Genomic DNA, 288,358 nt, shown 5'->3' on the forward strand with positions numbered 1-288,358 from the left:
AATTGTTGAAAGCAAGGCAAACTGGGTGCAGGCCTGAGCACACTGCCTGGCTTCAAAATGGCCGCTTGACACCCACCACATGGCCAGGCCCTGCCTGTACCAGGCCTCAAAATGACCCCCACCCACATGGCCCGGCCCCAACAACACCCCAAAAGGTCCGAAAACACTCGAAAATCACCACAATCCCATGCCATCCATGCCCTCAATGATGTTTAAATTCAAGACACCCCATTGAAAGACTAGGCCCATGCACCACTGAGTACCCCTGGGCATAATGGTTGAAAGCAAGGCAAACTGGGTGCAGGCCTGAGCACTCTGCCTGGCTTCAAAATGGCCCCTTGACCTCCACCACATGGCCAGGTCCTGCCTATACCAGGCCTCAAAATGGCCCCTACCCACATGGCCAGGCCCCAAAACCAAACCAAAATGTCCAAAAACACTCAAAAATCACCATAATCCCCTGCCATCCTTGCCCTCAATGATGTTTAATTTCAAGACATCCCACAGAAAGACTAGACCCATGCACCATTGAGTACCCCTGGGCATAATGGTTGAAAGCAAGGCAAACTGGGTGCAGGCCTGAGCACACTGTCTGGCTTCAAAATGGCCCCTTGACCCCCACCACATGGCCAGGCCCTGCCTGTACCAGGCCTCAAAATGGCCCCCACCCACATGGCCAGGCCCCAACAACACCCCAAAAGGTCGGAAAACATTCGAAAATCACCACAATCCCATGCCATCCATGCCCTCAATGATGTTTAAATTCAAGACACCCCACAGAAAGACTAGGCCCATGCACCACTGAGTACCCCTGGGCATAATGGTTGAAAGCAAGGCAAACTGGGTGCAGGCCTGAGCACTCTGCCTGGCTTCAAAATGGCCCCTTGACCTCCACCACATGGCCAGGTCCTGCCTATACCAGGCCTCAAAATGGCCCCTACCCACATGGCCAGGCCCCAAAACCAAACCAAAATGTCCAAAAACACTCAGAAATCACCATAATCCCCTGCCATCCTTGCCCTCAATGATGTTTAAATTCAAGACATCCCACAGAAAGACTAGACCCATGCACCATTGAGTACCCCTGGGCATAATGGTTGAAAGCAAGGCAAACTGGGTGCAGGCCTGAGCACACTGTCTGGCTTCAAAATGGCCCCTTGACCCCCACCACATGGCCAGGCCCTGCCTGTACCAGGCCTCAAAATGGCCCACACCCACATGGCCAGGCCCCATCAACACCCCAAAAAGTCGGAAAACACTGAAAAATCACCACTATCCCCTGCCATCCATGCCCTCAATGATGATTCAATTCAAGACACCCCACAGAAAGACTAGGCCCATGCGCCACTGAGTACCCTTGGGCATAATGTTTGAAAGCAAGGCAAACTGGGTGCAGGCCTGAGCACACGGCCTGGCTTCAAAATGGCCCCTTGAACCCCACCACATGGCCAGGCCCTGCCTGTACCAGGCCTCAAAATGGCCCCCACCCACATGGCCAGGCCCCAACACCAACCCAAAAAGTCGAAAAACACTCAAAAATCACCACAATCCCATGCCCATCCTTGCCCTCAATGATGTTTAAATTCAAGACACCCCACAGAAAGACTAGGCCCATGCACCACTGAGTACCCCTGGGCATAATTGTTGAAAGCAAGGCAAACTGGATGCAGGCCTGAGCACACTGCCTGGCTTCAAAATGGCCCCTTGACCTCCACCACATGCCCAGGTCCTGCCTGTACAAGGCCTCAAAATGGCCCCCACCCACATGGCCAGGCCCCAAAACCAAACCAAAAAGTCCAAAAACACTCAAAAATCACCATAATCCCCTGCCATCCTTTCCCTCAATGATGTTTAAATTCAAGACACCCACATAAAGACTAGGCCCATGCACCACTGAGTACCCCTGGGCATAATGGTTGAAAGCAAGGCAAACTCGGTGCAGGCCTGAGCACACTGCCTGGCTTCAAAATGGCCCCTTGACCCCCACCACATGGCCAGGCCCTGCCTGTACCAGGCCTCAAAATTGCCCCCACCCACATGGCCAGGCCCCAACAACACCCCAAAAGGTCAGAAAACACTCACAAATCACCACAATCCCATGCCATCCATGCCCTCAATGATGTTTAAATTCAAGACACCCAACAGAAAGACTAGGCCCATGCACCACTGAGTACCCCTGGGCATATTGGTTGAAAGCAAGGCAAACTGCGTGAAGGCCTGAGCACACTGCCTGGCTTCAAAATGGCCCCTTGACCTCCACCACATGGCCAGGTCCTGCCTGTACCAGGCCTCAAAATGGCCCCCACCCACATGGCCAGGCCCCAACAACACCCCAAAAGGTCAGAAAACACTCACAAATCACCACAATCCCATGCCATCCATGCCCTCAATGATGTTTAAATTCAAGACACCCCACAGAAAGACTAGGCCCTTGCGCCACTGAGTACCCTTGGGCATAATGGTTGAAAGCAAGGCAAACTGGGTGCAGGCCTGAGCACACGGCCTGGCTTCAAAATGGCCCCTTGAACCCCACCACATGGCCAGGCCCTGCCTGTACCAGGCCTCAAAATGGCCCCCACCCACATGGCCAGGCCCCAACACCAACCCAAAAAGTCGAAAAACACTCAAAAATCACCACAATCCCATGCCCATCCGTGCCCTCAATGATGTTTAAATTCAAGACACCCCACAGAAAGACTAGGCCCATGCACCACTGAGTACCCCTGGGCATAATTGTTGAAAGCAAGGCAAACTGGGTGCAGGCCTGAGCACACTGCCTGGCTTCAAAATGGCCGCTTGACACCCACCACATGGCCAGGCCCTGCCTGTACCAGGCCTCAAAATGACCCCCACCCACATGGCCCGGCCCCAACAACACCCCAAAAGGTCCGAAAACACTCGAAAATCACCACAATCCCATGCCATCCATGCCCTCAATGATGTTTAAATTCAAGACACCCCATTGAAAGACTAGGCCCATGCACCACTGAGTACCCCTGGGCATAATGGTTGAAAGCAAGGCAAACTGGGTGCAGGCCTGAGCACTCTGCCTGGCTTCAAAATGGCCCCTTGACCTCCACCACATGGCCAGGTCCTGCCTATACCAGGCCTCAAAATGGCCCCTACCCACATGGCCAGGCCCCAAAACCAAACCAAAATGTCCAAAAACACTCAAAAATCACCATAATCCCCTGCCATCCTTGCCCTCAATGATGTTTAATTTCAAGACATCCCACAGAAAGACTAGACCCATGCACCATTGAGTACCCCTGGGCATAATGGTTGAAAGCAAGGCAAACTGGGTGCAGGCCTGAGCACACTGTCTGGCTTCAAAATGGCCCCTTGACCCCCACCACATGGCCAGGCCCTGCCTGTACCAGGCCTCAAAATGGCCCACACCCACATGGCCAGGCCCCATCAACACCCCAAAAAGTCGGAAAACACTGAAAAATCACCACTATCCCCTGCCATCCATGCCCTCAATGATGATTCAATTCAAGACACCCCACAGAAAGACTAGGCCCATGCACCACTGAGTACCCCTGGGCATAATTGTTGAAAGCAAGGCAAACTGGGTGCAGGCCTGAGCACACTGCCTGGCTTCAAAATGGCCCCTTGACCTCCACCACATGCCCAGGTCCTGCCTGTACCAGGCCTCAAAATGTCCCCCACCCACATGGCCAGGCCCCAAAACCAAACCAAAAAGTCCAAAAACACTCAAAAATCACCATAATCCCCTGCCATCCTTTCCCTCAATGATGTTTAAATTCAAGACACCCACATAAAGACTAGGCCCATGCACCACTGAGTACCCCTGGGCATAATGGTTGAAAGCAAGGCAAACTCGGTGCAGGCCTGAGCACACTGCCTGGCTTCAAAATGGCCCCTTGACCCCCACCACATGGCCAGGCCCTGCCTGTACCAGGCCTCAAAATGGCCCCCACCCACATGGCCAGGCCCCAACAACACCCCAACAGGTCAGAAAACACTCACAAATCACCACAATCCCATGCCATCCATGCCCTCAATGATGTTTAAATTCAAGACACCCCACAGAAAGACTAGGCCCATGCACCACTGAGTACCCCTGGGCATATTGGTTGAAAGCAAGGCAAACTGCGTGCAGGCCTGAGCACACTGCCTGGCTTCAAAATGGCCCCTTGACCTCCACCACATGCCCAGGTCCTGCCTGTACCAGGCCTCAAAATGGCCCCCACCCACATGGCCAGGCCCCAAAACCAAACCAAAAAGTCCAAAAACGCTCAAAAATCACCATAATCCCCTGCCATCCTTTCCCTCAATGATGTTTAAATTCAAGACACCCACATAAAGACTAGGCCCATGCACCACTGAGTACCCCTGGGCATAATGGTTGAAAGCAAGGCAAACTCGGTGCAGGCCTGAGCACACTGCCTGGCTTCAAAATGGCCCCTTGACCCCCACCACATGGCCAGGCCCTGCCTGTACCAGGCCTCAAAATGGCCCCCACCCACATGGCCAGGCCCCAACAACACCCCAAAAGGTCGGAAAACACTCACAAATCACCACAATCCCATGCCATCCATGCCCTCAATGATGTTTAAATTCAAGACACCCCACAGAAAGACTAGGCCCATGCACCACTGAGTACCCCTGGGCATATTGGTTGAAAGCAAGGCAAACTGCGTGCAGGCCTGAGCACACTGCCTGTCTTCAAAATGGCCCCTTGACCTCCACCACATGGCCAGGTCCTGCCTGTACCAGGCCTCAAAATGGCCCCCACCCACATGGCCAGGCCCCAAAACCAAACCAAAAAGTCCAAAAACACTCAGAAATCACCAACATCCCCTGGCAATCCTTGCCCTCAATAATGTTTAAATTCAAGACACCCCACAGAAAGACTAGGCTCATGCACCACTGAGTACCCCTGGGCATAATGGTTGAAAGCAAGGCAAACTGGGTGCAGGCCTGAGCACACTGCCTGGCTTCAAAATGGCCCCTTGACCCCCACCACATGGCCAGGCCCTGCCTGTACCAGGCCTCAAAATGGCCCCCACCCACATGGCCAGGCCCCAACAACACCCCAAAAGGTCGAAAAACACTCAAAAATCACCACAATCCCATTCCATCCATGGCCTCAATGATGTTTAAATTCAAGTTGTATAGATTTCCGGGGTTGTATAGATTTCCGGGGGCAAGATGGCCGCTGCAACGTTGTGCTGAGAGGTCGCATTTTCTTTCTCTCCCATAATGAATTGATGTATCGAGAGAAACGCTGTGCTACTCATGAAAACTACTTCTAATGGAGATCGGACGTTGTTGGCTTAAAGGAATATCTCTTAAGAAGCAAACATTACGAATCGGACAGGCTTGGGTCCGAGTAAAGGAAGTAATATTGAAACTCTTAACCGGGCATCACATGGCTCCTAAAATACCCGTACGTGTTGCTAACCAAGAGAAGGTGAGTGAGAGGGGTAAAAAGTTACCTGACACCCCAGCAACAATGAAGACAGGGACGGCTATTAGCTCGAAGGCGGATACTCCAGCAGGAAAGAATACCGGCGCGATCAAAAAAGTATTTCCCCCTCCTCCGTCGGAGAAAGTAAAGAAAGGAGAATTGCGGAAGCAGAGCTTGATCTCCAAACCCAACAATACAGGGGAGACCCGCTGCGTGAACAAAGGCAATCCAGCGGAAGGGGACGAACACAAGTCTCGAGAAACGGGAATGCGGCACCCTACTATGACGGAGATTCTGACAGCAAAACTCCCCGAAGCAGCAGCAGCAGAGATGCCGGATTCCCTCCGCATAACAGACGCTGTCACCCTGGCTGCAGGAAACGTCCTCGAGGACGTAGCTGACGGCGAAGATTCTGTGAGGGCGGTTGCTAGGCAACGGACTGAGCCAGCGCCGAAAGTAAGCCAGAACATTGCAGTAGCGCAGGCTGGCGGAGTACACGCTGGAGAGGAGCAGCCACAGACGCTGGACAGAAATGAAGGTAAAGGGGAGAGCGGAGGGGAGCTGGATAGTGGCGTGGGGAACACGGGAGGTACAACGGGAGGCACTACAGCCGATATGCTCGGAGCCCTAATGCTAGTGGAAGAAGAGATAAATGCCTCAAAGAAAATGACTGGCTCATGGGGTAGCCGAGAGAGCTTAGTAAATCAGAACCTCTTAGGAGAATTAAATAGTAGCAAACATCCCCAGGGGGGTGGAGACTGTACTTCTCTAGAAGGGGAAGGCGAATTCTACTCAGTGAACGAAGATTCGGAGTCAGCATCATCGTCAGAATCTAACACAGAGGAAGATGATCAGGAGGGCACCGAATCAGGTATTAGCACGTCGGAGAAAGAGTCCACAATGAAGAAAAGACATGCCAAATTAGAGAAACGGCTTCTATGGGACTACTCAGCAACCTCAAAAGTATACCAGGAGGAGGATGCACATGAAAGCATGGCGGAGGGAGCATCAGCTGGCAATATCCCCTCCCAACGGGACCCTTTTCATACCCTGTTCGTGACTCTTAAACAGATGCAAAGCGAAGCAAGGGCAGAGAGCGCAGAGCGAGACAGGCCTCAAAGAAAATTCAGAACAGCCTAAGGAAGGTCAATAAACTATATGATGAACTGGTGGACCGGGTAACAGTGGTTGAGGAGCGCACAGGCAAGCTGGAAGATGATGTTGGGAGATGGCAGTCATTCAAGACAGAGCAGGAAAAAATGGCAGAGGATATGCGTTGGAAGATGGAGGACTTTGAAAATAGACAGAGGAGGAACAATGTCCGTTTGCTGGGTGTGGCGGAAGGGTCAGAAGGGCAGGATGTCAGGCAATTCGTGATAAATCTTTTGAAGGGTGCATTTTCCAGAATCCCAGTGGCAGTGGGAGACAGAAATACAGAGAGCGCATAGGTTCCCATTCACAGTACGAAAAGCTGGGGGTACAGGAGGAGGAGCAGGGAGGGATGGCCAGAAAAACCACCCTAGGGCAATATTAGTGTATATTGGGAACTTCCTGCTCAGAGAGGAGATTGTGAGTAAGGCAAGGCCAGAGAGTAGGAGGACTTTTGAAGACAACACCTTTTTTGCCAGGCCTGACTTCTGTCACTTCACTGTAGAGAGGAGGTGGAAGTTAAGGCAGATGATTGCTCCCTTTCAAGCTCTTGGTATGGAAGCGTATTTACTCTACCCAGCCAGACTCAAAGTAATTGTGAGAGGGAAAACCTGGATGTTCACCTCTGAGATCAAAGCTGAGCTCTTTTTAGAAGAAATGAGGAAGCAGAAGGGGGCTTAAGAGGTATGGATATGTACAAATGAATCTGGATAAGAGAGAGGGGGATCTATGGGGAGCACAGCAAAGTAATTGAAATTAGTGGGGGAGGGAAGCGACTTGCACAACCTAAGGCGGGCACACATAGGTCAGTTGACCTATTTGCCTGTAAAGGGGAGGGGGGGCAGAGCAGGGGTGGAGAGGGAGGGAGGGGGAGGTTGTGGGGGGGAGGGGGTTGGAACGGCAACATTTTTTTTATGATTTGGCACATTGTTATGTATTTAAGAACTAGTGAAAGTCTACAGTCTGGTTTCATGACGACAAATAATGTTTATCTTGCGTGGTATTTAGTAATGTTAGCACAATGGCATGTAGGATAGCATCAATCAATGTATGTGGTCTAAATAAGCCGAATAAGAGGATGAGAGTTGCAGCGTACTTAAAAACTTTACGATTAGATTTGATATGTCTACAAGAAACCCATATAGAGTTAAGTAGGACATATCTTTTGGAGCAACTAGGGTTTAAGTTGTTGGCAAGCTCTAAACAAGAAACTAGGACCAGAGGTGTAGCAATTCTGGGTAGACAAAGGGATGTGGTAGTAGGGAAGAAGAAGGAAGATAAATGGGGAAGATGGGCTATCTTAGAAATATGTTTTAGGGGGCAGAAATTAACACTAGTTACAATCTATGGATCCACAGAAGATGACCCAGATGTATTCCAGTTCCTTGATGCAGAGTTAGCCCAGTGGTCTGAACCCATAGTATGCTGTGGAGATTTTAATATTCACGATCTAGAGAGCTCATTTACACGAACAGATGCGACCTACAGAGGTAGGAAAAGGAAAGTATTTAGGGCTCTAACAGATATGGTCTCACATAATGCCCTGGTTGACCCTTGGGTAAAACTACATCCCCACCTTGATGGAAGCACCTTCTTTTTTGCCCCACATAAAGTAATGGTTAGGCTTGACTACTTTTTAATAACTAATTGTTTATTATCTGAGACACAAGTGGAGAAGCTACCCAGGGTGATTTCAGACCATAGTCCGGTGATTCTTACCATTAAAAGTAACCAAACACCAAGAACACCTACACAGTGGACTTTCGAGAGAGGCCTCTTAAAGGATCCTGTATATAGGGAGCATATGACGGATTGGATCAAATGGTTTTGGGATATCAATAGGGGGACAGCAGCCTCAGGAGTGGTCTGGGACACATTCAAGGCGGGAATAAGGGGAGAAACAATTAGCTTCGTCTTGGGTAGACAAAAGAGAGAAAGGGAAAAGAGAGAGGAGGTAGGACAGAGATTATTAAGAGAGGAAGGAAATTTAAGTAGGGCTATAAGACACAATCTACCCTTAGAGGATTGCCTGCTTAGAATTATAGCTCTAAAAGCTGAGGCAGTGAAAGGACTCGCTAGGCAGGCGGCAGATAATTTTTTGACTAAAAAGGAAAAGACATACGAACTTAGTGAGAAGGTGGGGCGCGTGCTGGCAATTAGAACTAGGCAGAGAGCAGCTGAAGCGGGAGTAAAAGAATTAAGGGATGCGCAGGGGAATATGGTTATGGAGACTAATTTAATAAGAGAAGCTTTTAGAAAATTCTATGCAGATTTATATACTCCAGAAGATCCACCGAACCTAGTGGAGATTGATAAATATCTGAGTGATATCTCCCCACCAATGATGTCCGAAGAAGATAGGGAGATACTAGATGGACCGCTACAGCTAGACGAATTTGAGGAAGCTCTTGGTAGTTTACCGGCAGGTAAAGCGGCAGGGCCAGACCAAATTCCGCTTGAATGTTACCAAATATTTAAAAATGTGCTTCTGGCAGATATGTTCCTGATAATGCAACAAGCACAGATAGGGGAACCCAGTCCGGAGTCATGGGGAGGGGCTGATATAATAGTAATTTTGAAAAAAGGGAAGCCACCAGAAATACTAGGGTCATATAGGCCAATCACATTAATGAATTCGGATATTAAAATTTACTCTAAAATCTTAGCAAAAAGGCTGGCTGGGATCATCGAGCAGCTGGTAACCCCCATCCAGCATGGATTAATTCCTGGAAAAGGGACTACGCAACATGTAAGGACTGTGGTTACGATGTTTGACTCTGCTGATATCTTAGGGGACCCTGTTGCAGCACTCTTCCTAGATGCCGAGAAGGCATTCGACAGGGTCGCCTGGGATTATCTTTGGCAGGTTATGAGGTGGTGCGGGATGGGGGAACCTTTTATAAAAGCTATACGGGTACTTTACAACGCCCCAGCAGCAAGAATAAGAGTGAATGGAGGGCTTTATGATAAAGTAAAAATTGCTAGGGGGACTAGACAGGGATGTCCCTTCTCTCCCCTGCTGTTTGCGCTATATTTGGAACCACTACTGCGAAGGCTTGAAGCTAATCAAGAGATACCACCAATTAGGATAAATAACTGTACGGTGAAGACCTTACGCAGATGACGTAGCAATTTTAACTCCTAACCCCACCTTAGCTATAAAAGAGGTGGAGATAGAGGCTCAGAGGTTCGGAAAGATATCAGGGTATAGTTTAAATAGATTAAAAACGCAGATTATTAAAAATAGATATACTGCATGTATTGATGACAGGGTGGTTAACTCAGCAGTATATTTAGGGGTGTTATTAACGGCGAGCCTGGATAAGATAGTAGAACTGAATTTGGCCCCTCTAATTGATAAAGTCAAAAAAGATTTAGAGAGGATGAACAATTTGCACCTTTCTCTTATGGGATGTACGAATGTAATCAAAATGTTAATTTTGCCTAAATTTTTATATTTCTTTCGCTCTATCCCTTTAGTTTTTGAGGTTAGATGGTTTAATTTGTTAGAGAGGGTACTTAATAGATTCATATGGGCACATGGGAAAACCAGACGGGCCTACAGATACATGACCCTTCCAAGAGAGAGAGGGGGATGGGGGCCCCTGATTTTAGGTTGTATCAAATGGCTGCAGCATTGCAGTATATGCAGGGGCTAATCGGGGGTGGAGGAAGCGATATCGGGGTTACGACTATGTCCACAGAAGTCTATTCTATCACATTGGGGGCAGAGGCAGAAAATAATTTCTTAAATAGAGTTGAGTTTGGATACCATAAAAGGACTAGATTTAAGACTGTAGTGGCAGCATGTAGGATATGGAATGCATTCCTAAAAAAAATGGGTCTGGGAAGATATAATAGATATGTTAGGCTTTACAAGAACAAATCTTTCCCGGCAGAAGTATTTGCAGATTCGACAATGCTGGGTTGGACTCAAAAAGGGATAGAACAGATTGGGGATTTAATGGATGGGGAGGGGATAGTCCAGTTTGTAGATCTTATTCTCAAGTATGGGATTGAGAGGAAGGACTTCTTCAAATACCTACAGGTAAGGAGCTTCCTCTGTCGTAAGCAAGGTGGTAGTGCGGGGTTTAACAGTAACGAAGTATTGGAGAAAATAAAAATAGGAGTGGACTGCACAATTAGATCTTTTTATGCATGTCTAGCAAAAAGTAAGATGGATGACTTAGAGAAAGTTAGCAACAAATGGGTTAAAAAATTGGGTGGGGAGTCTGGAAATTTTCAAGAATCCTTGGACTTGGGATGTAATATTCTGTGCTCGGGTCCCCGGCAATCGCAGCATTACAAGACTTTATTTTCGTTGTATCATACTCCCGCCAGAATAGCTAAATGGGGAGGCTCCACCGGCACTACCTGTCCACGCTGTAATGCAGGGGATGCAGATATTATCCATATGTTTGCTACCTGCCCTCAGCTCTATACCTTGATTAAAAATGTAGAAGATTTTCTTGGTAACACTCTTGGCATACGAATTAAATTGACACCTATGATGATATTGTTTGGGAGAGATAATCAGGATGGATTTGACCAGAAGGAATTTATGTTTATAGCTACTGCAGTTTTGAGATTGACAATAGCAAGAATATGGTTAGACAAGATACCCCCAGGAATGCAAGTATGGTTGGCAAATCTACTAGCTAGTTATAATCTTGAGAAAGCTATATATGCACGTAAGGGGAAAAGGTGGAGGAGTCTTGGGCTGAAAATTTGGGAACCAATAGCCAAATGGAAAGAAAGGATGGCACTATAAGATAACGTAACAGAATAGGAAATTTAGAATCTTAAAATAAGTTTTATGATATCTTTACATTGTTTATATTGTTTAAAAATTCAAACCAAAGAAATGTAAAATTTTGGATGGGGAAAAAAAAAATTTGGAAAGGAAACGTTAAATTGTATAATGCAAATTGTAAAATGTACAAATGTATGATGTGTAATACAATGTGCATATTAAGAAAAAGTTGAGGGGGGAATAAAATATATTTAAAAAAAAAATAATTCAAGACACCCCACAGAAAGACTAGGCCCATGCACCACTGAGTACCCCTGGGCATAATGGTTGAAAGCAAGGCAAACTGGGTGCAGGCCTGAGCACACTGCCTGGCTTCAAAATGGCCCCTTGACCCCCACTACATGGCCAGGCCCAGCCTGTACAAGGCCTCAAAATGGCCACCACCCACATGGCCAGGCCCCAACAACACCCCAAAAAGTCGAAAAACACTCAAAAATCACCACAATCCCATGCCATCCATGCCCTCAATGATGTTTAAATTCAAGACACCCCACAGAAAGACTAGGCCCATGCACCACTGAGTACCCCTGGGCATAATGGTTGAAAGCAAGGCAATCTGGGTGCAGGCCTGAGCACACTGCCTGGCTTCAAAATGCCCCCTTGACCCCCACCACAAGGCCAGGCCCTGCCTGTACCAGGCCTCAAAATGGCCAGGCCCCAACACCAACCCAAAAAGTCGAAAAACACTCAAAATTCACCACAATCCCATGCCATCCATGCCCTCAATGATGTTTACATTCAAGACACCCCACAGAAAGACTAGGCCCATGCACCACTGAGTGCCTGCATAGACTCTTTTCAGCACGTAGAGAAATCCTCGCCTTACCTGCTTGGGAGCCCTTGTTGAGCCGCCGGCACTGCTGCCTTCACTGCTGCTCCATCGCTCCTTGCCACTTCCCCCCACCGCAGCCTCTCTCTACCTGTGCTGCCGCAGTGAGGGGGAGTGTGACACTACATCCACCAGAGGCCTCCGCGACCGGAAGTCCGTTGAGGCGGAGCGTGCCAGGAGGCGCTTAAAAACGGCATTCACCAGCTGAGGAGCGGGTGCCTGCATTGACTCTTTTCAGCACGTAGAGAAATCCTCGCCTTACCTGCCTGGGAGCCCTTGTTGAGCCGCCGGCACTGCTGCCTTCACCGCTGCTCCATCGCTGCTTGCCACCTCCCCCCGCCGCAGCCTCTCTCTACCTGTGCTGCCGCAGTGTGGGGGAGTGTGACACTACATCCACCAGAGGCCTCCGTGACCGGAAGTCGCGTTTAGGCGGAGCGCGCCAGGAGGCGCTTAAAAACGCCATTCACCTCCCGCATCGCTGGAGCGCGCGGGGCCGCTCCGGGCTAAGCCCGGGCAAAGGGCGGACCCTCTGTGGCCCTCAGGGGACCGAAGAGGACGGGACGGGCCACCCCCTTGACATCCTCTGCCGCATACAAAAGGTGAACTCTGTTTATTTTGCAGTATAGCTGATAATCCAGGCGTAACCTTGTACATACTACACACTATTCCAAGTAAAAGGATGTCTAAAACTAGGAAAACCCCTGTGGCCACGAGAACTACGACAAGAACTAAAAATGTCTCCAACACGCCACTACCATCCTTAACTGCTATTGATCTTATGATCCAGAAAACGATCGGCGTAGTGGCGGATGCAATACAAGATACAGAGAGACGCCTTTCATTAACTCCTGATTTGTGCTTTCCCGATCTTTCTTTGCATACCACCGATTACATTAGCATCGTGGACAACACAATGAATTCCCAAGAGTCCATACTAATGCTATCGTTTACGGGGCTCCCAAGCTCTCAAACTAGAGATAACACACCATTAGATCTGCTTACACCTTCTATAGGTAACAGCAGGGATAGTAGTTCTATGCTGACCTGCAATCACGGCGATAATACACGTTTTCCGCCCACAGCCTCTCCAGTCCCAGGGCATGTACCCGTGGGGGGCTTACCTCCTATAACACAACCTGCCCCTGGAAAAATTCATGTTATATCAAATGTAAATCGGCGCTGTGGGAAAAAATGTAAAACAAAATCTTTAACGAGGAAAATGTATCGCCCAATAGCCAAACAGAAACACTCCACCAAGGATATCTGGTCAAACTTTAGACTGGCTAACCTTGCCACAAAAACAGTAATCCCGGGCCTACCACCATCTAGCCAAGGTCTAGGACCACTTCTAAGTGAAAAGCGGGCAGTGCATACAAATATGGTAATACACCAGACAAACACGCGTTGCTTGGACCCCAAGCTTCACTTTCACACAGCACTCTCTGGTTCTTCATTCAATGTAAAATGAATTTCGTCACATATTATTCATGGGATTGTCTTTTATTGTTTCTCTTTTGATTTATCATCTTTAGGTAATTATTTCATCATTACCCTCGTTTTTTCATGTAGTCATTTCATATTTAAATGTACATTTGCCCAATGCATTTCAAGCAATAAATGCCCTTCCTCAGGGGACTTCGTTCTGAAAGAATAACAATATGTCGGTACATTCTCACAACCATATTTTCAAAAGCATACACAATTAATATAAACAATTTATGTCTGTCTTTGATTTATCAACCTTATACCCCTGTGATAAAAACCGTGATTTTTGTCTGTTGGTACATGTTTTACTTTTTACAGAATTAAGATGCATGCATACGTGAACTACCCTTCACTAGGATTTGTCACTGACCTTCTCTCTAATGTTCTTGAGACGTGTGCATCTGAAAAGTAAATGAACCAAATGTTCAAGATAACCCACACTGTCAGAAGTTTACACTAACGCGTTTAAAAATCCGCGTTCACAAACTATGCGTCTACATCTCCTATTTGCTTCTTACCGGGTGTTTTCGCTGTTCCGCGTTTACCGCGATTCCTTCTCCCTTCCGGGTTCGTGTGTGTTTCGGCTAATATCGTTCACTGTGTTTAAATCAGGTGAAAAATATAAGTGATGATAAAAATCACCGGTTAAACTAAAAGTAACAGGAACATGTGACAGCAGCAATCTAACATACATGCTAAGATGCCCATGTGGATTGTCCTATGTTGGCAAAACCCAGAGAAAGATAAAAATCAGGCTCACGGAGCACAAGAGTAATATCAGACTGAAGAACCCCAAGTCCACAGTGGCAGTGCATTTTAATGAAGCAAGGCACAATCCTTCGCAACTCAAATTCTGTATATTGGAGATGATAAAACCACAAGCGGGTACAGACACAAATAATGTACTGTTAAGAAGAGAAACATTTTGGATGAATTTTCTATGTACATTACATCCGAAAGGACTAAATGAACGGATGGAACTGAGTTGCTTCATATAGACTGTTAAAGATGAACATAAGATGTAAATATAGGTTGATGTGACTGGAAGACATGGAGTAGATATATGCACTTTCATTAAGAATATTTGTATTATGCTGTCATTAATTATCATTAGTGTTCACAATTCGATTTTTATCATCACTTATATTTTTCACCTGATTTAAACACAGTGAACGATATTAGCCACATTGCACAGTTTGACATTAAAACCGAGGTTTTACATACACGTCAGCCAAGATAGTATTAGACATAAACAAACCACGTCCGTTTTCTAGCTTGCTCACCCACTGAGGCACATGTCACGTGATTACGCGACCATAGAGTATTAAGGATAGAGCGACGCACGCCGAAACACACACGAACCCGGAAGGGAGAAGGAATCGCGGTAAACGCGGAACAGCGAAAACACCCGGTAAGAAGCAAATAGGAGATGTAGACGCATAGTTTGTGAACGCGGATTTTTAAACGCGTTAGTGTAAACTTCTGACAGTGTGGGTTATCTTGAACATTTGGTTCATTTACTTTTCAGATGCACACGTCTCAAGAACATTAGAGAGAAGGTCAGTGACAAATCCTAGTGAAGGGTAGTTCACGTATGCATGCATCTTAATTCTGTAAAAAGTAAAACATGTACCAACAGACAAAAATCACGGTTTTTATCACAGGGGTATAAGGTTGATAAATCAAAGACAGACATAAATTGTTTATATTAATTGTGTATGCTTTTGAAAATATGGTTGTGAGAATGTACCGACATATTGTTATTCTTTCAGAACGAAGTCCCCTGAGGAAGGGCATTTATTGCTTGAAATGCATTGGGCAAATGTACATTTAAATATGAAATGACTACATGAAAAAACGAGGGTAATGATGAAATAATTACCTAAAGATGATAAATCAAAAGAGAAACAATAAAAGACAATCCCATGAATAATATGTGACGAAATTCATTTTACATTGAATGAAGAACCAGAGAGTGCTGTGTGAAAGTGAAGCTTGGGGTCCAAGCAACGCGTGTTTGAATCTATTAATACCTCCCATGCTCAGAGGGAGTATCACATTCAGCACCAACCACATTATTGAAACTGAATGAACTTAACAAATATCAGAATCAACAAAGGAGTGCAGAACCACACCCACAGAGGTTGTTTCAATACACCAGACAAGCCAGACAGACCAGTTACCGACAACGAATAAATCCCTCCTGAGTGAAATAGAAACCTTAGGTAGGTCTCTTTTGTTGCCTATCAGCGAGAGAGTTATCAACCCTATAGAAGGCATTAGGGAAATTTGAGAGGGCCCAAAACTATGCTTCGACCAGCTTGTTAAAAATACTGAAAGCATCAAACTTGACTACCACTTTCATACTGGCAAGTAACTCCCTTAATTCAATTAGCACCAAAAATGCGAGGGCCAAGAAAGTTACACAAAATGCTGCTACCAAACAGCCTCAGCTCCATTGTCAGGGTGATACAGCCCCTACTAAACTAGTAACAAATCCACACGTAGATGACAATACACCATTGATAGTTGCTACAATCCCGAGCAGTGTCCCAATCTTGCCTGTAACTGAAAATGATGAAAGCGAATGGGCCGCTGAGGGCTCCCCTGCCGAGCTAGTTAAAGCTGACACAGAGCCCCTGCGCCATGCCAAAACTCCAAACCTGATCACAACTACAAATACAGCAGGGGAAAAACTGTTAAAATCTGCGGCATCCAAAAGACCCCGTCATATAAACCTCCCTCCTGAATCCAACCCATACACCATTGTTATGATTGGTGTACCCAAACTAGTCGGGGAGAGGTCAGAGACCCAAGAGGAATTAAAAAATAAGGTGAGCCACTGGCTATCCACACACAGACCGATTCCCCATGATATAAACGGTCAAATTTCCCACGTGAGGAGGGTAGACTGGGTGGGCACTAGATTTAAATCGACTGAGGGCGACTGTATTGTGGTTAACTTTAGGGATAGTCGCATGGCTAGTTTTATTAGCAGCTGGAGTGGTGGCCCGACAAATAGCCTGATCCGCATGATGGATCTAAGCTATTTCTACCCATTTAATGTTTCTGGCCCAAATAAAGTACAACCCCAGTCGATCCACGGACGGGGGGATGTTTGAGCCATCAGTCCACTATCAACCAAGGGTAACTCCATGGCACCATGGCCAGGTCATCACAACGGATCTTACACACCAAAGGCAGGAACCACTATGGGAGAGTAGGCCTAAAAACTATCTCTTAACATTTCACGAGAGAAGGGAGTTTTTACCCCATATACATCAACGAGATTACTCACACCCATTTCATTTAAACATGCAATACGGGGTTACCATCTCAAATACATTTGATGCCTTTTAGGCTCAAGATTACTTGGATGAGATTGACTGACTAACAGCACTCTCGCCCCTACCTGCTCATTCTGACTCCTCGCAATGTGTAGCACCACCTAATATATTAAAAATTGTTAATCCAGCGAGTGCACCAGTTTCCACATTAGAGTCAGACATAACCTGTATAGCAGAGCCTCTAATACACTGTCCTGAGAGCCCGCTCCTACAAAACAGGTTTATTTCATCACATCCTATCACTAAAGTTTACAGCCCTGCCCTCACTGAGGTCAATCACTCGCTTCCTATCAGTGCAGCACATGCAGTTGTAGTGACAGGCCAAGGCAATCAAGTTCAATCTTCCCCCTCAAACTTGGCCCAGGAAATAGGATCAGGCTATGAGGCACCTAGCATTATAAAATGTCTATCTTGGAACATAGCTGGACTGGCTGTCAAGGTAAAGGATCCAACCTGGGTGGCATATATAAGGAACTATACCGTACTGTGTTTTCAAGAAACGTGGGTGGAAGAAAAAAATGTTCACATTGAGGGCTACCTGAGCTTTTTTTCACCAGCAGCCCCGTCGAACAGTGGTAGATCAAAGGGGGGCCTGGTAACATATATTAGCCTTGCACTTATCTGCCAGGTCACCAATAGACAACCTGAAAATAGAAACATTCAAGTTTTGGAGCTTAGGAGGGGTAAAAGGGCACTTACCCTGGTCAACTTCTACAATGCAGTAACTCCACAAGGGGAGTGCAATATCCTTCAGTTACACACCTTTCTGAAAGTAAAGCGGCGAGTTTGCCCCGAAATATATTAATTGCTGGTGACTTTAATGCACATCCCTGTGGCAATCCAGAAGTGACATCCATGGGCTCCCTAGGTTGTAATAATAGGTCAGGTTTCCATTTTGATCATTCCACGCTTGTCAATAACCTAATTGATGATATGAACCTAACTGTTGCTGTGTCCATGACGGCCGTTTCTTACATCTTTGATGTTCCCACTTATAAAGGCTCTGGTCGTGGTTCCTACATAGATCACATTTTACTTTCCATTGACCTTGCAAATCTAGCCTCTGACTTTACAATTCAAACAAGTATTCACAGCGACCACAATCCTATTTCCATTGTAGTGGGAGCAGGTATTTTTGAGCAGCGGAAGACGCGCAAAGGCTGTGGGTCTCTAAAGTCGATAAATGGAAATCGCCGATTGAAATGGTCAATGGTGAACAGTGACATTGTGTATAGCTCAATTAACACCAGTTGCGGCCACAAACTTGGACTTTGCGTTTCTCCAACCACATCGCCTGAAATGACCCTAATTGCTTTTTCTGCTGTGGTACAAAGAGTTGGTCAAATGTTAACTGTACCAGTGAAGGGTCAGTCTGATTGCCATCCAAGATGGTTCGACCAAGCTTGCTCCAAGGCCGGACGAAATCTTAAAAAGGCTTTAAAGTCTAAACCAAGGGACTCTGCCTGCATTAAAACTTTGCGAGCTAAATATAAGGCAACTCTGGCAGCTCGGAAAAGAGAAGTAAAAGCACGCACCTGGGAGTCTCTGCTCGATCCTACAACCTTGGGTAACAGCTCAAAGTTTTGGAACATTATTAACAAACCACTGTTTGATGATCCTAGTGACTCAGTGCTTGGCACTAATATACCCGAGGAAGAGTGGGTCTTCCATTTTAGTTTAATTTTTAAAAGTGATGAGCCACAAGTGGAATATGACGTTACAACTCCTGAGGAAGTTTCTTTGTGCTTTACAATTGGGGAGGTAGAGAAGGGCATTCGGGGTTTAACCTGTAATAAGGCTCCTGGCCCCGACGGCCTTCCCCCTGACCTATTTAAATCCAACATCCATCTATGGGCTCCGGTTCTTACTGCAGTAGTTAATGCAGGAGTATTAACTGGGTGCCCAAAGTCTTGGGGGTCTTCAACCATAGTACCTGTATTTAAGAAGGGTGACCGTAACAGTGCAGTATGCTATAGGCCTATTTCCCTGATTAACTCAGTTCCTATGGTAGTGGGGGGTATAATTTTAAATAGGCTGGTAGCATGGGCAAATGATAATAATGTAATGTCGCCAACTCAATACGGGTTCAGACCAGGTCACTCAACGGTCTCCCAGTGCCTGAATTTGTATTTAATTAATGGCAAATATACTATGGCCAGAAAAGGTACTGTCCACATGGCCTTTATGGACCTATCGTCCGCCTTTGATTGCGTTGAGAGAGGCAGGTTTTGGGACGTCCTGTCAAAAATGGGGGTCGAGCAAAACCTGATTAGTTTTCTGGCCGACCTTCATTCGGATACTAGACCAAATGTCCGTTACACCCAAGACATGAAAGTAACTAGGGATATTAGGATAAATCGGGGGGTTAGGCAGGGGTGCATTTTAGCCCCGTTTCTTTTTAATCTTTATATTAATGAATTAGAGGAGCATCTTTTAAAAACAGGCACAGACTACCCATATATAGGAAGGAAGGGCGTGCCCGTCCTGCTATACGCGGACAATGCCGTCCTAATTTCTAGAACCACAATTGGCCTCCAAACCTTGTTAGACTCCTTTTTTGTATTTATGAACTCCCGAGGCCTGAGTATCAATAACTCGAAATCATTTGTTATGAAGACAGGATTAGGCTCTAGAAACATTTACTCCTTTTCAGTAAATGGTGAAAAAATACCGACAACAAAGACCTTTTCGTACCTTGGTGTTCTTTTTGACCACCAACTAACGTGGGCACCTGCGGTATGAAAGAAGAAGGGTGAGGTAGTGCGGGTAAACGCAGCAATATTAGATTTCGCAAGAAAAATGGGAAATAGCCCGGTGGCTGCTCTGTTGAAACTATACCAAGCTAAAAGCACTGCCGTTGCGTGCTACAGGAGTGAAATATGGGGTTTTGTTCCCCTAGGCGATCTTGAGGTTACCGAAAATAACTTCCTAAAACAAGTATTAAGGGTGCCAAGGGGAACGGCTAATTTCTCCGTTCATGAAGAATTCGGTATGCCCTATTTAAGCGACAGAATAGCTGCTAATCCCTTGCAGTGCTGGCTAAATTGCTGGCTGAATGCAGACATACCCCTCACCCAAAACATCCTACATGAAGCACTATCATGGGAAGGGAGGTATAAGATCCCTTGGATAAAATATGTTAGAAAATGTCTTCTTGAAATGGGACGGCTGGATCTCTTCCTAGCCCCGGAGTCAATAACTAAACTAGATGTAACCTATGTGAAGAACACCATTATGTCATCTAGGTACTTAGCTAGGGAGGAGACAGAGCTTAAGAAAGACAGTGTGAGGAAGCATGTTTTGACAAAAACCTGTCTACAAATGGAACCCTATTTATCTTGGCCCATGTCTGGTTATGAACGCTTCTTGTTGTCAAGGTTTCGTTTTGATTTGTTTCACTTACTGCTAGCTGTACCAAGTGAGGCCCACAGAGGTCAAGTGCTGCCAGCTTGCGGCTGCGACAGTAAATCTCCGCAAGACCTGGCACACTTTTTATTCATTTGCTCTTATTATACAGTACCTCGTAAATTGTTTTTAAAACCTCTTCTTAAACAGCTGAATTTTGCACAAATCAGGCCAGCGCTTTATTACCTTCAAATGGTAAACTGTGACTGTACCATGTTTGTATGCAGCTTTTAAAATTAGCACTTAAGTTTAGAAAAAGTATGGAAGGTTAATTAATTATGCTACTGCAAGTTATATCATATTATCTAATCGTATATTTTTAACTACATATTCCGCTTGTGTCCTTCCCTTTTTGGTAAAGTCTTCTATTACAATTTTATCTGTGTCAAATGTATATGTTTTGAAATGCACTTTTATGATTGTTAAATGCAAACAATCGAATAAAGATATTTGACTTGACTTGAGTACCCCTGAGCATAATGGTTGCAAGTAAGGCAAACTGGGTGCAGGCCTGAGCACACTGCCTGGCTTCAAAATGGCCCCTTGACCCCCACCACATGGCCAGGCCCTGCCTGTACCAGGCCTCAAAATGGCCCCCACCCACATGGCCAGGCCCCAACAACACCCCAAAAAGTCAAAAGACACACACAAATCCCCACAATCCAATGCCAGCCATGCCCTCAATGATGTTTAAATTCAAGACACCCCATAGAAAGACTAGGTCCATGCACCACTCACTGCACCTGGGCCTACTGGCTAGTGAGGCTTTACAGGCACCCCCCAAAAAAAATCAATATATAACAGTGAGCTAAAATTCCATGACATAAATGAGAATTAAGTGAACACCTTGGCGCGGCCGCAATTCTTTGCATGTGCGGCGTTTTTTGAAGTGGGCGGGTTTTTGATGGCCCCCAGCCGTCATCAGCACACGCCCACCGTAGTGCATGACGGCTGGGGGCCGCCATCTGCATCGAAAGGGTTAAAAAAAAATCACAGAAACAGTTGTATCATGCACCCATGACTAACCCTGGGCCTACTGAATACTGTGGCTACCCACCACAATATATATTTTGTTAAAGCTGTGAAAAAAGTTTTAGAAATGTAGTTGCCTCAACTGCAATGCCCCAAACAAACAACACCAACTTACTTGTAAAATCTCAAGTCCAAAAGTGATCTAAACTCCAAAGTCCAAAAAGTCCTCAAATACAAATATCCAGCAGCAGTCACAAAAAGTAATCCTTCCAACTCCACAGCCAAATGAAAAGTGACCAGGACATGGACAAAGCACTGGGAGGAGCCTGCTGGAAAGGAACAGGAAATTGGAGACTCTTGGGCACTACCTTCCTCCCACCCTACCCCAAAAAATGGACTCCTGCACCAAAAAGTGCAGCCAAATTTCAATCTGAGGAGTTATTCTGATCAAAATCATCATTTTTCAAGGTTTATGCTTCCTGCGGTAGATTTCTGTGCAGATTTGCAATTTTTGCAATTTCGGGAACGCGAGCTGTTCAAATCTCCCGCCGGAAGTCAGCTGCGCGCCGCATCTACGTGTTCGGCATTGTTTACTCCCGCAATGTGTGAGCGCGGGCCTTTATGACGTACTCACATTGTCAAACTCTCACTGTGCAAGATGGCAAGCCGCGATAACGTAATTGCGTTCGAAAAACTCTCGCGCAATCACGCAGCAAGATCGAAAATGGCGCAGCACACGCAAAACCAGGAGAAAAACAACTCGGTGGACTCAGAATCAAGGTAAGTCAACGAAGCGCGCGCGATATTGTATTTTTCAAGCGCAACCAAGCAAAATAATTCGTAGCTAGCGAATTTGCGGATTTTTAGGCAAATTCACGCAATTCGCGAAATCGTCAAAAATCCGCAAATTCACCCACAAAACGGATTTTATGCCCACGCTTAGAAATAGGCCCCCTTAAAATTGAAGAATGGGGAATAGTATATGTTATGCATTAGGGCCCACATGCATCAAGCATTTTTGTAGTCGCAAATGGTGCGATTACTTGAAATCGGCCGTTTGCGAATGCAAAAGTGCTTTTTGGGATGCATGAAGCAATTTTAGAATTCGTAACATTGTTGCGAGTTCTAAAATTGCGGGTGCTTTTAAGAACTCGCAGATGTGCGATTTCTTAAAAGCAATGCATCATTACTTTCACAAGTGCAAAGTCGCAATTAGGGTGCCAAATTTACCGAGTGGTTGAACCACTCGGTAAATTTGGAAAAAGTGTTTAAAATGCTGCAAATGTTTTTTTTTCTACATTCACATTCATGTTTCACACACACATGTCCTTAGGACATGTGTGTGTGAAACATGATGCGAAAAATACATTTCAGGGGTGCATGGGGGGGTCCTTTGGACCCCCCCCCTGCACCCATGAAATTTTCAAAGTGCCACTCGCAATTTGCTGATGCCTTCCCATTGACTCCTATGGGCCTTTTGGCCCATAGGAATCAATAGGAATTGCGAAAATGCACTTAAGAATTCGGTATTCATTTGGGATTCGGTAAAAATTGCGATTTTTACCGAATCCCAAATGAATACCGAAAACAATGATGCATAGCATTTTGCACTTCTTAATTTGCGATTCCTTATTTTTCGCAAATTAGGAAGTGCAAAATGTAACAATGATGCATGTGGGCCATTGAGTATAAGTTATGTCTGCTATTTGAATAATATGCATGGTAAATACTAGTGTAACCGGAGGAATGATTGGGCAATGCAGAGGGGAAAAAGGGGAAAGGGTAGTGGGCATGGGTTTTTGACGCATTCCTAGGTCTACCACTTCTGGTAAAACTAGGAAGGATTCCCAATCCATGGATATTGCATGGTAAGCCCAAAGCAACGCCCCTGGAAACACCTCCATGTTGCAGAATAATGCAAAGCAGTGATTTGCGCTGTGTTTCATTACTCAAGATTTCTGAAGCCACTAAAGGCCACGTAAAGTGGGCTTGTGTGGCTTCAGAAATCTAATTTTTAATTTGCATCGCTCTTGCACGACGGTTTGTGGTGCAAGAGTGATGCAAAGGGGATCCTAAATATGCCTTTTAGTGCTTCATTTAGATGAACAATCAAAAAGTGCCCTAGTTGACTTAACAAACTACAGTCTTCCTACAGATAGTGAGTTTAGTATTGAAAACAAACATGATATACAGATAGGAGAAAACATTAGTCTTACTAATAATTTTCTCTTGCTTTTTTATGATTTATATTTCTCAGAATTTTTACTACATACCACGATAAACGTTTTGGACAAGTTAGCAGCGAATACAAGTTTGTCCATAAAATCAACAAAAGAATCCAGAACCTTTTGTAAGTCATATCTGGTTCTTGCTTTCAGAACAGAGTTGTTATTGTATAGCAACTCAAGGACCAAAAGTGAGCCTGCTAAGGGTATATCCTTCGCATGTTTGGTCAGGAAGGGATATAGTCTATTGACATAGAAAATGAAATGAAAAGGTCCCAAAATACAACCTTGCTAATTTGCCTGCTTAAATCAAAAGAGGTTGTGCACTTATTCCCTGAAATTGACCTCACCTACGCCTGTACCTGCCACCGCCCATTGCCATTGCAGAGGAGCCTGAGGACTGCATAGCCCAGAGAGCCGCGGGGGCCGCTAAGAGACCGCCCCTCCACTCCTCCCTGTACCGAGGCCGGTATTTAAACACCTTGCGTCTCCATTGCTCTTTGCCATTGCTGAGGAGCCTGAGGACTGCATAGCCCAGAGAGCCGCAAGGACCGCTAAGAAACCGCCCTGCCCCTCCTCTCTGTACCGGAAGCACTTAAGCAAGTACCTGATTCCGCAGCGGGGACGCACGCGGTCGCGCGCAGGTCGAAGCCTGGTCTAAGGTGGGGCCGTTTGAGCCCATTCGAGAACGGCTCGAGGACAGGACGGGACACTCCTCTAAGATCTATACTGGAAGGTTAGTGTACGCCTAACCCACATTGTCATCTTGTATTGGATTATAATAGCTTAAATTGGTCCCCTTAAAGGCATCGTCTGTATTGCATTATGGCAGCTACTATGGGTAGGAAGGGAAGAAAATCTGCCGTAGATGGCTCCATAGTGGGAACCCTTGATCAATTTCTAATTAGAGCCTCCGCTGTTCTAGCCAAAGAAATTGTACAGACTGAAAAAAGAATCTCATTGGATATTGCTTTTCAGAAACGTTCATCAATGGGTACCTTGACCGGTGCTCAATCCCCGCTACAATCTCATTCTTTAGACCTTACAGAGCCTGGCTGTAACAATGAAGGGCAGGGGGAAAGTGTATTGCTTCTGGGAGAAAGCCAGCCCTGTCCCCCTGTAAGTGATGAAGTAGAAGAGAGATTAAGTGATGGACTGTATTCCCTTCCCTCTACGCCACGGGCATCTTTGGCATCACGAGTTAAGACCCGCTCAGCTTGTAATTTTGAACAAGGGCGGACACAACCAATAACAAGTCAAACACTTAAAAGGAAACACGGGGGTGCAAACGCTAAAGGGAAGAATGCCAAAAATCTGAAAATTAAGACAGCTGACAAGGATGCTGGACTATCGGTGCTCCATAGCCCGGTCTTCGACTCACAAATTGGTGAAGCGATAACACTGCCCTCGACTCGCGGTGATAAGTGACCGGCGGAGCTGGGGTCTGACTTTAGGATTCAGCTTGAATCTATCTTTAAAAAAGCGTGCCTTCCCATTTACGATAGGTTGGACATTATTGAAAATAGATTAGTATGTCTCAAACTGTCTTTTGCATCGGCACAGGCACGGTCTTTACCCCGGGCTTAAGGTCCCACTGGTTCTCAACCAAATTTGCCAAATGATGAGAATTTGACTGGCCATTCCAAGGGTCAATTGAACATGAGTAGCCCTGCTGAACATCGAGAACCCCCTGGTTACAGTACAGAATCCTAACCCCCCTCTCCCATCCCTGGGAAATCAAGATGTAGCTAGCCAACCTGCAATAGGTGGAGGGGCTGTGACAGGGGGAGCTAATAGGGTGTTATCACATACCTCCCAATTAAACATGGGTAAACCCAGTGTGCACATAGAAAAAAGACCTCCCCCTTGAATCCATCCCCTATGTGGTGGTGCTTGCGGGTGTCCCCACTTTAGGCGAGGGAAAAATGGAGTATAGGGACCTAAAGAATAAGTGTATTCACTAGCTTAATTTAAATCGTCCCTTACCAATGAATGTATCGGCGGAAATTCTCTTTGCAAGACGTGTAGATTGGGTGGGTGCACAGAAACACTCAATAGAGGGAGACCGCATAACTGTTAATTTTAGGGACAGAAGGGCAGCGGAACACATTCTTTATTGGTATGGGGCAAGCACAGTGAAGTCAATACGTCCCTTATCTGTTATCTATTTTTATCAAGCACTGTAGAAGCCCATTGGAAATATGTTGCCCACAAGAGAAATAGAGCATAGGGGCAATGAAGGGGGTATAAGGCTGTTTAACAGATTTGAAGGGTTGTCTGGGCTGGAGGATTGCGATTGACAATCCTCCCTCTCAAGGATTGGGATAGGCCATATGGAGCACAGCCAGAAAGGATCATGTAGGGAATTAGACCGCACTGCAGCCAGTGTTAATGGCCATGTTGATAGAGCAATCCCTCGCCTCAGTGGAACTGATCTAGAAATTGTGAATGTCAGCCAGGGCCATATGTGTGTAGTAATTCCATCACATATGCACACAGGGGATTTAACAATCACGATTCCGCACACAGGACCTGACCATGTAAGCAGTCAATGCGTTTTTCTGGATGGTCCGACCCTTGGTGGTGGAACGTCACGCTCGGTTGGGAGCATTTCAATGATATCTTGGAATCTCGCGGGTATGGGTTCTAAGCTAGCGTCACCCAAGTGGCCTGATTTTATTGAAACCTTTGACATCTGTCTCTTTCAGGAGACATGGTCAATTGACCCTGTTTTTCCGCTTGGGCTATCTTAATTTTTATGTTCCAGCGGTTAAGAAAGATAGGGGGCGCCCAGCAAGTGGGCTAGTTATATGGGTCAGACAAGACCTGAACTATAATATGGTGCAAGTCCCAGCCAGTAGCAATGACATCCTAGTAGTGAGACTTAGTGCTCCTTCAGGTATTAGGCTAGACATTTTTAACGTCTATGCACAAGGCAATACGGGGGGGGGAATCTGAGGTCTTAACCGCCCTAGAAGGGTTACTGACGTTCATGCCTTCTAGTACCCTGCCGCTTATTGCAGGAGATTTTAATACTACTTTCGAGCCTTTAGGGCATGATGACCAGTGCCTTACAGAGGAAGAAGATTCTAGGTGGAATATTCCCCACCTGGAATTGTCACCTATAAAAAAAATGGACGGAGGTGGCAATCCAACTGAAAGGCTTGTGTTTGGGTAACCATTTGAGGGTGGCTAATGGACGTACATCATCAGATAGGTTGGGAAATAATACCTACGATAATGGCCACAGGACAAGTCGTATAGACTATTTGCTTGTTCATCTAAGACTGTGGCGTTATCTTAGGGATATGGTGGTAACTGGTAGGATAGAAAGTGACCACAACCCACTTACATCTGTTTTTAATCTGCCACTAGTTAAAGGTGCATCAGTACAACAGGAGGATACAGTACTAGATCTTGTTTTAGCAAACGATATGCGCCACTTAAAGTGGAGTAAAATAGTTGACACCCCAGAAACCATAGCTTAAATCAAAAAGGACGTAACCAAGGCATTAGTTGAATTGGAGTCTAGAGATGCTGGAGCGGATTCTCGCTCCTTTGTGTCTGATGTCCATACAAACCTCTTTGATCGCTTAAAAGCCTATTTTTGTAAGCCTAGTGCGGGGAAAAAAATAAGAGTAAAAAAAAACAAGATTGCTGGTATAACGAGGCATGCCGAAAAGCTCGGCTTAGTCTCGGTAAAGCCCTAAGAGTAGGGGACATATCTAAAGTAAGGGCAGCTCGGGGTTGGTACAGGAAGACCCAGGTTGAGTCTAAAAAGTCCTGGGATGACGATAAGTGGCAGGAACGTAAAGATACCTGTGTGCCTAAGAATCCCACACTGTTCTGGGACATACTTAAATGGGATAGGGGAGGTTGGCCCGATCGCCCTCAGAACAATGTGGCCCAGCATGCTTGGGTTTATTACTTTAAACCGCAGTATGCAATAAGTAGTGATGAAGAGTGCTATAGCTTATTTGAGTATACCTACTATAATGAGGTGTTTTTTACCCCGGAAGATGTAGATAAGGCACTAGACGCAGTTTCGGGGGGGGAGAGCCCCGGGCATGGATTTTATTCCGGCCGATCTCTTTGTAAATGATAAAGAATCCTGGCGATTATACATTGCCCTTATTGCGAATGCTATTGCACAGGGAGCTGATGTTCCCCCCTCATGGAAGGGGCAGAAATTATCCCAGTGTTCAAAAAGGGAGATAAGTCTGAAGCAGGGAATTACAGGCCAATTAGCCTAATAGACTCAGTACAAAAAATAATGGGCAGATTGGTTTTGTGTAAGGTGCAGGCCTGGATTGATGAAAAAGACATTTTGAGCCCAATGCAGGCTGGCTTTCGCCGCCTAACCAGTGCGGTTGATCAAGTTTTTCGTTTTATCAATCTGTACTGGAGGACAGTGTTACTGGGAAAGGGGGCTCTGTATGCTGTCTTCGTCGATTTGAGGTCAGCTTTTGATCTAGTACCACGTACGAAACTATGGCAGGTCTTGGGTGAGATGGGGATGGCCCCGGAGCTGTTGTCTCTTATCGTCCGGCTTCATGAGGATAATTTTGCCCGGGTACGATGGGGGGAGCGGGGAGAGGTTATGGATGCCTTCCCAGTTGGCAGGGGTGTGAAACAGGGATGCGTCATGGCGCCAACCTTGTTCTCACTGTTTGTCAATGGGGCGGCTGACTATCTCTCCATGGCCCCCACGGATGCCCCGGTGTTGGCAGGCACTAGAATCCCTATCCTCGTGTTTGCGAATGATACTTTGATTATTTCAAAGACACCGAGCGGTCTCCAGAAGGCCCTCCATCGATTCGAAGAATTCTGCCACCTGCGTGGCCTGGAGATAAACACTGCAAAAGACTAAGTTCATGTCTTTTAATGTAGTTATGGAGAACAAGGGTACCCCATTAGTAAAACCTGGGGTTGAAGTAATGATAAGGAAAACAATGGTTTTTGGTGGCCTCAAAAGGACCTCGTGAGGTGGAGTATAACTATAGTACTAGAATTAATCCTGGGAGAAAGTTTTGTAAGGTAGCATACATATAGAATACTTTATTTATGTTTTTATAATTTTATGTTTTTCAGGTGCTCACACATGTGACAAGGTGCTTATAGTGACTGAGTGAAATTTTTTTTAAAAACTATATACAAGGTGTCACAAACAAGGGTATTCCCCAAAAAATATATACAGTAAGGTAGGGGAGTTTCCTCAAATGGGTCAACGGCGTTTCGATCTAAACAATTCTAGATCATCATCAGGACGTGAGCTTTCTTTGCAAGGATGGTTGAATTATTTTCCATCAGGTATTGGAGATCAAAGTTCTTTGGCTGTTGTAACTAAATCCAACTGCTCTGCGTGCGAAGCAGCGAGGCAGAGATAGCGGAGCCGCGTACCACGGAGATGAATTCCCGCCGGGATGTTTGGACAGCCATTATCATCGGATCCAATCCGGCTCATATTTATTATTTAACTCCTGCAACCAATAACGGAATATTATCGGAAATGTTGAAAACTTTATAATTAGACCAAACCTCACCCTGAATTAATTTCTCTAGCTTTGACAAGAACACACAGAGCAGTTGGACTTAGTTACAACAGCCAAAGAACTTTGATCTCAATTCAACCATCCTTGCAAAGAAAGCTCACGTCCTGATAATGATCTAGAATTGTTTAGATCGAAACACCGTCGACCCATTTGAGGAAACTCCCCTACCTTACTGTATATAATTCTTTGGGGAATACCCTTGTTTGTGACACCTTGTAAATAGTTTTTTTTTTTTAATTTCACTCAGTCACTATAAGCACCTTGTCACATGTGTGAGCACCTGAAAAACATAATTGTAAAAACATAAATAAAGTATTCTATATGTATGCTACCTTACAAAACTTTCTCCCAGGATTAATTCTAGTACTATAGTTATACTCCACCTCACGAGGACCTTTTGAGGCCACCCAAAACCATTGTTTTCCTTATCATGTCTTTTAATGAGTACAAAACATATAGAGGCAGCGTGTACATGAACAACTCTCCCCTAGAACAGGTCGAATCTTTTACTTATTTGGGCGTCACCTTACAGAAGGATATGCTTTTGAAAAACCAACTTGATAGGGCAGTTTTGGCGCATAGGCAGCAAGCTTGTAGGCTTCTAGCAAAATTTAAAACTTCTATAACTAAACCAATCAGCACAGTGCTATATATCTCTAGGATGAAGGTGCTGAGCTCTGCCCTATATGGAGCAGAGTTGTGGGGACTTGAAAATTTAAATTGTCTGACTGTGTTGGAAAATGCTTTTTTACGAAAAGTGACTAGTCTCCCCCAAAGTACCCCCCTAGGCCCTCTATTTTTGGACCTTGGAAAAAATACCTTGGTTTATCTAGCAAATCTCCGCCCATTAATATACTGGCATAGGCTTTGGTGTACTGAGGAACTATCACACTACGCTAAGGTTCTTATGGATGTAATAAAAACCGATTCATTCCACAAAATTAAATGGTTGATGGACATTTGATCCCTGTTAGTGAAGTTGGGAATGTCAGAACTTTGGAAAGACCCCTTAAATGTAATGTTTCCATCTAAGAAAATTTTGAAAGAAAGGTATTGGGAACTGGTATATATGTCAATGACCCAACAAGGTCTTTCAACCCACCTGGCCGGTTGTTTTCTTGATTATAAGTCCTGCCCGCAATCTGAGAAATATTGGGATCTCATCAAAAAATCATATGACCGCAAACTGTATTTCCAATTCAGGGTGGGTGCTCTCCCAAGACGTGAATTTACCTCAAAATAGGGGGGGCTATTGATGATAGATGCGGCAAGTGTTCGGACCATCGTGAAACAGTGGGTCACATTATGTTTGTTTGCCCACTATATGCCGCACCGAGGAGCATGTGGATAAAACCTATCTGTAAGTTGATGGGCACCAGAAGGCATGCTACAGCGCTGAGGATTTTGAGTTCTGACCCTTCCCCTCCTGTAGCCATTGCTGTGGCTAGGTTTTTGTCCCGGGCATGGTCAATACGCTGTAAGACAATGTCCCAAGTAGCAATAGATTGACGGTTTATGGACCCTTTAGCAAGCAATATGATGTCTCTGGGTTATTGTAGCCTCGCTAATTTGAATAATGTGTTACGTCTCCGTTGTTAACCTTTGATATTGGCTCCTGATTTGGAGTCGTATTTTAATTGTATAATGAATTGTTGATTGTTTTTACATATTTTATTGGGGTAGAGTGATCATTTTAAAAAAATTTATTCGATAGTTATAATTGGATTTAATTGTATCTTAAATATTTATTACTTGGTTTTATATGTAAAAGTGTGTTTTCTATTGTACTTTTATGACTTAACTGTCGAATAAAGTTGTGAATCATAATCCCATTTGATATCTCAATAAAATTATGATTCATCTACACCCAGAGAAGACACACTAACCATCATTTTGATCTGTTATCTATGTTAAAGGCAGAACACTGGTCCAAAAAAGCCAGATTGATTAATTCATTCGTAGCAGGTATATACTTGTTGACAAGTAAATACAAATTAAGACTTTGATCAATAGTCCCAAGGTTGGGGCAAAAACCAAACAATAGCTCCGATATTACATTATTTCCATGTACCATTGTGACAACTTAAACATCAATATTTGTGCTGCAAATTTGATATTAGAATTAATCAATGAATTTGGTCAATAACAAGCAGGATCCCATTTATTGCATTTTTGTGAACTGACATTATGATAGACTGAGACCAGGTTTGGAGAAGCTTGGAGGATGAAGAAACATAAATTGTTTTAGTAATAATTAGCAGCCGTAATTTAATATTATGTTAATATGGTTCAAGATGAAAACCCATCCGGCCCTGGCATCTTCTCCCTTGGACTAATGGCAGCATCATCTACCACATCTTCATAGACAAACAAGAAAGGGTAAATAAACAGGGGACGTTAAGGAGTCGGCTGTCAGTTCAGAAAACTCTTTGTATACCAAATAAATGTAACTGAAGTGAGAGCACTATTATTAAGGAAGAACAGAGGCTATATGTGTGAGCTTGTTTCTACCTACTAGAAACAAAGAGTCAATAATTCCAAAAGTCAACATGATCATTCACAAGACAGTCTGGTTCAAGTTTTTCCCATGCATTCATTCTAAGATTTCCTTTCCTTGACTTAATGGCCAGTTCACAAGGCTACCTCCAGGCTCTGATTTCTGCATTTATTACAAGGAACCTTTTTTAAGACAAAATGCAACTTTTGAAGTGCCCGAGTACCAGTAGCATCAAAGCATTTTGTACAGTTTTGTACAATTGTAGGAGGTACATTGTGCTTAGAAGTTAGTAGATGTTTAACAAAAGATGTGACCTGACCAAAACAAGATATTTTTGAGGTAAAATTCTCTTCAACATTCAGACAACAAATGTTTGACTTACAACTTGATAGTATGACTTGTAACACCGAATTAAGATTCACTAGTTCCTATTTGATTCTGGGACCTTGGCTGGTTATTCTCGTTAGCAGAAGGAAATATTGTTACCTTTACAATTTGATCAGGCGACAGAAATGTAAAGAGGGTTGTGACTACTCAAATCGTTAACGGAGATAGTAGAGTTGTTAAAAATAATAGTCAGCCCAGCAAACAGAAAATTATAATCAATGGTACAGCTTCTCCCTGTAAAAGTAGGGTGTTATCTCAAAATCACGAGGAGTAAATTCATAACAGTTTAGTAACTTAAAACAGGTACATATTATTGAAAGCCACACACTGCAGATCAAGTGAAAAATGAGGAGGGCTATCATCTGATAGATCGTGTACAGGCATACATTAAAATGACGGGCTTCGCGACCCAAGTACATATTGAAAACCACCATGATCAATATAAAATGACCTCTAAAAGTCATGTAGAAAGGAATATATTGAAAGGAATGGTCAGATGTTTTATTAAAAATATAATTATTGAAATTCACAACTAATAAGAACATTTTTGTTTCTAGTAGGAATCGATATAGCCAAAAAATCCTAAGAATTGGTATCAATTTCACAGAAACCGGTGGCTTTTGGAGAATAAGTTGCAGGGACAGAACACGAAGTATAAGCTTCCAATGCAGAGCTAGAGCCTAAACTAGATTGCTGTACGAATATGACTCCAAACTATTAATAAATTAGTGCCAGCCAGGATGTCTCTTAAAGTGTCTACCTTTTTCTCCTTTACATTATAGACTTGTATTGATTTAACTTGTGGAAACAGCTCTCAGTGAGAGAGTGTTCTGTCTCTTAAATGACCTCCAAAAGAATCAGGGATATGCTTCCGTTAAGACATGTATCCATAAAGACAACTGGCTACATTAGGCAGACTGGGCTTCAGAAAGTGAACCCATGGCTCAAGGCCATACTGGGAACCCAAAGCAGCCCTGGCAATTTTGTCCGACCTGCTTCTGGGTGGGTGGCGGGCTGTGCAAGTATGAAGCACTGCTGCTTTTATTACTAGGGGCTGATATTGCAGCACCACGGCAAAACCGGCCCACAGTCACAAAACCGTCCCCCATCCTGTCAAAACCAGCTCCCACTGTTCCAGCCTCCCGAGAAAATGCCAATGCCTTCTACGGCCAGTCTGGCCCTAATCTAGCCTGAACTTGAAGCAGCTTGGTGAATATCGTTGTCAAATGACAGAATGCTTTCGAGGTTGAAGGTCATGAAAGCATTTCTGTGATCTTTTGAAGAGGGCTAAGATCGAGCACACTATAGGGTTAAGTGTTTTGGCTTCATACTAAGGACCTGTTTCTGTCTCCTTCAATTATTACTTAATCTGAGTGAACTTCACTGTTCCTCTAATAAAATAATTATCCAGATATTCTTGAGAGAACTTCATACTGTGTGTGTTTGTGCATAGTTAACAAGTGGACTCATGCCATGAGGGACACATTTGAGGACATTTGTCTTTTTACCTACAAAGGACCTTTGCATTCTGCAGCAACCTGTTCTGCTTTCCCATTAGAGGTATGTATTGTGCTGTTGGCTAATAAACACTGGGGTGTGTTTCTTGTGCCTGACATGAAATAAAGCCGCTTGGCAGCTATGAAACGTGAAAGTTAAAATCTACTGATTGGGGTTAGAACCCGGACTTCAGCGTTTTTGCCAAGAAAATGATTACAGCTCGAAAGCATTCCCCATATATAGAGTTTCTTTTAGAAGGGAACAGGTAATACAACAGAAAAACAAAATGCAAAAAAAAATAATATATATAGCGCCTCAATATGATGTGGTTCGGACCGCAACCACCAGCCTGTCAGATGCGGTCCGAATCCACATCTACTGCTGTGGTCCGACCGATGCATTAGGATGCGTGCGGTCAGAGTCAGCAGTCGGAGGAACCGACCGATGCCTTCCGAAAGGCTCCTGGACCCCGTTGGTTGGTCGGAAGCTCCTCATAATCCCTTAAGGATGGTGTTTCCGCCGTCGGCATTATGATTAGGGCTCCCGGTTTAATGGTATCTCTTTTTTTAACATTTCCGCCTGTATTTATCCATATTTATTTCTGAGCCATTTTATCTGTATTTATCCATATTTATTTAGTGCATTGCAGATAAATGAATTTGTAAAACAGTACATTTCCATATTTATTTAACTGATAGACGCACAATCATACTTTAATGTCTGTCGTGTTTTAGCTATTTAAGCTGCCAAATACTACATAACAATACATTCACTGGTAAATATTAGCAATATACCACAAATGTAAGTTGACTAATGCCGTTATTTAGAGACATTTTATCCTGTTTTTTAACTTCCCATGCTGTCCCCCTGCTCAACTGTTGGGCTATAATTCATGAAAGACAGCACAGAGAGTCACTTAAAAGGAGCCCAGTTTTCTGTATTTATCCACTTTTAAAAATAAAGGAAGACAGAAAACACATTGCTTTCTTAAACACATTGCTTTCTTTCTGTATTTATCTGTAAAAATCTATAAAAACAAAAAACCAGTAGCCTTAATTATAATGTTGGTTTCCAACTGCCTTTCCATGTCAGCCTTTCTGACATGGACAGGCTGTTGGAAAGCGACACTGTGGGCCACTAGCAGGCCCCCCTTCCCTCTGCTTAGGGGCCTGGGGTGCACCTAAGGTGCCCCCCTGAAAATCCTACCACCAGGTGCACAGATTTTCACAAACTCCCATTTCTCAATGGGAGCTTGTGCTGCGGGTGGTTGCTGCCCGCCGCACAAGCTTCCATAGAAAAAATGGGAGTTGCGACTGCACCATGTGCAGTCACATCGTAATCAGGTTTTCGGGACCGCCGACCTATGGTTGGGCGGTTCCCTCACTGAAACTGTATCAGTCTGAGGCAACTCTGACTGACATCATAATCAGGGCCTTTGTTGTTACATCAGAACTGGTGTGACTCCTAAGACAGAAACGAGAATTGATAGAAAGGTAAGGTCTCCCTTTTGTGTTACCTCCAAGGAAATTGAGTTCCTGTGAGTAATGTGTCTAAGTAAATTTATCAGGGTATGCAGTTCCCAAGGTGGAAAGGCAGAGAAGAGGCTAGGAAGGTCTGTTACCTGACCCTATTGTGGAGACAGGGTGTCTCCCATTTTGGGGAGTGGGGCCCTCACACACCCAGCTGGGTGTCATGCTTCATCATAGGGTTTCCCCTCATCAGGCCGGCGCTGCAAGGCCTGACGGACACCCGATGAGGGGCTCTTTTTTGGACACCTTTTTATCCCAAGCCATTAGGCGCAGTGCAGGTAGAGGGTAATTATGCTAATGTGTTGCCAGCTGCTTCCCCCGGTCGATTGCGCTTCAGAGAACCAGCTGCCAGTGTGTATAACACATATTTAATTGTCTTAGCATTTTTGCTTGACTGCTTTGCTGTTGGTTACCTTGATTACTTTGTTAGTTTGGGGGAAAGCAGCAGGGCCGGACTGGGAACCACAACTGGCCCTGGCAAAGTGCTCAGCCGCCCCCCCCCTCCCCCTACCCCCTCCCCACTCGGGGAGGGGGGGGCGGCCGAGCACTTTGTTGGGGCCGGTTTTCGGCCGATTTTGTTACAGCTGCAAAAACGGCCCTGTAACAAAAACGGCTCCCAGGGGCCCAAAACCGGCCCCCACCCATGCGGGGCACCGGGGGATTGCCCGAAGCCCGCTATGGCCAGTCTGGGCCTGGAAAGCAGTGCTTTAATAGCATATGATTCATGTGCCGTCCGGAATGGATGAAGACTTGATATACACCGAGGTAAGCTGTGTCAGCCAGGATTTCACTGAGTGACGTTGTCGGAGCCGCCCCTCATTAGGCCTGATATCAGAGAAAAGGAACCTATACATTTTCAGACGTGCGAAGCCCAATTGGGCTATATTTGGGTGTTTTTTGGGCTACACACGTCCAACACTTCCCTAACAGCTACCGGAGCTCAGAAAGCCCTGATTTTTTGGTCGGAGAGTAGTTTTCTCACCTACGCCTGACCGGCTGCAATAAAAGTCAGCCCTGTGAGTGAGTGCACGCTCCAGGAAATCAAATTGCATAGTTCCTTGATGTCCTGTTGCTGGGACTGCAATAATTAGAGACTACTGCACTGCTGAGGAGCTATGTTCATTCCTAAGAATATTTTGAGCGCATGTGGGTTGGCTCCCCCTTGACTTCTCCACTAAATAGACTTTATATATATTTTTTCGTCCCTAATTAATACTTTTGAATACAAAATGGATGATTGGGTCAGATTTGAGGATGAAAGGGATGGACCCTACTATGAATAACTGCAGGACTCTGTATTGGAGGATAATATTGTTGAAGCTCTGGACACCAACAGGGTCATTGAGAATACTGTACAGCAGGCATTAGCAGAAGCTATAATAAAGACAAGGCCAAACCAGCAGCATGGCCTCATGCATATGCCCTAGCTAATTTACCCCAAGGTCCCATGAATGAGCATGGTTATTGTATTCCAGCTTCCACAGATGTAGGAAAGGCGAAGCACAACTGAAAAGTGCACATCAACACTGACACCACAGACACTGACTCTACTGAATCAGACACGATTCACATAAAAAGAAGAAAGCAAAGAAAACCATCATTCTAGTGCTCAACACGGTGTCCCATAATCCATCCACTCCATTACATTTAATCCTGCAGACATTATACACCCACACTTCTCAGACTGGGCTCCAGCACCACCAGAGGTAGCGGGTTATCTGCATGAGAACCTCAGGAAAGGATTTGATAAAAAAGATACGTAACCGACTGCTGTCGGAATGCCCGAGACCAGACTTTCAGATAAAGTGGCAGAAACACCAGGCATTGATGCCAGCATGTTTCCCTTCCTAAAAAAGTTTACACATGATCCCAAAAAAGGTATCAACCGTGCCTGGCGGGGCTGCCACGACAAGCTATTAGATGTGGCAGACCCACTAGCCAAGATCCTAGAAATGGCCCTAGTGACCAAAGAATCAAACATTCCAGTGGACCCAGATATACTAGCTGGCTGGACGCAACGAGCAGTATGCCTTCTGGTGAATATGAATTGCACCATTTCCAAAGAACGTTGCAAGTCTCTACTCAGGAGAATGGACTCTAATTTAACAGAACTGGCTTCAGCTGAACCAGTTTCCTTAGCTGAGGGTAATCTTTTCAGAGATAAATTCGTCAAAGACGTCTCGAAATATGTAGGTACATTTACGTCTTTTGACAAAGCTCAACCCAGCATCAAGAGGGTTTTTCAGGCAGGCCTTTTTAACAGGCGACACTCGCCAGGCCGTACCTATTACCAAGGTCCCCCCAGAGGAGATTACGGATGCGGCTGAGGATATTGGGGCTCTACCCGAGGCGGCACCTTCTATCCAACAAGGCAAACATTCAACAAACGCCGCTTCAATAAAGTGGAAATAGAGTGGGATTCTACTACCAGAATTCCACAGGTAATACTTATTGACATGTAAGAATTACCCTTGGAGGTCGTACCCAATTCTTCCTGCACAACTGGGGGTCCCGGTCAGAGGATGCATGGATATTGTAGATGATACAAGGGTTTCATTTGGAGTTTTACCAGACTCCTCAGCAGTATTTTTATCCAAGGGAACTCAATTTTCCCCAAAAGAATGTGTTTTTATAGACTCAGAAATAGAAGAATTGCTGCAGAAACACACGGTTGCCTACTGCCACGATGGGCCTTGTGGATTTTGCAGCAACATCTTCTTAGTTCAGAAGAATGGTGGTGGACATAGATTGGTATTAAATTTAAGAGACTTCAATCACTTCATGGTGTACAAGCACTTCAAGGTGGGGGGTATCCATGTTCTAGCAGATCTTCTCAAGAAAGGGGATTGGATGGTCCGTTTAGACCGAAAGGATGCATACCTGATAATCCCTATTTCACGTCCACATCAGCGTTTCCAGCAGTTTCAATAGAGCAACCAGTGGTTGGAATATTTGGCCCTTTCTTTTGGGCTTTCCTCAGCTCCATTGTGTTTCACCAAAGTGATGAAGCTAGTGATAGCTCATCTGCAAGAGCAAGGCATTCATATGATAATGTACCTAGATGACATACTTATCTTGGCCCAGACACAAGCATTAGCCAACCTGCACTTACAAATAACAGTGTCACTCTTGCAGAAACTGGGATTTGTCATCAACGAAACCAAGTCAGTCCTTTGCCCATCTCAGGCGATGGACTTCCTATATTTCATCATAGATTCTCAGACAGCTCAGCTTCCCAGATCAAAATTACGAGATCTCAAAAAAGAACTGACATCACTGTTAGCCAAACAGAGGGTATACCTCAGGACAACTGCCAGAATAGTGGGGTCACTGGTGTCTTCATTACAAGCTATCTTTCCAGGCCCACTGCACGATTCGTATCTTCAGAGATTAAAAAGCCAAAACCTTCAGAAGGGTTTATCGTACACTGATCTGGTCCCGTTGACAAAGGAAGTCAGGGAGGAAATTCAATGCTGATTGGGCCACTTAAAAGCGTGGAACAGCAAAACTATCTTCCGCTCCCAACCAGAAGTCATAATAGAGTCAGATGCCAGCCGATGGGGCTGGGGAGCACATTGCGGAGATGTCACCACCAGAGGAAGGTGGTCACTCCAGAACTATATCTTCACATCAACTGTCTAGAGTTGTTGGCAGAGTTTTTTGCAATACGGACACTTTACCTCAAAGAAGTCTGTTGTTGTATCCTCCTCAGGATGGACAATATCTCGGCAGTGAGGTATGTCAACAAGTTGGGAGGTACGAGATCATACCTTCTGCTGGAGATAGCCAAGGACTTTTGACACTATTGCCTGAATCATTGGATATCCTTGGCAACGGAGTACATCCCGGTCCAATCCAATACAGTTGTGGATTGGAATTCCAGATATCTGAAAGATTAGAGCGACTGGCAACTCCATACTTGCCTGTTCCAAAGGCTACAGACAGTGTGTGGTCCTTGCAAAACAGATCTATTTGCCTCCAGATTGAATCAACAACTGCAAGCCTTCTTCCGTTGGAGGCCAGACCCGTTACCGAGAGCAACGGAAGCATTCTCCCAAGAATAGTAAATGAATGTGAATTATGCAAGTATGTTGGTGCTTGGAACGGCACGTGGATCTCGTGGGTGTGGAGTTATCCCATGTTGTGAATTGTCCATCAGACAAAGCGTCAGTGTGTTTGTCCTATCGGTCAGTTAATAATTTCAGATCAGCAGTTTCAGAAGGACATAACCAGGTGGATGGAAAACCGGTAGGTATGCACCCAGTGGTGTGTAAGTTAATCCCGGGCGGGTAACTACGGTCCGCCCATGGAGTTTGCGTAGTTTTGCCTACTCCGTGTTCTGCTGTGAACGCGGAGTTCAGGCAAAACTAGGACTCTGTGGCGGAGCATAGTTAGCCGGCTCCTCCACCCTCTCAAAGTTATTAAAAATAATGAAAAAGGCATGACAATTATTAAAAAGGCACTTACCTGCTGTGTCTTCCTCGGCTGCCTCCTACTTGCAATGGCTGCTCTCTCCTGCCTCCTCCCACTGAATAACCCCTGCGTGCACGTCTTGTGAATGTGCGTGCACACGCGCAAGACGTACAATGTAGGGGTTAGTGTAAGTTGCTTAAAGGAATCAGAGTGTTCAATTCTCCAAAACCAAAGTATTCATATTTATGGGATGTCTCTTTGGTCTCAGGCCCTCTTTGACAGATGGCCGGATAATGCATTTTTATCCAGAAAACAATTGTCTTTTAATCTGGCGATGCTTTTGTGTTTATCTGCCTGCAGACGTTCTTCGGATGTGGGAGTTCTGAATCTTACAGGTGAAGTATTCACTCCAGAAGGTATGTCCTTTACCATTACGGGCTGGTCAAAAACTTTTTCTTGACGTAGTATAGCTTATAATGCTTTTCCCAACAATGTTAAGTTATGTGTAGTTCAATGCTTAAAAGCTTATGAAGAATATACAAGGCCAGAGGGTTTGACACAATTATTAATTGCATTGCAAAAACCATTTAAACCAGTATCGTTAACCAGCCATATGGTTAAAAGCAGTCATGAAGGAAGCAGGTATTGATACCCAGGTTTTTTGGGCTCATTCTGTATGTGGAGCCATGGCATTTAAAACTTTAGTGCTAGGTTTAACCGTTCAAGACATTATGAAATCTACTGATTGATTATCAGAATCTACATTTAAGCAATTTAATATAAACCGGTGGGTGATATAACTACTGTGGAATTTGATAAGAGTTAAGTGAGCAATAATCGGAGCCTCCGTTCCTGTAATAGAATAACATATTTGCTAGCATTTGCATCAAGAATTTTCAATTCTTTTAAGGACACGGAGGCGAGGATTTTCCCACCTAGTTGTATTTCAATTGTACTTGCAATAAAATTACTCACCCGTATGTAGTATGCATTTCGTTCACAGAGATAACGGGTTTCTTTTTTGTTCCATTCCAGGTTCAGAAAAGAAAGCAGAGTGATTTTTTCTTCTGGTTGAAGATATTGGACATCGTCCCAGCTCTTGGTTAAGAAGTTCCTACATGTAGGGTAATGGACGACATTGTTTTTTTGGTTGATGATTTGACGCACTTGGATTAAAAGACTATCGAGCAAAGAAAGAGACTCTTGGGAAGGAGATGGTGGCTCTCATAGGGTCTGATGAGACATTACTGGTTGTGAAGCATCATGGAAAATATAGTTTATTTTAATGTTGAAACGTTTTCATTGGCTGCTGTGAATTTAGCAGTAAAGAAAGAGAAGCAATAATCCTCACCTCCGTCTCCTGTAATAGAGTTAAACATTCTTGGCACGAATGCTAGCACATTTTTTATTCATCCTCACAGAGATAGTTCCAAGATGGACTCCTATTAACATTCAGTGAAACATCACACACTCCATTCTAACCCTAACACCTACATGAAGAGTAAATATGCACTCTTCATCTTTATCTGTTGTGGGTGCATTGAAGGATCCAGCTGCAGGCACTTGGGATGAGCTGACCTTTTACTTAGAGAGGGTAGTACGACTCTCTACTGTGCAGGTGATATGCAAAAAAGTGTATTCCTTCTACTAAAATCATGTGGTGAAACAACAGCATGTTCCCTCATCCCACAAGAGGACAGTAGACAGTTTTAAAGGAGGTTGTACTTTGTGTACCGCCCCTGACATCAGAGGCATGATCAGTATTCTCAATGAACAAACCAATACATGGGAAGCCTTAAGTGAACGTGTGTGGTTGCCATTTTAATGTCCTCCCAGCTTAGGTACCTGCCAATGACTATGCCACACACAGAGTTTAGGATTAGATGTCTTTATTCATTTACATGTAACCACAAACTCAGCATTCTAAACATCTGTTCACTTCACTCTGCTCTAAAACGTATGTCACAGTTTTAAGGAGTCCTTCAGGAGCCAAAAGGGTTCAACCATTGCCATCTCACACATCACTACATTCATGTTCACTGAGGTAAAAAAATAAATATATATATATATATATATATACATATAAATTGTGCAAGCAGACTAGCACAGAGCAGGGGTGAATGTTCTCCAAATCCATACAGGAAACATTTCCGGCACATTTTGTAACAATGACTCTGAGTTGCCAGCAGCAGGGCTGATATGGCTCCACTGACTGAGAATGTGCACATGTGTACTCTCTTGTTTGCTGTGTTGCAGTGAACACATGCAATATCTAGAAAAATCACCAATTACATTTGTCTATTTCCCCAAAAGCAACCTGTATCATATTATAACTAATTCTTAGAGTAGCCCTATTTTATCCTTATCTTAGGTTAATCAACATACACATTAAACATGGATATGAAAGCTTTATGCCGCTACGCTAGATAAATGCATGTCGATGGATGCTTTGTAGGAAGGTACCTACCCAGCCCGGATGAAGCCAACTGACCCAATTAGGTACTGTGAACTGCTAAGTCATGTTGGCAACAAGCAGTGGGTGTATGGAAAAGGAAATTCAAAACAACATCTCATATTTCTCTTCTTAACCATAACCCCAGGTACCTAAAAATATAAGAGATAACCTTTGGGTTAATCCTGAGGTATTTTGATTTCATTTGAAGGGCCATATGCATCAACACATTTCCCCATAGACACAAAATGGGCAAAACCCTTTGATACATCTGGCCCTTGGATCCCTACTACTATCCAGTTAATACGTATATTGAACTCCCTCAAAAGGCTGCATTCAACCCAGTGGTGCTTATCTACTGGGTTAGGAGAGGGAAACAAATGATAAAGTATGCCACAAAAATTGTGCGTGAGAGTTCCTTTCCACTTTTGGTGTTGGACCGGCAGCCATCTTGCTGCCCCATATTTCCATGGACATGAAAAGCCACCCTATGTAAATATGGCCTGTTTAAATGCTGTACTTTGCGTTAAACTGGTGTTCCGTGGATTTTGCTGTGGGTGTAACCACGAACACCCATGGAATCTGACACATTCCCAGATTTATGAGAAATCGTAAACCTGGCAATGCATCAAAATGCTACGACTCCCCAGGGGATGGATTGGGAGGTGCAACGAGGAGAAATGTTTTCATTTCTCCTTGAGGAAATTACCTCTCATCATTGTTTTTGTACAGGAAGGTATTCCTTCCTGCACAAAACAATCTCTCCACATCGCAGGCACCCACTCACCATGGTGCAAGGGTGCCTGTGTCAGCGCATGGCAGCCAATTGTTGCGCCAGCACAGGAGGGAGCACCGGGATCTGTCATATCGGTGTAGATATGACACATCCCTTTCTTTGTAAGTGACTCAGTGCGATGCACCAAAATGGATTGCGGCACAGCACTGGATCACTTTATTGTAAATAAGTCCCTATATTTACTAATGATAAAGAATGCCAGGAAAATGTGGGTGAGGTTCCCTTTACAATCTTTTGATATTGATGATACACTAGGGACCCAATAAAAGTGTTTGACCTACTGTCATTCTTTTTGTAAAATATAGCACAACTAAGGTAATTTGTCACTGCTGTCCTGGGGTCTCCATATTATTATTGCTTCAAATAGAAAACCAAGCACACCCCTTTGGCAATTGACTCTCATAGTAGCAAAGGCAAAGCAGCCAAAAGCTCCATCAGAGGTAACATTGATTGAAGCCTCAGAACTCAGAAATGCATATAACAATTGATACATTTTTGTTCAGTCAGTGACTATTTTTTTCAAAAAAAGAAAAAACAATTTAATGCAGACTAATCTACATACATAACATAGAATCACAACATTACACACAATTTACAGTTGACAAACTTGTATACTAAACTGATCATATTGGAAATAATGCTTTAAAATCCATCACAGGGTGTGCAGCTAAGCAAATATAACTTAGGCCTACGAGTTTTGTCAGGGAAGCAAACAATCAATAATGAAGGGCCACTGTCTTTGGCACCAATATTTTAGAAATAACTATGTTTGCCTTTTATTATCTAAAACCAAATCGCTCAGCTTCCTCACGCTATTCAAAATTTCATTAACTAATGAATACTTAAGGAATACACCTTTTGCACCAAACAAACTACATTTCACAATGGAAATTATTTTCCTCATAATTTTCGAAAAGGCTATCAGCCAGATGCATCATTGAAAATTGCGATCGCAAAGGGCCAGATTCTGAGAATCTGGCCCTTTGCGAGCGCAATTTTTGCTTTTGGGATTCATCATCCTAAATGCAAAAATTGCTAATAGCAAAATCGCAAAATTGCGAGGATTTGCATTTAAGGAATCTCTATTTGAGATTCCTTAAATGCAATTCATTAACCATTTTTAATTTGCGAATTCGCAATTTTTGGCCGCCATTTACCGCCAAGTCTGACTTCGTGGTAAATAGCGAAAACTTTGGAAGCTTGTTTCCGGTCCAGGGAAGACATGGCTTGGAAGTTCGGGCTGGACTGTTCCCATGAGGCACAGGGTCAGACTGATTAGCATATAGCCATGTCTCAACTGGGGTGGCAGAGTGGGCTAAAGAACGGTGATGGATTAAACCCAGATCTTTTGACTGGGTGTGAGTGTTTGATTGATTCAGATGCTCCGTCCATCACCACCCCCTTTTGTACCGCTTTTGGCCGCCATAAGTGTGGCAGGGTATGCTCAGACGTGAGTCCCTTGCTCACTTTGCCACTGGATTCAAGCAAGCCGGGCTGAAGACGGCTAGAATGCCAGAAACCGGTCCTTGGAAGCCTGTTTCCGGTCCAGGGAAGACATGGCTTGGCAGTTCGGGCTGGACTGTTCCCATGAGGCACAGGATCAGACTGATTTGCATATAGCCATGTCTCAACTGGGGTGGCAGAGTGGGCTAAAGAACGGTGATGGATTAAACTCAGATCTTTTGACTGGGTGTGAGTGTTTGATTGATTCAGATGCTCCGTCCTTCACCACCCCCTTTTGTACCACTTTCGGCCGCCATAAGTGTGGCAGGGTATGCTCAGACGTGAGTCCCTTGCTCACTTTGCCTCTGGATTCAAGCAAGCCTGGCTGAAGACGACTGGAATGCCTGAAACCGGTCCTCGGAAGCTTGTTTCCGGTGCAGGGAAGACATGGCTTGGCAGTTCGGGCTGGACTGTTCTCATGAGGCACAGGGTCAGACTGATTTGCATGTAGCCATGTCTCAACTGGGGTGGCAGAGTGGGCTAAAGAACAGTGATGGATTAAACTCAGATCTTTTGACTGGGTGTGAGTGTTTGATTGATTCAGATGCTCCGTCCATCACCACCCCCTTTTGTACCGCTTTTGGGCAACAACATAGACTAAGCCCTCCATTAGTGTGCTTTCTAAGATATCTCTGACCTAGATGCATGGATAGAAAGGGTTTGAAGCCTTTTGCTCCTAGTTTGAGATCTAAACCCCACTTCATTAGTTGCCCTTCCAGCACTGCTGAGTTCCCTTTTTTAGATAACATTCTCCTGAAGGGCATACTGGTTGCAACTTTTCACACCAGTGTGTTTAGTTTCTTCCCTCAAAGCAGATTCATCTGCTCCAGGAGATTTCGTTTTCAAGTTCCTTGGGCACCTTCTTAGTCACTTAAAAGCTAAGCTGAAGACACAACACACCACACTCTCTTCTGGGGGATAAAGTCTATCCTCGTTTTTTAAATCTGGCACTTCCTCCTTTTCTTTGGGCAGTCTATAGCATTTCTAGCAGCCATCATGCCCAGCTTGTTCTCACATAGAAATAGCCATAGCTCTTAGCCCTGATGCTCAATTAATTGATATTTACTCTACAGGGTCAGCTATCTCACTGGGCCATAAGAAAACTAGTGTACTGACCTATGTTTTGACTGCATATGTATCTGAATTTGTCAGACTGCAATATGTTTTCCACTGGTTCACCTCTTGGACTGGTTTCAAGCAGTTATTGAAATTGTATGTTCTCCTCCAGACTGGTCAAGCCACAGTCTTTGCCCTCTTATGTTAACATGAAGGAGAGGTTGGGCTAAAATGTCCTTATCAGGGGTAAATCCAAAACGAAAGTACAAAAGAAGGAGCTGTTCACCCATTTCACTACCTGTTAGCCTGTGGAAAGTCACCCTTCTAGGGAATTTTGGAGCAAAAAGGACAGGTAAATGTCCCTAACCTTCATAAAGTCACTCTGTCTCCTATCTCCCACACATGAATACCTGGTTCACCTCAAAGGACCTCCAGAATTTTCCTACAATCTACATTCATGTCAGGCATCATCCATCCATCATATGCACCATACATAGACATTAGTGCCTGGTTTACTTCAAAGGACCTCAAGAACTTTCCTAGAACCGACATCCCTGTCTGTTTCATTCGCTTTATCCTCCATCTCATGCAGCATAAACAGACAGAGGATTCAACATTGATTCCTGCCCCAACAGAGAAAAGCATTTCCGATACACCCCATGCTCACCAAGGTTCACTCTTATTAGTTTCTCTTTGAGAATCAACACACTTTTTTTCTGTGCACAATTTCTTTGACTGTGTGTGCCTTTCAGTGTATTAATGAGCCCCCATGTGAGTCATTGTGTTGCACATGCTATCAAGCTTGATGGTAGTTGGAACATTATAAGGCCACACAAAAAGCAACCACAACTATACAAATGTAAAGTAACAATATTAGCAATATCTATTTGCAATTAGGCAAAAGCTTATACAGAACTACTAAAAGGGCGTCCAGATGTGCGGTGAGCTTCAAACCTCTTTATTTATCCTCCGTCCACCAGCAATTGCCGACCTCCCCTTAAGCCAGCTCCATCCAACATTCTGCCCCTACACATCCCCCTTCCTACTGAACAAAATTAAAACATGCAAAAGAAAGAAGAATATATATATACAAAATGAAATTAAAACAATACATCAATTGATATAAATGGAAAAGGCCTAAAGGTGAACACGTGACTGAACAAGTACAGTGCTAGAAAACAATGGATCAATACTTTTAATAATCAATTAATTTTGCCAGACGCGACCTCCCTCTGTCAGATACTCACTCAGTGGCACTCCCTTTGGTCTGAGTGGCATCAATGTGTACTCCCATCTTCCACCCAACATACTCAGCTTTTGAATTGGGTACTAAAGAATAAAATACGTGTTCCAAGTCTTCCCATTTTCTAGTACCACTACATGATCCTTTACCTCCACAACCTGGAATGGTGCAGAAAAATGTGCCCAACCCTTGCAAACAAATCCGGGTCCCTCAATCCTCACCCTGTGCCTACCTGGACAGCCAATAACCTATGGTGTTCACTAGTGGAACCATACTTCTCCTGTACAGCAGACCTCACATCTGCCACGCTTACTATTTTTGCTGCATCAATGGTTTTCTTATCCATCCACTCTTTATTCAATTTGGAACCCACAATTTTCCCATTCAATAAAGTAAAGGGAGACATTCCTGTGCTTATGTGGGGAGTAGTTCTCATAGCCCACATTTCATTCATTGCCTATTTCCAATGCAAGCCATTGATGAGAGAAAGCTGTAATTGTTCTTTATTGCTACAATTTACTCTCTCCACAAGACCATTGCTACGAGGATGATAGAGAGAAGTTATAATATGCTTTATACCTGAATTATCAAGAACATTTTTCAGCTCTCTAGATGTGAACTGGGTCCCATTGTCAGTTACCAACTCCTCAAGGAAACTTTCCTTAAAAAATATTTCCTTGAAAAATATAATGATAGCATCAGAGTTCATGTTGTTGACAAATTTCACCTACGGCCATTTCGACATATAGTCTATCATGACCAATGCTTACTTAGGAGTACTACCCATAACACCAAAGCGACCAGCGACGTCAAAATCCACTTTAGTCCATGGTGTGTTTTTAACTGAAATGGGATTGGCAGGAGATGGACAAGTTTAGTGATTTGTCATCGAGGTCACACGTACAACAATTTCTGACAAACCTTTCAATAGCCTCGTCAAGACCAGGCCACCAACATTTTTTTCCCTTATCCTTCTTTACATTGCCCAACTTCCAAAATGCCGTTTGTGCGCCAGATTCAGTATTCTTTCCCGTAGGCACCCTGGAACAACCAACAGCCCACCCCTGCACAGAATGCTCCTGAAAAATGGACAACTGTCTCTGGGGTATTCCTGATCATGGGCCAACCATTGACCACAAACTTTATCACTTCTTGTAATGTTTTGACATTTAACACTGCTTTCAACCATTCCTGCTCCGACAAAGCCCCCTCCATGGTATCACTAATCAAATTCACCACACACCCCATTTCACGATCCCCCACATTCTCTTGATCAGCGGCGGTTTCCTCATTGAGGTGTGGGGCGTTGCCACTCTGTTTGTTTTGTTGCCCCTTGGTGGCTGGAACCCATATTAAAAGTTTAAGACACAGTGCCACTGCACTGTTGCTTTTATTTCTTCACTTCTCAGTCCAGGCAGAGTTTGCCTTGCTTAGTTTGTACATGAGAGTGAGGATGGGCACAGAGGCGTAGCTAGGGGATGGAGCTTGAATCAAATGACAACACACTTTAGGTCGGCCTGGGGTGAAGTCAGCATGTGGGTTTGGACAGATGCCTTGCTCTGACCAGCCCAACATGCGCACTTGCCACTGCAGCAATGCTCAGAGCCTAGTGGATCACATCCACAGCCGCCAAGTCTTCAAAGGAGCGCTGGCTGCCCAAGACCCAGCCAATCAATGCATATGTTGCTCTCTTGCTATTTACAGCTAGGGAGCAGCGTCTAGATTGGCTCAGGAAGAGTGGGGCTAGAGTGCCAAGCTTGTGAGTTCCCATGCACGCTCTTAAAGTCACGAGTGGTCTATGATAATGAGTCAGCCGTGGGAATGTGCTGTGATGGATGGTGAGTCACTTGTGCAAGGTGTATCAGTGCAGCTCAATAATGTGTATCATGGGGGGGTCATGAATAAGAGTGCAGTTATAGTATGTTGCACTAACAAACTGCTTTATCAGGCCATCACTGTCAGGTGCTTCCATCTAGTTCAAGAAGGGCAGGACAGCGCAATATCGAGGTGACCTAATACCATCAATAGCTGTAGGATTGATCCCGCCTCACCCCCTCCTCACATATTCTGCCATTACCACCAAGAGGTGTGGCACGAGCACAAGAATCATTAAGCACTGTTCCCACATATAACCGGGTGGACAAAAACAGAAATCCCCATAGACGCCTTGCCAGGGATCAGTGTGCAGAGATAGGCTGCGGCAGTGACACACAAACTCTATATGGGGATTAATAATTGGTGCAGATCTTAGGGTGGGCCCCACTCACATCGAGGATTCTGTACAGGGCATCAGCATTGCCCTCCTGACACTCACCGGGCTCATTGTTGATTGTAGCGCCTCCTGTGATGGTTACATGAGTTGTGAAATAATTTTACAACTCATGTAACCATCGTGGGAGACACTACTGAAAATAAACCCATAACACCTGAAACAGCGCTCAAAACAGATGCTGACACCTCAGAAAACCGAAATCAACAACCCTGCTTGTATTTCATGAGGCAGCGTACAGAGAAATAGGGTTTCTCTTAACAGAAAGCCTGCCTCAGGCACTATGGTGAAGGAGAGCACCATTGTGGGACCCTATAGTGTCTACACAAAGACCCTACTAAAAATAATATCGTGAGCATGAGAGATGCAAGAGCCGTATATATTATTTAACCCTTAGGCCACAGCGGTAATTTCGCTGTGTTGCTGGGGGGAGGGGTGGCCGCGCGGCACCGCCATGCTCGTGACGGAATCACTCCGTCACGAGCCACGGACTCGCTGTGCTTGTGACGGAGTGGTTCCGCGTTCATTAGAACGGCCGCGCAGGCACGGAATTCCTGCAGCGTAGGTCGGGCGGCCGTGCTGTGACGGAACCACTCCGTCACCAGCACAGTGCGTCCGTGGCTCGTGACGGAGTGGTTCCGTCATGAGCACGGAAGGAGTGAAAAGACTATTCCCAGAAGCCTGTCCCTCCTATTGCAATCACTGCACTTTTGAGAATAGCCCACGTTTGTGCATGGCAGACCTGTATCATATCACTAAGAACCTCACTATCCTCAGCCGCAGCTGCCGCTCTTTAACTAAGCACAATGCTGAGGGGTTTCATCTCCTCCAGGACCAATTCCCTGAGGTCTTATTCCTTACAGAAACTTGGCATTCTGATGACTCGGTGGCAATTCCGGCCCTGGCCCTTCCAGTTGGGAATCGCTATTATATATAAAGCCGCCTATACCTTCAGCCTTGTCCCCATAGACATTGCCAACAGCGAAAGCGCTCTCTTTAAAATCACCTTGACAGCAAATTTTCGACTCACTGGGCTTCTGATCTACCCCCCTCCTGGCCCATTGGCTACTTTCAGAGAAGTACCTGTCAATGCCATCACCTCACTGGCCCTTCAGGCAGCCAACTTCAACATCGTGAGGGATTTGAATCTCCACTTAGAGTTGAAGGAGACTACGGATATTAGTGTCTTCATGGGTGACATGGCAGCATGCCAATTAGTCCAACTGGTCCCAGGATCCACACACATAGCTGGACATCTTCTGGACCCTATCTTTTCCAGTCTTCAGTCCTTGAAGGTGCTACCACTCTTCCCTATGCCTTGGACAGACCCTTCCTTATCCTGATGCGGCTGTCGCTAGTGGGCCCTAAATTACAGCCTTACCACATTCCCGAACTCAAGCGCCCCTTGCATAAACCAGACGAGACTGCCTTTCTTGCCACCTTAAGCACCCAACATCCAGAGAGGTCCCAAGCTCTGGACACATACATCCCGCTTAAACTCCCCTATAATAAATGCGCATGGGCTAACGTTTGGTTTAATGAATTTTTGATACTTGCCAGGAAAAATTGCATGGTCTTAGAGCGTGCCTCAAGGCGATCCTGTGACCCTCTGGCTAAGACAGAGTACAGAGATGCGATTAAGGCTTACCATAAATTGGTCCACAAGACTAGGGCATTATACTATACTAACCAGATAACCTCAAGCAATAACCTGACTAAAACTATCCTCTCTCTTGTAAAGGACCTGGTGAAGCCCTCCGCTGCCACTGACAGCACCATATATTCTAATCTGAAATGTGAAGCACTGGCTAAATTCTTCCTGGAGAAGTGCCAAGGCATCTACAATAGCTTCCACCCGAGGAACATCCCTCGGGGCACAGGTCAGAACGTGCCGGCAAGATCCGACTCCCAATCTTTTACAGTGCTCCCTCCAATCTCCCATCGAGCCTTGAAAGCACTGTTTATCAAATTGAAATCAGGTTCCCCAGCTAACCCCATGAAACCAGACGCCTTCCGGAAATATCAGCAATGTCTCCTGCCTGAGTGCTTGGAGTAAATGAATCTGGCCCTTTCCTCAGTGGTGGTCCCTAAGCCTTGGAAGTACGCCAAGGTCGTTCCCCTAATAAAAGAAAATCACTAGATATCTCCATGTCAGAAACTTCAGTCCTATCTAGCTGCTTCCTTTTCTGTTCAAAATCTCGGAATCGTATGTCAATTTTCTACTAACTTCTTACCTGGAAGCCAACCCTATACTTGACATCTCTCAAAGCAGATTCTGGCCTCGGCATAGCACTGAGTCCACTTTGCTGGCAGTCACGGAACAACTACGGACCTCCTTGGATGACGGCAGAACCACAGCATTAATCTTGCTGGATCTGAGTGCACCCTTTGACACTGTCTCCCATGAGATCCTGCTCCTGCATCTGGAGGAGATCGTGTCAAGGGCGCAGCTCTCTCATGGTTCTCTTCTTTCCTGAAGGATCAGACCTTCCAAATGTCAGCCCCTCCCTTTCACTCTCGCACGCTTCCACTGTGCTGTGGGGTGCCCCAGGGTTCAGCATTAAGCCCTACTTTATTCAATGTATATGTGAGGCCGCTGGCTCTGCTGGCCAAACTGGGGGCATCTCCCTGGTGTCATACGCTGATGACACCCAGCTGGTGTTTGCCTTCTCCGAACAACCTAATGCCAGGATTTGGTGAACTTTTTTCACAGGATCTGGGAGCTTTCTCAGAGTGGATGGCTGCTAACTACTTGCAGCTCAATTCGTCCAAATCTGATATTCTTCTGGAAGGCAGAGATCACCATCCTTGCGGCAATGTATGGTGGCAGCCTGCTCTCGGAGCTCCCCCCATACCCAAACCAGTGGTGAAAAACCTCAGCATAATGATGGACAGCGATCTCACTTTCGAACTTTCGAGACCAATGCCAAATCAGTGGTGGGGAAATGTTTTGGACTGTTGCAGGCTTCAAACCTATACTTGGTCTCTTTGACTCCAAGACTCATCAACTGATCATCCAATCTTCTGTCCTTGCTAGACTATATTACTGCAATGTGATCCTCTTGGGAGCTACCAAATCAGACCCTCCAGCTTATCGCGATTTCGCGATTTGCAAAAAAATCGCGAAATCGGCCGATTCACGCAAATGCCGCGATATTTACATAAATGCCCGCGAAATCCGCCGTTTCCGTGAGCCGCCAATCAATGGAAAGGAGGAGGGTCCCGCAGCAGGCTGTGGTCTTTGCCGAGCAGCACTATCACTCTCAGCAGCTGAGAGCCCCATCTTCACCGCGCCAGCCCCTGCTGAATCGTCCATCCTCCCGCTATTCCTCCTCATACTCACAGGGCCCGCAGATATCCGGGGGTTTATCTATACTGGGCATCGCACCCTCCTCGCTCCTCCTCCGGTGTTTCCCGCAGGTCTTCAACCCCCACAGGTCGCGGTGGCCGCTGCCATCCACCCCGAGTACAGGCAGCCCTGCGGGTACCGGCCGGCCAACGCAGAGACGTAACAGGACGTAGGGCAGACCCGTGGTAACAGATTACTCTAGGGTCAAAGACAACTCCAGGGACACAGGGCAGTTTCCGGGTCGCAGAGCAGCTACAGGGACATAGCGAGATCCTTAGGAAAAAAGAGAAAATCCGGGATCACAGGCCAGCTTTTGGGTCATAGGGCAGCTACAGAGTCACGGCGTAGTTCAGGGTCATCATTACTGCAGCCAACTGCAGTAAAGAAACATTGCAGCTGGCAGGCTATAACTTAGACACTTACAGCTGCCGTCACCTAGCCCATGCTAGCTTTTTAATATCTTTTGGCAGCAGAAGGAGTCACAGAAAAGGAGGAAAGTTGGCACTTCCCAGCACACTTTGTGCAATATTACGGCAGGCAGTGCCCAGCTGATACCTTCGTTAGTGGGATGTGCGTTTCCGAATGTATATTTCAGCAGACAGACCTTGGTTTTGTGCTCTTTTATTTTTTGGTCGCCACACTGTAGACTGCTAGCCAGAGAATACTTTACTGAGGGCAGGTGGAGTTCGCGGCGAAGTGTACCTGACAGACAAGAACCGTGCGCCAAATGAATGACAAACACCATGGTCTGATAAAAAGTCAAAGTCAAACACGAATGTGTTCATTCGTCAAAATTACCTCATTCACAACCAGGAGCAACATTAAATTGGTATAAACTTTCTTTTTGTTTATCAGAGATGCATAACAGTACAACCGGCGCAGCACGTAGCACGTCAAATCAGACACATGTACACGTGGTAACAGATTACTAGGGTCAAAGACAATTCCAGGGACACAACTCCAGGGACACAGGGCAGTTTCCGGGTCGCAGAGCAGCTACAGGGACATAGCGAGATCCTTAGGAAAAAAGAGAAAATCCGGGATCACAGGCTTTAGCCAGAGTTGGAAATGGAAAATAATTACTTCGGGAGTGGAACCCATAAATTGGAGGTCAGGGGTTGGCACGAGAGGGACGTGGAGCCACCAGAGGGGGAATCTTGAAAACAGTCAACTTATACATGTATTTATTTTAAAGCTGCCACGATGAGATTTGCAACAAGGCCACATGTAACAGTAAATATTTTTTGGTATACTTATTTAGTCACAAAGGGCTTAGACTGCATTTTAAAATAAAAATACCTGCTGCAGAAATCTCGGTGTTGCCAACAATTATCAGGGAAAAATATTAAAGGTAAGATAACGCTAGTGGTTAATGCACTTGCGGGTGAGATCAGTGTTCTGTCTACTCACAGTTTTGACTCAAAGTAGCGAAGAGGGTCAGGGGCGTAACTATACCTGAAATTCAAGGGGCAGGGGCTAAGACTCACAGCGAGGGATGACTCAAGCGCTGGTGGCAGCTGTTACAACAGCCATTTTTGGTGTATTCCCCATATCCTCCTTCTCCATGAATTCCCACACTACCACTCTCCAACAGTGCACATCATCTCTCCACAGCCTCTCTCTGACATACATTTCATACAGTCCACGCACACTGAGTGATTTTTATTTATTTTATTTTATTTCATGCATTTTTATTTAGTGCAGACTTTACCCAAAGGTGTCAGAGCGCTTTACAATAGAACAAAGTACGTTACATAAGGAGAGTGTTACAAAATTTACATGTTACAAAACAAATGAGCAGTCACGCAAAAACACACAAAGCAAAAACACACTAGGATGACGATTGCCAGGGCATAGATCATAAATTTACCATAAAGAAAGGACTTCCATGAGGGACTTGAAGAAGGATGTATTAGTTCTGGAAGTGTCTTTGGAAGAGAAGAGGTTTGAGGTCAGTTTTGAAGGTCCGGGTAGAGGTGGTGGTATGGAGTAATGGAGGTAGCGAGTTCCAGATTCTCACCGCATTGCCAGAGAAGTATCTTCTCCAGCCCCCAGCCCAGGAACATGGAAGCGGGAGCGGTACCCCGCCGGCAAGCAGGAGACAGCCAGCGAACAGCGAACAGGTACGTCCTTCACGCCGTACTTAATAAAAGTATTTTTCCCTTTTGTGGGGGCCCGCCGCACACGGGGCACGCGGCAGGCCCGGGGGGGGGCAAAAATCCATGTTTTTTAACTTTGTTTTACCGGGCATTATTGTTTTTTACATTATAACCAGCAGCACAATACTGGTCTAGATTTGGAGTGCTCAGAAGAACTGAACGTACATGGCCAAGATTAACATGCCTTTTAACCAAAACAAATGGGCTGAATTCTAAATAAAGAAAATGTACTTTGCTCCATGTTGGCAAATAACTCAAACAGTGAGATATCTGTGTTTGTTGTCGATAAAAACCCAAAATAAAATGCCGCTAAATGCCGCTAAATTTTCAATTTTGTGCCGCTAAATTTTCATTTTTGTGCCGCTAAATTTGCCAATCCATGCCGCTATATCCTGGGGGGTCTGCCAAATCCATTGTTGAAAGGCTGCAGCGTGTTCAGAATGCTGCTGCTCGCACTATCTTTGCCCTCCACAAACACTGTCATATCTCCAGTCACCTCTGTTGACTACACTGACTCCCTCTCGAACAGAGAGTGTGCTTCAAAACACTGCATCACCCACAGAATCTTGGGAGGCATCACCCCCAGAATCTTGAGTGATTCATGCTCCTATTATGCTCCCACATGCACGCTTCGCTCAGCAGATTTGCTCCTGGCCAGAGTTCCTCGGATACACAGGGCCAGAGCAGGCGGGCGTTCTTTTATGCTGTTGGCTACCGCCCTCTGGAACTCCCTTCCTATCAACATCCGCAGCACATCTTACCTTTAGCAGGCTGGTGAAGACATTGCTATTCACCCAATGGTAATCTCTCCTCTGTTCTGTCGACTAACTCGGTGTTCGTCTCAGCGCTGCGACGCCCCGTTGCAGGGGCAGCCATGCGCTCTACAAACACCTTAAAAAATAAACAAAATAACAAAACATGTTAGTGGGACCCTTTTAGCCATACAGTGCAACACAGCTAAAAGCACAGTTATTTCTGAACTGAGTGCTGCACTACAGACACGTTGCATGAAACTCTATACTGAGACAGTCACTGTACTGGAGCACCTGGAGTGTAGAGACATACAGGGCTCATTTATGCACTCGCTTTACTGTAGACCTCCAGGAAGTGTGGGCAGAAGAGGTCATTAATTGCTTCATAAAACTCTGTTTTGAGGACGTCCGACCCAGGTGCTTTCCCATTGGATAAACTCATATTGGCATGGCGTCATAGATCTCATCAGCAGTCAAGGGTTTCTTTAAGGCTGTCGGTAGTCATGTTCAAGCCAGGCACAGCTAATGTTGTCTAGGTAGTCTGCATTTATTCATTGTTAAATTGTATTTCAGAAGTGCAGAGGCGTAGGTAGTATTCTTTGATTCCAGATACACTAATGGCTGTAGTTAATCTAAGTTCCTCTTTCTAAATGAAATGTTGTGAACATTGTAAATTTAAAAGGACACCAATTAGGAAAATAGAGTTAGGTTTCGATGTCACATTTAAATTTGTTTGTTTTTAAGTATATGTCTTCGTATTGGAGTGCCGTGTTTCATGAAATCAAAACCCTGAGAAAATTGTACAAGATCAAGCCGCTGCCATAGTTCTGACAATTCAGGGCTGCACAGCTGGATACAGGAATGATTGTTTCCAGGAACAAGTAAGGTGATTGTTGCATTGCTTGGATGTGCGTGCTGCTTAGGGGCTTAACGTGTCATAACATTCCTCTGGCCTCTACATCGAGGCTCAGACTGCCATAACCGCCCCAAAAAGTCTCCAATGGATCGTCCTATTAGTACTACTATGCATTAGCATAATGCTCCCACCGCCTGTTAGCAATATAAATGGCAAATATCATGTCTCGTCCCAGCTCCCTCAATGCATGTCAGCACACATATGTCACTAAGGTTGTGTTCATGGATTAAAAAAACATGGCTTTTGGGTGTCCAGAAATTGTCAGTTGCAGACCTCTGCTTGCCATGAGGTCTCTTTTCTCTTGTACATTATACTTTGAACCGGGTTGCCTCCAGGCATGTATCTTAGGGCACCTTTGAGAGCTCTGGGACTGATACTGAAGGCAGTGTGAATTTCTCATAGTGCCTGTTAGTGGGTCAAAAAGGTGTTCAGAATATTTGGTCATCCAACCCTAGGCCTCTATGCTGAATAAACAGAGCAATGTTCACTTATTGTAGTGCTTAAAGGTGAGTTGGTGAGTGGTGTATTTCGGGGTTGAGAAGAGAAGGAGATGAAAGGGAGTGCATCCAGGACTTAGTCAAAGGAGGCTGCTGAAAATAAGATTTGCATATGGACGAGACATAGAGAAAAGAGGGTGCATGTGCCTAATGTAGAATGAGCATAACAGGCATAATTGAGAAACTCTGAAAACCACTACCCGTTCCACAGGCCTCAAAGTCTGTTATGAAGTTCTCTGGTTACAGTGCTACCTACGTTGGATCTGGTGGTTTAGTGGATTAATGAGTCCAGTGTAGGGGCCTGTGTTCGACTTCAGGGTCACAGATTGAAATCCCAACATTTACACTCAGCCTTTCATCTTTCTGAGGTTGGTAAAATGAGTATAATTGAATTGGGTAACAATAAACCTCTGTTATTCAGCACCAAGATACCCTTCTGGGCGAGCATTTGCTTAAAAAATATATGTTATATGGAATCTCTTTATTGATGTCACAAATATCATTTCACAATTGCTTTATTGACTGTCTTGCTTTCTCCGTTTGCTCACTCTTCTCCAAATTTTCCTTGAGGGAGAATCTCACCCTCCTCACCCTACTGAGCCCCTTGTCTGACCGTTAGGTATGCTCGCTTCACTCACTTGCCAAAGGGCACTCATCCAGAACTTTTACGTCTCACCACTTTCAAATATCTCCAGCGACCACTGCTCTTGATCCTCCTTGATGCCTTCCAATGGCAATCTCCAAAGACAATCAAAAACATAGGGGCATATTATCAAGAAGGGCGTTAAAATTATCGCCGTTTTAGCGGCAGGAAACTGCCGCTAAAGCGGCAATAATGGGCTTGATAACATGCCCTTGAGAATTCCCATAGAAGCCCGTGTTCACACCAGAATATGGGTTTCTATGGGAATTCACAAGGGCATATTATCAAGCCCATTATTGCCGCTTTAACTGCAGTTTCCTGCCGCTAAAGCAGCGATAATTTTAACGCAGTTTCTTGATTATATGCCCCATAGTTTTTTACACTAGGCACATACTCCAATCTCTAAAGATATTCTTGCAATCTTTTTTGTCACTTGGTGCTACGTGGAGTTGCTCTCCCACCCACCCTTGGTGGTGAACAGGTGCAACAAGGGTTTGTGATCAGTTCTTAGGACAAACTCTTTTTCCCCACACAAAGTTTTTGAAATAATGTACACCCCACCAAATGGCCAATGATTCTTTCTCTATTGTGGAGTAATACGACTCTGCCCCTCGTAATGTCCTGGATGCAAATGCAACGGTCTCCTCCTACTCATCGACCCCTTTTTGAATAAGTACTGCACCAAGCCCCACAATACTAGCATCAGTGGTTATGATGCATAAATCATTATTGTCAAACATTTTGAGGGGACCAGCACCTACGATTTCCTTTTTGATTGATTCAAAGCCATTATCACAATCATTGTCCCACACATATTTCATATTTTTCTTCAGGAGGCTGTGTAAACCACTAGTCTTATCAAATTCTCTTTTAACAAAGTTAGAGCAGCACTCCACCAGCCCGAGAAATGAATGAAGCTGGTCTTTGTTCTTGGGTTTAAGTACACATTGAATGGCATCAAGAATTTTTACTTTAGGTTAAATTCCCTTCCCAGATACATGATGACCCAAATAATGAACACCTTCCTGTGAAAATTTACATTTCTCTTTTTTTGACTCAACCACAGGCTTTGATAATATTGAGCACCGCCCTCACCCTGCTGTCATGTTCTGCAACTGATTCCCCAAAAATAAGGATTTTATTTTGAAAGAACATGAAACCTTTGATGTTGCTCAAGAGATAATTTCTTAACTGCTGGAAAACAGTGGATGCTTACGCTAACCTGAATAACATTCAGATATACTGAATGCCCCCTCAGGAGTGATAAATGATGCTGAGTTTCTAGAATTCCTACTGAACTTAATGTTGTGATAATCTGAAGATACGTCTAGAAAAGTAAAGTATTTGGCATTACCCAAAGCTGGCAACATTTCGTTTATATTGGGTAAAGGTTGGCGAGCTACCTAAATATTAGAATTTTGATCCCTAAGATCCACACAAAGCCTCATAGACTTATCTTCTTTACGCCCAAGAATAATGGGTACCAACCATACTGAACCAACAATGGGTTCTATTATGCCAGCAGAACATAATTTATCCAGTTTGATCTTTAATTCTTCACGTAAACCTAATGGTAGCTTGTGCACCTTATGAGCTACAGACTTCGTGGTATGCTTTAAAACTATGCATTATTGGAAACCCTAAAGTTTCCCCAACTGTTCACTAAACACCTCGGGGTAATCTTTGACCCATTCCTCAGCTCCTAATTGGTTGACCTGTCTGGGATTGGAAAGATCAATTAAGGAATGGATACAAAACATACTATCACCATTTTGTTTAGATAGCGCTATGTAAGGATGATTGGGGTCTAAAATAATTCTTACTTCACCTTGTTCCTCCCAACCTAATAAATTGGCACCATCCTTGACGATGTAAATCAGCATCAAATTTCCCCACCACTTCCACTGTTTTGCCCCCATATGTGAAAATCCTAATGCATGATATGGACAACAGTGTTTCCAATTTCATCAAAATCCTTTTCGTTCAGCAAAGTGAAAGGTGAACCAGAATCCGCTAAGAGTTTTAGATCTCCCTTGTTCACAGAAATTATGCAAGATGGAGGCTTCCTTTTCCATGAACCCTCCATAGATGATATCTCCACAATTACACTCTCTTCTTGGCCTGTCTAGGATAAGATTAGAACAGTGTTGCCATTACCGCCAGAGTCACAGAAATCCTCTTTAATGTTCTTGACTGACTGTGAGGGAGTGGATCTTTGACCAATATTTGTTCTGCATACACGTGCAAAATGGCCTTTTTTCCCACACTTGAAAACACGTTTGACTCAATGCTGAGCAAAATCTGGCATTGACCAGATGGGACCTGCTACCACAGCGGAAAAACATTTGTTTTCACCCATTTCAACTTTCTCATTCCTGGATTTTGATAAGTATCCTTTGGCAATGCTGAGAGAAACAGCAACGTTTTCCATTATTAGGTTGCTTGAGATTTGATTTAGTGTTACGATATTTCACCTCCATGGGTTTAGTACACTTGTTCATTTATTTCATGCAAATTTGTGAATGTTTAATACTCCTCATCAGCTTCAACAATGATGCTAAATCAGGGTCCTCGGTTGATAGAAGCTTTTCCTGAACTTTCTTATTATTAGTTCTTTCAATCACTTGATCCCTAATGATTTCATCCTTGAATGTTGCAGCCAGTGTTCTGAGATCTGCAACAAAATCGCCAATCGAATCTCCTGGAAATTGGAAGCATTGAAGATACAATGTTTTTCTTTGGATTAAAACATTTGTCTAAGGTACTTATAAAGGACGCATATTCATCAATTGCTGTGAAGAATCACCGTCCTTCCCACCCAATGTAAAAGCACTTACAATTTCTAATGGTCGTGCTTTCAAAATATTCCGGCCTTCAGAACCTAAATTGTAAACTAAAAGTATTTTTTGTTTTTGGAGGTGAAAGGATCCCCATCAATCACCTTCAAATAAGCTTCAAAGGTTTCTTTTCATTGTTGCCAACTCAATGGGGGAGTACCTGGTACTTGTAGAAATGGTGCTGTGCTAACATTCTCTCCATGAAATGATTACAGGTAGGATAGTTGCTACGAAGATCTAGCCACAGTGTGTTCTGTTCCGAGGTGTACTTATACAGGCCGGTTTAAAATTGTTTTCCTTTCTTTTCTTTTTTTTTTGTATTTGCGTTGGCAGATTTTCAATTTATTTCTATTGGTGTGCCTTTGACTGAGGAATGATGCAGGCAAGTAACTCTAGATACTTTAAGGTGAAGGCAGACTTACAATATATATTCTTAATGGTGTGCCTGTCGCTGAGAACGAATGTAGGCAGATTTACAATATGTTTTCATATTGGTGTGCCTGTCACCAAGAAACAACGCAGCAGATAAATATGGAAGAAAAACCTATGGAAATGGGTGATTCGTCCTCACCCAAGAAGGCCGATACTTTATACATGCAGTGCATGTGTTCTTACAGGAGATTGCGCTTGTTCCCAATCATCTAAAACGGCCGCTGAACATGCACAGTAATTTCGGATGACTTGCGCAATGGCATAAAGTGGCAGCGCAGGGACTGCTTATCCAAATATGATGGCTCAGAATTTGGCAGAAAACTCCCCAGGTGGTGCTGCGTGGCCAAAAGAGTCTCCACTGACCGCCGTCAATACAAGGACCATAGACACACCTGGCAGTGTGGCGGTCTGCCCTTAGACAGGAGCACTGGCAACCGGTGAAGTCACCTGTTGCCTTATGGAAACAGAAGCACAGCTGGCAGATCATCGCCACTGAAAGGACGTCCAGCCGTGCCGTGAGCTTCAAACCCCTTCATTCATCCACTGTCCACCAGCAGCTGCCAACCTCCCCCAAACCCAGCTCTGACCCGCGTTCCACGTTCCACACAGGGAACCAACCATCCAACAGTCTACCCCTACAACTACTTTATAAGTATGTCTCATTGACTAAAATGTTTGCAGGTGACATGAATGCTGATAAACAGACCATGAGTTCAAGTCTGGGTAAGGCAGGATAGAAAACAGAGTATCATAAAACGGGATATTAGTAAGCAGTACTGAAGCATATAGGCCTACATTAAAAAAATATTATTATTATTATTATTATTATTATTATTATTATTATTATTATTGTGACACTACAACCAAATTCAACACTTTAAGATTTGAAGATGAAGTCAGGATTCACCCCTAAGTATAATACTCCTGCAATTCATACATTTAGAGTCAAAGAGATTAGTAATGATTGAAATATTATTAAGCGATTATCTGAGAGATCCTGGATGGCTCTAGAATGACTCAGTGGACCTCTGCGCATTGGATACAGAGCACTTACCCAAATTCAGCTGCAAATGAGGCATGAGCTAGATGGCGGTTTTGCAGCATATTACATAGATTTCTAATTAATAACAATTCTCCTCTTCAGCTTCTGTAGAGATGAATGTAGGTTACATAGGCATTAATATTAGCTTATACTATATTTATGTGTGCTTTACTGCTAAGCAAGGCAGCAATATTTTTTAGTGCAAAACCAAGGGTCTTGCTAGCAATTAAGAGCCAAAGCACGAGCTGATCCCTTGAAAGATTTGAGGGCATATTCTCAAGGATTTATCACAGAGTTATCAGCACTTTATCGCAGCCAAAGTGGTGATAAATGTTTCGCCCCATTCACAACATAGTGCTAACAGCTGATATCTGCAGTTTACCTATGATAGCAGCCGCAAAAAACATCGCCACAGATGACCCCGGCAAAAAACGCTAGTGAGATGCAGAGTATGCGTTCCTGTGCAAAAATACGCAACAACAACAATCCGCAGAATTCACAATGACCAGCCAGACCGTTGATAAGAACCCAAAACAGGCGATAAGGCACATTAGCAGCAGCAAATTAACACCTGGCCCGACCTGGTGTAAAGTTGGGCAACTACTTGTACCAGAAAAGGGAGCCCAGGCCACAGCCACACCTGAAGAACCACAGATGCCATGGAGCCAACGATCATGCAGCACGGACACCCAAGAGTACCACAACACCCTCTGCCACCACCCCACAGGACCGCCCACCCAGCCTCCCGACAAAGATATGTTACATCAACTGCACAAAATCATGAACAAAACAATTCGCCTAATGTTGCACAATTAAAACAAGTAACATGCATGTGTTGTCACAAAAAGGAGAATCACACATTCACCTTCGAATTACCAAACAAAACATTTTATTAAAAAACTTCGAAACAACAAGTCTGAAGACTCATGGCGGGTCTCCTCGGGACAGTCTGTAGGTCACAGCCTGCAAGACAAAAATCCTGATAAGAAGGTGTGACATGCGCCCATCAAAGGACAGAGAGAGCACAAAAGAGAGAGAGGGAGAGAGAAAGAAAGAGAGGGAGAGCGAGAGAGAGAAAGGCGAAAAGAGAGGAAGAGAGAGAGAAATAAGGAAAGAGAGGGATAGTGAGGGAGAGAGAGAGAGAAAGAGAGGGAGAGAGAGATATATACAGAAAGAGAGAGAGAGGGAGAGAGAGAGAGAGAGAGAGAGTGGGAAATAAGGAAAGAGAGGGATAGTGAGGGAGAGAGAGAGAGTGCAAAGAAGAGAGGAATAGGGAGAGAGAGTGCCGACACTGCTCACCGAGGCCTCACTGCTCATCTGCTGGCAGTGGTGTGTCTCCAACCATGTGCCGGTATGCACTGCAGTTCAGCAGATACCTCATCTGAAACAGAGTCCAGATTCATGAATGGCAAAGTACATACAATTGCACACGCCATCTTCGCTTGTCCGCCACTGCGCACCTAGCCTGCTGCACCCCAGCGGTGCATGCCCACCCCTGTGCACCCATGCCTCACTGCTCACCTTCCACCACTGGTATGTCTCCAAGAGGGCCCTCCATGTGCTGGTGCAAGCCCCAAGCCCGGGGCCCACGAACATGACACCCTCCACATCATGCAGTCCCGCTCTGCGGGCCACCAGGTCTCACACTTGAATCTGGGTCATAATTTTACTATGGCAGAGATGATATCAGTGCACACGGCATAATCGTAGGCTGAACACCCGCTCAGCCCTTTAGAAGCCATTAACTATGTGACCCACGAGGCAATGCCACATGGCAGTAGGCCAGCACTGCCCGCTGGCTCAGGTCTACAATGCGGTCCAGCAGGGCTCACAATGATCCTCACCAATCCGGACCACCAGGACTGGGCATCATCGCAGGCTGCACACCCGCTTAGCACTTAAGGTTCCCCTACCTCAGTGCACCAAAAGTCACCGTCCCATGGCGTTGTGTCTGTGCTGGCCGCAGTCTATCCTGTGCCACCAAGTCTGTGCCCTGCAAGTCATGGACCCTCTATAATTGCGTATCGTGTTGCGGACACCATCATGTCACCTCCGGCCCTGGGAAATGTGATGTTGCAAGGCAATAGACCCTCATGCATGAATAATAACCACACAGATACACCCAGAGAGACAGTGGAAATGGCATCGAGCATATTCACCCGGCCCCTTTTATTGGCAGGGTCACATGTCTTGTGAAGCCTGTGCTGGATGGGTGTGGTGTGGGTGTAAACCAGCCATGAGGGAGTGGCTGTGGCATGCTGACAACTAGACCTGTGATCAGCAGATCACTACAGGGAAGACTTGGGACATGTAGAGTTGTCGTCCCCTCTGTGAGAGTGAGCGGAATGGGCAGGCCTGTCATATGCCAGTCCAGCATAAGGGTTTGAACAATGACCCCAGGGCTCTGGGCATGGTTCCGTACTGTGCTGGACAAGGCAGAACTAAAACTTGTGTCTCTGTTACAGTGCTGGCACCACCCAGACCACATTCTGTAATGTGTCACCCTGTGACCCAAGTCCAATGACATAAGCTACATGGACGTAAAGGGGAGTCAATGACTCTACATTCATCCATACTTCCACACTTGAAAGCTCATAGACATGACACATCTGTGTGATTATGAATATTTAATGCACATTCAGTGGAGTGTTGCAGCTGGAGCAGTACAGGGCCATGCAAACCCCACTTTACAATGTTGGCCCTTGGAGGGCCAGCCAGAGTCCTTCGGGGAATGACAAGTGCAAAGGAAGAGGAAGAGTTCACTCTCCAGTCTGCTGCACTGTGTGGCACTGACACTTCAGGGGGCGGAGATATGGAGGGAGTGGTAGCAGCAGAATGCATCAGCGCCAGGCCTTGTGGCAGCAATGCCATGAGATGGTCTTGAGGTCATTGAGGAACCCAGCTACCTCTCGCTGGTATGCAACAGTGGCAGCTGCTCTTTCTACCTGTGTTCTCTCTATGGTCTCCATTAACCTCCGCATGTGTCCCAACTCCTGTGTGACATCACTAGAGCCACTCTGACTGGACAGTTGTTCTTGTCTTTGAGTCAGGACTCCAGCAATGTCAGCCATTGTCCATTGGAGAGCATGGAGCGGACTGTGGGTGTCTGTTAGGGACTGTGAGTGATCCCTGATGGAACTTAGATACCCATGTATGACATCTAGTTTGGCTGCCATGCGGTGGGGTCCCCCTTTGTAGCATCTGGGCTGCCCAGCTCCCAGAGGTGGGGGTGCGGAGGCTCTCCACGAGCTGTAGCGTGGCGTCGAAGTCGAAGGTGTGGTGGTCCTCTTCATCATCAGAGAAGAGAGGTTCATCCTGCTCTGCAGGAGGTGTTGGATTTCCCTCTGCAATGTGAAGGGGAGATGGAGTTTAACATTGTGTTCACATGTATGTTGTCGCATTGTACATGTTTACATACAGACTGCATGAGAGTGTACACTGTGGCTGTTTGGAAGGAGCTGCTTATTTGATGTGGGACAGTGGACATTTAAACAACATCACAGATATGTGTTAGTACTTGTACATTATCAACTCACATTTCTCTGCATTGCCAAATGTGATTGGCTCATTTCTAAACACACGCTGCACCAGTTAATTCCTGTGCTCTGTTGTGGACTTGTTGTGGTTTTGTACCACATTGTTGTCAATGTTGATGTGCTCTGCATGTTATGTGTGTGTGCTGCACTTTGGGTGAGTCGCCCCTGCAGCTCTGATTATGCTGTCCCTTTTCCCTTACATGTGGTGTGCCTTTGACTTCTGTGCTTATACAGTGCTGAGATGTTGCATTCTTGGGTACATTGGTCTTTTTGCTGGGTGTTGGGAGTCTGGGGCATGGTTTGTCTGTAGATATGCTCTACTTAATTGTGCATGTGTGCGATTGTGCCCATCTTCCCCAGTTCCTGGTTGTTACTCACCCTGGTGCTGTTGTGTCTGGTTATGTTGAGCAGTGTCGTGTCCCCCAACTCCTGCCACTGTCTCCCCACTGGTGACTGTGGACACCATTTCCTCCATACCGTCCAGCTACTCCTGTGGCGCAGGACCCCCACCTCCAGTCTGCATTGCTGCCTTCCAGTTGTTTGCGAGTTTCTGCTTGGTTTTGCGCTTCACATCATTCCAGCGCCTCTTTACCTCTTCCATAGCACTCCAACTGCATTCACCTTGTCCACAATGGACTGCCATATTCCATTTTATGTTGCCAATGACACAGTGGAGGTGACAAACAGTAGTTGATGGTGTTCTACCACCTCCGTTATCAGGATCCTGTTTTCCTGGGAGTGAAACGATTCTTCCTACTCTTCTTGTCCTTGCCCTTCCCTGATGTCCCAGACTGGTCCTCCTGGGGGCTTGTGGAGTTCTGGTTGTCTGCTGTACTTGCTCCGGCAACATCCATTGTGCTTCGCTGTTGTTTGGCTTTTGTTTGTATGTTTTTTTTCTACTTTTATGGTGATTTTTCCTGCCTGACATGTGTGAATTGCAGGCCTGTTGCTGATTTTTGCTGATTTTTGTATCACGATTGGCCTCATCGCAACTTTTTTGCATTCGTGTTTCGCAATTTTTGCGGCGTCACGTTGACTTTTTCACAGACATTTGACGAGTTATCATGAGCTTATTGCATGGTACCCCTGAATTCAGAATACGGCGTTAACAAAGCGTTATTTTCCCACGATAGACTGCGATGTGAAGAGTTGCGTTAAGTTAATTTTTTAGTAATTATCACACGTTCTTGAGGAAATGCCCCTTGGTATCTAAGGTGATGAGCCAGAAGGGTTCCATTGATTCCTGGAAGCCCTACCTGATGGTTGGTGGTCCTGTGTCAGCTTACTTATTGGAATAAAAGCATCTTCTTGTACTTCTGTATGCTGAGCAACATAACACTTTCGATGAGTGAAAACTGCTAACAGGTGTGGACCACGAACCAAGCACCCACCCCGGACTTAGAGAATTGTCCCTGACATTTACTGGCTTAATAAGGATTAACTGGAGCACACCCAAAATAACGCCTCTCTCTTCAGTGAGGATTACTCGCTGGAGGATTTAGAGACTTGTTCTATTTGGAGATTTCAGAAGAAGGATGATTTGGAGGCACTTTTGAGTCGGATGATTACACCCCTGGTTGTTTTCACTGGTATCTGGGGCTATCTACCACATTTTGCTTTATTCTTTCATTATTGGTCATTGTGTGTGAATCAACTTGAATCAAACCTTTGAGCGCTCATGCATCATTCAAAAATGATCACCGTTAATCTACTCGTGCAATGTTCTCTTGTGAGTGCTTACATCAAGCGATTTCTGCGCTGCAGTCACGTTACTCCTGAGATAGCATTCCACAGCTCCCACCTGTGTCCTGATGTTGAACTACATATGAGGCTACATGTGCAACACTATACAATGTAATTATGCCATATGCTTTGGGAATCATCGATATACCGATCGCTATACGCTGTGTGAATTCATTGGTGGTGGCAGCGAACTGGTTCGGTATACATTTTGGTATACGCAGAGTCACACAGGTGGTTTCTTGACAACCTAAGGATTGTTCAAAGACTATTCCAGAAACACAGTATTGCATTTTTTCACTTTTCTTCCTTAGTTTGATGTTCCGTGGTGTAGTTGCATATGATTGTTACTGCATAATTCTTCCTGTTATCCTATATCACATTCTGATGGTTTGGTTATTTAATTTTAAGAATGGTGGTAGCATTTCTCAAACCTCTATTCTCATATTGTACAGAGGGAAACTCAAGAATTAACGGAAGCAATGGAGGAAGATAGTTGATTCATATTTGGTTGCAATAAGTCGGGAATGATTTTCAGCAGCCAGGAAAGAAGCAGTGTTATTACATATTCTAGGCTTAGTAGGAATTAATATCTTTGAGGGTATGGAAGAATTAAAGTTAGGTTCAGCTGATGGGGATCCAAGGGCTGTATTTGTCAGACAAACGAACTTCTCAGGATCACTGTGATGCTCAATATGTCCACCTCTCTATATTCCCAACTGCTGATGGGTATTAAAGCACAGACAGTTGAGATGATCAAGGGAGGGAAAGGGGAAAGGGAAGAGAACAGCGAGGAGGGAGACCCAGAAGGACAGAAAAAAATGTTCGTAATTTTCCATCTTGGGCCTAATTTTCCCTTCCCTTCAAAAGCATCAGTGAGTAAAAACCTAAAAACAATATGGGATTCTTCTAAACCCTCTTTTGAACACCTGTATGCTGTGTGGGTTTGGATTCGCGTGTCTGGAGAAAACACATAAGCATATAATCAGTATACCTTGCAAATGTCACACAATGCTATTCACAGTACTTTTCTCACAATATGATGAACACTACATACCATAATATACATTGCTTTATTTGTCACAGTGAAAGTCCTTATCATCCGAGTATTTTCCCCCTGTTAAGTAATGCGAACGATTATCACAACAGTGTGCTTGTCTTATTAACACCTTTAAATGCCTCCGGAAATGTCACACAGTTATATATGGCAGCACTGTGAATTTAGATCTTCAGTCTCGGATGTTCCCTATCTGGGAGACAGGGTATAAAATACCACCAGGTTCCTAAGCATCAAGTGGCCCTGAGGATAGGAATGTGCCTTACAGGGTTTTTCTAGCTCCAGATATGGGGGCTCTCTTCCATAAATAGCACTTTCCCCAGAAGTCACTGCATCAACAACAGAAATAGATCCCACCCATTCTGCCCAAACAGGGGTCAATATGCTAATGTTCTCTAGGTCGGTAAATGCCTGCCGTGCTATATAATATGCAGGCACAACAAATAGAGAGGGTTGACTCATCCATTCTCCTGAGCACTCGCCGCCACTGTACTGGGCTCCTTGCAAGGAAATGTTGCTTGGTGCTGGAGCACCCTTACCCATGCTGCGTTGCGGTCTTTGTTCGCCGGATTTTAGCTGTTCAACGCTCCATCTCTGATCAGGCAATACCAAGAGGCGAAAAGCAGGGCAGACTAGTTTTATAGAGCAGCCCCTCCCCTACATGGCTGTGCTGCAATGTCCTTGTCCTGCTCCTCAGAGCATTGTAGAAGATGTAGTGTGTAGCCCTGTAATGCTAGAAAGAACGTAGTGACAAATGACATGATAAATGACATTACACAGCAAATGGTCTTACGATACGGCCGCAAAGCATCCTGCTTTGCCACACCCCTAGACCTAAGCAAGTTTTGTAGGATAGCATTCTGTAGCATTATGACTGTGCCTTAATAGAGTCCAGTAACCCAAGCTTAATGCACTTGATCATGAATCGGTCTTTCTGTGGATCAGCCTGCTTCTGGCAGCGTCTAGGCCTTGAGGACGCTAGAGGCTTTTGGTCATCTGACAGAATTTGAAATGTCCATGATGATGTTAGAAACTCATTTTGGCACCAGGATATATGTAGAGCTTGAAAGGCACAACTGTTTGTCCAGGACACGAGGCAAAATTGAAAAGGTCTGTGATTAGGTGCCATTGTTAAGACCAGTAATTGCACCTGAGTTTGGGGAATTAACTGATTCACTCATTAGAGATCAACTGGTGAGATATACCAATGGCCAAGAACCCAAATCTCAAAGAAGCGGTGACAATTGTGGATACCTTGAAGAATACTTTAACATGGGTACATCTGATTCCGTAAGTTCTATTGAAATGGTGAATGAGGTGACAGGGAAAAGTAAGGATGAGCAGCAAAGTATCAAAAGAACTATGTTAAGGCTGTTCCCACATATTTTAGGAACAATGATACACAATTAAAGTGTGGAAGCAGTTCACATCTGTCAAACAATCTTAGTTGTTGTCACACTAGAAATACTACATGCAAAAAATGTGTAGAAAAAGGGAATTATGCTAGAGTTTGTAGGGGAGAGAGATTACACATGATTGAAGAGGTATCGGATGCAGGAACTAGAGTAGTTCTGACAGACACTGAAAAGGGAGAGATTGATGGAGGATATTTAAGAATGCCTGAGGATGAAGTGGCGTTTGTGCTAGAAAGCTCATTGTTCTGAAAAATATGAGGTCTCCTTACAACAAGTTTGGTGAGCAGCCTTGGAACAAGTGGTTTTGGAAATACAATATTAAGTTGTTACCTTGGCATATAAATCCTGTTGGGTGTAGAGGGTCGACAATTTATATTTTGGGTCAAATGGTTATGAGGATACAGTTCCGTGACAGGAAAACTGTGCACCAGGGATATATGGGCAAATGTGGAGACAACTCATTGGGCTGGCGGCATCAAACAAATATGGGTGTTACCCTTAAACCCAACACCCCTCAGCCAATCTTACTGGTAATAAACAATGGAGAAGACTATACGGTGGTGGTAGAGTTTCCATAGTGTTCAGTGATAAACTTGGTTTGCTAAGTGGTTTTGAGCACAATATTATATTAAAAAATGCTGTTCCATGTGTGGTTAAAGTCAGAAAAGTTCTATACTTGATGATATGTCCCCTCTAAACTAAACTCATAAAGTTGCTGGATTTAGGGATTATTGAGGAAATCTAATCCTCTGGATGGTTGGCTCCAGTGGTTCTAGCTCTCCGGGATGGTGGGAAGAGAGTATGGATGTGTGTAAACTTTAAAGGCCTCAATAATTATATCTGGATGGATCACCAGCATTTCCCAAATATTTCAGAGACTTTAGCGATTCTTATGTGAGTTAACTTGTTCACTACTATGGATTTTGGCCTCAGCATACCATCAGGTGCCAATACATGTAGAATCAAGATGCCTCTAGGATGTTTTTTTGGCTGGGATCTGCAGCCGCCTGTTTTTACAGTTATGAAGACACTGTTCGAAAGTGTTCCACAAGTACTTTTCTGCCAAAACAATATCCTGGTGAATAGAACAGATCAAGGAGACCATGACAGAATTCTGAGGGTGGTTCTCAAAACACTGAAAGATCCTGGATTAAATTTAAAGAGAAACGTAGATTTGGTGTCAGAACTTTCCTACACTTGGGGCACACTGTCTCTGGTGAAGGGATAATTTAGAATTGGCCAAAAGCATCACATAAATGCCTACCTCTAGGGATCAGGATCAAGTAAGATAATTAGTTAGGTAGCAGAGTTCTGCTCAAAGTTTAAAGAGAATTCTGAGAGTATTGTCTAGCCTACTTAAGAAAATAGCATCATTTTTTGGGTCTAAAATTTGTGAAAGAGCTTTCCAGTCTGTCAAAGAATCCAATAGTAAACTGCCTACGTTGGGGCATTTTGACACTTACAAGAGAACCATTTTAACAACCGGTGTGAGCCAGAATTGGACGGTGGAAGGATTATGATTTTCATGGGAGGAGCTCAAAAATATGTATATTTGTTTGTAAACATGGGTTTGGCTAGTATGGTAAAACTCGTAATTGTTGTATTAGTTCAATATTTTTAAAATGTTACAGTAATATTGCAATGTTATATTCAAAAGCATCATTATATAATATTTTTTTCTTTAATCTGTATATGTTTTGAAAATATGTTTTACCTCATGTTTCACTACGGTTGTAGGTTTTTTGTGACATACTGTTCTGTTTTAGTGTTATGGGGAAAGGTTTGTTGTGGTGGCAGCTTGAACATGGAACTTTTTGGCATCTAGTTGATGAACAAGAAGGGTTCCAGGAGCTGGCAGTTCATTCCTGGAAGCCCTCCCTACTTAAAGGTTGGTGGTCCTGTGTCAGCTTGCTTACTTATTTGAATAAAAGCATCTATTTGTACTTGAGCATGCTATCTTCTGTATGCTGACCAACATAAGAGACACTTTTAAGAATTCGATGTCATAAAGCAACCAATAATTATATCAGTTTATCATGACTGTATATATACCCGCTGTTATTTTTCAGTGTAAGATAATGATATTTCTTATTACACCGTGTGAAAATTAAGTTTTTTAATGCCCTTATGCTGAACTGGTGGAATCAGATTAGTCTCTCAAGAATAATAAAGCACTGTTAAGTGAGATGATTTGCCTAGGAGCACACAATTTACTCAAGTGAGGAACATGAGCCAGGATTGCTTGTCGCAAATTGAGTAATTTAGCCTGTGGATTGATGGCTCCTTCGATCTCTCATTTATTACAACGGATAATGCTTTGTGTTTAATTCTCTCATGATCAAAATTAGTACTGTATATACAATTGGATAAATATCACTTTAAATCACTATGACACTATAGACTAAAAATGCTTTTGTAGGAAAACGTACTGTTAAAGAAAAGGAACGCAGGACACTATTTTCAATCTTCATTTCACTGCAGCCCACTGACTTAATATCATGTTAAACACTTTTTATAAACTTAAAGGATAATTTCCAATGAAATTACTGCCCAGGGAAAAGGATGATGCAAGCTCATGTACATGTCTTAGTCTTTGTGAAAAGTTCAACTGCGTCTTTGGAGGAAACCTCTTGTTCAACTTTGGCAATATTACCAATAGTGGTGTGTCTTGTGACCAACCAACATTTGTTTACTTGGGAGGCTGGGGCAGGATCTGCGGGACAAAGGCTCTAAAGCAGGAGTCCATTTAATAAGCATTAGCGATAGTGATAGTGAAGAAGAGAAATATGGCTCCTAACCCAGCAGGAAAATATCCTTAACGCCTTTAATGCGGTGCTCTTGAGGGCTTTGTCTAGACAGTTTAATGGCCCATCAGCCACCTGGTGTTATAGAAGTCACTGGTCTGTGTTTTTAAACTTTTATGTGCGTACTGTAAAGCACTCTGGGGCATATTAACAGAATGACGGAGCGCGATGTTCGCCACAATTGGTAACGCCGCTCCGACAATCTGAAAACCCAGGAATGTGCTGTATTTACAATAATACAGTGCATCCCTACATTTCCCTAAGCTCTGGTGCTATATTTAGCTGTCCAGCACAAATGCAGGGACCATTGCACCATAGTGCAAGGGTGCCTGCCTTTCAGGGAATGATTGTTCATGTGCAGGAAGGTGTCCCTTCCTTCACATTAACAATCACTAATTCCGATTTGCTCAGCAGTACACATAGAAACAACAAAAACAAGGAGAACTGAATCATCTCTCCTCGTTGTGGTAGTTTAAGACCAGGTGTTCCCTGGTCTTATTTTTAGCGCTGCCCCATATTTACACCAGTCTTGTAAATGGGGGGCAGCATTAAAAAGCAATTGTTGTTGTGGCGGAACACCCACTGCAACTCCCATTGCCCAACCCTACCACGCCAAGTGCTGCGTGAAAGGGGAATTATTTACAAGGCTGCGTTAAGCCACGTTAAGTGGCTTAATGCAGCCTTGTAAATAAGGCAAATGGGTTATCGCCACCAGAACGTCAAAAAAGTGAAATTCTGTTGGTGATAACCCCTTGTAAATATGCCCCTCTGTGTGCTTCATAAAGGCAGAGCCTAGGCAGGTTCCCTAGCACATGCTCTGCATGGAACACAGATATTCAGCATAATCCACACATGAAATATGTACAGTGCATAAGTGCTCTCCATACATGTCAATTGAAACCTACAGAGTGTATACAGGCAGCACAATTTGCATTAAAGGATAGGTGCTATAGATTGCAGTTCATCATAATCCAATTCAAACAGAGCTTACAGTGTGGGGGACTCTTGTGAAGGCTCACCACACAACAGAGATCCAGTTACCAGGGGTTGAAAAGTGGAAAACTGGGGGGCCTGGCTTGCAGCCGAGGAAGAGGGCTGCCTCTTAGGAGAGCTCAGTACCGCTTTGGGCAATTACCTGAAATCCGTCATTACATCTTTAGAGTCGGACGCGGTTCAGCTGGTGCAGTGCATCGCTAACCCTCCTGTGACCCCGGTTTAGGCTGCCGGAGCGAATGATGGCCCCACCACAGAAAAGGGGAAGAGCGAGCAGAGTCGAGCGGACCTCCGGAAAATGGTGTACAAGTTCCAGCTGCCCGAGGGACTCAGATTTGAGGAACTCCCCCCCGCCCTCAACAATAGGCCCTGGTGCGGATGATGGTGCTATACCCGGCCTGAACCGAGGACTTAGCATGGGCTGTGCTGGAGAAGTGGGAGGCCTTGCAGCAACAGAGGCATTGGCCCCAGGTGTGGGGCCTTGTAATCACTGTGGACTCTGAGGCAGAAGGTGGCGATCATTGGGGGGCCCTGTTGTGGAGGAGCTGGTGCGGGCCTGCTCCCTCACCTGTGCCCACTCCGGACTTGTGCACTGCCACCTGATGCAAGAGTTGTGGCTGGCTTCAGTGGGAACTGTGGAGCGAGTGCCGGCCACAGAAGTGGGCCAGCAGGCTCTTGGCAGTGTGTGCGGGGACCCTTGGAGGGAGTGGAATAGACATTGCAAGACCCCAGGATTTCCTACACGAAAGGTGACAGTTTCTGCGGGCTAGGCTTTGGGATAATTTGGGTTGGCCTTGCCCCCCCTCCATGCCTGTGACCATGGTGGGACAGTGGTTTATGTGGAGAGAACTGGAACGAGCTGAGGGGCCTCTGAGAATTACTATGCCTTGCCCCCCTCCATGCCTGTGACCGTGGTGGGACAGTGGTTGATGTGGAGAGAACTGGAGCGAGCTGAGGGACCTCTGAGAATAACTATGCCAGCTCTTATTGGGGGGCCTAGCTGATGCAGTAGGTCCCCAGGAAGATCTGTGCAACAAGGGGTAGCTGCAACAGGCCTAATAGTAAGGTGATCAACTGCGGTCCTTCCCCTTGCCCTCCTTACGGATGACTGTGGAGGGGTCACAAATTTAAAGACAAACTTTGAGAGGCTAGAGGACCTACCTCCGTAGCAAGTGTGATGCAAACGGTGGCCCCTCACAAAGACCTAAACATTCATGCATTACTAATAGGAAGCCCCATATTCCTGAAGTGAAGGGGACAGACAGCCGACCAACAGGAGAGTGGCAGATTGGGAGGCCCCAATCCTGAAATCATCGCCAGGAGATCTACCAGGGACATGTGGAACTGGCCTGCTGGACCATGTTGGAGTGCTCCTGATCAGAAGAGGCTGATAGCCACCTTATGGAATCAAACCTGGGCGATCAGAAAGCTGGTCCCTAAATGGATAACCCAAGTTAACAAGGTGAAGGCGGGAAGATGCTGGCTTCTCTGGCTCTGTGAATAGGGGCAGAAAGATAAGCAATCAGGGGAACAATGACTAAGGGCCACCCCCAGAGGCCCTCTAAACAAAGTAGCCTAGACAAAACACTGTGAAGATATCTGTGTCCGGGTCGCTGGCCCACGGGTCGGATGCCACCACTTCACAGGAGGATCAATAACCAGATGGAGCAATTTTACTTGTGAACAGTAATGACCAACATACAGGAGTTCGGAGGCTTCATAACTCTGATTCAACCTAAGCGGGATGCCTAACAGTGGATGTCAACTTACTTTGTGCAGACCTCCATAAAATCTCTGAAAAAGTGGCAGTGGTGGAACCACAAATAAACAGACTGCTCTCCACAATCATGTCTGCCAGACTGGAGGATCAGGAAGAGAGGGCAAGGCGAAACAACATTAGGGTGGTCAAGGTTCTGGAGTGCTCCGAAGGCCCCAGTGTGGAATTATTCCTTGAGGAATTGATTCTTAACAAACTAAAACCGAACCACCTGTCAACCTTTTTCTCCATGGAGAGAGCTCATAGGGCACTGGGTCTGCCGCCGTGACCTAGGGCTCCTCTGCGCACCATCATTACCCGTTTAATAAACTTCAGGGATCTGGATGCAATACTACAGGCCGCACAGGCACATGGGGACTTACACTTGGACGATGCAGTGATCTACTTCTTCCCAGACTTTACCCTGCAAGTGCAGCACCAACGCAGACGTTTTGATGAAGTAAAAAAGGCCCTACATGCCAAGGAACTGAAATATGGGATGCTCTACCCCTCCAAGCTGAAAGTCATCACATATGGAAAGACACTACACTTTGTGACCCTGGAAGGAGGGTTGGAGAGTAGTTGGGAAAGGGGCTGCTGACGACAGAAGAAAAGACAAGGTTAAGGGTCCCAGCCAGAGGATTGCCGCCCCTCTGGACACCCAACGAGAAACACATCCCCAAAGAGGAGTACGTGATCACCTGACTGTGAGAACTTTGGGGTAATGAATGGCTGCGAAGTAGTGCTGGGGTGGGTGGTTGGGGGGATGTGGGGGTGTATCAAAGACAAGATTAGCTGCAGACATATAAGTGAAGGAGGGGCTGCATCAGACAGGAGCTGGGATATGTTGATTGAATATTTGGGCTATAAGTGATGTTTTTTATCGAAGACAAAGTATCTATCTGACAGGCCATTGACCAGGTGGCTGCACCATGCCCCGCCACAAGATGTTATGTTTGGGGCGTCAGGCATTCTGCGAGTTAAGGAATTGGGTAGTTCAAATTCCACAAAGCAAGATAGCCAGGTGGTGGGAGTTCCGGGTCTTGTGGTTCAGGTTAATGGTTATCAAGACTCCACAGACCTATGAGGGGAGGATTTTTCCCAGCACAGGGGCTCCTCCTTTGGTGATGAGCGAAGGCACTGATACCCAGCAGCAATTGAGGATACACATTCTAGACGACAAAGATGATGGACACACATGGGGCATCACTAGGTTTAATATTATGGTCCTGGACCTGAGACCTCTGACAGAGTATCTAGCCCATAAGTATGCCCTAGCAACGCAGCAACGTTTCTATGACATTGGAGATAAGGTGGCCAAAATACTTGCATGGCTGAAAACCTGTGTTAAAGAGAGCGCATGGGTACTTGAGGTGTAATATGAGAAGGGGATACCAATACAACTAACGCAGAAATAGCTGAAGCCTTTGCTTCTTACTATGAGGCTTTGTATGCCATACCAAAAGAAGGGAATCCCCAACCTGAGTGCAGCTCAGATAGTCCAATTTCCTTGCTTAATGTGGAAGCAAAGGTATTGGCCAAATCCTTAGCAACTAGATTGCAGGAGGTTTTACCCTCGATAATACACCCTAACCACTCAGGATTTGTTCCCAGTATGAGCACATGTCTCAATCTGAGGCATCTCTATGGGGTACTCCATCTGACTGAATTGTTTTGAGAGACACAGAGTGTGGCGATGACCTTAGAAGTGAGAATGGCATTCGTTTTGGAAGAGTGGAACTACATGTTTGCGGTACTGGAGATGCTCAGCTACGGTCCCAAATTTAGAGCGTAGGTCAAATTACTTTATTGGACCCCATAGCCAGAGTCAGGGTGAATAAGACAACCTTGCATAGCTTTGAGCTCCCGAGAGGCACCTGACAGGGATGCCTGCTATCCCCCATGATGTTCCCCTAGCTCTTGAACCACTAGCGGCGTGGGTCCACTGAGACCCCCTGATTTGGGTTATACTGGCACCAGGAGGGTGGGGAGAATAAATCTCCCTTTATGCAGATGATGTGTTATCATACAGTTCAAAGTTCAAAACAGCTTTATTCAGTGACAATGAGGCAAACACCATGAAAGCATACTAGCACACATGTATCTAAAAAGGAGTACATTCTGACTATATTTCAGGGGGGAAGATTGATTATGATAAAATATGTGCAAATTTAAAGTACATGGGAAAAATAACACAATAAAATAGCAGGTCCATTTTTCAAAGATCCTTAAAATACAATCTACCACTAGTTCATACACTTAAGTGCAAGTGCAATCAGTGCAAAAGAATTCGATTGAAAAATAGTATTAGTCATCATCTTTTTCATACAGCAGAACATCCAAAAGTTCATAATCTTTTCATTTTCTAATTGATTTTTGTATGAAGCATATTACAGAGCTTATAATTTTCATAGTGTCCAAGCTGCATATAAAATTAAACGCATCCTTGTAATTAAAGAGCATGTTTTTTAAAAATAGTGGTTTCACAACAGTTTTTCGAATATCCATTTAAAAAGGGCAAACAAGAATAAAATGCAGAGTGGACTGAGAGGTTTTGTCATCATATGGACAGGAGGGCAAGATTATGTGCCATTTCTCAGTTCTTGGGAAGGCAATTAAATAATATTATTATACATTGCTCGGCCTCAATGCACCATAGTTAGAATTATGCAGGTGTTCCGAATATTCGGGAAGCACTCTGGATACACAATCAACTGGACTATGTCAGTAATATACCGCTTGTCTGGTGAAAACCCTCCGCCTGCCTTGTAACTGTCTGCTCCGGTGAGCCCGGAAGGGTTTCAATATCTAGGGATCTACCTTAGGTGAGACCCACAGGAGTTTCTAAGATTAAATCTTGACCAGCAGTTGGAATGACTTCAAGGGGATGTGACACACTGGGAATTCTTGACAATGACGTTAGTTGGTAGAACAGCCCTCTACAAGCTGATGACTTTCCCGAAGCTGCTTTATGTAATGCAAAACACGCCCTACAATATTTCCATCAGCGGTGTTCAGGGGTATCGACCAAGAAGTCTGCAGATTGTTGTGGAAAGGGGATGCCCTGAGAATTTCCCTATCCAAACAACAGTGGGGGTATATGATGAGGGCCCGGGAAGGTATGAGGGACTTGTGTATGGAAGGACTGGGAGAGGCGGCACGCACAGGTTGTATTAGATGTATGGTATGAAGTTACCAAGTTTCAGGGCTGTATAGGGAAACTGACTGCCCTTATTCCATTATGGTGCAGCACACTCTTGCCAGAGGTAGGAGGGTTGCCTGGATTTTAAAAATGGGGGTTCGATGGTATAGAACACCTGGGTGACATCTGCAGGAACCAGACCTACATTACGTTTACTGACCTGCAGGAAGAATTTGACCTGGCAGAATCTGAAAGCTTCCATCACACAAAGTTGCTGGAAGGTGAACAATTGCCCGACTCTTGGCCACTAAAGGACCGAGTACTGACTGAGGCCCTGATTGATAGGAAACTAATCAATAATTTCCCTGATTTACTGGGCCCCCTGAGAACTGCATCGGAGGATGACCTGTGGGGGATGTTGGACAACAACAACTGGACAGAGGCACTGGAGGACCCCTCGGAGATAGCCATCAGAGTGCGGTTCAGACTGGTCCAATTGAAGGTACTCCACAGATCATACTATGCACAAATGCTCCTGTAGAAAATAGTTAAGGTAGATCCCCACTGTGCATAAGGGGCTAAAGGAGCGAAGGGTCCTTCTTTCACACCCTCTGGGACTGACAGCAGGTCCAAGACTACTGGGCCCATGTGACATCAATAATGATGGCAGAACGCAGCGGGTCAGAGTACCTACATTCATTTCGGAGCCCATGCCAATCACCTGTGGAGTCCCCCATGGATCCTCCATCAGCCCTATCCTGTTCAACATCTACATGGCCCCTCTTGCTTCCATCAGCAGATCACACGGACTCAACATCGTATCATACGCAGACAACACGTAACACAACATCCTCTCGCTATCCAACCAACCCAACATTTCGAAACACAACTTTCAAGAAGGAAAGGAGCAGTCGCCAGGTGGATGAAAAACAGCTGCCTAGAACTGAACACATATATCAACACATGAAGGTGCTGGGATATATCCCAGTACCTAGAGGGTTTGAGAGGTAATTTTAACAGTAGTATATCCTCCCTAAGTAGTATACTAAACACAAAAAATACTCCAATTGACCACGTAGTGGTCAGTGGTGCTAGTAAGCTATCTGTGCCCGAGGTAGGGAACAAAAGAAGGAGGGGGAAGAAAACTCTCTAGTGAAAGGTAGTACCTAACCCAACCATGAATGTGGGGAAAAACCTTTTTTTGTTTTAATTACCCTCACACACCCTAGTGGTGTCATGCTTCATCATCGGGCCACCCCGACTTTTAGGTACAACCTTTCACTAGAGAATTTTCTTCCCCCCTCCTTCTTTTGTCCCCTACCTCGGGCACAGATAGCTTACTAGCACCACAGAGAATCACCTTCAAGCTTCTCACCTATGCCCACAAAACCATCCACAACACTAACCCCACCTACATGATCCACCACCTCTTGCTCCATGCACCCTAAAGATCCCTCCGCTCAGCTCAGCTTTCCCTCACCACTGTACCATGCGTCAAGAAGACCAGAACAGGAGGTCGTTCTTTATCCTTCCTCACAGCAAAGGTCTGGAACCTGCCTCTCCCTCTCCACCTCCGGCAGACACCAACTCACCCCAAGTTTCTGAAGGAACTCAAGACCTGGCTCTTCGACAAATCACCATGAGCATCCGAGAACACACTTTCCCTGAACGGCCAAGAAAGACCTCTGACCCACTTGGCCTCCAATGATCCTCCATGAGCGCCTAGGAGCTGCGCGCCCCCCCTCTCCCCCAGGCACCTTGACACCCTTCAGGGTAAGTAGCTGCGCTTAACAAACCCTTGATTGATTGATTGATTGAATAACAGAGGTAGAGATCCCCCTTGAGCTAAAATGGTTACTCATTGGTAAAAAGGGGGAACAAGACCGGCCCAGGCCAAATTAAATCTGGGTAACATTTGCAGCTGGGTGGCAAACAAAACATTTCAAGAGCATGGGGCACCACGGGCACGCCGGCGGTTAAGGACTGAGAGGTCAACATGGACTGGTGCCAGAGGGTGAGATAAGGTTGGTTTACACAGCAAGAGGCTTCCCTAAGAAATGGGAAAAGTGTGGGGTGATTGGAGGGCCTACAGGGGACAGGACTGATGGGACCAATAGGCGGGTTGTTGCATAGTAAGTAAAGAATAGGGATAATGTGAATATTAATCTGAGTTGTCATAAAAGCGCGGAATTTACATGTCTGCCCTTTATAAAGAAACAATGTGAGGCACTAAGGTAAACTGTTCAAGTGCTGTAACCTCATTGTGTCAATGTTGCATGATTTGTGAGTCCTGTTGTTTGGTTCTTTATAAGAAGACTTTTTAAAGAAAAGTGCACAACTGGTAATTTCCACAGGCTAGCACCTATTTTCCTAAGACTTTAAGCCTGTGTTTCATTTCTGTCTCCTAGCAGCAGTAGCGCTCTTCTATGGCTGGGTGGCCACTGACTTAGGGCAGCTCTGGACAAGAACAGCCGCCCTCTGAAGTATCCAGGTTCACAATTTGTTACTTGAGGATTAGTAATCATTCAGTCACAGAGGCATATGCGTGCAATAAGCAAGTACAATATAGAGTTCTGTTACCAATGTATTGTTAAGCGTTTAATTACAGTTCAAGATATATAATAGATGAGCTTCTGCATCCCTGTATAAGTTCACATCTCTAATTTCTCTATAATTGGCAACCAGTGATGCACTCAGTCGCTGTTTTCAGATCATGGAGCATAATTGAAGCAGTTGCTTAAAGCAAGAAAAACAGAACATTGCTTTTCTTTCTTCTGCTCTATTTCAATAGCTTACAATGATATGCAGAGAGAATATGCTTTTTTTTTGCACTCCTTAGATAGAGAAAAGATAGAATCTTTCCTGCATGTTTCTACACATTCTGAGATACTGTAGCTTTTATTCTACAAAACTGACATATTGAGCTGTTTCTAATATCAATTTGCCACAAATATCTAACAGGTTTTTTATGTGTTTAATGTTACACTAGAGGTTTTATTTTTATTCTTCATGTTTGCAAACATGCTCACTCTTTCATATGAAAGACCTACACACATTGGACCCTATTTATCAAGGGTTTGCATCGTGTTTGCGCCAGGCATGCATGACACAAACCCTAAAAAGTGGTTTATCAAGCCGCACAAGGACACTTTGCATGGCTGTGAGTGGCTTGGAAAATCAGGAGTAATGCAATGCAGCACAATTCGCTATTTTGCATTACTCTGGCCTGGAAAGGCATTTCATGGGCATTGAATGGGTGTTCCTACACAACTTCCATGGATTTTGATGCATTTACAGATTTACCCTCACTGGTAGACCTGGAATGCGCCAAAGAGATACGATTTCCCTGTATAACCAGTAGAAATATCTTAATTTCTCCTTATTACTTCCTCTTTCTATGTGTGCTGCAGAATGCAGCACACATAGATAGAGGAATATTCCTCTGAGGATTGTTTTTTCGCATGCAGGAGACCCATGGTGCAAGGGTGTCTGCCTTGGTGCTAGGTAGCCCATTGTGTGCCAGCACTGGGGAAGGACAGGATGCACTGTATTGTAATAAATATGGCACATTCCTGCTCTTTCCCCGAAATGCAGCGCAGCAAGGTGACTTGCGGTGTTACTTTTTAACCACATTGCTGTGGCGGTAATTTTTCCACTGTGCGGCAATTTACAAAAACCCGCGTTACATGACGAGCTCAGCTCATCATCCGCACACGACCACCGTGGCTGATGACGAGCTGAGCTCGTCATCAGCAGCGAAGGGGTTAATAAATGGGCACCCATGGTTTCAAGTGGTTTATGGGAAAGGGGACAATGTGAATATGTATTTTATGGGATAAAGTACCCCCGGCCTACATGATAAGGATATTACAAGTCACCTCCGAGATCCATAACTTATAAAGGGATTCATCTTTCAGCCTTGTTTCTCTAAATTGTTATGTAACTCCTCAGTTCCTTGCAATATCTGTATAATGTATGACGGGGGTACTTTATCCCTTATATACTAAGCAAGCATGATATAGAGTTAAGGGGTGTTTATGTGTGCAATAACAAGCACAATGAAGCGTTCATTAATGGAGGAGGACATGTGCAATAAGCAACCATTATTAGAATTCTGTCACAGAGGGCTATGTTTGAAGAAAGTGAGATTAATTAAGCACTTTATTACTAAGGTAGAAATCTGCAATAAGCACATATAATTGAAAAAATGGGTACAGAGCATATGTGTAGAATAAACATATATAGCATAATTAAGTATTATATAACAGAAATGTAAATGTACAATGAATAGGCATGATTAAGGATTTTGGTTCGCAAGTTCTGTGGAATATTCAAACACAAACTTTTTGGTTACAAAATTATACATGTGTGTAATATGCATGATCAAGCTTTCTGTCACAGAACTATATATGTACAATAAGCAAACACAAATATTTATTCTGTTAAAGGGGTATATGTTTGCAATAAGCTAGCAAAAATATGTATTCTGTCAAAGAGGCATACGTGTGCAATACATTTACAGGATTAAACATGAATCGGCTGTGGTAAGCGGGTGAAGTATACAGACAAATTCACAAACATAGTTTCAGATGTGTTTTTTGCAGTAAAGAGCACAATTATGCATTCTGCTACAGAATAATATGCCACAGCGCATTGGTGTTTGTTGTTTAGAGGCAGATGGGAGTCCTGACGTAAGGACTCAAAGTCCCACGAGGCCAGAGGCAGCACCAGCTAATCGCCTTCACCTGTGCCTGGGGGAATGAAGGAACCTCGCCTCTTTAGCTTTGTGGTACGCGCGCGGGAGCCCGCCGGCCAAAGTCCGGGGCAAGGGCGGGCTCGTTTGAGCCCGTTCGAGAATGGAAGAGGACGGGCCGGGCCCCCCCCTCTAACCTCTACACGCAAAAAGGTCAGCTTTTTTCCTTAGTCGTAATTCATTACTCTGTTCTAGTTTAGCGCTCGCTTAAAATAAACCTTTCTGACTCATCACAGCGGTAGTGAGGATATAAAGATGGCTCTTAGGGGACGGGGAAAGGGGAAGAACCAACCAATGTGTGGCTCGGTTGCAGGTACCCTGGACCAGTTCCTAATAAGGGCAACCTCCGTATTGGCTCATGAGATCGCAATGATGGAGAGGAGGCTTTCTTTGGAGATAGTACAATACAAACGTTCATCTCTGGGAGGGCTGATGTGCGCAAGGTCTCCGGGGAGTCTAGTGGATAGGAATCCTGAAACTCCGGTACGGGGTAGAATCACCGACCAGTCCCTGCATGGTATTAGAAGCACACCCGGGATTGCCCCCACCGAGGTGACCTCAGCCAATGATATTTCGGGAGTCCAAGAAAAAACAGTCCCCGAAAATTCCACTCGTTTGGGAGTATCAACAAGGTCAGTAGGCGGTGCTATTCCAAAGACCACGACTCGTGCCTCTGAACTTGTAACAAAGAGAAATCGGGTCGGGGGGGACACAAAGAAAGAGAAACGCGAAAACCCACAAACCAAATCTGATTGTTTCCGCCCAGACTCCGACCATGGTGGCCTCCCCTGAGAGTAGGTCTTTAAACACTTCTGCAAGTCTACCTTTGATAAATCCAGAAGGGGCCAAAGTTCCTGAAGGCGATGAGCACTTTTGGAATAAATTGGGTGCATTAATTATTTCCTCACTGACTCCCATTACAGAGAGATTACAGCTCATCGAGGACAAACTGTCCCATCTTGAATCACTCTTCTTACAAGGACATTGAACAAGGGACAAACCTCTGGGGCCACAAGAGGTGTCCCTTGACTCAAGTGAAAGTACTTCTTGTAATCCCAGGACTTTTATTCAGCAGCCAAGTGTGGGTTCGGATCCGACTTTGCTTTCTACTGGTGTTAACGGGTCCGTTGTGGGTGGCACTACTATGAATACTGAGAATACACAAAATAGGGGGGGTTCACTGAATATGCCTCTGGATACAGAGCCCCGCGCCCAAGAAGGAGCGTTTGTACCTAATTCCGCAAACAATGTTAGGGGCCTTGATGATTGTTTGTCCCTTGCTACCCCCTGTGCAGTGCCCCCTTCTTTACCATGCATCAACTTACCCCTGGCATCAACCCCATATGTGGTTGTCTTGGTCAAAGTACCGAGGCTGGAACAGGGAGTAGTTGAGAAATACGCTGAGTTAAAAAACAAATGTACCCACTGTTTAAATAGGAATAAGCCTTTACCTCCCCAGGTGTATAGTGAAATACTATTCGTCCGAAGAGTAAGGTGGGTGGGACGAGGCAGGAAATGTTTTGAGGGCGACTGCATTGTAATCAATTTCAGGGATGGGAGGGTGGTGGATCCCATTTGCAATTGGTACACTGGGAGAGAGGGTACAGGTGTTCAGCCATTACCTCTAGCCTTCTTTTATCCCTACCAACAAACCCACCTGCAACAAGTGATCAGAACAAGAGCGTGGGAAAGATGGTTGTCTCCAACTCAGAAGGCGGGTTTAAATTCTGGGCTTAACACCATTAACACTTTAATACCAGCCCCCCTCCCAGTTAGTAACAGGTTCAGCGCACTAGATGAGCTGGATTGACTATCCATGGTCATTATCCCGATCCGAGGGGCTGTTTATTAGGAGCCCGGACCGACCATGAGCTTTCTCACCCATGTGGTGGTGGAATGTATATTCACAAAATGGAAGGGTGGGGAGAACCTCCCGGGGAGATGGCTCAGGAGGTGCAGAAAGATCATTTTATTGTGTCTGGTCAGGAGTGGGCTAGCACCTTTATTCCCATCCAGTGATCTATTGTTGGATCTCTACAAGCAAATGAGTTGCAGAGCACACAGGGAGGTGAAGTTTGTGACCAATTACCAACCATGGGCATTGCCCCCCCCAGATTCAGTAAGAGCAGAAGCGAATGTAGAGGAATTAGGCGTGTTTGGGGCTGCTGGGCTGAATACTCTGAATTGTAACATTTTAAGCTGGAATATAGCAGGTTTACGAGCTAAAAAGGAGGATCTCAGATGGCTAGAGCTGATTAAAACCTATGACATACTGGGTTTCCAAGAAACCTGGGACACGGAGGGCGTCTTCTGGGGTGACGGGTTTAAATCTTATTTTAGGCCTGCGCAGCATTCCTCTTCAGGTAGAGCCAAGGGTGGTCTTTTATTGCTGTTCTCCCTTACTCTCATGGGAACACATAAAGAAGTCATGGTAGGGACCCCGAACTGTTTAGCAATTGAATACGTGGCCCATAATTCATTCAAACTGCTAGTGATTAATTTCTAGAACTCAGCAGATTGTTGCAGGGAAAACGAACATTTGCTTAATTTGAGAGTGTTTTTAGAACATTATTGTGAAAGTCAAACCACTTATCATTCGATTATCATTATTGGAGATTTTAGTATTCATCTTTGCAACCCGAACTGCCAGGGGGGTAATGATCCCATTGGCTTAGCAAGGTACACTCCGTTACACTTTGAGCATACACGTTCTGGGAAGTGTCTGGAAGAGTTCCTGGCAGAATTGGACCTCCATGAACCTAGTGACATTGTTTTATCAGAAAGGACTCCTACTTTTACTGCCAGAGGGAGTAATACTGCTATTGATTTTATGTTTATGTCTCTATCATTTTTATCGAAGGTGATTTCCTATAACACCAGATGGTCTTACCACAGCGACCATAATCCAGTTATTCTTGAACTAGATAGAAGCTGTGGTTTAAAAAGGAACACAGGCACACAGAGAGAGTAATGTAGTTTGAAACCTACAGACCAAGGCAGGCGGGTAAAAAGGGAAAAAGTGTTACCTGACCATTTGTTTCAGGAACTAGCCAAAAAAGTCGAAGACAAGATGGAAATATGCCTGAACGGGGGGAATGAGGGTTCAGCAGTTGTGGGGGCTTTTGAGGGTATTTACGCTCAGGTAGGTACGGACCTGACCTGCTCTGTCAGACCAGGCAAATTCACGGGAGAGAGTTTGTTCAATAGTAACTGTTCCAGCGCTCACCGTAACTTGATGACTGCTTTAAAAAGGTCCCCCCATGATAAAAACCAAATAGGAGCATTGAAGAAGCTGTATAAGTCAGCACTTCATACCAGGAACACCAAGATTAAAAAAGAAGCCTGGGAAGCTCTAAACTCGGTGGATGTCCTTAAAGGCAGTGGGAGATTCTGGGCAATTGTGAATAAGCCATTCTTCTCGGGTGTAGACAACACTCCAATTGAATGTAATATTACAGAGGGACAATCGCTAGCCCATTTTTAGGCCATCTACGAGACACCTGAATGTATGGAACAGGAGACTGTACATGCTTCTGGAGGGGCTGCCACTGTCCTGACATTCTGTCAGGAGAAGGTAGAATTGGCCATTAAAAATATGTCGAGTAATAAGGCTCCAGGCCCTGATGGAGTCTCGGCAGACCTGTAAAAGCTGTATCCCTCATTCTGGGCCAAAACTTTGACGAATGTTTTCAATGCTTTTGTTAGACAAGGTTTTCCTTCCTCGTGGTCTTTGTCCATTATTGTCCCCATTTTTAAAAAAGGTCAGAGAGGGGACCCTAAATGTTATAGACCCATCTCCCTAATTGATTCAACAGTTAAAGTTTTACGGAAAGTGATTCTGGGTAATTTAACAGAATGGTTAGACGAAAACCACGTTGTGGCTAACATCCAGTATGGTTTCAGAAGTGGTAAGGAGACTCAAGATCAGTGCCTTAATCTATTCTTATTGGCAGGGAAATACACCTAGCTAAAGAAGGGTTATTACATCTGGCATTTATGGATTTATTGTCAGCTTTTGACCTGGTCAATAGGTCAAAATTGTGGCAAATTTTTATTGAGATGGGGATAGAATCTAGTCTGGTCTCCTTCCTAGCGGATTTGCACCAGGATCTTACTGCTAGGCTAAGGATCGATCAAGAGGGTAATTGCACCAGGCACTTTAAGTCAGGCTGAGGAGCAAGGCAAGGCTGTATCTTAGCCCCACTACTTTTTACCCTTTACATCAATAATCTAGGTAAAGTTTTAGATTTTGCTAGCCTGGACGTTCCACTAATAGGCCACAATCGTTGCCCAGTACTTCTGTACGCCGACGATGCCGTTTTATTAGCATTCACATCGGTCGGCTTACAGAAGCTTTTAGATGCCTTTGGGCTTTTTATGAATTATCTGGACCTTAGGGTTAACACCGCTAAATCCCACGTAATGACCTTAGGCAGAAAAAAAGGGGGAATTTTAGAACTTTTCATTGTGAAGGTACAGAATTAACCAGGGTGCCAGTGTTTGCATACCTAGGGGTCGTGCTTGATGAAGGAGGGACTTGGGCCACACAACATAAGGTCAAAATGAATGCAATGTCTAGAGCAATCGTGGCAGTAAATGGTTTTGCACAGCGGCTAGGGGCAAAACTGGTAGAGGCTATTTTAAAAATATACATATCTAAGTGTTTAGCAATAGCGATGTATGGCTCATTCATTTAGGGTTATAGGACTTTGGAGGGGTTACAGAGAGTGGAGAACAAGTTTCTCCGCAATATATTGGCAGTCCCCCAATCCACCCCAACTTTTGCTGTACATCAAGAACTAGGGATGAGCTACTTAACGGATAAACTAAAGTTAGCCCCAGTAATTTGTTGGTTAAAAACGTGGCTTAATCCTCAACTTGACCTTTACCATAGAATCATAAGGGACTGTATAGCTCTGGATGGTGTACACAAAATCACTTGGCTGTATTATATCAAGAATTCATTAGCAATTGTGGGCTGCCAGGATCTTTTTTTTTTTTTTTTTTTAATTTTTTAAAACCTTTATTGTGCATAGTAAGCGTACAAATACGGGCCCACAACCATACAGGCCAGCCTCGAAAGCAATCAGTAGCACAAAAAGTAAGAATAGATCAACCCAGCGGTCCCAGTGAAAACCCAAACAATAAGTGTCCAAGACGCGACTCAAATAAAGCGGGACCGAGGGCACAGGAGAAATTAGGTTAAGTTTTTAAAGTTTTGTAGAAAAGAAGGATCAGATGCATTCAATCCACCAAAAAATAAATGGCAGGCAACGAACCTGCGAGGTACCAGCAATTCGAGGAAAAGAAAGTAAAAGCAGCGAAGGTCAATGTTCATCAGGATAATTGCACAACGAAACAGCACATGTTGGCCATCGCCAGCCAGGATCTTTTTGACCACCCGAATAAGATCGTGAGTGTGGATCTGTTGCGGGTTAGAACACAGCTCTTGAATGTGTGGTCAAGTGAGCGAGAAGAGTTGGAGTTAAGAAAAACGACTGTTAGAACACACTATCTTTTAAAGACTGTGCCTAGGATGGAACCATATTTGGAAATTGTAAATAGGCCATTTCATCATTTGCTTTTAACTAGGTTTTTGTTTAATCTTATATACTTCTTTTTAGGTAATTCACAAGGGTGGTGTAAACAAAATGAGCTAGGGCCTTGTACCTGTGACAATTTTTCAGCTCAAGATACAATGCATTTCACCAGGTTTTGAGAACACTCTAACGAAATTAGAAAGAAGTTCCGATTTCCTATTTTAAAGAGAAAGGCATTTACTCAGGTTAAACCAGCCCTAATGTATCTCCAACTCCTAAATCACCCTTGTGAATCTTTTATAAAGCTAGTTTTTTGGTGGCGGCTGTGAGAATTAAAAAGTGACGCAACTGATTGTTCTTCAAGATCTCTTTATATATTTATGTTTTTAACAAAAGTAGTGTATATTTTTGCATTACAAGATGAATTTTATGAATTATTCTGGCTAAATGTATGTTTTGTAGGGGTCTATATTTGAATGTTCTGTACTTTTATGGTTTTATTTAACCAAATTAGGGGGCTCATTAGGATTGCGGTTAATCCGCATCCTCCGGGCAGGCGGAAGCCACCGCCGGCCCGGAGGATGCGGATTAACCGCTGTGGACAGAAAATAGAACCCGCCAGATTAGGATGGCTGGGGGATCTTTTTTCCGTCTGCCGCTTTTCCGCCACGGTCGCCTTCTGACCACGGCGGAAAAGCTCTAATATGGCTTGCGGTGTCTATCAGACACCGCCAGCCATATTAGGATTATTAACCAACACAAGAGCCAATACTGGAGTCTCAATAATTCAACTGACTGATTTCAATGATGGTTGCTTTGATTGAAGCAAAAAACAACCGTTTGTCTTATTAAACCATGCAAATTTATTTAATTTTTGCAAACGTTCTTTTTTTTTTTTCAGCACATTATTCGTCGTGCATGGAAAATACAAAATAAACAATGAAATAAGTTTTATATACAATATATACAAACATGTGAATACACCATTTCATACACACTTGGCCATACATTCATACACAGACCATTCAAAACAGATGACAGTACAAGAAACACTGTGTCCAGGCATCGGAAAATAAATCAGTGGAAAATATTTCTTTTCATATTTTTGCAATGTCGTTGTAATTATCACGAGGTCACTCGTGAACCCAAATTGATGCAATAACTGTTCCAACGTGATAATAGTAACCAGATGCGGGACTGAAAAACTGGTCGACGCGTTTCAAACCCCTAGAAATTGGTGGGGTTCTCCTCAGGACCGTGTTGGTTGTCAATCCAATAGTCAAACCGACAACTTGAGGGTTTCCAAAAAGAATAGTATTTCCCAATTCCGCATCTGGTTACTATTATCACGTTGGAACAGTTATTGCATCAATTTGGGTTCACGAGTGACCTCGTGATAATTACAACGACATTGCAAAAATATGAAAAGAAATATTTTCCACTGATTTATTTTCCGATGCCTGGACACAGTGTTTCTTGTACTGTCATCTGTTTTGAATGGTCTGTGTATGAATGTATGGCCAAGTGTGTATGAAATGGTGTATTCACATGTTTGTATATATTGTATATAAAACTTATTTCATTGTTTATTTTGTATTTTCCATGCACGACGAATAATGTGCTGAAAAAAGAAAAAAAGAACGTTTGCAAAAATTAAATAAATTTGCATGGTTTAATAAGACAAACGGTTGTTTTTTGCTTCAATCAAAGCAACCATCATTGAAATCAGTCCGTTGAATTATTGAGACTCCAGTATTGGCTCTTGTGTTGGTTAATAGTATTAGTTGGACTCAGCCTTTCTGAGTAATGAGTCAAGGCCCTCTTTTGATTCTTAGCCATATTAGGATGGCGGCGGTCCTATGCTTTTCCACGGCGGCATTTCCGCCGTGGAAAGGCATACAGACTTTTCTTTGGGGGCCCGTTGTGGGCCCCCAGGGGTGAAGGGGGGTGGGGGGTGCACATGGGGGGTACCTATGGTACCCCCCTTCCCTTTGCGTGCACGAAGCGGCAGGCACCACATGGTTCCTGCAGCCTCATGCACGCAAAGGAAAACTTGGTTATTTTCACATTGCGGCGTGTGATGCTTCAAGCAGCAACCGCCGCAATGTTAAATATACAGGATGTGACCGCCAGGGTTTTAAATCTGCGGACGGTCCCTCCTACTCTGGGGTTGTGGACGGATGCAGGCCTGTCCGCCATCCTAATAGGCCCCAAAGTGATTTGACTGACTGAAGTATTACTACCCATTCTATTCAGAAGTATATCCCACATCAGCCAATCAGAAAAAGGCACTCAATCAATTAGATGTATGTGTGCAAGAAGATAGCACAATTAGCCATGGGCCAATGAGGGACACTGTTCGATAAGTGAGCACCATTAATGCATTTTGTCACAGAAGTAAATGTATCCAATTGATCTTGAGAGCGAAACCAATATATGTACAGAAATATATAAGGACAAGAAGTAAGCAAAATGAGGCAGTTGGTTGCAGAAGTTTCAGTGTGCAAAGAGGCGAGTAAAAGGAGCACTTCTCTTGGTAACAGAGGTGTATGCGTCAGGTTAGCGAACACAGTTAAGCAGATGCATTGCAGGGCAGATGTACATGTATGCGAGAAGCCTGCTCAATTACACTTTCCTTGCACAGACATCCTTGTGCAGGAAGCTTGCATAATTAAGCATTTGGCTAAAGAGGCGTAAATGAGAATGTCATACGGTAGAAAAAGTATATGTCCAGTTACTGAGGCATATGACCGAAATAAGCAAAAACCATTAAGCATTTGATTTTAGAGTGTAAATGGGCAAAGTTTTTGGACGCTTAACCCTTCATCTATAAGGATCCACGGTCCCATTATGCTTTGCACAGCAGACAGTATATGTACAGAGGTATTGTAGTACAATTAGTCTCTGACAGGCATTTCGAAATTTCACTGAATGCAAAAAAGATTGTTTTATAATTTTGATCTGCTGCTAATAAAGACCTCTCAATTTTATTGAAATAATATGCATAATACACTTTCTTAAAGAGGCTTTCGGCCCTTCCAATTCATATATTGATCTGCTATTGTGTCATTCACATTTTCTTCCTCCCAGTACAGCATATAGTATGGGGCAATGGTTCAACCCACTTCAGTCAGAGGCTAACTTCACTGAGAGTGACAACATTCGTACCTTTCACAAGGAGCACGCCCACACATAAAGTAGCTCCCTAACCTGCCAGGGGCTACTTCGGTAACGTGTGTCGTGTGTGTGCTTTTTAACAAAAAAATATTTTTGCTTTTAGACAATACTTTTATTAGAATGAGGACCTTGCAGCTTCTGTAATGATAAAGGCATTTAAACCCATGGAAAAACAAGCATTGCCAATCTCAGAAACCGGGCAGCCAACTCCAGACATGTTGCCTTTACCGGTGCTTTGTTTAAATTAAACTGATTTTTGTTTCTTTTATCAAAGCATGGATTTAAACAAAGTTTACCTTCCAGCAATATACACATTTTAGACACATTTTTTGCAAGAAATTCCCTAGCATACATAAATGAGCACAACCAAGTTTTTGCATCATGTTTTCATTTGTAACAAAATGATACATAATAGGTAGAGCTTAGTTCATATTGTACTCCATTTCTCTCCACTTTACCACAATCTAATCATTGGTGGAAAATCAGTTTTTGAAATCTGACTGAGTTAGTGCAGTTTTCGCTCGGATCGCAATAGGGTGAACAAAAAAATCAAGTGCAAATAATGTTTGCATCCGTTTTTACTCAGAAACGCAATATTGAAATGGTGGGAATTTAAGGTAATGACCAATGTGGTTATTGTATCTACACTCTAGGATAAGATTATAAGCCAGTTTATTTGGATGAGGAGGCCTCACCCACAGTGTGTGTCATGATTCATCATCACTGACCTCGCCCCACCTTGGTAAACTGGTTCTACCAAGGTGGACTCATCTCCAGTTATGAGGTGGTTCCCAATAAAGTTTAGAATTAAATAAATTGTGATCCAAATATTCCTGAAAATAGCTTAGAGTAAACCTAAAGAAAATATATTTATTAATAGGTACCCCAGGCATGATTAAAATGAATACATTTGGGGATGATTTGGTGCAATGCTCCAGGCATCCCGTAATTTATCTGCCCTCACCAGTGCCTCAAACCAGGTTAGGGCATTTAGGGTTGGAAAAAGGGGACACTATTCTATGTTCACTCATTCAGGATACGCAGAGAAAGTTCCCTACTTTTAACCTGCTAACTGAGTTAACCCTATTTTGGGCAATTACTAACTCTGTGGTCTGGCTAGAAGGCAGCAACCAATGCAGTCACACTTTCATCAAGGGGTTTCCCAGGTGATTTACCTATGTAGGTTGACTGCTAGCCATAATTGTCAGTTCAGTTCCTGATCATTAAGGCTGGCAGTCAAGACCCAACCTGATTGCTAGTTAGCAGGGTGCATGGTAGTGTACCTTTTTTTCACCCTATGTGTTAAAATGAATCTGTTTTACTGCGACAAAAGTCGCTAAATGTAATTATTACCTTTGTAAATTCTAAGGGCCTGATCCAGAAAAGTAACTTAAACTTTTGAGGTAATATATTGGTATTTTTGTTAAATATTTTTACACATTTTAAATATTGTATTATTGAACAATAAACATGTACCAATAAATATATATTTTAACGTTAACTTACATACATTTATATGTGTAGCTATTTTAAATGTTTTTAGTTTATTTATTTATTTATTTATTTATTTATTTAGTCCATTTGTATAGCGCGTTATCACCGATTGGTACTTGTACTTGAAAAACTGATCATTACAGAGAACAGGCAACCAAATTATATCAGACCCCACGCTTCTCGGAAGAGTACCGTTTTTGACATTCGCCTAAAAGGCAATAGCTTTGGTTCCTTCCGTAAGCCGAGTGGTAACTTATTCCAAGCTGCCGGTAGGGTGGTCGAGAAAGCACGTCCACCAAAGGTAGCCGTGCGGTAGCGCGGGCTAACCAAAAGAGTGTCCTCAGACGAGCGCAGGGTCCTTCTAGGGATGTACTGCACCAGTCTAGCTTTAATGTAACTAGGAGCATTAACGTAGACTGCCTTATGCGCGATGCACAGCCCTTTGAATAAAATCCTCTGCCTAATAGGGAGCCAATGTAATTGGCATAGAAGAGGAGAGGCATGCGTGCTTCTGGATTTTCCAAAGATCAGTCTAGCTGCATCGTTCATCACTATTTGCAGTCTTGAAAGTTGTTGCTGAGGGAGCCCAACATAGAGGGCATTCCCATAGTCCAAACGTCCTAAAATCATTGCGGACACCACAGTCCTTAAAGTGGAAAAAGACAGCATTTGAGAGATTTTCCAGAGTTGCCTTAGGAGGCCAACGCATGTGCCCACCACCGACGACACTTGGTTCTTCAAAGATAGATTACCATCAATGTGGATGCCCAAGCTTTTCACCACCCTAGCTGGTGCCGGGATCCTACCCAACTCCTGAGGCCAGAAGCGATCGTTCCACGGGTTGCCCGAGATGGTAATGGGCAACACTTCGGTCTTCTCTTGGTTGATCTTCAAGGAGTTGGTGGACATCCAGTTACTCGTAAACTTTAAGATGTTATGCAACCTGGCTTGGGCTCCAGATGAATCCTCAATTTGTATGATAATCTGTGTGTCGTCGGCATAGTTGTAGATCTGACACTCCATCTGATTAAGAGCAGAGATCAGTGGCTGCAAATATATATTAAAAAGGAGCGGTGAAAGGTTAGAGAACTGCGGAACTCCACAGGTTATGGCCGCTGATGTAGAAACCAGGTCTGACAGCTGGACCCTCTGCGATCTTCCCTGCAGGAATGAAGTTAGCCAGCCTAGCGTTGTCCCCCCGATGCCCAGATCTCTCAGGCGTTTCAACAGTAAGTTGTGACATACCGTATCAAACGCGGCTGAGAGATCTAAGAGCACCAGGGCCCCGGGGATCTTTTTGTCAGCTCTACATCTTAATTCGTCCAAAATGGATACCATCACCAGCTCATTACTATGATGTTTTCGAAAGCCAGCCTGATTTCGCTCTAACAAGGCATTGGTCTCCAGATGTTTCGAAAGGTGCATCAGAACATGCTGCTCAATCATTTTAGCTTGGAAGGGTAATTGGGAAATGGGTCTGTAGTTCTTCAAATTTCTGACATCGGCCCCAGGTTTCTTAAGAAGCGGGATCAACCGAGCCTCTTTAAAAGAAGTTGGGACCTGTCCCATCTCTAGGGATCTATTAAAGAGGGTAAGAACATCCTCTTCAAACCCCGACATAGCGAGCTTAAAAACACTAGGCGGGCAGGGGTCCGCTTGAGAGCCTGAATTCACTCTCTCCGCCAGACTAGCCAACATCTCCTTAGTAATCAAGGGTAATGTGTTTAAGAAATGGTGTACATCGGGGGTATCTGGCATAATATGTGATGGACAGTCAAAAATTGGAGTCCGGGATATTTCACCCTGAAGATCTTCAATTTTTCTTATAAAGAAGTCCTGGAAGTTCTGGCAATCTTCGTGGGAAAACTCTGGTTTCTGCTCTTTGATGTTTCTCAATTCCTTAAGTACTTTGAAGATTTCTTTCTGCGGGACCCGAGCTGTCGCAATTCTGGTCTCAAAAAACTCTGCTTTGCGAGCTAAGATAGCCTTTTTATAGTGTGCAAGCTCCTTCCCATAGGAACAATATTTCCTATGGGGTTTTATTTTAATTCCTTACCTCCATTATTTCCTATGGGAGGGTGTTGCCAGTGGTTGATCTTATGTGATGCTGGACTTATGTATCTTTTATTAGTAACTTACACTCAGATTTTTGGAATAGGAAATAAATAGTAAACTTTCTCAAAAGTGTAAATTATTCGAAAGTGTAAGTTGCCTATCTAAATAAGGCTGCAAGTGACCCAACTCCCCTTTTAATGTTTGTTTACTGAGCAGAGTTTGATATTTCACTTTTTGGCTCATAGAACTCATCTCACACAAGTACATCCAAATACTGAAGAAAGCACACTGCTGCAACCTGTAGTCTAAATCACAGATGTGCAGCCATAACGGTTCCCGTATGTGGAACGGCAGACTTTGCTAAGCATTAGCACTTGTACTACAAAGGCTCTTTCTTCTTTCTAAGGTCAGTGACAGCCTGGGATCATAAGCAAGGGACTGCTAAAAGAAGGAAGGGGCTGAGAGGAACATTGTGGTGGGAAATATTACACAATTATTTTTACTCATGTACTACATATAATCCTCATGAGATTTCTAGGTTTTACATACATTGTGTATGGGTGATTGGCTGAGTGATAACTGAATGCAAGGTATATCCATGCTTTCAAAAGGCATAGATATACCATCAATGCATTGTAAATACATTTTCAAAAGACACACAATGAACATAGCTACTGCAGAGCTTGAGGTGGCAGTACTCATCCAGTTTCACAGTTCCTACAAGAAATGTTCTGTCCAAACCTGCTTTCAACAGGGGGAAATTAGGCTATTAGGGTAAGCATGAGGAAAACAGAAGGCATGATTCATAGAATAGTATGCAAAACTATGCTGGTGGTAAAATCCAAATTCAGGTACTTTGTTCAGCGTACCCAACTGGGTCCCTGTAAGTGGCAAGTGCTCCATCGCTGTTGGCCTAAACTAATGACTTTGTCCAGTCTGACGCAACCAGATGTCCATTGTTGGGGCTTTTTATTTTTTTACGCTATTTTTAGTGAAACTTTAGAATCTTATATCTCCGGTTCTACTCATTGGGGGATTGTCATTATCGTCTTGTTTATTTAGTAAATAAATAGCTCAATTTTAATAAAATGGTGTGGGATTCTTTTTGTCTGGTGTTTTTCACTTTATTACTGTTTGAAGTGTTGCACAGGCAGACTGACGACAACAACCCATTTTAAAGAGACAGCGAGAAACTGCCTCTTGACCTTTGACAGTTTCCACCCTCGCCATCTCAAACAAAACCTCCCATTTGGGCAATTCCTCCGTTTATGCAGGAATTGTAGCAAAAAATCTGACTACCTAGCCCAAGCGGAGGACTTGAGCAACAAGCTGAGAAACAGGAAGTACCCAAACAAAGTAATCAAAGAGGCTAAAAAACGGGCGGCAAACAACAATAGGGAAGCCCTATTAGAACCTAAAGAAAGAACACAACCTGATAACAAAAAAACAATCTGTATCACCACGTACAATCAAGTCTCTGACAGTGTGTCCAAAATAATCAAGAAACATTGGCCAATACTCAACAGCGGTGGCCTAAATATACCTACCCGAATGTTCAGTCATAGGCGGGGAAAAAATTTGAAAGATTATTTGGTACATACCCGTCCCACATCAATAACCCAGACAGCAAGATCGCAACCACTACCTGATGGTCATTTCCCATGTAACAACTGTAGTGTCTGTCATCTGACTTCCCCAACCAAAAACATAACTTTCAACAACACTACGAAATGGGAGCTAAAGGGATTTTCCAATTGTAACACCAGTGGAGTTGTGTACTTGATAACCTGCACATGCAACCTACACTATGTAGGAATGACCACTAGAAAGGTCAGTACGCGCATAGTAGAGCACAGAAGCAACATCAGGTGCATACGAGCTACAACAAGAATGACCACCCACTTCATCGAACAGAACCATACACCTAATGACCTAACCTGGGTGGTCGTAGAAACAGTTAAAAACAAAGACAATCAGGAACGAACCCTCCATGAGAAAGAACAAAGATGGGTGTTTCGTCTACATACGGACACCCAAGGTCTCAATGATGAAATCCCATGGGGGGCCTTTCGCCCGTAGGCCATCTGTAATAATGAAATGAAGCGATACTGAATCATTACTATGGAAATACTGCCCCCAACAATAATAAAAAAAGACCCCACTTCCATAAAAACTTAACACCCTTCACTGCCTTCCCAGAAAAGAAAGGCACTAGCCCCTCTATCTACCAAATGCCGAAATACCCGTCTTTCTTAAAGATATGACTAGCCTCACCGTACAATTTTTAAAAAAAACTTCATCCATCCGTGAAAAAAACCTGTGTTCTAAATTAGTTTATTAGGATGCCCCCATTTCTAGCATCACTCCAAATTATTTCTTATCCTCAACTTCGGCACAATTTAGGAGTAATTGCTATCATTTACCAGCACTCGCGCCGCGCGCGAAAGCATACCCCCAAGATGGCCGCTCCAGCGAGCGCTCTAGTTGAAAGAGATTTCCTGACAACCCGGAAGCTCGCGTGTTCTAAATACACCGCGAGCCCCGCTTCACATCAGTATGCGGTCGGGTGAGGAAGCATCAGGTAGTACCGAGCGGGTCTGCCGATAGGAAGTAAGTTTTAATATGACGCTAGATTGCAAGGATACCGGCAATTTTACCTGGGTAAACAGAGAAGGAGCCTCCTAACTCTAATCTTGAAACTCCTTTTTCAGCAATGTTTCCACGAGGCGTTCCTGCCCTTGCCTAAGACCATGGGGTGTAATCTAACACTCTTTTATGTAAATATAACCATCTGCCATGTTATTATTTCGTGTGTATGTGTTGTGTGTCTTGTCAATAGTCACATTAAGTGTATATGTTTTGTGTGTGAAACCACTAAACCACTTGATTCACAGTGATTTAACTTTCAACACCGGTTTCACAAACAGCACGCATCAGTATGATGCCAAGGGCACACTCACGCCCTAGATGGAGTGAGATGCATGTGAGTTGTTCCCCTTCTCGGAAGGGGATGTCCATCATTTAACAAATGTTATTCTCTTTTACAGAATTCCAAGTAGTATACAAAACGTATGTACAACAACACGCATGCTTTATTAACAACAGCGTTTAATGTTAATAAGTAGTTTTTAGCAACACTTTTTTCATTTGAAGACAGGAGTGGCAATACAGGGCTGGACCCTGTATGGTCCTGAAGAAAAGCTTGGGGGAGCTTGAAACATGTCGACCATAACACTGATCTAGCTCAGTAAAAGTTAGAATACAGTGTTACCCCTTTTTAAATTTTTATACCACACTAGGAGCAAAATAAATTGTTGAGGCCCACTAGCACGGTATTTTTAATTCCACACCCACTCCACCATCACCACACTTGCACCACACATAGTCATCTCACAAAACCAGTGCTCCAGCGTAGTCGCCTTGTCGCAGCACGCCCCTTTTCGTAGAGAACTGGGATGGCCCCAATGATGAAGCATGTCACCGTGGGGCAACCCCGGTGAGTGAGGGGACTCTAGAAAGAAATTTTTCTTTCCTACATAATTTTGGTACACACTGACTTAGTAAGCAGTAACCATACAACACCTACCAGGTCTCTGGACCCTTCACATAGGGTTCCTGTATTGCATATACTGACTGGAGGCCGACCTGGTCTGGTTTAACCTCCTTCTCCCCCTTTTTTGTTTATGCACAAATACTTCAGACATTATCTTTCAGTTAAGCTTGACTGCTCTGTGCCAATCTAGCTAGTTTTGAGCACAGGTTGATTTAGGGTTGGCTTGTGCCTCACCGTGGCAAGGATTGGGGTTGCTGCATGACCAGGGCTCACACCCTAGTCAACCAACAACCCAGTTTCTTACAGATACTATTCAGGAAACTTTTCACATAGAGTATCATATGTGACAGTAAGAGGGAGTTCATGGAAGGAGGATTGTGGATTTACATGGGCTGAAATGGACCATACAGCTGTGGGAACTTTGTGGACCTTTGTCTGGATTTGCTGAAGTAGTACACACAAAATAGAGTGGGAAAATCGGTGGTTGCAGAGGAAAGTCAGGGGGTAGCCCTATGGAATGTTGGAAACATCCACTATGCTCCAACTGTCCAGGGTTTCACAAATGTTTCCATTCGTGCTCTGCATCCATCTTAGTGCCAGGAGATCCTCTTTTGTGTAAATGATGTGCTTGATAAATACATATCACCATCATCGTCAATCTTGAAGAGCAACATAAGGTGCTCAAATTTGAAATAAGTGTGTGGTTAAGGAGGAAAAGTGCAACACATTATTTCATGTTTTCAAGTAGTGTAGCAGATTTGCTTTCTCCACAAAGAAAAATGTTTTCCAGATGCACAAAAACAAAGGTCTTGGAATGTGCAAATAGATATTAGCCATCATCATAAACCTATGAATTGTCCTTCTGCAGACAAACATCAGGAGCAAGTCACAGCCAATAAAACTACTGTGGGAAATCTGTGATTTATACAGAATTCAGAATGTGTTATCTTGGGATTTTTAATCACATAATAGGTAATCTACGCAAGTCATTGTTTTCGCTTCTATTGTATACAATATTCACTGAATTGAGATCTACTCATGTTTTTTTCCCCTTCTAACTTCTGCCTATGTTTAAAGGTAAAGCATAAATCAGCAGATGCCATTTAAATCATTAATAGTGTAATTACCCATACACATAGATAAATCTTGCATCCTTAGAGTGTCTCCAGGTCCTAATTTTGCTTAGGGTACTTGGGAAGTGATAAGCTGTGTACCTTTTCTTCCTTCCTTTTTATTGGCATCTAGGTATTGGACTCCAATTGGTGCCCAGCCAGGATGATTGTTGAATAAAAGAAGGGCTGATGGCCCTTTAATCAGGCCTTTGTTTGTGCCTGGCTAGAAGTGAAAATAGAATACCCCTTGATGCCTGTAGTTTGCTCCACTGAACGGAATGCAGACTTGCGAGTGTAGCTGCACTGCGTCCCAGTGTCAGAAAATGACACAAGAACAAATTCAGCATCTTTCCCTGGGTCAGCCAGATTGCAGATCAGGCCCAGAACTAGCTACCAAAACCAGGATCCTGTGTGATTTCCCTACTTTCCAGCACTGCATAGGTTCATCTGCAAAATATTAGCAGAAGGAGTAGATGGGAAAAGTCAGCCCAGAATCATTGGCAACCTTTGTACGTTAGAAAAGTTTGCATTAAATCGGCCTAGTTATAGAAGCTCTTCAGTGATATCACTGTTCACATAATATGCTTGTTGCAGGGATGCTAGTGAAGCAAACAGGCCTCTACATTATATACTGAGTGCAGCTTCCTGTTCCTTACAGCTGTAAGATCTAAGGGGGTAATTTAGAGATTGGTGATGAGCCTCAGTTTACTCCACTTTTGGAAACCTTTGTCTGATCGCCCTGTCCGAGGCAGGGTCATCAGACAATGTACTAGAATCTTGTACATTGGGAGGTCTGCTTTATTTGGTCTATTCTTCCACCTTCCACCTTTCCTCTTCAGGACAATAAAGTACTCTTCTTTCAATGCAATCATATCTCAACCACCTTCATTCAAGGATTTAGAGATCCCCACGAAGTAGGTGGGAATGCTCAACAATGACAGACAGGCCAAGCTCATGGGTCAGAAGATCCCAAGCCGGCCATCCTCTGAATCACCTCCTAAGTGAGAACCAATGGTATTGTCCGAGCTGGATGATAGCAGGGCCTGTGATCTCCAAACCTTTTGACAGACCGCAACCATAGTAACAGTAAACTTGTTCCGGCTGCTTTTGTTTAATACGTTTTTATAGCATAATGACAAAAAGTGTAGATAAGTTCTTGGGGGTCGGACAGCAGGGATGATAATAGAGCAAAAGAGTTTTTCATAAGGACATTATCCAAGATTGGGATTTGCTGTCTCAAGTTAGAATCTTTATTTTGGTTGGATGCTATTTGAACTAGAAGAAGGAGCACAGAGGGAAACACAAGAACTAGGACGCCCACCACTCATTAAGTCACAACAATAATGATGTCCTAGTGCTCAAGGCAGAAACAATATTCTCAAAAGATCTGCGGCATCACAAGTTGCACCAAAATTACAACATACCTCCCCTCTTGCAATGAATTTGGGGTAGGGGATGCCTCAGTCTGCTGCCACTACTAAAATAGCCCAACTCTGATAAACTTAACAAACATTTACAAATCCCACATTCACCTAGTGTAACATAGAAAAAAGGTGAAAAAGCGAGATGGCACCTCACGGGCGCACCACCAATGGGACCCCTGGCTGGTACTCACCAGGATTTGGCCCTGTTATCATCATTGGTACTATCAAGCTATAACGGAAACGTGTCCTAAACCCAAAGAAAAGATTGTGTGTGATGCAGTGAACAAAAATTATATGTGACTCAACGTACAACATTTAACACATAACACATATTCTATTCTGCAACTAGGACTAGTTCCTTTAATTTTGTTCCTATTTGTTGCATACAAAACATATATAGAATTAAAAAAGGAAGTTGTGAATACTACCAATCGATTCACAACCTACTCACAGCCGACATGTTTCATTGCCTTGGTTTGTATCAGGCAATTTCCTTAGGGCTTGCAAGAGGGGAGGTATGTTGTAATTTTGGTGCAACTTGTGATGCCGCAGATCTTTTGAGAATATTGTTTCTGCCTTGAGCACTAGGACATCATTATTGTTGTGGATGCTATTTGAGACAAGTGTACCACATCCAAGCACCAGTGGCCTCTGAATAAGAGTGTAAAATGGATTCCAGTGAACCAAATAGGTGATTCATATTCATGGTAATGCTGCGTCTGGGCGGTGCATGTAAAAGTACCCAAATAGAGGGATACTGAGGTGTTTCCCCATCCATAGTCTCTCCTTTCACAGTAACAAAGATGCTAATGATTTTGCTATAATACAATGATCTTACTTAGAAGAGACTGTAGGTTTCCTTCCAGACCTGCTGAGTGTTTTTGGGCGTTGTGGCGCCTTACTCTTTTCAGAATGTTCTTAGTTCATTCAGGACTGGGTGTTTAATTAAAATTCAAATTAAAATTGATTTTGCAATTAGTATGCACCTGCTCTTCCTGTCTCGTCCTGTGCATTAAATTATCTCCTGGTAAAGTCAGATTGACGATAGGAGACCTCTCCACCTCGACGTTGTCTCCCCATCCTACTCGTGACAGGGTTTTCAGACAACAGCTGTGTACTCTGGTAGGCAAATACCTCGGTTGAGTGGCCTTATGGGAAGTGAATAGAAGACAGCAGATAATGAAACAATTAACCAGGATCAGAATCCTTAAGGTCTTGAGGGGTATCCGCATTAATGGAGGCAGCTGTTTGCGAAGAATCACATTAAAAAGTTTGACAAGTCACTAAGATACTGGTCCTGTCTCTTTTTTCTTTATGAACTATTATGAATTGTGAGCAAAGACCGCTGGAACCTAGATAAATGTACAAGTATTGTTTAGAAGAAATACAACAATTTAAAGCAGACAAAGTATGAAAAAAGATGATAGACAGACATAGAGAGACATGCTTGGAATGATGGATAAATAGAGTGATAAGCACTAAAATAGACGAAAATGTGAAAGTCACCAATAGAAAGACAGATAGTCTGACACACAGAGGTGGGCAGATGAACGTAGAATGACACATAGCTATTTATTACACACTGGACAAGTGTGGTTAAGTTAGCTAACAGATCCCATTGGTTTTGCTATTAACTTTTACACTGGTTAAGGAATCTCAATGAAGCTTTTAACCTTGTCAGGTTTCGTGTTGATTTGCAAAGGAGAAAGTGATTATCAAAGAGATTGCTAAAAAAAACAGTGGTTCCCATTTTAACTCCCATAGGAATTTTAACTCCTCACTACAGAAAAAACACTAAACAGAAATACAACAAACTTGGCATACAACTAGACTTTTCTCAGGGAAGTGCCTTAGCTAGGTTTGGTTTAAATCTGTTTAAGAAATTAGGGTTGCAAAAAATGTTGAGTAGGCTTGAAAGATGAAAATATAGAGATAGGTAGACCATTTTTCCACATACAGTCCTCAGAGCATGTTTTTTGGACTGTCCATGGACAGATCAAAGTCCCCATTGGATAAGGGAACTTTTTTTCTCCTGTCATCCACTTCAGGTATTTGGTCCAAAATTTGAATCCATGTATCCAAAGGTTCTGATCAGCTAATTAAACAGAAATATTTTTGTTAAAACTCACATTACAGTACGCAGGCCTTGGTCCCCACACCCTATGAAAAAAATAATAAGAGCCAGGAGGGGACAAGAAGAGCATCTCTTGACCCATCTGCTCCGGTACGGGAATCACTTAACTTCAGAGAAAAATGAAAAAGGGCAATATACAACAGGGGTTGCTGACCATGGGCCAGGATTCCTGAAAATGTAACTCTGAGGTTAACACACATGGCTGAAGCCCGCGTTCATTTAGTGTTGTCTGTCAAGCAGGGTAGACTAAGGGCCTGCAGCCAATCCTCCCCGAATATGGTCGAAGGACATTCACAGCAGGGAATAAACTACTTTAATGGAAGTTCAATGTAACATATAATGAAAAAAAAATTAAATTCACTGAAAAATATTAAATTAGAGTGCCCATTGGTTATACCATCTTGAGGTATGCTTTAAAAAAACAGTTAAAGTACAGTTACAGACACAAAGTAAAACCCAACAAACCTTGTATTTCACCACTTACGGTTAGTGTCACAATGCATAATTCGTACACGGAATGGAACAATAGATAGATAGATAGATAAACAGACAGACAAACAGACAGACGGACGGACAGACAGACAACTAATGGGATGTTATTGATATCATGCCATTATATAAGGCTAACCCCAATCCATAAAATTAGCAAAAAGTCATCAATACAAACAGTTTGAGTCTTAGTATAAACGCTTTAATACTAGTTATGAACAGCCATTGGTTTAACTTCATAATTGTTTGCAGAGAGACATGATATTTCTATAAACAGATCTGTACAAGGTGTTCATGCACTATTCCAAACAAAATTGAATACATACAAAAGACATAGAAGTAAATAACCTTCATGCATATAGAAATATGCCCACAATTACTCACTTCTGTGTATCTATAAATAATAAATGTACCTATAAATAATAACATAAGTACTTCTATGATTTTATTGGAAAACTGGTGACTTATAATAAGCCTGTTTTTTTCTTTCTTTCAATTCAAAAGCAAGCAAAGAAAGATATAGCAATAGATCAAAGACTAAAGAAAAGAACATCGTCAAATCATTAAAACTACAATACCCAGACAATGTGGGACATAAAACCACAGACAACGCAACACAGTATTACATTATTTCACAACATGTTTTTTTTCTTGCTGTTGGGGCAGTCAGAGATTAGTGGCTTTCTTACATTTTCCATAACACATCATTTATGATTAATAAAGTATTTATATTTCTACTGTGCTTTCTTGCATTCTCCATTTGCAGGGTGTGCTTATTGCCATGGCAATTGTTTCCGTTTTACAGAGCGTTTTCCTTCTAAATTCTCTGAACATTTATGAAAACCTTTTAAAAATGTTCTCTAAATTTGGAAGAGAGCCCAATAGGGTACAGACAGATTGTGGTTCTCTTGTCAGGCCAAATAACTTGATGTGATGCGCTTGTTACAAAGATTTTCAACATGATTTAACAAGCCAAGGAGTGATTAATATTTATTGATCTAGCAGAGTGATCCTGTTGGATACAGAGGGTGATATGCCTTTTTGCAAATGGAAACACTGCTAAATCGCATTAGCGCTGTAAGGGGATTTTAGTTCATATTGACCCAAAATTGGAGGAATTACTTTTAACAAAAGGCACATTTGGGTATAAATACTGGGGCTCTGGCACTACCAAGACAGTCCACTACTCGGCCCATGAAGAACTCTGCCAGGTGTAAGGACTGCTAACAAGGCTCGCCACTGTGCTTGACTGACTGTTTTAAAGAACTGCTTCACTGCTGTGCTGAGCGGTGCTGCTGCCTTCTGATCTCTACCCTGTTTAGGGAAAAGGACTGGACCCATCTCATTTGAACCCAGAGTGACTCCAAGGGCTTGCTGACTTGCCTCCTTTTTCCTGAAATCTCAGGGTCATAAAATACTTCTTGCAATTCTGCTGCCCATCTGGACTGTGCCATCTGTGAGTTCTGCCCATGCCTGAGGTGCTCCCTCCAGTTCTGACCCTCAGTGGGATTGACTGCTCTTTCTATATTGATTCCATTGCAGCAGCGACTTTGCAATGATCGGAACTGACGCATCGTAGTTTAACGCTGAAGCAGTCGCTCTTTGACAACAGCAGTTCTACAGCTGGCACAGCTCGACGACGAACGTCTACATGGCTCGATGAAAACATAGTGCCTGCATCACACAAGGATTTGTCGATAAATCCCTCATCAATGGCACAGATTGTTGCTAATGCTTGCCTCTATCCACAAGAAGCTCAACAATGCAGAGCCTCCTGGATTTCTCATCTCAAGTCTTTCAACGTCCATGCTTTGCTCCATCCATGGTACTTTGTCTGTGGGACCTGTCTGAGTCCTGTAGCTCGACTGCCCTCTATCACGGTAGGTCTGAACTTTGGATTTACCCCAATGTAACCTGACCTCAAGTAACCTTTTAGCGTTATTGACTTTTAAGCAGTACTTTGTTTTGTTCAGGTAAATATTCTCTATTGTTCTAAACCTGCATTGAGTCTTTTTGTGATATTTTCATTGTATTGTTGTGTGTGTGTTGCACAAATACTGTATGCATTGCCTCTTCAGATAAGCCTGACTGATCTGTGTCAAGCTACTGGAGGGTGAGTACAGGTTATCTTTTAGTGCGTATTTAGCTTACCCTGACTAATGTGTCAGTTCCTGCTTTGACAGGGTGCATACATGTGCCCAGCAGAAACCCAATTTCTAACAGTTGATGTTTTTTACATTACTGTTGCTACTTTGCAGGCGATGTGTATAGAACCACGGAAGGGCCAAAAAACATTTTGAGTACGTATTTGTGCAGTCTGTTCCCTGCAGTGCTGCATATATTGGTGGAGGAGGAATGAGTTCCATCCAGTATAGGGCAAGCATGTTCTCTTTGTTCAACGGTTTTTGTCATATAGGCTACCACCAATTTGCGGGGTCATTGTGTGTGTGTCTTATAGGTGGCGATTTCGTAATTTTATGCCACTTATAAAAGCCTTTTGCTAGGCAAATTGATTATTTTGGCCCTGAGTATCCCAAATTACTTTTTTTATTCTTTATTTTCTCTTTATATATTTCCTTATGGCTGAGTGTAGTAGTCTGTGGTACGTGTTGTTGGTTTTAATAATTTCAATATTTCTTTCTGCCTGCCCTTCCCACCCTCCCCAGCTCCCATTGTGGTTGTATGGGTTCTGGAGGGAACCAGATATGTATTTAATAATTGAATACAATTTTACATGCCCCCCTTGGCTTCTATAAGGGTCCCATGAACCCTAGAGAGACAACAAGTATTAATTAGTTTAAGCAATATTTTCTCTCCACCACCCCCCTGCCGCCCCAGCTCCCATATGGCTTTCTTGGGCTCTGGAGTTGCAACAGGTATTTATTTATTAATTTAATCGATGTTTCCCTGCCCCCCAAGTCTCACATAAAGGTGCCATGGGCCCTAGATGGACACCACATATTTATTTATTACTTTAATCACGTTTTTCTGGCCTCTGCCCTAAAAAAGAGTCCCATGGCTCTTCAAGGGACACCAGATAGTTATTTGACTCTTTCTGAATTTAAGTGATGTCCTGTAAAGTAAAAAAGTTTGTTGACATGGGCATATTGTTGGATGGTAGCTCGTATTACATTGACTGAAAAGGCCAAGCCCCATGATCTTCCTTCCTATTTGTGTATTACCTTCAGGTCCACAAGATGGCAGTGAGACGAGGAAAAGTCTGTACATTTTCTCACACATGCTCCAGAGACCTCTGCTAAATACTCCTCCTCGTGCTCTGACCAACAACACAAAAAGTACAGAAGATGAACTCAAAGAAAAGGGTTCCTCCCAAGAGAGTAGCCAGTGTGGAGAAGAAGTCTGTTGCCACTAGTGGCGTCAAGCTTCCCATACATATTCCCAAAAGGAGTGAAATGACTGTACGTCTTGCACCCACTTCTGGAAAGGAAGGCACTGGGAGGAGCAAATGTACCATCACAAACAAAACCATAGCAGATGTCTCTCAGTGCTGTAGTGACTGCTGTCATTGCAGAGCACAATGACACCAGAACCTTCCCAGAAAATTCAACAGCAAAAAGTGTGTACTGTACCTGATCTTTTGTAAGTAAGAGTAGAAGACGAAGTTGCATGTGATGAATACCATTATGTTGTGACTGCTCTTCCATTGGTCACTTTGTCTTCAGTATCCTAGAAAATGAAAGAGAACACTCACATCTTCTCCAAGCCCCCTTCAAATGATGGTTATATTGAGTGGACTGGCAATCTATCAGAAAGGTGGAGGATGAACTACATAATTCTCAATACCAGAGTTTAAGAACTTTTTGTCACAGAGACACTCATCCACATGTTCACAGACTGCGATGTATGTAATCTCCGCTTAGTGTGGTGCAGTGATAGCTTCATCATGAGGTGTTGTCACTTGAGTGTCCCATTCTACAAGTGACATAAAAACCTCCACCAGGAGGGGGACTGTCTTGATGTTGACATTGGCAAGTGGATTAAGATTATCTCCTATCTTTTGGTTGAATATTTATTAGGGGAAAAGAGTGGGATGGGGATACATCTATAAACAAAGCAGTGTTTAGTGAATGAGTCACTGGTCCACAACACCTAGTGGTTGGGTTAATATGTTTCGGCCTGAAACAGCCCCTACAAGTCTTTGGCCTTCTTTGACATTGAGTGGACTCCAGAGCCACACCATGGGAGGCAAGGGAAAATGAAGATTCTAGAAAAACTATTTAGAAGTGATGAAGATGAACCGAGGATTGTTCATGTCGAGAGTGGCACAGAGAAGGTGAAAATCAAATCTATTTAACCTGCTCTGTCTCTTGAGTACCACCAACACTCCCTCTCTCCAGGTTTTCATGAAACCCAAAAACCTGCCCAAACCACAGTCGCTACAGCAGTCTCTTCCTTCCCTAGTGGAAGGCAATCAGCCACCTCACTCTTCTGTAGAGAAACTCCCCATCTCAGTCTCGGACTTCTTTACACATAGGCCCCAGAGGACCACATCACAGATTGCCCAGTTTGCCGCAAACCAGTGAATTGTGGGAAGTCAGGTGAACATTATGATACAAGGACCAACTACCCCATCTGAAAGGTTAGCATTCACTCAGGTGGGATCAAGATCTGGACAGGATACCTGCTGCCAAGCAGGAAGACGTCGAACAGATAAAAGTTGGTGATGATGAAGAACAAGTTAATCTCTTGCGAAAAAGCCCTTTCACTCTTAGTGTGATGTCATCACCTGCAGCAACCTTGGCATGACAAATGGAAAACAGTCACTCTAATGCATCCAAGTAGCCTACCTGCTGCCTGTAGATTACATGAGGTATGATTATCATAAAGAACAAACACAACAACCTACTATCATGTCTTTGCTCAGCAAGGAGTCATCATACCATCATAATACCACTGAACTCATGAGCTAGTCCATTTACACAACAGGAACGTGACCAAATATTAGCTGTGGACCACCTCTTTTTTGTTTGGTGGAAGAAGAGGGGTTTCTGGAATTTGAGGCAGCCATCTGTCCAAAATCGGAGGTTCCAACCTGGACCAGTTTTCCAACTGTTGCTGTGTCAAAGCTGCACAAACAAATGCTGGAATTGGAGCAGCTTAGCTGCTCCATATGGCACACATAAAGTAGTTCTCTTCCTGGACCATTAAAGGTACAGAGGTGCCCCCAACGTGGATCAGGGATCCTGTAGAGGTTTGGTGGCAGGCGATGGGGGCTCCTGTCCCACGTGGTGCAGGGATGCCTCTGGGAAATTGCAGCCAGCTTTGACAAATGGCAGTGATGGCCCTAAGGATTGGTGGTGACACACTGTGACTGGAGGCCAGCATGTCCAGTTGAGCCTAGTAGGCTTTGCTGCTATCCTGCCTTCTTGTTACTGTTCCTGTTTGCTGGTTGAGAATTACTAGTGGTACCAAATATGCAACCCTTGCCTGCACCTGATATAATTGCAGGAGAGCAGAGCCACCCATCATGTGAAGACTCAGTAACCTGTAGATGGGACATTGGAGACCCTTCAGCCCTACTGCTGGATTGGTTAGTGTTACAGGTGTTACGGGTACTCCAACATTTGGCTGTGTGTCAACCCCCCATTTACCCATATAGCTTGTTGACTGAACTGCCTCAGCATCATGTGGAGCAATGCTCCTGCCCTTCTACCCCCTCAATTTGGCTGGGCAGGTGTCAGGCATGTGCTTCCCTCTCTCTCACCGGTAGTGGCCCTCCTGCTCAGCTTGACCCTCAGTGGCAGATTCTCCGCCCTTCCCCAGACCTGTAGCAGTAGGCAAGGTCAGAGGCTTTGTGGGAGTGTGTTACTGGCATTGCTTGACTGGGAAGTCTGTCCTGAAGGGCTTTTCCATGTGGATCAAAGGCTTCGCTCTTCCATTTGTGTTGAAGAGTGGTTTAGTCCCCCAACATTCTTCTGTTGCCCACTCATTCTTTTACCAGCTGACATTGTTAGCCATCAGAATGGTGAAGAAAGCCAAGCCAGGGGGCTGCCCTTCCCTGAGGAAGGCTCCTGACAAGATTTCACAAACAGTGCAGACTAAGACCTTACTTGAGAGGTCAGCAACATATAGGGGACAATTGGCAGGTGCCCTGTATATGGCGTGATCTAGTAAACCTGCTCTTCCTTAGAGAACAAGATCAGAGAGGTGGGACTTGATATCTCACTACTATGACTAGATCCGGCGAATGTGGTGGATCAAGTGACAGAGGTGGAAGGTAAGTTAGCAGGGGCAGAAAAGGTCATACAGGATCTGCTACCCAAGGTGTTCCACCTACAGGCCTCCAGAAAGACCCTGGAGTACAGAGTGGAGGATGTAGAGGGCTGATCCTGATGCAACAATGTCCTTATTGTGTGGGTTTCAGAGGGAGTAGTGGGCTGTAAAACACAGGGCTGTGTCCGATTAGCTACATTCCTGGGTCCATGCAGACAGTCTTTCCAATTGCTCCACAGCTCCTTGGCTCATAAGCCTCATCTGCATGCTTCCTCAACTATGCCGATGTGATCTGCAAAGCCACCAGAGACAAAGCACAGTTTAACATGAGTCATCTACAATCATGTTGCTTCCAGATTATACCATGACGGTTCAGCAACAGAAGCAATTATATGCTTCAGTTAAACAAAAGCTTTGTGCTAAGCAGTTTAGGTATATGTTGCTTTTTGCTGCTAAACGTGAAGTACCTGGGGAAATCTAATTTCTTTGACACGCCAGATCAATCATGTTTTATTGTTATTAGTTAATAAATCCGTCACAATATTTTATAAATAGTATAAAATAATAAAACCATTTTAAATAAAATACTGCATGGTTACTTTTCTGGTTTGCCGATTTCTTAAAAGTTCACTTTGTTATTTGGGCAATACAAAATAATATAATCATTTAGCAACTCAGGTGTTAATACTTGCCCGAAATACCAGCGTCCTACGATTTAAAAGAGTCATATATCTGTCTTATACTCGTTGTTTGATCGTTATGCAGGCCTGCTTTCTCATACCGGAGCTGTGCCCTGAGAGCCCTGTTTGAGTAATTTGCCATGAAATTGCAAACATTTCAATGGTTTACAGTTTAGCTGAGGGTCCCTAGGGTCAAGGCTTCTCATTATTTCCATTTGCCAGATGATACTTGCAAATGGCTGTGAGAGAGCGCAAAACTGAGTTAAAAATTGTACAGGTGCACCATATTCATGAATAATCAGTACTCACATATATAAATGACTATAATCATGTTTAAATGTGATGTAGGGCTATGAAATAATGTGCCAGAATTTAAATAGAGTGACATAAAGTGTTTTGAAAGTACTAATGCCATGTTAATCTAGGGATATTGTTTGCAGTGAAGTATTAATCCAGTAAAGGGATGGTCAATAAGTCATTAGAGTATTAAGCTGTTTTATTAGAATGTCATTATTGTATTCATATAATGAGATAGAAGTGCTTAAGGTAGAAATTGTATTTAGAAGATGTATTTTGCTATAATGATGAAGGCTTAATGAACGAAAATGTATTGTTCATGTTAGGATGTGTTACACAGAAACGTGCAGAGGCCCAGTTGGGGAAAAACTGTGTAGGCCAGATTGAGAATGTTTCAATTGACATTAAATCATGGAAATGATTTTTTAGAAGGTTGCTTTTAGACAGTTAATTGCAAACAGCATGGAACTGTGAGCCGATTTATGTGCGTTCTTTTGCAGGTGCAAGGTTAACTAGAGATTGTAGAAGAAGGGCTCATTGTGTATGAGTGTTAGGATGGTAGTCCCAGACATGGAGGAGTGACTGCGGAATTTAGGGAAGCAACTTCAAGAGAAGAAGGCTCTGGGGCCCAAGGAAGTTTTCAACGGACAAGGATGAAGATGTCGTGGTGGAAACTTCTGAAAGTTAACACCTTTGAGAGGGGCGTACCTTAGGGCGTGTCGTCCATATTGTGGGGTTTTGTATTAGGGACAGCACCCCGAGGGAAACTCAGAGCAGATGCTCATGAGGGCGAAGGAAGCTGTTGGTCAGGCAGAGAGCTTTGCTATGCGAGAGGGGTTCTTAGGCTAAGTCGGAATGGAGTGAGTGTACTTCTTTGGAAGTCACCACGGCTGACACCTTTTGATAGGAGAGAACTTCGTTAAGTAGGGATGTCACTTAGTATAGTGTAGGGACAGATTAATCTGGATTTATTCCTTCCTTTTCCGATGCCTACTAAAACCCAGGTTATAGCAATTCTTGTTAGCCTGATGATTTTGGAATTGATACTTGTATTGTTTCTTAGTCGATTAAGATTTTCCGTAGAAGTATGTTTGTATTAGTGCCTGTTTACCTCCTGAATCTTTTACTGAGGTGTTTATATAACCAACTGTTTTTGGCTTTGTAATAAATCTTTAAATTCGATGTTTAGTCAGTGATTCTTTGGGAAAAACAATGGGGATCGTTCAAGTTGATGTTACACTGTTAGGATAGATTGCCTTCTACACTCTATGACAGGTAAAAAGGTCTAGTCGACCTGTGATGGGATTCTAGAAAATGGTATTCTGATTCTAGACTAAAAATCCCACCTTTCCAGTTGGTAGCAGAGCAGGATGGTTTATCTTCTGGAGTGAGGGTAATCTAGAAAAAGTTAAGATTTCCCCAAGGCCCATAGAGATCTGGAGATGTGCGTCCGCAGAACCGCGGACGGAGGATGGCGTTCCACGGAAAATGACGGAGAATGACGGTGTGGCAGAAAGCAGCAGGTCGTAAGAGAGTGAGTATGAAAAGGGTCATGCGTGTTAGATTGCGGTGTGCATTGTGTTGTTGAATTGTATTGTCTAGCGGAGTTGAGTGCCTGTAGTGTGAAAGGAGATCAGGTTGTGAGCGCGCGCAACCGGTGAAAATCTTAGACTCAGGGAGAGTTTAAGTGGTTCGGGTGTATCGAACACCTACAGTAATTGTCGACCATTGTAAGGGGGTCATGAGGTACCATTGATCGCCCTCAGGACCGAGATAGGGGGAACGAATGTGTGAATGCGTGGGTAACGGACGCTGGTCGAAAGTTGCGTGTGTATGTAACCTATCAGAGAGGCGATTGTCTGGACGTTAAGTGGACAGACAGTTGCCAGTTCGGTGACAATTACAGTCAGACTGTGGACGTACAGTCAAGGAAGTGGTTGCTTGGTCGGAAGTGATCATTTCAAGTGTATGATTGGGACGCATGCATGACCGAGAGACGAGCAGAGAAAGGAGGGGAACTGCTGCGAAGCGGAGGCGAGTGACGTCAGAAAGAGCCGCGCTGGGATAGGACGGTTAGTGTGGAGCCGCGCTGAGATTAGGCGGTTAGCGAGAGGCGAGTGACGTCAGAAGAGAGCCGCGCTGGGATAGGGAGGTTAGAGTAAAGCCGCGCTGGGATTGGTGGATTGTCATTGGGAAGTAAACGAGCACTGTAAACAAGGAAACGTTGTGGGTTTCATCATGAAATGTCTAAAAGGATTGCGAAGCTGTTTTAAGGGAGAAAAGAAGCTAGAACCTCGGGGTGGGGAAGAGGCTCCACCCGAGTATACGCCAACCCATTACATGGCTACGAATGTTGGGTTGCATACCATATTGTGGCTTGAGAACTGGTGTAAGATGACTGACGGAAGTGAGGAATTGACTTTTCCTAGATATGGAACGTTTAGATTGGAGGTGTTGTACCAGTTAAAAGCGACTATGGCTTCTTTGCGGCCTTTGCCTAGGCCAACGCAGTTTGAAGCATTAAATGCATGGATCAGGGCAGCCTACGAAAAGAACAGAGATAGGCGACAGGAGAGAGTGAAGAGATCAGTTAGGGCAGTACAGGATGCGAGATGGGATGCACTGGCCAAGAGGTGGAGAGTGCAGACCATCGAAGGAGACAGGTTATACCCATTGCTGGAGAATGTAGGAGCTGCCCAAAGAAAGAACACAGAGGATGACGACAGCGAGACGGACGACAGTATGATAGAGAGACTGTTCTCAGAGAGGCCACCTCCATATAATCCGGAGGTAGAAGGGAGGCCCGAACCACCAATGGGAAGAGAGGCATCTGTAGTAGACGTTGGAGTCTTAAGGGAGAGCGACTTGGGCCCATTAGGGGACAGGTCTGGCTCAGTGGAAGGAGAGGGGGTATCTCAGCAGTCCCCAGAAGCGAGAGTAGTGGGAAGATTTACGGTGCAGAAAGTACACTGCGAAGAGGGGGTCGGTACCCAGAGGCTAACAGATGCTCTTACTGTACCTGTCACCATAGGTCCCAAAGTATCAGTGTACAACCCAGAACAGACACAAAACGAGAGTCTGCCACAAATAGATAGAGAAAGGAATACCAGCGAAGGTAGAAGTAATGTGGCGGACGAGTGGAACCAATGGTCCAGACCTATAGAAAGGAGCACCCCTTTGGCAGCATCGGCAGACTCATCCAGAGAGCAGGGGGGTTTAAGAGGACCGATGGATCTCAGGGGACCACGACCAAGACCGATTAGGGAGTTGAGGCCAGATTTGCGAACTTGGAAGACAGTCGTGGACACCCAGAGCGACAGGTCAAGGGATGGTTATGGCAATGGAGGTCAGGATAATAGGGGGGTGTCTCACTGTACGTCTAATGGAAGCAGGCATGAATGGGACCGTGGGGGTGAGGAGAATAGGGGAGCGTCCCCCCTGTATCTACAGATAGACTGGGACCGTGAAAGATGGGAGCGAGGAAGTGTTCCCCATAACACACCCGAGGAAGACAGACGAGTGAGTCAGGAATGTAAGGGGAGGGACTCTAGTGAAACCTCTAGTCAAGGCACATTGAGGGCAGCGATAAAGGCAAGGAGAATTGATGTGCTGAGACTTAAATCAGAGGTGGAGGAAATAGTGGAAGGTACCCTGCCTCTGGAGAGAATAGAACTCTATGAACCAGATGAACTGTTGTTCGTAGCGAAAGACATTACTCGCAGGGCTAGGACAGCTCATGAGAAATTGTCTAAACTAGCGGACAACTATTCTGTGGATTTGAGGAAGACCAAATCATTGCAGGGTGGCCATAGGTTGCAGTATTCAGATCAAGATCTAGAAGAGAAGAGAGTGATCGGATTAAAATCCCACATCAGAGAATTGATTGTGGGAATCCGAACGTGGGTCCAATTGGAAAAGTGGGAGGAAAGGTGGTCAAAGAAAAAGAGTGTTAGACGAAGCGCTATCGAGGCATCACCGGGAACGGGGCTGATGCAGGCAGAAGCATACCCCTTGAGGGAGGTGGCTCATGGGGGATATGTGCATGTACCTTGGAGTAGGGGAGATTTGGCTGCCTTTACGAACATATTTCCTAAATTAAGGGAGAGTCCAGTAGAATGGTACAAGCAGGTAGAGAGGTTAGTTAAGATCTCGAAGGTACTGTGGGTTGATTTGAGCACGTTGTTTGATATTGTGGTTCCGGGGGACCTGTGGATAGCATGTAAGGTCAGCGTTGAATGGCCCACAGAGGAGCCAGAACGAGATGCAGCCACGAATGGTCCTTCACCTAGGGTGATGATAAAGTACGAGCAGGCGATTACGTGGTTAAAGACTAAGGTACCACCACAGGACATCGATTGGGTGAAAATAGATCAAACTAGACAAGAACTGAAGGAGACAGTCCATGAGTACTATGAGAGATTATTGCAGATATTCAAGCAGTGCAGTGGATTGGATGTGATGGATCCAAAGGACATGGGACAGTTTGTGTCCAAGTTTGTTCTGGGACTGAGACTCGATATCTGTCTCATGATACAACAACATTTGATTTGTTGGCAGAACAAGCCTCTGGACGAGATCCTGAGGTATGCCTGGTACTGCAGTGATGAGATAGACTCTAAGACTAGGAAGCTCAAGGATAAGCTGATGTTTGTCCAGATGCAACCGGGAGGACAGGGTCAGTCTGGAAATGGAACAATAGGGAGGAAATCGGGTGGCCAGAAAAGAGACAGTGAGGATGGCCCACGGCCACGAGTAGACCTGGCGACTCTGAAAAAGACAACTAAGTGTCATCAATGTCAAGAGATCGGGCATTGGAGACGCGAGTGTCCCCATAACCCGGAAAATCAGGTACAGGAGGAGGAAGAGGAGAGTCAGGCCCCTCAAGTACCGAGGGCAACAGTAGCTAAGTTCAAGGAGGCAAAAGGGGGGACTCCTGCTCCTAGAGCTCCGGTTCCCCAGCCACCGAAGATTGCAGCAGGGAGCAAGGTTTACCAGCAGATGCCTTTCATGGTAGAAGGAGACGAGTACTATCACTTTGACCCAGTGACAGGATGGTGCCTGAGTGAAGAGGAGGATTGTACCCTAGGAGCAGTACTGGAGATAGACCAGGGGGGACCATTTGTAGAAGCTGATGTGGCTGGACACCCCACCACCTTTCTGGTGGATACGGGTGCTACCCGTTCTACGGTACGGTCTGCAGTAGTTTGTGGTAAATAAATTACCCAGACTATTTTTCTATACATTAATTAAAATAAGGATAGCTCATAAAATGAGAGGCAGAGTCCGTGGTATCTGAGTCAAAAGGGCTTTAATTCGAATGACTCGAGTCATTGAGAATCGGGTTCCATCACCACTAAGGTTCAGGAAGGGATATCTAACGTTTTATTAACATCACACATTATATATAGTAAAACCACATAATTGCAATGAATACAGTTGGCGGAACACTCCAGGCGGAGCAAGTGAAAAGAGAGAGATAAGAACATATGGGCGTAAAAGAAGGCGTGTAAGGAGGCGTATATGTGGATGTTCACTTGATGAGTCATAGGAGTGTCATAGGTGGGTGGATGCATAGAGAAGGTCTGCAGGGTCAACAGAAACCTTTACCCTGCATGTGCGCGTAACTGATCATGACGTGGAATTGACGTGTAACTGGGGAGAGCTGGGGGGTTGACTTTAGCACTAGTAGAGGAGTCTGGAGTCTGGGATGTCAGAACGACCTGCACCTTTGGCATATCTGATATCTTGTGTTTGGAGGATGTATTGTCTGAAGTAAAGGTCTCTGGCAGAGGCCGTTCATCACTAAATGCTAGTGTGTGCATATATTTCTACGTGCATTGCGTGGGGCCATGGGCCTACTATGGCAACGGAATCAGTAAATCACTTGTATGGAGACAGGAAGGCTAGGCCCTATGCTCTGCAGGCGGAAATATGTTTACCTATTTCACTAGACTGGAATGTGTTTTTGCGGAGGCTGAGCAGATAACTGTAGGCAAAATACCGTCTTGGCAGGCAGGCCAGGCCGGGCACCTCTCGGCTGGGCAGGGAGTAAGGTAGAGGTCAGGGATGCATACCTAAACTGCAGCTTTCAGAGACAGAAGAGGCTCGGAGCCTGAATTCAGGGCCTGGCTCGGCTGGGCCACACAAACCTGTGCTTCGTGATATTTAAACGTGTACCATGTAAATGCATTGGCAACGCAGGCCTCAGTGCAGAATTAACTTTTCATTCATGGAAGGCCTAATAACTGACATGCTAACATTAGACGGAAATGCAGGGGCATTGTTATGACAGGCACGGGAAGGGAATTACATGCTAACATGGACATACATGGGGTGCAGGTACGGGAATAGGGTGCGAGTGGGGGGACACACCGACCACATAAAATTTCTGTTTCCTCAAGTTCCTAACCTACCACTTTCCGGACAGACTATCCAAGTTGTAGGGGTCGCAAATAGGAGAATGACAAACCCATTGACCGAGCCAGTCCCAGTAAAAATTGGGAATTTCAGAGACAGACACCAATTTGTGGTATGCGATTCTAGCCCTGTGTGTCTGTTAGGAAGGGATCTTTTGTGTAAACTCAATTGTACCATCTACTGTACACCTAAGGGAGTAGAGTTACAGACAAATGATGATGATGCCGCCTTTAAGGTTGCTAGCACACACGTGTGCTTAGAACTGTATCCTGCACTAACGGTGGAAGAACTCCCCTGGGATTTGAGAGAGGCAGTCAGACAGGAAGTTTGGGACTTTACAGGAGAGGAGATTGGATTGATCAAAGGAGTGGAGCCAGTTAAGATCCAAGTGAGACCTAATGCAGAGTTTCCAAGAACACCCCAATACAAGTTGTCTCCAGAAACAATTGCGGGAATAAGACCTGTGATTGAATCCATGATTAGACAGGGAATCCTGAAGGAAGCAATGGGCAGTCCATGTAACTCTCCGATCATGGGCTTGCAGAAGCCTAGCGGGAAGTTCAGGATTGTGCAGGATTTACGAAAAGTGAACGACATAGTTGTTCCATGCTGTCCAGTGTTACCGAATCCTTCAGTGATAATATTTCAGATACCGGCACAGGCTGAGTGGTTCACAGTGATTGATTTGTGTCAGGCTTTCTTCTCAATACCATTACATGAGGAGACCCAATTTCCTTTTCGCTTTTAAGCTGGAAGATCGTGTGTTAACATGGTGTCGTATCCCTCAGGGGTATACAGAGAGCCCATCGATTTTTAATCAATTATTGAAAAGAAATCTTGAGAGTCTAGTACTTCCGCAGAACTCGGTTCTCGTGCAGTACATAGACGACCTCCTTGTTGCGTCAGAGACAGAAAGTGCTTGTAGAATTGACCCCATTGCCTTGTTAAACCATTTGGCAGAAAATGGACACAAGGTATCTCCCAGCAAGTTACAGTACTGTCTGTCAGAGGTACAGTATCTGGGGCACAGAATAGAGAAGGGGAAAAGAAAAGTGTCTCCTGACAGGATAGAGGCCATAATGAAAATGATGGTGCCTCGACTCAAACAGAGGTTAGAATGTTTCTGGGGATGGTGGGCCACTGTCGCCAGTGGATTGCCAATTTTTCCCTGAAGGCAAAACCATTGCAGAAACTGACGCACAAGGACGTGAGTGATCCGGTACCATGGGACACAGACTGCATGATGGCTTTCCTTGAGTTGCGAGAGGACTTATGTCGTGCTCCGGCTCTGGGAATGCCTGATTATAACAAATTGTTTTCATTGTTCTTCTGCGAGCGAGAGGGTTGCGCGTTGGCAGTTTTAACCCAAGATCATGGAGGTGTCCGTAGACCAGTTGCTTATTTCTCGGCTACCTTAGACCCAGTACCCGCAGCGTTGCCCGGATGTCTCAAATCCGTTGCTGCAACAGGTGTCAGCATTGAGAGATGTGAAAGCATTGTAATGGGACATTCACTGATGGTACATGTTCCACACTCGGTAGAACTGTTGATGACCAGGACCAAAACGCAGCACTTGACCAATAATAGGCTCACACGCTACGAGCAGGTCATACTTGCCGTGGAGAATATGACCCTTAAGAGGTGCTCGGTTTTGAACCCTGCTACGTTAATGCCATTGCCAAATGTCTTAGATGATGATTGTGAAGACCACGACTGCCTTGAGGGGACTGAACTGTGCACCAAACCTAGACCAGACATTGTCGATGAGCCATTGGTAGACCCTGATGAAATGTACTTTGTTGATGGCTCATACATAAGAGACAGTGCTGGACAGTTAAGAGCGGCTTTTGCTGTTTGCACGATTCATGGGATAGTCGAAGCTGCCAGCCTGGAAGGAGTACACTCCGCTCAGGTGGCTGAGATAATTGCGTTGACGCGTGCCTGTTTGGCAGCCAACAAAATTCGAATCACCATATACACCGACAGCCAATATGGGTTTGGTGTGGTTCATGACTTTGGTCAGTTGTGGTCTCAAAGGGGTTACATGACATCGTCAGGTTCCCCTATCAGGAATGGAGAATTTGTCAGGTTACTGCTGGAGGCTCTGCAGGGTCCAGCAGAAATCGCTGTGGTGAAATGTACAGCACACAGCAAAGGTACTGATTTTGTGTCCTTGGGTAATCGTTATGCTGATGAAGTTGCACGCTATTGTGTAGAACAGGGTTACTCATTTACTGACCAAGTTATCGAAGGGACGCAGGGAGGGACCGAGCTAAACATGATACTCGAAGTGGCTGATACCCGGGATGAATTGAGGAAGATGCAGGAACAAGCGTCAGAGTTCGAGAAAAGAGTGTGGGTAACATCTGGTTGTGTCAGAGGAGAACTGGACTTGTGGATTTCAGCTGATGGGAGAGCTGTGTTGCCGAATGAGCTGGTGAGCCCGATGGCTCGACAGATACATGGTCCTGTGCATTTGGGAAGGGATGCAATGATGCGAGTGTTCAGGCAGACTTGGTACAATCCCAAGTTTCGAACGGCTGCAGAAGCAGTATGTCAGAGGTGTGTTACGTGTCAACAAATGAATGTTGGGAAAAGGACACCAGTCACACTGAGTCACATTGGAAGGTCTGGTGGGCCTTTCAATAGGATGCAACTGGATTTCATTGAAATGCCGAGGTGTAATCGCCTCAGATATGTCTTGGGTAATGTATGTGTGTTTTCCATGTGGGTTGAGGAATACCCAACTCGTAGGTGCGATACACTCACAGTAGCAAAATTATTGTTGAGGGAGTTAGTGCCAAGATTCGGGGTCCCGACCTCTTTGGAATCGGACAGAGGGACGCATTTTAACAGTGAAGTTGTGAAAATGCTCTGCTCTGCACTGAACATTGACCAGAGACTGCATTGTAGCTATCGACCAGAGGCTTCTGGCATAGTAGAGCAAATAAATGGAACACTCAAGGCTCGAATGGCGAAAGTGTGCTCATCCACGTCCCTGAAATGGCCAGATGCTTTACCGTTGGTGTTAATGAGCGTACGTAGTACACCAGACAGGATTGGACTCTCACCCCATGAGGTGTTGATGGGGAGGGCTATGAGATTGCCGTCCGTCCCTTCAGCAGCCTTGTTAAATGTCACAGATGTTCTGATTCTTGACTACTGCAAAGGACTATCTGATGTCATCCATTCTGTGTCTCTTCAGGTGCAGACTGCTGAAATCCCGGCTTCTAGAGACCTTTGTCACGACCTGTGTCCAGGTGACTGGGTCCTGGTGCGGATGCACGTGAGAAAGAGCTGCCTGGATGTGCGCTGGCGAGGCCCGTTTCAGGTTATCCTGGTGACGACCACTGCCGTGAAGTGTGGTGGATTGCCGAACTGGATACATGCTTCTCACACCCAAAGAGTTCCAGCACCCTTGGAAGAAACAGCTCCTCTCGTTGATAGAAATCCAGCTGTGGAGGAAGATCCACTAGAGGGGACAAGTCACGCTGTGGGGGTGTCTGAAGAAGCTGGTAATTCATCCGACCGAGCTGAAGGAGATCACGGCGACAGTGATACGGAATCTGCCTCTGAATGGGGAAGTTGCTGTGAAGGTGATCTCAACCCAGAGCAAGCTGAAGGCAGTGATGAGCAGGGTTTGCCAACGAGAAGCAGAGGAGTGAACAGCACAGAGGCAAGTCGGCCTGAGAGGCAAAGACGACTGAACGTGAGGCTGGCCTCTGAAAGAGATATTGCACCTGTATCTGAAGAATCAGATCCGGAAGTGGGAAAATCAAGAGTCAGAACAAAAAGGTCCGAGGAGATCAAGGAGGGTGAGAGTACCTTGTCGAAGATACGCCACCCCGGAGTAGACCTACCCTTTGACAAATGCCAGGTGTACTGAGGTCCGGGAGGGTGAGGTCAGTGACTGTGACCAGTACGATCCCCAACGTTAAGTTGGAAGTGATACTGTTGGTACCTGGACTGGAAATTGAAGGCATACTGACACTCACAATTCCTAATCCCCCTTACCTAAGCAAGATACGTGATTTAATCCTGAATAGATTGATCTTTCCTACATTTGCTCCTGGGATACCTGCTTATGAATCAGTAGTCCTCCGAATGGAACTCTTGGATTATGTGCTATGCGCAGTTGGAGCAAATATCATCATTGATCATTAAAGACGTTGTAAATAGCTGTTGAATATACCTAGGGCCGAGAGGAAGAAGAAGAAATTGAGGGACTTCCCTGAGAGGACGGAGAAGCGTTATGGTTGTCTGGCGTGGAGGCAATTGGAGAACTAAAAGGGATCCTGCTTTCAGAGGTGGTTCAAGAACTTTCAAAAAGCAAAGAAGAGAGACTTTGTGTTGTTGCTGAAAACGGACCACACTGTTCTGGGATCATGGAGGCAGGGAACCCGACTCGATGGGCAAAGTGTATTATAGGCACACTTATAGGGGTAGTGATATTCTTTATATTTTTAGTAGTTCTAGTTTCTTATTTAGCACCACAAAAGTAGGAAGTGGAGGTCGAGGGAACGCCTACACCTATCACTCCTAGCCAGAAAGAGGTCAACATAGGAGCTGAGAAAGCTTTGCTAATGGAAGAAAGCCGTAGATTACATGCAGATTTGTCTAAGGGAAACTTTGGAAAGAATGCGTATGCAAAGTTGTTGTGTGAGTACATTGATGCGATGGATGCGAAAGATTGTTATGTGTGTATGCAATTGCCGGCTTCAGTAGACGAGGGTATTAGATACCATCACCTGCCATTGACATATGGAATTTCATGTAGTTTGCTGCTTAGCATATTTTATGGGCGGAATCATTTTGAATATTTCTTTTCGAATTATGATGCTGTGCTTCCAGAGGTCCCTGCTTATAAACACTTGAACAAGTGGGATTATTATAAGTCATAGGATAGACTTAGATACTTTTTCATTCCAACACGAGAATTAGACACCTCATATGCTCATCAACACAATTTGACCTGCTCATTAGCAGAGGTAGAGAAGAAGTTCATAGAACAGGTAGAGGATAGGTATCAAAAACAAAAGCAGTTGCAGGCATCAGGGCAAGGTAAAGTAGATTGGACGAATGAGGAGAAGCTGCATAAGACAAGGGGAAGCTTGGTCCGATAGCATTGGACGAGGTACAGAAAGGGAAGTTGTGCCTTCACAGACCACAGACGTATTATGAAAATGTGTATGTGGGCCATACAACTGGTGAACAAACTTTCACCTTGGAGTATTACACCAAGGATTTCCTGAAGAGTGTGGTACAAGTGATCCCTACGGTGTACTTTGTCTATGGGAAAAATGCATACGTGAGGTTGCCGGATAAGTGGTATGGGACATGTTACCTGGTGATTATTTTTCCTAAGATATACCGCACTGAGGACTTTGCTCTCTTGGAAGGTGGACACTTGACGAGGGTGAAGCGGGGAGAGAGTGCTGGTGCGATAGTGGGTGATGTGTTTGGAGCAGCGATACCATTTTGGGGAGTGATCTTGAATGACGTGAAGATACGGCGGTTGGCAACTGTGGTGGATGAATTGTCAATGAGTACAGCTAAGTCATTGGTGTTGATTGAGGGTGAGATGCTGTCGATAAGGACAATGGTTTTGCAGAACCGTCTTGCTCTAGACGTCCTTCTGGCGAAAGAGGGCGGAGTCTGTAAACTTTTAACGGTTCAGGAATGTTGCACGTATATTCCAGATAACTCCAAAGATCTGAAGAAATATATACGTAACATTACTGCAATTCATTACAAAATTGAGGATTTGACACAAGAGAATGTGTAGGAAACAGTTGGCAAGGGATTTGGAAATGCTGGAAACTGGTTTGCAAGCCTGGGAAGGAGTTTCCTTGGATACATACTGAAACCCCTTATCATCATAGTGGCATGTGTGAGCGGATAATGGGGTTTGCTGAGACTGTATAAATGGTATAGGTCAAATAGGTTGGCAAGATCGATGAGAGTGCAAGAGCAGAGAATGGAGAACTTACAAGACAATCAATATCGAAGTTTGAGGGCATTGGAGATGCTCAAGTGAGGGAAACTTGCAACAAGTTCTGTGTAGCTCGGTCCCTACCCTAAGAGATGTTGGGTTGGTGGTGATGACACAGGTCATCAAAGGGGGGACTGAGAGAGCGCAAAACTGAGTTATAAATTGTAGAGGTGCACCGTACTCATGAATAATCAGCACTCACATATATAAAGGACTATAATCATGTTTAAATGTAATGTAGGGCTATGAAATAATGTGCCAGAATTTACATAGAGTGACGTAAAGTGTTTTGAAAGTACTAATGCCACGTTAATCTAGGAATATTGTTTGCAGTGAAATATTAATCCAGTTAAGGGATGGTCAATAAGTCATTAGAGTATTAAGCTGTTTTATTAGAAAGTCATTATTGTATTCATATAATGAAATAGAAGTGCTTAAGGTAGAAATTGTATTTAGAAGATGTATTTTGCTACAATGATGAAGGCTTAATGAACGAAAATGTATTGTTCATGTTAGGATGTGTTACACAGAAACGTGCAGAGGCCCAGTTGGGGAAAAACTGTGTAGGCCGGATTGAGAATGTTTAAATCATGGAAATGTTTTTTTAGAAGGTTGCTTTTAGACAGTTAATTACAAACAGCATGGAACTGTGAGCCAATTTATGTGCGTTCTTTTGCAGGTGCAAGGTTAACTAGAGATTGTAGAAGAAGGGCCCATTGTGTATGAGTGTTAGGATGGTAGTCCCAGACATGGAGGAGTGACTGCGGAATTTAGGGAAGCAACTTCAAGAGAAGAAGGCTCTGGGACCCAAGGAAGTTTTCAACGGACAAGGATGAAGATGTCGTGGTGGAAACTTCTGAAAGTTAACACCTTTGAGAGGGGCGTACCTTAGGGCGTGTTGTCCATATTGTGGGGTTTTGGATTAGGGACAGCACCCCGAGGGAGAGTCAGAGCAGATGCGCATGAGGGCGAAGGAACCTGTTGGTCAGGCAGAGAGCTTTGCTATGCGAGAGGGGTTCTTAGGCTAAGTCCGAATGGAGTGAGTGTACTTCTTTGGAAGTCACCACGGCTGACACCTTTTGATAGGAGAGAACTTTGTTAAGTAGGGATGCCACTTAGTATAGTGTAGGGACAGATTAATCTGGATTTATTCCTTCCTTTTCCGATGCCTACTAAAACCCAGGTTATAGCAATTCTTGTTAGTCTGATGATTTTGGAATTGATACTTGTATTGTTTCTTAGTCGATTAAGACTTTTCCGTAGAATTATGTTTGTATTAGTGCCTGTTTACCTCCTGAATCTTTTACTGAGGTGTTTATATACCCAACTGTTTTTGGCTTTGTAACAAATCTTTAAAATCGATCTTTAGTCAGTGATTCTTTGGGGAAAACAATGGGGATCGTTCAAGTTGATGTTACACTGTTAGGATAGATTGCCTTCTACACTCTATGACAGGTAAAAAGGTCTAGTCTACCTGTGACGGGATACTAGAAAATGGTATTCTGATTCTAGACTAGAAATCCTGCCTTTCCAGCTGTGCGATCTCTGTTAATTCAACAATCAAACTCCGACATAGACCCGAGCGACAAACAATCAACAAAACACGACTTAGGCCTGGAAGGGCAGTGTTCCAGGCACAGAGGGAGACAAAAGCAAGTCTGTCAGATGTAGAAGGGGCAACAGAAGAAATCTTTCTGGATGATGATTCAACTGAATTGTCTCGCACATTCTCATTTAACTTCTCCTATGGTGGCTGCCTGCGGCTGGCGCTCGGAGGGCATCCTGTCGCTTACCCTTCAACTAGAACCTTACACTTGAATCTTTCAGGAGCCCATATTCTCCGAAGGGTGTCTTTGAAAGGCCAATCGGTTCTGGGGTGAGAGGCACACCCACCAAGATGTTGCATTTTGTGTATTCTTGAATAACTTGGGAGCATATTACAAGGGCCTTATCTCCGCTTTTTTGGCTAATATTATCTTCTATCTACAAGGGGATGCTAACATGGATTAGCGCATGTTAGCACCCGTTTTCCTGATGCCGCGCAATGCATCTCTAATGAGATGCAAAGTGGGCGTCACTGGGCAGTACTGCCTGTAAATTATTGCTGATGTGCACATCGCGACATTTACAAGGAGGCCCACCCATTTTAGCAGATGTTAGTTTTTGGCAAAAACCGCGGTTTCCGCCAAAAAGTAACGTCTGCTAAAATGCTGACTTAGGTATACTTATCAATGGGGGTGGATTATGCTGATACGACCACAGGGTCGTGTCAGCAAGGTTATCGCCGTTTTCCATGGAAAAAACAGTGATGTTCCATGGAAAACATCGCTATCGCAGGAATAAATATTGCCATTGCGCTATGCATTGTTAATACAGTGCTAGCATGGCGATAATTATCAGCGATAGCCGGCCATAAACATTTTCCGGCTGAGGGGGGTCTGCGATAATTATCGCTGCTGCTTGCTAATATGCCCCTTGGTGCTTGAATTAATTGATGACTTTTATGTTGTTATAGATGTTTTCTGCTGGCGTCAGCCCTACTTATTCAGGGACTTTGCAGCTGCTCCAAGTAGCCGCTACAAAGAAGTTTGTATAATCAAACAGTCACGTAACGTCGATAGTTCTCTAAGGCCACTGAACTTCTTTCATACGATTCTGTGCTATTACACCTAATTTACATAATTGCCATTTGCAGTATTTTCAATTAATAAATCCACGACTACCTGCATAATTTTAAACCAATGCTCAAAAGAATGAAATGCCTAAATAAATTAATTCAAGTGGTGACACTGTCATCAGACACTTAACACAATTTAAAAAATGACAACATTAAAGGGATATATACTGGCATAGAAATAGATGGCAAATATCTGTGTTATTACTAATCTCAGTGGCTCTTTTTTCCCCTAATCCTAAACCACGCTCTGAGTCCTAGTCTGCACACAACACCAATCTCCCTAATTCAGTAACAATAATCATTTAGGGCTGTGCGAATTATCAGTACTTGGCTTTAGCTTAATTATTCAAAATTTTGAAAAGGTTATGTAAAAACGACATTTAATTACACAAAATGTAAAACTGGCATTTGTGAAACATTCTAGCAGGACGTTCATCCCTGTACCCATTTTAAACATTTCATGCTAAAAAAAATAGAGAAAAAAAAACACTCACGCTGGTTGTGTGTATTGTTTCCGTCCTCTTGCCCAAGATGTTTACCCCAAACATCACATAATTACGCAAAGTGTGTGAGCATAATTTAGGGTACGTTGCATAATAAGCATGATGCAAAACCACACAAAATTCTGCCACCGTAACACAGGATTCACCTGTTTCTAATATTAATCCTGAGTTAGGGAAACAAGTGAGTGTCAGGTAAGGTTGACTTGTCAGGACAGGGCTTGAGCTGTGTCGGTGGTTAATGCATAGCAGAATTCAGACCAGTGTAAAAGACAGAACAAGAAGAAAGGGAAGGGATAGGATAGGAGGAGGTAGGTATGGAAAGGCAATGGCCACACGACAACGTACCTCTTCTTCTACCCATTAATTAAATGGCTGAAAGGCAGAGACAGAAGCATAGGGGAAGGTAGAAAATATAAAGAGGTTTTAGGATCAGTTTACAAGAAAAGGAAGGAATACCGTAAGAAATCCAGCATCTCCATAATGAATGCCTTTCACCCTGCTGAAGGCGGCAACATCACATGCAATAATTGCAAATGACACTGCTTCTTCACTACCCTCATATATGTTGACTATCTTTACGCAAAAGCTATCTGCAAAGACACAACGCCCTTACGAGCTGGACTATGGAGGAGCCCCGCCACCTCTTGAGTGTTTTTCTCTTTCGTCCTCACTTCCTGTCAATCACCATAAGCCTAAGCATACTGGGATCTCATATTACTAGCTGCTGACACCCTAGATAATCCGTGTTCACTATCAAACTGATTTTTTCAAAAACCCAATACCAGCGAATATTACTTGACATCTGTTAGCCCTGTCAGCCTTAAGGTGCTCTTCCTGCAAACTTCTTGCCTTACTCCTCCATATTTTTCTGATCTTGTTTTGTTGTCCTTTAGGACTCTATGCACTTTATCACTACTATCCAGTGTTAAAGTGCCTGTGCTTACTACCTAAAAACATGGTAATTGACTTATACCCAATTGGCATATTTTATTTACCTGAAAGTCCGTGGTAAAGTGGTTCTCCATGTAGCCAGGGCCTGCATATTTAATACTTCTAGTTGACTGGCAGCACCTTTTGTACCTCTCACTTAAGTAGCCTCACCAGGGCCTCATTAGGATGGAGGACGGACCTGTGTCCGTCCGCCACCCCCGAGGTGGAGGGACCATCCGCAGGCGCAGTGGCGGTCCCTCCGTGCAAATTAGGAAGTGACCGCCACCCTGGTGGTCACATCTCGTATTTGTAACCTTGCGGCGGGTGCTGCTTGAAGCAGCGCCCGCCGCAAGGTTAAAATTGCAAGCTTTGCATATGCATGCACAAAGCGGCAGGTACCACGCGGTGCCTGCCGCTTTGTGCATGCATATGCAGGGGGGTACCATAGGTACCCCCGATGTGCACCCCCCACCCGCCAACACCCTCGGGGCCCGAAACAGGCCCCCAGAAGCAAAGGTCCACTTACTTTTCCACGGCGGAAAATCCGTCGCGGAAAAGCATGTTTCCTCACCCTTCGTGATTTGGCTGACGGTGTCTTGCAGACACCGCCACCAAACTGCGGACAACATCTGGTGGATCAGTGACGGACGGACTTGCCATCCTCCGCTGATCCCACCGCCATCCTAATGTGGCTAGTGGTGTTTTGGAGGTCCGCAGCGGTGAATCCGCATCCTCCGAGCCGGCGGTGGCTTCCGCCGGCCCGGAGGATGCGGGTTCACCGCCATCCTAATTGACCCCCAGGTCTGTCATTGCAGCCTGTGTGTGCAGTTTAAACAGAGATATAAACCTGGTAAAGTAACCTACTTGCTAGGCCTAAACCTTCATTTCTAATCCAAATAGGGTCCAGAGGGCATGGTGCAGTGTATTGAAAAAGTAGGATATATACTTTTACATTTTATATGTCCTGGTAGTGAAAAACTCTCCAATTCATTTTCACTACTTCAAGGCCTGCCTCTCCTATATGATAACATTGGAGTTACCTCATTACATTTCATAAGCTATGATTTCTAATTGGGAGGAGGTAGACAGATCCTGTTTGTTGTGTTTGAAATTGTAATGAAAAATCATCTTTAATGGTAAAGTTGGATTTTGAATTACAATTTTGAAAATGCCACTTTTATGAATTTAGGTATTTAGAGCCAGCAGCCTGCTCCTGGGTCAAATGACTTGCATGACTGGGTTTATTTCACAGTTGGACAATAGAGATGGGCCTTCAGTGTCAGGATGGGAGAGTGGAGCTGGGCACAGCCCCACTTACACCTGAATAGGCTGTGTCTTACGTTCACACAAAGGACTGCATACCCCCTGTAGTTAGTCTGAAGACGGGGCAGGAAAGGCAGTAAACCGGAGCACTTCAAATGGAAATCTTTAGAAGCTTCTCCCATTTCAAAGAAGGCACAAGGCATAAATATTGGACCTCAGACACCAAATATAATTCTGGACCTGTGGAAGACTGACAGGAAGAAGGACTGCTATGCTGCTGAAAGGACTTCCACTCCGCTGGACTGAGGCTCGGTTGGACTGCTGCCCTGTTGGATTGCTGCTCTCCATCCAGCCTGGGTGACAAGGACTGGGCCTTCAACATGTACCCAGGACAAAGAGAGTGACTCCAAGGGCTAGTTTCTTGTAACCTGCACATGGATTCTTCTGAATGTGAGTCCTTTTCTGCCAATTGATGCCATCCTAGTCCTGGACCCTTGGATGTGGGCCTGAAGGTGATCTGCCAGCCCATGTGAGGACCCCAAAGAACTAACCTCTGCTGCGTGGCGCAACCCCTAGCAGAACCAATGCATCACTATTGTTGTGTTGACTGTCCTTGCAGATGGACGTTGCATCACCTTCGTAGCACACAGCCTCTTCTGAAGTGCCACTGCATTGTGCATCCTGATGCAGTCCCTCGCATAGCAGACCTCTCATCAACAGCAGTCTTGATGACAATGCAGGCCTCCGCATCGCAAGTTCCGCAGCTTCTTCAGCACCAGCTGGTGTGTGACACATCCTTGACTCAGAACATCGCATCGTAAGCCCCCTCGTCGATGATCTTCTCGATAGTGATGCTGGACTTTGCAGCGCAGCCTTGCAGCTCCTTGGAACTGATGCTATGTGATACATCTCCGGTCAGGACCTCACATTGCCTCAACTGCACTACGCATTTAACAACGTGGGACTCCACAACTCTTTGCAACCATGATTTAAGGTACTCTTCTTCAGTGGGCCTAACTGGGTCCCTGTAGCTGGCCAATGCTCTATCGCAGTAAGCCTGAATTTGAGACTTTGTCCCGAGAGAGCGAGCAGATAAACACAGTTAGTGCTTTGTGGTGCTATTATCATTTAAATATTTAAAATTAGAAAACTTTGGTTCTACTGATTCGATTTCTGTCATTCTGGTATTAAATGATTTATTACAATTTAAACTGTGTTTCTAAATTGGTGTGGGATATTTCTGTTTGAAGTGTATTATAAGTACTTTGCTCATTAGCTCTAAATTAAGCCTGATTGCACAGTGCCAAGCTACCAGAGGACTGAACGCAGGCTAATTTGGGGTTTGGTTGTGCCTTCACCTTGCCAAGGATTGTGATTGCTGCTTGAGTAATGCTTTATCCCTCCCCCCTAACCAGTAGCCCAATTTCTCACACTGCCAATCTAATGATAAATGTGTTTATGGTCTTGTTTAAAAAAAACATATTGGGAATTGAGTGCAAAATTGCAGCCACTTTTTCTGCTCCCCAACCCATGCAGCCACTTATACACCAATAGACAGACTGATATAGACATTTACACAGTTTACTCACTAACCCATGCATTCAGTATGATACACTTAATCAGTCCCTGATTTTCTCTGATTTTGTACGAGTGGAATGTCCAACTAACTACAACATCCCTGAAACTTATGTTTTTTTCTGCGAATTTCAAAGGTTTTTCAAACACTAATTTCTAACTATAACATGCCTGAAACCTATGATTTTGTCAGTGAATTTCCAAGGCGTTTTACATGCCAATTTCGAACTATAACGTCCCTGAAACAATACAAAATAATATGCTCTTACCATATTATACATTTTCGTACATATTATGAGAATGGATAGAGCCCCACATGGCCCAATAGAAAACCCGTGTACATATTTACACATAAAGGGGTGATTACATGCTCGATCTCAAAGAATATAGCAATCCATTATTTAAAACAACGCAAAAAAACGATTCATTAATTTCCAATCTGGAAACAAATGCTCCCTTCACGGATTTGGTGAGTTTGTTCATGCACAATGTCAAGTGGGATAAACATCAAGTGAAATTGCTCCCCCACTTCCAAAATCTTTTCTAACACAAATCAATGCTCATGTTTTACCTTATCTTCAATTCAGAACTTCCTAGAAGGAGAAACAGACCCTTACTCTCAAGGTATGACTGGAAGACCTGTTTGATTAGGTTTAGTTGACATATAATCATTGTTTCATACCTTAAATTTCTCACTGGGGTGCTTGAGTATATTAATCTCTGCAATCTTTGCACTTTTATTTAGCGGAGGGAACAGTAATCTCAAATTCGTGAATTCTAAAAGAAAATATACAATCATGTATCAACAACTCTCTCTACCTCTATTTGTGCTAGGTCTTAGCATTTCCTTGTATATGAAAATGTCAAAGCCTCACCTCAGCTTGTATCTACGAGTTCCAAAATCGAGCACCACTCGTCTTGTTTCCAATTATCCAAACCACCTTATCTGTAAACAAAGAGTCATCATCATATTTGCCCCGAACTAAATCTGACCAAACTAATTAATTTTAACTCGGTAACATCATAATTCTCCATACCTGTTACCTTCTTTCTCCACTGCCGAATAATAATCCGTTCACTCCGCTGCCCTCAATGATCCGCACCCTTCTTCTGTTAAATCAAAGGCGCGTTGTTACCATTACAGAACCTCAAACACTCACTGTTTTTTAATATCTTAGTCCCTGTAGCGCCCTTACCTCGCTCGACCGGCGTCCGGCGTCCCGTGTACAGGCAGCGCCATTGCCTTGTCTCGCGCCCATTATGTGGCGTTCCTAAACATAAAAAACGGACTTACTCCGTAATAGACTAAGCGCCATCTTAGAGTGGGGAAACTTCCTTTACTCTCATTTTGTGGTCGGTAAACGTATTGGAGCGGGTCCTTCCGTGCTAGACACAGCATTATAACCATATTACCTGATTTTAGGAGATATATTCCCTATTATACTCCTCATAATTGAAAATAATGTAATTATTTGTAGATAAAAACCTGTAGAATTTACCAATTTAAATCGAACATTGTTTTAAACCGAGCACATTAATTTTCAAATGGCAATCATACTGCAACAATATAAATATAATCCCACTCTATTTTGGATGCCCAGATCTACTATATACTTATATTGGGAGTCTGAATCTAGAATAACATTTCTTGTCATGTATAAAACATTTGATAAGTGTTATTTACATAGTGCTTATACTGTTCTCTACTCATCTTTTTGCATGTGCTACCATGTTTGGATAATAAGATTTAAGTTCACATCAGTTTATCCATGTCACCTTCACTAGTCACCCAGAAAAAATTCCAATTCGCGATCAAAATTTAGGCCGTCCTCTACAGCCCGCAGGTTCATGATCCATCTTGCTTCCTGCCTCCTCAATTTCAGTTCTCTGTTACCTCCTCTAGGATCTATAGCCACATGATCAATTCCAAAGAACTTGAAATTTTTGCTTTGATCTTGCTTTCTGCATGTATGTATATGTTCTGCAATTGGATACCTCATGTCATTATTCTTTACCGCTCTTAAGTGTTCACTCACCCTGTCCTCCAGCATGCGAATTGTGCTACCCACATAAATTTTTGAACATTTACACTCTAGGATATAAATGACATACTTAGTGCTGCATGTTATATTAGTTCTTATTCCATATTTTTTACTATTCAGCACTTGAAAATCCTTAGTCTTGTCCTTGGCAAATCTGCACATTCCACAATGTCCGCATCTATAGAACCCTTTGAGTGCTCCTCCAGCCAAGTCAATGTGTGTTCATCTCTTGGGTAACTTGGGCTCAGCATCAATCCTAGGGTCTTGCCTCTTCTATAGGTGAATTGAGGTCTCCCTCCTACAATATCAGAAAGCATCCTATCCATTTTAAAAACTTTCCAGTGTTTAATCATACTGTCCAATAGCACCCTGCTCATTGGTGTATAATTGGTAATCAACCTGACTGGTTGCTCTCCTTTATTCACTCTCCCTTTGGGTTCCAATGTTACATTTCTCTCAACACTCATCACCCGCCGTGTGGCTGCCAGGACATTTCTCTTACCATAACCTCTCTTTATGAATCTTTTTTCCATGTCTCTTATACATTCCACGAAATTTTGATTCTCACTACAATTCCGCCTGGCTCTTAGCATTTCGCCAAACGGAATTCCTCTTATTTGGTGAGGCGGGTGAGCACTCTTCGCATGCAGAATTGCGTTACATGAGGTCGGCTTGCGATACAATCTACTCTCTATGCGTTCTTCATTAACATATAATTCCAGATCCAAAAATACAATACTAGTTGTACTGTCGTTAGTGGTGAATCTAATATTCATGTCATTATCATTTAGATACCCACAGAATTCAGTCAAAGATTGCTTCGATCCTGTCCATATCATTAGGCAATCATCGATGAACCTACCCCAATATAGGATAGATTCAATCCATTTGCTAGCCCCTGGGCCCCAAACTACCTTTTCTTCTAACCAGCCCATAAAGATATTAGCATAGGCTGGAGAGAATTTGGAGCCCATGGCTACCCCTTGTTTTTGCCTGTACCACTCATTTTTAAACAGAAAGTAATTATTATTCAATATTAGTTCTGTCATAGTTAAGATCATCTGTGTGTGATGCCAATGAGTGGCAGGTTTTTTAGAGAAAAAGTGGTCTAAAGCCTTGAGTCCTAGAGTATAAGAAATGAACTAGGACTCAAGGCTTTAGACCACTTTTTCTCTAAAAAACCTGCCACTCATTGGCATCACACACAGATGATCTTAACTATGACAGAACTAATATTGAATAATAATTACTTTCTGTTTAAAAATGAGTGGTACAGGCAAAAACAAGGGGTAGCCATGGGCTCCAAATTCTCTCCAGCCTATGCTAATGTCTTTATGGGCTGGTTAGAAGAAAAGGTAGTTTGGGGCCCAGGGGCTAGCAAATGGATTGAATCTATCCTATATTGGGGTAGGTTCATCGATGATTGCCTAATGATATGGACAGGATCGAAGCAATCTTTGACTGAATTCTGTGGGTATCTAAATGATAATGACATGAATATTAGATTCACCACTAACGACAGTACAACTAGTATTGTATTTTTGGATCTGGAATTATATGTTAATGAAGAACGCATAGAGAGTAGATTGTATCGCAAGCCGACCTCATGTAACGCAATTCTGCATGCGAAGAGTGCTCACCCGCCTCACCAAATAAGAGGAATTCCGTTTGGCGAAATGCTAAGAGCCAGGCGGAATTGTAGTGAGAATCAAAATTTCGTGGAATGTATAAGAGACATGGAAAAAAGATTCATAAAGAGAGGTTATGGTAAGAGAAATGTCCTGGCAGCCACACGGCGGGTGATGAGTGTTGAGAGAAATGTAACATTGGAACCCAAAGGGAGAGTGAATAAAGGAGAGCAACCAGTCAGGTTGATTACCAATTATACACCAATGAGCAGGGTGCTATTGGACAGTATGATTAAACACTGGAAAGTTCTTAAAATGGATAGGATGCTTTCTGATATTGTAGGAGGGAGACCTCAATTCACCTATAGAAGAGGCAAGACCCTAGGATTGATGCTGAGCCCAAGTTACCCAAGAGATGAACACACATTGACTTGGCTGGACGAGCACTCAAAGGGGTTCTATAGATGCGGACATTGTGGAATGTGCAGATTTGCCAAGGACAAGACTAAGGATTTTCAAGTGCTGAATAGTAAAAAATATGGAATAAGAACTAATATAACATGCAGCACTAAGTATGTCATTTATATCCTAGAGTGTAAATGTTCAAAAATTTATGTGGGTAGCACAATTCGCATGCTGAAGGACAGGGTGAGTGAACACTTAAGAGCGGTAAAGAATAATGACATGAGGTATCCAATTGCAGAACATATACATACATGCAGAAAGCAAGATCAAAGCAAAAATTTCAAGTTCTTTGGAATTGATCATGTGGCTATAGATCCTAGAGGAGGTAACAGAGAACTGAAATTGAGGAGGCAGGAAGCAAGATGGATCATGAACCTGCAGGCTGTAGAGGACGGCCTAAATTTTGATCGCGAATTGGAATTTTTTCTGGGTGACTAGTGAAGGTGACATGGATAAACTGATGTGAACTTAAATCTTATTATCCAAACATGGTAGCACATGCAAAAAGATGAGTAGAGAACAATATAAGCACTATGTAAATAACACTTATCAAATGTTTTATACATGACAAGAAATGTTATTCTAGATTCAGACTCCCAATATAAGTATATAGTAGATCTGGGCATCCAAAATAGAGTGGGATTATATTTATATTGTTGCAGTATGATTGCCATTTGAAAATTAATGTGCTCGGTTTAAAACAATGTTCGATTTAAATTGGTAAATTCTACAGGTTTTTATCTACAAATAATTACATTATTTTCAATTATGAGGAGTATAATAGGGAATATATCTCCTAAAATCAGGTAATATGGTTATAATGCTGTGTCTAGCACGGAAGGACCCGCTCCAATACGTTTACCGACCACAAAATGAGAGTAAAGGAAGTTTCCCCACTCTAAGATGGCGCTTAGTCTATTACGGAGTAAGTCCGTTTTTTATGTTTAGGAACGCCACATAATGGGCGCGAGACAAGGCAATGGCGCTGCCTGTACACGGGACGCCGGACGCCGGTCGAGCGAGGTAAGGGCGCTACAGGGACTAAGATATTAAAAAACAGTGAGTGTTTGAGGTTCTGTAATGGTAACAACGCGCCTTTGATTTAACAGAAGAAGGGTGCGGATCATTGAGGGCAGCGGAGTGAACGGATTATTATTCGGCAGTGGAGAAAGAAGGTAACAGGTATGGAGAATTATGATGTTACCGAGTTAAAATTAATTAGTTTGGTCAGATTTAGTTCGGGGCAAATATGATGATGGCTCTTTGTTTACAGATAAGGTGGTTTGGATAATTGGAAACAAGACGAGTGGTGCTCGATTTTGGAACTCGTAGATACAAGCTGAGGTGAGGCTTTGACATTTTCATATACAAGGAAATGCTAAGACCTAGCACAAATAGAGGTAGAGTTGTTGATACATGATTGTATATTTTCTTTTAGAATTCACGAATTTGAGATTACTGTTCCCTCCGCTAAATAAAAGTGCAAAGATTGCAGAGATTAATATACTCAAGCAACCCAGTGAGAAATTTAAGGTATGAAACAATGATTATATGTCAACTAAACCTAATCAAACAGGTCTTCCAGTCATACCTTGAGAGTAAGGGTCTGTTTCTCCTTCTAGGAAGTTCTGAATTGAAGATAAGGTAAAACATGAGCATTGATTTGTGTTAGAAAAGATTTTGGAAGTGGGGGAGCAATTTCACTTGATGTTTATCCCACTTGACATTGTGCATGAACAAACTCACCAAATCGGTGAAGGGAGCATTTGTTTCCAGATTGGAAATTAATGAATCGGTTTTTTGCGTTGTTTTAAATAATGGATTGCTATATTCTTTGAGATCGAGCATGTAATCACCCCTTTATGTGTAAATATGTACACGGGTTTTCTATTGGGCCATGTGGGGCTCTATCCATTCTCATAATATGTACGAAAATGTATAATATGGTAAGAGCATATTATTTTGTATTGTTTCCAGCCCTGACGAAGCCAAGAGGTATAAAGTAACCTCGGCGAAACGCGTTGGTTGGGATTGGATCAGAACTTTTATGGAATAAAAGAAGATAATCTGCATGGGAGATTCTCTGGATGTCTTTTTATATGGACTAAGCTGAATTTGGGCTATTACATGTGGAGTGCTTCAATCCTTGTGAAGTCTTATTGTGCCTAATCATTTGATTACGCAGCGAGGAGTTTGGTGTTTTCCTCCCATAATTTTGAAGCACCCTTAGAGTTTTTTGTTATGCTTGAAATAGATGGTGTGATACTTCTTTAGCGCTTGTGAAACTCCAATCAGCACCCAAAGTTTAGTATAACGTCCCTGAAACCTATGGTTTTTTCATTGAATTTCAAAGGTTTTTTAAGTGCTAATTTCTAACTATAACATAGCAGTCACATTTTCAGAGTGGTGGATAAGGATGAGAAAGGCCTTCAAACACCTTTTAGCGATCCCACTGTGTGGGATTAACTGGAGGTAACAGGAGGGGTAGTTAGCCCCCAACGTCAACCTTGGGGGCCAACTACCCCTTTTATTACCTCCAGTAAGTCCCACACAGCGGGTTGCTAACTTGTTATATCAGGCCCCTCCCTGCACCACTGTGCAAACGCGTACCCTGGTGCATTATAAGTGGGGGGATTAAGTCGCCTTGAATCCTGAGGGTCCCTGGGGCCAACTAGCAAACCTGGTACCTCCGGTAAGAGCCACAGAGCTGCATTGCAGAGAGGTGTTCAGAGGACACGCCCATTTTTACCCCATGCTGCAAACGTGGCCAATTCCACGGGCGGGCTGGTCTGTTTTTTTTATTACCATTTTTTTACAGGGACGAGAAGTGGCCCATGATGGGGGCCACAAGGACCTCTCCTGGGGCACTTCTGGCCTCCCCATCCCCCGGGGCCTGGACTGTCCATTGGGGACTGTTGGGGGTGCCTCAATTCCCCCATGGTACCACCGGTTCCCCGCCTCCTGCGGTAGCCGGCATTGCTTTTCCACAAGGGGAGCTGCTGACATACAGCTCACTTTGGGGAAAAGCAAATCCGCTTTGCTTCACTTAAGCAAGAGCAGATTTCCCTGCTCTTGCTTCAATGAAGTAAATCAGAGTTTGCTATGACAGGGCGGGAGCCGCACAGCTCCCCCCCTGCCATAGCAAACAGCAGTGTCCTTGGGGTGGGCATGCTGGGACACTGCAGGAGCTGGCCCTGTGGGTGGTGCTCTCCAGGGCCATCGAGTGTTCCAAGAGGGTGGCCACGCTGCCCCCCTCTCAACTATTTAAAGCCCCGGGGAGGTGGTGGTCCCCAGGGCCCAGGGGTCTGTAACAGACCCCCGAATTTAAATATAGAGTGCCCCGGGGATGTGGTGGTCCCCGGGGTGTGTGGGGGGCTCAAGCCCACCACACACATTAGTTTATTTTAAAAAAAGAGAGCCCCAGGACAGTTGTGGTCCCCAAGGCTGCAGGGGTTTTGCATGCCCCCGCAATCATCAATCAAGCCCCGGTGAGGTGGTGGTCCCTGGGGCTGCGGCAGCCCTGTGGGTCCTGCACACACATAATGACTTTCAAAAAAGAGAGCCCAGAGGAGGTGGTGGTACCCTGCGCTGCGTCTCTGCCTGTAAATCATCAATCAAGCTCTGGGGAGGTGGCAGTCTTGGGGCTGCAGGCCCCCCGCTATTTATTTTGGGGTTTTCCCCCAGGACCTGGCCCATCCAGGGGCTTATAGAAAACGAAATGCGGGAGCCCGCCGCTTCGTTTCAAAAAAATGTTTTGGTCCGGATTCATGCACCGAGCATGAAATCGTTCATTTAAAAAAAAATGTTTTTTTTGGCCTGGGGGTCCTTGCAGGACCCCCTGAGCAGGCCTAGGAGGTCAGGGGGTTTCTACCTTGCGCCTTTTTCTTGTTTTTCACCTTTATTTGTACTGTTTTCTTGTGATGTGGTTACCGAGTCACAAGATGGCTGCCAACACTTACTAGTTTGGAGTGTTGGCAGCCAAGTAGAATGAAGCTTGTGCATGAGAGGGTTCGCGACTCAGATATCAAAACTTTTTATTTTTTTAATTTCTCAGGAACTACTGAATAGATTTACACCATTTGAAAAAAGAAGGGTTATTTCTTAACCAAAACCTACCTTTTTGCCAAATTATGTGTAATTCCGTTCAGCAGTTCAGGCTGTAGCTTTGTCTAAAGTTTCCTATGGAATTAACATGGAGAAAAAGTGTTTTGGGACCCGCTTTTTTCTAGGCTCCCGCTTCACAAATCCCCTTAAACTTCTCTAAGACCAATTGCAAATCATTTGAGATCAAAACAATGATTTGCGTGTCATCCGCATAGAAGAGCACCTGGAATTCGAATGATCTCACCAGCTCAGCCAGAGGGGTCACTTAGAGGTTAAAAAGAGTAGGATTCAATGATGATCACTGGGGGACCACACAGGGAAGGCAAAAGGCCTTCGCTCTGAAGCCTCTGTACCTAACAATGTGCATTTCTGCCTGCTATAAAATAGTGGAGGAGCTACAGGGCTTTTCCCGTAACTTCCACTTGCCGCAGATGCTGTATCATGCACACTGGGGAGACGATGTTAAATGCCGCCGATAGGTCGAGCATAATCAGCACCGCCGATCCAATCTGATCAATCTGAGTGTGAATACAGTCAGTGGTTGCAATTAAGCCTGGGCATAGTTTGCGTAGCAGGGCTACGCGGAGTGCCACAGAGTTGGCAACAAACTCCGTAGAACTCCGCGTAGCTCCGCTACGCCGCCCGCCTCCACCCCTATTTAAAAAATACTTAACAGTGAATTAAAACAATTAAAAAACACACTTGACTCTAACGGTGCCGTCCTTGAGCTGTCTTTCTCGCATTGGGATAAAGCTAAAGAAGACTCACCCGCGCATGCGCATTTCTCGTGGGAAATGCGCGGGCATGCGCACATGCGCAGTCATCTTCCGATGTAAAGAGGAGGAGGACAGCCTGGGGATATCGCGGTTAGAGGTAAGTGTGGTTTTTAATTGTTTTAATTCACTGGTAAGCATTTTTTAAATAGGGTGTGGAGGCGGGTGGCGGGCCAACTCAGCTCCCCTGTGAAGTGTACGGAGTTTTGCCTACTCTGCAATCTCTGTGGAACACAGAGCAGGCAGAACTCCGAACACTCCGTGGGCGGAGTGGAGTTCTACGCCCAAGGTTAGTCGCAATAAGGGCAGACTCTGTGCTGTGACCAGCGTGGAACCCATTCTGAGAGCTAACAAGGATCTCCTGGGTTCAGCGTAGTTCAGCATATGGCTTTCTTCATAGACTCATTGTTGATACGAGCAGGAGCTATTAATCTCTTCCAGTGCAAAAAATTCCCTCAATTATTGTTTAGCACTGGACCGCTGCAGATCTATGAGTGTTTGCTTGGTTGGAGACCTTGCCCTCAACTGAACTGCGGTATCAAACACAGATTGAAGTTCAAGAATACAAGCCCTCCGGTTCTTGGATTTGAGCAGCAGCTGGATCGATCAATAGCCCACGGATACAGGGGCGGCTCCTCCTTTGGAGCGGAGAAGCCTCACCCCACTGCTTTCTCGCAGTATGAGAAGCAGAACATTAACGTGTATTTTAAATATAATTTTACGTTTTTGCTTCTCGCACTGCAAGAAAGCAGAAGGGTATACCTGGTTGGGGGTGCGTGGGTTGGGGAGGAGTGGCTTACCAAATGCTGTGGGACCTGACTGTTTGGTCGGCCCTTTGGGGCTGACCAAACCAGCCATACGCACTCTGAATTTTCTCTAAGTAGGCTGCATACAGTCCTGGATATAGTTAAAATCTCCCCCTAGTATTATGGACCCATCACTCCTCTCAAGAGGTCATTAACGTTTAAAATAAATTTGGGATCATCTACTGTCAGGGCATAATAATTAACGAGATTAAAAAGCCACCATTAACCCCGACTATTATCCAAATCCACCAACCATAAGGGTCCCTCTGGACCAGTACAATGTCCCAATTTAGCCCTTGCCTGAAATAAATTGCAATGCCCCTCATGGCCAACGTAATAGAAGATAAATATGACTTTACATAATTATTGGGAATATAAAACTCCAGAAAATTAGACTTTAAGTGAGTCTCTTGAAGAAATAATATTTTAGGTTCAAAAGAAGTCAGACACCTAAGTAAAGCCCTATACTTTTTACTATTGGATATCCCATTGACCGAGATCATACATCAACCCCCATTTCCAAAAGACCTCTTTATACAGAAAAGCCAAAAGAAAACTTTTGTTTTTCACCTTTCTTCCCGCTTTTTAGGTCAAGCTTTAGCAGCAGTGCTTATGCGCTGCTCGCTATGTGTGACTGCGGTAATAGAGTATGGGAGAGAAGCTGCCCCCACTCTTCGTCCATATTTTTACTGGCTTGTGTCTTTGTCCTTCGTAAATTACGGTGTGTGATTCCATAATAGGCTTGTTAGTCCCGCCTTAGTATGGCCATGACATCATATGTATCCTCCCAAGGCTACTGGCACCTTTACTTCGCTGTTACACGGTGCGTGTACTTATTTTTTTCTTTACCCTGCCGTATTCCGAATCCACGCTGGTTTCAGTATCCTGTTCTACATGCTTTACGGGGTTGATTTTTTTTTAAGTAGAATCCTAAAACAGCTAACTTCATTCAAGGGTGGAGCACCGCAGGTAGGCCCCTGCTAAAACCCATCTTCAATGAGCCAAGGAAAAGGATTTGTGAAGCTTTCCATAACTTGTGATGCCTCGGACTGAAAAATGGCTGGAGGGTGCCACTCCTCTCAGACGAGATCCACTAGGGTGAGAGTCAGGAGACCCCTTCTTCACATGTGAGCTCCAGACGCTCCTGCTCGGTAGACTCCCATGACTCTTTGCAAAGGAAACCATGCACCCGGCCCTGGCCCATGAGGTTTGTGGCATGTCCGGCCTGCGAGACAGCCGAGCGAGGCAGACCTGAAGCGTGCCCCGGGGAGCTGGAGCCACCTCGCAGGTCCACGGGCCCACTGCTTCATGCACAGCATGGTCAGGCATCGGCTGGGAGTTCTGCTACGCAGTGGAGGACTCCAACGTCATCCCCGTGCTGCTGAGCGTGGGCCTGCCACGCAGCCTCTACAGCCTGGTCTGGTTCATCAGCTCTATGCTGGGCTTTGTGCTGCAGCCCGTGGCGGGCTCCACTGGTGACCACTGCCTCTCCCTGTGGGGCCGGCGGTGGCCCTATATTCTCACCCTGTGGATCATGATGGCGCTTGGAACACCCCAGTACCTTAACGGCGACACCGTTGTGTCAGGTGAGTAGACTCCCACTACTATTGGGCTGGGCGCACAGCTGAGAGCGTAGCCTTGCCTCCATGAGTCCCAATCTAAACTGCTAGTGGAAAGGGGAGACCACTCGGTCCCCCCGAACGTATGGATGGGTGCCCCGATCCCCCGGGAAACCATTGTGGGGGGGGGGGGCGGGTCCCGGCTGGTATGCACAAAGCGGTGTGGCCGGATCACGCTCCTCCCGCCCAAAAGAGGTTGTCCTAAAACACCCGCCCGGAAGTCCGTGCACTGATGGGCATGCTTGAGGCGGGGCCCCGCCCTCCCGTAGCTGTATAAAAGGTGCGAGAATCCAACGAAGCATGCTCTTGTTCCTGTGCTCTGAAGGCTGCACCACTCTCGCTCGTGAGCCCTCAAGGGAACAAGCTGCACTTTTTGAGAACTTGTAATATTTGTTTTTCTCTTTCAGTCATCAAGGCGTAGTTGGAGATCGAGTCGCTTCCGTAGGACAGGTCGTGCGGATCGATCACAGACATGCCTGGCAAGAAGCCCGGAAAGAGCTCCGAGATGGAAAGGATGCTGCGCAGGTTGGTGAACCAAGTGGCGGTGGTGGACCGAAAATTCGGTAAAGTAGACCGGCTAGATCGCGTCTTGGCTGCCCTCAGGAAACAGGTGGAGGCCCAGAATGCCCCCTCGGGACGACCTAAGAGGGTCATAGGACCGGCTTTGCCGAACGTCACCCCAGGGGATAAGGGTAAGAAGAGGAAGGGGAAGGCGGGTCCCAGCGAGGCCCCAGTTCCGGTAGAAACTCCACCAATTCCAGTAGCGCCAGCGACCAGCCCGGTACCGGGACCGGATGGGGGGTTGCCTATCCCCGTGGTTATCACGCCGCTGGTGGATGACCAGATGCCCCCGGAATTAGTGCTTCAGTTAGCAGCAGTGTTACCATGGCTAAAGAAGGGAGCGGGGGGATCTGCAGCTGCGGGAGACCCGGCCGAAGAGGCCAGAATAATTATTGAGCAGTTACGGCAGGCAAGGGATGCCGGGACAGCGAATGTGCCTTCTATTTCTCCGCAGGTGGCAAAGGTGGTCACGGCTGACAACCAAGAGAAAACAACCGACGCGGCTGGAAGCGCGGCAGAAGCCGGTAAGAGATTGTTATCGATGGTGGGGGAGGGTGCGGTACCCTCAAGGCGGGAAAGTTTAGCTCAACATGTTCCCATGGTTACGAAAGAGATGGTGTGGGCCAACAAGTACATTAACATGTTTTCACTGTTGACTGATCATCGTGAGTTAGAGTATGCAAAGACCCAGAAAGATTTGTGGCACCCCAGTGTATGACGGGCCAAGATGGCAGAATTCAGGGTCTATGAGACGATGATGAACTGGATCAGGGCCTTTTCTATCTTTGTGGCGATTATCGCAGAACGTACACCAGAGGTGTTGAGTGACTTGGCATGTTATCAGAGCAGAATCACGAATTTCCATGCGAAGTATTGGGGTGATGAATGGAAGGGCTATGATATGGCCTTTAGAAAAGCGAAGGAATTTAACGAGGCCTTGACATGGGATTGTTTGGATACAGGGTTATGGCATGCACAGCTCTTGCCAGGACCAGCGAGTGCTTCAGGGTCGAGCACGAACGGCTCCGGGGTATTCCCTCAGAGGCAATCACAACCCTTTCGGGCGAGCTCCGGGGGGGAGTCCCAGGCTAGGTCGGGTGTGAACGGAAGCAAGCGAGGGGTGTGTTTGGGCTTTAACAAAGGAACTTGTAACAGGCCCCAAGGAACGTGTAGGTTCTGGCACGCGTGCTCGGGCTGTGGAAATTCCTCACACCCGGAAACCAGTTGCGGATCTAAGGCCAATTGCGCAGGAGGAAAGGGGGGTCCCAAGCAGGATTGATGCGGTGCCTCGGAAGCAAACATCTTCGCCCATAGATATCTTGGCTTTCACCCCTTGGCTAAACGGATACCCTGATCATGCGTCCACCGGGACTCTGAGGGATGGCTTTTCATATGGCTTCAGGATCCCGGCGGGCAATTTTCGTGGGAACTTTTCCTGTAAAAACCAGTTGTCTATTTAACACAACCCAACAGTTGCAGCCAAAAAGATAGCGAAAGAGGTTAGCTTGGGGCGAGTGGCAGGACCATTTGGCGACCCACCAGTAGTGGATTTTGTGTGTTCCCCATTAGGAGTGGTTCCGAAGAAGGACCCGGGGGAGTATAGACTCATTCACAATCTATCGGCCCAGAGGGGGGCCTCAGTAAATGAAGCGGTTGACCCCGAGGTATGTTCAGTAAAGTATGCATTGTTCGATGACGCAGTAGTACTGTTGAATCGCCTGGGCCCCGGTGCATTGTTAGCTAAATCAGACATTGAATCTGCATTCAGGTTGCTCCCAGTACACCCTCAACACCAGCGCCTGCTGGGATTCACGCTTCAGGGGAAATACTACATGGATATGTGCATGCCTATGGGTTGTTCAATTTCGTGTGCCTATTTTAAAATGTTTAGCTTGTTTTTAGAATGGGTGTTCACGAAGGCCACAGGGCACAAACATGTGATGCACTATCTTGATGATTTCCCCTTTCTTGGCCCAGCGGGCACTCGGGACTGCACGCGGGCATTGCAGGACTTCTGCGTGCTCATGCGGGGTTTTGGGGTTCCATTGGCGCCAGGTAAGACGGTGGGGCCGACTACCTCCCTCGAGTTTCTGGGTATAGAACTAGACTCGGAGGAGGGGTGTTTCCGTTTGCCGAAGGAGAAGGTTGCCAAGTTTAGGGCTTCCCTGGTACAGTGTCTCCGGGCGGAGAAGGTGACCCTGCACCAGTTACAACAGACAGTGGGTCAGCTCAACTTTGCATTGAGAGTGATACCGATGGCTCGCCCTTTCTCTCGATCCATTGCGCAATCCATGGTGGGCCTTAGGGAAGGGCACCACCGCACAAGATTGTCGGCAGAGGTTCGCCAGGACATGCTCTTTTGGCTGGCATTCTTGGCAGACTTCAATGGCCGAGTGGTATTGAGCAGACCCCCTGACTCATCGGTGGAACTCGGCTTATGGACCGACTCGACGGGCAGCGTGGGGTTTGGTGCAACTTTCGGAAACCGGTGGTCGGCACAAACATGGCCGGCGTGGTGGCGAACAAACGGCCTGACGAATAACATTGGTTTCCTGGAATTATTCCCCATCTGGGTGGCCCTGGTGGCATGGCCGGAAGACTTTAGGGACCACTCGGTGGTGTTTTGGTCAGATAACATGACAGTGGTTGAGTGCATTAATCAGCAGGCAGCACGCTGCAAATGGATCTTACGACTGTTGAAAGAGATTGTATTGCGATGCATGAGATTGAACGTACAGTTCAGGGCAAAACATGTGCCGGGAGTACTGAATAATGCAGCTGATGCACGCTCTCGTTCCAAAATGCAGGCTTTCATGGATTGTCTACCCTCAGCGGAGCTAGTGGCTGCACCTTTCCCCAAAGCACTGTAGCAGATCGGTGCCCCGGACTACAAAACCTCGTGGCAGCCAGTTTAGCACCCAGGACAAGGAGAGCGTATGAAGGGGCGTTCCGTTCATATTTTGCCTTTCTGGGGCCGGTAGGGGAACATAGATGGGGGCAGGAGGAGTCCTTGCTCCAATTTTTGGTGGCACTTCATAAGGAAGGCCGGTCGGCGGCAACCGCCAATAGGTATGAGGCCGCCATATCATTTATAAAAGGGGGTGGTGATGAACAGAGTGTCTGAATTAAGCAGACCACTCTTACCCAGTCCAAAGATCAGGGCTTGATCCATCACCGTTATTTATCTCACTGCCCCATCCCAGCTCAGAACCTGGCTATATGCAAATCAGTCTGTCCCTGGCCCAGTGCATCATGGGAACAGGGCAGACTAAACTACCAAGCCAATTCTTCACCAGAAAGGAGACAAGCTACCGGGGACCGGTTTCTGGCATTTCAGCCGTCTTCGGCCCGGCTTGCTTGAATCCTGATGGAGCAGTGAGAAAGGGACTCATGTCTGAGTATACCCTGCCACACCTATAGTGGCCAAAAACGATTTAGAAAAGGGGGTGGTGATGAACAGAGTGTCTGAATTAAGCAGACCACTCTTACCCAGTCCAAAGATCAGGGCTTGATCCATCACCGTTATTTATCTCACTGCCCCATCCCAGCTCAGAACCTGGCTATATGCAAATCAGTCTGTCCCTGGCCCAGTGCATCATGGGAACAGGGCAGACTAAACTACCAAGCCAATTCTTCACCAGAAAGGAGACATGCTACCGGGGACCGGTTTCTGGCATTTCAGCCGTCTTCGGCCCGGCTTGCTTGAATCCTGATGGAGCAGTGAGAAAGGGACTCATGTCTGAGTATACCCTGCCACACCTATAGTGGCCAAAAACGATTTAGAAAAGGGGGTGGTGATAAACAGAGTGTCTGAATTAAGCAGACCACTCTTACCCAGTCCAAAGATCAGGGCTTGATCCATCACCGTTATTTATCTCACTGCCCCATCCCAGCTCAGAACCTGGCTATATGCAAATCAGTCTGTCCCTGGCCCAGTGCATCATGGGAACAGGGCAGACTAAACTACCAAGCCAATTCTTCACCAGAAAGGAGACAAGCTACCGGGGACCGGTTTCTGGCATTTCAGCCGTCTTCGGCCCGGCTTGCTTGAATCCTGATGGAGCAGTGAGAAAGGGACTCATGTCTGAGTATACAAAGAATTGGCTTTTGTAGTTTGGTTTGCCCTGTTCCCATCATGCACTGGGACAGGACCAGACTAATTTGCATACAGCCAGGTTCTGAAACTGGGATGGTGCAGTGAGCTAAAAAACGGTGTTGTATCTAGCCCTGATCTCTTGACTGGGTGAGAGCTTTCTGCTTAATTCAGAGACTCTGTCCCTCACCACCCCTTGTTGTAAATATTTTTGTCCACCCTAAGCGTGGAAGGGTATTCTCAGATGTGAGACCCTTGCTCATTGCACCATCAGGATTCAAGCAAACCGGGCCAAAGACAGCTGTAATGCCAGAAACCGGTCCCCGGGAGCTTGTTTCCTTCCCAGTTTAAGAATTGGCTTTTGTAGTTTGGTTTGCCCTGTTCCCATCATGCACTGGGACAGGAACAGACTAATTTGCATACAGCCAGGTTCTGAAACTGGGATGGTGCAGTGAGCTAAAAAACGGTGTTGGATCTAGCCCTGATCTCTTGACTGGGTGAGAGCTTTCTGATTAATTAAGAGACTCTGTCCCTCACCACCCCTTGTTGTAAATATTTTTGTCCACCCTAAGCGTTGAAGGGTATTCTCAGATGTGAGACCCTTGCTCATTGCACCATCAGGATTCAAGCAAACCGGGCCGAAGACGGCTGTAATGCCAGAAACCGGTCCCCGGGAGCTTGTTTCCTTCCCAGTGTAAGAATTGGCTTTTGTAGTTTGGTTTGCCCTGTTCCCATCATGCACTGGGACAGGAACAGACTAATTTGCATACAGCCAGGTTCTGAAACTGGGATGGTGCAGTGAGCTAAAAAACGGTGTTGGATCTAGCCCTGATCTCTTGACTGGGTGAGAGCTTTCTGCTTAATTCAGAGACTCTGTCCCTCACCACCCCTTGTTGTAAATATTTTTGTCCACCCTAAGCGTGGAAGGGTATTCTCAGATGTGAGACCCTTGCTCATTGCACCATCAGGATTCAAGCAAACCGGGCCGAAGACGGCTGTAATGCCAGAAACCGGTCCCCGGGAGCTTGTTTCCTTCCCAGTGTAAGAATTGGCTTTTGTAGTTTGGTTTGCCCTGTTCCCATCATGCACTGGGACAGGAACAGAGACTAATTTGCATACAGCCAGGTTCTGAAACTGGGATGGTGCAGTGAGCTAAAAAACGGTGTTGGATCTAGCCCTGATCTCTTGACTGGGTGAGAGCTTTCTGCTTAATTCAGAGACTCTGTCCCTCACCACCCCTTGTTGAAAATATTTTTGTCCACCCTAAGCGTGGAAGGGTATTCTCAGATGTGAGACCCTTGCTCATTGCACCATCAGGATTCAAGCAAACCGGGCCGAAGACGGCTGTAATGCCAGAAACCGGTCCCCGGGAGCTTGTTTCCTTCCCAGTGTAAGAATTGGCTTTTGTAGTTTGGTTTGCCCTGTTCCCATCATGCACTGGGACAGGAACAGACTAATTTGCATACAGCCAGGTTCTGAAACTGGGATGGTGCAGTGAGCTAAAAAACGGTGTTGGATCTAGCCCTGATCTCTTGACTGGGTGAGAGCTTTCTGCTTAATTCAGAGACTCTGTCCCTCACCACCCCTTGTTGTAAATATTTTTGTCCACCCTAAGCGTGGAAGGGTATTCTCAGATGTGAGACCCTTGCTCATTGCACCATCAGGATTCAAGCAAACCGGGCCGAAGACGGCTGTAATGCCAGAAACTGGTCCCCGGGAGCTTGTTTCCTTCCCAGTGTAAGAATTGGCTTTTGTAGTTTGGTTTGCCCTGTTCCCATCATGCACTGGGACAGAAACAGACTAGTTTGCATACAGCCAGGTTCTGAAACTGGGATGGTGCAGTGAGCTAAAAAACGGTGTTGGATCTAGCCCTGATCTCTTGACTGGGTGAGAGCTTTCTGCTTAATTCAGAGACTCTGTCCCTCACCACCCCTTGTTGTAAATATTTTTGTCCACCCTAAGCGTGGAAGGGTATTCTCAGATGTGAGACCCTTGCTCATTGCACCATCAGGATTCAAGCAAACCGGGCCGAAGACGGCTGTAATGCCAGAAACCGGTCCCCGGGAGCTTGTTTCCTTCCCAGTGTAAGAATTGGCTTTTGTAGTTTGGTTTGCCCTGTTCCCATCATGCACTGGGACAGGAACAGACTAATTTGCATACAGCCAGGTTCTGAAACTGGGATGGTGCAGTGAGCTAAAAAACGGTGTTGGATCTAGCCCTGATCTCTTGACTGGGTGAGAGCTTTCTGCTTAATTCAGAGACACTGTCCCTCACCACCCCTTGTTGTAAATATTTTTGTCCACCGTAAGCGTGGAAGGGTATTCTCAGATGTGAGACCCTTGCTCATTGCACCATCAGGATTCAAGCAAACCGGGCCGAAGACGGCTGTAATGCCAGAAACCGGTCCCCGGGAGCTTGTTTCCTTCCCAGTGTAAGAATTGGCTTTTGTAGTTTGGTTTGCCCTGTTCCCATCATGCACTGGGACAGGAACAGACTAATTTGCATACAGCCAGGTTCTGAAACTGGGATGGTGCAGTGAGCTAAAAAACGGTGTTGGATCTAGCCCTGATCTCTTGACTGGGTGAGAGCTTTCTGCTTAATTCAGAGACTCTGTCCCTCACCACCCCTTGTTGTAAATATTTTTGTCCACCCTAAGCGTGGAAGGGTATTCTCAGATGTGAGACCCTTGCTCATTGCACCATCAGGATTCAAGCAAACCGGGCCGAAGAAGGCTGTAATGCCAGAAACCGGTCCCCGGGAGCTTGTTTCCTTCCCAGTGTAAGAATTGGCTTTTGTAGTTTGGTTTGCCCTGTTCCCATCATGCACTGGGACAGGAACAGACTAATTTGCATACAGCCAGGTTCTGAAACTGGGATGGTGCAGTGAGCTAAAAAACGGTGTTGGATCTAGCCCTGATCTCTTGACTGGGTGAGAGCTTTCTGCTTAATTCAGAGACTCTGTCCCTCACCACCCCTTGTTGTAAATATTTTTGTCCACCCTAAGCGTGGAAGGGTATTCTCAGATGTGAGACCCTTGCTCATTGCACCATCAGGATTCAAGCAAACCGGGCCGAAGACGGCTGTAATGCCAGAAACCGGTCCCCGGGAGCTTGTTTCCTTCCCAGTGTAAGAATTGGCTTTTGTAGTTTGGTTTGCCCTGTTCCCATCATGCACTGGGACAGGAACAGACTAATTTGCATACAGCCAGGTTCTGAAACTGGGATGGTGCAGTGAGCTAAAAAACGGTGTTGGATCTAGCCCTGATCTCTTGACTGGGTGAGAGCTTTCTGCTTAATTCAGAGACTCTGTCCCTCACCACCCCTTGTTGTAAATATTTTTGTCCACCCTAAGCGTGGAAGGGTATTCTCAGATGTGAGACCCTTGCTCATTGCACCATCAGGATTCGAGCAAACCGGGCCGAAGACGGCTGTAATGCCAGAAACCGGTCCCCGGGAGCTTGTTTCCTTCCCAGTGTAAGAATTGGCTTTTGTAGTTTGGTTTGCCCTGTTCCCATCATGCACTGGGACAGGAACAGACTAGTTTGCATACAGCCAGGTTCTGAAACTGGGATGGTGCAGTGAGCTAAAAAACGGTGTTGGATCTAGCCCTGATCTCTTGACTGGGTGAGAGCTTTCTGCTTAATTCAGAGACTCTGTCCCTCACCACCCCTTGTTGTAAATATTTTTGTCCACCCTAAGCGTGGAAGGGTATTCTCAGATGTGAGACCCTTGCTCATTGCACCATCAGGATTCAAGCAAACCGGGCCGAAGACGGCTGTAATGCCAGAAACCGGTCCCCGGGAGCTTGTTTCCTTCCCAGTGTAAGAATTGGCTTTTGTAGTTTGGTTTGCCCTGTTCCCATCATGCACTGGGACAGGAACAGACTAATTTGCATACAGCCAGGTTCTGAAACTGGGATGGTGCAGTGAGCTAAAAAACGGTGTTGGATCTAGCCCTGATCTCTTGACTGGGTGAGAGCTTTCTGCTTAATTCAGAGACTCTGTCCCTCACCACCCCTTGTTGTAAATATTTTTGTCCACATTCTCAGATGTGAGACCCTTGCTCATTGCACCATCAGGATTCAAGCAAACCGGGCCGAAGACGGCTGTAATGCCAGAAACCGGTCCCCGGGAGCTTGTTTCCTTCCCAGTGTAAGAATTGGCTTTTGTAGTTTGGTTTGCCCTGTTCCCATCATGCACTGGGACAGGAACAGACTAATTTGCATACAGCCAGGTTCTGAAACTGGGATGGTGCAGTGAGCTAAAAAACGGTGTTGGATCTAGCCCTGATCTCTTGACTGGGTGAGAGCTTTCTGCTTAATTCAGAGACTCTGTCCCTCACCACCCCTTGTTGTAAATATTTTTGTCCACCCTAAGCGTGGAAGGGTATTCTCAGATGTGAGACCCTTGCTCATTGCACCATCAGGATTCAAGCACACCGGGCCGAAGACGGCTGTAATGCCAGAAACCAGTCCCCGGGAGCTTGTTTCCTTCCCAGTGTAAGAATTGGCTTTTGTAGTTTGGTTTGCCCTGTTCCCATCATGCACTGGGACAGGAACAGACTAATTTGCATACAGCCAGGTTCTGAAACTGGGATGGTGCAGTGAGCTAAAAAACGGTGTTGGATCTAGCCCTGATCTCTTGACTGGGTGAGAGCTTTCTGCTTAATTCAGAGACTCTGTCCCTCACCACCCCTTGTTGTAAATATTTTTGTCCACCCTAAGCGTGGAAGGGTATTCTCAGATGTGAGACCCTTGCTCATTGCACCATCAGGATTCAAGCAAACCGGGCCGAAGACGGCTGTAATGCCAGAAACCGGTCCCCGGGAGCTTGTTTCCTTCCCAGTGTAAGAATTGGCTTTTGTAGTTTGGTTTGCCCTGTTCCCATCATGCACTGGGACAGGAACAGACTAATTTGCATACAGCCAGGTTCTGAAACTGGGATGGTGCAGTGAGCTAAAAAACGGTGTTGGATCTAGCCCTGATCTCTTGACTGGGTGAGAGCTTTCTGCTTAATTCAGAGACTCTGTCCCTCACCACCCCTTGTTGTAAATATAGCCATATCATTTATGGCACAGCTCCACGGGATAAGGGATCCGACAAATTCCTTCTTAGTCAGGAAGGCTCTCCGCAGCTGGCGGCTCCTGGAGGGTCGCAGACTGGATAACAGGCACCCGATTGGGTTTGATAAATTGACCACCTTACTGGCAAAACTGAATGAGACATGCTCCTCGCCCAGCGAGGTAATACTGTTCCGAGCAGCTTTCACATTGGCATTCTATGGGGCCCTGCGGGTGAGTGAACTTGTGGCAGAAAATAAGAAAGATGTGGAAGGAGGTCTACGTAGGGATCACATACAAGTGAGGGGGGATTCTCTGCTGATCTCGATAGTCAGGTCAAAAACGGACCAGGAGGCCCTGTGGAATAGTGTGGTGTTGCAGCGCGCTCCGGGGAATCCCGGTTGTCCAGTAAGGCATGTGGAGGCCCACCTGAAACAAAGGTTGACAACATGGGGGGGGGGCCCTGCTTAGACATATGGACGGCACCCCATTGACAAGATTTCAATTTCAGAGAGTGCTGGCAATAACCATTGCAGCATCGGGCTTGAACCCTTGTGATTTTGGGACCCATTCATTTAGAACAGGGGCCGCTACAGAAGCTACGGCTCGGGGTCTGCAGGCAGACGAGGTGAAACAATCAGGCCGTTGGTCCTCGAATTGTTTCAAGAGATATGTGCGGCTGCATATGTTGTAAAAGACTGATGAAATGCACTCACGCTTGTTGTCTTTTGTTTGGATTACAGTTTCGCGAGCCTGTGACGCAGGGCGGAAATTGGGATCAGCCCAGCATCAGCTGAACGGCGGGAAAGGATCACGAAATGGAGATCAAGTGGTCTGGGTCGTGGGCCACTCATACGTGAGGCGTGCTGGGGTCATATTCAAAGCAGGTGATGGGATCCACACATCTGAGGAATATGGGTTCAGAGTGACCTTCCATGGGAAGGGCGGCCTCTGTATTGACCGATTGCAAAGTTTTATGGAAGAGCTATTAGGGCTGCACAGGTCACCCCCATCTGTAGTCCCATCTGTATTCATAGTGCATGTAGGGGGCAATGACTTGGTGAGATTGGGAAGACGGGTGTTAGTTGAGCACAAACTGTCTGTAGTTAGCTGGTGAGCCAAAAGGCTCCCGGGATGTACGATTGCCAGGTCCACATGATTCCCAGGAGGATATGGCGGGGAGGTTTGTCTATGACAGCGTTGAACCACTCGGTAAAGAGGGTCAACAATAAAATAGAGAAATTGTTCCGCTCTGCTCATCTCCAAAGCATTTCTCATGGGTGTATCAGGGGCGATCACTGTTACTCGAATGATGGGGTTCACCTGTCCAGGACTGGTAATGACTTACTGATAGGAGACATCGGAGCTTGGCTAGTGGATTTGAGGAGACATGACCTATAGGAGGTGTGGGGGGGCCAGATAGTCGGTCAAATATCTGGCCTGTGGCGGTAAGGTCATGATCGGTGAGCAGTGATTTCAAGGTCCCTAGGGGGGGCGCCACCCATTATGGATGGGAGTGCCCGGGGGGAGGCGGCCATTGGCCCCTCCCACAGGGGGGCGACACCCACTACGGATGGGTCGCCCAGGGGGAGAGGGCCACAGACCCCTCCCAGGGGGAGACGGCTATATGCCCCTCCCACGAATTTCCCGGGGGCCGGATATCCGCTCCGGCGGAAGAGAGTGTGGGGAAGGGGGGGAGTCCACGCTGTCCTTCTTACGGATACCTCGCACACGAACTTAGACGACCTTAAGATGGCGTTGAGTGAAAGGGGGCCCCCACGACAAGGGAAGTTACAATTTGGCGGCGAGGGTAAAGTCCTCTGCGCATGCGCCACTCACACCGTGAGGGCGGGAAGTTGGTGATAGGGATCTGACACCGGTTAAGACCTTGCTGTTGGCCCTTAATGTTAGGTTGTACAAATTCAAATGTAATGCATTTATCAGGATGCTAGACTCGGCTAGGAAATCTTTGTATTAGAGATTTGTTAAGGTTAGCCTGAAAAACCTGTCTTCATCAAGATGTAATTGAAGTTGAATTTGTACATGATTCATGAAAGGTTTTAATTTAAAGTTTTAAATTTTGTTTCATATTTTAATAAATACGTCCGGGGGGGTCGTGAGGCCCCCCGCCTTCCAAAAGTTCAAATCTGTGTCTGTCTCCTCCCATGGGGAATTGGTGTTGGGAGGGGTGGCGGGCGCCCCCGGCCCATATGGAAAGGGGAGACTACTCGGTCCCCCCGAACGTATGGATGGGTGCCCCGATCCCCCGGGAAACCATTGTGGGCCGAGGGCGTGTCCCGGCTGGTATGCCCGAAGCGGTGTGGCCGGAACACGCTCCTCCCGCCCAAAAGAGGTTGTCCTAAAACACCCGTCCGGAAGTCCGTGCACTGATGGGCGTGCTTGAGGCGGGGCCCGCCCTCCCGTAGCTGGATAAAAGGTGCAAGAATCCAACGAAGCATCCTCTTGTTCCTGTGCTCTGAAGGCTGCACCACTCGTCGCTCGTGAGCCCTCAAGGGAACAAGCTGCGCTTTTTGACCCACCCACCAGCCCATTGTTGTAAAGTTTGTTAAATAAAGAAATACCGAATGGTGTTATTTGATGTAATAAAACATGTATGGCAATCATTACATGCATCATAAATGTATGACAAGGGTATACATGTAATTGAATACTTGCTTGTTGGCCATTTTTTCCTTTGTAGAAACGTAATGGTACGGATTCAATGAAGTTTGTGCTTTTCTTTAGGACCTTTTTCCCTTTGTAGCAATGTTGAAGTTGGTGAATTTATCAAGCTGTTGCAAGTTTAGTCATAGTTTTCTTTCCTTAGTAGGTAAAACAATTGTCGTATTTATTTTGGTCGGGCGGTAAGGTCATGATCGGTGAGCAGTGATTTCAAGGTCCCTAGGGGGGGCACCACCCATGATGGATGGGAGCGCCCGGGGGAGGCGGCCATTGGCCCCTCCCACGGGGGGGCGACACCCACTACGGATGGGTCACCCAGGGGGAGACGGCCATAGACCCCTCCCAGAGGGAGACGGCTATATGCCCCTCCCACAAATTTCCCGGGGGCCGGATATCCGCTCCGGCGGAAGAGAGTGTGGGGAAGGGGGGGAGTCCACGCTGTCCTTCTTACGGATACCTCGCACACGAACTCAGACGACCTTAAGATGGCGTCGAGTGAAAGGGGGCCCCCACCTCAAGGGAAGTTACAATTTGGCGGCGAGGGTAAAGTCCTCTGCGCATGCGCCACTTACACCGTGAGAGCGGGATGTTGGTGATAGGGATCTGACACCGGTTAAGACCTTGCCGTAGGCCCTTAATGTTAGGTTGTACAAATTCAAATGTAATGCATTTATCAGGATGCTAGACTCGGCTAGGAAACCTTTGTATTAGAGATTTGTTAAGGTTAGCCTGAAAAACCTGTCTTCATCAAGATGTAATTGAAGTTGAATTTGTACATGATTCATGAAACATTTTAATTTAAAGTTTTAAATTTTGTTTCATATTTTAATAAATACGGCCGGGGGGGTCGTGAGACCCCCCCCCCGCCTTTCAAAAGTTCAAATCTGTGTCTGTCTCCTCCCATGGGGAATTGGTGTTGGGAGGGGTGTTGGGCATCCCGGCCCATATTGTGGATTAAAGTGCAGCAGTACCCAGAGTTCAGCGTTTTGGGAGTGAGTGAGTAAATTCCCACACGTGTGCGTGCGACACCTGCAGACTGAGAGTTACTGCCACAGTTTGGCTCTGTTACTAATCCGTGCTCTTTCCCCATGCTGCCTCTGGTATGTTGCACTCTCACTCAGACTGCACACTCTCTCTACCATTGTCTCTTGATTGTGTGAATGCTTAGCAGTCTCTACTTGTGATGTGCACACCAGCGTGCCGTTTCAAAGAACTGTTTTTGAACTGTCACTCTTGAGACATTATGTTGTTCCGTTCACACTCCCTAGCTTGGACTCTTTCGATATTCTGCTCATACCCACTCCTCTTCTCCATTTCAATTAGAAGTGTGATCTGATAATGTGGACTTTTTACTTAACCTTCCACCTACAGGGCACAAGATGCAATGGTCTTCAGCCAGTAGTAGTCATAAATAATCATCAGTGACACTTTAGACCGTCCTGGGTTTTTGTTACTAGCTCTTTCAAAGTTTGTTCATCATCAATGCAATAAGCTAGAGGTCCCAGAATGCAACGTTTTACCAGGGAAAGAGCCAAGGTGGGTAAAGGTGCCCCTGTTAGACATGACTTCAGCTCTCTTGTCAGCAAGCTGACCTATGGTCGGTCAACTGTACACGAGACACAGGCGTGTGTTCCCCTTCTGAAGTGTAGTTTATGACTAATCAAACCTCACACACGCACGCAAAAGGGCATTGGACAGTAAGGGAGTTATTAATGTAATAAAGCCTTGTCGACAACACAGAACAAAGTATGGCAAAAAGTTTCTCATCCAATTTCTTGCCTTTTCAACCCTTAGATAAGTCATTTTCACTTTATCTTTTGAGCAGCTGTATTGCTATAATGCCTCTATACCTATGGTGTGATGGAGATGGGGGGAGCAGGCAGCACCATAGTGATAATCTGTGTATTGGAAAGTCGTTCTGCTTTTATTGGGAGCTGAAGCAGAGAACTGGACAGAAGTACAAAATCAGGGTCCGTATATTTTTAGGATATATCTGTTTTTGTGCTCCTTGTGCTGGGATTGCAATTATAACTGGGATAATGTTTCTCTCACCCCTTAAATAAGGGGTGCAATAAAGTTGTCATCCTACGTTTAATTTTGACAGGTCATATCTGTTGGAATTTATCCGGGGAAAATGCGAAGCATTTATTGGAACATGTAGATTTTAGTGCGATAAGCACAAGCATCTATGGGGCATATCATCAAGCTGTGTTTAGGGGTAGAACAATCGCACTCCTGCTTAGATTGAAAGATGAGATTTTGATTAAGTTCAGTAGGTGCTATTTGGTAATCCTTTGAGGTCTGAAGGACCAATTGATGTGTTATGTTGGGCTATCCCAGACGTGGGTAGCGTCACCAAATGCACTCAGTAGATAAAGTTTCAGAAACGTTGTTATGCGTTTGATATTGATTTATTGAGAAAAAGGTTTTGTATACTTGATGTTAAATTCACATCATGAAGTTCATGGAAAGCATCTTTGTGCAATTCTTATCATTCATTCGTGGTTTCCCAATGCATTTCTGGCCAAATACCCTTCATCAGGGGTTTAACAGTACTGTTATTATAGGATAATACACAAAAATGAATACACAACAATTGATATGAGCGATCATTCTTTTGTTAAAAAATGTCAAGATTAACTGTTTCATCGTAATCTATGCTTTTCTAGTCATGTGGTACACAGGAAAAGTAAACATTTAAACTCCAAATAACGACCCACTAAATGGAACATAGTTCAAAACAATTCACACGTGTAGCAATACTTCATTGAAAAAATCTTTTTTTTGGGGACTGAAAAACGTCACTGGAAAAGTAAATTGGGAAGATACTTGAAGTGGACGTTCTGAAAATAATATATCGTTGTGAATAAATGTAAAACAATATGAAAGTACGAACAAGTGTGGATCAAGGCCATTTTTAGGGATCAAACGTGTATGGGTCGACACGTAAGGTCGGGGCACAAAGCACTATTCCACATGTCCACATGCTTTTTAAGCGCTTATGATTACATTGCACATTTTTTGTCCCTCACAGAAACAGTTTACATCGTGGAATTGAGAGTGATCCACGTTAACAAGGTACGATTTTGTCAACCACCATTTTAATAATAGGGGCTTGGCCCCCCGATCACGCTTTGAGCCGCTTTACGCTTGAGATTAACTTTACATTTTTGTTTGCCCGCACCCCTTAATCTGAACAGGGGAACCTCTGATTATTGTTTTGAACTATGTTCCATTTAGTGGGTCGTTATTTGGAGTTTAAATGTTTACTTTTCCTGTGTACCACATGACTAGAAAAGCATAGATTACGATGAAACAGTTAATCTTGACATTTTTTAACAAAAGAATGATCGCTCATATCAATTGTTGTGTATTCATTTTTGATGCTTTCCATGAACTTCATGATGTGAATTTAACATCAAGTATACAAAAACTTTTTCTCAATAAATCAATATCAAACGCATAACAATGTTTCTGAAACTTTATCTACTGAGTGCATTTGGTGACGCTACCCACGTCTGGGATAGCGCAACATAACGCATATCATCAAGCGGCAGCGATAATTATCGCTGGCCGCGCTTAGCGCAAGTTTTGCCATCGCCAGCTATCGCAGGAATTGATCGGCAAGCTTGCACTGTATTAACAACACTTAGCGCATTGGCGCTGAAAATTCCAGCGATAGCTGGGAAATGGCCCAACATCGCTGGAAAACCAGTGATGTTCACTTGTAAATTGCGATAACCTTGCTGATACGAACCTGTGGTCATATCACCATAATCCACCCCCAATGTTATGAATACATAAGTCTGGATTTTAGCAGACGGTAAAATCCACCGATAAAGGCCAGTCAGCGCAATTTTGTCCAACGCTATGCGGGCCGGGCCACTGTAGTTAATATTGCAAAGCTGCCTTTGAGATAATTATCTATAGAGTTCTGTCAGGCACGCCTACTTTGCATCTAATTAGCGATGCGAAGTTAGGCTTGCTGGAGGCGGGCGCTAAGTCAGCAAAACACACGCTAACGTGTCCTTCTTCATAAAGCGATAAAGATATCGCCGCTTTTCACGCAAAAACGGACGCTAAAGCTAAGTTTATCGCCAGCTCTTAGTAATATTTCCCTACGTGTTTTTCTCCCAAATGTCGGATTAGGCATAAATCGCACCATATGGGTTCTAAAAACATCAGTGTTGGGTTTTATTGATTTTGATTATTGCTTCTGACATGAGACACTTGTAACCAGCCCTTTGCTTCAGGTATTCTTCACTTAGGAAATGCATATAGAGATATGCGTAATTATTTGATTTCTAAATGATACAGCCTGTCGGATGGAGATGTGGGGACTAAGCTGGTACATTATTTACTAATAGCTTTACCGACTTTACAGTCCATAACAGCTGTTAAGTGTTCACTTTGGGCCATATGTATCATCATACCCATTTGCGATTTCTAAATAGCGATTTTCAAGGAATCGCTATTTAGAAATTGCAATATGGTATGTATGTAGGAAATCGCTTCTTTTTAGCGATTCCTTAACATTCCTAAATTGCGATTAGCAAATTGCTAATCGCTAATTTCCCATTCATTTCTATGGGCCAGGAGGCCCATAGGAATGAAGGGGAGAATGAAGGGGAAATTTGCGATTAGCAATTTGCTAATCGCAATTTAGGAATATTTTCAAGGGTGCAGGGGTGTCACAAGAACACCCTGCTGCACCCCTGAAAATGACATGTGTGGGCATATGGCGCACATACATGCCCTAAGGGCATGTATGAGCGTCATATGGCACCTTTGGATTTTAAATAAATTGCTTTTTTAAAAGAATTCGCAACTTACTACCAACTAGAAGTTGGTGGTAATTTGCGAATCCTTATGGGCATTTTTGAATTAATTTTCCTTTGATACATTGCATTTAAGGAATCGCACAATTTGCGATTCCTTAAGTGCAATCGCAAAATAAGGAATAGCAAATGTTGCGATTCCTTATTTTGCTGCCAAACTGTTTCATACATACCATTTAGCAAATTAGCATTGCAAAGGCCGAAATTCTGCGAATTTCGGCCTTTGCGAATGCCAATTTGCTTGATACATATGGCCCTTTATTCTTTCTGCACTTTGACCCATTAGTAAGATACTGGCTGGGAGAGGTGTGGCACAGCTGGCAAAGAGACTGATTCCGGCACCAACGGCAGCTCAGCTCAACCTCATGTGACTCGGGGCAATAGCTCACTTTATCGTCCCCATGGCTCCCAGCGCCTGGATACGTAGGGGAATCTAATGGTATTGAATGGCTCTGCAGTCAGTAATATTTTGAGTCATGTGCTTATTTACAGTTTGACTTATGATTGTATTAATGTTACCGACAATGTTATGTACTTTTCAGCCTTCTGTCCACTAGCTCCCATAGCTCCAGCAGTATCCTGTTCTCCCCCCGCCAAATATGATTCCCCTCCCTCTTTTTGCCGTAGCATCTTTTTTTAGATGATTACATTGCGGTAATTTGGGGGGAATCATACAGCCTCACCCTCTAGTCTCACTGACTGAGCTAAGCATCAGCTTTTGATTAACTAGATAAATGTGTTCTCTTTTTTGAAGTTCCAAACAAGGGTCCAACGATTCAATAGGCAGGTATTTTTTATAACCTTTGTCTTTCTCTTTCACACATAATTTACTCTTGTTTTGTATTAGGCACTGGATGTATTCTGCATCACTTCCTCACGTGCAGGTTTCTTAAACGGCATTCTTCTTTAAAACTGACTCAAACTCCTATAAAAATAAAAATAAAATACCCTTTGTATCTTCTGCCGCAAATACAGATATGCCTGGGTAACTCTATGCAAAGTCCATGGATTCTTCAAAACACCTGGATTATTAATTTTTCAATTTGAACTTGAAATTGAGCACTGTAATGTTCTTGCGGTAAACGGTAAATAGTATCCCATATCTCCCACAGGTACTCTTCATTACTCTTAGCGTTAGAGTATTTGTATCAGTTATTATTTGAGGTAATCCACCAGAACGACAGGAAATGCTGCCACTCAAACCTCCGGCTCCCCATTATGGGTACCATAAAGGACTTAGCCTATCCAGCATACCCCTGCCTGACCAAAACTAGAGCAAACATATGCCAGAAGTCATAGGAAGGATTAGGGGGTTGTAATGGGATGGGTGAATATGAGAATTTCAGGACTAATGGTAATAACGATTATTTGTTTTAGTATACATTGCATCTGTTGCGTAGCAAAACTTGAGGGGCCCCTGCTGAAAAGTACAAGGAGAGGTTCCCCCCTCTGGAGTCACTCAGGAGCTCTGAGGCCAGGGTACTGTGCTGAGGGCCCCACTGGAGCTCGGACCCCCCCCCCCCCACCCGCACCGCGGAGGCTGGGGGGTCCTATTTTACGTTACTGCATTGCTTTAGTTAACACCTTGGCTGCTGTGGTTATTTTTCCCCTGTGCTGGAAAATTATTGATGCCATTATTCATGACGAGCTCAGCTCGTCATCAGCACACGACCACCGTGGCTGATGACGAGCTGAGCTCGTCATCAGCATCGAAAGGGTTAAATAAGAGGCCAGCCATATGTCATGGCAACACACGTCAAATCACTTCATCTGGAATTCTAGAATATTTTGGCAAAACAAATATTGGAAACAAAAAGGTAGTGGAATCAGTAGAACTTGAAGTCAGCTACAGTTAAGGGTTGTAAGATACTGCTATTGAGGGTATATATTTTCATAGTTCTGTTGACGGCTTTGAGGAGGACAGGAAGGATTGTAGGCCTAAACCTCTTGGCTGGCGCAGAAGTGGTTGTGTTTACAGGGAAAGTTACCATGATAGAGTTGGGATGTGGAACGTGAGTCTGTGAAAAGCACAGAGATTGTATAATTCATAGGTGAGGTGTATGTATGTATGTATGTATGTATAGGCATTTATATAGCGCACTACTTACCCGTAGGGTCCCAAGGCGCTTCAACCGCTGCAAAACCCTTCCTGGCTTCCCTGAGAGATGGTCCCTTATTGGGTATCTCCAGGGTGAGACCAGGCATCCCCGGCGGTCTGGTGGGGCCGTTAGTGAAGATGAGGCAAGCTAATGCCCAGAGTTGCCGAGTGTGATCGCTGATCAGAGTGGGCACCGAGGCGAGAGAATTATCGAGTCCGCTGACCCTGGTCCAGAAACCTGCCGCGCCGGGAATCGAACCCTGGTCCCGGGCCGTCCTCTGCTCTCGGGTCTGCCGCCTCTAACCAGTGAGCCACACTACTTCACGTAAGGTGGAGATGTGCTTGGTGCACTGTTCATTCAGATGTTGTTACGGAGATAATTGTATTTTACACAGTGCTTCATTTTACACGAGTCTTCTCCACATATGGCAGAACAGGAACAAGATTATTCCTATCATCTGCAGAGGCTCTCAGGTTATACCTTGGAACACGGATTGTGAAAAACAAGGACCCCTGGACACTGATATCAGTGAGCTCCCAGGGCAGGGACAATAATGTGTGAACAAACACCCTAGGCAGTCAATGGCAGTGGCAAAACAAGTAATATCAATTGACAGTAAGAACTATAGGTAAGAAAAAAGGTTTTTAAAATTTATAAAAATCACACTGTGGCGTGAGTGCCCGTCCTGTGGTCTGTATGCCGGAAAAATGATAATTTTTCCGGCATACCGACCACGGGACGGACGCTCAGGCCGCCACGTCTGACTCCATAGGGCATTATCCTGCCCCTATTCGATCCTCGCAGTTGCCGATCGCCATACAGCGTCTTTGAAGGGAAATCCCTATTCTACTGCGGCTTACCATTTATTCCTGCAAGATCAAGCAACAATAAGATTTTATCGTTTTTTACTTACTCATTCTGTGGGGATTATTAGCTTTAAAGCGTCCTGCAGCGCCCTAAGGATACACTCACAAGGAACATATTCGGTTTGGTGACCTCTGTATCCATTGATTGCTCAAGAGACTTATCGCCTCCCCAGTTTATACAGTTTGGGCCATTTTACAGAGAATAATATCATCACTTTTGTGTGGCTCCTGAAGAAGGCGTCTTTACGCCGAAACGCGCGTCGAGTTGCACTCGCCACAGTGTTATTTTTTTAAATTTAATGATATTGATTTTCATATGTATGTTTATAAATTAATGAAATGTATATTTTTCAAGCCTTATGTTTATATTGCATGGTTATGATTATGTCATGAATGTATAGGATTTTTAACTTTCCACATTAAAGTTTTGATTAATTTTAAAACCTTTTTTCTTTACCTATAGTTCTTACTGTCAATTGATATTACTTGTTTTGCCACTTCCATTGACTGCCTAGGGTGTTTGTTCACACATTATACCTTGGAACACACCATCTCTAAGGAGAGCATCCAAATGTATGCCTTATCTTTGGTGGCTAGAAGTTCATGTTTGTTCCACTGCTCACCCTCATTTTATATTATGCTGCAAATGGTGTTAACTTCAAAAGAATTAAAATTCTAAGATGCCGTCCACAGCCAAATAACATTTTTATGGGTACTGCCGTGAAAAAGAATGTTTTAGATATTTTCCCTCGTGGTCAAATGAGGCTTTCTGGTATATACAGAAGAGTGTTTACAATTTAGACTGTTCAAGCAGGCACCTAATTGGGCAATCATATGCCCACACTGTGTATTGATTAAATGTTGTAACTTCGCTCTGTATGGGAACAGAATTAATGACCTTTTTAGGATCATCAGCAACCAGTGGCAAGGCTGGTTTTTCGTGTCAGAGAAAAACTGCACATGATTATGACTTAAAAGACCTCAAGCAATTTGTTTCAAATTACAGCCTTCCTCACACTGGCTTTCACCCAACCTTATTTACAATAACATTAGGACTACACATGATTTATCAGTCTTCAGGATTTACTGACAGTAGCATCATGTTTTCAGCAGTGAACGCAAAATTCTTGGGTTCATCTTAGCACTGGGTACAATGATTTTGTTTTCACTAGAATACTTTGGATATCACAACATGCTTACCTTGTGGTTTCATTTTACCTGAGGGTTTGAAGATATCCTTAAAGTTCAATGGAGGGATGGTATGCAACATCCTAGTGGATATAACAAGACACCAAAAACTCTTCAGTTCCTGGTTGGGTCACATTAACATATTTTTTTTAAAACTTTATTTTTGGCATTTTGCACCAAGTAAACAACCAATACCATTCCCCCATTAGCATCAAAACAGCACATATGCACATCGACAGACTCAATAAGGCACGGTTAGTTGACCAAAGGTTACACTGAGATACATCGTTTCTTATAACACATTGTATATTATCAGATAACAGTTAACTTCATGCGAGCCCTGGGCTAGTCCCTACACCAACCTCCCCCTCCACCATGACTCCAGGGGCTTCTCCTGTATCATCTTCAGCGCCTGAACCCATGAGAATAACTCCCCACTCGTCCCCTCTGAATCACTATGGGAGGTATGATCCCGGACCCCTACTGAGGCGCACATTACGCGCCAGGCTAACAGGTCCTCCTGCAGCTTCATGTCCCTCCTACAGCTCTGCATATGCGCCTCCTCCACTAGGGACTTCTCCCGCACATCACTCAGCCACCTGGGGATCTACGGGCCATCTGACCCATTCAAGTAATAGCCACCCTGTGCCTGGCCAGCACCAGCATCAATTGCATCAGCTTATAAGACAATTTCCGTTTCTTCGGCCTAGGTACAGGCAGTGTAAAGGTGTCAGCGTAAGGCGGATCCCCGTTATGGCAGTGATAAGTTACAGCCCCCCCCTCCAAAAGCTCTGGACCAGTGGACATCCCCAGGGCAAGTGCAAGAACCCCGCTCCCCCCACACCACATCTAGGGCAATCATCCCGCCTACCCGGGGAGTAGCACCGCAGTAAGCATGGAGTGAGATAGGTGCGGTGCAGGAAATTGAAATTAATTAACTTAAAGCGCTCATTACAAGAAACCTTCTTTGTAAGTGCACCTATTCGCTTGTGTTGAAGCTGCTCCATTGAAACGCCTAGATCCACCTCCCAGGCCACCCACGCCGGGGATACCGGCGGGGCAGAGTCTCTACGCATGGCTGCATATAGCAGGGATATAAGTCGCCGTCCTCGGCGCAAGACAATATAATGTCCAGGGTGTGAGTCATTGGGGGAATTTTTATACACTGCATCCACAGTGACCTCACCACATCTCGCAATCCCTGGTAATGCAGGAACGGCCCCCTGCCAAGGGTGAAAGCCTCCTCCGCCTGTTTGTTTGTCAAAAAGGTATCAGATGGGTACAGATCAGCTAGGGACTCACAGCCTCCCTCCCACCAGGCCTGAAAGGACATTTGCTCCTCTAACTCCACCATGGGCGCCAGTCTCCAAAGCGACAGGTCTCTATGAAAGGGCACCGGCCCGAGCACCCTCTCAGCAAATCGGTGCCAGACATTCGCCGTATGTCTCACGATGTAGCGCAGATTCTCATTCGCCCCTCTTCCCCGCATCAATGCCACCTGGAGCTCCTGCACCATCGCCGTACCCGCCAACAGCTGCATCTCCCAAACCTCCGATTCCGCAAACCATCTGGTGGCAGGCAGCAGCTGCGCAACATAGTAGTACAGGTCAAAGCGTGAGACCTCTAGGCCACCCTCATCATAGGATCGCACCACCGTGTGAAGGGCAACTCGACTACGTCGGTTCGCCTACAATAAGGACGTAAGGAGCACATTCAGTGTGCGAAAGACCCTAGGGGGGAGGGGACACAACGTATTTTGCAGTATATAAAGAGTCCTAGGCAACATCACCATCTTAGCGACAGCAAGCCGGCCCATGAGGGACAGCGGGAGGGTAGTCCAAAAGGACCCGGAGTGCTGCAGGGACTGAAGCACCTTGTCAATGTTATAGGCCAGGGATCTCTCCTCCGTAGACGCCACATTAATTCCTAAGTAACGAAAAGTATCCACCTCCCAACGGAGCCCGAGCTCCAGGAAATCATCCCCGGACCCCGAGCCGAATCCCGACAGTGGGTAAATCAAAGACTTACGCCTATTGAGGAGCAGTCCCGATGCATCCCCAACCCATCCAACTGATTAAGCAACACAGGAAGGGCCTCCCTCGGGGCCCTCAGGTAAAACAAGGCCTTGTCTGCATACAAGGAGATAACGTTGCACGAATCTCCCACTCGTATACCCCACCGCGACATCTCCAGCCGAATCCGGGCAGCCAAAGGCTCTATTGCAAGAGAGAAGTGGTGAAAGGGGACACCCCTGACGTGTACCCCGCCTAACTTCCACTCCTCTGAACGCGCAGTCCCCAACCTCACCCTGGTTCTGACGGAATCGTATAAGATACGGACCCATCGGCAACATTTCGAGCCTAGGCCCATCACTCTGATTACCTCCTGTAGATAAGCCCAGCCCACGGTATCAAATGCCTTGGCCAGGTCAACTGATACGAGCACCATTTGCTCATCCAACCCCTGAACCTCATCGATGATATGATTCAAGCGCCTCAGGTTCATGGCGGTGTTACGCCCAGGGATAAAGTCGCATTGGTCTGGATGGACTAAATGCGCCATCTGGGGGGCCAATCAGGTGGCCAATAATTTAGTTAGAATTTTTACGTCAGTATTGATCATGGTGATAGGGCGGTATGCAGACGGGTCAAGCTTGTCCCCCCCAGTTTAAGGATCATACAAATTTCTCCGCTGGACATACTCTGCGGGAGCGATCCGGTCTCAAAGACTTCGGTGTAGACCTGCACCAAGAGATGCAACATTGTGTCTCCCAACTCCTGCTAAATCTCCGGCGGGTAACCGTCACTACCCGGGGACTTTTGCGCGCAGCTAGTGGGTGAGTTCCGCTCGCACCTCCTCCACTGATAGAGCCGCCTCCAAGTCCTTCTGGACGGGCGTGGAGATAGAAGGTAGGGTCAGCCCCTCCAAATAAGGGGAATAAGAGGCCTCAGAGATGCTTGGGTCCGCAGTATATACCTACTGAAGGTGGGACCGAAGAGTCTCAAGAATCTCCCTTTCCGAGTGGACCACCAAGTCCTGGGCATCTCACAGAGCCACTATACGTTCCGATTTGTGCTCTCTACGGAGGATCCAGGCCAACAACCTCCCCGATTTGTCTCCTTCTCTGTGAAGCCTCTGCCTATATTGGCTGAGGGTGTACTTGTCCAGGCGGTCCAATACGTCATGGACCATCCCTTCGGCAACCCGTTCGTCCGCACGCTGTTGGTCGTCAGGGGACCCGGTGGCCTGGGCACCCAATAGCCCCTCCTCCGCCATCTGCATGTCCCTGAGAAGCTGTTTGCGGACTCCATACATCAGTCCATTACAGGCTCCCCTCACCACGGCTTTCAAGGCATCCGATTTAGTGGCCAATGATAGGTCCCCCACCTCCCAATTAAGGTCGACATAATCCGTCAGGGCCTTCTCAACATGCGCTCTGCCCACGGAGTCACGGAGAACGTCCACTGGGAATCTCCAGGTACATGGACGGGAAACCGAAGCTCCCCATCTCACCAGACAAGTCACTGGGGAGTGGTCAGGCAGATAGCGCGCCTGATGTGTCACCTCCATATTCATGCTGCTCTCTGCATTAGCCACCAGCACCCTATCAAGGCGACTATGTGTGTTATGCGTGAAGGAAAAGCAGGTGTACACCTGCAACGTCGGGTTGGCCTGTCTCTAAATATTGACAGCCCCAATATTCTTCATAACCTCGTGAAGCTGTCTCGTCATTCGGGGTTTTGTGCCCTCCGCGGGGGGGGCCTATCTAGCACCGGGTCTAAGACACAATTAAAATCTCCCAACCAGAAAAGTGGCTCCTCCAGGTCGTCAACCAGGATATCTTGCAGTGCCAGGAAAAAACCCAGATCATCCACATTCGGTGCGTACGTATTGAGAAAAGTTACTTCCCTACCATCTAACTTGGCCTTGAGGAGCAAGTACCTGCCGTGTATATCCGCCTCCAAATACTGGAGCTCAAATGGGACCCCCGGTGCAACCCAAATCAACACCCCTCTAGCTTATGAGGAATATGAGGAATGGAATTCCTGGCCCCTCCATTTCTTACCTATCTATTGCGCCCCCTCCTCCGTAAGATGAGTCTCCTGCAGACATGCAATCGAAACCTCATGCCTACGAAGCCAAGACAATACTCTATAGCGTTTCATGCAAGTACCCAGCCCTCTCACATTCCAACTCGCAAACTTGGATCCTATTGTCAACTATGTGTCCCGCCTCCCCCCCTACTACACTCCCAGTGTCCCTCCAGACCCATGCCCAATGTGCCATATGTGCGATGCCTGTAACTTCCCCCACCAACAACTCCCCTCCCACCCCAACCCCACCCACGAGCAATATACTAGCAATAACTAAACCTACCGATATGCCCTTCCCTTGCCAGGACGTACACAGCTTTCCCATCAGTCTCCCTCACTAAACGTACCCACAACCCAAAGAAAATCCAGGAAGACAACCACCCCCCTGTTCGACTCCCTCCCAGGTCGCCCATCAAGACCTCAAAACAACCACTCCCCCGCTCTGACACCTAAGGAGATCATCAGTTATCCAATCCCCGAATCCCCACCCGCTCCCAAGCCTCAGCATCTGGCAATGACCCCCCATCATCTGTAGCCCCCTTACTGTCTAACAAGTGTCCAACATCGTGTCCAGAGTACAGCGATCAATGTAGCGCCTGGGTCCCTCTTCACGATATTCCGTCCATCTCCTGTCCCTGCGCTTCAGCCGTCTCCGGGACCGCTGCGCTGGTCGGGGAAACCACCACCGGGGAGGGCATCAACGTGTCCGGCACAAGGATTTCCGCAGGAGAGGAAGGTCGAGAAACCGCCGGTAAGTGGTTCAACTCCAGCAGATCCACGTGGAGCGGGCCCTCCTCTCCCACCATGACTCGATTACTCTCCATGCTCTCCTCCGGCTGCGCTGCCTCCACGGTCTGGTCCCCCATGTGCTACGAGACCCTGCCCGCTCTCCAGGTGGGAGGTCATCCTCTCGAATCTCGAGCCACTCCCAGACCTCTGCAGGGCCTTCAAAGAAGTGCCCCTTCCCTTGGGCCATAACCTTGAGCTTCGCTGGGTAGAGTAGCATATATTGCAGGTGCATCTCCCTTAGCTTTTGTTTGACTGCCAGGAAGGACTTGCACTGCTCCTGAACTAATTGCGTATAGTCCGGAAAGATGGACACCCTGGAATTCCCAAAGGTAAGGGCCTTAGACTCCCTTGACGCTCTCAGGATGCAGTCCCTGTCGGGGTAGTTAAGGATCTTGGCAATGAGAGCCCGTGGAGGGACTCCAGGCCTCGGGGTGGGACCAACACTCTGTGAGCTCCTTCTATTACAAAGACGTCCGACAGACCTTCAGGGCACAGCACCGTCCGAATCCAGTGCTCAAGGAAGCGCTCCGGGTTGCCGGCCTCCGCCCGTTTAGGGATACCCAGCACTCGAATGTTGCTACGGCGCGCTCTCCCTTCTGCATCCTCCGCCCTCCGCTCTAGTACCTCCGTTGTGGCCGATAGTTGTGAGACCGTTTTTGAGGGAGGCGATCTCCCCTTGCAATTGTGTAATGTTCCCTTCCGCATCTGTAACTTTATCGGCCACTTTCCGCAGGTCAGTCCGTAGGAGGTTCACGTCGATGGACAGTCTCGATCTGGCGCTCCAAGGCCGAGTGGGACCCCTGTATGGCTTTCAGCAGTACTGCCCTCGATGGCTCCTCAGGCGTTGGATCCCCCTCCTCCTGCCCCGACTGGCGCGTGAGTATCTGCGAAGGGAGCCTTTGTGTAGTATACTGCGTTATGGTTTTGGGCTGTCCCGCCCGAGGCGTTTTGTTCTTACGCATCATGAAGTATGACAGAGGACCTCCTAGATGTCTTCTCTCCATGTGACCCATGACACCGTAGAGCGCTCAGAAGTCCACCACGTACCCAGGACCAGGCAACTCAGTTCGCACCCTCAATATCCAGGCCCCCCCATCGGCTAGGGGCATCTCAGTTCCAACGCTGGCCAGCGTTTCCCTGGGGAACTTGTCCTGTAGGAGCCGGTTCACGGTCACCTAACCTAACACACTCTCCCGCACGCAGGGCAAGTCCGAGGGCCAGGAGGTACGTGTCCAGGTTCTCAAGGGACACAATAAGGAACCAGGCTCAGGCCTCGGTTTCCAAAGGAGACCACCCTCTCCGTTGTGCACAGTCCTCGGTCTCTCCTTCCACGCAGCCGTGCCCCAGTATCAATGCGCTTCCTCCGGGACCACTCTGTCAGGCACATGCGTCTCCCGGCCAGACCCCGGACCAAAGGGGGGAAAACCCCATTCACAAACAGGCGTCCGCTCCCTTCACTGCTCTCAAGGGTACTCACCCCGGGTCACCATGCCTCTGTAGGCAGCAGCACAGGATCTACACCCCAGGTGTAGCAGAAGACCCCACAGCAGTGGTACTCCCCGCACCAGGAGCGACACGTCACCTGGGCCTAGGATGCAGCCCTCGGTTCAGGCACAGGCAGCCCCGCCTCTGGGCAGGTGCGATCCAGGCCGCCGCAGATCCGCCGCTGCCCGCCTCCGCTCCTAGGCAGAACGGGGACCCCCCAAAGGCAACGGGCCTCCCAGGTGCAGCCCAGACCTCGGCCTCAATTTTGCGCGGCCCCCTCCCGAACCGGACAGGCCGGGGCACCACTTCTTGGCCCAGTCTCAGCTAGGCCGGCCCCTGGGTCCTAGGAGGCTCCCAATTCGGCGTCTCTCCAGTCCCTGCGGAGGGCCCCGATGACAGAGAGCACCTCCATGCCACTCCAGGCCGGCGCAATCTACAGCTTCTCGCAATGCCGCCCAAGGTAGGCCGCACTTCAGTCTCTCCTCCGGCCCGACTCGTGCAGCCAGAGAGGACCCCGATAACAGTGGGCTCCTCAGGAATCCTCCAGTTTCGGTAGCGACCAGGCCCAATCCACTGCTTCAAGTCGCAGCGGCGCCTCTCCCAGGCCGGCTGCCGCCTCCTCCGCTGCCAGCCAGCCGACGGGCAGCAGGACGATCTCTCCGGGCCCCCCGTCACCAGAATGCCCCAACTCTACTCCGGTGCCCCAGCGACAGCAGAAGACCCCCGATGGCAGTGGGTCTTCACACGTCCGGGGCCCGCCGATGTCCGGGCTAGTCCGCAATCCCCGGCCTTAATTACTGGCAGGGCCGGCGGCAGGCTGACCAGCCAAAGTCTTTCAGCAATCCGGTCGCTCCCCGGCTTAAAACCGGGCAGGGGTGAGCGCAGCGCAGTCCGGGATCATGGGACCGCAAATCACACCCCGTGGTGGCAGGGAGCCGAAGGAGCTCACGTCCTGTCGGCCATGCTGCTTGGCCACGCCCCCCACATTAACATAATTAACCCATTGCGTGCTGGCGTCGACCAACGGCCTTCGCGAGCACTACATTCGGACTGCTGCGCAGGTCCGTTGGCCGACGGGCCCCGCCCGTGCTCAGAAACCTCCGCCCTGCGGTGGATTCTACGCAGCGGTAAAGGGGTTAGGACAAATGTGCTCCTCCAATACCTGTATATGTTCCAGTTTCATCAACTCCTTTCCCAATTAATGGAGTTAGGGACTCATAACAAGGCATATTGAGATTTGTGTGAACGTTTTATTAGGCACAGAGAGATTAAGTTATTTGCCGAGAATACAGGATGTATTTGTCTCTTCACTCTAACACACAATTATCTCTTCAACTTTAACAACTTATCCTTAAAACACTCTCTGTCTCTCTGTCTCTCTGTTTCTCTCCTTCTCTCTCTGTCTCTCTCTTTCTGTGTTTCTCTCTCTCTCTAACTCTACCTTTCGCTAACTTTTTTTCACTCCCTATCTCATTCTCTCTGTCTTCACTCTACCTCTCACTTATATGCACAAATAACTCTAAGTATCTCTATAAACAATCTCTCTCTCGCTTTTTATCACTTTTGCACGCTCTCTCTCACATAAGTAAAAAGATTTCCATTACAACTACAATAGCTCTGACTAAAAAATGCGAGACCCATTGCATTGCAAATGCTTGTTTCCTTTTCAAACACTCCTTTCGTATCTAAGATTCTGCTTTTTTCTGATATCGTAGGAACTAAAGTGTAAGTTAAATATACCAATTAGGAATATGCTAACTCAATCATGATAATAGGGAAGTACATGCACTTTACTTTTGGTATTAGGGCTAATGGGCACAGAGTTCTAAATCCAGCAAACAAATAGGGTCCTGCAAAAGGTGACAAATAGGGCGTGATCATTCAGAAAAAGCATATTTCCTACATAATGGAGTTGCATTTAGAAAATGCTGCTCTCAGTCAGTGACTGATGACCTCACAAACAGGAAGTACTGCACTACATGCTCTATGGAGGTTCAGAGAGCAGTATTCAGCATATAGAGGTACAACACTATGAAAAAATAGTTTTAGTTTTTTTGTGCGCCATACAACCTATCAAAAATGTCTAATGAGGATCATGAAAAGGATACAGGAGGAAGTAAAAGAAAATTCAAATTGAGTTTGAAATTCTCACATGAGAAATATGTAACCCACAGTGATGATTAATTTGGGAAAATCTCATTCACTATCCCTGACTCTAAAAAAATTGTGGGTCAGCATTCAAGAAAAGAGACACTTGGTAGGGGTCACCTAGCTTACCTTTGAAGAAATTTGCAAAAGATAGTTGGGTAGATGCATCAACGTTGTCATTTGCGATTCCTCATTTGCGAAAAATAAGGAATCGCAAATGGCAATGCATCATTTATTTCGCAATTTTATTGAGATTCTGTAAAAATCGCAATTTTTACCGAATCGCAATAAAATTGCGAGTTTCAAATAGCGAATTCGCAATTCCCATTCATTCCTATGGGCTGAAATGCCCATAGGAATGAATGGGAATTGCGAATTAGCAATTTGAAAATCGGAATTCAACAAAGCATTTCAAGGGTGGAGAGGGGGGTCCAAAGGACCCCCCCCTGCACCCATGAAATGCACTTTTACATGTAAGTTACATACACACATGTCCTAAGGACATGTGTGTCTGTAACTTAACAGTTTAAAAAATGCATTTTTGTGCTTTTTTTAAACAATTGTGTAAATTACCACGAGGTTCAAACTCGTGGTAATTTGCACTTGCAAATTTAAAATTCGCTATTTTTTTGACAATGATGCATTCCATTTAAGGAATCGCACAATTGCGATTCCTTAAATGCAATCGCATTTAAGAAATTCGCAAAATTAGCAAATTTTAACAAAAAGTAATGATGCATATCAAAAAGCATTTTTGGAGTCGCAAACGGCCGATTTTAAGGAATTGCACCGTTTGCGACTCCAAAACTGCTTGATGCATCTGGGCAAGTATGATTTCCAAGTAAGGGCCAAAGAGAAAGTGACTAGGAGATTATGTGAGGTATGTGCGTCTGGAGGAGGACTCCCAATTCAACCATCACCCACCACTCTAGAGGAATTAATTAATACAATCCACGTTTGAGCTGGAGAGTATTAGTGAATTCAGCTCAATTCATAACCCCACACCACACATAACTGGAAAGTTTAGTGACAAACTTCACGTATACATCATATTAATCCACGGTTACTAATAAACATGCATTTAATTTGTTTTGTCATTTAAAAAATGATATTATGAAAGTGCGAGCTAAGATAGAACAAGTGCAATCTCAATTTAGTCATTCTCTTTGAAGTGCATTATGGCAGATGTAGTTCTAACTTACATAATAATATAAACACACTTTTGTACAGATAGCCATAATAAAATATGATTTTAAATACAACTAAACAATAAAATTACAGACCTCTAAATCTAAGTTTACATTTTTTAAAACATTTTACTTGATACATATTCAATCTATTATATCGACACACTAATTTTCAGTCTATATTTATTTAGATGTTTTATCCCATGGAGGGTAGGAGCAGGGCTTTAAGTGGGAGTAAAAAACTGGGGGGTCTCTCAATGGGGCGTGGCAGTGTAATTAGGGGCGTGGCTTTAAAACACTTATGCTAAAAATCTGTGTTTAGCATAGTGTCCTGCCCGACTTGTATTTTGCTGTTGCTGCCATTGCATCCAGGTATGTGATACAACAAGTAACATCGTACCTACAACAAGTAAGGACTATTGGCTTTGTCAATTGTTATTAGTTGCATAAGATAAATAAGCTGCAACTATGGCTTGTTACATATAATATTGAAAAGGCTTCCAATTAAAGCCCTGGTGACCCTACCACAATGTTGCGGCTCTTACGTTTCAGAAAGAGAAGGGAAATCCAGAAAGAAAATGACTCTTTAAAAGGATTTCCCTTCCCCCCACAACTCTCACCTGGCATGACGTCATGCCGTAACTTCTCTGCTAGTGGGAAGTGAGCAGTGTGGGCAGCGCACATCGAGGTGCCTGCTCTCTCGTAACGGGTCTCTATCGGGCTGTTTTGCGCCATGGCACTTTTTTCCAAACTGGAGTGACAGCAAACTGCTGTCACTGCAGTCCGGAAAAAAACGGACCGTCTGTGCGAGGGCTCAAAACAGAGCCCGATAGAGACCCGTTTCGAGGCCTCTTTTAAAAAACTGCCGGTGCTCAGACCCCTGGAGACCCGGCCCACTTAAAGCCCTGGGTAGGAGACAGAAGGCGAGTGGCAACGTGGGAGGGAACTGGACATGGAGAAGGCGATGAAATGCCACCCAGCATCTCCACAGCACTCCCTCAAAGATCAAGATCCAGAGTTCACTCTTGTTCACAGTCTGCTGATGAGTCTGAGGAGCTACCTACATACAGGAACATTGAAGAGCGAGCAGTAGGGACAGACCAGTGTGCAGGAGGATTCTTCAAAGGCATTACACTCAGTCGCGGCCGGCATGGTTCACAGGTGACGGGGCGGGAAGGCACAGGATCACCCCAAAAATTGGATAAAGTACTTCGGGAAACACCACCTCCCGCTGAAATGACTCCCTTATAACTATCCAAGCCTAAAAGGTGAAGTGAGCTTTGTACTTGCACATGGGTAGATATGACATTGCTGATGAAAACATGTGTTTTTAGCTGTGGTTTTGTTCAGTGATGAGGTCTAAAATAACCTGACTGTTAAGCCGGTATTTATTAAACATCTCCTCTGTTTGTCAAAAGTGTAACCCTGACCCTAAAAATCATTTCTTGACTCTTCTTTCCCCTCTGCAGTCCAGTCAGTATGCAAATCCTGCTCGCTATAACATACAAAGCTGCTATTGTGGAAAATGCTGCTGAATTCCTGGGTAATTTATAGATGTTACAAGAGAGAACTAGATGTGTCTAGTTGGTGGTGAATTACATGTGCAAAATGACGATTCTGCAACCAGTCACTATTTGCAAATCCCTCGTACATATAAATATCATCTCACTATTAACCTGTTAACCGCAGCATTACCGCCGCGGTTAACGGGTTAATAGTGAAAGTGCGGGCTTTTCAGTGCGCGGGTGGGTCCGCGTTGGCCGTTGGACGTGCGCAGCACTACGAAGGTAGTGCTCGCGACGGCCAACGGCCAACGGCAGCAGGGAAGGGTTAAGAAATCCTTAATAACAAATTACAATGTGAAGCCCGTAAAATTTGGAATCTCTGTGTATTCAGTTTGCAAAATATAGCAAACTTGGGGCCTTTCGTAAATAGGAAATTGAATTTTTACCCGTCGTTAACCAGTTTACGGCATGTTACTGATTTACCAATCTTTCATACAGCTGGCCTCTAGTTCTAAGTGCTATGTATAATTCACATTGAGTACTAGGTACAAGGTATGGCTTAGTAAGCAAGAGATGTAAGTATCACTAAGCCGAGAACACACCAAAATCTACCACATAGTAAGCTATGTATTTAGTTATAAAGCACACATCACCAGCCCATCCATTAGGGCGGAGGGACCAACCCTCCCCAAATTTTTGGCCAACATGAAGTGTGCCTGTTAGGCTGAGCAAAATTCAGCCTGACAGACAGTCTTTATTTTCAAGTCAGGCAGGCAGGAGCTCGACTTGTGCTAAAAGCTTAGGTGCTGGCAGCCTGAACTGAACTTTGTTGGGATGAAGATATCACAGCCCTGTGGGTGTGACCTCCTCAGCCTGGCAAAGCACCTCAAGGACTTCCCCTAGTGACTTCCCCTAGTGAAGGGGAGCGTCACTGATAGCCTCAGACATGACTGCTTCAGTTTTAGGCTTGAAGCGCCTATGGCCTTGTCTATCATTGACACCTTGTCACAGAGTGATGTGGTATCATCAGACTAACTCACCCCATCCCACTCCGGGATGTGGTAGGGACTGCTGCCTCCTCTCATTGGCTGGCCTAAGGGCAGCCAATGAGAGGAGGTATCAATCTCAACCCTTCCGGAACTACAGAGGCTTCCCTCCCTTAGACTGCACAGAAGGTAAGTTTATGTTTTTTAATGTTTTGTGTTTGTTTGTGTCTGTGTATATATGAATATATGTGTATATATGAGATTGTGCTGTGAATGGTTGTGTGTTCTTGTTAGTAGAGGGTGTAGGTATCAAATTTGTGAATGCATGGGGGTGTGAGTGAGTGTGCATGTACTTGGGTGTCTGTGTGCGTGTGCGTGTGTGTGCGCGAGCTTGTGTGTGTGTGTGTGTTTGTTTATGTGTGCGTGTGGCCTGCCTCCCTACTGCTACCGGCTACCACTGAAAGCACACCATTAACCAGGGTGATCAAGCTGCTGCAAAGGATGACTATCTTATGACAGAGAAAAACAGTGATATGTTGCAGAAGAGGAAGGTGCTCAAGCTGTTTTTCAAAGTTTCAAAGTGTTGTATTCTGGAACTTAACGTGCCTGCAGAGAATTCCAAAGCTGGGCACTATGACTCTGAATGATCTACCAGCACTTCAGACTTTCCTTGGAATTGTCAATCTCATGGGACCCCCTTGAATATAAGGAATAATGAGGTCCAACAGAAATTTGAGGCCTGTGTGATTCATCCCTGTAAATTAGGCAGAGAGCCTTGTGTTGGGTTCTTTGTTGGACTCAGAGACAGAGGAGTGCTTTATGGGTTACTTTTTCGGAGCCCCAATGCTTAACAAACTGCTGTGCACTGACCACATTGTAGTTTTCTTTTTATAAACACATTTTCCCATCAAGCAGTGCCACAGATGTTCTGACCAGTCTGGTGATTCATTTCCAAAGATCAGAATGTGGATTTTGCTCCCATTTAATTTGAGAGCGTTATCCAACATTGATAAGACGACTGCTGATAGGCAGTCATTCAGTCTGCCTATGTTGCCTGACAGAAATTGAATGAAGTTTTGGAAGCATTTCGATGTTGTTAGCACAGAGTGAAACCTTGACCTATGGTTTCAAAGCAATTCACATAAGTATTGAAGAGAGTGGTAGAAAGTGCTGATCCCAGTGGTTCTTCTCTGGTGAGTAGTGACTCTATTGATCCAAAAGGAGCTAGAGATATCTCCGGCATTGGCGTAACAGAAAGGATCTAAACCAGTCCAGTGATATTCCTAAAATTCACGACACCACTAGTCAGTCTAATAAGAAGGCATGGTCCTCTCTATCAAAGCAGATAGGTCGAGGAGCACCATGCCTTTCTGGGGGCCTTATACAGAGTACCTACCAAGACTGCCTTACTGCCCCGCCGTGAACAAAAGTGTCCTGGTGACCAGTCCAAGGCATTTGTCACTTCAAAAGAGAAAGGTATCTAATTTGTCACCTGCTGTGCCATTATATTGGAGACTTCAAGCACTAGAATAATCAGCCAATTTTTTTTGAGTCACTAGAGTCAGGATCACTTCTCTTTAATCTTGTATTTATGATGCCTTTTGGCATACCTCCAACACCAATCAATGAGTAATAGAGGGATTTATGGCGTGAACTGAAGCATGCAGTATGACGTAAGCTAGAGACTGATCAATATTAGACGAGCAATGGGTTGCCCATAGAATCTCTCTTAAGCGTGAACTGATGCATGCAGTATGACGTAAGCTAGAGACTGATCAATATTAGACGAGCAATGGGTTGCCCATAGAATCTCTCTTAAGCATCAACAGGAACCAGTGTAGGTCATCTTGAGACATTTGTGGTAGACAAGAAATAGTGATTCTAATCATTGTCTCCTTTATACCAGAGTTGGTAATTGTGATTACCAAATAGCAATTTCTTGTGAATCACTTTTACTAATGTACAAAGGGGTTATTTATTTACTATCCCTTAAATAGTGATTCGTAGTGGGTCAGAAAAAGATCAACCTCATGAATATTAATGAGGTATGTCACAATGTGTGACCCAATGCAATGTGTTGCCATAACAGGGATGGTGGCTTGCTAGGGTCAGCTGACCACCATGCCTGTGATTGCTTTTCAATAAAGCAATATTTTTTTAAACACAGCATATTTTCCTTCAAGAAAAATGGGATGCATTTAAAAAGGAAAAAAAATGTTTAAGTTTCATTTTTTTAAAGTAATCAGTGGTCCCTTGGACCTTGGACCACTGTCTGGTCATAAATATATTTTTTCAACCATTCTCAAAGGGGAAGGGGTTCCTTGGGGACTCTTTCCAATTTGCAAATGGTTTACCACTTACTTTGAGTTAGTGGTAAATTCCAAATGTTTTGTGACTGCATTTCAGTCGCAAAACATTCGTACATGTCATTCCAATCCTGCAGGACTTGGTCTTTTTGGCTAAAGTTCCCTATGCGTTTTTCTTTCCCCTTAGACCGTTTTCCTGACAGAGTTGCCAATTTAGATGCTTTGGGTACTTTCCCACGGCTGATCAGTGTCAAAGTACAAATGTTCCCTATGTAAAGTGTAATGGTAATTGGTTGGCCATGATTGGTATGTTTGCCCTACTAGTAAAGTCCCTAGTGATGTGCACTGTGTGTGCCAGGGCTAGCAATGCCAAGGCACGCGGAGAAGGGAACTCAGGCCGGCAGTGTAGGGCCTGCGTGCAGTTTGCTAAGTTAGCATGTTGTCCACTTATCAGGTCTTGCTTTCCCTTTTTCATACAGATTGGGTACCCCCTGGGCAGGGTGCAGTGTAAGCAAAAGGCAGGACATATACTAAGGTGTGTGTTATGTCCTGACAGTGAAAAACACTCCATTTAGTTTTCACTGCTGAAAGGCTATTCTGCCCATAGGACAGAATGGGAGAGACTGAGTATTGTGTTTGTTAGCATAGTTTCCTATACTTTATAATGGAGAGGTGAAGTTTAGTATGTATGAACTCACAGTGTCATAACACATCTTTCTATGTAAGTGGTTTTGTCACCGAGTGTACAGAATCCACTCTTTTAGAAAGTGGTTGAGTTTTGTGCTTTATGCATTTCTGTGTGTCTCTGCTGAATGTGGATTGACTGTCTGGATCCGAGATGTGAAAGGAGCTGGGATTGGTCTTGACCCAGGGCGGGATGAGATGGCACCAGGCTGCCCTGCATCTGGAGAGCAGGGGGAGGAGAAACCCGGGAGGTGAAAAGGCCTGGGCTGGTGCTAAAACCCAATTGACCCATCTCCTGCTGCGTGATTAAGGATCCAGACCCCCAGTGTCAAAGGTAGAAAGGTGACACTGGGAGGGAGACACCCAGAACTGATTTATGGAGGGGTTGGGGACCCCTGAGCACAACAAACTTCAAAAACATGAATGGGTAGATTTATGAGAGCTGAAACCACTGACCTTTGGAATGAAACAGAAATGGATTGAGACTGAAAAGGCTAGGACTCATTTTGTGGTCAAGAGGAACCTCTGCTAAGGAAAGATCAACTGAAGAAACTGCTGGGGAAAGACCAATCCTTGCTTTGTGATCAGGGGCTGGTCTGAAGTTTGCTGTTCTAACTAAGAAAGAGGCTTTTGGGACTGTACTTGGTGATGCTGAGTCCCACTGCTTGGCGGAGACTGTGCTTTGTGCTGTGTCGTGTAACCCATGAGGCCCGAGGTGAGCTGGCTCCCTGTTTGAAAACACAGGAACATAAAAGTTTCTGGAGAAGTTTCAAGCAACTCAGTAGGCACGTGTTGTGCCAGCTTGAGTCCCTCAGAAGGTGTGCCCTGTGATCTTGGACACAAGAAGGAGGAGTGAGACTCGGACGCGCTTGGTGCGTGTCATGGTGCACAGGAAGCACAGGTGAAGCGTGCCTGGCCAACTTGGGTATCGCAGGTGAAGTGAGTCTTGGACGTGCTTGGTGCGTGTCGATGTGCACCGCATGTATTAGTGAAGAGCGCCTGGTCAGCGTGTGCACTGAAGCTGAAGTGAAACTCGGATACGCAGGGTGCGTGTTGTGGTGCACCCCAGGCGCTGGTGAGGAGCCCCTGGTCGGCGTGTGCATTGGAAGCTGGAGTGAGTCTTAGTCGCCCAGGGTGCGTGTCGTGATGCATGAGAAGCGTTGGTGAGGAGCGCCTGACCAAGGTGTACATCGGAAGAGGAGTGAGTCTCGGACATGCAGGGTGCGTGTCGGGGTGCATCGAAGGCATTGGTGAGCAGTGCCTGGTTATCGAGTGCACCGAAGGAGAAGTGAGGCTCGGACACGGTGAGCATGTCGTGGTGCAGCCAAAGGTGTTAGTAAAGAGCGCCTGGATATCGGGGCATCAGAGTTGGAGTAAGTCTCAGTAAAGCAGTGTGCGTGCTTTGGTGCAACCTGGGACTGTGGAGCTGATCGGCTGATCATCGTGTGCACCTGAAGAAAGTGAGTCTCAGCAGTGCAGTGTGCGTGTCTTGGTGCCAACTGAGACCGTAGGAAGGAGTGCCTGGTGAGCGTGGACTCAGAGACAACGTGGAGTCCCATCAGCGATGTGTGAGTGGTTTTGTGCCAGAAGAGACACGGATGGTGCGAAGGTGAACGTGCAACCGGAGTAAAAGTAATCTCAGGGGCATAGAGTACGTATGCCCTGCGGCCGCCTGAGACCTTCCTAACAGTCGCGGCCCGGACCAGCAGCCCCGGAGGAGTTGAGCTGCCAGGCCAAGCCGCTAAGGCCCGTTAAGAGAGTTCTGCACGGAAGGCCCAGTTCGTGGAAGGAGGAAAGGAGAGTTGAGTTGTGCCCCGAGGTAACGTGGATTACTACCTGGGCTGGGTGCGGGCTCCGAGGGACACTCTCTCTGCCTCTCAGTCCTTCTGACAAAGTGAGCCTTTGCTTCGGCTCCAAGTGGGGCCCGTACTGATGAAAGGAGTGGCAGTACAGGGGCCAGAGTAAGAAACTGTACTCTGTGTCATCGTTGAACCATGTGGGGGCAACTGTTATCGAAGAAGCTGAATTGCTGTAATACACATTACCAATTTTTGCTGCTAACGAACTGCCGGACTGTCTCAAATCGTCTGACATTATTATTGCCTAACAAGTACTCAATTGTAGTTCTACGCATTACATTATTTCTCCCTTGCCAAGTACAGGAGTGTAGTGGCCCGCATTGCATTATTTCTTCATTGCAAAGTATATGATTGTAGTAACGCATTCCATTATTCCTTAATTGCAAAGTACATGATTGTAGCGGCCCGCATTGCATTATTTCTTCATTATTTCTTCATTGCAAAATAAGTGATTGGGGTGTGACGCGTTGCATTATTCCTTCGTTTTGCAGTACATGAATGTAGCGGTATGCATTGCAATATTTCTCCCATTGCAGGTACTGGGGTATATCGTTACGCATTGTATTATTTCTCCTTTACCCAGCACAGGATTGTATAATTACGCAGTGCACTATAGTGTGTCTATCGCAACGTGTGTGATTCTAGCATTACAACCAGCATAGCATTTTAAAAGTGGTGGTTGGTATTTAAACCTACCAGCCAGCCGGAACGAATATTACACTTTATTCTATGTTGTTTTTTTGTATCATGTGGTCTGATTGTATATCTTTTTGTATAAAGTTTATACTCGTTTTTATCAAACTTGTGTGGAGTACATTTGTGCTGTCACCAGGAGTTTGCTGTGGGCGTGTTTGCACATACAGAACACTTATGCCTTGGAGATATGCCTGGATGCTCATGCCAAGCTACTAAGGGGGAGCGCAAACAGTGTCCTTACTTTGCCTAACGTTGAGTGGGCGGCCCCGGGTCGCGCACTTAGTGACAATAGTGCCGGCTGGGACTCCGGCTTCCAACAAATCCTTTATTAGCAAAGGATGATTTCAACACCCTTTGCGATTCTGTAATAAGTTACTTGAATTGGAATTTGGGCTTTGTAGATCCCAAAAAGCATTTTTGCAGTAGCAAATCACCCAATTACCCGAATCTGCCAATTAGTGATCTAAAAAATGCTTTGTACATGTAGTCCATAATGATGAAAGACCAAAGAGAGATGGGTAACTGACATTGGTAAGACAGAATGCGAAAGAAAGGAAAGTTGAAGGAAGCAAATGGATTGGCTACCTCTTTGGTTTGATGAAGTAAAACCATAACCAACCACAAACGATACATCAATTAAGCCATAATACCCCCCCCCCCCTCCAGTGCATACACTCCTGATCACATTTGTTTTCTTTCTGTAACACTTGCAAGCACTCTGTATTGATCGGGCAAAACGGTACACTTGCAGGGACAATTCCTGTGCAGAAACAAATAAGAAATAGGCGTCAGAACTCTGTACCAGCCTCTCTAAAGAGTTGCAACGGATGTAGGTGAATCGTTAAATTTAGAGGAAGAATACCTACTCCTTTGCCCTAAAAGTTCCTCAGCAATGTATAAACACAGTGAAGTATTTAAATGTTGCGACCAATTATGCACACATACATTTTCCCAAGAACACACGGACACTCACTAACATGGTTATTTGTTTTCTTTCTCTGTCATCAGTCAGAAAACCTAGAATGAGTGGGTATTGCATGCATGTGAACGATGACCTTTCTCTTAAATTATTGAATGTGCTCCATATTAGTGTCTTCTCTCCTTCCTCGTGAACCACAAATACACAGATTGCCTCCAGGGAGTGTGTATTATCTAAATGCTAAAGTGAACACGCACTTGACGTCGAGTGAGACACACTTGGGTACCTTGAAGAGAGATGACAGATGTGCAGGTGCCATAGGGAACATAAGGAGATCTTCTTTAGTGAGATGTCTGACACATAGGTTCCATAGGGTTCCATGCGAGTCATTGAGTAAGGTAGACTGTGTCCAAGTGCTCAGGGCTGGGCTAGTCTGTCAGGAAAACTACCAGTCCCGCCAGGGCTGGTCTGACATGTTAGTGCGTGGGACAGTGTTTTTAATTGTTTGTGGGCCTGTTTTGGAGGCTGGTGGGCCAGTTATTACTATGGATTTCCCTGATATTACCACAAACATTTTCTTCAGCAATCACACATGCATCCAGTTTCCAATATCTTTGAAAACATGTGTACACTGTTTATTTACAGGTTCTATCCTGCCTAGATCAGTAAATGTAGGGCACTTTTTTTTGCTGTCTGGCTCACTGATAGGAGTCACGCCTATTTTTGTCCCAGTCTGACCCTGCACAACTTACATGTTACCCCGGGTGATTTACAGCAGTTTGGTCGTTGTGTAAATGTAATAGGGCACATACACGGGATCTGACGACATATATACAGAATAGAGGTCACACACACAAAGAGGTACCAGGAAAAGGATCAGCATTTATATAAGTATCATACTCCTTGCCTATGGCCAGGGACACTGGAATTATGCGACCGTGGCTATTTCCACATAATTATCAATTTGACTCATTTGCCACCTGATCCACCAGCTGCTGCATAATCTGCGGATTTTAGCAAAAAATAAATGTGTCTATCTCAAAAGGCTAAAAACATATTAAAAACGAAACAACACGTGTTGCCTCACAGTGGAAGTCTCTTCGGAAAGGTTCACTGGTCACCTTTATGTTGCCTATTGCTGTATTTAGAGGTCAAAATTGGTACCAATGAGGTGCAATCTATGCCCAGAGGGTGTTATCAAGATAATAAAATAATACTATCACGAAATGTGACAAATTATGTTGCATAATTTGGCTTTTCCTCTGCATAATTTAATCAGCACTGTCACCTAGTTTGATCTTCCCTGCCGCATAATTTCAGTGGCCCTGCGTATGGCTCAAATAGTGAGCGTAGGGAGGACAAAATTAAGTATGGACACATCACTCATTACTGAAACAGAGACCAACAGAGAGAGTGCATGATGCAACAATCGAATGCAGCCCAGGGCAGTGCAGCTACAGATCTGCTGAGATCAATACCTGTTCATGAACTCCTTCCTCTCAGAGGCTCTGGTCTGCTCCCAGGCTGCGGGTCGATGAACACCTTAGCAGTTCATAATCCTCTCGAGGATTTACAAACCTCCTCACACAAAACTCTTTTACTGATTCACAGTGCTGACAGGTCGGCCTTCGGTTGAGCCAGAGGCCTCCGCCAGGAGTGGATTTCTTCAGTTCAATCAGGGCACCGTCAGAACATTGCTTTATTCCTTCCTTTATCAGAAAGCGTCAGGACTTATACACAGGTACAGCTACAGCCACAGCGAGGTTGGCTGGGTGGGTCGGCGCAGTGGCGTAACATAAAGTGGTGATACTCCACTGCAGCATGTGATGAGGGTCCACGGAGTCTCCCATATTTCACAGATATTCATATGCCTTGGGCTGAATGAGGACTAATTGAAGGCTTTGTGGCATTGCTTAATTTGAGCTGTTGGTTTCAGGTGCTTGGCATGGCACTTAATTGTCAACACTGGCGCTTCTGACCATCTGCCACTAGGAGGCGCTTTCTGGCTAATTTATAGATGACCACAACAACAGCTAATTATTAATTCAATTTTTAAATTTTTTTATTTCGGTCACTAGGACCATAAAAGTATACAGAAATAAAACAACTGACATAAGTTTTAAAGATGCCAGACAATACAAAAACATCCATTCTGAGGGAGATGAGTTGCTGGGACGTAAAAACAGCAATTCCATCAAGACAGTACAATGCTTTTGTGACAACAACAAAAAAGAGGAAAAAAAGACATAAACACAGTGCGTGGGCAGAGGTACCCGGTAGCAAAACAGTTCATTGATATGAATAAACCCATGCACACGAGATAACAGCAGTATCTCAATAAATAATTAAAACTACAAGATTCTATCTACATTCAATATAAAAACATTAAAAAAGCTGTATCCCGTTAGCAGACGATACAATAATCGTGTGCTGGGCACTTGTGTTAGTACTGCAAACTGATTTTTGTTTGTTTTTCCTTTTCTAAGAAAGCCCATCGCCTCCGCCACATTGCATTTAAGAATCGAGAAACGAGCTCATTATTAATTCAATATACATTCAAAATGTATATTACCTGCCGCTCATGCCATTCTAATAGCTTTGGCTGCCTGAAATAGTCAGAATTGTCACACTTGTAGGGGTGCGGTGGCTTGTGGTTCTGTTGTTACTATTAATGGCAGCATAGCAGGGGCAATGTGTGGTGCAAGCTGCAGTGGCCTCCTGACGACAGCCCTGGCACTTTTTTTTTTTTTTTTACAAACTAAGGGGCCGATCAGGATCGCGGACGGACTTGCGTCCGTCCGCGACCCCAGAGCAGGAGGGAACCTCCGCATGGCATGCGGAGTTCCCTCCTGTGCAATTAGGATGTGACCGCCACCCTGGCGGTCACATCCTCTATTTTTAACATTGCGGCGGGTGCAGCTTCAAGCTGCACCCGCGGCAATGTTAAAAATGCACGCATTGCTTTTGCATGCAGAAAGAGGCAGGCACCGTGCGGTGCCTGCCGCTTTCTGCATGCAAATGCAGGGGGGTACCATAGGTACCCCCCATGTGCACCCCCCACCCCCCCTTCACCTAGGGGGCCCGCAACGGGCCCCCGCAGTGAAGTTCCGTATGCTTTTCCACGGCGGGAAACGCGCCGCGGAAAAGCATAATTCACTGCCCATCCTAATATGGTGGACGGTGTCTGAGAGACACCGTCACCATATTAGAGCTTTTCCGCCGCGGTTGTAAGCCAACCGCGGCGGAAAAGCTGCGGACGGAAACCAGGACCCACCAGCCATCCTAATGTGGCGGTGGGTCCTTGGTCAGTCCGCTGCGGTTTTTCCGCATCCTCGGGGCCGGCGGTGGCTTCCGCCGGCCCCGAGGATGCGGAAAAACCGCTATCCTGATCGGCCCCTAAGTATTGGTTGGTGGTCCGCTGAAGGGTTGGCCTGTCCTGCATTGCAGATGCTGCTGAGGCCTGTGTTACTCCCCTGAGCTGTGGTGGGGGTGGCGTCACTAGATGTATTTGAAGGTGGGAATGCCACACTTTGAAGGAATGGGAAGATGGCGCCTGGGTGTTCCGCATTACCCAAAGGATCCGGGACAGAAGGTGATGAAGCACATGTGCGAGTGAGTCATAATCGTCATTTTGTGGAATGCCAAGGTGACTTCCACATCATAACCTACGTGAAAAGACCTCCATATCACTACTAACACTATGAAAATAACTCAGTGAAATCAAAATGCTAAAAAAAACAAGGGCGAGAGTAAAAAAAAACAACTAGAACGATAAGACGCACTTAAAAGAGACCGGATGTGACACAACATCACATTGGATTTGAGAAGGACTACATAGATTAGCTCCATTCACAAAACATGTTTCTATTTTTGTCTTCATTTAAAGCACGTAATATGCACTTGACAGACAAGTTGAGGAGTACAGTCTGATAGAAAAAAGGCTTAAAATTCGTCCGTAGAATGAGTGAATTCTGTAATTCTCCCAAAAAAGTTGGATCTTTTACCAAATATAACAATGTGGAGTTGGGTGTCGAAGTATGGAGGATCATTAAGAGACTGACACGAGGGTATAGATTTTCATGTAGTCTGAGTAGTAGGGAAGGGAATTCCAGCATGTATCGTGTTCTTCCCTTCTTTTCTCTCTCTAATCTTCCACTCGTGTATTACCCTGCGCTCCATGTAAATATATATTTTTTCTACTCAATAAAAAATTACGGAAATAAAAAAAGAAATAGTGTGCTTCTAATGTATGCATCCCTTTAGGGCCGTGCATGCATAATGATATGTTTATTTTTTCATCTGATTATATGTTTCACTTGTTTCCACCTACGCCTCACTTCCTCCTGCTCAAGGTTGTATCTTTTGCTTTAGATTTTGTACCTTCTCTGAACAAGTTATAAGTAGATGGACGTGCTATTGGAGCCTAGATATTTATATTGAGAGAGCGCAGGACATGATCATACGTTAGGTAGACACCTGGGAGGAGAATGTTGGGGTGTTTCTCATTAGCCAGAGGGTGCATGGCAGCTGGTGACATTGCGCATATGCTAGTGAGTTGAACATTTCATTGTTTACTGACATTGGAGGCCAGATTGAACAAGGGTTTGTGATTCCTTACACCACAAGGTGGCGTAAGGGCGACGCAAAACCAAAGTGAAATTTATCAAGCTACCTTGAGTGGCCCTGCATGGCTAGATAAATCTGGAGTAACGCTAGGCAGCGAAAATCACTGCCATGCATTACTCTGCCCCAGAGAGTAGTTCCATGGGTGGAGCATGGTTGTTCACATGCATTTACCAATGTTTTTTGGCGCATTCCCATATTTACCATTAATTGTGGGCCTGGGAATGCGCCAAAATGCTACGCCTACCCAGGTGAGGTGTAACATGGAGAAATGTATTTTTATTTCTCCTCTTTTTTGTCCTCTTTCTACGTGAGTTGCATTCTGTAGCATGCATACATTGAGTACAATGACTCTGAGGTTTGGTTTTGTGCACAAAGGTGTCCCTTCCTGCACAAAAGAAATCCTGCCTACAACACAGGCATCCTTGCACCACAACACAAGAGTGTGTTGGCGCTTAGCCGGCAAAAGTTCACCTGCTATAGGAAAGGACAAGAATGTATATTGCTAATTACGGCACATTCCTGCCCTTTTAAGCAGCGCTGCAAGGTGGCTTGCTGCGCTGTGCGAAAAAGCGATAAACATGGACCTAAGGGTGTAAGGGTGGATTGGCCAAAGTACATTGTTGTAGTTTGTTTTAAGATGGTGCAGAGGACACAAGTCAGGACTTTATCATTGCCTAGGGAGCAGGAGTCCCTGGTTGCTGAAAATGACTGCAATTGTTGACATGAGTACATAGCGTGAGATAGAGAACCCCACTGGTTCTTTTTGACATACTGTTGGGGAGAGAGGTGATACATCGAGGCAGATCGGAGTAAGGGGTGGTCCTACTATGCAAATTTTTCTGTAAAATGTTTGACACTTTGTGAGATTCATTAAGTTTTAAAAAAATAGATAAAACATACAACATTTTTTTATTTCTTTGTGACAAAAAAATACTTGGGTGCAATAAATCTCACTGAAATAATAGTTTTTATACAGAACCTTCGACTGCATAAAAAGAAGTGCAAATTAAACACACTTTACAAATCTATAACTTGTGAACATCTCACAAGTTTGCTGTAATGTTCCGATGCACATCTCTTATTGGAGAATCTGGTTGGGAAGGCCGCTAACTGCCTTCGTTTGTAGGAATGGTGGTCCTGTTCTCAGGACAACCCTGTGTGTGGTGTGGATTACTTTGAGGCTGACAAGGGAAGTGATTGAGAACCAAAGTAGGGCAGGCAGGACCATTGTGGTTTTGTCCCATTGCACTCTGTGCAGAAGGAAAACTGAGAGGCATTAGTGGAGCCCAGATGCAGAGTCTAGGTTGAGGTGGTAAAGCAGGTGTTGCCAGATGATAGGGAAGATATCAACGCAACATGAAGATATTTCGGGGCATATTACCGAGGGCCGGCGATACAAATATCACCACTTTTGCGTCCATTTCTCGGGGGCAAAGCAGCGATAATTATACTGCATTATTTACAAGGACACGCTAGTGCGTTTCCTTGACTTAGCTCCCGTTTTTCACACATCTTGCCTCGCATCGATAATGAAATGCAAAGTAGGCGTGGCTGTGAAAACAACATGGGAAATTATTGCGATGGCAGCTTCGCAATATTAACAACGAGGCGTAGCGATAATTTAAATCGTGCTAACTCTGCCTTAACTCAGGAATTTAGCGTCTGTTAAATTCCTGACTAAGGCATACCTAACATGGGAGGTGGATTGTGGGGCTAAGGCCACAGGGCCTATCATCAAGCTTATCACCGTTTTGCATGGAACATCGCTGGAAAACCAGCGATGTTCCATGGGAAACCCAGCTGTCACTGGAATATTTATTGCCATATAGCTAGGCATTGATAATACAACGCTAGCTTGGCGATATATTCCAGCGATAGCCGTCGATAATTAAAAGCGAGCTAAGCGCGCTCAGCGATAATTATCGCTGGGGCTTGATAAGATGCCCCTTCTTTTGAGATGGAAAAAGATTGTGAGAAAAAGTCTTGCTTATGGAGAATATTAAGGTAAAAGTGCCAGCTCAGAGTCCTTGTGCATCTCAGATTCTTCACTTCTATTGAGAGGGGAGTGTGATTGGAGCACAGAAGGTCAACAATGGTAGGTGTGAGGAGGTAACTGTAGTACTGACATAGAAGAGCACCTCAATCACCTTTTGACAGACCTTCTCATGGATGTTGGCAGTAGAGAGACTCAGATGCTAAAGCCAATAGGATAGCCTAGGTGTGGCCCGCACTGAGGCATCCAGACCTGGCAGATGATCTGATGAGATGTACAGGGTGCTCTTAATCGTCATTACAAGGGGCATAATGTAGCTTCATGGGGAGCAGTCGCTTTATATCCACTACTCCTGTCGAGGTTCACCCCTCCGGTACCGAGTAAGTGTTTAGGTGGATGGGTATTAAGGAAGAGGGAGGCAGCATGAACTCTCACACATAGCAGGAAAGACAGTGTACATTCTAGCTTGATTACACCTTTTCCAGTGCCAAGCAGCATAGCATACCTGAAGAATATGAACGGATGAAGATTCAACCCACTGCTCTGAATGAAGTAAATGAATAGAAGCCGTCATATGTTACGTTATCATCTTTGGATTTGTAGCACAACTTATCACCCAAATGGAATCCAGGTGCTAGAAGAGGTGTGCAGTTCATCTGCCTGGTCTTAGTTGAAGAGTCAGCTTTTCAGATTCTTGAGGAATTCCAGAAGTGAAAAGGAGGCCCTTATGTATAGAGGGAGTTCATTCCAAGTTTTGAGTGCAAGGTGAGAGTCTGACTGGATAGTGGAAGTGGAGGTGGCAGTTGAGGTAATCTGAACCAATGTTGTGCAGTGTCTTGTATGCATTTGTGAGGAGTTTAAATTGGCAGCGCTTGTTTATCAGAAGGCAGTTGAGTACTCTTAGGTGTGGTGTGATGTGGGTACGCCACGGAAGGTCCAAAATAAGTCTAGCTGCAATGTTCTTGATGGTCTGAAGTTGGTGGAGTAGGTGGTTAGGGATGTCAGCATAGAGTGCTTAGCCACAGTCTAGTCTACTGGTGACTAGGGCTTGAGTGACGGTATGCCTGGTCCACTTGGGGATCCATTTTAAGATTTTCCTGAGGATGTGTAGTATCTGGAAGCAGGAGGAGCTGGCTGCATTCATCTTGGAGGCCATGTTGAGTATATCATCTAAGATGATTCCCAGGTTTTGTGCCTGGTTTGTGGCTGATGGTTTTGGACCAAGCTTTGGTGGCCACCAGGTGAAGTCCCAGGGGCGAGTTCTTGTTCCAGAAGATCAGCACTTATGTCTTATGTATAAGATGAGATTCAAGAATTGGCTTTTATCCATTCTGCTACGCAGATCATGCATTTGAAAAAGTCGGATATGGTCCTGGGAGATTTGAATGAAATTGAGAGGATGAGCTAGGCGTCAGTTGTAGGAGATGATGGGGATGCTGTGAGATCTGATGATGTGATGTCGGTGAGTCATGTCATGTATATGTTGAACATGGTGGGGCTGCGGGATGATCCAAGAGGGACTCCACACATTAAGTCATTGGGCTCTGATGTGTAGGGAGAGAGCAAGTCTGACTTGCTGTGTTCTCGCTGTGAGGAAGGAGCATATACTTTCAAGGTCTGGATCTTGGATGCCTTTTGTGTGTAGACTTTTGATGAGGCTGGAGTGTGATAAAGTATCAAACACAGCTGAGAGGTCCAAAAATATGAGGGCAGCAGTTTCTCCTCGGTCCAGTAGGGTACGGAACTGATCTGTGGCGGCAATGAGTGCTGTCTCCGTACTGTGGTTGCTTTGAAAGCTGGATTGGGAGAGGTTGAGAAAATTGTGGAGTTTCAGGTGGTTGGTAAGTTGCCTTCTCTATCACCTTCATTGGGTATGGTAAAAGGGATATGGGGCACAAGTTGCTAAGTTTGTTGGGGTCTACCAATGTTTTTTTGAGGAGGGCCATGACTGTAGCACGTTTCATTCCTCTGGGAATGTTGCAGACTTAATGGAGAAGTTGATGATGTAAGTGAGGAATTTGCTAATCCTAGGTCCTACTAGGTTGAAGAAATTATGTTGACATGGGTCTGTGGGAGCCTTGCAGTGGATGTTTTTCATAATTAATGTCATGTCTTCCTTGGTCAGTGTACTCCAGTTGGTTAGATGTTTGTCAGAGTGGTAGGTGGGCATCTTGCTGATAATGTCATCAGGGTTCAGTTGTTTTTCAAAGTTATTGTGGATCTTTTCAATTTTGCTGTTGAAGAAGTTTAATGGGTTGTGGCGGAGTTCCTGGGAGGGGGTGACGGAGTTGGCTGAGGCTTCTGGGGCGGTGAATTTCTTGATAATGGCAAAAATCACGTTGCCATTATTGGAGCTGGCTTTGATCCGACCCATGAGGGATCTTCTCTTGGTGTCTCTCATGAGGTGGTGCTAGTGCTTTAGGGTGGCCTTCTAGGTTGATCTGGCATCAGCGCCATGGTTGGCTCTTCATTTCTTTTCCAGACATTGGAAATATCTTTTGGATTCCCGGAGTTCTTCCGTGTATGAGGAGGCCTGTTTGTTGGTTCTGCAGTGTTTATGTGTTTTGATGGGAGCCTGAGCATCAGCGCAGTTGGAGATCTACTGGTTGAAGTTCGTGATGTCCTCAACTAGGCTGTTGGTGTTGTTGGGTTGTTCTGTTTCGAGTGTGCTGCGGAAGTCAGTTTCCATTCATCGGATCTAGTTCCAGCTGGGTTGATTGCTGTTGATGGAAGCTTATGGTGTGGAGATTTTGAAATGGATGATGTAGCGGTCCCTCCATGTGAGTGGTGAGGCAGAATGGTGGCTGATGCTGTTGCTGGAGGTGAAGATTGCATCTAAAGTGTATCCTGCATTGCGTGTCGGGTCAGTGACGAAATGGGAAAGTCCTATTTCGTGTAGACTTTTGAGGAGGTTGGTGGACCAGTTATCGGAGGGGTCTTCCAGGTGAAATTGAAATTGCTGAGGAGTTTGAAGTCCTTGGCGTTGATACTGAGGGAGGTGATAAAGTCTTTGAGGAAGTTGCTGAAGTTGCCTTGTGGACTGGGTGGTCTGTAAGCTAGGGTGCCCTTCAGGGTGGGGCTGTCATTAGTTTGTAAGTTGAAGTGCATGTGTTCCCGGAAAGGGCTGTTGGGGTCTGTGGTAGTGTTAGAACCGGCTGTCTCTAGTTGGCAGAGGTATACACTTCTGACAAATAGGGACACACCTTTTCTAGTCAGGACAAGGGGATCACACCCTTCGATAACCCCTGCTCACCCCCTTGGTAGCTTGGCAGAGCAGACAGGCTTATCTCAGAGGCTGTGTGTTAAGCAATTATGACCACATACAGTAACAGAGTGAATACACTACAAATGGACACGACACAGTAGTATTATAAAAATAAGTATTTTTATATAAGGCTTAGCACAAGACCAAATAACGACAAAAGCGTACACAATTCTAATAAATACTCTGGGAAGGGAAAAAGGATAGTTCAACGGTAGTTTCTTCTTCAGCACAAAAGTCTTTCGTATCAAAGCAAATCTTCTTCTTGGCAATACAGTTCTTAGCAACAGGGTAACCCACACGGGGGCTACACGATGTCGAGGCAAAGTTAATCCAAAGGTTCGGCGTCGACTGCGAGGAGCGCTACGTCGAGCCTGGCGTCACACGGACCCCCAACAACACAGTACCTTTAGGAAAATGAAGCACACGATGATCAGCGGCGTCGAGCAATCCGGCGTCGCGTCTTCGGTGTCGATCAGGCCTCAGCAGGCGTCGTCGTCGATGATGCAGTTGCAGAGAGTGAGCAGCGCTCACGGCGTCGAGAGGGCACACAGTTGATGCGATCAGCAGCGGTGCAGACACGAGGTCCTCTGGAGTTAGAGCCGTACTCCCACTCACTGGCGTTGCTGCTGGCGTCGGTCGGGCCCGGCGGCCGGTCGTCGAGGAAGCGGGACACTGGGGCCGTTACCCACTGCGTCGAGCTGGATTCGGCGACGTCTGTCGGCGTCGAGATTGCTGGTTCCTTCAGAGGTGCTGGATTCACGATTCCAGCAAATAGCACTTTAGCAGATGAAGTCCTTTAGCCCTGTGACTTCAGCAGGAGACTGGCACTCTTCCAGTCCTTGGAGATTTTCTTAGCAAGCGTGAGAGTACACACCCAGTTCCTCTCTCCTGGTTCCTTGGCAAAAATAAAGAAGCACTGCAGGATTCCCCCAACAACAGCACACTGGCAGAAGGGGTAGGCAAGTCCTCAGATCAGCAGGCCTCTTGTCCTTGGTTACAGGGTTCCTTGTCAGAAGTGATCTGATTTCATGGTTCAGGGGTCCTTCTCTTATACCCTTTTCGGCTTTGATCCCTTTGTCCATACCGGGGAATTTCCCAACATCCGGGGTCTGTTGTGGGTGGAGCCAGGCAGAAGCACCTGGCCTATTCACTGAGCAGGGCTGGGTCTTCAGATGCCCAGCAGGAGGTGGAGCCAGCATTGACACTGGCAGGAGCAGAGCTATCGGCCTCCTGGCAGGAGGTGGGGCTAGGATCGTCCATGGCAGGCACAGAGCCATCAGCTGCTTGGCAGGAGGTGGAGCCAGCATTGTATCAGGCAGGGTAGGCTATCAGCAACTACTCTCCCCCTACTCTCAACACAAATGTCCCACTCATCCCACACTGACTCATCCAGACCTGTGGAGCCACCCAGCTCCTGTCACACACACGCAAGACCAGCAGAAACCAGAAATGGTTACACAAGAAAATAGACACTTTCTAAAAGTGCTATTTTCAAACCCAGAGTCCAAAAACCATCCACACCAACGGATGCGTAATTAAACCCCGAGTTCAGGGATACCAAACTCGACATTGCACCATGCTCCCCGAGCCAGCTAGGATCATAGCATTAATAATCCCGGCGGCCCATTCTAACTAATGGAGAGCAGGCTACCTCGCAATAGTGAAGAACGAAGATGGCTGTAATTCACTATTAGGACATGCCAACTTGGTCAGGCGTGTCCTACCTCATACTTACAATGCACCCTGCCCGTGGGCCTACCATAGGGGTGACTAACATGAAGTCAAGGGAAGGTTGGAGGGGCTTGCAAGTAGGTATACTTGCGCAGCCTGTGTGACAGCACTAGGCTGCACGTGGGTCTCGCAATGACCGACCCGTAGACATTCTTTTACGAGGCCGCTCCTGTGGGTGGCACAACACGTGCTGCAAGCCCACGAGCGGCATTTGTATTTACAAGCCCCGGCACTCCTGGTGCACTAGACTGGGGACTGACAGTAAACCAAATAAGCCAAACATGGATACAATAGATACATCAATTTAACATAGGGAGCACTTGCGCTGTGGCACTGATCAGCAGTGGCACAGCGCCCAAAGCATATACCAGCAAAACATCGAAAAGCAGTGGAGGCAAACAGAAAAAATGGAGGAGAGACTCAAGCCAATGATGTCAGGTCTAACACGTGTCCCCTCCAGCTGAAATGTGGGGAGAACTACCCTTGACCTAGGGAGTCCTCATCACTAAGGCGGAAAAATCTGGACAGACCATCAGCATTGGCGTGATCTGTACCAGGGCGGTGTTCCACCGTAAAGTCCATCCCCTGTAGGGAAATGGACAACCTCAACAGTTTCGGATTCTCACCCCTCATCTGCATCAACCGTCTGAGGGGCCTGTGGTCTGTCTGAACCCGGAAGTGAGTCCCAAACAGGTAGGGTCTTAGCTTCTTCAGCGCCCAGACCACAGGAAATGCTTCTCTCTCTATCGCACTCCACCTCGTTTTCCTGGGGAGTAACCTCCGACTGATGAAGGCTACAGGCAAGTCTCGGCCCTCTTCATTCACCTGAGCTAGAACAGCCCCCATGCCATGCTCTGAAGCGTCGGTCTGGACAATAAATTCTTTCGAGAAGTCGGGTGCCTGGAGTATAGGTGCTGTACACATTGCAGTTTTCAGGGTGTCGAAGGCCGTTTGACAGGCATCAGTCCAGATCACATTTCGTGGCTGCTTCCTGGAAGTCAGCGAAGTCAAGGGGTGCACAATGTTACCGTAATCCTTGACAAACCTCCTGTAATAACCCGTGAGTCCTAAGAAGGCTCTCACCTGAGTTTGGGTTTTGGGCGGCGCCCAAGCCAGGATGGTATCAATCTTGGGTTGCAGGGGGCAACCTGGCCGCTCCCTACTTGGTGCCCCAAGTACACCACCGAACCCTGCCTAATCTGGCACTTACTGGCTTTGATTGTGAGGCCTGCTCCGCACAGGGCCAACAACACTTCCTGGAGGTGGCGCAAGTGTTCCTCCCAGCTGGCGCTGAACACTGCAATGTCGTCCAGGTAGGCGGCACTGAAATCCTCCAGTCCAGACAAGACCTGGGTGACCAACCTCTGGAAGGTGGCAGGGGCATTCTTCATCCCAAAGGGCATCACCCGGAACTGGTATAGCCCATCTGGTGTGGAGAATGCGGACCTCTCTTTTGCCCCATCAGTCAAGGCGATCTGCCAGTACCCAGACGTTAGATCAAACGTACTAAGGTACCGGGCAGCCCCCAACCGATTGATGAGCTCATCAGCTCTGGGGATGGGGTGCGCGTCAGTCTTCGTGACCGAATTGAGTTATCGGTAATCCACGCAGAACCGGAGTTCTGGTGAAGCACCAGGCGCTGCAGCCTTCGGGACCAAGACCACTGGGCTGGCCCAAGGACTGCTGGAGGACTCAATCACCCCTAACGCGAACATTTTGGAGACCTCCTCCTTAATGTACGCTCTGACCTTGTCAGTCACCCTGTAAGCCTTGTGCTTCACAGGAGGGCTGTCTCCGGTGTCAACGTCATGGACACACCAATGAGTGACACCCGGAACCAAGGAAAACAGATCCGGGAATTGTCCCAACAGGTGGCGACAATCCTGTTTCTGTTCAAGGGTCAGTGTGTCAGAGAGGACAACACCATCCACTGACCCATCTTGCTCTTTAGCACACAGGAGGTCAGGAAGAGGCTCACTCTCCTCCTCCATTCCAGCATTTGTAGCTAGGAGCATGCCCACTTCGGACCTCTCTAAGTGGGGCTTCAAACGGTTGACATGCAGGACCCGCAAGGGGTTCCTGGGAGATTTCAAGTCCACCAAGTAGGTGACATCGCTCTTCTTCTCCACAACCTTAAACGGTCCAGTCCACCTGTCCTTGAGCGCACAAGGTTCCACAGGGGACATGACCCACACTTCCTGACCAGGCTGAAGCTCTACCAGAGTGGCATTCCGGTCGTACCAACGCTTCATCTCCTCCTGGCTGGCCTCCAGATCTGCCTGAGCAAGTTCTCTGAAGCGCCGAGTCTGGTTCCGAAAGGCCAGCATGTAGCTGTATACATCCTGGGGAGGTTTCCTGGGAGATTGCTCCCAGCCTTCTTTGACCAGACTCAAAGGCCCTCTTACCGGGTGACCGTATAAAAGCTCAAAGGGGCTGAACCCTAGAGACTTCTGCGGCACCTCACGGTAAGCAAACAACAGGCATGGCAAGAGGACGTCCCATTTCCGCCTCATTGGTTCTTCAAGACCCATGATCATGCCTTTAAGGGTCCGGTTGAATCTCTCAACCAACCCATTTCCTTGAGGGTGGTAAGGAGTGGTGAACTTGTAGGTTACCCCACACTTCTTCCACAGAGACTTCATATAGTAAGAAATGAAGTTGGTGCCTCGGTCTGACACCACCTCTCTGGGGAACCCCATCCGGGAGAAAACACCCATCAGTGCCCGTCCCACCACGGGGGCCGTCACTGTTCTGAGAGGGATGGCTTCCGGGTACCGTGTGGCATGGTCCACCAAGACCAGGATGAACCTGTTGCCCAGGGCTGTCTTGGGGTACAGGGGCCCAACAATGTCAATACCCACCCGGTCAAAGGGGGTACTGTCCACTGGAAAAGGTTGGAGGGGAGCCTTCTGCTTCCTTCCACTTTTCCCACTTGCCTGGCAAGTGCGACACGTCTTGCAATGGATGTCTACATCCCCGATGCATCTGAGGCCAATAAAAATGGGTGACAAGCCTGTCGTAGGTCTTGTCCTGCCCCAGATGTCCAGCTAACGGAACGTCATGAGCCAAACCCTGTAGGAAGGCTCTGAAGCGCTGGGGTACCACCAGCACACGGGCTGACCCAGGTTCAGCAGCCTTAGGCTCGCTATACAGGAGGTCGTTCTCCCAGTACACAAAATGTGACCCTGACTGATCACCTGAGGATTGGGCTGAGGCCTGCTGCCTCATGCCCACAAGAGAAGGGCACACCTTCTGTTCCGCACAGAATTCCTCCGTGGAGGGACCACCATCCTGCTGCCAGTGGGTCAGCTCGGGCAGGTCACCCAGTTTGGCAATTTGTTCCCCTGTGGGCTCCAGGGCATCCCCTCAGGGTCTACCTCCTCCTGGACCACGGGAACTACGGGGGCCGGTTTCCCGTGCCTCCTGCCTCTTCTCTTCACAGCTGGGTCCTGGGCCGTACTTTCAGGCTCCGGGACCCCATCAACACCCTTACTCGCTGTCATCGAACGAGTGGTTGCACACACCCACTCTGGCACAACCAACATCTTCAAGTGCGCCTCTCTCTCCACCTTCGCCCAAGGGGAGTCTTCTAAATCATTGCCCAGGAGACAATCGACAGGCATGGCGGGCCTCACAGCAACCTGAAGAGTACCTGAAACTCCCCCCCATTCAAAGGAAACCTGAGCTACCTCACACTCTTTCTGGGAGTTGTCGGCAGCTATCACGGGGTAGAATGCGTGGGGAACCACCTGCTCTCTGGACACCAAGTGACACTTGACAGCTGTCACACTCGCTCCGGTGTATCTGAGAGCTTCCACTCTATGGCCATTAATGGTCACCCACTGCCTATATTTACTAGTGTTACTAGGCAGAGGGGGTGGAGGGACCATTTGCATGTCTCCTAGCGAGACCAGGGACATCTCTGCGGGACCCCTCCCACCTTGGACAACCATCTCCTCCCCTCCCAGGGCTACACTCGCCAACTGACGGGGGGGTGCACTCGGCGGTGCATTCGATTTCTTCATGGGACACAGGGGATCATAATACCGGTGTCCCACCGGCCCACAAGTGTAGCAGGTTAGGGGGCCCCTATGAACAGGTTTACCCGTCGGGCCCCTGGCTTCTTCTCAGGGGGAGGCTGGGAACCTTTCCCTTGGTTCCCTTGGGGATTACTTTGGGGCCCTTTCTGAGACTCCTTCTGTTTACCCTTGTCCCCCCCACTCTTCTGCTGGGGACCCTGCCCACCTTTGGCTGAGTCTCCCACTGGACCCTTGTGGACCCTGGTACTGACCCAGCGGTCCGCCTCCTCAGCAAGTTTTCTAGGGTTAGATATCTTGCTATCAATCAGGTGCTGGCGCAGCTCTGGAAAACAGTTATTAGACAAATGCTCCCAAGCAAACAAATCATAAAGAGCTTCATAACTTTCCACTTTGCTGCCCTTTACCCAACCATCCATGGCTCCGCAAAAATAAGACACATATTCAACCCACGTCGTACCAGGCAACTTCTTACATTCTCTAAAAGCTTGTCTGTACTTCTCGGGGGTTAGGCCATACCGCAACATTAAAGCATCCTTCATATGAGCATATGACATCCTATCCGCAACAGGCATGTCTAACAAGGTATCTCTCTCCTCATTCACAAAGCGACCCCACAACCCCGCTCCCCAATTCTTCTCAGGGACCTGGTGGGCCAACAATGCTAACTCATACGCTTTAAACCACTGACCAATATCTTCGTTTCTATGATAATCCTTTATCACATCTTTGGGAAAGTAAAACTTACTTTCTGCAGGCCCAGATGGAATGCTGCCACCAGAGGGATTCAATTCTAACTTCTTAGCTTGGATGTCCAACTCCCTCAACTTGGTTCCACGCTCCAAAGCTAACTTCTCTCTTTCAAACTCTAACTTTTTGATCTCCAAATCAGCTTCTCTTCTACCTCTTGCATTTTCTAACTCCAACTGCCCATTTATCTTTAGCCTTGCCATTTCCATGTTGTATGCTCGCTCCTTCGCCCTTTCTTCTCGTTCTTCAGGGGAAAGACCTTTGGAGGAAACACTGCTTCCGGGAGAAGACTCAGGCCCATTCGCTGGCGCCTCCTCATCCCCTTCCACTGGCGGTACCACCACCGGATCAGTGGGATCTCTGGCTTCCAACCAGGCCTGCAATGCTTTGAGATAGGTTTCCTTAGCCTTGAGACCTTTGGTAGCAACTTTAAACTTCTTGCAAAAGGATTTCAACTCCTCCAATCTGTAGACGTTTAACTTCGCTCTGTCGAATTCCTCCTCTTCAACAACACAACAGGGGCAGTGACTCCGTTGTCACTCATGGTCAAAACTGGCAGTGTTCAAAAAATCAAGTTTCAGAAAAGCGGAGAACCAAAAATAGGATCCTTCCAAATTAGATTGTGACTGCGTTATGGTCTGCTTTCACTACGTAGCGTACACTTATCACTGCACATGGGTCATAAATGCAAGGTCCAAATCCTCACCGCTGCATCCAATGTTAGAACCGGCTGTCTCTAGTTGGCAGAGGTATACACTTCTGACAAATAGGGACACACCTTTTCTAGTCAGGGCAAGGGGATCACACCCTTCGATAACCCCTGCTCACCCCCTTGGTAGCTTGGCAGAGCAGACAGGCTTATCTCAGAGGCTGTGTGTTAAGAAATTATGACCACATACAGTAACAGAGTGAATACACTACAAATGGACACGACACAGTAGTATTATAAAAATAAGTATTTTTATATAAGGCTTAGCACAAGACCAAATAACGACAAAAACGTACACAATTCTAATAAATACTCTGGGAAGGGAAAAAGGATAGTTCAACGGTAGTTTCTTCTTCAGCACAAAAGTCTTTCGTATCAAAGCAAATCTTCTTCTTGGCAATACAGTTCTTAGCAACAGGGTAACCCACACGGGGGCTACACGACGTCGAGGCAAAGTTAATCCAAAGGTTCGGCGTCGACCGCGAGGAGCGCTACGTCGAGCCTGGCGTCACACGGACCCCCAACAACACAGTACCTTTAGTAAAATGAAGCACACGATGATCAGCGGCGTCGTGCAATCCGGCGTCGCGTCTTCGGTGTCGATCAGGCCTCAGCAGGCGTCGTCGTCGATGATGCGGTTGCACAGAGTGAGCAGCGCTCACGGCGTCGAGAGGGCACACAGTTGATGTGATCAGCAGCGGTGCAGACACGAGGTCCTCTGGAGTTAGAGCCGTACTCCCACTCACTGGCGTTGCTGCTGGCGTCGGTCGGGCCCGGCGGCCGGTCGTCGAGGAAGCGGGACACTGGGGCCGTTACTAGGCATGGGCGGAAAATCCGTTCCGCTCGCGGATTTTGCGGATTTTCGGGAAATCCGCAATCCGCGAGATTTGCGAATTTCCTGCAAAATCCGCAAATCCGCGAGCAGCGGATTTTGCTCGCACTGCTCGCACTGTTCGCGTGAGTTCGCGCCCCGCGAATAAGTGCGAAATTGCAGAAATACGTTCTAAGCAAAACTGAAAGTAACTACTTACCAGGTTCAAAAGTTCAGGCACATCATTAGTAGCCATTTCCTGTAGTGCTTCCTGAGGGGCCCCTCCAGAGTTCAGTTGCCAGTTGAAACTATTATGTGACCCTGCTCTGAACCTCAGAATAGTTACACATATGCCACAAAGGTCATGAATTACAGCTAAGGGAGACAAGCAGGAGCCAGGCTGGAAGTTAAAATCCATTAATCAGCCCCTAATTCATTATTGTCAGTTGGGGCAGGGCAGGTGTTGTAACTAATTTTGCAACAATGAAAGCACTTAGCAAGTGCAAAAGATCACTAATCAGGGCGCACTAAGGAAGCAGGTGCCAGCTAAAAAAATATTCTGTGACACATTAATCAGCCCCAAATTAATTCAGGTCACTTGAGGCAGGGAAGGTGTGCTTTGCTTTGCCGAAAATAATGTACACTGGACAACCAGAGGGTGTGGTGATGAAACAGAGGGTGGCATGGGTGGGCCAGAGGGTGGCATGAGTAGTCAGAGAGTGGCAGTGGTGACAGAGAGTGGCAGTGATGAAGAAGAGTGTCCCAAACAGGTTGGACACGTAGAAACAACAAGTTCGCAAAACTTGCGACCCGACAGGTAAGTTCGCAAATTGCGAAATTGTAAAAACCCTCGCGAACTGGCAGAAACACGGGCGAACACAAAAAAAAAAAAAAATCCGCAAATTCGCGGGAATTCGCGGATTTTGCGGATTGCGAGTTCGCAAATCCGCAAATTCGCGGATTGCCAATCCGCAAAATCCGCTCATGCTTAGCCGTTACCCACTGCGTCGAGCTGGATTCGGCGACGTCCGTCGGCGTCGAGATTGCTGGTTCCTTCAGAGGTGCTGGATTCACGATTCCAGCAAATAGCACTTTAGCAGATGAAGTCCTTTAGCCCTGTGACTTCGGCAGAAGACTGGCACTCTTCCAGTCCTTGGAGATTTTCTTAGCAAGCGTGAGAGTACACACCCAGTTCCTCTCTCCTGGTTCCTTGGCAAAAATAAAGAAGCACTGCAGGATTCCCCCAAAAACAGCACACTGGCAGAAGGGGTAGGCAAGTCCTCAGATCAGCAGGCCTCTTGTCCTTGGTTACAGGGTTCCTTGTCAGAAGTGATCTGATTTCATGGTTCAGGGGTCCTTCTCTTATACCCCTTTTCGGCTTTGATCCCTTTGTGCATACCGGGGAATTTCCCAACATCTGGGGTCTGTTGTGGGTGGAGCCAGGCAGAAGCACCTGGCCTATTCACTGAGCAGGGCTGGGTCTTCAGACGCGCAGCAGGAGGTGGAGCCAGCATTGACACTGGCAGGAGCAGAGCTATCGGCCTCCTGGCAGGAGGTGGGGCTAGGATCGTCCATGGCAGGCACAGAGCCATCAGCCGCTTGGCAGGAGGTGGAGCCAGCATTGTATCAGGCAGGGTAGGCTATCAGCAACTACTCTCCCCCTACTCTCAACGCAAATGTCCCACTCATCCCACACTGACTCATCCAGACCTGTGGAGCCACCCAGCTCCTGTCACACACACGCAAGACCAGTAGAAACCAGAAATGGTTACACAAGAAAATAGACACTTTCTAAAAGTGCTATTTTCAAACCCAGAATCCAAAAACCATCCACACCAATGGATGCGTAATTAAACCCCGAGTTCAGGGATACCAAACTCGACATTGCACCATGCTCCCCGAGCCAGCTAGGATCATAGCATTAATAATCCCGGCGGCCCATTCTAACTAATGGAGAGCAGGCTACCTCGCAATAGTGAAGAACGAAGATGGCTGTAATTCACTATTAGGACATGCCAACTTGGTCAGGCGTGTCCTACCTCATACTTACAATGCACCCTGCTCGTGGGCCTACCATAGGGGTGACTAACATGAAGTCAAGGGAAGGTTGGAGGGGCTGGCAAGTAGGTATACTTGCGCAGCCTGTGTGACAGCACTAGGCTGCACGTGGGTCTCGCAATGACCGACCCGTAGACATTCTTTTACGAGGCCGCTCCTGTGGGTGGCACAACACGTGCTGCAAGCCCACGAGCGGCATTTGTATTTACAAGCCCCGGCACTCCTGGTGCACTAGACTGGGGACTGACAGTAAACCAAATAAGCCAAACATGGATACAATAGATACATCAATTTAACATAGGGAGCACTTGCGCTGTGGCACTGATCAGCAGTGGCACAGCGCCCAAAGCATATACCAGCAAAACATCGAAAAACAGTGGAGGCAAACAGAAAAAATGGAGGAGAGACTCAAGCCAATGATGTCAGGTCTAACAGGTAGTTGTGCATTTCAGGGTGTCTTTGTTTATTATGGAAAATTCCCCTCCTGGTTTGTGGAGACTGTCCTGGCGTGCAGTTTTGTATTTTGCTGGGACGCCCGCAGAAATGCCGGGAGATGAGTTGGGGCTAATCCAGGTTTCGGTTAGAAAAAGGAGATCTGGTGCGTTGTTCCTGAAGAGGTTCCAAATCTAGAGAGTGTGTATTTTGAGTGATTGGGTGTTGAGAAGAATGCATGCAAGAGTTTGCTGATGGTCTGGCATGGTGTGTGAGAGGGTGATATGGGAGCAGGAGTATGGCGAGCATGTGATGGCATGTTGCTGCAGATTTTTGCATCCATCAGAAGAAGACACAGGAGAGCAGATAAGGAGAGAGAGAGAGGCGGGGAGGAAAAGTGTGGGTGGGGGTAGGGAGCTTTGGGGGAAAGATAATAAAAGTTCCAAAAGTATGAGAAAAAGTTTAAGAAAGTGCAGAAGTTAGACAAATGTATGAGAAAAAGAGGCCCAAAAGTAATCGTAAATATTGATAAAAGAATCACAAAATGACTGAAAAAAAGTGAGAAAATGTGCAAAGAGTTTGAGAAAGTAACAGGCACAAAAATAAGACAAGACAGGCACAGAGGTGCAATAAGATGCAAGAGTGAGGTACAGAGAGGTATAGAGTGCAAGAGAGCATGCCATTGAGGCAGAGGTCGACAGTGAAGAGAAACACAGCAGCAGGACGAGTGAGGCAGGGTCCGAATGGGCCTTAGACTAGTTGCATGTCCACCCCAAAGTAAGTGGGTTGGGGAACTGGGGCCCAGGTACCTTAAGGTTGATAACTGGGTGTGCATTGAGTGGTCTTACTGACGATCTGATCAAAAGAATGAGTGAATTAAATGTCGGCATTGTTTATTGGCAGGCTGTCTCTAATTTGTACTTCTGCAAACATACATTTTTTTACTCTTTCACACATTGTCAGGTGGAGATGTGGTGCAGGAGGTTCAATCGACCTGCCCACGGAGAGATGTCCGAAAGAGTGCACTGTGTGAAGAGTGCCAGTCAGCACTGGTTACATGTCTACCGTGGGGGAAGATTTATTATAGAGTTGCATTGCCCTTCAGGGCCATCCAGGACGTGGCGGGCACCAGGTATTTCCCCGGTGGGCCGGAGTGGTGAGGCTGGTTTTCTGCCCGTGGTGGCCAGTTTTGTCACTGGAGGATGGTTTTGCAGCAGTGCTGCAATATAGGCCCCATGTAACAAAAGCAGGAGTGGTGATTCATGTTTTCATACCCCCGCTCCCCAGGCCGGTCGAGCAGCAATGTGCCAGAGCTGCTTGCTGTTACCATTCCGGCCCTGTTGCCCTTGCACCCTACAAGGTAACGCAGCAGCACCGCAACATTAAAGACATATTTACCAAGTGATGCAAGGCCACCTTTCGTGACCCTATGGTGCTTGGTAAATCTGGAGTAATGCAAGGCAGTGCAAGTTTCGGTTTTGCATTACTGTGTCTCAGGGAGGCATTCTGTGGGTCGAGCGTGGGTGTTCCTGTGCATCTGTCCCATGGATTGTTGTGCATTCCCAGATTTACCAGGGGTGGTATACCTGAGAATTCTAATGAGGAGCAATATCTTTATTTCTATGGGGAGGTGTAATGAGGAGAAATATTTTTGTTTCCCCTCGTTTTTTCCTCTTCCTACATGTGCTGGAAGCCTCAGAGGATTGCATTTGTGCAGGAAGGTGTCCCTTTCTGCACAAAAACATCCTGCCTGCAAACATGAACCATGGTGTAAGGGGTCCTGCATAAGGGCTAGGCAGCCAGAAGTGCGCCATCGCCAGGAGAGGACAGGAATGACCACTTTAATGGCAAATATGATGCATTCCTGTCCTCTCCCTTTCACACAGGGCTGAGCAGCAAGGTGCCTTGCTGCATTATGCTGCATTAAAGTTTGATAAATCTGAGCCCTGGTCTTTAGAAACTGTGGTGGACATGGGGAAGGACTTCTGAATGTCAGGAAGCTTGAGAAAAAGATTGAGAAGAGAAAGGGAAGGATGCAAAAACTGAAGTCCTGTTTTTGAGTCATAAGGTAAAGAGGTAAGAACATGAATAATAAGTAAATCAAATTTAATTTGGTGATGAAGTGACAAAAGGATGAAGCTTTAACTTAACTTTAACACCATTCTTTCACAAGTTTAAGATCACAAGCTTCCTTTTAAATCTCAAATGCTCCATATTGAAAACCCTCCAATACATGCATTTCTTACCATCTAAGGAAAAGCTAACATGCCTTGAGGCATCTCGGACATAAATCTGAGCATCCTTTGGACCAACAATACATCCAGGGTGGTATTTCAAACTCTTAGCAGTTCTTTAAGTTTCTTGACTCACTTCTGTTGCTCCCTTGTAAGAAGTGTTTTATGAAGAACTTGCTCAGTTTGTTTTCTGCTAAATTCCATAACATTTACATGAACATTAAGAACTGGTCACTTTCAATAACAAATACGCAGCTTGGGACTATCTGGTTTATCACATTCCTGGAATTATTAAATCCTCACAGATTTGAATTAAAAAAACATACTAATTAGACTAATTAAGAGTGGGTAGAGATGATCTTGGCCCAGGCTACTTTCTACTATTGTGTTCACAAGTCTTAGGGCCTGTGCTCATTACTGATGGGGCCAGATTCCATGTTCTAGATTTACTCAGGAAACACTGGTGGATGGTCTTCATTGCCTGCTGACAAAGTGTGGAGGGAAGAAAAGAATCTCTTAGGGATTATGCATTTACCTTTCTCATGCATCGAAGGAGCACAGACTCTGGATTCGAGTTTAGTAATTTATTATAAAGCCAAAAAGAGAAAAACATAAGTACACCTCAATATCAGAGTATAGATATACATGAACACCTATGCAACTGAGCCTGAAAATATAATTCATACGGCACAGTAGGCACAGAATAATGAATTCCACAATAAGAACACAACTCAGTATAGGCGCTGCGTCCAAATCCTTCTTCATTTTTATTTCGCAGTTAGAAGAGTAATCTGTCCCCACTCTACTTCCGGAGTGACATCCCTATTTCTCTTTCCTAGTTGATTCCCCTCAAAGGTGTCAGCCCGTGAAGACTTCCTGAGAAGCACACTTCACGTTAAATGGGTCAAGTTGCGTAAAGCTACGGAGCTTGTTCTAAGATGCTCACTTTCCTCAGTCCAAAGCAGAAGTCCCTCAAATCTGTCCCTGTCTCTAATACAAAAAGTTAAAGTTACACCCATGGGGGCGTGGCCAAGCAGCATGGCCGACAGGACGTGAGCTCTGCCAGCTCCCGTCCTGCGGACCCTTAAATCCTGAATAAAATCCTGCCCAGGCTCCGGTGAGCAGTCCTGATGGACCGGAGGAATCCCTGACGCTGCGGGGATCATCCCTGCTGATTTTCAGCCGGCGGGAGTAGCGGAGTGACCGCGGAGCAACTCCGGTGGTCTGGAGGCGGCCGCGGTCTGGGCCTGGTCGGCCGAGGGAGGCCATATCCTGAAGTGTTGCGGAGGGCCTGTGGGGCGATCGCGGAGCTTGTCCCGGACCTGGACCTTGCCCCGAGGGACGACGCAGAGTGCGAGGGCGTGATTGGCGGCGCCGGTCCGAGGGACGCCCCAGGAGGAGGAGCAGGCCGCGAGCTCCGAGTGAAGATCGGGGGAGCCCGGGCCCGGGCCCGTGAGGGCGCCCTGACGTGCACTTGTCCAGCGGTGCCACTGCCTGCTTGGGGGACGGTCTGCTATCCTGAAACGGAAAAGCGACGGGAGAGCCGAGGACCGGAGCGTACCCCTCCCCCCACCGAGCCGCCGTCTTGAGGTCGACCGTTGGACTGTGGGGACGGTGAGTGACTGGTGGCGCCTGCTGCTTGGTGTCCCGGCAGAGTCTGTGTGATAGGAGCGGGCAGGGGGCCCGGAGGGGCACAGAAGAGCAGCGCGGACGGCGCAGGCACCGACGCTGGGCCCCTGTCAGTCTGCGTGGGGCTGACCCGGCTCCTTCGGGCCTACTGGCCTCCTGAAGTGCGGGGAGGAGGGGGTGCGACCCCCCCATTGACTCTTGAAGGAGGCTCCGGGCCGCTGGAAGCGTTATTAGTTGAGGGGGGCTGACTGGGCTCCTGATTGAAGCGCCGGAGTGGAGCGCATTGAGGGCCCCCCCACACCTGGCTACTGGCTGAGTGATTGGGGCATACGAATCACGCCGCCCGCACGGGCCGGGTGCGGCGCATACAGTGGACTACTCCCTGTGGGGCCCGGCTGGACGGAGGGACACAGAGCCGCCACCGCTGGAGGCCACGGGGACACTAGACGAGATCACACCACCCCGCTGACGGGGTGTGGTTGCCGAAATCCCCCCTTGTCGGTGCAAGAAGCTTCCTGGCGGTGCCTGCGGTCCCTGGGACCCGCCTGTGACAGGAGTGTTGGGAGAGTGGGGACGCCCAGCTGACTGTGCGAGGGTGAGAGTTCGAGTGCGACTTCGCACGGAACGTTCCGCCGGCCGGGTGGAGGCGGAGGTGGACTTGCTGTTGATCTACAGGCGGGCCAGCCCCGCGTTGGGTTCGTTCCGAGGATGCGTAAAGATAAGGCGTCCCGCTCGTCACAGGCCAATACGATCACCCAGTACACCACGCAAAGACTGCCGCCCCAAAGGATCACGCGCCAATCGGGCCAGGATGAGGAGCCCGCGAACTCCGGTGAGCCCTCCCGTGCGGAACTCCTAAAGGCGATTCAGGGCTCCCACTCAGCGCTGGAGAGGCAAATTGAAACAGTCTCCATCGGCGTCAACCTCCTGAGGACAGACCTCCGTAAAGTAGCGGACAAAGTTACGGATGCCGAGGCCAATATCGAGCAGTTACAGGGGGAAGTGGCCTCTCTCCGGAAGACGGTCACACACCTTACGGCTACAACTGGGGCCCTGGAACGGAGAGCTGAGGACGCAGAAGGGAGGGCGCGTCACAGCAACATTCGAGTCCTGGGTGTCCCGGAGAGACTGGAGGCTGGAGACCCTGAACGCTTTCTGGTAACATGGATTAGAGCGAAGCTGTGCCCGCAGGGTCTCTCAGAAGTCTTTGTCATCGAGAGGGCTCATCGAGCCCTGGTTCCCCCGCCACAACCGGGGGCCCCGCCGCGGGCTCTGATTGCCAAGATATTGAATTATCGGGATCGCGACTGCATCCTACGAGCAGCAAGGGAGAAACCAGACCTGGCCATTGAAAATAGTCAGATTTCGATATACCCAGACTATACCCACCAGGTACAGGAGATGAGGAAATCCTTCCTGGGGGTTAAGCAGCAGCTCCGGGCGATGCAGTTACAATACATGTTGCTATATCCTGCCAAACTCAAGGTGCTGGCTCAGGGTAAGGCACACTTCTTTGAATCTCCGGAGGAAGTTTGGGAGTGGCTGGAGATTAGGGGAGATGGAGTTCCACCAGGGGCCCGTGGTGGGTCCAAGGAGTCTTGGGGGAGCCGTCCCCAGCGGCAGCGGAGGCCCCGGGGCGGACGGGGACGACGCTCCACGTCGGAGCACACGGAGGAACCTAGAATCACGGTTGGGGCTGATGGCGGGATGCTCCTGGAACCCTTGTTGCAGGAAGCCGGAGCGGAATCTCAAAATCAGCTGGAACCTGCGGAAATCCTGGTCCCGGACACGTTACCCGCTGCAGTGAGAGACATGACACCGTCGGACCTGGTGATTCAGGAGACTGGGGGAGCTGGGGCCCTAGAGGTGAACGGCCCATCCTGAGGTGATGTAGAAGCCCTAGGTACTTTGTCTGTGGATGGCTGCGGTGGCTCCCGGGGTGGAGAGGGGTATAGGAGGACACTGGAGTGACATTGTACCTGGAGCCACCAGACTTTACATGATGGAGAGGGGACAGGAGCTGGTAGATTTGCAATATGGGTGTCGGTTGGTATCTGGGGGCGGGGGTGCTACCGTCAGACTTAGTCCTGCATGGTCGACTACGGCTGGGCCGGAGCCGGGCATACATAATGTGAGCGTTGGGTCTTGCGGGGAGCTGGGGGGGGGGGGGTGTATGCAGTTCGTTGTTGTGTGGGTGTGTGATGGGTTGTGAGGGGTGTGTGGGGAGGCTGTGCACGTCCTGGCACCAGCGGGGGAAGGGTGGGTTGGCAGGTTGGGTTGTTGTCATTATCCTGCTCGTGGGTTGGGGGAGGGGGGAGTGTTCTGTAAATGTTGAAATGTTGAGGGGGGGGGAGATGAGGGGGTACTGTTAAAAAATGTTGGTATAGGCATCATGTGTATCACTGTTCAGGCCCCTAGGAGGCGGTATTTTGGCGGCAGACTGCATGGCCCGGCAGGGCACTTACTGGAAAAATGGGATAAAAAATCTTAACGTGGAATGTGCGTGGGTTGGGCACTTGTACCAAACGTTATAGGGCCCTCTCCTTCCTCCGGAGGCATGCCATTTCGATTGCGTGTTTACAAGAAACACATCTGAATGAGGAGGGGGGCGCAAAAGCTGGCTAAAAAATGGCGGGGTCAGGTCTTCCACTCTTCCTTTTCGACATATGCGTGTGGGGTCTTGATCTGGGTGGCACCCGGGGTCCCCCTTGCAGTGCAGTATGCAGAAGCGGACATCAAGGGCAGATACCTACTGTTGAGGGTGAAGTTGAATGGCAGGGACCTTACACTCCTTAATACGTACGCACCCAACGTAGACGATGCGACCTTCTACTCACAAATGCAAGACGTCTTAGTGTCGGACGTGGACAGTCCCCTCCTGTGGTTCGGGAACTTTAATTGTGTCTTGGACCCGGTCCTAGACAGACATCCTCCCCGAGCGGGGATGAAACCTCGCATGACGGCGAGACTGCGCGAGGTCATGGCGAACTTGGGAGCGGTGGATGTGTGGCGTCAGAGTCACCCGTCGCAGAAATTGTACACCTGTTACACTCCTACACACGACACCCATAGCAGACTTGATAGGGTCCTCGCCGCGAATATAGACGCGTCGTATTCACTAAAGGTCACTCATCTGGCCCGCTTTCTGTCTGACCACTCCCCGGTGTTGTGCGCTACACAGGACATCGACCAGCCCTGCCGCCCCGTACGTGGCGGATGCCTGCGGACTTACTGCAGGACCCATTAGGTAGAGATCATGTGCAGACTACGCTCACTGACTACGTCGACCTGAACTGGGAGGGAGACGACGTGCCTCTGTCAACGAAATGGGACGCTCTGAAGGCAGTGGTGTGAGGGGAATGTATGGCTCTTACTTATGGGGTGCGCCGACAATTGACCCGCGAACTGAGGGAGGCTGAAGACACCCTGCGGACTCGCCAAGCCTCACCAAATCCTGGGGAACCGGAACTAGCCCTGGAGCGGGAAGCCCAGGAGAAAGTCCACGATATACTTACGCGCCTCGACAGATACACGCTGGGTCAATTCAGGCAGCGTCTCCACAGGGAGGGGGACAAATCCGGCCGATTATTGGCCTGGATTTTGAGGAAAGAATCGGCACCGGTTCGGATACTGGCCCTGAGGGGCCCTGATGGGACCATGGTGCATTCGGAGTCCGGTATATTACGGGTTCTCAAATCCCACCTGCAGCAGGTGTATACGGCAGACCCGCTGGTCACGGAAGCATCCTACCAGTCTTACCTCCGTGGAGTGACCCTTCCGGCCATTCCGAGCGAAGCAGCGGAGAAATTGGATGGGGCTTTGACCCTCCACGAAGTACGGGTGGCCATGGCCAGCCTACCGACGGCGAAGTCCCCAGGAGGAGACGGGTTTCCTTCCGAGTTCTACCACGCATTCGGAGACGTCCTCGGCCCCCTCCTCCTCCAGGTCTTCCGTACAGCGCTGGAGGATGGAGCTCTCCCGCCCACGATGTACCAGGGCGAGATCTGCATGCTTCTAAAACCGGGTGGTGATGACTGTGACCCCGCGGCATACCGCCCTATTACAATGATCAACACGGATGTCAAGATCCTGACCAAACTCTTAGCCGCTCGGTTGGCGCCGCACATGGCCCAGTTGGTTCACCAGGACCAGTGTGGGTTTATCCCCGGACGCAACACCGCGATGAATCTGCGGCGATTAACCCATGTTATGCATGAGGTGCGCGGTAGAGAGGATCCCTAGGTCTTGGTCTCGATAGACCTGGCCAAAGCATTTGACACGGTTAGCTGGGGATACCTGTCAGAGGTGCTTCAACAGGTGGGATTGGGGCCCGTGTTTCGCAAGTGGATCCAGATACTGTATCGGGCGCCACGGGCCAGAGTCAGACTTGGGGCCGCACGCTCGGAGGACTGGGCGTTGGGGAGAGGCACCCGGCAGGGTTGCCCCCTCTCGCCGCTTCTGTTCGCCCTGGCAATTGAGCCATTGGCGGTGGAAGTCTGTACCACAATGGACCAATGGGGAATCAAAGTGGGGAGCAATGTCCACACGGTGTCCCTGTATGTGGATGACGCACTGTTTTATTTAACATCTCCGCAAGACGCGTTACCGGTTTTGCTACGGCTGCTGGACCGTTTTGGCGCAGCTTCGGGCCTGCGTATCAATGCAGGGAAGTCCCTGATCTTCCCCCTAGCGGGATGTAATGCGGACGCGCGCGGAGACTTGCCACACCTGGGTCTGCGGTGGGAACTGGAGGCCTTCCGCTATCTGGGGATACAGGTGGCGTCGTCGGACGAACAATTGCTGGCCCGCAATGCGGATAGGGTGGTGCACTCCCTGCAACAATCAGTGGCGTTCTGGAACACATTGCCTCTCTCCCTAATGGGACGTCTGGCAGTGGCAAAAATGGTGATGCTGCCGCGGGTACTGTATGTCTTACAGAATTCGCTGTGCCCGCTTCCCCCGTGGTTGTTCCGCACTCTTAATACTCTCCTTACGTCTTTACTCTGGGCGGGCAGGCGTAGTAGAGTTGCCCTGCACACGGTGGTACGCAGCTGGGAGGAGGGGGGGTTGGAGGCACCAAGATTCGGCCTCTACTACTACGCAGCTCAGCTGTTGCCAGCTGCCAGGTGGTTCGCAGATGTGGACACCTGGGAACTACGGCTCCTTGCAGGGAGTGCGGATGACAGGGCGGTACAACTGGCCCTGATGCGCGGCAGGGGCGCGGATGCGGCGCTGCCGTATATAGTGCGCCACACAGCAGCCATTTGGCAGCGTGTTGTGGAAAAAATCCTGCGGAGGGCCCCCTTTCACAGGGAGCTGCCGATATGGATCATGGCCCCGGTGGTGGACATGGAGGTACACATGCCTTTCCATGACTGGAGAGCGGGTGGGTGCGAGTTGTTGGCAGATCTCTACCCGGACGACACGTTCCTATCTCTCGAACGGGCGACGGAGACGTTCGGACTTGGGGGGGGACAGTTCCTACACTATAGGGGCCTCCACGCAATGGCACGAGATACTTGGCTGCAATTCCCTGATGCGCCCCCTGTGTCCCATACCCTCAATATTATCCTTTCCTGTGGTAGAGCCGGGAGGCTGATAACACTATTGTACTCAGCCATGTGGCAGGACTCCACCCCACCGGTTCCTCCGGCGTGGGCGGCCTGGGAGACTGACCTGGGGGTTGCTCTAGACACAGCACAGCGCAAACGCATTGGTACCCTCACCCGGAAGGTGTCGTGCAACGCACGATTCAAATTGACACACTTCAATTTCTTATACCGCACATATGTGACTCCAGTTGCCTTGAAGCGTATTGCCCCGGACAAGCGCGATAACTGTCCTAGGTGTGGCGCGCCGGGGGCCTCCTTTCTTCATCTAGCATGGGACTGCCCACTGGTTTACGCCTTCTGGCAGTCGGTGGTGGCGCACATTTGTAGAGTTACTGGATTCCGGATGGAAGTGACCCCCCTCCACTGCTTGTTAGCATTAGTCCCCAAGCCCAGGAAGTGTACTATGCCCTACAAGATGTTACAGCTACTACTAGTACTGGCGAGGAGGAGGGTGGCCATCACGTGGATGGGACAGAGGGCCCCGGAGATGACTCTTTGGCTTAGAGATGTGGGGGAATGGTCCCTGGCGGAGGAAACCTTTATGCAAAACGTGCGTAGAGATGTCAAATTGCAGGATGACCTGCTTGCGTGGAGAATGATGCGAGTGGTGGGTGAGGCAGCTGAAGATTCGGATGGTACGAGTGCGGAGTTGTTCACCCCTGGGGATACGGAGTCTGAGGGGGAGGGCGGTGAGGGCGATGGGGAGGGTGAGGGAGATTGGTGAGCTGGGGGAGTGCCTGACCGTACACGCACCTGTAGGTTACGACTGGGAGGTATTGTGTTTTGTATCTCAAGGCGTCATTCCTAATTTACGTAATGACCGCTGCTATATCTGCCAATAGGAGTGCCATAATGAGGTGAACGACCTGTGTACACATGCTTTAATCATGAATGCCATAGTTTGGGAGGGAGGGGTTCCTATGGGGAGTTAGGGGGTAACCTGTATTTAAAAAAAAAACAAAAAAAAAACGAAAAAGCAGATCAGAATATCCTGCGCGCAGTCACAGGGCTGGGTTCATGACCTGGCTTACATGCTACGAGCTACCGCCGCCCGGCCTTCAGGTTGTGGGCTGATGGGCCGTGTATACAGACGTATGATCTTTGATAATGTCGTTGCTTCTTGGGACTGTTGGCGCAAATGTTATATGCTATCATTGTCTGCAACAAAAATAAAGTTTTTTTAAAAAAAAGTTACACCCATAACAGGTCACATGGTAACCTGCTCCTTGAATATCTCCTTTAGATAATTTTCCACAGAACTCCAATTAATTCAGGTTTTGTCCAACGACCTTCATTCCCAAGTTTCACCAAGCACAAAGGTGTCCTCCCTTCTATCCATTCAGACTCTTCAAAGATATTACTTTCCTCCCTATGTCTCTTCTTGAATCTTAACCACATGGCTGCTGGGCGTTTCCCCCCCCCTGTGCTAGAAAATTCCATTTTAGTGGCACCATGACGAGCTCAGCTCGCCATCAGCACACGACACCCGTGGGTGATGACGAGCTGTGCTCGTCATCAGCATCGAAAGGGTTAACAACAAGGCTGAATTCCTGCACGTGCAGTAGGGATGAGACAGAAACTCTCTACCAGCACATAAATTCTAATTAAACTTTTAACTTGAGAGCAAACAAATAGGACCAAAACTTAAAGAAACGAAAGTTAGGCTTACAAAATTGGCTAACCTAAGAACATCTATTAATACACAAACATTTAATGCGTCTTTATATGAACCGTTTATTCAGAAGTGGATACATTCTATAATACATATTATTCTTAATATGCATGCATGACTACATTATTTCTTTAATCATGAACAAAATCCTAATCATTCTCATATGCAACAGTACAGATTTTGTTCTAATATCCGTATATAGCAATATAGCTTCTTTCTAATCACATGAATTACAACAAAACAACAGGATATATGTGAGTGCAAGTCATTCACGAGTATAATACACCCCTACAAATTTATAAGCGAGCCAAACGCTCTATCACTACGATCATTAATATATTCCTTTCATCTGCAGTGCCCTCCCCCAACAGGAAAGCAGGCGTAATTGCTCCTTTTTTGATAAACAACAACTTGGCTGGTTTAAAACTGAATACTATGCTCTCATCATGGTACTGCCTGCCCTTGACAATGGTACTGAATGTGCTATAGCCAAACAGATGAGTAAGCATCTAGAAAAATTAATTGCTTTAATCCATGGCAACTGAGCTTTTACTCTGGTCATGTTACAGTGACCACCCTTGTCCTCGCTCTTGACAAATTAAGACTCATTCTGGACAAAGGTGACTCTTTTCCTGACTTCTCGAACTTTCGGTGGCTTTTGATACAGTCAACCATTCCATGTTACTGAATTCCCTTTCTTAGAATGGGAACAGGGGAGCAGTTGTCAGTGCAATCTTAATGCATGGGTTCGCTAAGCAGTTGCCCGGGGGTCCAATGACCATTGGAGACCCATGCAGATCAGAATTTAACACTAATTTTCCTTTAAACATTTTTATTCCTGGGAGTGGTTGTGTAGGCAGGACCCAGTGCACTGCTTTGCCCCAGGACCTACAATGATGTTGAAACAGCCCTGGCAGTAGTACTGGGTGTACCTTGTTTCTTAAAGAATGCACCCAGTCAGTGGTGTTGCCCCCTTGTCACTCTACCATTCAAATGTTAATGGTGATGTTCACAAGGGATCATTGTTCTCTCTAAAGTTAATGAATATTTATGTTTGCCTTCTTGATCAATTGAAGAGGTCCTGTTGTTGCACAGCCCTTGCTTATATCCTCGACGTGCAGTTGGTTGTACACCAAGATTGCTGTGTTGCTAGCTCTGTACTAAGGCTTACTACATGCTTGCATGAAGTTCAGTCTTGGATGTATTTCAAGCATCATGCAAACAAGACAGAGATCAAACTAGTCTGGAATAACACCAAGCATTGACATACTTCTCTCATTCCTGTCACTGTGGGTAATCCTACCCTCACCTAAAAAAAAAGCTTTAGTATTAGGAGCTATACTGGATCAATGTCTCTTCCTCTCAGACCCAATTAATCATGCATTTGTAACAATACTTCCACTTGCTAAAGCCACTGAGACAAAGCCTCCCCTACGTGCCAGCCGAGGCCATGCTCAGAGTTTCTGCAAGCATTTTATCTTGCGACGACTATTGTTACATCCTCTATTTAGTTCTTTGTGCGTCCTCCCTAATCAACTTTCAAAGGATTCCAAGTCTAGCAGAGTGAAAAGGATGCTAACTGCACAAAACTGGCCATGTCATTCAAACTAGAATCAAACTCTACTGGCTCCTAGTTAAGCAGAGGTTTGTGTACAAAAATCTCTGTCTTACGTACAGGGTATATTATGCTACACAAAACACTCCTCGACATCCACATTTAACTTACAGGACTTTTGTGAAAGCTGTGTACTCCAACTTTCAGCTACTATTTTCTGTTCCCCGTTGTGTATATTCATACGAGGCTATTGGTGCTTAATTTGAGCCAGTGGTTTACGGTGGGGGTCACCGGCACTCACATTTAGAAACCAGCACTTCTTTTTCCTCATCAGACGTTCATCGATAGCAAGAGTGGGAAAAACACTCTAGGCAGAATGATGGAGAAAGAAAAACACAGCAAGACCATCACAAAGGGAGAGAGCAGGAACGTTTAAGAGATAGACAGGGGTGGGAAGTGTCTGGTAGTGGATAAAAGAAGCATGAAGTAAATCTAAGACTGTGCAGCCTTGGTATTTGGTAGTTTGACATTTAAGTGCACAGGCTGCGTGCTTCTGAGTAGAACTTTGGGTACTGGCACTCATTCATTTACAAATTAAGCACTGGCCATACTCTGGGCCTGATTACGATGGGACTGTAAATACGGACCAGTGGTGCGTAAACTCTTGTTTAGGCAGAGGTCAGAATTACTAGTTAGGCTGTATTTAACATCATCCGATAATTATGCAAACTATAACTATGCAGTTCAGCTTAGCCGGAATTATTACAACAAAACAGCAGTCCAGCAGAGTAGAAGTCCTTTCAGGAGCACAGCAGTCCTTATTCCTGGTAGAGTCTTCACATGTCCAGAAGTGTACTGAAGTGGAGGTGTCAGAGGTCCAGTACTTACACCCTGTTGTGCCTTTGAGTGGGGGAGAATTCAAAGACATGCCTTTAAAGTGCACAGAAGTCCTCCCTTCCTGCCCTGGCTCCAGACTCACTACAGGGGAGGAAGCTATGCAGCCATTTCAGTGGGCACAGGACACAGCCTATTCAGGTGTAAGTGAGGCTGGGTCCAGCTCCTCCCTCCCATCTGCCCAGGATGGCCCCTCAAATCACACCTAAGCTCTTATTGTATTTAGCTGTCTAGGGGTAATACACAAAGTCCAATTGTTACCCAACCCAGACGTGATCAGAAATACAAATGCTAGCCTATAAAAGGAGTAGGCCTCACAGTGGTGAAAAGAGAAATTGGGTGTTTGTCTCTATCAGGACATGCAAAACATAAAAGTACATGTTCTACCTTTTACTTATTTAGCACCCTGTCCTTAGGGCTACCTAGGGGTTGATCTATGTGTTGCAAAGAGGAGTTTAAGGATTGGCAAGCAGTTTTAAATGGCAACTCAAAGTGGCAGTAAACTGCATACACAGTCCCTGCAGTGGAAGGCCTGATATAGGTTTGAAAGGCTGCTTCTGTGAGTGGCACAATCAGTGCTGCAGGCCCACCTGTAGCATTTGATTTAGAGGCCCTGGGTATATCGTATACCACTTTACAGGGGACTTACAAATAAATCAAATATGCCAAACAGGTGTAAACCAATTATACCATGTTTAGAGGATAGAGCAGGTGCACTTTAGCACTGGTTAGCAGTGGTAAAGTGTCTAGAGTCCTAAAACCAATAAAAAGAAGGTTAGAAAAATAGAAGGAGGAAGGCAAAAGGTTTGGGGCTAACCCTGCTGAAATGGCCAGGTCCAACAGGGAAGAACCAGTGTTACCATGTTTAGGTGAGAGAACACAAGCAGTTTAGCACTGGTTAGTAGTGTTAAAGTGCAGATTCCGAATACCGGCAAAAACGAGGTCAGAAAAGTAGATGAGTTAGGCAAAATGTTGGGGAAGACCTCCCTAAGGCTGCCAGCTCAAACACTCAGTAATGTAAACAAATATAATTTTTTTTTTAAAACAATAATTAATGCATCTTCCTTTGTTTGCTGGGAGTGGGTCTTTCTATATTAGTATGCAACATATCTTCTTCTAACTCTGCAGCCTGACTGCATGTTCGCCTAGATATTTTGAACGCAGACACAGACATACTACTGTGGCTAGACGCCTCTTCACTTTCTTGTGCAGGGATGCCAGAGCACTAGAACATGTGAAAAAGTGTGCAAAAATTCAACACTGAATGCAACTTGCCCTAAACTATTTGCAACATCGTTGTTACAGTATGCCATTTCTTGCTGAATATAAATGGCTCAATGACTGAGTATCCCTGTAGCTGTTGCGAATACCTTAATATGTTAATGTAAAGTTTGCATTTTAAACACAACATGTGGGTGTATTATGTTTAGGTGCTTTGATTTATCCACAATAGAATCATATGATGACTTCATAGTTTTATTTACATTTTCAATTCTATCAGTAATAGCAGGCATGCCTTCATCCATGTTTTGTGCTAACATGATAATGGCATCCAACTGTTTTGTTTCAATGTCTATCATTGATTTCTCATTTCCAAAACTCATGAATCCAGAAGTTATTACTTTTCAGCACAAGATTCTTAAGGACTTTGACACACTGAGACAACTTAACCCTTACATCAGACATAATTTAAGTAAGGCGGAATGTAGTGCAATGAAATCTTTAAAAAATCCTAAATTTACAATTAAACCAGCAAAAAAGAGGGGTGGGGTTGTAATTTAGAAAACAACAGATTACAACCCGGAGATTATTTGCTAATTGTTAATATCTCACCATTGTAAAAAATTGTCCTGTGATCCCACTGAAGATGGATGGATTAGAGCCATAACAACACAAGCTAAACAAGCATTGGCATAGTCAATAAGTCTCACCTTTGGGACTTTATAAATTTAGCCATGTAGTAGATTTTTCTGGGTGCTACAACATCAACTTTAACTTCATGTGCCACCAGTGACATAATCAGGCTATGTGCAACAAGGCTGTATGCATACGGAATGATAGGTGCCATGAACGAAGGAAAAAATTAACAACAATCTGTCATATTAAATAAAGCTGCCCAGAATGTTATACCCTATTATAAACTACCACAAAGGCTATGACACTCTTTGCAGCTACTGAGAAACATTTGAACACTAAAGCCAGCCACGCCCTTCACCCACCACGACTCAGATTTTACAGTCCCCCCCACTTAGACAGAGTCATGCATACAACTTTCAGAGAAAAAAAAAACCTTGGGTGATAAGCAAGCAGAAATATTTGTGATGCAGGAGAACAGTTGACAATATGCCCAATGGAAAGGACTGGGACACAGTAATCTATTGTGTGGAGAAATAGCATGACATTGTTCCGCACTCAGGATCCCAGGGCTTTTACTCATGGTGCTAGCTTAGGTGCACTTTACTTTGCAGCCTTGGATTACTTGTTTGCAAGCACAGTCCTGAGCTTTTTAAACTTTCTCCAGCAGTTTCCACATTGCCTCTGTTGTTTGGGTTATACATCTGTTATAAACACGAGTAGCAAACTACAGATTGCGGTGTTGTTGTTGTGGGTTCAGGCCTTGGAGCAGCTATTCAGGTTATAGTGTATGTAGGGACTAGGATTTATGACAGATTAATAATGTTACATATTAGATCGATCTCACAGAGTCTGTTTAGGACAGCCAAGACATCAATTAGATTACGTATATTTTATAGTCTTATGCATTAGACAAATATTGCAGATGACACAGATCTCACATTAGCAGGGCTGTAACCTGCAGATCAGTTCTTCATGCTTGAGCATCTCACATTAAAGCACTCTATCTCTCTGGCTTCACAAATATTACATACCCATAGAACTGAACAGTTATTATCCAGTGTCTATACATTTCACAGGGACGGAGCTCTGACTGCAGAGAAATGCTTCATGTTGGAACATCACACACCAGCGCGCTTTTTGTGTTACACACACATTGCTTGTGCTGCAGACATGGAATCACCCCTGGACCAACTGCCAATGGAAAGTGGGCAGTGCATGCTTCTGACTTTTATAACACTGCCAGCAGCACCACAGTGTTGTGAATTAAGTTTACTTTGCTCTCTGAGACTAGTCACAGCATGTAGCAATTTACAAATTGAAACCTTAAAAACCTTTTTTTAAAGCAATAATATAAGTACCTTGTCTGGAGCAGTGTTAATATTTTCATATGACTATTGCTATTTGTAGCTTGACTACACTAAAATGAGTACATGTTCAGTAGAATATTTCGTACAGAAACGTCGTAAACAAACCATCACTTTTTTAAGTTAAGTATTATAACCATTCCATTTTCTACCATGAAGTAATTTCCTTACACCTGCCCGTTTGCAATTTTATACAGCCGAAGCTCCAAGACTGGATTAAATTTGTTTTTCAACCGCTTAACACTTACGGGCAGAGAGGGACTGTTTTTTTTTTTACAATTAAAGCTTCAGAAGAGGGAAGGCGGAGAGAATAGAAGCAGCCTGTGTGCTAAAATGAAAAGCACAGCATTACCTCGTTTGTCCTAGCTAACACAGGACCAACAGCAGTTATACGCCTCTTGCTAACTAAGGGGCAGATTTACAAGCCCTTGCGCCACTTTTGCGTCATTTTTAACATGGGAAAAGTGACGCAAAAGTGGCGCAATGGGCTTGTAAATATGCCCCTAAGTCCCTGGGGCCTCATTTATGACTTTTTGCCGTAGGGAAGCGCAGCAGGTTTCCCCTCCGCCGGCGCACAATGGACTGCCTGCGCCAGCGCAGGCACCCTTGCACAATGGTGCAAGGGTGCCTGCGTTGCGGGGAAGTATATTTTTGTACAGGAAGGGAAACCTTTCTGTACAAAAATAATCACAAGAGGCTTTTCCTCTGTCTATGTGTGCTGTAGAATGCAGCACACATAGAAAAAGGAAATACGAGGAGAAATAAAGACATTTCTCCCTGTTGCGCCTCCCTTACGCCTCCCCTGGGGAGGCGTAAGCTTTTGGCACTGCTTCAGAGTTACGATTTCTCGTAAATCTGGGGCAGTGTCAAATGGCCATGGATGTTGCTGGGAACGCCCCCAGCAACACCCATTGCACGCCGCTTTAACGCAGAACACTGCGTTAAAGGGACTGATATTTATCAGGCAGCAGTACGCCACAAAAACTGGCGTACTGCTGCCTGATAAATACCACGCAGGCTTCTGCGCCACGGAACTTCATGAAAAGTGAAGTTCCGATGGCGCAAGAGGCCTCATAAATGAGGCCCCTGAAATGTAAAGCGTGATATCCCACAAAATCGTAAACAGCAGTTATATGCCTTTTGTCCCCACCCAACACATGTTTCAGTACTTACAGAGTCCCCGTAGTTTAAAGCAAGTGAGTGGGGCTGCTCCTGGAACATGAAGTCAACTGTGTTAAATCCCCACTTCCAGCGAGGACAGATTACGGGGCTGAAATACAGGCATCTGGATACCAGCGTTCCGCGTGTGGTGCGCGCGCTGTAAGGTAAAGAACAAGCATTTACAATGCAATGGTTTTGCCTTTGTTAAAGTTAGAGCTATTGGCATTGCTCTTGACATTATTTTTATTTATGTTTTTTTTAAACATAAATAAGTGGCATTGTCATTTACAATGCCACTAGCTTTATCTCTAGCAAATGACACACACAAACACACACAGAGCCCCCCCACACACACCTACACAGAGCCCCCCGCACACACAGCCACACAGAGCCCCCCACACACACAGCCACACAGAGCCCCCAACACACAGCCACACAGAGCCCCCCACACACACAGCCACACAAAGCCCCCCACACACACAGCCACACAGAGCCCTCCACACACCCACACAGAGCCTTCCACACACACCCACACAGCACAAGCAGGCAACAGGGGCACACGGAGGCACAAGCAGGCAACAGGGGCACACGGAGGCACAAGCAGGCAACAGGGGCACACGGAGGCACAAGCAGGCAACAGGGGCACGAAAACGAAAACGGAGGCACAAGCAGGCAACAGGGGCACACAGAGGCACAAGCAGGCAACAGGGGCACACGGAGGCACAAGCAGGCAACAGGGGCACACGGAGGCACAAGTAGGCGACAGGGGCACACAGAGGCACAAGCAGGCGACAGGGGCACGAAAACTGAGGCACAAGCAGGCGACAGGGGCACGAAAACGGAGGCACAAGCAGGCAACAGGGGCACACGGAGGCACAAGTAGGCGACAGGGGCACACAGAGGCACAAGCAGGCGACAGGGGCACGAAAACTGAGGCACAAGCAGGCGACAGGGTCACGAAAACTAGCACAAGCAGGCAAAAGGGTCACAAGCAGGAATTGTAATTTAGACGGGGCTGAAGTGGAGAATGGTCAGTAGGGAAGTAGTGCGGCTGGTGCAGTGGTACCAGGCTGAAAGGTGAGAGGGGCTGTCTGCACCCCAGTTTGGACAGTTTTTCACTACCTAACAGGGATTGGTGGGAGGGGGCGTACTTCTTGCTTGCTTTAGGGCTGTTACTTCGGGGACGCAGTGCACGCTCTTGCCTGCTGCCTGCTGCCGCCGGGACACGACAACAGGCAGGGAGAGGACAGGCTGGGAGAGGGCAGGGAGGGGATAGGCTGGGAGAGGGCAGGCTGGGAGAGGGCAGGCTGGGAGAGGGCAGGGAGGGGACACGCTGGGAGAGGGCAGGCTGGAAGTGGACAAGCTGGGAGAGGACAGGCTGGAAAAGGTCATGGAAGGGACAGGCTGGGAGAGGGCAGGCTGGAAGAGGACAGGCTGGGAAAGGGCAGGGAGGGGACAGGCTGGGAGAGGGCAGGCTGGGAGAGGGCAGGCTGGGAGTGGGCAGGCTGGGAGAGGGCAGGCTGCGAGAGGGCAGGCTGCGAGAGGGCAGGCTGCGAGAGGGCAGGCTGCGAGAGGGCAGGCTGCGAGAGGGCAGGCTGCGAGAGGGCAGGCTGGGAAGCAGAGAGGGTCTTAACTGAGAAGTCTGCCAGCGCGGAGCTCGCCGGGGCGCAGAGCAGCAGCAGGGCCCAGCAGAGCAGGGCGGAGGGCGGCAGGGGCTCGTAGAGGTGTCTCCTGGGGCAGCTGCCCAGGTCCACCATGGTGCGGCTCCGAGCCCCAAGCCTATGGTGGTGGTGCTGCTGCGCTCGGCTAAGGTCCTAAGACGGGCAGTCGGATTTTCGTGTGTACGGGTTGTAGTGTGGGATTAATCTCTCGGGCCTGTGAAGTACTCTATGGTGGCCCTCAGCAGTCTTGGGGACCGGTTTTCCAATAGTGAGCCAGCAGGGCTAGAAAGACAGCAACTCTATTCAGCCTCTTGGGCTAGAATGACTTGCACAGGGTGATAAGTGCTCCTTTGAAGCATTGTCTGTGGTCTGGTTGCAACAGACAAGTGAATCAGGCGAGGTCATCAAGTGGGCCCTTCGAGCCCGAGGAGCCAGTGGAGGGGGGGATAGCTGTTGGTCTGGAACAGTAAGTGGAGGGGTCGAGGGGCGACAGACCCGATCTGTATCGGGTGGTTTATTATGGGGCCCCAGCTAGCAGGAGCCAAACAGCAGGACCACTTCACCAGGGGTGCTGAAAACCACAGGATATCAATAGATGATCAATACAGTCAGCGGTGGAGGGGGTGGAGAGCACCCAGCGCCTGCAGTAGTCCTTCGAGGCCAGGTGCAGAACCCACAGCAGTGTCTGGCCCTCCGTTGTGCAGACAGAGGCAGGCATGCGCACCACCCCAGGGGGTTGTTCGAAGTGATCAGAGTATCATAAGTCCCAAGCAGGGTGCCCTGCAACTGTGTTTAGTAGATGAGTCAATGGGCATGCGGTCCAAGAGGGGAGACCCCGTAGCCTTCTTTGTGCTGCAGATAATACGGGGCAAAGCTCTTGTGGCAGTCTGTAGTAGGCCTCCTTCAATGCGGAAACAGCTCACCGAGCCCCCTCCTCACTTCAAACAGTGAAGCATCCAGTCCGCAATTGATTTGGGCTTCACATGGTCTGCAAGCGAAGGCCCCCGCGCACAGGCGGGGCTGCCAGCACTCCTTAGCTGCTTCGGCCCCGGTCTTAATCACCCAGGCTCAGGGCTGCCCAGTGCTCCAGCAGGGCACCCACTCCCAAGCGCATCAGGGGAGGAATCGGAGCCAGGCAGGTCTGCGATCAAAAGGCCTGCAGCATAGAGAGAGTCTCTGGTGTGCCCTCGCCGCCCCAAGGGAGCAGCGCTCATGCTCCAGTCGGGCCTCCCCTTCCAGGCGTCTTGGGGTGGGGAAAGCAGTGCCAGACGGGTCCGCCAATGCAGGGCTCATCTCGGAGGTCTACTGTGCAGGAGTGGTCTCTGTCACTCCCCGTCCTATCTGCAAAGCAGCCTACACAGTTCCGAGCCAGCAGGTTACGGGCGGCAAGACCTCACAATGGCCCTTTTCGGTGCGGGCCTCCTATGGGTCGGGACAGGGGCAGGGAAACTCATGGGCACCAGACGCTATCGCCACCCATCCTCACTGGCTTCACCCCGTCCCCAACTGAGGCCCCGGCTGGAGGGGCACAAAGGCCGGAACAGGCCGCAGCCGGGGCCTCGAGTAGGCCACTCTGCTGCTTCCCCGCCTCCCTCCCGGGGTGCCGTTCTTACCTGCAGGACGGGGGTGTTGGGCCCCGGAAACCTGCTGGAGCCGTTTCGGTAGGGTGAGGGGGCCAGGAGAAGGAGCCGGAGCCGGGTCCGAGTGGAGTGCGGCCGCCGCGCTGACTGTGTCTGGGCTCCGGGGGCGGGGAAGGAGTCAGTCAGGTTAGGCGGCGGTGCCTTGGGCTTGGACTTGCCGAAAATGCGGTTCATGGCTCCTCTGCTCTAGCAATACTGGGGTTACGGGGACAATGGACGCAGTGCCGCCGCTAATGCTACTCCAGAACCGCACTCAGGATCCCAACGCCTCCCGGGGACGATCAGCTGCACTGACAGCCCATCGTGATGCCCAATCAGAGTTCAGAATCTTCCAGGAAGTGGAGCAAAGACAGAGGCCTGCAGGGCTGTGGGAAACGGAGTGGCCATCTTGAAACATTACACTGTTGAAGGAACAATATTCAATAATCTTTGAACTGTTTTTGTTTCACACAGTTAGAAGCAGGCTTTATCGTTTGCAAAAGCACTTTTGAAAGAAAACAAGCGGGAGGGGGCGGGAAAGGGGGAGGAGAGACACTGACGACGGCCGGAGCAGGAAGGCGGGTGCCGGCAATGCCGGACCAGATTCGGGGGCGTTCCCGACTTTTGGCTGACGTCGCGTGATGTCGGCAAAAGCCAAAGAATCTCGGGAACGCCCCCGAATCTGGTCCGGCATTGACGGACAGGCCCCTCGTCCAATGGCTATGCTCCATTTATGGAGCTAGCCAATCGGAGGAGGGGGCGTATCCCGACCCACGCACACAACTCAAGAAGTTTTTTGGCGCATGCGCAAAGCGCATGGCCAGGCAAAACCTAAAAAACCCGGCAAGAGTCTCTCCTACCTTTCTTTAATCCAACACTGAATTGAACGTGCATAGCTGCCAAGGTTTCAGATGCTTATGTGTGACATTTTCATAATTTCAGTGTAATTATGAGTGACATTCAGCGACTATGAGTGACACTTTCTCTCGAGCAAAAAAATCAAGCAATGAATACGAGGGAAACATTTAAATATCAGAAATTACACCAATTTGAGCAACAAGAAATTCTAAGAAGATCTTAAAACTGCTGCAAAGCGTAAGAAATGGCAGGGTTCTAGTCTAACTGACATGGCACACAGAGTCAGGTCATGTGTCCTCATGTAACGAAACTGGTGCTCATTTAAAGCTCTCTAATACCTGATACCTTCGGATCAAGTTTGCGCTATATAAACTCATAGAAAAAAATGCATATGGCTGTTTTAGTTTTTTTCATTTTTCATTTTTATCAGCTCACAGTAATGCCTTTAAAAATAATAGTGTGGGTCTCTGGTGTGTTTGAACTTGTGGCTAAGAGCTGCCAGAACTCACAACAGCAATAAAGTCTGTCAGTCTCTGGTCATGTTACACATTATATCGGGGTAAGATGAGGGAGAGGTGTGAGTTTCAACTGGTCCACTTCTCCAGCTCAGAATTGATACACTCGTCCATACCTTCACTTGATAAAGTTCCACAAAGACTCTGCCAGGCCATTCTTACTTAATGCTTGTAAAAAAGCAAAAACAACTTGACCCATCTCCACTCAGACCGTTTGACTTTTGGATTGTCCTTAGAGAGGCCAGTTGAACCACTTGGTGCATCTGCATTCTCTAATTGCGTTTCCTCTCTCAGAAAGATGAGAATTAATTGTAATCGAACCCGAGATGGAAATTAGGGTAAATAGATTTCCTGAAACTACTACAGCTAGGAACTGCTAGGTTCAAGCCTAGAGAGACAGACACCCCCTTCACGAAAAAAAACCCCATAGGTGACCTCTCATTCCCCAGGGGTGCACCCCGGAAGTAGGACACCCAGAGTCTGTGGCTTTGTTTCTCCCCAGGAATGACTCAGATGCCCCCCTCCCTTTGACAGGAACCTAGAGTACACCCAACGGACATTCAAAGAGAAGAGTCTGGAAGGGGGCAGTGTATGCGCAAACAGATGTGTTGTGGATGCCACACTCCTCTCCCTGTCAGATGTTCCACATGTAGTACCTTTTGCCTTCTGTCCCTCACCCACTAGCACCTTCACAGTTGTCATGTCTCCCTCCTGTCACCAAAGCCCTTGGTAGAAGACCGATGTCTGCCTCTCTCCATCAAAGTCAAGAAAAACAGTAGAGTGGCACACTGTCTGAGATTGATTTACCTTGCAAGGCTATATAGCCGCGGGAATTCAGTTTACGACCGGGCCGCCTTTATCCTCAGAGTCCTAGCCGCAAAGAAATAGTTAAATCCTTCGACAAACGTGCTGCCCGGACATTCATGCTCAAAAGCAGCGTGTGCTCTAGCGACTGCTGTGATCCGTGTGGTTGGGTTCGGCGCCGGTGGGGGGATCACTAATTTGATTTTACCGCACGGCGGTGCCATATCTGCAACCTGTCTCCCACAAAGTATATTAAAACTGTAGCCACCCACTCGCGCTGCAAGCAGGATGTGACCCTTAACCTCCTGGCCTATTAAAGTCCCTGTGTTCGAATCCGGTATGGTCTGCTGTGGCCCTATTGATAACATTGTAGCCAGTTAGTAACTAGCTCAGCCAGCTGGAAGCCCCCAATCCTGCCGGGAGCAGAGCGCTTGCATAGGCTGTGCGCTCTCCAGTTTCAGCATAGCAGTGCTAGACTTGACAAACGAGGCAGGCGCTATACCCATATGCATGATTTTGCATTTCAGCAGGCGGCCGCCTGCCCGCGCCACAATCGATTCCCCGCCGCTTGTAACTTCCTGTTCCTCCGGATGTGACGGCACTCTACCGCTGCACATCTGGATTTAATCCTGGCCCCCTGGTGACACGGTGGGTGATTGGCACATGCAGTATTGGACTGAGAGGGCAGCCCGGCACCCCTGCAGTGTGTGATAATTCATGAGCCGCGCTGGCGCCGCACCATAATTTGCCGCATTCTTGTTTCCAGGGCAACAGGCAGCTCCTGGCAGAGTGCAGTCGAGAGACACATTTGTAGCCCTCTCAGTCACAGAGCTGAGAACAGTCTCTGGTTAACGGAAGCAGGCGCACCTCTCTCGGAGTAGCAGAGAGAGCCCGGGCACAGTGACAGGCGCCGCTTTTGGCTCGCCTGACAACAGGTGGCAAAATGCGTGACAATGCATTTCAGTGCGGTTATGCGGATCACCGCACTGAAATGCGTGAGCGTCACACCTGTTGCGTGACGCTTGGTAGGACTGAACGTGTGCAGTCTCCCAACAACCGTAGCACATCAAAAGTAAAGCACAGGTCACCTAGCAGATGCAAACAGCGCTCCACATTTTTCCACGCCCACAGGGAGATTAATACTTACTCCCACACTAGTCACAAAGCACCTTCCAGTGTTAAACAAGCGCGTACATCTTTTGAGTCGGTCCCTCCCACAAACGCGCCTTGACTGCTTTTAAGCCCCTCCCAGTCCCTGACACTCTCGCCAGATTCCAAATCAATGGGGGCCGCGTTGATTAGGCGACAGGGTTTCATCAGTGAGAATGAATTCGGGTTTCCCAATAGCACGTCTCCTAAAATGCCAGTCATTTATACACTTCCACAAATCCACAAAGATGCCCAATTACCACCAGGGAAACCCTTAATTTCTGGGTGGGGCTCATTGATTGATCATCATTGTCAATACATTGATTGACTATTTCATAAAACCATTTGTTTCTTAAAACTCAACTTACATTAGGGACACCACACATTTTACTAACTGTGTGGAAAATATCCCATTCTCAAAAAATTAACAACTTTTGGTTACCTTAAATATTCAGTCCATTTACAAGAACATCCCTCAACAGGATGCCATTGTGGTGTTTTTTGTGATGCATTGGCTATGGATAGTTCTTTGTTCCTCCCAGTTGCTGCTTTACTTCCCTCAAATTGATATGTTGAATCCCAGTTTTCGTAACTGGACCATCAAGCTGTGCTGAGTAGGTTGTTAAAATTCCCTTTACTATTTTACTTTGGTAATGTTGTTTTGGTTGGCATCCTTATTACTCGTCATAATTTGGTTTTCACTGTGGAATTTTTTAGATACCCCAGCTTTAGGCTGTGTCCTTTAACTTCGGTTCCGGGTAGCTTTTTTTCATATTGTGTCTCCTGGTGTGTTTGGCTAATTGTTTGGACCATAGTGTCTTTATATCTTACTAGCAGCCCGTCCCGACGTTGTCCGGTTATGAATTGCTGCCGGCCAGTAGTATATTGTTTTTGTAGGATTTTGTTTTGATAGCATTTCTTATCTGTGACAGGTCTGTGAAACCATCCAATTCACAGTGCACTGCTGATGCACTTAAGAGTGTACGTTAAGTAGTGTGTGAACTCGAGTTTCCCTACTTTATTTTTCCTTGCAATATTATATAGCGCGAACTCGACAACATGGCATGAGCACAATGTACATTACAGAAGAACACATTCATTTGTGGTAGGCACGGGAAGACAAAGCGATTTGCCTGGAATCACAGGATGTTGAGCTGATGCCGAGATTCAAACGTAGCTCCCGAGCTCTAAAGTTCGCAATTCTAGAACTTGTGGCTGGAGGTGTGTCTAAAACTGTATGTCGGTGCTGACCATCAATGAGAGAGACCTGTGCATTTTTCAAATAGGTGGTGAAAAAATATGAGTATGTTGCTGGAGATGTGGGCCGCGTGCCACCAATGTACTTACCGGGGGAGGGTAAACACCCATTATTCCGCAACTTTCTTTCCGCATAACATCACTCTGCATACTTTCATTACGAAAGTACCATGACTCCGCAATGCCATTATAACGCATGGCAGTACATTTTTTTATGCTTTTACCACGCATACATTTACAACAAAATTTGTTGAAAATGCATGAATGGTAAAAGCATGTTTTTTTTTTTAATGTTTGGATAAGGTAAGTATGGGTATAGGGGTATATGTTTTGGGGTACTGAGGTATATGTTTTGGGGTGTTTGGGTATTTTAAGGGTTCAGATATAGTTTTGGGTTATGGGGTACAGGGGTAGTTTTAGGGTTTAGGGATAGGTATGGGTTTTGGGGTACAGGGGTATTTTTAGGGTTCAGCGCTAGGTTTGTGTTATAGGGATATTTTTAGGGTTCAGGGGTCGGTTTGGGTTTTGGGGTACAGGGGTATTTTAAGGGTTCAGGGCTAGGTTTGGGTTTTGGGAAACAGGGGTATTTTTAGGGTTTAGGGATAGGTTTGGGTTTTGTGGTACAGGGTATATTTATAGGGTTAAGATGGGTTAGTGTTTAAGGGTGTTGGGGTATTTTAAGGAGTAAGGGTGGGTAATGATTATGGGGTGCAGGGGTATTTAAAGGGAGCAGGGTGGACCCCCGTAGCTGGAATGTACAGAACCTGGGAAGAAAAAACAATGAAATATTGGGCACACCGCTTCGCTTTTTTTTTCAGTAATCCCGCGCCCCGCACATGCCCACGCCCCCAGCACACACGCACAACACACGATATGAGACATGACATGAAGGGCGGAACGTAGCACACGCCCCCAGCGTTTGTCACGCCCCCAGCACACGCCCACAGCACAATGTAGACACGCCCACAAGGGACTACTTTGCTGGAACGGTTCCTTTACCTTTTAAATGTATATGGTGGGCGTCTGCCTAGCCTATGTCCTTCTGCTGCAACTGCCCTTTCCAACGCTATATTGGGTGTTGTGATTGGTGCTGTGGTTCCTGAGATTACCTGCCTCAAAGGTTAAGGCTCTCTCTTTATTATATTAGAATAGATTTAATTACTGGGAATCCTTTTGGGTCTTTTTTGACCTTGGCACACTCCCTTTCTAATCTCTTTGTGTTTTTCAGCTGAACTCTATAGGTAAACCTTATTTTGGTTGTAATAATTGTTTGCACACCTCGTCCTTTATGCACACTAGTGGCGACTTATTTCTTTTCTGTCTTTCATTGGTTGCTTTTTCTTAAATGTATTTCGACAGTCTGTCCTTATGATGACCCTGGCCAATTGAGCCATAAGGACTGAAAAGTCGACTACCTCATTATAATATGGACTGTACTAATTTATGGATATATTTCTTTGATAATTGAACATTTTCAGTTTATTAATTGACTTTTACATTTAGTGTTCTTTATGTGCATCCAATTCTTCCTAACTTTAAATGATCTATGATTACACTGAGAAATTAGTCAACGTGCAACTCTCCCAATTCCTCGAGACGAATAAAATTCTACGTCAGTCACAAACCGGATTCCAGCCGGGTCACGGCACAGACACCGCACTCCTCTCCGTCATCGAGGAGGCTAGGTGTATCCTGGATTCAGGAGGATCAGTGGCAGTGATCCTCCTGGACCTCAGTGCCGCATTCGACACGGTGGACCACCGTGTCCTCCTCCATCGCCTGGCCAAGGCAGGAATTGTGGGAACCGCACATGCTTGGATCAAATCCTTCCTCTCGGGTCGCTCATTTCAGGTGTGGGACGGCAACTCCCGCTCAGACCCCCTTCCGCTCACATGTGGTGTGCCCCAGGGGTCCTCGCTTAGTCCCACCCTGTTTAATGTCTACATGGCCCCGTTAGAGGATGTGGTTACCCCCTATGGGATAAAAATAGTCAATTATGCCGACGACACCCAACTCGTCGTCTCTCTTTCCCAGCTGGACAATAACCCTGAAATCCTACTTAACTGCCCGCAAGACATACATACCTGGATGTGCGAATCCTCTCTGAAGCTGAACGGGACAAAAACAGAAATCATGCTTCTGGGCAACAAATGGTCCTCCGTCCCTCCTTCAGTCTGGCCGGATTCCTTCGGTGACATCCCTACGCCTAAGACAGAAATTAAAACACTGGGCTTCTGGTTGGAGCAGGACCTCTCCTTGAAGACCCAGGCAGTCAAGACCGCGGGGACCTGCTTTGGCCTTCTCCGTTCAATTCGCAAGATCCTCCCCCTCCTGCCCCCCCTGTCCAGGAAACTTCTAGTTCAAGGGCTCATACTAGCACGTCTGGACTACGGCAACGCCGCATACCTCGGCGCTCCTGAAACCACCCTGGCCAAACTCCAGCGTGCACAAAACGCCGCGGCGAGACTCATTCTCAACCTTCCTCCCAGAGCCCCGACCACACCGGCCCTTAAATCTCTGCACTGGCTTCCGGTCCGCCAGCGAGTGGAGTTTAAGGCCATGTGCATCACGCACAAACTCATCAATGGGGCTGGACCTGCCGCCCTCAAAGATATGATTACACCTTATAAAGCCCACAGAAACCTTCGCTCGGACAACGAACATCTGGCCACAGTCCCAAGATTCAAGAAGTCGCGTACCGGTGGCCGCCGCTTCTCGGTCAAGGCCGCCTCTAAATGGAACGCTCTTCCTCGCATGCTGCGCCTGGAACCTAGCCACGCACCTTTCCGCAAAAAACTCAAAACCCTCCTCTTCCCCAAATAGTTCCTGGTTTCCCCGTCCTGGATTTCACATTCTTGTAGCGCGGGGATGCCCTCGGGTCACCAGGCGCTCTATAAATCTCAAAATAAATAAATAAATAAAATACACCTGAATATTACTAACTTTTCATTGTGCTTTACACTTTTGTCAATCTATGACTGTATTTGAGTGTACGTTGCATTTTAATACTTTTCTTTGACCAACAGCTGTGTGCATCTATTTATTTACCATTTGTATTTGTTAGAAATGGCCCTTTCTGCCTTGTCACCCCAAACTTTGTGCCTTCCTCCTCCATTTTTGTAGATTTTGTTTTTGCTGGCTGTAGGACTCTGAGCACTTTACCACTGCTGGCCAGTGGTAAAGTGCATGTGCTCTGGACCTAAAAATGTTATGACAACTGGTTTATCTATGATTAGCATATTTGAGTTACTTTTAAGTCCCTAGTAAAATGCCCTACCTGTGCCCAGAGCCTATAACTCAAATGCTGCTAGTGGCCCCGCAGCACTGGTTGTGCCGCCCAGCTAAGTAGCCCTTTAACCATGTCTCAGGCCTGCCAATGCAGAGCCTGTGTGCGCAGTTTTAAACTTCCATTTCGTCCTGGCAAGTTTGCATACTTGCTAGGCCAAAATCTTCTCTTGTATTACATATAGTTCATCCCTGGAGTAGGTCCTGGAAAGCCCATGGGCAGGGGCAGTGTACTTAAAAGGTAGGACAAGTACTTCTAAATTTACCATGTGTTGGTAGTGAAATACTCTTAAATTAGTTTTTCACTACTGAAAGCCCTATCTCTCCCATAGAGTAACATTGGAATTGACTTGTATAAGTTTACAAGTGTAACTTTCAATTGGGAAAAGATAGGGAACGTATGTCTGTGCCTCTGGGCTCACAATTCAAAAATGCATCTTTTAGGCAAGTTGGTTTTTAAATTGAATATCTGAAAATCCCACTTTTAGAAAAATTGCATTTTTCTACTTAAACCCTTCTGCCTGACTCTAGAATACAAGTCTGGACTGAGTGACATATGGCTTCTTGCATTCCCTCTAGACAGGCGCAAGCAAAGGAAGAATGCGTTGGAGGAGCTGACACTTCTACCTGAAAGTGCTAGGTCCTGTCCCCACACAAAGGGCTACAAGTTGTGAGTTGAAGCCAAGGAAGGGCAGGGTCTTGTGCACTACAAAGGCACCTTTCTTTTAAGTCTATCTACTTTAAAGGCTAAAATGTGAATAAGTACTGGACCCCTGAAACCATGTACTCATTTCACTTTTAGGAGCAGAGGAGGCACTGCCCAGAAAAACAACTGTGCTGCAGGAGGAACTGCCACACTGCTAACTGATTTGATGTGCTGGCCTGCTGATTGTTGTGCTGTAGGAGGGACTGCCAGTTTGCTACCTGCCTCGCTGTGTTGGCCTGCTGCCTCTTGCCTGGAAAGTGAGAAGGACTGAACTGTGTCTTTCTAGAAGAAGCTTAAGTAACTCTAAGGGCTTGTTGGATTGCCCCTTGTTCACGAAGTCTCAGGGACATCAAAGACTTCAATCTAACGAAATAAACCATCAGTGACTCTGGCAGCTGAGCCCTGAAATTATCAGTGCTTGACACTTCCAAAGGTAATGACTCTCACCTGGAATGCCAGCGGAGCACAACGTTCCATGCACCAAGATCTGCAGTTGAGTTCTGTGCTCAGGACTCTGTGGCTCCTAGAAGGCATGCTGTATTCCAAGTGGCAGCAGAGTCTGGATGAAGAAGCAGTGCATCACTCATGATTGCCGTATTCCCGTACCTAAGCATTGCCGGGGCAATGCCTATGCCATCAAAGTCCGGATCAAGAGCAGCACCACCTTCATTTCTCCACATGTTGCCAGGGCAACAACGTTGCTGAGCGGAAACCAACATGGGTCTCTGAACCCGAGGCTGACGATCTTGCCAGCGAAAGGTACTTTGTGCACTTGGTACCCTTAAGGTTCCTATAGCGGAACTGCATGCATTTGCTGTGGCTGAAATCCCTTATCGAACCGCTCCCAAAAGAGGTGCTGTGTTCCTCAGTTCTGATGCCTGTTGGTTCCCTTGATGCGCTGGAACTTTGAGGAGACATATCTATCGATCCTGTCCTAGGATCTGTGCCTGTGAAGTCTACTAATTATTTTTGATTTAAACACTGTGATTATCAGTATATTTTAGCATACTGCATGTCTTGAGATTCCTACATTGGATTATTGTTGTTTTGGTCTTGTTTATAAAGAATAAAGATAATACAATTTTTCTAACGCAGTGCCGAGTCTTTTTGTGATGTTTTCACTGTATTACTGTGTGTTGTGTTGCACAAACCCTTTACACATTGCCTCTTTAGATTAGCTTGACTCCTCTGTGTCAAACTACCAGAGGGTGAGCACAGGTAAACGTTTAGGGACTTATTTACAAGAGGGCTGCGCCGCTAGAGCGTCACATTTTTGATGCTCCTGTGGTGCAGGCCTCTCAATCATAACTATGAGGTGACGCAAAGTCACCCTACGTGGCTGTCCATGGCCTCATACGCATGGAGTAAGGCAAGGTAGGGAAAGTGCTGTGTTGCCTGACTCTGTGTCAAGGAGGCATTCCATGGGCTTTACGGAGGGTGTTCCATGCAATACTTATGGATGTTGAAGCTGCCCCACATTTACAAAATCATATAAACCTGGGGCAGCACAAAAGCTTTACGCCTCCCAAGAGCAGGCATAAAGAGGAGAGATATTTTAATTTCTCCTCATGTTTTCCTCTTTCCATGTGTGCTACATTCTGCAGCACACATAGAATGAGGTAAACACCTCTATCAATTGTTTCTGTGCTGGAAGGTGCACCTTCCATGTAGTAAGGGTTGCCTGCAATGGTGCTATGCACCAAATTAGTGCTGGCTGAAGGGACAGAAATGTGCCGTATATCATAAATATAGTGCTTTCCTGCCCTTTCCTTTTGATGCAGGGCAGCGCAGTAAAGTGACTTGCTGTGCTGCCCTGCACCAAAAACCTATAAAAGAGGCCCTAGTGTGTACTTCACTTACCCTGACTAGTATTGTGGTTCCTATGTGACCTAGGTGTGTACCTCAGCTAACCAGGAACTCAATTTCTGCCAATATTTATTACAGTTTGGCTTACCTATGCGGTTTCTCCTCTCCTCAATTTTCCCTGAGTTAACCAATAATTTGGTACTGATTCGATTTTTGTCGAGGTATCATTTTATTTGGTAAAATGTATTCTATTTTTCAAAATTTCTTTGGGATTTTTTTGTGTTGTATTTTCACATTATTACTGTCTATGTGCTATATAAATACTTTATACAATGCCTCCAAGTTAAGCAGACTGCTTTTGTGACAAGCTACCAGAGGGTTAAACACAGGCTCATTTAGTGACTTTTTGTGGGTCACCCTGACAAGGATTGTGGTTGTTGCCAGAGTCGGGCTTCCAGCTCCCACAACCATTAACCCCGTTTTACTGAAATACACAGATTTCTTCTGTGCAGGGCAGAAAGGACATTATAATACATGATACGACCCATGAAGTGTCTGGTCTAAGTCTCATACTGGTAAAGTAATAACACACTCGCCTGTTTTGGGAGATACCTTTGTTACCAGGAGTCTAACTTATTTAGTCGTTTTTTATGTTGTTTCAATTTGAATCAGCACAAACCGGTTCCCTGTAGCTTATTGCCTCAGTCATAAATAGATTGTGCTAAACGGCGGCTGCCCCCTATGCATGCAGTGTGCCCTCCTAAGAGAGTAGCCCCTTAGTGCCACATTCAGGACTAGCACCTGCGCTCCACTCTTTGGGACCCAATAAGAGCTCCACTTCCGGTGCTCTCCTATGCATTTCCAGTACCTGGGGGGCTGAGGCTAGGTACTTAAACCAGCCCAATCCAGGCGCTGGCCTCTTTGTTGAACCCTGAACCCGGGGCCTGGGCAGTGTGGGTTAAACACAGGGCATAGCCAATCCCCAATCGGAAAGGCACCTATTGACACAGAGGGATCCATAGAGTATGTCACACAGAACTGTGGTTAATGAAGAGAACAGTAGTTACCAACTAGGCTCTAGGTGTCCACAGATGAAGTGAGGGATAAAATCGATTTTATGTACTTATATTTACCTTTTGTGTTAGCACGATGTATCTATATTCACATGTAAATCATAAAACGCCCTGATTAGTTATGTCAATGCAGGGACTTTCTTTTGTCTCCCTTATATTGTATTTCTCGCGTATGAAGACTACGAACCAAACAGACTCCATTTTGTGTACATATGCATTAGACTCGAACAGTGGTCACGTGCCACCCTCCAGCAGCCGAGTAAGCTCTGTTAGTTGAGTTATTCAGACAGCTGAATTCATACTATTCTTTCTTCTCCTGAGACCCAAGGTCGCATCTGGTTTCAGAGGTGATAAGCGCATTCCTGGAGGCGCCGTACCCGTCCTCCCAGGCACCGAGACTAGAGGGAGTCACCCCTCCTGACCCCCCCCCAATAATATCAGAAGCAGACTTCTAAATGAGCTTTGTGTGCCATGTATGGTCTTTCCTTTTAACTACTGTGCCCACCAGTAATTTTCCATGTACGGTGATCTCATGTAACACAATGAAAGTATATATGCCATGTATTGGGTGTGAATCGGCAGTCTTCTCCACGCACTGGCTGGGTGATGTCGGAGAGGCTCCTCTATACATTATTGATTGTTTAATAAATGGTTGACTTTTGTTCACTGCCAACTGATTGATTATTTGGTAAGACAATAAGTGGGGCTAGTGGTAGGTATAGCTCCCTAGATTATTTTTCTAATACGTCAGTTGGCGACTCTGGTGGGACTCTGCGTTTGGGGTAATCCTCTCGTAATACCGGGAAAGAAAGGACAACCGAGGGGGTACTCTGGTCGAGGGAATGGACTGACTAAATGATTCTGGCTGAACTCCTCTCTCACGATCAGAGAGCCCCAGCTGCTAGTGACCCCTCGCCGGAGTCCTACGGGCGTAACCCAGGAGCTGACTGTGTTGGTCTTCAGGAGTGGGCAGTGGAGAACGTGCAATAAAACCTGTGTGCACCAGGTGAGGGTATTAGTTTGCTGTTTTTTTATTACGCTGTTGAGCGGTGTTTTGAAACAGTTAACTGTATTTGGCTGGTGGTTGGTGTGCCACAGAAAACTTTGGAGGTTTGACAAGGTGGCATTGAGGCAGCACGGGCAGACGCTCCACGGACTTGTTTGGTGAATAATAGAGATTATGTTCAGACGCCTTGGTGTGGCACGTGTGGTGCGCACCCTGCCGGATTGCCCTCGGAAAGACCTGTGGAAGTAACTGGGTATTCCTGGTGGACATATCTGGAGTGGTGCTAAGAATAGTCCCAGGGTGAAACAGGGAGGACTACAGAATGGTCTGTAGGCCGGTCTGTGGTTAATTCCTGTCTGACGATCTCTGGGTAGTCTTTGGACTGCCTATTTTTTGAGTATCTGTTTGGTCTGAAATTTGAATTGATTAGTTCTCAACGAACGGGAGTCGAAGGGCTCCGTTGTTTGGTTGTTTGGTTCTGGAAAAAACATGTCAAAGTAACATATTGTATGTTGTTGTTCGTCTTTTTATGTGAAAAATCCTGTTTGAGGAGCGATTGAACTTGAGTGAACATGGCCATGTTTGAGAGTGTGTGAGAAAGTGTATCGTTAATAAGCGAAAATGTTGTGCTTTAGTAAAATATGCTTTGGATGTTGTTGCTGCCATAAGAGTGGACGATTGGATGAAAGCCAGTCTGCCCCGCCAGAGGGCAGCCCAAATTTTGATATGTATGTGAAACAAAGGTGGACAAAAGTTATGCAGCTCGGACTGAACCAGAGGATGAAATTGAGGACCTATTGGATGTGCGTCCCCCGCCTCCTTATGCCCCGCAACAAGTATACCCAGCAATACCACTCGTAAATTCCCCCCGTCAGTATCACAGGCTACGACACCGGCCGTTACTGTGGCTTCTACACCTAGGGGGCCAACTTTCACTCCTGTTACCACAGTACCGGCCACGGCCAAATTATTGACCAGTGGTCCTTCTATTTTGTCCCCTGTAACCTTAGCTTCGCCGGCCTCGGCCTGGCCTTCCCTGTTGGCCACGTCGACTCCCGCAATTCTTGATTTGACCCCCTCCCATACCTCAGGGACTCTGGGCGCTCGGCAGCCGTAATCCCCTATAACACGGTGGGTTTGCGGGAGAGACAGATGGTCATAGATCAAGCATCTCAATGGGTGCGGAATGCTATTTATACAATTACAGATATATGGGGGACCATGCAGGATTACGAACCAATTATGCAGCAATAAGCTTTAGAGACTATGGCCAACTGTTTAATCTCCCTATGGGAGCAATGTTTTATGGATTGGAGGGCCCCGCAGGTCATATACGACATTGTGGATTGGGCGCACAAATTTGAACTAGGTTTGGAAGATGTATATGGGAATCTGGTAGTATCATGAAGTATTGAGAAAGGTTGTTTCTTAAATGCCCAAATTGGGATACTCAACATCCCATGCAGGAAGTACACCCGATCTATCACCCCAAAATCCCAGAGATCAGGGACAATGCTAATCAAATTACTCAGGCTCGTGTTGAAGCCTGATTCCAAGAACAATGGGTTTATACCCCGTGGAAGAGAAGTGAGGTTCTTTCCCTGAAATCCCAGTTACCTGACCTTCAAAAAAATCCCACTGCTTATTATAAGGAACTCACTGAGGCCGCCTCATCGGCTGTAATGACCTTAGCTGATATTGAATTGTTTTTCGGGTTATTGGTGCCTGTCGACGTGTGGCAACAGGTGCATGATCATCCTCATGTTAATGAATTGGGAGGAACTTGGGACCAAATTAAAGACTGGGATAAGGACAGAAAACCCGGAGATAAACAAAGACAGGAAATTTTGGCTTTGCCGGGTCGGATTATCACATATATGCATTCTTTAATTCCACCCCAGAAGGTGGATTGAGATAAACTAACCGCTTGCAAACAGAAGAAGGACGAGAGTGTGTCCGATTTCTTTACTTGATTCGAAGGGGTGCTCATTGATTTCAGTGGGCAAGATTTGTCAGTAGAAGGTGGAGTAAGATTATTTTTGAATAGGTTTGTGACTAATCTGTTGCCGAAATATCTGCTCGGCTTCAGGCAGCCGAAAGCACTTGGACCACCTCTACTCCTTCTGTTATTTCGAGTATGGCCCAATATTACGAACATAGAGAAAATGAGAGTAAAGATAAGTCTAACAAAAAGACAAAGGATCTTAAAACTCTGGTGTTAATACAGCAAGAAGCCAGAGGATGGGGTAGAGACGCAGGAGGAAGAGGATTTGTTCCCAGAGGGACGGGAGCAGGACTGGGAGGAGGTCCAGCTGTTACTTTGGGACCAAACCAATGTGCTTATTGTAAACAGGAAGGAAACTGGTGAGCTCATTGTCCTTTACTCTTAGCACAGAAGGCAGCTGTGAGAGGCTGAGGGAGAGGACGAGGAGGTGTGGATCGAAATGATATGAGAAGAGAAGAAGAGACCCAAGGTGAGGCAGGGGTAAATTGTTTTGATAAACCCCAGAGGGAGATTGTACTATAATGAAGATTGTGGAACAGAAGAGCAAGATGGGTATAATTACGCATAGGACAGCCACGGACAGAGCAGGGACCGAGTGGCAGTACCCATCGATCAACAAGGGCCTTATATTAAAGGACAATTAATTGGAACTGCTGAGGATTTTCTAGTAGACACGGGTGCATTGGATAGTTCGATTTTTCGTTCACTGGTCCCAGGGGCTGCTCTGTCCGGGCAGAATAATATCTCTGTCGGATTTTCTGGAATCCCGGTAGTAAGCCCCATTTCTAAGCCTCTCCCGCTTACCATAGGTCCAGTCACGGTGGGTTCCCCATTTTTGTTGACGTCACATTGTGGGGAAAATTTATTGGGATTGGACCTGCTGAAGAAGTTGCATGCAAAGATATTTTGTTCCCCTGACTGAGTGTATATAACTATTCAAATGCCAGGACAGCACACTCAGCAAAGTTTTGCTGAAAACAAACCCCTTCCTCCTGAGTTAGCTGTCATTCCATCCGCCTTATGGGCGACAGGTGATACAGACGTTGGCCCTTTGAATATTCCACCAGTCTCGATTACTTTAAAATCGAATGTTCATTTGCCCCGTATTCCACAATACAAGATCTCGCTGGCTGGTGAGAAGGCATTGTTGATGATCATACAGGACCTCATTGACAAGGGTGTAGTAGAAGAAACGGCTTCCAATATGTGTAACAGCCCTATACTACCGATTTTGAAAACGGCCCCTACAGGAAGTGGCCCTGATTATGCACTTATCGTGTTGTAATTGACCTGCGCGAAGTTAATAAAGTAGTAGTTCCTCAAAATCCGGTGGTTTCAGATATTACCACCATTCTTACCATGATTCCCCTGACAGCTAAGTTTTTCTCTATTATAGACCTAAAGAATGCTTTCTTTAGCATTCCAATACATCCTGATAGCCGTCATATCTTCGGCTTCTCGTTATCTGGACGCAGCTTTCGATTTTCTCGCGCCCCTCACGGCTATACGGAGAGTCCTAGTATCTACTGTCAAGCTTTGAAAGTACTTTTAGACGAATTGACTTTGCCCCCAGAGAACGTCCTCCTCCAATGTGTTGACGATTTATTTGTGGCATCAGATACGGAGGAAGGTTGTAAGGAAGCTACGGTTAAATTATTGTTGCATTTAGCAGCTAATGGTAATAAAGTGTCTCTTTCGAAATTTCAATATTGTCGACAGGAGGTGACCTTTCTCGGTCATCTACTGGCAAAAGAGGGGAGGACACTAACTCCTGAACGTGTCTACTATTTTTAACATGCCTGTTCCTCATACTCAACGTGATGTTCGTGCATTTCTGGGCATAACCTCTTACTGTCGCCAGTGGATTCCGAATTTTTCTCTTCTTACTAAACCTCTTCTGTATCTAACCACTAAGGATGTGCATGAACCTTTACCTTGGAATGATGAGTGTCAGGAGGCTTTTGATTATCTGAAAACTGCTCTTTGATCGGCTCCTGTCTTAGGAACTCCTGACTACCGAAAACCATTTGTGCTCTACATACATGAGGTGGAAGGTTGTTCGCTTTCTGTGTTAACACAAGTATTTGGTGGTAAGCAAAGGCCTTTTGCTTATTTTTCGGCAGTATTGGATTATGTGGCCAGAGCACTTCCTAGCTGTTTGAGGGCTACTGCCGCATTGGCGGTGGCCATCCGACAGTCGGAAGAACTTGTTTTAAATTCCGACCTCACAGTGATGGTACAGCACGCTGTGGACACCCTCTTGATTAAAACTAAAACTCAGCACCTTACGAGTGCATGACTTACTGGATATGAAATAACTTTATTTGCTCCCCATCTGACTATCAAAATGTGTGCCACTCTGAACCCAGCTACATTACTACCCCTCCTTTATGATGAACCAATCAATGACATAGACAATTGTATATTTTGGACTGAAGAAGAAACAAAGTGACGGGTGGACCTCACAGACATACTCCTATCTGACCCCCAAGGGGAATTGTATGTGGATGGCTCCTGTTTTAAATTACCAGATGGCACAATGACAGCTGCTTATACAATTACTACTCTTCACACCATAGTTGAGGCTTCTCGAGTTCCCTATCATTCTGTGCAAGCAGCTGAGTTAATAGCGCTGCTGCGAGCCTGTGAGTTAAGTGAGGGATTGGAGGTAAACATTTATACTGATATCCAATACGCCTTTGGATATGGCTCATAACTTTGGAAAATTGTGGGCAGAAAGGGGATTTCTCATCTCACATGGCCAACGAATACAACATGGCCCTTTGATCTTAAGGTTGCTAACTGCTTTGACACTGCCCCAAAAGGTAGCAATAGTGAAATGTGGTGCACACAAGGCAATAGTGGATGCTGTAGGAAAGGGGAATGCTTTTGCTGATCAAATAGCAAAGGAGCCAGCTAGATCTAAAGTGTCTTCCATGTATGTTAGTTCGGCTAGATGGGTTGAGGAGTCTGATATTTTTGATAACACCATGGAAAGTGTCCGGGAGATACAGAAAGAAGCTGTCCTTGCTGAACTGTTCCGTTGGGAAAATGAGGTGGGGAGGTTGGATGACAATGGTTGTTGGATTGACTTAAATGAGAAACACAGGTGGATGCTTCCCAATGCATTTGTTAATGCTGCAGTAGTTATGGCTCATGGAACAGCACACATTGGAACAAAGGGGATTTGTGCTTTGTTAGACCCAGTTTGGAATAACCCCAATATTGCCAAAACTGCAGCCTATTTAGTTCAACATTGCATGATTTGTTTACAACATAATCCAGGATGGCGGGAATTTGTCCTTGGTGGAAATGTTGCACCCCGTCCTTACCTTTTGAGGTACTCCAGATGGATTACATACAATAAGAAAGAGTGAATAATTTGAAGTATGTTCTGGTGGTGGTCTGTGCTTTTAGTAAATGGGTGGAAGCCTACCCCACTAAGGAAAATACCGCCCTGGCAACAGCCAAAGTCTTGATTAAGGAGTATTTCCCAAGATACGGATTACCTAGAGTGATCTGGTCAGATAACGAGAAACACTTTAATGCAGAGCTTATTAAGCATATCTGTAATGGATTACACATCAAACAGAAATGTCATGCTGCCCGGCATTCCCAGTCTGCAGGGTTAGTCGAGAAATACAATTGAAGCTTACAACTGAAAATGGCAAAAATTCAGAAGAGCACTGGGTTAAAATGGCCTGACGCTTTGCCTTTAGCGTTAATATCCTTGCGGGTCACCCCCCATTCCCGGTCAGGATTGTCACCCTATGAGGTCATTTTTGGGCGTCCGGCTAATGTTTGGGGCGTTCCAGGACCAAGAAATTTTCGAAAAATAGACTACCCCATGATGACAGATTATTCGTACACTTTGACTAAGGATCTTCGTCCTATCCATCAACAGGTATCAGACACGTTGCAGCTCCTGCCAGAGGGTCCCGGACATCGTTTGGAGGCCGGCCAATGGGTGATGGTGAGAAATTATTAATGAAAATCTAGTCTGGAGCCCAGGTGGACCCAACCAGTTCAAATTCTACTGGCTACTCGGACAGCGGTGAAGGTGAATGGTCGGAAACATTGGATCCAAGTTTCCCATCTGAAGAAAGTACCTTTCCCGCTTCCCTTTGACCAATCAAATCCAGAAGGAATTCTGACCCAAGAAAGTGAGCGAGCTCCTTGTGTTTTACCCTTCTCTGATGCCCAAGAAATTGAGGAAAGGCAAAAGGAAGGAGCATCAGGCACTTAAGGGGTCTCATCGTCAACAGTGAAATTGGCCCCTGAATCGGTCCCCCCTGTTGATACACAAGGAGTTCAGGATAAATCAGACGTCACCAATTCCACTTCACCTGCTTTGTTTGCTAACCAGGAGTTACCTGGTCATGTTCGCTATAACCTGCGGCCCAGAAAGCAACGCGGTATCCCCAATAAATACGGCAGGAGATAGGGAAAGACTTGGATATTAGGGCATTGCTAGATTAATTTGGGGTTACTGAGCGAGACACTGGACTGAACACGTTGAGAGCTGGAACTTTGTATTGCTCTCTTCAGAAAGAAAGACTAAGACATCAAGAAAAGGTCCCAGGTTGCAACGGTACCTACATCGTTATTGCACAGATCTGTTTTCTCTTTGATGAACGATAGGAGCCTGCCTGTGAGGCTCTAGACGGACACAGGAAAGAGGCACCCTCTGGCAGGTTCAACTGCGTCCCTTAGCGTAGTTTGGACTTTTAGTTAGAATGTATCCCTTTGGTCATTTTATTCCTTGGCCTAGATATATGCCTACATATGTACCCATGTTTTCGTCTTGAACAACACATGTGAAAGTCACTTTTGTAGTCACCATTGCAGTATCTTTTATTGTAATAATGAGTGTGTTCTTGTATTTAAAATTTCATTATCCTATGCATACTGTATTATGGACTTCTACTCCACCGACTGAGCATTATTTTCTTACGCTAGCCCCTCACAAGGAAAGGCATCGCCAAACTTATGTTAAAAATGTATTTGTGGAAATGTTGCATCAAACGCATAGTGCTACTAATACGACAAATTGTTGGGTTTGTGGTTTGTTACCGTCATGGACATGCATAGACATAATCTCTTTATTTCATTGCCCTTATCCTATTTGGGAAGTTGTGAGGCCTGGTTTAAATTGCTGTCAATGATGTACCTCCACGAATATCCTGGCTGGGCTCCTGGAACCTGATCTCGTGGGCCGCTGGTGCCCCGGATGCAACTGGCCCCTGGAGAAAGGGAATTTCGGTGTATGAGCCCCGGAGATTGCCGCAATTGTACAGCCCCGGACCTCGGATCACGCGAGGTCGGGGATCGTGGCCTACCCCGAGCAAGTGACGGAGAGGCAGTGTCGGGCGCTGGAAGCTGCCTGCGGACACGCGGTTGGGTGCTGACCATCGGACGCCGGAGCCCCGCTGCCACCTGGGGCTCTGGTTTAGTAGCTCTCCAAGGAACTTTTGCTGGGGCTAAGTGTGCCCGGTCTGGTGTGTGCCGTGGCGGGACCTGATTCCCGGTGCCCCGCCCCCCGTTTCCTAGGGGTGTCTGCCTGCCCCGGGTGGTACGTTCCTGAGGGCTGCGGCCCTGTGTGGCTCAGGGGCCCCAGCGGATTGCCGCGTTGCCTCCGAGCGGCCCGCACCGGAGGCGGATCCTGGGTTGCGGCCATTGAACCCCTGGAAGCGACGCATTGATCCCGGTGAGTGCGGCCTTTGTCATCGGGAGGTGTCTACCCTCGAGTGGCCCGTTGCGGCTTGCTTGGGAGCGCTTGCCTGGGCGCCCCCAGTGGACTTCCAGCTGGTGTGGGGAGCTTGTCCGGGAGGCCTGTGGATGCGGGTAAGAACATCGTGAGGGGACAGACTCGAGCTGCGGCTGAAGAGCCTAGCCCACGTGGGGCCCTGCATACTGGGTGGCCTCTACAGCCACGGACTCCGAAGGTGACAAACTACATCCTCGCACCCTGGCGGGAGCCTCCGTGGGGGGGCCCCCTGGTTGTGTGCATCTTCCTGCCCAGGTGGGGTTGCGCTGGAAGCGAAGGCCTCTCCACGGTGGCAGTCGGTGACGCTCCTGAAGTGTGGGAAGCAGCAGTACGGGCCCTCACGCCTACGGGTTCGCTGAAGCAGGGATCCTACAGTTTACCCCCCCCGCTCCTGGGCAGGGGTCGTGGCGGTGTGTTTGGGCCCTGGCTGTGGTTGCGAGACTGAGCGATTGGGACTCCATTTTGGAGGGCGCCCTCTGGCTGGTGGTGGTTCTTCAGTTGATGAGGGGCGCACGCAGGTGAGGAGCTGTGCATCGAAGCTGGGGCCTGGGTTGACTCCCTGCACTACTGCGGACCAGGCGTTCAAGGACCTGCCCTACTTACTCCTCGGGACTTTGGGTCGGAGACCCAGCATTCTGGCAATACATAAAGATAGGACAACCCGCACCACGCAGCCCAACACAATTACTCAATACACCACCCAGCGGTTACCGTCGCAGAGGATAACGAGGCAGTCAGGGCAGGATGAGGGTGCGGAGGCCCCCCCCCGGTGAGCCCACCAGGGCGGAGTTGCTTAAGGCAATCCAAGGGTCCCACACTGCGCTGGAGCGCCAAATAGAGACGGTCTCCATAGATGTTAACTTGCTGAGAACGGACCTGCGTAAAGTTGCGGACAAGGTCACCGATGCTGAGGGTAATATAGCACAGCTACAGAGTGAGGTGGCCTCCCTCAGGAAGACAGTCTCTCAGCTGACGGCTGCGACGGGAGCCCTGGAAAGAAGAGCGGAGGACGCGGAGGGGCGGGCGCGCCGCAGTAACATCAGGATCCTTGGGGTGCCGGAGCGGGCAGAGGCGGGCAACGCGGAACGATTCCTAGAGAATTGGATACGCACGTCGCTGTGCCCGCGGGGCCTCTCTGAGGTCTTCGCTTTGAAAAGAGCTCATCGGGCACTGGTCCCCCGCCGGGTCCGGGTGCCCCGCCAAGGGCCCTCATCGCTAAGATCCTAAATTACAGAGACAGAGACTGTATACTACAAGCGGCGAGGGAAACAGCGAACCTCACCTTTGAAAATAGTAGGGTCTCCATTTACCCAGACTACACCCAGCAAGTCCAAAAGCAGCGGAAATCCTTTCTGGGTGTTAAACGGAAGCTCCATGAGATGCACCTGCAATATAAGCTATTGTACCCTGCCAAACTTAAGGTGCTGTCCCAGGGAAAGGCGCATTTCTTTCTGTCTCTGGTGGAGGTTTGGGAGTGGCTGGAGATCAGGGGTGATGACCTCCCACCAGGTGAACGGGGGGCACAGCGTGAGCGCTGGGGGACCCGCCCGCCGAGGCAGCATTCCGGCAGGAGGAGACGCCGCTCCGAAGCTGCAGACAGTGAGGGGGGTCACAGAATCACTGTGGGGAATGATAGAGGAATATTACTGGCCCGATCGGAGGCTGGAGCCGAGCCGGAGGCTCTGACGCCACAGGAGCAGGAGGACGTATTGGTTCCGGAAACGCTGCAAGGCACGGTGGATAGCATGATGTTCACGGCTGCGGCGGTCCCTGAAACTGGGGGCCCGGAACTTCTGAGGCCGTTGGTCCCCATTGAGGAGGACATATTGACTGAGATGGCGGCGTATCAGACTCAGAACAGATCCGTAGCTGGTGGCAGGGGCCCTGCCATGGCGAGGCACCCGTGCAACATATCCTTTGGTGGTGGGGTCTCTCGGTGGTGGTTCTGGAAGAGTGGCAGTGATTGGGGGGGGTGAGTGCCTGTGGGGTTGCCTGAGTTAGAGCCGGTGATGACTGCGAGAGCCCGGTGTGTAAGCTATGGGTATGCAGTAGGGTTTGGCAGGGGGTTGGGAGGGTGGGGGGGTAGTGGGGAGGGGGCTTTTTCTCCTTCTTTGCTTGAGTTGACCTGCCTCGTTGGGCAGATGGGGAGGCTGTGCACGTCCTGGCACCAGCAGGAGAAGGGCATGTCGGCGTGTTTGTTGGTTGCTGATGTATTGCTCGGGGCGGGGGCAGTTTTTGAGTTGAGGATGTTGGGGGGTAGTTATTGGCACTGTTGGTCGCATGGGTCAGGCACTGGGGGGGACATACTCATCAGTCGGCTTAGCACAACGGAGTGAACTTACTGGAAAGCATGGGGTATAAATTCATGAGCTGGAATGTGAGGGGATTGGGAACATGCACTAAAAGATATCGAGTCCTTTCCTTCCTTAAACGACACAATGTTGTCCATTGCCTGCCTACAGGAGACCCACCTGGGGGACGACGGGGCATAGAAATTGGGGAAGAAGTGGCGTGGTCAGCTCTTTCATTCGTCCTTTTCCACATATGCTAGGGGGGGTCCTGGTTTGGGTGGCGCCCGGGGTACCGTTCGCAATCCAGTATATGGTGGCGGACATTCAGGGCCGCTACTTGCTTCTTAGGGCCAAGTTAGATGGCAGGGACTTGGTGATTTTGAATTCTTTTGCACCTAACACAGATGATCCCCTCTTTTATGGGTCTCTGCAAAATGCCTTGGTTCATGATCTTCTGGACACCCCCTTCCTTTGGTTCGGTGATTTTAATTGCATCCTTGATCCCGAATTAGACAGGTTCCAACCACGGGTGGGTACTAAACCCTGGATGACCAAGCAGCTGAAAGAAGTGATGGGAAATATAGGGGCGGCGGACGCCTGGCGCCTTAGGCACCCGTCACAGAAGGTGTACACATGTTTCTCTCTCACACACAATACACACAGTCGCCTGGACAGAGTATTGATAGCGAACACTGACCCCGCCATGATGGTTGACATAACACATCAAACCCATTTTCTGTCCGACCATTCTCTGGTGGCTTGCATGGTGCAATGGGGGCCGGGAGTTGTCCGCCCCCAAACTTGGAGGCTTCCGGCGGATATCCTCCAAGACCCGGTAGGGAAGGATCACGTAGGTAAGGCCATTGAGGACTATGTGGATATTAACTGGGGACAGAGTGACATTTCCCTGGCCACCAAATGGGACGCCCTGAAGGCGGTGGTGCGGGTTAGGAAACAGCTACTCCGCGATCTCCACATGGCGGAGGATGCCCTTCTCTGCGCCCAACAGGTGGTAGACCCCACATATTTGCAGCGGCAGGAAGAGCAGACCGCCCAGACGCAACTGCACGACACCTTAGATAGACTCGACAAATACACCCTAGGTCGCTGCAGGCAGCGCCTCAATAGAGAAGGAGATAAATCTGGCGGCTCTTGGCCTGGATTTTGAAGCAAGAGCGGACACCCGAGCGCATAGTTGCCCTCAGGGCTGGTGACGGCGAGCTGGTCCACTCTGAACGGGCCCTCCTGGGGGTCCTCGGCTCCCACCTGCAGCAGGTATACTCCGCGGACGCGAACGTCACTGAGGACTCTTATTCCCCCTATCTACAGGGACTTCCTGTCCCGACCCTTTCAGATTTGGATAGGGAGGAGTTGGACGCCTGTCTCACATTGCTGGAGGTTCAGGGGGCATTGGCCCGTCTCCAGCGTGCTAGGGCCCGGGAAGCGACGGGTATCCCGCTGAGTTTTACGAAGAATTTCGGGACATTTTGGCCCCACTCCTTCTACAGGTCTTCCTCGAGGCGTTTGAGAGGGAGGAACTCCAGCAAAGCATGGCCCAGGGGGAAATCTGTCTGATCCTTAAACCAGGGGGGAGAAACATGATCCCTCCTCAATCGGCCTATTACAATGATAAATTTGGACGTTAAAATTCGTACGAAATTGTTGGCGAACAGGCTGGCACCTCATATGACGCACCTAGTGCACCAGGACCAGTGCGGCTTTCGCCCTGGGCGCAATACGGCGATGAACCTACGAAAGTTGGCGCACATACAGCACGAAAAACGGACCAGGGAGGAACAGACGGTTTTGGTCTCTATAGACCTCGCAAAGGCCTTCGACACCGTCGACTGGGGTTATTTGCATGAAGTTCTCTGAATGATGGGCTTTGGGCCCAACTTTGCACGCTGGGTCAAGATCCTCTATAGCTCCCCTAGGGCGCGGGTTCATCTGGGGGGCGCTCGGTCTGAGGAGTGGTGGTTGGGTAGGGGCATGAGACTGGGGTGCCCCCTCTCGCCGCTGCTCTTTGCCCTGGCCATGGAGCCGTTTGCGTTCCGGGTTCGGGCGGAGTTACAGCAGTGGGGCGTGCAGGTGGGGGACACCTGTAATGTCCTTTCTTTATATGCAGACGACGTGTTGTTCTACCTGAGGGCCCCTAGGGAGGTGCTACTGAGCCTGTTGCGACTTCTGGATCAGTTTGGGGACATGTCGGGTCTTCGCCTCAACCGGGAGAAGTCCCTCGTCTTCCTTTTATCTGGCTTTGGGGCAGTGCAGCTGGAGGACTTACCGGAGCTTGGACTAAAATGGGAGCTGAATAGTTTCCAATACCTGGGTATACATGTGACCTCGACGGAGGAACAATCCCTTGCTCGTAACGCAGACAGGGTGCTAGCGTCCCTCTGGCAATCTATATCATTTTGGAATACCTTACCCCTGTCACTCATGGGGAGGCTAGCGATCGCCAAAATGGTGATGCTGGCTAGGATGTTGTATGTCCTTCAAAACTCCCTGTGTCCCCTTCCCCCAGGGTGTTTCGGACCCTGAACACACTGCTCACGTCCCTCCTCTGGGCGGGGCGGCGCAGTAGAGTGGCCCTGAGAACCATGGTTCGGTCCTTCGAAGAGGGGGTCTGGAGGCCCCACGATTTGATCTTTATTATTATGCGGCGCAGCTCCTCCCGGCGGCTTGGTTGTTTGTGGACACGAACACGTGGGAGTAGCGATTGCTGGCGGGTAGAGCCTCAGTACAGGATCTCCGAGTGGCGTTGATGAGAGGGGCCGGCGCAGACAAGGCGCTCCCCTATGTGGTGAGACAGACTGCTGCTGTTTGGCAACGCTTTATCGAAAGGGTGCTGCGCAAGGCCCCGTTTCCCCGGGACTTGTCGATCTGGGTCTTTGCACCTATGGTGGAACTGGAACAGCACATGTCCTTCCAGGCTTGGAGGGAGGAGGGATGTGAGGTCCTTGCCGACCTGTACCCCTCGGAGTGTTTTCTAACCTATGAGCAGGCGGAGGAGTCATTCGGCCTCGGGAGGGGTCGATACTTGCATTATCAGGGGCTGCGTTCTGTGGTGCGCTTGGTTTGGCCGCAGTGCCCGGAGATACCCCCGATGACGAACATATTACATATCCTGCTATCCTCTGGCCAAGGACACAGGCTGATCACTTTATTATATGCGGCTATGAAGCGTGATTCCACTCCCCCGGTTCCGCCGGCGTGGGCGGCCTGGGAGGTGGACCTGGGGGCTCCTCTGGACCAGGGACAACGCAGGCAAATGGGGCTCTTGACGCGGCGAGTGTCTTGTAACGCTCGCTTCAAGCTCATTCACTTCAACTTTATGCACCGCACTTACCTTACTCCGAAATCGCTGTATCGGTTTGCTAATGACTGGAGGGACAATTGCCCCAGATGTGGAGAGGGGGCGGCGGGATTCTTACACCTGGCATGGGAGTGTCCGCTGATGGGGAGTTTCTGGTCGGAGGTAGTTGTTCGTATAGCGGCAGTGACGGGCCTTCGCATTGACCTGTCCCCCCTGCACTGCCTGCTGGGCTTGGTACCCAAACCCAGAAGCTTCCCTTTAAATTGTTACAGCTCCTGTTGGTGCTGGCTCGGCGTAGAGTGGCCATCACTTGGATGGGGCAGAAGGTCCCTGGAGTGGACGCTTTGCTTCGGGATGCGAGGGAGTGGACACTGGCCGAGGAAATGCAGGCCACCCGGAAGGAAGAGAAACTGCAGGAGGATCTGCTAGCATGGCGCATTATGTGCATAGCGGCATTTAATACTGACGAACACTCCTCACATAGTGATTCGGAGGGAACTAGTGGTGAATTGTTCTCCGCCCCTGGGTCTGAGTCAGAGGGGGAAGGTAGGGGGGAGCGTGGGGAAGAGGCCTGAATCGGGTACAGTTTGGGGCATGCCTAATCTACCTTCACAATGTCTGTATTCCTTCAATTCCTGCTATAATTGCTTTTTTTGCTGTTTCTGGTGACGTCCAGCCCTGTATGGTGCCATGTGGACCCTATCGAACTGTGACCAAAGGTTATGTATGATGCCTAGGGGGTTGGGGGGAGGCGGGGTTGAATAGCTGTGTATGTTTTTAGTGTCATTAAAACTGAAAATAAAGTTTAAAAAAAATTATGTACCTCCACTACACTGTAGATTTTTATTAATATTCTGAGCATGATTATGAAATGATCCTGGCTTATATGGAGGTACACCAGGGTTTTGATGCATAAGGGAATGATGGAGAAGGATCGCTAGACCCAAATGCCTGTATGAATCTATATTCAGAATATGAGAATGTTACATGGTTGAAGAGTGAAATCCTTGACTTTGCAGAATTTAACTTTACTCAGTATTTCCAGCAATTTTAGGATCAAAATGTTACTGATGACAAAGCTATCCCGGTGCCTATATTGAATAGCACCTGTGCCTTCTGTGTACAGGGAAGCGGACACATTTCAGTAGGAGACAGCCGGTGTAATTATACATATCGACTGCGCACCTTTAGTAGCCCTCCGCTGTTAACACCTCCAAATGTTTATTTTGTGTGTGGCGAGAATGTCTACACATGGCTACCTCGGGGATGGATGGGTCGTTGTTATTTGTCCTTCCTGTATCCACCTGTCTATATAGCATCCTTCAATTATCAAAAAGACCATAGGTTAGATGGACAAAGTTTGCCTGTAATACGAGCTAAATGGGAGTTGGATATTTCTGAAATATACCAAACAGACACTCCTGAACAGCACTTTATTGATATTGTCAAGGGAGTATTTCCTATTTTGGGCCCCATCATCACTAGTAAAGAAGTAAGGCGCCTATCTAGAGTATTTGAGAGAGTTATAAACACCACAGCTGGTATATTAACTAATCTGACTGTGGAGCTTCAGGCCATGAGACTCGTTTCGCTTCAAAATCGTATGGTGCTAGACGTTATCTTAGCAGATTGGGGAGGGGCTTGTTGCGTGATCGGCAACTCCTGTTGCGTGTATATCCCTGACTCCGCCCCCTCTGTCATTTTGGCTATTCAAAAATTGAATCGTTTAGCTCTGAAATACATGCTGACACAGGTACCTGGTCCCTTTCTGGATGGTTTTGGGGTTTGTTATTTACCTGGGTTAGAAGATTTTGATGGTTTTAGCTGGTATAGCAGGCGTTATCTTTACCTGTTGTCTCTGCATACACTGTGGGCCTGCCTGTTGTTCTTATTGTGTATCCAAATTAACTTCCTCTGTGACACAGCCGTCTCCGACTAAAGTCAAAGCACAAATGGTCCGACAAGAAATACAGGAGATGATGCAGATTGATGAGGGTATTTATGAGGACTAATTTCCTTGATTAGCTACATCATGCTAAAAGGGTGGTTCTGAGGGATAAAATCGATTTTATGTATTTATATTTACCTTTTGTGTTAGCACGATGTATCTATATTCACATGTACATCATAAAACGCCCTGATTAGTTATGTCAATGCAGGGACTTTCTTTCGGCTCCCTTATATTGTATTTCTCGCGTATGTAGACTACGAACCAAACAGACTCCATTTTGTGTATATATGCAATAGACTTGAACGGTGGTCACCTGCCACCCTCCAGCAGCCGAGTAAGCTCTGTTAGTTGAGTTATACAGACAGCTGAATTCATACTATTCTTTCTTCTCCTGAGACCCAAAGTCGCATCTGGTTTCAGAGGTGATAAGTGCATTCCTTGAGGCGTCGTACCCGTCCTCCCAGGCACCGAGACTAAAGGGAGTCACCCCTCCTGACCCCCCCCCCCCCAATAATAGCAGAAGCAGACTTCTAAATGAGCTTTGTGTGCCATGTATGGTCTTTCCTTTTAACTACTGTGCCCACCAGTAATTTTCCATGTACGGTGATCTCATTTAACGCAACGAAAGTATATATGCCATGTATTGGGTGTGAATCTGCAGTCTTCTCCATGCACTGGCTGGGTGATGTCGGAGAGGCTCCTCAATAGAGTATTGATTGACTTTTCTTCACTGCCAACTGATTGATTATTTGGTAAGACGGTAAATGGGGCTAGTGGTAGGTATAGCTCCCTAGATTATTTTTCTAATACGTCAGAAGCGTCAAATGGCTGTAAGTGGATAAAGATAACTGAATGGTGTTGACCACAAGCGATAACTTATTAACACATATACTTATGACACCTTGAGGTTCCCTCTTGGACTGTCATAGTAGGGCTGGGTTCCACCGGCCTGCATTGTAGCAGTTAGATCACAAAGCTGCAGCAGAAACTAGCAGGCGGGTCTCCACCCCACAGTTTTGAAATTCCCCTGGGTGGCAATGGCCTCACCTCACTGGAGGCGCTGTGCGCTTATCAAGTCAATGAAACCTAAATTGGGTGAATCCCACATATTAGGGGGCACTGCATGATACAGTGATCTCTTGATGCTGTTCAGTGAGATAATCCTACCCGGGGTATGGCATAAAGCATCAGGCATTATAGCAGAAGGGTTAATTAGAGCCATGTGCAAATTCACAGAGCAGGGGGGCTTTGGTTAAATAGGGCATGGCCTCATTAGTTCAAACACCACAGGGTACTCTGATAGGGATGGGGTACACCTTCCAGAGGTAGGTATGGACTTGGACAGGTTAGAAGGACTGGTAACTGTGAGTTTCAGGAGGTTATGGAGCCTGCCATGGTGGGGGTATCCCGGATATGACAGTGGGCACATCCAGGGCAGTGGCGAACTTACAGGGTGATCCAGAGGCAGTTTGGCACATATGAGTACCATCTGAGGGAGCACAGTAGGGGTGCTGGATGCCAAACCCCATGAGTATTTATGGAGGGACCCAGGGATGTAAGCACTGGCGCCCCGTTAGTCCTTTAGGCGGTTGCTAGTCTGAGCAACCGGGTTCTTGCCCTGTGCCGTTCCAACCCAAAAGAGGCATGAGTAATAAACCAGGACTGGCTGTCACATATTTCAAAATGGTAGCATCAAATGGGTTGGCCCACAGTGCTGCTTGGCTCATTAGGCTGGTGGACAACTTAGGTTACTCACCGCTGCTGGTCTTTGGATTGCCTGTAAGTTAACCCACCACGTTAGCATATTGCATTTGTTAAATAAATTAAATAAACGAGCAGCAAACTGTTTTTTCACTAAATCATATGTTGTCTGATTTATTTAATTTCTTGTGTGCTAAGTAGCTATTAACCAGGTGTATGGGGGTTGCTGATATCTGTGCTTTTCGGCTGCCTGCTGCGCACGCAGTGGGTCCTCCTAAGAGTGCAGCGCCTTAGTGCTCCAATCTTTGGGATCCCTTGGGAGCCCCTCTTCCGGCCCTCTCCGATGCATTTCTGGCACCTGGAGGGCTGGGGCCAGGTATTTAAACTGGCCCCATCCAGGCACCGGCCTCTTGATTGCCCCGCTGGAGATATTGTCACCCATACTATCCCATACCCAGCATGCATTTGGTGGCATTTTGCTTCTCGTGCTGAACTTGTTAATTGTTTATTTTTTGTAGGAGGAGTTTTAGGTTAACGCAGAGGCAGTTTGGTACATAGCGGTAAAATCTGAAGGAGCAAAATAGGGGTGGTCGATGCCAAACCCCATGAGTCTTTACAACAGGATCCTGAGATGTAAGCACCGGCGCCCTGTTAGTCCTTTGGGCGGTTGCAAGCCAGAGCAACCTGGGGCTTGCTCTGTACCACTCCTGTTTTCTAAAAAAATAATCTTTCTCGTGAAGGAAGGTTTTGCATAGCTAATTTTGACATTACTTACCTGCGGTTGTTTTAATGCATAAATGGTGTATACAATGAAAGTACTACACTATTAAGGCTACGCAGATCTTCACCTTAGCAAGCACAGCTCACCGTTGGCTAAATTTCTTCTTCATCTACATTTCGCAATGTGTGCTCTTAGTTCGCTGAATCTTACGCAGCCTCAAGCGTTCTTACCTATGAAAGGTTCTTCTTGCATGCCTTGGAAAGAGTACTTTACCAATTATATTGAAACGGTGGAGGATGAGGACTTCACAGCTGAGAAGAAAAAGAAAGTTCTGTTGTACTGTTTAGGTCCTGGTGGTGTCAAGACTTACAACAACATTGAGAAAAAAGTGAGAGAAGGCAACGATGTTTATCAGCATGCTTTGGATGATCTTGATGCTCACTTTTCGCCTATAGTATGTGTAGCTGTTGACCGTTACACATTTTCAAGAAGGAAGCAAGGTAAAGAGGAGAGCATTGATGATTATGTTGCTGCTTTAAATAATTTGGCATTAACCTGCAGATTTGGTCAACTACAAGAAGAATTTGTTCGTGATCAAATTATCATGCATGCCAGCAACCCTAATATCCAGGACAAACTCTGGGTTAATGGTGAAGCTTCTTTGAAGGAAGTTGTCGCTTTAGTAAAAAAAGCAGAACTTACAGGCAGATGTGCTAAGGCTGTTTTAGAAGAACCTGTAGTAGTTAAAGCCATTAAATCTTCAAATGCTAGCAAACTAAGACTGAATGTAAACATGAGAGATGTTGAACATGATCATCATAAGAAAGGTGAAAATTACAAATCCAAATATAGCAAAGAAAAACGTCGCAGTACGAAAAACAACGATTTGTTTGAACTTAAATGCTTTCGATGTTGGTCTCCCACCCACCTAGCTGATTCAACAAAGTGTCCTGCTAGATATCAAAAATGCACGTCTTGTGGTTTGACAGGTCACATTGCTAAAGCTTGTAATAGAAGATCTTCCAAACAAAGCAAACAAGTCAAACAAATTCTAGAGGAAAGTGACTCAGATGAAGAAAATTCTGAGTATTCGGACTCTGACAGCATCAGCTATGTATTCTCAATTGAATATGATGTACTGGAGCTCACAACTACAAGCAAAAAAAAACCCATGTGTGATGTGAAATTGGGTGGTGTGACAGTGAATCTAATGGCAGATTCAGGTTCTTCTTTTACAATTATTAATGAGAATGTATGGAAACAATTCAATGACAAAATTGGCTCTTCATTAGAAAAATCAAAAGTGATTGCAAGAAGTTACACAGGAAACAACATAGAATTTTTAGGGACACGTGATCTGGAATTTGAATTCAAAAACAGAAAAGCATTTTGCAGGCTTTTTGTGGCTAAGAAGGGTCCTTCGGTCCTTGGTTGGAGCGACCAAGCTGATCTTGGCATTATCCTCAACCCAAATAGCGACGATCCTGTTTTGTCTGTTGATGAGTCCTGTAAATGCACCATCCAAAATGATTTTCCTGAAGTGTTCTCTGGTAAGGTTGGTCTTCTCAACAGTTTTCAACATAAAATTGAACTTAAAGACTCAGCCATCCCATGCATTCACAAGGTAAGACATTTACCAGTGTCAGTAAGAAGTGATGTTCAAGTCGAACTGAATAGACTTATCAAAGATGGAATAATAGAAGAAGTTGAGTCTGCGGAGTGGGTTTCTCCCATGGTGGTGGTCAAACGTCCCAACGGGAAAATTAGACTCTGCATCGATCTCAGGGACCTGAATAATGTAAATGTAAATGTATTTGAGCTTATATAGCGCACAGCTACCCGCAGTGGGTTTCCCGGCGCTTGCTTAGGGAACCCGTCCTGGTATTCCCCTGTGAGAAAACCCCAGCAGGGTATCCACAAGGTGAAAGCCAGGCATCCCGCCGTGAGGGGCAGTTGTGGAGATTAAGCAAGCTATTGCCCAGAGTCGCAAAGTGTGAACCCATTAGTCGAGAAGGCACCGGAGCGAGAATTATCGAGTCCGTGGAATTTTTAGCCCAAGACCTGCCGAGGCGGGGAATTGAACCCTGGTCCAGGGCCGATCTCAGCTTCCGGGTCTGCCGCCTCTAACCCCTGAGCCACACTTCTCCAATAAAAATATCATAGTTGATCAATATCCCCTACCACGCATATGTGAAATGTTTAATGCCATCAATGGTATGTGTGTATTTTCTATAATTGATTTAAAGTCCGCATATCACCAAATTCCCATACACGTGGACAGCAAAAAATACACCACATTTATCACCCCATTTGGTTGTTATCGGTTCACCAGGGTACTGTTTGGGTTAGCCTCGGCCGCAGCGCTTTTTCAAAGGGTCATGACTTCCATTTTTGAAGGCGTCAATGATATCAGGTTTTTCCAAGATGATATCCTGGTCATGGGTAGCAACCAATCGGAACATGACACACACCTTAGGCAAGTTTTTAATGAACTAAAAATGCATGGTCTGACTGTTGAATTAGACAAGTGTAAAATATCACAAGACAAAGTAGTATATTTGGGGCACACCATTAGCCAAGATGGCATCAAACCTAAACAGGGTTTAGTGGACGCCATTCTCAATGCTCCCTGCCCATCAAGCAAAGATGATGTCAAAGCTTTTCTTGGTTTGACCGAGTATTACTCGAAATTCATAAAAAACTATTCAGAGAAAACATACAGTATTAGACAATTATTGAAAAATAAGACAAAATTTGAATGGTCCATGGATTGTCAAAACACCTTTGAAACAATCAAATAAGAAATAAGCGACGCTCCGTTTCTCAAAGGATTTGATCCTAAAGCAGAAATCTTTGTGACCACTGATGCTAGTAACAAGGGAATAGGTGCAGTGCTAGCACAGAAGGATACCTCAAACCATGAATGGGTTGTAGCTTTTGCCTCTAGGTCACTCACCCCTGCTGAGGAGAAGTACTCAGTAATCGAGCGTGAAATGCTGGCCTGTTCATGGGCGCTCAATTACTTCAGAGCATACATATGGGGATACAACATTCATCTTCGCACAGACCACAAACCCCTAATCAAAATACTGTCTGCCTCTGGTTTGCAGAATGCTTCTCCACAACTAAGCAAAATGTCTATCAAATTACTGGACTATTGCTACTCTGCTGAATATTGGCCAGGAGTTAAGAATAAAATTGCAGATTTCCTCAGCAGACTACCACTCCCACACAATGAGGGCACTGATACATCAGAGGATGACGAAAAAGTGGCTCTACTCTTCAACACAGATTTGGATGGAATATCTGCGGGAGAATGGGAACAACACATGGCTCGTGATTCAACCCTCCAAGATGTATGCAAATTCGTGAACACCAGGTGGCCAGAGAAACGCCATCTTAATGACAACGTAAGAATTTACTGGGAAATAAGAAATGAACTCAGTTTGGAAAATGGAGTGTTATACAGAATTGGTAAAGCAATTGCCCCCATCACACTGTTATGTTATGTTAGCTGTTTTTGTACCGCGCACAGCTGCCCCAGCAAAGGGGCGTCCTGGCGCCAAGAAAGGTATACACAACATCGCAATAAAGCCGCAGAATCAGAGATGTTTATTAAAAAAAAAGGTTTTAATGGCACGTCTGAACTGGAATAAGTCTTCCAGTGCTCGAATTTCAGCAGGAAGAGAGTTCCACAGTTTTGCGGCTACTACTCGAAAGGAGCGGCCGCCAGTCCTACTCAGCAAGAAACGTGGGACAACAGACAGGTTCTGACCCATCGATCTCAGGGATCGAGAAGGGACATAAGGGGTCAGTAGATTCATCAATATAGGGGGGGCCGTGCCTTTTGAAATTTTAAAAGCCAGTCAAAGCACCTTAAACTCGATCCTCCGAGCAACAGGCAGCCAATGGAGCGCCTGCAGTGCTCTTGAGACCGAACATCGCCTAGACAGAATACTTAAACTTTGCCACATTGGTCACCTGGGCATCTCTAAAACAAAGCAAAGAGTCAGAACCAGTTACTGGTGGCCGGGCATTGGCAAGCAAATTGAAACCCAAATTAGAAACTGTGTAGAAGGCAGTGATTCAGACAAAACCCTTAGAACATCCAAAGTCTCTCTCTCTCCACTCCAACCCCCCTTGATGGCTTGGGAAAAAATTGGCGTAGACATCGCGGGGCCCAGTGAAGGACATGACGGGGAGATCAAGTATATTCTAGTGGCTATAGATCATTTCTCGAAGTGGCCAGAAATAAGAATTGTCACGGAAATTGATAGCTCCACAATCATATCTTTCTTGGATAAACTGTTCATTAGCGAAGGATTACCAAAATTTGTGCTCACTGACAATGGTCCACAATTTTGTTCTGAAGTGTTCAAATCATTCCTAATGAGAAACTGTATCACTCATCACACCACTTCATTATACCATCCTGAAGGTCATGGCCTCACCGAGCGTTTCAACCGTGTCTTGAAAGGACACATACAGCTGTCTAGAAATGCCAATCTGAACTGGGAGGAAGAGGTGTTCAAACTCATTTGGGCTTTCAGAAAATCTCCTTGTGCCAGCACCCGTGAGGCACCCTTTGTGCTCATGAGAAGCAGACAGCCCCTGAGTATTGACCTTGGATGGATGCCCAATTCCAAACAAATGAATGGTCACCTGATGTAATCAGAAATAACATAATAAAAGCCCAAAAATATTACAAAGAATGATATGATTCCAAACATGGTGCAAAAGAACATTCATTTAAAGTTGGCGACCTTGTTAAAGTTCGTTTAGAAAAAAAAGTAAGGAAAGGAGATAGCAAATTCACTGCTCCATTGCAAATTGATGAACTGTTCAACAACGCGGCCAGACTCAGCGATGGGAAGGTTTGGCACATGAGTAGATTGGCAAGATACCATCAGGGAGCCAATGTTTCCAACCAACTGCAACATGAGACTATTGCAAAGATTTGTGGGTTGATGTTGATAGAACCAGTGTAGGACAGGGTCCCATGTTCAGAAATGCTAGTTCACACGTTCTCCCACCTGCCACTGACTCAGCTGACTGTCAATCATCAGACCAGTCTGAGGGTGTCAATCCACGCACTCCGATTACCAATCGGGGTTGTTACGGTGACTCCCACTCTGACTCAGAAGCCACGTCTGGCGGTCACAGCTTCAGCGGTAGGTTTGGTAGAACCAGTAATGATTCTCACTCTGACACAGAAAGTGTTCCCGATGCCCTTGTTGCCAAGGGAAGATTTGGGAGAACCATCCACAAACCTAAACGTTATGAAGACTTTGTTTGTGACTAATGTCAACCAGTTAATCTAGCACTAATGTTTCTCTTTGTCACACGTAGTGGCTTATCTGTTAAAACTCGCAAGAGAGGAAGATGTGTTGTAACCTAGTTCTGGTTCCCCCTGAACCTTAGGCAAGTGGTGTCTACCAGCTCTCCTGCGCGAGAGCACCCATTGTTCACCCACCCTCCCCATTGGTTCCCCCAACATTCCACACTGTCCTGGTCCCTTCCCTTACCCCCAACTGTCATAATGATTCTGCCTAACTGACCTACGCACCGCCTTAGGTGTGGGGCTGATTGTAATAAACCTTATACTTCATTTCAGCATACTGACTCTGACTTTGAATTGCTACAAAGGTGTTAGTAATAATCCGGGACTGGCTGTCATGGATTATAAAATGCTAGAACCGAATGGGGTAGCCAAAGATGTTGTTTGGCTCATCAGGCGGGTGGGCAGATTAGGTTAATCACTGCTGCCTGCCCTTGGATATCCCATAAGCTATCCCACCACTTTGGCATACTTCACTTACACAATACCCGGCAGTAAACTGTTGTTCCACCAAATCTTTTGTCTGATTCATTTAATTTCTTTGTGTGCTAGGTAGCTATCAACCAGGTGTGCCACGAAGGGTCGCTAATATTGGCGCTATGTATGTTCCATGAAAAGGAAATGGGGGGGGGGGACTCAAAATGGGTAGGGCACGCAGACATGTTCTTTCACCGAACTAGAAAGTCTGCATAGAGAAAATAAAGGAATCAAGCAGCCTGCTTGCTATTTGAGTAGTAATAAAAAGATGACCTTAGTTCAGAACGAAAAACTAATGGTTAGGTCCCCTGTTATCATTCTCAAGCAGGTTTCTAGGTGTTATTGTTTCTTTGCTGCTGCAGGTCACTGAGAAGAGAGGATTGTAATAAACGAATGCCTGGAGCTTGATCTATAATTAAGAATAAACACACCAACATATGCTGCACAGTATTTCTCTTAATTAACTGAATTTAGGACAGGAAATTTGTTTCTGAAAACTAATGGAGACCTAGACTAAGAAAGAAAACTAATAAGCAGTGTCAGGAAAAAACATCTTTGCTTTAATTTAAGTCTTTGAAAAGTAGTTTTGTGTTACAAAAATAAGAAGCCGCTGAAGAATTTCCACTGTTCCCAAAAAATGTAGTAAATGTAAGGGTGGCGGTAAAAGGAGGGACTTTAAAGCTGTAAAACTAGACATTGCAGGCAGGGCTTGTGACGGCGAGGATGAGAGTTGGGATGGCAAGATGGGCATGACGGAGATATATGAAATATTGTTGCTATCACCTCTAAGCTGATGACTCTCTGGAGGAACCAGCATATTGTTCATGTTCAGCTGTAAAGACCACCTTTGAACTCAGGAATACTATAATAAGCACATATTTCCAATAAAGTCCTCACATCTCTGACACTCTCTTTGTGACCTTCTCTCCATGGACTGAGGATTAGGAGCCTCAATAACGAGCAATATTGCCTTCCTCCCAAAATCATTCCATCGAATAGAAATAGCTTTAATGCTCGGAGCTGATGTAAGGCTATCTGTCCTGTGACCATGCTAAGACCAGGTATTGGGGACCTACCCCTCCTGTGTCCACTACAGGTTAGGAAGGGAACTTCAGTACAAGTACAATTGTAATGAAAACTGGTATTTGTTACAGTCACTGTCCCAAAGTTGTAATTTAAAAAAACCTAGTAAATTCAGGGGAGGCAAATACACAGACCTGCTGCACTGCACCGCCGGGCTTGGCTCCGCTGTGGTGTTCCTGGCCGGGCTTGGCTCTGCCATTCTTTTTCTTCACCGTGGTGTTTCCGGCCGGGCTTGGCTCCGCCGGAGGGACGCTGAACTACAAGCCTCAGCAGCCCCGTACGCCACCCACGCAAGCAGGAAGCGCCGGGCGGCGCATAAAGGAGACAGCGCCTCCTCGTCCCGTGGGACGCGCGCGGGAGCGCCCGGGGCTAAGCCCGGGCAAAGGGTGGGCCCTCTGTGGCCCTCAGAGGCCTGAGGAGACTGGACTGGGCCAGGGACTTTGCATCGCCTCATTCGGACTATTAACGTGCTGGGTGCACGTAAGACCTTTTTAAATTTTCCTGATTTGTTTTTATTTTTTGTGAGTGTGTAGACTTGAGGGTATTTGTGTGTAAGTTGATAGTACTATTGCTCATGATGTCTAAATCCAAAACTGATAAGGTAATGGTAGGCCCCGCTTCTCTGGATAATTTCCTGGTTAGGAAAGTAAACCATATTAATAATGATAGACGTGCATCCTTGGGGAAGGGTCCTATGACAGGGGACTTATTAGAAAATTCCACTATTATTACTCCGTCCCAAGATATTGAAGTTAATACGAGTGATGTTATCTCTATTGACCCTCCAGTGCCCATTACAGTGAGTGTTGAGGTTTATTCTGACCCACTGGTGCATTTAAGCGATGATACTGGTGTACTGAATGAGACCCAACCTGAAACTAGGCCCTTGAGAACTTGTAGAACAGTATCTCAAAAAGATAATGGAAAACACAACAACTCTAAGGCTAAAAAAAAGGATGGTAAAGCGACTAACAGCCCTGCTGTAATAACCCCCTTTGTATTTACAGGCTCTAACGGTAATGGGGTTAATTTAAACTCTGATTTGCTCGCTTCACTTATAAAAAATCTTGAAGTTTCTTTAACAGAAAAAATAGAAGAGCTTATTAAACCTCTAACCAACAAGATTGATAATTTAGCAAAGGAAGTCACAAGGCTGGGTGGTCTGTTATCGTCACAGAAGATAGCAACATCTGGTGGAACTGTTCACTGTGGGGGAAAAGGGAAAGAAACTGTTGAAGTTAATGATACACGGAATAAGGGGAGGGGGAATACTGTTGTAGCAGCGCCCACAGGGCCTGATAGACCTAACACATTGGATACCCCTGTGGCAACTGCCCCGCAGTCACAATCATCTATAATCCCCCAAAGCAGTAGAGCCCCTAGACCCCCAAGGTATAACCGTTATCTAAATTTACCCCCTGATTGTGCTCCATTTGTGGCAGTACTGACTAATGCTCCTCCCTGTGGCACCCATCCTGCATCTCCTTATGACGAATCCCACACTTCCCTGAAAAATAAGACAGTGGCATGGCTTAATAAAAATTGTGGTTTTCCCATCTCATACTCTGACCAGATAATGGCAGTAAGACGTGTAAACTGGGTGGGACCTTCTAAAAAGTCCGGTTCTGGAGATTGTATAGTTATCAATTTCAAACACCCTCAGCATGTGGCAACTGTTCTTTTGAGAGCTTCTTCATTGGTATATAATGTGAATAGTATTTGTGTACGCCCCCCGGGTTATTTCTATGCGCATCTGTGTAAACCCACACCACAACAGAGCTTAACCAGGCAGGTGTTTGAACTTTTTACTCCTGTTCAAGACACCCAATTTTTCTATAACATCACTAATCCTTGTGGGTCAGGTGGATCCAATGATGTTTATAACAGGAGTACCAGTGTTGGGCATTGTCGACATGGCTCGAATTTAATCACACAGAACAGGTACGAAGCATTATCTGGGCTTGAGCTGTGTGATTGACGGGTGGCACCTGCAGCTCAGGACACTGTGGCTACAGGTGAACTTACAAATACAAATTCAGATAACCCGGTGGCCATTAAGCCAGGATGTCATGTTGTTTCTTGGAATATTGCCGGTCTTGCGGCCAAAATGTCTGATGTAAATTGGGTGACCTACATTAAGCAGTTCTGGATCATCTGTTTACAAGAAACTTGGGAGGTGGGTTGTAATCTTTTTCTGGAAGGCTACAAGGCTTTTTATGTTCCAGCTTTGCCATCATTAAGGGGTAGGCCAAAGGGGGGCCTTTTAATTTTAGTCTCCATACTAATACCCTGTGCAGTACGTAGAATTGAAGCACAGCATACAGGTGTAATGGGCTTAGCTTTATCTGGAGGAAACGTCCTTGTGGGCTTGGTGAATTTCTATAATGCTACTTATGATAGTGCAGGCAGGAATGACATTTTTACACTAAATTCTTTTGTCTCTAGTTATATGAAAGATCTGGGCCATAACCTGATGATTATGGGGGATTTTAATTTGCATCCTTGTATAGACCCATTATATAAGCGCTTACCAGAAATGTCTTGTGAACGTGCAGGCTATCTCCACATGGAGCACACCAAGGAGGGGGAAATGTGCAATGATTTATTGGATGACTTTGACCTCTCACTGGCTATGTCTCTTAAGGACCCCTTATATTGTTTTGACACCCCCACCTTTAAAGGACATGGAAGGGGTACCTTCATAGACCATATACTGGTCTCTCGGACGATGCAAATTTTTTTAGACTCTTTTTGCATTGTCTCGAGTGAATTCAGTGACCATAATCCTCTAACAATCTGCTTAAAATGTCCCTGGGTAAAGAAGGGAACTAAGATCATTAGTCAAGGCAGTTTTGGAACAACAGATGGGAGGAGGAGGTTAAAATGGTTAATGGTGTCTGCGGATATCCTTTATAAAAATATTGTTGAAAGGTGTGCAGAGGATATTAAAGTTTGTACGAATGAGGGGGGTGACCCCAGGCTAGTGTTAGCGGCCTATCAAAATGTGTCGGAGAAGGTGTCAGCGCTTCTTTCTGTCCCCAATAAAAACCAGGCTAAAATAGGCCCGAGATGGTTCAGTCATGATTGCACTAAAGCTGCTCGCAAACTGAGGCTTGCATTGTCAGCTTCACCAAGGAATCGGGAGGACGTAAAAGTATGCAGAAAATAATATAAGGCTATTACTGTTGCCCGCAAGGAGCTCCTAAGGAAGGAGGCCTGGGAGGAACTACTCGATCCTTCCACCCTGAATAGCAGCACCAAGTTCTGGGCACTGGTTAAAAAACCTTTTTTGACAGAGGACCCAGGTGATGGACTTGTTTGCTGCATAACAAAAGAGGAATGGGAAAGTCATTTCAAAAGCCTGTACTATTCAGAGGCTGTTGGAACTAGGGTTGCCGTTCCCCATGTCAGGAGCAGCTATATAATATTTGATAAAAGCGAGGTCCTGGTTGTCATTATGGGTCTTACAGCAAATAAAGCACCTGGTCCTGACGGAATACCACCGGATCTTTATAAATCTGATCCAGCTTTCTGGGCTCCAATTCTGGTTGCTGTATTCAATGCTGCAGCCAGAGTGGGTTGCCCGGGAACGTGGGGATTATCAACCATAGTCCCTGTCTTCAAGAAGGGAGATAGGGGAAGTGCTCTTTGTTACCAACCAATATCCCTGATTGAGTCAATGGTTAAAATTATGGGGAGAGTTATACTTCAACGCTTAGTAAGCTGGTCGATTGAAAATAATATCATGTCGACTTCCCAATACGGCTTTTGTGAAGGCCGCTCTACCATAACCCAGTGCCTTAACCTGTTTCTTATCCTGAATAAATATACTGTTGTACAGAAAGGAGTAATTCACCTTGCCTTCATGGATCTGTCCTCAGCCTTCGACTGTGTTAACAGGGGGAGGCTGTGGCAGACCATGAGGAGTAAAGGTGTTGATAGGGGGATTGTGGATTTCCTTGCGGACTTACATAATGACACAAGAGCCAATGTGAGGTTCTCAGCGAATGGGGAAATCACAGGCAATTTCAGTATTAATAAAGGAGTACGTCAGGGGTGTATCCTGGCCCCATTTCTTTTTAATTTTTATATAAATGATTTAGAGGCTGAATTGCAAGAGGTAAAATCAGATTGTCCTAGAGCTGGTGCGAGGGGTATTCCTTTACTTTTATACGCAGATGATGCGGTTTTAATTTCACGAACAGAAAAGGGTCTTCAAGCACTTTTGAATGCTTTTAATAACTTCATATCTGATAGGGACCTTATGGTCAACAATTCTAAATCCTACATAATGCATGTTGGCCGTCATCCAAAAAAGAAGTTCGTTTTTAAATTAAATGATGTCTTGATCCCTGTCACCAATACGTTCTCATATTTGGGTGTCTTATTTGATATGAAGCTTAGTTGGGCTCCACATATGGCCAGGAAGAAGGGTGAAATGACCAGAGTAAATGCTTCCATCTTCAATTTTGCCAGTAAACTGGGGAAAAAGCCGACTGTGGCCATGATGAAACCATATAATGCTAAATCCATAGCCACTGCAGTTTACGGTAGCGAGATATGGGGCTATACAAATGGCGAACAACTACAATTAGTTGAAAATAACTTCCTAAAGCGTTTGTTGTGTGTCCCAGGAAGTACACAGAATTTAGCTGTACATGAAGAGCTTGGCTGTCAGTACATAACCGACATTGTTGGACTGAAACCACTGTTATGCTGGGTAAAATTATGGTTAAATCAGGATATTCCCTTAACCCACCAGATAGTGGAAGATCTTGTACCACTAGATTATGCTATGTGTGTACCCTGGCTCAAATATTTGAAGTCCCAATTTTTAAAGCTTGGTCGCCTGAATGTGTTTGAAAACCCGAGGGATATAGTCAAGGGTGATGTTGCAGCAATTAAGAGGGCCTTTTTTATGGATCGTAGTGCCCTAAGAGATGAAGTTGAGCTTTTGAAACCTAATGTTAGAAAGTATATCATGTTAAGAACCTGTGATACTATGGAAATGTACCTAACATGCTCCTTTACCTCTCATGATAAATTTTTGCTGACCCGGTTCAGGTTCAACATCTTTCATCATATTTTAATCAGACCAAAGTTGGACATTTTTAAGAAACCAGCAGCTCCCTGTGGCTGCGACGGGAAGTCTCCACAGGATATGCTGCATTTTATATTTTTATGTACATTTTATGAGTACCCCCGTAGGCGGTATCTTGTCACTTTCTTAAGGAAATTTAATTTTAAACAAATTAGACCCGCCCTTGTATATTTACAGCTGTTGCATTCTGACTGTGTCCTCCAGGAGTTAGAATTTTTAAAATTAACTGTGAGAATAAGAAAATGCCCAGATGAGTAATTGTGAATTACAGCCCGAAGCACTTTTGCACTTTTCCCATACATGGGCACTACTTGCACTTTCCCTGTACTGATCTTGTCTACTCACTTTGTTAAGAAACTTATATGCTGTATGTCTTTAATATTGACTTTGTAACCTTGTGATGTTTTTAAAATGAAATGTATAATGTATTGTACTTTTATGGATTGCAATATATCCGAAATAAAGTCAATTTGATTTGATTTGATAGTAAACTCATGTTACATTCTCATCCATTTTATACCGAAGAGGAATTAACGTTTGGCACAAAACCCCGTTTACAAATGTTAGTAGATAATCCTTTGTTTAATAATTCATGAGAGGTTGCATTGGAATGCTTATGTACCTTATATGGGACGACTATTGGATGCAAAGAAGCGCAATGCAGGGCTTTGGGATACTTAGGTTACTTTGAGGCGACCTTCCAATACAAAACAAGTTTTGCTAGCTATAGAAATGAAATCCCAATCAGCACTTCATTCTGGTTCACGTCACGATTGAGGACATTGCACCTGCGCAAAGAGGTGATAAATCTTCCTTGTTTTGCTAAATCTAGTGCTGAAATCAACCATACTCCCCTTCTTGATGATAGTGAGCCTGTCCTTGACTTATCTATGAGGAGAGTCTGTCTAGGCATGTGCTGGAGCTGGAACATAGACACCTGTTTGTTGATTACGTTTTCCTGAATGTTCTAAGAGGAAAAATTGTGTGTACTCTGTTAAAGTACAATAACTTTATGTCCCCCAGCATCTGTTGTTTTCTAGAGTCAAGTATGTGATATTAAGACATTTTACCAATTTAACCACAAATTGAATAGATCATATTTTAAAAGTAATTTCCTTAATTTTCTTTCGAACTTAAATGTCTCATGATTTGAAAGTATGCCTAAAATCGATATGCTTTACGTATACTAATAAATAGAATAAGAAAAACATTGAAAAACTTCTACCGGGTATCTCTAAGCCATTTAACAGTAATTTAAGAACACTTTTCATTGGTGAAATAACTCAAAATGATGCCCCCGAACCTTCAGAATGTGATGGGGGGGGGGCCTCTGAGACCCTCTAATCTTATAGATTTATCAGGCCATATGCAGACTGCAACCCCCTGAAGCTTGGAGGATCCCCAGCGCCACAGGAGTTGCAGAGCAAGGGGATACACCACTGCCTTTCATTCGTTTGCTTGCTCCGTCACTGACACATTCACTCATTTTTGTTTCCTGTCTGGTATGCAGAATCGTCTAATTTACATTTACTCACTAGCCATCATCTCCCACCCATTGATTGTTTTCCTTGTTATCCAGTCACACATTTTCTCAATCACATGTTCATCACTTGCCATTCACCTGTTTGGGAGGAGATCTGGCCTAAGGCCAGCGCTGCTGACTTTGGAGATGTAGAACCACGTTCGTACCCTGTCTTGGCTCAAAATCCTGTGATTCTGGAGCAAATTATTTAATTTCCCCAGAAAAAACAAATGTCAGCCTGTATAATATAATCTACTATTTATGTAAAGTGCTCTAATGCCTTTGGGCCAAGATAGTGCTAGATAAAACTGTAAAAAATAAGAAAAATACTTTCATAAAAGCATTGCTCTTACCACTTCGTTTCCCCTTGATATTATAGAGTTGCTCAACAACCGACTCAGAAGTGGGGGAGATTTGGAAGTATTAGGTATATAGTGATAAAATAAGGAAACTGAAAGGTGCACATGTATTGTGTAAAGCCAAGTGTGATTTTATATATTACCTATTTTGGGATGTCCAATGAGCAATCGGACTGGCAAATGTTCTAGTGTATTCTAAAAGTGCGGATTTCAATAGTTTCTGCTCGAATAACTCCTACGTAACAGATATGTTTAATGTCTTTCCAAAACACGTAGAGCCATATTTATGAGGCCAGTTGTGTCGGGTTTGCACCACGCAATATGGTTCATGTGTCACCCAACTCAGAAAAGAGACTTACAAAACCACGCAAGATCACCATGCATGGCCCTCCGTGGCTTCAGAAATCTGGAGTAATGCCACGCAAGGCAAATCACTGTGTTGTGTTTCTCTGCCCTGGGAATGCATACCATGGGAATTACATGGGTGTTTTGACACATTTCCAAATTTACCAGAACTGGTAAACCCAGGAATGCGTCTCAATGCTACACCTTTCCAGAGAAGGCTTAGTAAGGAGAAATATCTTTTTTTCTCCTCATTACTTCCTCTTTCTATGTGTGCTGCATTGAAAAAGGAATATATCCCCAAGGATTGTTTTTGTGCAGGACTGTCGCCCTTCCTGCACAAAATCAATCTTGAATGCAACACAGGCCTACGTTGGCTCTAGACAGCCAAAACAACACCAGCACAGGGACGAAGGGAAGAATGTGCTGTATTCTTTTAAAAACGGAGCATTCCTGCCCTTTCCCTGTAATGCAGCACAGCAAGGTCAAATTGCTGCTCTACGTTGCATTAATTTCCCATAAATATGAGCCATAATCTAACACAGGGGGTCAGTAAAGTCTTCTGGATAGGGAGCATCAACAGGCCTGGAGAGATGGCACATAGATAGTTTCAGTAAAAGCAAGTCAGGCTGCACTTATAGCCTCAAGTTCACTGTTTGACTATTTTGGGACAGCAGACTTTTCCTGCGCTCATTCAGAGGGCTCGCTGCATCCAAGCAGCTTGTGCGCATCGAAAACACACAGGATCATATTTATGACCCATGTGACACAGGGCAGTGCAGCAGGTCACCTTACTGCACTTGTCTGCTTCACATGGAAAGGGTCCGAATGCACCATATTTGTCCAATGCTGCACATTACCTCCTCGTTAGTCTTCCTCGCCCCCTGAGTTACATAGTGAGCTTTAGCTCCACAACAGAACCCTCCAAAGTAAAAAGAAACCACCTCCCACCCCCTCCCAACATGGCCGACCAGTCCCACCTGACCTCTATAAGAGGCGGGCCGGCCCAACCAATCAGCCTGTTTTTTTTGTTCTGCACGATTCTCTCCAGAGCACTGTTCAGGTAAGATGGGCCGGCGTGAGCTGGCCCTGGGGTTTTAGGGTGTGGACCTGCTCTAGCGGTCTCTGGTGCCTTATGCCTAAAAATTCCCCCCCCTCTTCCTTCCCCCGGTCCTGTGGGGCCGGTTAGGTGCTGCTGTAGCGTGCCATGGGTCTACAGGGGGGGGGGGGGGGGGGGGGGGCGGCCGGGGGTGTGGAGTGGCTGTACATTCCCGTGGCTCCCCCAGTCGTTATTGGGGGGCCCTAGCCATTAGTGGGCGTTTGGGCCCGGCGCATTCTCCTGTATGTTGTTACATGCGGGTGGTTGACACACCCCTCAGGGAGGTGTTTCTTGTATTCCTGGCTATTCTTGTGCTGTTTCCGCCTGGTCACTACCGTGTAGGTAGGGTTCAGAGGCGGTGACTCTACGCCTAGGATGTCCGCTGTAGCCGGGGACCCACGAGTCCGGTGTGAGACTCGTGTTTCCGTTTTCTGCATTATCAGGAGTTTGCGCCAAGTCTTTAAGACCTCAGGCCTGGCTTTGGGCCGCCTGGAATTGCGCTCTGCTAAAGGCCACGAGATGTGAGTGCTTACATTTGAGCTGCCCCACAGAGACAGATCACTTCTAATGCGTGAGTTCTCTATCTGTTACTGATTGCCGCCATTCCCATTAGTATGGTGGAGAGGGGCGCTGACTCAGGTCAGCAGATGGCGCTGTTGCACTGCCTACGTTTGAATTTCTGCTTCTCCCGGTGCCGCAATTAACGCACGAGGGGGTTGAGACGAGCCTGTGCGCAGGTAACTTGAACTGGATCCTGGCCTCGATCGGCGGCGCTTCTGCAGCGGCCGGCAGGCTGGCCGAGTGGTCTAAAGTGCTAGGGGCGCATGTAGTGAGGCCGCTTGTCCGGCCTCTGGTCTGGGAGTCCCGCTGGTGCACAAGGGGCAGACTCGGTCCTACCTTCGTTTTTTCGGCGGGTCCTCGGGGGCTCTGCTGTCCGGGCCGGGTGCTCCCATCCTGCAGGCCTGGGACGCGGGTCGCTGCCGTGTCTCGCCTCTGCCTCCCTTCGTGGAGTGTGGCTGCCCTACGGGCCGCGGCGGTTTGCCGCGCTGTGATTGGCCCCGGACGCCTCCCGCCTCTAGGGGGCGGAGTTTTGGTTGCCACCAGGTGCGACTGAACAGCGGTGAAGACGGCGTGCTGGGTCTGTAGGCGGCGCGTCTGTCCCCTGCTCGGCGGGTCCGGTGGCCCTTGTCATTGAAAGGAGCTGTTGCTCAATTCGGGCGGCCCTCACAGGCCGGGGGTCGTATCCTACCTATGCGGTAGTGGTTTCCCAGGTGGAAATTGTATATTATGTGTAGTGGTTATGATGTTTGCCTTACACGCGATGGGTCCCTGGTTCGCGACCGGGCAGTAAACTGCTGCTGGCTGTTTTAAAATTGTTTGTGTCGGCCCTGTAATTCCTGGATGCAGGCATACGTCACTAGGAGAAGGGGTAGTGATTTATTCCTTCTGCGTGCGGCCGTACGGCCTGTGACTTGTCTCGTTCACGGGATTAACGCACGCTCCGTGGGGGCGCGGTACTGAGACTCTTGGTGTGACGATATGTGCTCCACATGGGCTGGGTTCGAATCCAGGCAGAGCAAGTTCAAGCTTTTAATTAAGTCCCATTCTGCAACTGTGGAGTGAGGTGGCCCTTGGGTTAGCGAATCAGACCCTGGTACAGAGGTCTGGCCCAGGCCCTGGGTTCGTTTCCCCGCCTCGGCGGGTCTTGGACCCGTATTCCCAGGGATCAGTTGTTGCCTCTGGGCATTGCTGGTTTTTTTCTCTCCGCGGCGGCCCCACGGGGCTTTGGTTGCCTGGACTCCTCCGTGAGCCTAGGGGAGTTAGCCGGGTTGGGACTACCGGGGCTAGTGACTCGGTGGATTAAGGCTGCTGGAATGGTGAGATTTGATATTTCGCTATATTTTCTATAAACGTCTACTGCAGGGGCGGGTGTTTGACCTCGTGTTCACAGGTTCAAATACCGGCTGGTCCACTCGGCCTTTCGTCCTTCTATGATCGATGAGATTATTTCCATTGCGTTGGGTGACTACTGTCAGCTGTTATTCAGCGCCAGGATTCCCGTAGGGGTGAATGGGCATCTTACAGGTACATATGTTATGTTATGTAACAGCGACCTTCGTGCTTACGCCTTGTGCCCTTGCGGGGGGGCATCGTGTTGCGCTAATGTGATGTCCGGCTTGGCCCCTGCGCAGTTCAGGTGAGGACGTCCCGCCCTTGCAGGGGTGGGGTCCTTCGGCGGGTCCGGGCCCGAGTTTCGGCGGTGATCAGTCTCGTGCTGGTTCTGCCACTCCCTGTCTCGCCCCTAGTGTCTGACTTTCGGCCCTCTCACTCCAGGGGGTCCCCTGGGGGGTAAGGGGGGGGGGGGCGGTTGCCTCCGTTGCATACCGTCCTGGGGCGTGGCTGTCCCGGTTCTTGGGCTCTTCGGGCTTGCTGTCCGGTCTTGCGGACTTTCCGCGGGATCCCTCCGTCTCAACGGGTTGGGGTCCCTGCTCCTTCCCTTGTCTCACCTGTAGGTTGTTTCTGGGACCGGGGATTGGCCTGTGGGGCCGGCCGGCGTGTGGGGGTCCCCGCGCTCGGTTGCGGGTGCTTCCGTGGGACTTGCCTTCTGGCCCAATGACCCGCCTGGTGGATCGTCTTCGCCGGGTGTGGGTCTTTGGGTTCCCTGTCTGGCCGGGTGCCCCCTCGCGACCTCGTTTTTGTTCCCCCCCCGTGGGGGTGGCTTCACGTCTGGCGGTGTCTCTCGTCCGTCGACTTCCTGGCCTATGTACGGTGGTCCCTTTGGTCCTCGTCTCGGGCTTGTCCTCCTTCGGGGGGGCGTGTGCCTGGTCCCGGTACTTCCCTCTGGTTCTTTCAGGGGGGGGGGGGCGTCCTTTGACGCCGGGTCGTTTGGAGGTCGTTGGGTTCGCCTGCGGCCGCTCAGGGGGTTGCTGAATGTCTTCCTGGCCGGCCGTTTTTTTGCGGTGCTCGCTTCAGCAGCACTTTTACTAGAATTGGATGAGGTGACTGGCTTGGCCCCTGCACGTTTTCGTGTGGCATTCCATTTGCCGGTGCTTAGGTCCCCGGGTCTTGGTCGGGTATGGGCGCCCTAGTGGGGGTGTCACCGGTCCTGGCCCTTCGGGCTGTCTTCCCCCGGGGTCCGTCGGAGTCGGGTCTGGCCTTCGTTGCATGGTCTCGCCCTGCCCCGGTGGTGTTTCGACGCCTGGGGCCTCGGCTCGGTCTGCCTCCGAGGTCTCTGTTCACGGAGGGGGGCTCGGCCCTCCGGCCCGGGTTCTACTCCTCCTTCCGGGTCCTTATTACCTGTCTTTCGCGTGACCTTTCGGTCTGCTGTACGCGTCTCCCCCGTGCCCTCTGAGATCGCGGGTCCTCGGCAGGATTCGCTTGGACAGGGCCGGGGTGCTCCTGGGCGCTCGGCTCGGCAGCGCATGGCCTTAATTTGGAACGTTGCAGTGGGGAGGTGCCTGGCACCCGCGCGTGGTTGCCACGCTAGTCGGGGTGCGTTCCTGTTTTTAGTTCCCGGCGGGGTCCGCCGCCCCGGGTACCCTCTCCTATGGCGAGCTAACGGTTCGCGCCTCCTGGCCGATCCCGGATCTTCCCATACCATGGTTGGGTCCCCCGCTCTCGGCATCGGTGTTGTGCCGGCTCTTGTCGGCTGGCCTGCCTCCTTCGGCAGGCCCGGTTCTGGGGCGGATGCTCGGGGTTGTGGCTTGCTACGGGGTTCCCGCAGGTCTTCCACGTGCTCTGCCTGTGCCCGGCACTGGGCGCCCTTCTCGCATTGGCGCGGTCGGCTTGGTGCTGTCCCCGCCTCCGTGGTCCCCTTGCGGGTCTTGGTTTTCCGGTCTGAGGGGTGTTCCTGGAACGTGGCCCCTTCTTTCCTGTGGGCCCGGTGGGCGGCCTTGCAGGCCTTCCACAGTCCGGTGTTCGACGGCCTGGTTTCCTTGGTGGCTCGCTTGGCTCCGATGTTATTTATCCTTCGCCCACGGGCGCTCTGCCGGTCTCCCCCTTGGGTGCTCGCTTCGGCTGCACATATACTAATAGTGGTACGTTACTGAGGAGATTTGCAGGGCCCCTGCGCGAGGGTGACTCGCAAATTCGTGAGGAGTTCCACAGGAGTTTTCTCTCTCGTTCTACGAGCTCTTCGGGGTCCGCCCTTTTGGGCCCCGGCCCTCGGTGGCTTTGCGGTTCCTCGCCTTTCAGGTGGTTTTCCCTGGTGGCGATGGTGTCTGCTGGGCGGATGGGCGTGCGGGGGTCGTTCCTCCGCTCCCCGCCCTTCTTGTGGGTTTTGCCGGACGGGGTTGTTCCTCCGGCATGTCCCCCGTGTCCTTACCGGGGTTCCTTCCCTGGGGCCTCGGACTCAGGTGGTATCTTTACCGCTTTTCCCGGCCAACGCGGTTCCTCCCTTGTCCGTGCTGGTTGTTCGGCGTGCTGTTATGGCTTCTCTTGGCCGCACGTCTTTCCTTCCCCGGTGGGATGACCTGTGTTGTGTCTTTTGGCCCGGTTCGTTCGGGCCGCTAGCCCTCGTTCCACCTTGGTTCGCGGGCTTACACAGGCTGGCATCCTTCCCTACGCTTCGCTGGGTTCGGTGGATCCGGCGGGGGCCCAGGGTCGGTCCGCGAGGTGTGGCTCTGTTCCCTGGGCCCCCTTAGTGGGTGTCTCCTCTGTGGAGTTTTATCTGGCTTCGGCGTGGTCATCCCCCGCCTGGTACGTGGGTCTCTAGCAGTCCCGGGGGGACTTCGCTGGGGCCATTCTGAGTGCTGGTGCTGCGACTCCTGGTTGGCCTTCTTTTCCTGGAGGTCTTGATTTCAGGTTTCCTGTGATCCCTGTTTTCTTTTCAGTTGTTATACTTCAACCTTGGGTTGGTTTCTCTGCATCACCGCGTGGTGTTGTTGTTATGGTGGTCAATGAAGCCTTGTTGGCTTGGGTATTTGCTCACTATGTAACTCAGGGGGCGAGGAAGACTAACGAGGAGGTAATGCCCCGGTTACTTACCGGTAATCTTCATTACTCCGAGTATAGTCTTCCTCGCCACATGAGTTCCCTCCCCCCCCTCCCTGTCTGGCTATCGGCTTCATTGTTTGCTTGGTAGATCAGGCTGATTGGTTGGGCCGGCCCGCCTCTTATAGAGGTCAGGTGGGACTGGTCGGCCATGTTGGGAGGGGGTGGGAGGTGGTTTCTTTTTGCTTTGGAGGGTTCTGTTGTGGAGCTAAAGCTCACTATGTAACTCATGTGGCGAGGAAGACTATACTCGGAGTAATGAAGATTACCGGTAAGTAACCGGGGCATTCCTGTCCTTTCCCCTTGTGCTGGCACAGTTTTATCAGCCTAGCGCCAATGGAGGCACCCTTGAACCATGGTGCAAGGGTGCTTGTGTTGTAGGCAGGAATGTTTTTGCGTAGGGGGGTGCAGCTTCCTGAACAAAAACAATCTTAAAAGGCCTTTTCCTCTTTCTGTGTGTGCTGCAGACTGCAGCACACATAGAAAGAGGAAAAAAGAAGGAGAAACAAACATATTGCTTTTGTTACGCCTCCACTGGGAGGCTAATCTTTTTGGTGCATTCCCATGTTTGGTAAATCTGGGAATGCATCAAAAACCATTGGAGTTGTGTAGGATCATCCACAAAATGTCTTCCTTGTGCAGAGTAATGCATCGCAGTGTAAATCGCTCTATTGCATTACTCCATATTTTGTAAGCCATTCAAAGCCATGCAGAGTGGCTGTATATGGCTTTGAAAATATGATTTTTAGGTTTGTGTTGCTCTTGCGCCACCCTGTGTGGTGCAAGAGCCACGCAAACTGGCCTCATAAACATGGCCCACATTGTCCTTTAATGTCTCTGCCAAGATAATTTTCATTTATCAGTCTCACAATTTGATGAGACGTTAAACCGTCTGAAGGCAAGAACAACTGTCAGACCTCTCATAACAGAGGCTTCCTACACCAGCTCTATCTGAGGTTGCAAGGAGGAGTTTTTAAGAGGACGGTCTCTTGTAACAGCTCTATTTGTGCATCTTTAACATATCTGCAGGCATTTCATTCCAAGACAGCCATCTTTCTATGTCTCAACTGCAAATCCTTGGTGAAGAATCTGCTATGTTAGATATTACTGATCTGACTTAATGTTTGCGCATGGGTTTCCCTGTCCTTACTGTAGGGTATATCCTGTCCTGCTCACCTTGGTATAAGTGCCAAAGAATATAATCCATTTGAAGTAAGATGGATGGGAACCCGTCCACAAAACTCTAAATCAACCCCTATGTTTTCTTAGCTGTGGATCTGGTGTATAATCAAGGCTTCTGTAATTAAATGACAGAAAAGGACCACATTTTGCACCAGGTTGACTAATTATGCAGCATTAAAACCCTACCAGGAGTACACATTTTGTGGTAGTGTTACATCATTATTTGTCATTTTTTACACTGGCTGAGCAAAGATTTCAATTCATTAACACTTGAGTACGGTAGTCAACACCTAGAGGTGAACTGCTAACCTTTACAAAGGGTCTGCCATTGAGCGACAACACATGAAGATGTGTTCATTTGTAACTTTTGATCTGTTTGAGTTAGAAACTATTGTTTTGGTAAAATATGCAAATTATGCAGCAGATGATGGATTTTATGGCACGTGTGGCCATTGAATAGTGTATCACTTATAGTGATAGGGTAAATATCTTGACAGGGATGAAAAAATAGTGTACATTTATAGAGAGATTGATCAACTGGTTCTTTAGGTTTTAGGCACCAGAGTATAGAAGACTATCATCCTGGAAAAGTTGGATGTTAAATGACTTGCAGAGACTTGGTTATGTTGTTGGACTCCAAGAGTAAGGGTATGATGGGCCGCGATTCAAGCAAGAAAAATTACCCAATCCCTTTAGCTGGGTAGAAAAAAACCAGTCATAACTGGGGAGTTGTGTGCCTCCCAACTCCATGGGACCAGGAGCGTAACGGAGGCCCGACAGCTCCCACGGTGCGGGGTTGCCGCTAGGGTTTCTTGTTTTGGAGGGGGACTCCCTCACCCTGTAAGCCATGCAGTTGAGTGCCTTGCAGAATGCGCGCAATGGCATGGAATAAGAAATAGTTTAACACTTAAGAAAGCCACTCAGCTTTACTGAGCAGGCACCGGCAAGGTTAGGGGGGCAACCATTCAGGGGGTCCCCATCTCCCTCATTCTGAGGGGGGGCAGCATTTTGCATTGCGCCACTGTGTGGGTCCGGTGTCAGTGCACTGGCAGCACCAATGATAGCTCCGTACTTAGATTTGAGAAGATTAGAATAACCCTCGCATGTGCCTATTCAGCGGAGACCCCAGACTCCATACTTACCGGCCCCCACATTCTGCTGTTGCCAAAGGTGGGAAATAATGTCAGCCAACAAAACCTGGTATCATTAGTGGTCGTTGTTGGCCGCAGTTTATTAATAACCAAAGACATGTTAATAACACAAACTGGTTTCAAGCAATCTTCCATTTTGCGAACATCACTCATCAATCATAATTGGCATATTACACATTATGATACCCTCTTGTGATAGCGGGTGTCAGTCTCTTCGTGCCCTCCTTAGTTCGAAAATGGGGCTTGTACACAAACCAGTTTGTTGCCAGTCTATTGGTGCTCTAGTGGTTGGTTGCCCACGCCTTCTGCGTGTTGCTGAGGGGAGCTTTCCAGTCGGGAGTTAGGTCCCCAGCTCGCTACCAAATTGCGCCCTGCCGTCCGGCCGGGTCTGGGCGGCGAGTGCCGTCTCCTCCTGTAACTCCCCTCCTTTATGCCGCCACGTCTCCCTGCCGTGCGGCATTCAAAAGTGAGTGGCCATCCTCTTACACACCGCCCGCCGGTGAGTTTTCTTAGTCAACCAGTGTAGGATTTCCGCTAACGCCCTTTCCCTTATCCAGCACTGCGACTTTTGCTGTTCCTTAGGTGTGGGTGGGTGGGCTTCAGTCGTTGTTGCTGTCGCGCCGTTCTCCCAGCTCCTCGAATGCGATGTGCTTCTGCTGGGAGGGCGGCGTCGCTTAAATCCTCTTGAGCCCTCCATGCAGGCCTCAGGTGAGTCCCCCTGATTGGGGGGTTCAAACAAAGCCAGGTTGACCATTGGGCGCCCTTTGGGGGCGCTCAGGTCAACCGGTCACTTCCGGCCGGGTGGCTGGTGCGCACCCCGCTTCCGCTGGTTCCTGTGTGCATCGAAGCGCCCAGAACCAGTTTACCCCCGCTGGTGGCACCACAAGGGTTATGGCGCCGGCCTTTGAGCCTCCCCCACCCTTCGGGCGGGTGCGGCGGCCTCTGCAATAACCCTCGCATGTGCCTATTCAGCGGAGACCCCAGACTCCATACTTACCGGCCCCCGCATTCTGCTGTTACCAAAGGTGGGAAATAATGTCAGCCAACAAAACCTGGTATCATTAGTGGTCGTTGTTGGCCGCAGTTTATTAATAACCAAAGACATGTTAATAACACAAACTGGTTTCAAGCAATCTTCCATTTTGCGAACATCACTCATCAATCATAATTGGCATATTACACATTATGACACCCTCTCGTGATAGCGGGTGTCAGTCTCTTCGTGCCCTCCTTAGTTCGAAAATGGGGCTTGTACACAAACCAGTTTGTTGCCAGTCTATTGGTGCTCCAGTGGTTGGTTGCCCACGCCTTCTGCTGTTGCGGAGGGGAGCTTTCCAGTCGGGAGTTAGGTCCCCAGCTCGCTACCAAATTGCGCCCTGCCGTCCTGCCGGGTCTGGGCCGCGAGTGCCGTCTCCTCCTGTTACTCCCCTCCTTTATGCCACCACGTCACCCTGCCGTGCGGCATTCAAAAGTGAGTGGCCATCCTCTTACACACCGCCCGCCGGTGTGTTTTCTTAGCCAACCAGTGTAGGATTTCCGCCACGCCGCAGGGAGGCCCACGTCTCACTGTGGCTCCCCCCCCCTGCACCTGGTTCGTGGCTCCCACCTTTCTCCATATTTTACCCCATTGTTCTTTTCTTTTTTTTTTATTTTTTTTTTTTAGTTGCAACCTGCGAGTGACATTGCACCCCACAAGTTATCCCAAAACACCTTCATCCCCTTTTCGGATAGGTGTACCCCGTCTTGCCCATAGAGCTACGGGCGGCCCGGGTGGATGAGGCCGTGCCAAATTGATTCCAGGCAATTGGCGAGGCAAAACTTGTGCATTGCCACATTTAGCTTCCTTCTTGCGTTGTCGACGGCCTTGTTGGAATCGGCCCCTCTCCAATGTTTCCTGCTGATCATTTCGGACCAGACTACCGTCGTGGGTCCCAGCCACGCTGCTGTCTTGGTGAGATCCCTTTGGATGGCTTGCCCGACTGCTTTTCGCCCTAGCCGGGTCAGGTCGTTGCCCCCAAGGTGGATGATCAGGACGTCGGGCAACCAGGCCGAATCTGCCATGAGGCCGTCCAGCGTCGGCAGTAGCTGCTCCCATCTCATACCTGGCTGCCCTATCCACCGGATGTACGTCGCTTTGGGCCTGTTTATGCTGCGGCCCCCCTGCCGCCACCAAGACTCCATCCGGGACACGAATGAGTGCCCCACCACCCAGACCAGCTGCGGGCGTCCCCCTGTCGAGAGAAAGCATTCTGTTAGGTGGCTTTCTGCGCACCGTGTGCATTTAAGAGAGGGAGGGGGGTGCTGTCACCCTGCCGTGCGGCATCCCAAGGCGACTCCCTCTCCCCTCCCCCCCCCCGTGGCTTTCTCTCTCTTTTCTCTTTTTTTAAAAAATTTTTTTTATATGAGGTGAGGGCGTATGTACGACTTGTACGCCCTGGAGCGCCATCTGCCCACTGCCTGGATCCTGTCCTCTGGCATGCCATGCTGCGCTGCCGAGGTCGCTGCGCCGATCCTGAAGGAGTGAGAGGCAAACGATGCCGCGCAATACCCGGCTTTACCAAGGCCTTGGCGCATTATGGCTGTAAACTGGAACTTACCCAGGTTCCTCCCGTCCTTATGTATGAAGAGAGGGCCCTCACCAGCTGGTCGAGCCCCCATGTACTTGAATAACCAGCAAACCGCGCAGAGCCCCGACTCTGGGATGCAATGGAGACGTATCGTCGTCCCCCTCCTTGCCCTGTCCGTTTTGGACTGTCTCAGCGTTAATTCAACTGCCCTCTCCATTGGTTTAATGTCTCTTGCCTGCAGGCATTGCTGCGCTGGGCCCGACTTGCTGGGGGCTACCAATTCGCTGATACGGAATGCTCCGAAGAAAGCCGTCGTGAAAGCCGCCCTAAATAGCAGCAGCTCATATTTATCCGATATTAAGCCCGTGAGGGCTCCAAGGAGCTGGCCAAGTTTGGCAAAATCAATGGGACGCCTGTCGTCCATCTTTCTACCTTCAACCCTCCTCCAGCCTTTTAAGGCCGTCTTTAGATAGGCCGAGGTAGTGGGGTCCTCGCCTGTGTAAAGCCTGGCAAAATGGGCGATGGCGGACAAATGCGCCTGGGCCCACGATCTAGTTTTTCTCGACTCGAATGCCCATTGCACGAATTTCTCGACTGCTGTGCGAGTTTTTGCCCTGTCTTCCAGCGATCTTAGGCCCCCAACTCTCATTACCGTGCCCGCGTATGTCCTGTATCTTCTGTTAGCCTCTGCGGTAAGTGATTGCCCTATTAGCCATGATAAGTCTACTCCCCCAGGTCCCAAAGGGACGATGGAAAGGGGGTCATCTCCTTGTCCGCCCCGGGCACCAGTTCTCTGAAACGTTTCATTTGGGCCCATGAGAGCGCGTCTGCTGCTGAGTTCTCTGCCCCTGGCAGGTGGCGTGCTTTCAGCTCCAGGTTCCCTTCCAGCTGCAATGTAATTAACTGTCGCATTAGCCTCAGCATATCCGGGTATCTCGCTGCGCCTCTGTTAATGGCCTGCACTACTCCCATGTTATCTGACCAAAGCGTGAGTTTCAGGTTTTTTATTTTCTCGCTCTAAATGGTCAGAGCCACAATGATCGGGAACAGCTCGAGAAACGTGATGTTCCTGGTGAGCCCCTGCGCATGCCACTCATCCGGCCACTGGTTGGCGCACCAACTGTTTCCCAGGACCGCGCCGAAGCCAAGGCTTCCGGCCGCGTCTGTGTAAAGAGCTATCTGTTCGGCCGTTACCCACCCTGCCCTCCAAATCAGCACCCCGTTGAAATCTTGTAGGAACTCGTCCCACACCTGCAGGTCCTGTTTCACGCCTGCGCTCAGCCTGATGTGGTGGTGCTTGTGGGTGACGCCGGCCGTCAGCCCTGTTAGGCGTCTTGAAAATACCCTGGCGGGCGGGATTACCCGAGCTGCGAAGTTGAGTCTACCTATCACTCGTTGGATTTCCCTCAGGGTGGCCTTGCTCCGACCCCGTAGCTTCGATACTTCCTCGCGAAATTCTTCCACTTTGCCTGGAGGCAGCCTGGCCGTTCCTGCTATAGAGTCCAATTCTATGCCCAGGAACGTGAGACTTGTGGTCGGGCCTGTAGTTTTTTCTTTTGCGAGGGGGACCCCTAGGGACCTAGCTAAATCCTCGAAGGCCGCCAATGTGCTTGCGCACACTGAGGACCCTGCCGGGCCTGTGAACAGGAAGTCGTCTAGGTAGTGCAGCTTTCCACCTTCCTGGTGCCGGTCATGCAGCGCCCATTCTAAGAAAGTGGCGAACTGCTCAAAGTATGCGCATGAAATTGCACATCCCATGGGCATGGCTTTGTCAATAAACACGTCCTCGCCCCATTGGAAACCCAATAAATGGAAGCTGGAGGGGTGGACCGGCAATAGTCGGAACGCAGATTCAATATCGGCTTTCGCCATGAGGGCTCCTCTGCCTGTCGCCTTAACCAGCTCGATAGCGTCGTCGACTGACGCATAGCTCACTGAGCAAGCTTCGGGGTCGATACCGTCATTCACGGAGGAACCTTCCGGAAATGATAGGTGGTGTATCAGCCTAAATTGACCTTGTTCTTTCTTGGGGACCACGCCTAGCGGGGAGACGACTATGCCTTCTTGCAATTCCTTTGGGAGGGGGCCCTCAACTCTACCCAGTTTCAATTCTTTCTCTATCTTGGCGCTAACCACTTCGGGGTGTTGGCTTGCCGACTTCAGGTTACTCGCCCCCGCCGAGGGGAGCGGGCCCTGGAATGGAATAACAAAGCCTTGCTCGAAGCCCTCTACCAGTGATCTGGCCTCTGCTTTGTTTGGGTATTTGTTTGTTAATCTGCGCAGCTGTTGTGTAATAATGGGGGATCTGGCCAGCTGGCGCCAACAAATGTCCACCAGTCCCCCCCTTCCCGCTGCGTTGGGGCTAACGCTTCTTGCTCTTTTCTCTCTTCTCTCTTTTGGCTTCGTGTTTGGAACCTTTGCACTAAGCATGAGCGAATTTTGCGGATCTCGCGTTCGCGAATTTGCGGATTTTTGAACTCGCAATCCGCAAAATCCGCGAATTCTTGCGAATTTGCGGATTTTTTTTTTTTTTTGTGTTCGCAAGGATTTCTGCCAGTTCGCGAGGGTTTCGTACCAGTTCGCAATTGCGAACTTACATTTCGTCGCGCAACGGTCGCGAATCATGTTGTTTCTACGTCTGGTTCATCATCACAGGTTCCCAGCACCCTCTGTTTCACCACTGCAACCCTCTGTTACATCAATGCCACCCTCTGGTTCATCATTACTGTAGATTATGGGGGGGAAAAGCAAGCACACCATCCCTGCTTCAACTCAGATGAATTAATTTGGGGTTAGTTTATTAATGTGTCACTGTTTTAAAATTCCAGTCTGGCACCTGCTTCCTTATCTGTAATTTTGCTTTCTGTTGCAGTGCATTTTTTTTCCCCAGGACCTTCTTTGTGGCCTACTTGTAGCTATTGTATGAGCCTGCTGTGAGGGTCAGAGCAGGGTCATACAATTGTTGCAACTAGCAACTGAATTCTGGAGGGGCCCCAGTCAGGAAGCACTACCGGGAATTGTTACTAATGATGAGTTTGAACTCTTGCCCCTGCCGAGTGCTTTCACTTTTGAAAAACTCGTTTTTCTGCAATTTCGCGGGGTTCGCGGGGTGCGAACACGCGCAAGATCGGATTCGGAAGCCGCAAATTCGTGCGAATATGCAATTTGTTTTTTTTGCAGCGTGTTAGTTGGCAAGGTTTTGTGCGTTTTTGCGAGCCGCTCGTAGCGCAAGACGCGAAGTTACCCTCGCGGTCGTGCAAGGGCGCAGCCATCTTGTTTGCCTGACGTATTTCCGTTTCCGGGCGCGAAGTGTAATCTCGCAAAGTCCGCGGTTTGCCAGTACAGTCTCGCGCGTGTTCGCAAGGAAAATCTCGCGCGAACTTACCCGCGCGGTCGTGAACGGGCGCGGCCATCTTGTTTCTCATTCATTGCTATGGTTCTGGGCATGGTCTTTGTATCCTCTGTCAATCTCTGCCATCCTTTGCTTGTTTAAAGTTTTTTTTTATCTATTTTACTTATTATCTATCCCTCTATTTTTCTAGCCCTATATTTTTGTGTTTACTGCTACTTTTGGTTAATTTTAAACTACTTTTGTAAACTCTTTTCTTTTCTTCTCTTCCCTATTCTATTTTCTTTATTCCTTTCCGCCCAGACCATGGTGAAGGGAGCCGGGAAGCATCCCGAGAAGGGGAAGGGTCCCGCACCCCGTGTCCGGCTCCCGTGCGGGCGTTTGAGGGGGGAGCTAGTGATGCCACGGGAGATCTTTACCCCGGAGGAGGTGGGCCAGCTCATTTTTTATGTTCAGCGCCGCCTCCCCAGGACCATCATGGGAGGCGGCAAGATCAGTGCCGGGTACGGGGCCCGGGAGCGCCGGAAGCGGTGGGAGAAGGTGTGCCAGGCCATTTACCACCACTCTCGGGTCTGGCGCACCTACAACCAGGCCACCCACCGCTGGACGGATGTCCTGACCCGTGAGCGAGATCTGCTCGACCTCCTTGGCCTTGAGATCCCCGGGCTTGGTGAGTAGTAGTAGCTATGTCTTTACTACTATGTTTTCTCCTGCTGTGTTATTATATTGCAAATTTTTGTTTTTTTTACAAGAGCAATAATGCTGCTCATTACATTGTAGGTACATTTTATTTCAAAATCTTCTGTGCATTTCAGGTACACTGCTCTCCTTCTCAGTAGTGTTGCTACTATGCTTATTTGTTTTAGATTTTGTGTTCATTTCATTGGCCTGTGAAATTATGTATGAGTGTAGTTGAAAGAACTGCGCAATGCTACACACTAAGGTTCAGATTTTTAATTACCGGCGCATCCCTGCAAAGTTGCAGGGATGCGCCAGTAATTGTGCGTCACGCCACCATCACCCATGGTGCGCCGTATTACAATGCGGCGCGCCATGGGCCCAAAACGTCACCAAAGCGTTACGCATCTGTGCCGTAAAGGTGGCGCATTGCTGGAGTTGCGTCGCAACGATGGTGCAGCTCCATCAATTCTCTGGGGTGCCCTATCTCCCCAATGCTGTGTCAAGCCGTACGTCTGCTTCAAGCAGGCGCAGGGTTTGAGTCACGCATCATTGTCCTCAAAGTGACTGATTGAAATCTTGTAGATTTCCCTCAGCCACTTTTAGGATGCGTTCCTGCGCAGGAACGCCCTCCCTTGCGCCGGAACACCCCTATTGGCGCAGGGCTTTACAACGTGATGCATCTCCCAGATGCGTCACGTTGTTAATATACGCCGCACCATTGCGCCTCTTATGTGCTGTCGCTGCGTCACAAAAGTCACGCAACAATGGAGCAAAAGAGCCGCAAGGGCCTTATAAATCAGCCCCTACAGACTCAAGTCCAGTCCTTCCTTTGTACACATGGCGATAAGAAGAAATAGTGGTGGTGGATTAATAGTTTGAGTATTTTAATGACTGGTGAATGTAGTAGGAAACTTTAGTGTTGTCGCTGATCTTCAATCACAATGGACTTTGGCTGTCACTTTGCGTGCTGCGGACTGCTGCCTGCCAATCCTAGGCAAACCTTTTTAGTACTTTGTTTAGTGAGTTACATAGGGTAGTTTCCAATTCGACGGTCCGCAAATCAAGCAATACTAAAGTAATGACGTAGTCGACCACATGAGATTGGTCAATAATATATCCCGTGGAGTCGTTCCCTATTTGCTATTTCGCAAAAATATTTTGTTACTTTGTTAGTTCTTTTTTAAATGTTTGATTTGGTTGAGAAATAAATATCATCCATGTTTTCTGTTTTTCTTTCTTTCATGTTGTACATCAGCTTCCCCCAGGGGCAAGAGGAGGACACAGGAGGAGGAGGAGGAGGGTGCTGTTGTCGATGCAGGCCAGGACCGGGCAGTCGAGGGCTCCTTTGCTGGCCCCAGTAAGTTTTAATTTTAATATAGAGTACTTATTTTTTCCTAGCGTTCCTCATTCGATTTTTTCTAAATCGTCTTTGATCTTCTTGTAGACAGGATCTAAATTCTTATCCCTATGACTCCGTGTGGTATTACTAGATTATTCTTATTAGTCTGTCTGTGTAGCTAACTAAGATTGCACATTTGGCATTTCCATTGGACTCCCATTCTAGTCAGCAATAGCTCTATGCACTGAGTGTAGTCCTCTGGGATTGTCCATATTGTCTTTTCAAGTATTCTAAATGTTTATGCTTTGACCATTGCCAACAATAAAAAGGTGAATGACCACCACCAAGAAATAATAAGATACTACTTTACTTTTGGTTTGGATAGGACAATCCATTCTACTACTGTTGCAGGGACAAATCTGCACAAACAGAACTATGGACACTAAATAATGCATCGCTTAGCTTATCAATTATAATAGGTGCTGTAACTGTTAGACTTTCCACATACCTCAGTGATAACAGACTTTGTAGTTGAACCCCGGCCCCAATCTCCTTACTGACTAGATAGTGTGGCAGAGTCATTTAGCTCCCAAAGTCACCGATGGCAGAGGCACGGACTCATGCTTGCAAAAATTCGAAAACCTTTAGCTCATCCACTCTAGTCTGGATGACCAAAAACCACAGACTCTATTTAAGTTTAAAAGCTTTATTAAAAGTAAACACATTTATTAAATTCAAGTTTGTCATAAAAGTGAACGTGTAACTGAAAATGGAAAAGTGCTTAGTGCTGACGATTAATTGGACACATTTCTTGTGGTCGAGCCGAGCTCTCACCTGGTTTGAACTTGATCCTGCTCGTGTTCTTAGAAGTCAAGGTTCTGTCTGTTAGGAGAAAAAGTGGTGCGTGTTAAAAAGTAAAAAGCAAACATTCATCAGTTGTGCCAAAAAGTGCAGCAAGACAACAGCCTTCCCTGGAAAAAGGGACCTTTTTACTCTAGAGTAGACAGTCAAAAATTATTAAATTGTACACTTTTTTCACATTTCTTTCTTCCTCCTAGACCAAATATTATATAGTAGTGAGTGGTGTATTCTAACATTATTAAATGTACTTTGTAGGTGGAACATCTGGAGACGGGGCCAGCGCGGAGGTGGTGGCATTGGACGAGGAGGACAACTCTGGGGAGGAGGCGGTGCAAGTGCCGGAAAAGGACATGCCTGTGAGGGTTCACACGGTGGTGGCGGGCAGAGGTAAGCTATACATTCCTTAGTCATTGAGATTGAAGACTGCAGAGTGTGCTTTCTGCACGGGTGTATTATAAAAAAAGCAGGTAGTAGCCTCCTCTAAATGTACTTCGACTTAGCTGTGAAGTTTTTGGCGAGAAGAATCCCAATCAGATCTGAGGTGAACTTGATGGATGGGATGAACGAAAAGCGAAAGAAGGGTGTAAGTAAGTGTGGAAGCACGAGAAATGTAATGATGACTGGCAAAGAAGAATGATATGTGTTTGCTTGGTCCCCGAGGTGGCTGGGAAGGTAAGAAAATGGTATGGTGCATGGCTGGGTGAATGATGAAGCAAGGATGGGTGGAAGGAGAACAGCCTGGGTGGGTGAGACAGAAACTGTATGTGTGCAATATACTTTGAATGGATGGATGCCTGGATCATTCATGGTACTATCTGACTCTTAGATAGCATATGTGAATCTAGAGAGAGTAGACGGTCACTGGATGAACTAAGTGTTACTTTGAAGAGCATGTAACACCGCACCCGCACGTCCGTTCCAGTGTAGGAAAGGCAAGGAAAAGAAGTTGTAACGTTGTCCAAAGACTACCATGAATAGTAGCAGTAGTTTGTATTGCAACTGCAAGCACAGCATATATCCAGTTATTACGGTGGGCACTCCCTACCTCCCTTAATAACTTTAGTTTAGTAGTAGTACGTCATTCATGTGTGGGGGTATCACTGTTCACTCAATAATAAGCAAAGCACCTAAAGTCATCCCATATGTCATCAAATACATCCCATGTGAAGTGATAGATAATCAGATAATTTAGCTTCTTCATTTTCCTTTTCTAATACTCATTTGCACTGTAGGGTGAAAGCTAAATTAATTAAGCAGTAGCCCTTTTAACAGAGTATTCTCAGTGCCACCCGTAATAGAAAAGTAAGAGCTTCACCACCTGCATGTACTGGACCGGTACAGTAACGCAAGTCTGTCTCACTCACCATGGTGTGCGTCTGTTTTTCTCGGGTGCAAGTTCACTGCGCTGGCATTATGCCGGCTTGCATAAGATAACGTACCAATTGTCCTAAACAAGAGAGAAGAAGAAGAATAAGAGTGGTGTACTGTCATAGTCGACTGTAATAGAAGTCCATAGTGCTCGTAGAATTTGTTCCTTAAACTCCCACTAATGTTAGAGCAAGGATGAAGAAGTCGGAGGTTACATAGATACTGTCCTCAATAGTTATGCACTGTGCTTTCAATTTGCTACTTGTACTGTGACAACTTTCTGCTCAATCATTTTGTGTTAATCTTAAGGAGCATTGGTTACAGACTATGTCTTTCTTTTTTCATGTAGTTGCTCCTTCCAAATCCAAGACACCATCAAGGAGGAAGGAGCAGGCTCGAATGGCCCGGCAACGGAGGCTGGATGCCACTGTTGCTGAATATCGGCGGCTGGTGGCCCTGGAGGAGGAGGAGACGCAGTCTGGAACAACAACAACGTCCACTGGGACAGCTGCCTCCTCCTCCGTGCGGGCTGCCAGCCAGCGCAGTGCTCCAGCGGTACGGAGCCGGGCTACCAAAGCCAAACGCCACCGCCCAGCAGCAAAGAAAGCAGCTGCCCCTCACAGGAATTGCAAGGCACACCGGCGCCGCTTATCCCTCAGACTGTCCTACCTGGAGCAGGAGGTCCATAATTATAAGAACGTGGTGGAGGGCCTCCGCTTCGAACTTGCCACCCTCCGCAAGGAGCATGATGCCCTGGCTGCTAATTCCAACAGCACCCTGCCATAGTGTCCCTTGCCCCTTTTTTAGAGACTTTTGGGGGGTGGGAATTGGGAGTTGTGATTTTTGGGGACTTTTGAAGGACAATCGTTGGGGTTAGGGAGGGTCTTGCGGGAGATTCTTTTGTTAGGGCTATAAAAATATACTTTTTGAAACTTTATCTGACCATACCTGTTTTTTACTGCTTTTGAGTCTGGTGGGTGGGGGTTTAACATAACAGTAAGTTTGTTTTCCTGAATAGTCCTAGGACTTTAGTAGTACTACCGTCAATCAAATCTCTCGTCTCTCCTAATACTCCATTATACTACCTCCAACCAAACGCCTATCTTACCTGTAATTTCTGTTTGCAAGTAGGGCTAGGCCCAGGGCTGGCTCCACGGGAAACAGCAAATAAGGTTGGCAATCCTGGGCGGATAAAATTTCCTCATAGCGGTGGTACTAGTGGTGTGACACAGTGGCAGTTGCTTGCCTATGAAAAAAAGAAAATGAAATCTGGTTTGTGCTCCTGAGCAATACAAAGGTACAATACAGAATATAGCAGGTGACAGAAGTACACTAGAACAGTGCCACGTTGTAGCCTAACAAATGTTAAAGTATAACTAATTCGGTTGAAGTTCTTTGACATTAGCCATGGGTCTTTGTCAAGCAGAGTAAGAATATATCATCGGATTTCTTCACCAGCCTGTTGCTATCACCTTATCCTCCCCAGCAAGTGTGTGGATTTATTGCTGTAATTTAGTCACACATCAATCAAAACCACACAGCCCGGGGGAAGAGGGTTAGGGTTTGAAAAATGGATGGGTACGGGGGTTTTTGGGAAAGGTTTTGGGAGACAAGAAAAAGTAGCACAGCATGGACGAACAATTGTGAACATAAACAAATCTTTGGGTACAAACCTATCCATCAATCTTTGAAAGTGCATACACTACTGTAACTGCATGCATGTCAGTTAAAAGTAATTAGTACTTTCGACAACTGTGGAAGAAAGAATGCGACAGTACAGGGCGTGGGTGGAAATATTGATAACTATATTCAACATAAGGTCTCTGTAGCCAGATACCTGAGAGCCTTGCTGGTCACTATAAATCCATTCACAACAACACTCAATGGGGTTGGTCTGGAAGGTGTCAGGTTTACTCCCCGTGATCCAGTCGATGCAAATATGGTTCCACTTCCAAATGTCACC

At 46.4% G+C, this 288,358-nt stretch overlaps 1 non-coding gene across 1 annotated transcript; it reads left to right on the forward strand.

Annotated features, from left to right (window-relative positions):
• Window positions 1-272,909: 272,909 nt before the first annotated feature.
• Window positions 272,910-273,016, forward strand: LOC147731683 (U6 spliceosomal RNA). Its single transcript, XR_015308870.1, has one exon. It is a non-coding gene; the product is annotated as a U6 spliceosomal RNA (small nuclear RNA).
• The last annotated feature ends 15,342 nt before the right edge of the window (window positions 273,017-288,358 follow it).

The sequence above is a fragment of the Lissotriton vulgaris genome, chromosome 2_1 (genome assembly GCF_964263255.1).
Source record: "Lissotriton vulgaris chromosome 2_1, aLisVul1.2, whole genome shotgun sequence".
Lineage (NCBI taxonomy): Eukaryota > Metazoa > Chordata > Amphibia > Caudata > Salamandridae > Lissotriton > Lissotriton vulgaris.